The following is a 288,358-nucleotide window of genomic DNA, read 5'->3' on the forward strand; positions in this document are numbered from 1 at the left end:
TTCTCATGTAGTTATATACATACGCAAAATGTTATTTTGCCATCATAAACACATTTTCACTGTTTTAGTTCATGTGTTATCAAATATAAGGATGGTTGAGATGTTTCAGATGCTACTAAAAAATATATATATTTGATTTATATATATAGGATCTTTTTCTCCTTTTGTCCAAATTAGCTTAGTCTCACTCTAATGATCTGTTTTCAAACAACGGTTATGAAAGAATAAAATAAGGTAGAATCTTACTTTATTTTTCCAGGTAAAGAATGGAATGCAATCTTTCATATGGTACCATCCATGTTACATCCTGTAGATACAATACAATATTCTGTCAGCCTTCAAAGATGTGTCAAAAAGCTCAAAATTAGAATATTTTTGATCAAGAATAAGTAATGATCTAATAAACAAAAAATAACATTTGATCAAAAATGCTAATGAGGATGCACTTTATGAACAACATACTTTGCCTAAAGCCATCATAATCACTTTTTTAGTAGTGTAGCAATAGCGATGGAAATGTTTTGAATGTAAAATAATTTACCTGAACTTTTAGGACTGCTCGCCAATGGCAGAACACAGGGTGTGTGTGTGTGTGTGTGTGTTTTCTTTTAGTAAACTTTTAAATTGATCTTCCTTCATGCTTGCAAGGCATAATAGGCCAACAGCAAAGTTAGGAAAAAAGACCTCTAGGCGACCTTCATTGACATTGCTTAACAGTTCATTATACTGCTCATTAGTTTGCTAAAATGTCCACAAACGCAACAATACGCTATGACACATTTGTGTCAAATGGAAATATTCTGATTCGAGGTCCTTTTCCAACACTCAATTTGTTACTCAATTCAAGTCAGTTCTTATTTTTTTCCACGCTCCTGTTATAAGGTTGTTTTGAAGAGTCCAATTTCTTTCTGTCAGCACTCGATCAGCAACTGTTCAATGCGATGAAATTCCAAGGACCTCTACGTGCAGCACTTGCATGTTTTCTCATTTTCTTTCAACTAAAATGCTTCACTCAGGGCTCTTTTGATTAAAAGGTGCATGACATCGATTAGCCATCAAAGCAGTTCAAAAATAATTCTTGACTAAGTGCTGCTCTTATACCTGCAGTTCTGTTCAATTAGGCTGAGAATCGCAGTAGGATTTTTGCATTTTACAAACCTATGCAGATCGATGATTTCAGAAATGTGCCGTTAATGTGGACATGATGTGTATGTGGTGTGGGTAAATCTTAGTAGATTATTAAAATGTTGGTGAATTTTCTTGTCACATAAAAATGCGGGATCATAGGCTTAACAAATGTTTGACTAGCAGTTGGGTGGACTTGATGATGATTGATGAAACCTCATGACTCAAGCGTAAAGCTGACACTGAAAAATGACTTGCTTGAAAGGGTTTCATTTTACTGAACGTTCCTAGATTAGCTTCATCATCTCTATTGTGAAAAGCTGTCAGAAGATAGCAACAACTGTGATACAAGTATAGTTAATACATGTATTTCATTTCATCCTGCTGGGACCCAGCTGCTTCATTTGTGTCTATTGTTGTGTCCATTTTGTCTCGGCAAGAGTGTCAAGTTAAATGAATCCCACTCAAACACATGAGGCTTCACTGGAAAGGCCAGGATGTCCTTAACTGAGCACACTAGGACTTAGTTAGGTAGCTCTAATGCATCAAAAGATAGAGATTTAAAAATAAAATAGCCCGCGACTGTAAACAAATATTTTTGCTTGGGACCTAAGTGCTTCTAAGAGACTGAAACTTAAGCGATATAGCCTGAAAGTCAAATAGTATTAAATAAACCTATTGGTCTCAACAGTAAGAGTGAGAGTACACATCTCAAAATCATAATAGGACTATTTAAGATTGAATTGAAAAGGTAAATATGAATAGGAAAAACAACTGGTTTGAGTGCATGCATGAGTTGCACTTGCGATGCATTCACTGAAATCTGAAACACACTTAACGCGCAACAAAAACATAACTTACAGATATGAACACAAACATATAAAGTTTACAAATAGTGATGTTTATTCTCTTTTGCTATAGTTTTTACATTGTTGCTGCTGGTGCGTCATACACGGTAACAGAGTACCTAAATTTGACCCCAAAATGAAGGGTGCATCTCATGCACAGGCATGTCTTATTATTGAGGAATTACAGAAATTACTGTATACTTCACAGGGCAAAAACAAAGCCTTTTTTTTTTTCCCTCAAGTCGTCCCCTCCCCCAGGGGGTCCCACCCCACTATTTGAGAAAGAGCCTGCTGGATTACACTTGAAAGCTGCTCAGAGTCGCCTACAAAGCTTCAGGCTGTAGGAGGGCAGCCATCCGTGTGGCTACTGAATGCTAACTGTGGCATCCGTCAGAAGTTACTGTACATCCAAGCCAATGTCGTTATTCAAGAACTGGAAATACAACAATATGCAATACATGGAGGACCTGTAAGATTCTTGAGAACCACTTTGCTCTGTCCGAAGGCTGTTTGCTCAGGAACGTGTATTTCCTTCAGCACAGATCTGGGGAAATGTGCGTTCCAACAACTGAACATGAATTATCCAATGATGCCCAGTGGCAGCGCAGAACAGTATTTAACATAAGAGTATGAATTTTAATGACGCCATCAATCACAGACCGCCGTGGAATCATGAAATAAGAACCTTTTTTTCTGAGGGTGTGACTGGGTTTGAAATGAATGTTTAAAGAAAATCTGACTTTTTATTTCTCACAAACCAGCCACAAAAGGGACCACCTCATGGAGCTTACAAAGTAGATTTGTTTACTCAGTATTCAGTCTTTGGACAAAAAATAAACAAACAAAAAAACATACATTTCACTCGGGAAGACTTCAAACAACATAGCTGTTTTGGACTGCAAAGTATGGAAGCATCAATATAGAGCTTGACAAAAAAAAAAAAATCTTTCTCTGCAAACCATTCACTGTACTTTGAATCTACTTGCACTCACCCATTCGAAGAGTGGTCCTGAACTTTTTTTTTTTTTTTCTCAATGGTGTACCCCTTAAAAACATTTCCAGCCAAAGTTAAAGCCTCTTTGGAAGGAAAAAAAAAATGGACTTAAAGTGTATCTATAAAACCTCTATTTTGGGGTTCAAACCATGTAAAAATGCTAATTTCTTAGTGGTCTTTTCCTTCATTCACCAATCTCTAAGCTGCTCTCTTAGCACCAGCTCCTCCCAATCTGAGAAAATGAATGGGTCCTTAATATGTTATGTCATTAATGGAGAACCGCCCTCCTACCACCCAAACAAAATAAACACACACCTACATTTGCTAACCAGTCAACAGTGCATTAAGATGACTTCATGAAAAGGGTGTGGGAGAAAAAGAGGGGTTTTAGCAATCCTCGTGTCCAACCTCCAGGTTAGAAATATAGCCACCAAAACAACGCATATTTAATATGAAATTGAATCAACATTGTGCCAAATCTAATATGTAATGAAAGTAAAATGTATGGCTCCGCCCCTGGCATCAGAACATGAACTTTGTTACATATGAGGCAAAAGTTAGACCCAGAAGCTGACACCAAAGTGACAAATTAACAACACAGCAAGAAATAAACCTAGCATAGAAATAGATGAGCTCTGTATAATGAAGAAGACCAAAAAGGGCATCCTGTCTGAACTGGAGAATTGACCACGTCCACCCCTGAAACAAAATCAAGACAGAAGCAACTGGAAAGAAAACAATTTAAAAATAAGATTCCATTATAACACAATGTGAGTGTAACAAGCCTCAGGTCAATTGTTCTTCCTGTCACCTGGTGATATAAAAGGATATCACGATAATTCTGTAATGATATAACGCCAGGGTACAAACAGCTTCAATATACACCAGCAAGGCAAATAAGCAACCAAATGTGAACAGTCGCTGAGGTGAAAATGGCACTCAGTCTGCAAAGTTAGTGGTGTGAATGGAAGGGAGAGAAGGAGGGGGGCGATTCTGTGCTAGTGCCATTTGTCAATGTCATTTATGGTCTTTGCTTGCCTTTAAGGTAATATTCCCACCGATGAAAGGGGAATACAAAGGGCCAGTTTTCGGTAAATACATCAGCTGTCATCACTTCCATTTAAGTATAAAAAAAAAAAAGAAAATCTGCTAAGGTAAAATTCAAACTATACGCTCCTACTTTCTCATGCTTTGAACCCTGCGACTTTTAGTCCAGTGCGGCATATCTGCAGTTGTTTTACTATTCACCAGAGGGCAATCTCCCATTCGCGACTAGCTGTCAAAGTCGTGGTATCGTATCCTACAATATGTAGAAAAGTTTGCCAGAGGCTAAAATTGACAAGTGCTGGTCCAACATACCATTGCATACTAGCCCACTTAAGTCACTGCAGACAACGGTTGAAGTATACACAACAAAAAATATTAGCAACAGATGGACTAATATGAAAATATTGTTTTTGCATCTGACAACTTGGTGGCTGAAAACACAAGCCGTGCACATCGTGAAAATACTCATCTTTTTGTATTCTCAAAGAAGACAGGTGCCAAAAGATGAATGGAGAGACTCTTCTAAAATACCAGACTCAGTACTTGAAATTGGAGATGTGCCCTCTGAAAATGTTAAGAGTAAAAGCTACTTATGAAGCATATTAACCCAGATGAGTGATCCTTAGGGAAGTGTTAGGAGTGGAGAAGAGGACTTAGGAGGCTTAAAAGTAGTGCTTAAACACAGGACAAAATGGCCAGAGACAAAAAGAGAGCAGGAGCGCTTCCAGGAATTTGGGAAAATATCACTTTGGTCCATATCAAGCGCCTCAAATTGAAGACTGTATTTTTGTAGGGCTCATGTAACAGAGGAGAATGTTTTAAAAATACTTATCTCTATCATATTTGTCAGCAAGCTCTGAAATTACGTTTTTAAGCAACGCAGCCGTCTTGAATGTGCAACAATGCGCCTGAGCCTTCGACTAAAACTGTCTTAAAACTTCTTCGAGATCCTAAAGGACATCTTTAAGTTTCATCTTTCATCTTTTTGCATAATTACAGAGAATTATCACTTTGGACTGTGACTATCACAGCCTGCTGTATCACTCAGAACTGGGGAGTATTCACGCCCCGACAGTCTCGTTGCTGCAGAGGTGCAATTAGTGTGGAAAGAAAGCAAGGTGTCATTTTTGTAACGCGGCTCTTCAAAAATCTTCACGTCTAAAGCTTTTGATGCAGCAAGGCTTTTTGTATGTGTGTGGGTAATTCACCCTAAAACCTCCAAGATTGCTATATTTTGAAATTGCTGAGGCATGTTCCTCTGTCCAGAAGTTGCATTAAGTCTTGTGGTGAGCCGTTGTTACACTTGGGGATGTTGTGTAGTTTGCTCTCTGAATCTCACACGTAAATACTTATGAGTTGGATGGATGCATAGTCGCATTAAGGAAGAGGACTTAACGTGACTATTCATAAACAACATTGTATGTGTGTGTGTGTGTGTGTGTGTGTGTGTGTGTGTGTGTGTGTGTGTGTGTATATATATATATATATATATATATATATATATATATATATATATATATATATATATATATATATATATATGTATATATGTATATGTGTGTGTGTGTGTGTTTGTGTGTGTGCATAGGTATGTATTTATACACTCACGTGTGTGTTTTATTAAAAAAAAAAGTGTGTTAAATCGTAATTTCAAGCAAGTTTCTGTATGCAAACGGAGTAAGGTTTAACATTCCGTTGCGATCTTACCATTAAAGTGCAGCCTGGGGGATGAAAACTCTGCCCATTTCCCATCTGCGATAACAGACAGTAGTGTAATTCATAAAAGGACCTACATGCTTCCTCCTCTCCAAGGACACCAGAGGTTAAAGTAGTCCCGCCCTTCAAAACTTCGATGTCTTTGTTCCTATTAAATGAGTTTTAAATCAAGTCTCCTGAAAATATAGGCTTAGTTTGGCTAATTGACTCCTAATGTACATGCAAAGTATAGAAGGTTGGCATTTGTTAGAATTTGCACATCATCTCTGTTTAAAAAAATCAATCATTTGAAATTTTAAGCTGAATACATGCTCACCCATGTGTTATGAGCAAAATATACAGGAGCATTTTACTACCTGTATATTTTTTCTCCCCTTTATTCGGACATAATATAAGATAATATAAATAATAATTAATACATTGACAAATACCCCCAAACCAAAACAAAATAGAGATTGCTATTGATTGATATTGTATACTTTAAATAATTGTATATATAACTGATCATATGTGTGTGTGTGTATGTTTACAGCTACTATTATTTTTCCTTCAGTGAACAGAACAAACGTGAATTAGGACCAGGTACTCACATTCTTTGGGTTGGAATTCCTCAGAAGTGTCATTATTTTCAATAAAATTAGTTAGCAGACTTAATCAACATCAGAGTCCATCATATTCCACACACAAGAATATCACTAAAATGGAGAGAATCATGTAAAGATTAGGATGTCTCCAGCTGATTCAATTAAGGTGGTAAGGTATGGACCCTGTATTCACAGGTTATAGAACACAGAAAAGTAAACTTTTGACTTGTTTATTAATTGTGGCCTTTTGGCTTTTCTCACAGTCATAAACTTGGGTGAACAGGGACGGTGTGCAACTTCTAGTATTTATGGCAAAATGAACTCAAGCTGCTTGGCGAGGAAAATGAAAAAACAACCGCTTTGAGTGCGTTTAACTGGCGCAGCGTTCACTTACCGCTCACAACATGGGAAATCTGAAATTCACTCATGTTCAACAAATACATAATTTAAAGATATGAACGTAAGAAAACATGAAGCATTGATAAAGTTGAAATAGATTCATTCTGTTTTCCTTGACTATTTTTACATTGTCTCCAAACTGTTGGTGCGTCCTTTACACAGTAACATAAAAAATATCAGGATTCTACCCTAAAGTTAAGCATGCGTCCTAGTCAGGTGCGACCTATATTTGGGGACTGACGGTAGATACTTAGAGGGTATTTAGGAGTATGAAACAATTATTTTCGACTCATACGGTAATTTGGGTTACGCCGCCGGCGTTGAAACGGAACTCGTTTGTAACTTGAGTGCCTGTAGTATTAATGTCTTGGAGTAAAAAAGATTCCTGAGATATATTACTTCACGCTATATTTGTTACCATCAGTTTTATCCAATTGCCAGAGCTTCTAGCCGAGCTCATTGGGGCCATCGGTCGCAGACCACACGCTTATCCGCTCGGCTAAGACATTTCTGGACTTCAATCTCTCTCTTTTCCTTATCTTACTTTTGTGACGCTGAACTTAACTGGCAGGGGCTCCCTTACAGTCAGGCAATCTATTGTTTAAGACATCATGATGGATCCCCCTTGCATTCCCGAAAAGCCATCTATTATTAGCCTTCAGACCCTGGCTCCCGAGAAGAATTTGGACTGAGTCAAGTGACAACTTAATGGCGTCAAGCTTTTTTTTTTTTTTTCCAGGATAAAAAAAACATTTATTTGGGTGCTTGTTGATTATAAACTCAAGAACTATATTGAATTGAAAAACCAAGCCAAGTTTTAGGAATATATTGAAGACAAATTTGATGAATGGACCGCTGCATGGCTGATTATAGGTCGGGGTGTGACATGGACCAAGCTGTGTAGGGTTAAGTTAATTGAATCTTTTTGCAAATAGAAGAAAAGTGTGAAAAACACATTTTTCATCCTTGCTAGATGGTCAGGGCACATGATAAATAGCTCCTCCATCCAAAAGGGAAATTGAACTTGACCGTGAACATGTTACAAAAGGATCCAGTCCAAATAAAAAATACAATATATTCTAACTTGTCTGCGTATATATTTCCAAACATCTCATGGATTTCTCAGGAATTATAATTTTTCAAATTGGCTCATGGTTGAAGGCGATGCAGTATAAAATGAATATTTTTTCAAGAAGAAAATACAATTAGGGCCTGAATGATACATTTTTTTTAGTTTCGGCTAATGGCAATGTATGGCAGAAAAAAAAGACATTAGATCATTAACAAAATAGTGAAAACTCCAAGACGCAGTGTTCCAATGAATATAATCGGGATTTTCGAGTATGAGTATTTAATTCCCGAGTTGTCGTCAATACTGATAAAACGTACCAAGAGCGGTGTTATTTTGACTAGATCTTGACCAATATCTACGAAAAGTTAAAAAAAAAACTAATATATATATATATATATATATATATATATATATATATATATATATATATATATATATATATATATATATATATATATATATATATATATATATATATATATATATATGTGTACTAATATACACATATTAGTATACAAGATTATGTGATGAATGTCCATTTGAAGATTTGAAGGGTTATAATTGTCCAATTTAAACTCCAGATTCATCGGTCCGGCGCTTGCAATAGCACAAAATTTACGAATTTTTGTGACAAATAATTATAACTCGGCATTAGCAGGAATTGCAATTCCGCAATCAGTCTAAAAACAATTAAAAATTGTAGGTCATAACTTTTTTCATTCAAATAATATAAATGTACATGCAATTAATAGTATCATTTAAGTTACACAGCCTATTTTAGACCCTCTTCTGGCTCAACACACACAAATGAAAAAATATCGAGAACTTTTTCTTAGCAACAGGAGTGCAGTATAACTGATAATGTCATGTTTGTATTTGTCATCATCCCAATGAAAATAGAACCGAATTCCGCAAGACATTAATTGGATATTACGAAATACAATAAATTAGAACCAGAGAGAAAAAAAAAACAAAAGAGTATGCGGTGTCAACTTTTGCGACTTCATAATATGAATTACACCTGCCACCCACACCCTCTTAGTGTGACAACAGTGTAGGTGGTGAAAGAACCAAAGAGAACATTGTATCATTGTCAGTCTTTGCTAAATTACTCGAACGCCTTCTGAAAATGGCAGATGGATATATTTTCCCCTAAAATTAGTATAGTGGCATGGATTGTTTGATTCCTTTTCACCATTTTTGCTTCCATTGCCTAGTTTACGGCCTGGCTTTAACTTGGCATTTAATAAATGAGTTTCTTACCTTGCGCAGTTATATTTGTTGGGCAAAACGAGGAGCTCAATATAAATCTCGTTTACTGTGTGGGCTTAAATCCGTCAAGAGGTCTGACAAGATGCAACAAAACGTCATTTCAAGCAGATGCTTGCCTTACTGTTCTGCAGTGATTCAGTTCGAGCCGTTGCTTCGGACAAACTTTTTTGCTTTCGGAATGACAACAATAGATTGGTCAAAAAAAAGGCAATGGCGCTCTAATCTTTCATTTATAATATATATATATATATATATATATATATATATATATATATATATATTCACATTTTGTGCCTATTTTTTTGTTCGTTATGCATTGAAAAACAACGTACCAAAAACCTAAGGTTGAAAACGTTTCTTTTTTTAAGTCCATAGCTTAAAAAGCATAGCATAGCATGGATTTTCTTTCTTTCTTTCTTGATTTTCTCCTTTTCTCGCGCTACTGTAAAATTTGCTTTTTTCACCAAATGGTCCTTACAGACCCATACAAAAGTCATTCAAAAGTTGAATAAATCAGACATAGATGGTTTCAAGTCTTTTTTTTCTTTTTGTTCCAAAAAATACTTTGCTTTGGTGATTTACAAAAAGGATGTGAACTACTTCCACAAAATATGCCTGACTGCAGCACAAATCTGCTTCATAAAAATGTTTCTCCCGCAGTAAATGAGAGCAATGTACTCCCCGATTCCTGTGAGGTTGGCAGCTGATGACCAGTTTTAGTTTTGCTTCATGCACAAAATTGATGTTATGGAATCTGTTTTTAATTAACTGAGTTGAGGAAACCCTAATAACAATAACAATAATAATAACAATAATAATAACAATAATAATAACAATAATAATAATTATAAGTCCACATGCATTCAGCTTGTACATCTTCAAACAATTAAGTTCAACATATGAGGTCGAAAAATCAATACACTTAAAGAGTGGTTGAAGGGCCTTTATTGTTGCTGGTGGCTGATTTGTTTGCGTAAATAATTAATCAGTAGAAAGTTATGGCCTTTGCCGAGGAGCTCTTTGGCAACTTCTTGCTTTCCCTTCTCATGTTTAATCTTGCAGCAGTAATGCAGTTCCCAACTTTTTGCTCTTAATGTGGGTGCCTATTAGGTCACATTATAGCAGACCATTAGATCTGTTTCTAGCGAAACAGCCTTTTTCCTCTCATCGCTGCAACTTAGACGGCTGTACAATCACAAAGCCATAGGAGGTGTCAGAATATTATGAAGTTATCTAAAATACGGCCTGAGGGCCAAATGTGGTCCGTGCTCAAATCTTATCCAGGCTCCATATTTTGTCATAGAATGAATAACTTTTGGCCTGTAGCCCTGTTGACCAGCATTTGAATTACATGCTAAATGCAGCTCAACATTCATGCACAAGAGGGCAGCGGTAATCATCTCATTTCTCAGTTGCAACCTTCTCAGCTCCACAGAACTGTAAATTGAATTCAAAATGTTGTCCAATCCTTTGATCTTTACATCAAAGCCATTTCACATCAAAAGGAAAGCATTGAAGAAAGAAACTAGGGAGCTGAAATTTCACCGAGATGGTGACAACATGTTTAACTTTTAACGTGGCACGAGCAATTCTTTTTGCATGCAGTATAGTATATAAAATGACATGCCGCAAACTTTTATTCGAGCGCGTATTCATTTTAGACATTTTTAAAAAAAAATCTTTTTTAACTCATTCAATGCCAGGGATGTAGCTTCACTTTTTTTTTTTTTTTTATAAAAGCTCCGACATTCAATCCCAGATACCTAAGTAGCTAATGTAGAGATTTAATACTTAAGTATCGAGAAGTTAATGTCCTTAACAATCTGATGCTTAAGTATCTGGGATTTAATGTCCAAACTCAGAAAAAAAAGTGAAAAACTGGCATTAAATGAGTTATTATATCTTTTATAACCTTTTGAAAACAAGCCACTGATTCAAATGTTTTTCAGAGTTGTTCCACAAATTGGCAGCAAGATAAACACATTTGTGTTACTGCGGGACAGCCTCTTGGTGGCTAGCAAAAAAAAATCTGCACATTAGCCGCACTGGATTAAAAAGCGCAGGGCCCAAATCATGAGAAAAAAAGTTGCGGCTTATTGTCCAAAAAATACGGTCGCTATCCCTCTGACAAGAGTGTGCCATCTCTTGGCTAAAATACTCAGTGGAAGAAAATGACTCAAAAATGTTCCAAATACCACACATGGGTATAAATATTTCCTGATTCATATTTACAAGGTTAAAGTGAAAGTCATCTGAGTTCAAGCTTGCCCACAGCCCCATCCAACTTGATCTTGAAGTTTAACCAGCCCCTTGCAAGCATATTACAACATGTCCCCAACGTGCGCGCTAGCTAGCCTCCATGTATCCTTGATAACATGTCCTCTAGCATACACGGGAGAGCTCTTCAAATGCGCACCTGCTATGGAACGATAAGACGAGAGTTGCCGGATCTGTGACTCGAAGATCAGTACAGCGCATGTGAGTGATGGGCTGGCACCACTCAAATCACTACCACTCTCCGTCCCTATGCCTAACTTATTCTTCTCTTAATTATAGGCGAAGCTCAAAGGTTTTTGTGGGTTTATTTATTTATTTATTTTTTTAAGTTGGCCGTCAGAAGAAATTTCCGTTAAAAACATTACCTCAAATGAGGCAGCTGTGGAATAGAAACATCATTGATTCACGAACTTCAGTAAAACTAGCTAGTAACACTAGCTGTTCGTTAACATCACTGTTTAAATGGAAATGTAAAATAGATTAGTGTAAATTAAGGTAAAATAGATACATAAAGACTGTATTTTCCACACACTATATATACTGTATTTTCCGCACTATAAGGCGCACCTGGAAGCCTTAATTTTTTTAAAAAGCTGATGGTGTGCCTAATAACCAGGTGTGCCTTATATATGGTTCAATATTGAGATTGGGATTCGTAAATGGGGAACAAACTGATAAAGTAAGCTTTACCTGTTTCTTTTGTGTGTTTACAGTTGAACAAGGTTGGTTATATTGACATTGAGTTATTATGCTATTGAGAGTTTAGTGTTATTATTTGCGTTATTATTGTTATTACTTTGAGTATTACTATATTGTAATTGAAAAAGTTTTAAAATATGTCATTAGTTGAGGGTGTGCATTATATATGGAAAAAAGTTTTAAAATATGCCATTAATTGAGGGTGCGCCTTATAATCCGGTGTGCCTTATAGTGCGGAAAATACGGTTTATATATATATATATATATATATATATATATATATATATATATATATATATATATATATATATATATATATATATGTATGTATGTGCTGTCAGCTACATGTAATGCGATGCTAGTCGAAATTTTCTAGGAATGACCTTCCCTTATTTTGCCAAATTAATTTAGCATACACAAGCGCGTTTAAATATTTTCCCTCCACAGCCTTTTTGTCTTTGTTTAAGAGTTGGCCAATGGGCAAAGAAAAGAATGCACAGTAATGCTCACAAGAGGCTATGTTAGCCCATAAAACAAGTAAGTTGCTAATGACTTTTTCCAGGAACTAATTTTCTGCTTTGTGGCACATCCCATAAAACTGGCTTCTTCCGCTGCAACAGGGGATGGATAGAGATTTAACTGTCTTTTCACTTTATAGTCTCTCAGTGGCCTTTGCATATGCTCCAGACTAAGGGGGTCTCTTTTGAACTTGTCACCTCTATATTTTTCTTTCCCCGGGATTATTCTGCTTGTGTTTCAATCACAAATATTGCATGCCCTGGAGGTTAAACATGAATGCGTCTCCTAATTCAACAGAGCATTTCACCTCTCTGCTCTCTGCATGTTGCGTGTTGCCGTCTTGTTATTTTGCCCAAACTCAGCACAGCAGCATTGAACATAAAAGTGACAGTAATGCTGAAATGAGCTTTAAAATGCTGAAGCATGCGTCTTCCACTTGCTTGCGCTCCCATAATTTTGATCCAAACCCCGGGAGTTGGCAACATGATGACAGGTGCACTGGATGATTTGAAATCTTGTAAGGTTAAAGGGGTGCGCTCACGAGCCATGCTACATGTCGACAAATATACACAAGGCGATTAGACGGGCATTTAGTGCAGGAAAACCTTTATTTGCTTGTAAGGAGCTTTTCTTTCCGACCGCCCCTGACTGATGAACGGCTGCAGAAGCATGACTTAATTATGACTGTACAGGAAATACAGTCCATCCCTTGTAATGATCCACAGAGCCATCGATAAAAAGGCTTGATAAACGCAGACTTCCTGAGCCAGGATGGATAAATACAGCCTGAGTAATGAGACCCGGCTTGCCTGCGATGAGGTCTCGGCTCTATATCATATGCTACCCTGTGGTTGCAGGCTTGGGATGGATGGAGAGGCGAGGGGCACCCGTTAAATCCCAAAAATGTGACATACATATACACACACACACACACACACATATATATATATATATATATATATATATATATATATATATATATATATATATATATATATATATATATTCACATTTTGTGCCTATTTTTTTGTTCGTTATGCATTGATAAAACAATGTACCAAAAACCTAGGGTTGAAAACGTTTCTTTTATATATATATATATATATATATATATATATATATATATATATATATATATATATATATATATATATATATATATATATATATATATATATATATATATAGTTATATATAGTTATATATAGTTATATATACTTTCTTTCTACCATTAAAAATCAAATACATAATGCACTAGAAAAATAGTGACGCAAACTGGCAACAGAAAAAAATATGGCCATAAATGAAAATCCATCCATCCATTTACTAGAGCTGTCATCACCGATCCATGATGTAGTGAGGGAACACTGTATAAGAATAAAAAAGTGCTTGTAACAAACGCGTCAGATTTGGTATTTTGTTCAACTGTTGTATTTTGTGGGAAAAGAAAGAAATTCCTGAAACTTTTTTTTTTTTTGATGATCTTACATTAATTCCAAGATTTTACTCAAGTGTCTGTTCAAAGTTTCATAGTAAACAGTTGTTGAAAAAAAAGCAGGTCATTGCAATCAATTGGGGAAATTTTGCAATGAGTTTAAAAGTAAAAATAGTGCTTGATAGAACTAATATATAAATACATATATTGATCTTTTTTTTTATTCCAGGGAGGGTGCACAACCTATTCTGTAATATAGAAAATAGACACTGAATCCATAATGAGAACATTTTCGGCAACTCTCGTGCATTCTCTATCTGAAAATGCAATTGCACAAAACATTCAGTCTACTGGGATGCCATTTGTATTGGTCTGAGGCATAAATCAAACAATGTAATAGATTTTTTTTTCAATTTGAATTAACCCTCCACATTGCATGCAGGAATTGATTTATCTTCTACTTGCTGTTCTTTTGTTTCCTCCTCGCTGTAACTAAGCAAGCTCAATAAAGTGGCCACTTAAAACGATTTCCATTCATTAAAAAAAAAAAAAAAAATTGAGGTGTTCCCATGACACTTCAAGCTTCAATCTTTGCTGGTTCAATGGACTGCAAAAACACTCCCACGGTCTGTCCTCATGTGGAGTCTGAAGCAGTCTAACAGCCTGTTAATACTTGTTCTTGTTCAGCCGCAAATGACAGCACCTTTGCGTGAAACTAAACTACTGCAGTCATACAGTATAAAGGCATTTTCGCAACAACTCTTCACGACTTCTCCAAACAATGTGCATGTGACTGTGAGCGATAGAGCTGTGTGGAGACATAAATGTAAGGAGGGAGGGCGGGGTCTGCCAATATACTTTTCTAGTCGTTTTATTTTTCAGAGGCAGGATCATAGACGATGCTGACAACATGACATAGTTTGCAGTTGCTACTGATCACTTTTGAAAATACCGGCATGAGTCAAAAGTGTTCTCTCTCCTTTACTCTCCTTTAAAATACTATGGAGAGCTGTCTAAAATCCATCCATTATCTGTAGCAGTAGGCGGGGGACACCCTGGACCGGTTGCCAGCCAATCGCAGGACAACAGAGACAAACAACCAGTCTTGCATCCAATTACACCTAAGGACAATTCAGAGGATTCAATACACCTGCTATGCCTGTTTTTGGTGAGTGGGAGGAAGCCACTTTGCCAGAGAACCCACACAGACTTGGGGAAAACATGCAAACTCCATACAGGAATGCCAAAATGAGCTGGATTCTAACTCGTGTCCGTGAACTGTGTGGCGGATGTGCTAACCACCCTTCCACCGAGCCCCCCCCTTTCTAAAATCTCCCAGTTTTAATTTGTTAAAAAAATGTTTCGGGGATTTGTGGCAAATGGGATTTGTGTCTGCTCCCTTCCAGAGTAGCAGCACTTCAGGGTAAGAACAATTTAATTCAACATATTTTGATAGCCCAAAAGCATTACCCCGTTTCAGAAAATTGCGCAGTGTATTTTGACCAATTGTTAAAAGGAAGCCAGACAGGAAGACAGAATAATTCATATACCCGCGACCTAAATGGTTCGTGCTTCACCTTTTTTTTTTTTACCCCTCCATTTAAACGCCACAGACAAGACAGCCAGAAAGTGGTCCAAGACCAACTCGCGCTGCATCCCAGCATCAACAGAGGGAGGAGGAGAGAGGGGCGTGCGAGAAGGAGGGGAGGGAGTCTGTTCCGCTCGGATGGTCGGCACATTGAGAGGCTGGTCCGGGGAGACTCAAAAGACAGTGCTCTCTCTCTTTTTTTTCTCGGAGCCCACCGGCCGCCATCGCGCGCCCACCTCGGTCGGAGGGAGGTCGAGCCCTCGGCGCACTGAGCGCAAGCGAGACTTCAACTCCGCCTCGGGGAGATACGGACGGGAGAGAGGGAGCTCTGCGGGATGGAGACACACACGAGCGCTGTCACACACAGCCGCGCAACTCGTCACATGTAGAGGAAGGAGGATCTGCGCACAAGTCACGGATCGTTGTGGCACGCGGCGGCGATGCTCAAGTCAGTCACCCAATACGGATTAAATCCAGGCTGTTGATTCCCGCGCCAAATTTGCACAAAACAGGTCGGTGAGATTTTTTTCATCTCGGCGTCGTCGCCAACTTCATTCGGATGTGCCGACATTTGATTTGAAAAGATGTTAACAGAGAGAGATCCTCGGGGAGATTGCCTTGTCTGAATTGCACTTGCTGCTGATCTGATATATGCCCGTCCACTTTATTCCCAAACTATAATGCTGGAAGTTAAGCGGAGAGGTGGGGAGAAAAAAAGTAATCTGCGTCCAGTGCAGATGTTTAGTAATCCCTGACAGTGGACCCTCCCTATTATAATCCCTGCAGATTTTCAGATTGTATTCCCGCCGCTGTTGACCACCTACCGCAAGCAGTCTAGTTCAGGATAGGGAGGGATTACACACCAGTCAATTCGAGCCCTGATATCAATCCTGTGCCGTGTCAGGTCTGATTCCACCCATCCCTGGAAAGTGGAAGGCTGAGCCCACCCTCATTCGCTTTATTGTTTGGATTCAAAAAAGCACACTTTCTGAGATCTTTTTAGAACCTTGACCCTTAGAAATTGTAAAACAATTGGACACGGGAAAAAAAACCTTGCTGAGGGTTTTAGATTCTCATTGAACTCTCATTCTCACAGAAACAGTTGAATGTCAAAATCTCCTGTGTACAGAATGTTACTTTTAATGGATCAAAGAAAACGCGTGATACTCATCCCGTCAACGGTATTTTGATAATGAGACGATACATTGTTCATTTAAGCGGGAGTGGGGGGTGACTGTGGGAGTCATGGCTGACAGACAAACTGCAGGAAGGGAGCAATCTGTTGCGTCTACTCACCGCGTTAAAAGACAAACATCTTTCGTTTCAAAAGAAGAAAATGACTCCAATTATTTTCCTGAGTAAGGACAATTTTCCGCCCACTGGATTTGTTTCTAAATGCCCCCTTTGTTATCTAATCATTTTAGTAATATATCATTGCTTTATGATGCTCACTAATTTGTAGGCATTTGGACAAAGCGTTTTTGTATTCTAAGCTACACAGATGCCTATAATGTGTGTGTGTTTTTATTTTAGCATTGTTGCACACTGTATGTCCTTGCGAATGGCTTTAATTGGGTGTTTAATAGGAATCCCACAGCAGCTCGCTTCAGAAGAGAGATTTGGGGGTACTACTGCATTATTAATTTGTTTTATAAGATCTAGAATAAAGATAGAAATCTTCTCGTATTGTTCTTCCAACAATGATCACAAGACATGCTTCATGATTGTTTCTGATGTGCTATACGTCACATGATTTTTTTTTTCTTGTACTGATGTTAAATCAGGTTTTGAGGCATATTGATTAGTTTTTCATGTTGTAAAAGCAATAAACACTGCAGTATCCAGTAGAGAGAGCGCAATATGTTTTTTTTTTTTTTTTTTTGGGGGGGGGCATACTTGTACTCATTCTAAATAATCAAGGAGGTCGATAACCAGTATTTGGATTCGATATAGCCAAGTGAAAATACTGGTGTGCGTGTGTGTGTGTGTATATATATATATATATATATATATATATATATATATATATATATATATATATATATATATATATATATATATATATGTATATATATATATATATATATATATATATATATATATATATATATATATATATATATATATATGGGAGCATAAGCATTTCCTAATAAGTCATCAAGTAAATGTTGCCCTATAGTTATCTACAGTAGATCAAGTTCGTTGAAATATCAATGTCAACATTTCACTTATTTTTGATCTAATTTCAAATAAAAGCAAGACGTGTGGCGTATGCACATGGTCAGCGAAAGCTGTTATCAATTTAACAAAAAGAAAGAAAGAAATAGTTCCCTCAAGTTACATAGTGCTAATGTGCTCTATTATTAGCCAGAATTAAGAAAAAAAATGCCAAATATCAGTGAGGATATAATTGGACCAGCTGTTTATCGGTCTGTCCCTAGTCTTTGCATGCTATTTCAGTTCATTTTTTTTCATTTTCGTTATAATCGTGGCTAATAGACAAAAGACTCCCAAGAAGTTAATGAATTATCATACTTGTGAGAACAAATCATCTCCCGCCCCCAAAAAATCTTTCGTCAATCTAAATCATATACATACTATATGAAGGCATTAGTCAAGCTCTTTTTTTAGTGTTGATCGTGCGGCGACATGCAGACTCCAAACCAGTACATAAGATTTTCAGAAACTAGAAACCAAATATAGAAAACCAAAAAAATTGATGTAACAAGTGACTATGGCCTTAGGATTTCAACAAGGATTTCAAATGGAGCGTATGGTTCCAGATGGGAGCAGGACTAGAGACTCCAATATAGATGACTCGCGGTGGATTGCTGTGTGCAAAGACGCAGACTGTTGGGTGGCATCTAAAGAAATGACTTGAATTTGTGATTAATGAGTAGCTTTGGCTGTGGCAGGATTGTAAGGATACTTGAGGCTCAGCAGATGCACCACTGCAGTCAATTTGAGCCTGGGAATATCACTGCATACGAGGAGTAAGTACATAATAAGACTTGGATTGATGAAGCCTCGGCTCTGAAGATGTGAAGAACCGCAGTTCTGACTCTGGGGACTGAGAAATGGAAACGTGGAACAGTAGTAGTTCATACTCACCTTCAGCTATGGAAAAGTAGATGATTTCCTTCGAATATGGAAATATCTGATCTATGACTCTTACTGAATCTGAGTCATAGATTAGTCATCTAAGGACAGGCTGGTCTTATGCTTATGAACTAAAGATTACACCCTAGAGATTCATAGTATTATACCACTATGCAGCCATAAATACTTTTTTATGTATTTTTGTGTGTCTTCATGTATGTGTGTTGGTTAAAAGTACGTGAGATCTCAACGGAGACCAAGGAAAAGCTCTTTTCAAAATTCTGAATGTTATGTTGTATTTTGTCATCTCTCTGAGATGTGATATACCATAATTCCCTAAATATAAGACACACCCGTGAATAGGAAGTAAACTTAACTTTGGGGTCAAATTCTGATATTTTCTATGTTACCGTGTATAAGACGCACCGACGCTTGAAAAAAATGTAAACACTATAGCAAAACAGAATAAATCGCATCTTTCTAAACCCTTCAGTTTTCTTGTGTTCATATCCGTAAGTTTTTCCTTTTCCTCACAATGCGGCTTGAGTTGATTTTACCAAAAATACCCAAAGTTGTGCAGCATTAGGGTTTTACCAAGTGTATGATTGTGCGTGTACGCCAAAAGACCGCAATTAACTCTTTCAGTGCCAAGTATTATTGGAAAAGGAAACCTCTAGGGGCCAGTATATTTAGTTTTTTCACTAACTTTTCAAGGCAAACAGAATATTGTGTGCTATGTCTATAAAAATATGGGTGCTATGACATGAAAGATTGACTTCCATTCTTCATTTAGAATTGATGTAGGTAATAGCTGTGATAAAAGTGTGGAAACACTGCCACCCATATAGTCACAGTTATGACTACAGTGCTAAGCATTAGTCAAGGGTGACAGCTCCTCTCCATAAAAAAAATTAAAAAAAATATTTGACCAGTATTTTATCATTTATTATTGTTATTACTATGTTAAAAGATGAGAATTCTCATCCGTGGCACTGAATGAGTTGATAGGGGAGTTAACATAAGACTTAAAACATAAGGGAAAAAAACAGAGTATCACATAGAGAACGAAAACTCCTCAAAAAAACACAGAGTTAATACATATTTGAACCTTAAACTTAATTTATAAAATAATGTGTGTTTTTTTTTTTGTTTTTTTGTTTTTTTGTTTTTTTAAATATGTACATTAGTGACCACACACATCAGAGGAGCACCCAAAAATGATGCAAGTCCCCCAACCCAACCTCAATTGAAGCTGCTTATTTTATTTTAGACACTGTTTCTTTCTTTGACACTCAGAAAAAACAGTCTTACCACTCACCATATTTTCCCAGTTTCTTTTTTTTTTTTTGACACTGCATGCTGTCACAACAGAACAGTGTTTATTTTCTCTCCCCCACATCACCTACAAGAACCTCATGTTCTGTATTACTTCAAAGTTAATTTATCAAACTTTTGCTTGGTGCCACGATTCACTACGAATTGTGTTTGATCTACACACATATTCAGTGTCACTGCCTGACAAAATATGCTTTTATTTGTGTCAAGTTTTTTTCCTTAAAAAGGAGACAGAAAAAATGACTAGCTATAGCAAACTGGGGCCATATAAGGCCCGTTAAGCTTTTTAATCACCCAACATGAAGCAAAAATCAGTCAAAAAAAGAGGCTGTATTATGTTATTTTGTTTAACAAATGTCTTTGTTTTTGTCACATGAAGTATAATTGCAATAAAATAAGAATTATCTTTTTTTTTTTTTTAATTCTAGGTACTTTGATGCAATTTTATTTTTTCTTTTCAGTTTTAGACTAAGCTGTAACCTGTATGAAACCTGTAAAAAAATGAACGGTTGTTAAAAGTTGATTTATTTTGCTTTTTTTTTTAATGTTAAAAAGGATACAGGTTTATGTATATTATTACATTTTTTCATAGATAATAATCACTGGTATATTGAAAGGCTTTGAAAACAATAACGACCATGTATAGTGAAGTTTTTTTCTCAAAATAGGGAAATGTTTAGTAAAAGGCCACATATAGTAAATATATATTTGATTTTAATATTCACACAACATCCCAAGTAATACGTAACAAGCTTCTGTGGAAATACTCAAAAGATCAAGAATCATAAAATAGCATATTTCTTCCCATGGTGAAATTGGGTCATTGGAAGGTCTGATGTGTATGATGCAGTGCGCCAGCCCTCGTCCCGCCCCACATACTGAAAGGCCGATGACAAGCCCGGCGCTTTCAGCGCCATTCTGCTCTTACCTGGGCCAGCTACTACAATCGTCTTCATTTTGTTCCACCAATTGTCTTTTGTTCATCTGGGTCAGGTGGTGGGTGGGCATCAACTTGAGCAGCCCCTTCATCCAGCTGTTTCGTGGGGATCCCAGTCCAGCTGGCTGAAATAGTCTTTCCAGCATGTCTCGGGTCCTCTCTGGCACCTACGTTGAATACCTTGCCAATGTCCATGTCCAAGAGACGTTTTAAGCAGTTGTCTGAGCTGTTCTCGATACAGAGGAGCACGGGCTCTGCTTTGAGCTCTCGCCTTATCTCAGAGGGAGAGCCCAGACACACTGCAGAGGAAACTAATTTCGGCCACTTATATCTGCAATCGTGTTCTTTCTGTCACGATTCACAGCTCGTGACCATAGGTGAAGGCGAGAACGTAGATCAACCGGTAAATCGAGAGCTTCGCCTTTTGGCTCAGCGCCGTCTTCAGCATGACCGACCAATGAAGAGCCCGCTTCACTGCAGATGTTGCGCCAATTCCCTTCTCGATCTCCCGCTCCATTCGTCCTTTACGTGTGAGCGAGACCCTCATTTTTTATTTTGTTCCAACCTCACAAAATACACCAAAGTTAAATACAGTACAAGAAAAAAAAAATGGGATTCAGGGAAGAACCGTGGGCACAAGTAGAACGCAAAATAACGAGACAGGCACAAAGTTTATTCTATGCAGTTTGATTATCAGGCGCTCCAACCACAAAGTAAAGAGCTCCAAATGTAAACAAACGGACTCGCTAAACCGAGAATCAAGTCCCCACCGAGTGTCGCAAATGGTCCCGAAGGTCCCAAATGGTTTATAAACGAAGGTTTAGTGGAAGTAGCAACTCACTCCTTGGGCAGTCTTCAAAATAAACACACCAAATTATAAGTGTATGTCAATTGCCTTATCATGCTTTTATTTTGAAGTTTTTCTTTTAAGCAATGGTTATGTTCCGATTAGCTTCACTCCTCCAAATTTCCGGTAGCTGCTGACTTGAGGAGGATACGTATGACACATTCAAATGCAGGAGGACATTTCAAACTCATAGAGAATAAAAGGCAATTGAAACATTAATAATGTTGAATTTGTCCAGCATTACCATCTTTTTTTTTTTTCTCATGTTGTTATCCTTTGGGTTCAACAGTTCCTAAATGCTGTGTACAGACCTAATGTATAAAATTAACTTTAGTTCAGAACGTTAAAGGGTTTTGTTCTCTTACTAAGGAGTCAAGATTATTATGCTTGGCCTAAAGCTCGGCGCTTTTATCGGACACACTTTAATATGCATAAAAATGCTCTCTAGGAGTACGTAAGTCACAGCCCGGCACCATTGATGTACCAAAGACCGAGTCTGACAAGCCTCTTAATGATGTATGAAGATAAAAGGCATTTTTTCGAGGGGCGGATGGAGGTCTGATCTGCAAGGTGCAGAATACATAATTAATGATTAATGGAAAATTCAAATAATTGCTTGTGATTTTACGATTTTGATAACAGTGCATGTGTGTTTCTTTTCTATGTAGAATCTGTCAAGAGTGGAATAATAAGTAATTCATAATTTAATGTTTTATATATACATTCACACCTAACATGTTGGCATTTCTCATTAACATATTTGATATCACAGATTCAATTGCCTTATTTCAAATGCAAAATAGAATAGAATGCCTTTATTGCCATTGTATAGCTGGTATACATATGATTGATTATAATTCCTCATAAGACTTGTCTGTTTTGTCTCTAGATTGATATTGCATAAAAGAGCAAATTGGAATCCATACATTTGTGACTGGATGTGAGACTACCTTGACCCTTTAAAATTGAAGATGATGTTACTATGGAAACTCCTGGTGCTGCAGTCACTGGTGGGCTGCCTTGCAGGTAAAGTATCTCATTAACAACTTTTGATGCATGCCAAAGCTGCCTTTGTGAATTGCAACACATGTTTTCGTGCAATTGGGCCTGCTCACAGGATTTAAGATGTCTTCAAGTTAGATTAACAGACAAACATGTTCCCAATGTATCCGAAAGGAGTACTCAGGTGTTTTATTCAAATTGGGCTATTCAAATTCAGTGTGTGTTTGCATGTGTGAAAATGTCACCACTGAATATGCTAGGTAATGTCGAAATTAATACAACCTTATGTATATTTCAACCTATTTCTTGCCTTTCAGCTACGATTCCTATATTACGTGGTTAAAATCTCAGCAAATAAAATCTGCCTGGTTTGGGGGAACTTTTGATAAGTTTGATAGGTTGATTAGTAAAAAGAAATTTCGATTTATTATATTTTTCTGTCAACGTACATTGTTGCTTGAAAAATATATTTGAATTTTCTAACTCATACTGGTGCAACATCATTAAGCCAGGTTCTCAAGCAACATCAAGCAATGCCTTGCTAAATTGTGTTAAAGTGACTCCTTTGCAAAAGTATCGTGTGCCTTTAATTTGATCACTAGAAATGCGCTTCCAAAATTTAGTGAATCAGACACAAACGGCACAGCACTTATTTATTTATTTTTCAAAAATGCTTTGCGCTGGTTCGGGGTTGTTGGCTGACAAAAAAATATTTCTTCATAGTGAGTACAACACTTGAGATTGCTTGTTAAGCATCATGGGAAAGTCAGAGGCCATGTTAGCGGTGGACATTTCTGTGCCCCACAAACAACAAAATTCAATTAATCATCAATATCGGCCAAAATGAAATACAGTCTATCGACGCATAGCTTCCAGCTATGTCGCCCTGAGCCCTTTTACAAAACCTACTGCAACTCAGCTATTAACTAGCCCTGGAAACCTTGCTAGAAATCACACACAGACATGGCAATTTTCATATATTGCACCGTTTTATGAGAATATTCAGTGATGGGAATCTAGCGCTGTGTGTTAGGTGCGGGAGAGAACAAAAGAAATGGAGGTTACTCCTTGACTCAATTTTGGTTTCTTCCCCAGCATTTAATTAGACCAAGATTTCATGGAAATGGCTCCGTGAGCAAGCCGGGAGAGCACTAATGATGAGAAAGACATAGTGCGTAGCTGGGGGAATCGTACAGCCGTTTAGCCATGTGTCACTCTAACACTGGACACGCTGAGTGAGTCACAGTCTGCCCCTTAGCAGGGGAAAGCGTGCGCCGCTGCAAGCCTACTGTCATCGCAAATCGGAAACGAGGACAAAACTGTTGAGGTCTTGGCTGAGTGATAAAGCTTATGGGATGCTTTAATGATGGAAAGACTTTTGAGATCGTTTGCTTTGCTCTCATTTTTGGAGACGTTGCCTTTGAATTAAGGGTGTGTGGACTTTTTATGTCGGCTTATTTTTAACATTGTACAGTTTTTTGACCTTTTTTTGGTCATGATCTTCCATAGCATTCTTGCAGTATGTAGTAGTGTGATAACTAAATGGTTGTGCCATGCTGACCTTTAACTTTAACTGGGTTAAATTTCAGCTCCCTAGTGTCTTCTTTCAATGCTTTCCCTTTGGTGTTAAATGTCTTTGAAGAGTATTTGAAAGTATTGTGCAGTTGTTTTAACACATTTGTGTCATTTCTCCCATAGCATTTTAAAAGTATTTAGTAGTGTGATAACTAAGTGGTCATACTATGCTGATGTTTCACATGTTGTCGCCATCTGGGTAAAGTTTCAGCTCCCTTGTGTCTTCTTTCAATGCTTTCACTTTGCTGTGAAATGCCTTTGAAGATCAAAGCACTGCACACTTATTTTTTTTAACATTGTTGAGTCATTGTCTTGGCCATACCATGCTGAGGTTTCACATGTCACCATCTGGGTGAAATTTCAGCTTCCTAGTGTCTTCTTTCAATGCTGTCCCTTTGATGTGAAATGCCTTTGAAGATTAAAGCACCGTGCATTTTTTTTTTTAACATTTTTGAGTCATTTTCTTCCATAGCATTCTCAACATATTTAGTAGTGATAACTAATTGGTCGCACCATGCTGAAGTTTCTTACGTTTTCACCATTTGTGTGAAATTTCAGCTCCCTGGTGTATCCTGTCAATGCTTTCCCTTTGATGTGAAATGCCTGATGTAAAGCAGTAAAAATGCATGGGGGTTAATAGTTTGTTGAAACTATTGTAGATAGGCTTTTGGGTATAATACTCAGTAATCAGAATGCATTAGCAGCAGTCTGTCATCATAACGTTAGAACATTTGGCAACGTTCCATGTGAGTCCATCATTAGCACATTAGTAGAATCGACCTCCATGGCGTACAATCCTAAACACATCAGTCAGATGTATTCAGTGTTTTGATTTGTACCACATCATGCACCTTGATTTCATGCGTTTAGCTCTTTTACTCAAGCTTCAGACCCAAACAGGAAATGAGGGGTAGCACTGCATCTTTATTTTGTTGTGCAGCTATGAGGTAGTTGTTTCGAACAAATTGGGAAAAAAATGGAACATCGCCATTGAATCGTCTGATGGTTATGTTCTTACATTGAACAGTTGAATACTATTTGTTGATAGTTGTTTAACAATCGTAATTTCAATATTGACCAAAATAATCATGATTATTTCGGTGTGAGCCAATGGAATCAGACTACTTTGTGAAATTTTAAATGTATTTCTTGCATCTTTTTTTGTATGTTATGCAAAGAGAAACAATATACAGAATACCCAAGATCAAAATCTCGTTTTTTGTCTGTGAATTCTTTTAATTCCATAGTTCTGGGAATGCCCATTTTGAGAAAAACGACCAGCAACTATTCTATTTTATTCCATATTTCAAACCATGAATTTCTTATAGTGTGAAAAATGAACTCCTTGGTTTTTTATTTAATTAAAACGTGGACCCAACACAAAGCAATTTGAATTAAAGGTGACAAACCTTTAATATCGATGTCCATCCATGCACAAGGAGCTTTGGATTACAAGGCGCGCTGTCATTTTTGGAGAAAATTAAAAGATTTCAGTTGTGCCTTATGGTTGAAACAATACGGTGTATTGTGAATCCACAGCAAATGTACGAGGCCTCTCACAACAGCAGCGCTCGTGAATTTTACATAAGTGCCATCAAAAATGATGCGCTCGCTCATGATGTGTCTGCATCATCGCGCTCACCGCCCATGAAGGGCATTTCTTAGGTCGATGTGCATATCAGATGGCCTGATATGTCAAGGTCTTCGCTCATGGCGCTGCCCTGATCTCTTCAGGCCGTTTTACAGTGACAGGATGAACACTGACCTCTGTCATTCCGCTGGGTGGGCAGCCCGTGGTGAGTGTGCCAGTGTCAGGGCCACCTGAGCCATTCTGCCAGCCCAATGGCGGACCCCATGGCCCCAAACCCTGGGAGGCTTTGAGCAGTAACGCCACCATACCGGCCCATCTGTCCCATTGCATTAAGAGCTGTGTGTAAATGTGAAATGCAGGCGGTATAGGAGACTAAATCAATTGTTTTAATCCGTTCGTTAACTCATTCAATCTCAAAGACAATTTTTTGCAGAGTCCGGTAATTCAATTTTAGGTACTATGGTTTTTGTTTTGTTTTTTCAACTGTTTGCCTAAAGGAGGGTCTAAAAATGTCTGGTACTAATCAAGGAATCAATCATTTTAGTTCCTAGTCGATTTCTTACTAGAGTAATGACTTTACTACCTTAAATAATAACAATATTGCTTTAGTATGAAAGTTTTTGTTACAACAACGCACTGAAAATTATTGTTACACTCATACTAATGTTCCTCAAATAATCGGTTACTTTCACACTTATCCAAAGTAATCGTTTAATTTTTACCCTCCTTGAGGCATTGTAGCTCAAAACTCAATCTTTCAAAACCTCAGTCCAAAGTGGAGATTTGCCCGATCCTCCCGTTTGACGGTTGCATGTATGAAAGCACACTGTGCTGGATTCGTGTAGATGCAATTTCTTTCAATAAACAAACAACAACAACAACAAGGGGGAGCCTGTGCAAGTTTGAATAAACCGGTTATATGTAGACAAGGCCATAGTCAAACTCTTGACCAAAAATGAAAATAAAACGAATGGCTGTGTTTGAAACTTGGAACTCTTGAAATAAAAAAAGAAGGAAAAATATGTCTTTGTGATTCAATGAGTTAAATTGGGTTAACGGTTGAATTGAGTGTAAATTCGAAGATCATACATTCCATTTTACCTGGTGCACTGCCAATGTTCAGCCTTCTGTCCCAAGACACAAACGGATTTAGCTAGCCCTGTTATTTCATCCCGATTTTACATAGGTCGCGTGCGCTGTACTCGCTCGGGCAATTGACTGGAGATGTGTTCCATGATCATTCACATAGTAGGACACCTCAATGTCAATAAAAATACAAATTCAAGGAAGTTGGAAATGAGCTCCCGGTGAGCTTCCACATCCTTTTCTACTCATTGTTGTTCTAATCGTGTCCTACTAGAGCTGTGTTGGGTATAAATTTCACTATATGACCACTCGGGAATTTCACAGAGCAGTCATAGGTCAGTAGCGTGAATAGGGTGTGCTGAGCAGCCCTGGGGGCAGGCAGTACTGTGGCTGATGGACAATGATACTGCCTTGTAAATCCTGATAGTCTGCAGTCTGTTGATCTGGAAGTCAAGGACCCAATTCCCCAGTGATGAAATCAACCCAAGAATATTCAGCTTTTGCATCAGGTTCTGTGTTATGGTGTTAACGATCCATATAATCCTATGCTAACACTGGCTAAATCACTGTGCAAACCAATTCATTGTTTCGTATGTCTATGTATATGTAAATGAAGTTGAAATGAGTCTCTGAATTCAAGTACCTAGGTTAAAAAAAAAGACATAAAATCCTCGAGGCATGATTTTCTTCTTTGGGTAGTTGTTTATTTTTGTACTCTGTCAGAAAGAAGTCAAGCTAACCGCAGCAACAAGTCTTTATCCTATGCTTGACAGTAACACAGACAAATAAATCTTACCTCCCCAAATAGCATGTTGATATCACTGCTTTGGTTCCGTTTTATTTTTTTAAGTAGATACACACAACTTTTTCATGGCTAAAGGCTAATTTGACACATCACTGACGTCAACAACACTCCATTGTTATGATTTTTTTTATGCTGTTTGTTTGATTATGCTTAAAAAAATGAATTGTGCTGCTCACATTGTAATATGGCGTTTGTAGGCAGTATTTAGTAGCAGCTCCAACATAGCAGCTTTAGCAGCAAGGACCATCTTTGGATGCTAGCCGTGTTAGCGGCTAGCAGCACTCAACCCTGAAATAAAAGCCAACGAGACCCTTCCGATTACCGTATTTTCCGCACAATAAGGCGCAACGGATTGTAAGGCACACCCTCAATTAATGACATATTTTAAAACATTTTCAATCAAAATATAGTAATAAAAATAAAAACTCAAATAATAACTCTAAACTCTCAATAGCATAATAACTCAATGTCAATATGAGCAACCTTGTTCAACTGTAAACACACAAAAGAAACAGGTAAAGCTTACTTTATCAGTTCATTCCCCATCTACAAATCCCAATCTCAATATTGATCCATATATGGCGCTCCTGATTATAAGGCGCACCCTCAGCTTTTTTAAAAAAAAAATAAGGCTTTTAGGTGCGCCTTATAGTGCGTAAAATACGGTACTTTCCAAAGGCAGTTTAATAGACGTTAACATTTTAAATGAAACAGTTACCATTCCTACTGATCACTTTTTAATAACAAACCAGGCTTACTCAGATGTGCTGTTTAGGATCGCAAAAATTACTACTGTTAATTTGATCTCACTAACTAAAATAACAATTTAAGGAAAATTGATGATCTAAAAATAAAAACGTCATAATAGTTGTTTTTCTTCCGATTACACAATTATTTGGTATAATTATGAGTCGGCTGTCTGTATCCCAAAGTATGCATATGTAAATTGAGCACATTTGCTACTTAGTAAATATTCCCATCAATCTACACCAGTTATATCTTTAAAACTTGAACATTTAAACTCATTTCTCCATCTCATTAATATGTTGAATCAGGGTTGAAATCTGCTTGATGGCGACGTTCATAAGAGCTTATTTTTAATTCCTAAAATTAAAGAGCATGTCTCGACATCAAGCCGCATTCACCTGTTCTTCCTCAGGAGAAGCAATTATGTCACAGAGAGTGGGGGGTAAGAGACATCCCCAGATGGCCTTCCAGTCGAGCCCTGGCTAATTGGCGGTGTTAGGGATTCAGAGCAGGTTCAAGAGAAACGCCTCACCTCTTTCCTTTCCACTGGCCCGACATCTTTGTTTGCTTTTGTTTTGCTTTGTCAACACTTCCCTTTCATATGCATATCCCTACATGTTTTATTCATGTCCGCTTAGAATAAAATCAGTCGAAACAACCTTGTTGCTGCGCGTGAGCGTAAGCGGCACACGTCAACTGTGTGTGCGGCGTCTGAAATTTCAAGCTGGTTTTGTGACACTCCCTCGCCCTCTCCCTCGCCCTCGCTCACTCTCTCGGACACGTCAAAGAAATCAATGATTAATGTGAATAACATGCTGTGAGTGCACATCAAGCGGGATTGTACATCTTACACTATTCTTGCAGCTGAAAATTAAAAGCACACTTCAGAGATTGAAAAATAGAATTGGACTTTCAAGGAGAGGTTGAGAAAGATCACATTTGTTTTTTCAAATTCGATATTGAGCACTGCGTTTAAGATTGTGACATTAATTATTGTATAAATATTGTGAATATATAATGAGTTATTCAGTTTTAGCAAAAGTCATTATAAATGATATTTTTTCATCTAGTCTTGGGCTAAATCTCTAAATATCTTGGTGTTGTCTGAGTTTTACCCTCCTAGTGGCTTGTTTTTGTCCCAAAGGTTTCAGTCTTGTTTTGGTCTCAAACAACCATAATGTCTTGGTCTTGTCTTGGTCCCATCGCCAAACGTTTTGGTCTTGTCTCGGTCTCAATCCCTGGATATGTTGGTCTTGTCTCGGTTGCAGTCTCCAAATGTCTTGGTCTTGTCTAGGTTTCGATCTCCAAATGTCTTGGTCTTCTCTTTGTCTCAATCTTTGAATGTCTTGGTCTTGTCTCAGTCGCATTCTCCAAATGTTTTTGTCTTGTTTTGGTCTCAAACTCCTAATGTCTTGGTCTTGTCTTGGTCCCATTGCCAAAGTTTTTGGTCTTGTCTTGGTCTCAATCCCCGAATATCTTGGTCTTGTCTCAGTTGCAGTCTCCAAATGTCTTTGTCTTGTGTCGGTTTTGTCTGCCAAAAGTATCCATCTTGTCTGGGTCTCAAACTTTAAATCTTGGCCTTGACTTGGTCTCGACCTCCATCTGTTTTGACTTGTCTCGGTCTTGATCCCCGAACGTTTTGGTCTCGTCTCTGTTTCGATACACCAGTCTCAATAATGTCTTGGTCTCAGGGGGGTTTGATTTTTGACTACAACATTACTTTAAAGTGTTTTTTTTTTGTGATTTCTCTTTGATACATACAATTTTGGTCCTGTCTCCGTCTCAACCTCCAAAAGTCATGTCTCCGTCTCAATAATGTCTTGGTAATGGCGTGGTCCTATCTACAGCAGTAAATGATAATTAATTAATTGATTAACTGTGTCTTTAGCGGAAGATGAAAGTAACTCAAGCAGAAGTGTTGCTTTTTTAGCTATTAAAAAACGAATGAGACCGGAATCTGAATAAAATCCAAGGGATATTTTTGTGACTTTTACCGGCAGCACACCTGTTCTGAAGTCTCCTCTTGGTTGTTATGCGGCAGGTGTGTTGCATCAGAGGTGTTGCATCATATGGGCTCAGACCTGTATACCTATTTGTCACTTGTCTGGGGAATTTCTGGGAGAGGGAAAACAACAGTCATGATCGAAAGTCTTCTAATTAGAGAGTGATGAAACAAACTGTGATTTACTTGTCCTCATAAGACTCCTTACATATTACTCAGAACGTTTTTTTACTGTATGCTTGTATGTTTAAAATCTGCTTCATGTTGCATCATTGGACGCCCCCCTGCCCCCCATAAAATAATTTGAATGGACCTTGCACTGACAGTGGCGATAGAATCAATTGTCATTTTTATTCTGAGGATGTATTTGATCAGGAACAGCCTCAACTGTTAAATGAAGCACCCGTCAGACTAGATGTACACCGTGTGCATCAGCATGAATAAAGAAGTTGACTGGAATGCATTAAAATGAAATTAAATGCAAGAACGTCCCAAAGCTAGTCAAGTGAACAATGTATAGCTCAAAGCTTTTAAGTTCCTTGCATAGTTTCCACAATGTTTGAAAGAAAAACAAGATAAGTAGCAACATATTCCCGATGGTGTTAACCTGTCGGGTTGAGATGACTTTGTTCCCCCTCTGAAGAATATGCAAATGAGCAATGTTTTTACAGTGAGGAGAAAAAGTATCAGCTTGTCGCAAGTGTGAGTGGTCCACTGGGAAAGCTGGTTGAGGTACCTGTGTGTGGGGGTGGGCCCGGGGGTGGGGTACTATGACCTAGTTTCTACCACAAGAATCAAGTGTGTTGAAAGACCCACATGTGTGCTGAGAAGACATTTTCCTGCAACAGTTGCTCACTGGAACGACGTTTTGGTCATCCGAGCAGACACTTGAGATGTAGAAAAAAAAACAAGCAACGTTAGTCGTGATTTAAAATCTTATAAAGCAGTAGCAATCGTATATCTTCTCCTGTCAAAGCTTGTAGACACCTCTATTTGTTGTTGTAGTCAAGACCTTACCGAATGAGACCAAAACATAATCGACAAATGAAAACCGAGACAAGATGAAGAAGTGGATGTTGAGACCGAGACAAGACCAAGGCTTTTGGAGGTCAAGACCAAGACAAACCGAGACATTGAGAAGTCGAGACTGAGACAAGACTATGGTTTTTGTAGGTCGAGACGGAGACAAGACCAAGACCTTTGGCCCTTGGAATCAAGACAAGACCTTTGGAGGTTGAGACAGTGTTAAATGTTGAGACCACGACAAGAGCAAGACATTTAGAAGTTGGAGCCGAGAGGTTTGGATGTCGAGACCGCGACAAGACAAATACTTTTGGAGGTTACGACCAAAACATTTGGAAATTGAGACTGAGACAAGACCATGGTTTTTGTAGAACGAGACAGAAACAAGATCAACCTTTGGAGATGAAGACTGAGACAATGCCATGACATAAGGACACTGAGCCCAAGAAAAAAAAAAAAACACATTTGGCAGTTGAGATCAAGACAAAACATTTGGAGGTTGAGACAAGACCAAAACATTATGATGGTGAGACCAAGACAAAACAAAAACTTAAAAACTTTGACATTTGGAGTTAGAGAGCAAGCCATTTGGAGCTTCATACAAGACAAGCCCAACAAATTAAGATATTGAGACTCAGACAAGACTAGGTTGAGACCCTTAAAAATTGGTCTTCAGACCAAGACCAATGTCAAGATCTACAACACAACCCACAAGAACGAATCAGATTGTCAATATTTTCCATTTCATCGATGTAACACTCACCACAGTATTAAAAAATATTTCTTTACTTAGCCAAGAGACAAAAAATGTGATGTACTTCTCACAGTTTCTAAAAAGATAATAAAAACATAAGCTTGGGGTATCTCTGTTATTTAATGGCCCGTGGTTGATGTGATCTTTTTTTTTTTGTCTATTTTTGTCTTTTAGTGAGCACCGTCCTGCAGAGTCCGGTCTTCACCAAACAGCCTGGGAGCATTGTGTACCCTGTGGAATCTATGGAAAAGAACAGAGAGGTGGTATTCAGCTGCGAAGCTCAGGCGAGCCCACCCCCGGTGTATCGGTGAGTGACAGGGACGTGAAAAGCGCAACCAACGGCGGGAGTCGATCGCATGATATTAATCCCGCATTAGCGCACTTCAAACTACATTTGCAGGGTGTTGAGAAATAGCTAATGGAAAAGTATAATGTGCTTCTGTGACAGCAAAGTGAATTGCTTACCAGCCAAATGCATGAGACATCATCAGAAAGGCCACCATGTCTTCTACTGAGGACAGTAGGACTTAGTAAAGTAGCTTAATGGAGTCACAAAATCTAGACCAAAAACAAATGTCCACTGCAGTGGACGCAAATGTCCACTGGGGCAAATAGGTTACAGTTGATGTTTCGCATTTATTAGACCTTTATTTAGATTTTCTCTAAAATAGTTGGGTTGAAAATAAGTATTTTGTTACAAAGGGACCTACCCAATATTTATGTCAATTTTACTTAATTTTATGGGTTGTTCTGCATAAAACAACCCCCCAAAAATGGGGTCATTTGCTGGATATTATATTCACATATTAGACCTATTTTACCCAACCTTCTTGCAAGTTTTATATAAAATGGACCCATGCATTGAGGTTGTCTTATACAAACCAAGACTTTCTTTTTTTTTTCGGGGGGAAGGGGGGGGGGGGGTAGTTTTGTGCAAAACGCAGGAAGTTGGGTCAAATTGACGCCACCAACTGTTTATAGGTTTCATTTTATATTTGGTTTCATCCGTTTTATTTCTCTTCGAGAAATTCTGACGATGATACATATTTTTGGTATTACATATTCAAAGAGCACCTTAGAACAAGAATTATAGTTATCTTCTTTGTTGATTGATACAAATAAAGGCATGAGACTCAACAAAGTGAACAGGCCGCCTAGCCTTTAAAGCCTCATACACCAGATGGTGTTGTATTTATGCCACTGTGTACACGGTCTGTTACATGATTGCATAAAGCATGTGCCTTAAAGTGGAGCTGCTGTTGTTGCCTGCTTGCCTGCATAAATCACCGGAAATTGACTTATTAAATAACGGCGTTAGCGCTACTTGACATAGTCATAATATTTTGCGATGCACTTCCAGGACCCGAATAAATGATTTCTTAACTGCTTTAAATTGATCCGGGATCTCATTTACCAGAGTGTGCAAGAAACTTACATATGCATATGTGAACAGAAAAATATTTTGACTTGTACTTGTGCACATTTTTATCTTTTCCACTATGTTAATGAAATATTCATTGTTTGGGGAGTTGTCATTTTTTTCTTTGAAATGTTTTTTTCAGTAAAAACTTTTCAGCAGTAAAAAGTTAGTATTTTATCTCAAAGTAATTTGATAACAAAATGATTTTTCATGTCCGAAAATATGCTTTTAAAAAAGTCAATTGAAAATGATGTGCTCAAAGTAACGACCAATCACGACTCAACTGTTTGCCATGTGACATTCACAAGCTGAGCTGTGATTGGGTGTTACCTGAAACTTCACCATGTGTGAGGTCATTTTCAGTAAATGTATTATTTGTGCATTGAAAAAAGTAGCCATAAAATTGGGTATAAACAAAATAACATTTTACTGCTGAAAATAGTTACATAAATGGACTCTCTCTTTCATGGCTGTTGGGACTAAAACTTCCCTACCCTCATTGTTATGGTTCACACAAACTGTTTTGCTAAGGACACCTGTTCATGCCAATGTGATTTTTGTTTTTTTTTCAGATGGAAACTTAATGGCACAGAAATCAGTCCCAAATCTGGATCTCACTATAGTTTATCCGGAGGCAACCTCAGAATCAGTCATCTGAACAAAGAGCAAGATGCTGGAACATATCAGTGCCTGGCCTCCAACGCTTTTGGGACCATCGTCAGCCGAGAGGCCAGTCTAACGTTTGCATGTGAGTCCCAAATGTTACTTCCCATTTCTGAGCATTTAAAAAAATAATAAAATATTCGCCATATTGGTGCATATCGCCATCGTCTTTTTTAATTCATCTTATGACTTATAAACCGTGCCTCCGCTCATGTACTTCTACGTGTCTATACTTGAGCCTTGCTCGAGCACTGTCCCGCCTATAGCAGCATCTGATTGGTTAGCTTTGCAAGAGCCAGAGCCAATCAGTAGCCTTATATGGCAGTCACAGCAAAGGCCAGTCTTCACATGCAGCATGCAGGCGAATTCCCAGCTAGATGTGAATTTGGGACATCATTGCCCATATTTTCCCTTAAAAAAAAAAAAAAATCAATGAATTTAAGTTAAGATAATTTAAGCTACACCTTTTTGGGGATAGTGAGAGAAAAGTGTTTGTATACAAATGTGCATGCATTCGTGGCAAAAATGTCTATTTCTCCAAATTATTTTTCAAATTTGTGCACTTTAAACAATGGTGCAATGGTGAGCAAAAGATTTATTTTTATATTAGTTTTACATTTTATTATATTTAATTTATAAATCAAGGAACTTTATGGTACAGTACTTTATTCTTTTTTTCAAGTAACTTTTTGAGACATATTGTTGAGCCTGGGCGCTCTGCATTATTTCCTATTTTAAAAATATGTATCTTTAAAAATAAGACATTTTGCAAGTTTAAAAAGTTGTTATTTAAGAAACACGTGCCCTTTTGGCCTTTAAATCAAGTGCCGGGGTTTGTATTCAAAAATCGTTCTTTTTACTGCAGAAAATATTCCTTGAAATGAATATCTGCTTTAAATATTGGTCATCAGCCTCATTGACTACCCATAATACTCGCTATCGCCCCTGAAATAAGTATGTTGGTCAATCTCTAGTAATGATTACTACTCACGAGTTGGATTCTCATACTGGTATCACTCTTATCTCCATCTGCCAATCCAAGAACATACTGTATTTTCCATTATGAATCCGAAAACTTTCCATTTTTCAGAGTTACTCTTGTTCCGCTTTACATATTCAGCCACTACGATCAATTGACATACTAATCAAGGGCGGCAAGTATTGAGTGGGTGCGCCCATCAGTTATCCGAGCCTCGGGAGGTGGACAGCCGCAACCCTTTGCGAGAAGCATCATCCATCAAAAGTTTGTGACACAGAGAAGAAGAGGGCAAAGCATTTGGAAAGTGGCCAGGTTCAAAGAATAACCTTGCAGGCATTGTGCTGCGTGCGGACTCACATTGTTGTTGTTGTTGTTTTTTTTCTGCTGAAAAATAAGTTTTATACAACTTTTACACAATCGCCAGAGCAGTATCACACACAGTGGAGTGAGGATCATTTCTTCCTTATGGTGGGTTAAAGTTGATTCTAACAGCAAGTAGTTATGCAAACATCTGTAAATTCAACATTTTCCTGTATTGTGCTGTGAAAATATCCTGTGACTTAACACCATTACGGCCTTTCAGAGCAATTAGTCACCGGCAACAAGATTAAGAGCGCTCTGAAGTCTAATTAAAGGGGATGCCTCACACCATCAACAAAAAGGACTATTTTAGAAGGCACAGCATGTCCTTCAAAAATTCAAGCTCTAAGTAGCTTGGCTTAACTTCATGATGATTTTAATATACCATCCAAAACCACACCATTTTTTTTAAATACATTCAATTCTTATTATAAATAACATTTTACAATGATTCGGGCATCCTAACGAGAACACATACGATACTGTAACCACCACATTTGTTTCCACAATGATTATTATCAAGAACTGAATGACTTAAAAAAAAAAAAAAAAAAAAAGCATGATATCTGCAGTAGTAGGGAATAATTATTTTTTCCAAAGCTCCCCCAGGCTCAGCTCAGCTCACTGTGGTGACTATAAATAAGATCATTATCTATGAAAAAATGTATAGTTATACCTAAAATTGTATCCTTTTCAACATTAACAAATATAAATATAAATCAATTTTTGACAAATGTTATTTTTTTTTAATTTACATGGTTTCCAGGTTTTCTGAAACGCAAATCAAAGTGCATCAAAGTGTTGGAAAAAAAATCTCAGTCCTTGTTCAAAAAATATAAAATAAATGTAAATTAATCTGGAATATTAACACAGGAGCACGAATATCTTAAACATTTTACTCGAAGAAAAATGGATGAAACGTGATCTATGTGATTTAGAAAAAAAAGTAGACCGTTGTTTTTAGTGGCATCTTGAGAAAACTTCTCATTTAGATGTAAAGCTTTGAATCAGAGGGGAAAAATTAAATACAAATGACAGAAGCCAACCAAATCAGAAAAGACTGTGTCACCTTTTATGAGCTAGGATAACTCAAATAGCACATGGCGATTTATAGCTGGAAATGATTGCCTCCATTTTTTCCCTAACAGCATTAACGACCTCGCGGTTTATTAGAGAAGTAAGTATGTCTTCTGTCAAACCAAAGACAAATTAGAGGGAAAGGTAATTTCGAAGCAAAAAGGTCAAGGTGTCTAGAAGAAAGAAATGGCATACAGTGCTCACTTTATATTCCTTTTTTTTTTTTTTTTTTACAGAGGCAAGCACTCGTGTAATTATTTTCTTTCTAATATAAACAGATGCTTACCACAAGGACCTAAGTACCGTAATTCCCCAAATATAAGATGCACCTGTGTATAAGACGCACCCTTAATTTGGGGGTCAAGTTTTGGTATTTTCTGTTACCATGTAAAAGATGCAGCAACACTGTGGCAGCAAGGTAAAAACTTTAGCAAAACAGAATAAATCTCATCCTCCTAACATCTTCCTATTTTCATTTGTTCATAGCCATAAGTTATATATTTTTGCGGTTTAAGTGTGTTTCACATTTCCCACATTATGGGAATGCAGCGATCGAAGCAGTTTAATATTCTTTGACTCAGCAAATGAGGACAATTAATAAATAAGCAAAATGGATTACCTTTCTGTGTTCTCTAACCGGTGCACACAGGGTCCAAACCATGCCGCTCTTGATTGAATCAGCTGTAGACATCATCATTACATGATCTTTTAGTAATATTACCGCATGTGAACAATATTATACTCGGGCGTTGGTTCAGTCTGCTCGTTTCTTTTATTGACAATCATGCCGTACCAAACTCAGCTAACACCAGCTGCTGTTAGCTGCAATAGGTCAATTCAGCCAAATGACATCCGCCCTGGAGTTCCTGCCATGACGGTAATTTTCGTAAGTAAGAATACGGCCGATATAAAAAATCTGACAAAAAATGTGTGTCTTATATTTGGGGGATTACGGTAAGTGGCCTGTACTTCATTATTCAATACAATTCAATGGGTTAGTCAAAGAATAAATATTCAATAATAGGAGCCCTGATCCAACTCTCGCATTATATTGTCATATTTTTATTCTTTAGAAAAATCCTTGCTTTAGGTCCTTGAGAATACCCAGTAAATACCTGCCCCACAAGATTAGACATTTGCTCGTCAAATGAAAATGTTGATTTACAAAACTGCTCTTCAAAGAAAAAGTTCTTTTTGGAGTCTTGTATAATTTTTGTGAACATATGATTAAATATATATATATATACCGTATATGTCTTAAATCCCTATAAATAATGACATGACCTGGTCGTGCCTCAGCAGTTGCCCTTTATATTACCCGCTTCGTTGTTCTGTTTTCAATCATGCAGTGGAGTTAATTAAACTTAAGCAAGAGTCATAAAAAAGACGGATGACAGTAGCCCTTACATGTACACCACGCCTCTGACTACAGCTGGAGGCTGCTAAGGTCATAGCCAAACAATTGATGGAAGTGTCATGCTCTCATTGTGAAAAGCAACCAACAAAATCAACAGTGTCAGTACCGTCTCCTCGCTGGTGCTGTTGGGTTCCCAACATGGCCGCAGGAATACATATTTGTGGCCATGTCTACAAACGAGCAAACCTCAGAATCTAATCTGAGCAGATCATCATTCACTTGTTGTTAATGTCACCATTTTTGCTTGTCTGATAATTGGAAAATACAGACAGACGCTTATTGACTTTTCCTCGCTTGAGGAATATTAAGTAGAAGGCCTGTCATTCTCGTCAGATGCATGTCATATTATTTGTTATCTGGCATAGACACTTGCTTCAACAGTCTAATATGGATAAATATATATACAGTATATATATATATATATATATATATATATATATATATATATATATATATATATATATATATATATATATATATATATATATATATACACACATATGTAAATATATATCTGGCTTATGTTGTTTTAAGTTTTTTCGTCCCCTCTTTATGGCATTTTTCCCGTTTTACACCGGTCGGTGTGCATGACCGCACCATAGTGAGATGCACCATATGTCAATATAAAACTGTCATAACCTGTGGGGTTGGCTGTGTTCATGTTGTTTTGCCTCCCTTTTCAGACTTTTTTAGGTAATTGCTCTTATTTTGTTTGCTTTATTGATAATTTACTCTGAGACATTGGACTGGCCCTAATCTTAATTTTTGTTTATATAGTCAAATTCCAATTATGATTTCTTTCTTCTCTACACGACACAGTGTGAAATGTTGTGCCTCAAAGTTTCTTGTTGGTCTCGGCTGGTTGTAGGATGACTTGTGTGATACATCTATGTCCAAAATGTGATCATCAACCTAATCTGGAACATCATTTGTGATGTCAGAGCAGGTTTGCGCTAACTGATGCTAATGGCTTCAGATGGGACATCACTTTTGCGTGTTGCACAGCCATTAATCATTGTTAGCCGCGTTCCAATTGGAAAGTAAACTCATTACAGGTACATTCCTTGATGCAATTTTCAAAACTCACTCTCTACCTTTTATACGTCAGTATTGATGAATGTGTTTTAGGATATCACTTACATGCATAATTTGTTCTTGTAGGCTTTAAATTCAAATGGTAAACTGTGCTCTGTTTTTTTTCCTTTGAACTGAAGGCAGCATTCAAGCCGTGTTGGATATTTTGTTTGAACTGCACCCCTCTGCACAACAATGCTTCCTTTGCACTTTTGATCTGTTGGGAAGTAATTGATTGAGTGTAAATGAGCGAGGAAGTTATACTTCTGTGCTCACCACGATGATTATGTCTGAATGAATGAATACACTCTTCACAAATAATAATCCTTTGATGTTAGCCCAAAACAAAAACCCTCCAAAAATATTATTTTGTGAGTGGATGTTGCTTGTTCTTAACCACTTTGTTGGGCAGGCTTTTATCTAACCTTCTATCAGGTTTTCAGATGAAAGACAGAGGTACAGATACAGTATATACCCCTAAAGTGTGAAGTTGTTTGGTCTTGAACTGATTGTGTGGACAAGACAAAACAAAAAAAGTGCAGCGTTTTAAGCTTTTCTTTGATTGAGATTTGCCTTGTCTTTTTGTTGTCAGGGAGGGGAAAATAGTGAGCAAAACATTCAGTGAAGTATCAATGTTGAAGTGGGAGAAAATAAAATATTGGATATTTAAGAGTAATTTGAAAGCAGCACAAAGCGTTCTGACAGCAGGCTCAAGATTGTAATTGCATTATTTTCAACTGAAAGAGCAGAGAAACTATGCACACAAAAAGAGACTAGTCGAGAAAAGGAAATGGATGCTCATGCAGCAAAGCATGTTGGTATATATTAATACAGATCAATTCAGAAGGAAAAAAAAACTTTGCTTCATAGTCAGAAACATTGGACAGAAACACTGCATATTGGTGAATGTTTAAATGTTTTAGGCTACTAGCAGTAGCATGGGCATAAAAAAGTGTTGTCATTGTTGTTGCTGTTGTTGTTAGATACATTTTTTTTAGTCCTTTATTGCCAAGGTTTCAAATCAAGACTGTATCCATAGGTCCTCAAAATAAGTTGACTTGGACTAGGTTGACTCGGACTAGGTTGCAACATTTTTCTATTTTGGAAGTCTGATGAATTGCTAGTGTAGATGAAAAAAAAAACTGCAGATAATCTCTCTCTCTCTCTCTCTCTCTCTCTCTCTCTCTCTCTCTCTCTCTCTATATATATATATATATATATATATATATATATATATATATATATATATATATATATATATATATATATATATATATATTCTTAACCAAATCTGATTTATAGTTCCTGAAAGGAGAAGACAGTGATTCATAAGTTTGCGAGTTAGGGTATGTGTCAGAGCAATTTCTGTAAGCGTATCCATGATCATCTTGGGCCACAGAGCTTGTGCTTTGAAATGACTACTTTATTATGAGTCAGGCTTGTTAAGTCAGGGTTTCACCCTCAGCTCGTGCCAAGACGATTCAGGATATGTATTAATATAGACAGGTTTAACTCCTCAGTGACATTATTATGCAGAGGGAATGTCTGAATTTAATGTGTGAAGAGACTGTTGGCTTTTGTGTGTGTGTGTGTGTGTGTGTGTGTGTGTGTGTGTGTGTATGTCTGCATGTGTGTGAAAACCATACTGGAAATATCTTTTTAATATTGTGTGATAGTGGCTGGGAAGCGGGAACCATCCATCCATCCATTTTCTATTTTTCTTTTCTCGCTCAATTTCTCTTGGTTTTTGCAATTATCTGGTTGATTTTTATGACATGTGTTTGGTCACATTCATGCAAGCAGATTTCTGAAATGCCCAATTTGAATCCACTTTCAAAACCGGCGGTAGTAATTAGATACTAACAAAAATGTTGGTTGTTACCTCCATTACATGTTGGATTGCTTTTTCTGTCTTTTCCAGACCTGGAAAACTTCAAAACCCACAGAAGAAGTTCTGTTTCAGTCCGAGAAGGTCAAGGAGTGGTTCTGTTATGCGGCCCACCGCCACATTCTGGAGGTAAGAAACTAAATTGTTATCTTAGCTTGAAACGACATGGTACCATACTAGTTAAATAGGTGGAGACGTACTGTATTCTAACTTTGACGGTTGTAATGAATGCTTAAAATGACTATTTGTCAAATATTGTTTTATTTTAATGAACTGAAGCAACGCCTGCTCTGTCTTACAATGTTGTGCTAATTCATGTGAAAATGTCTTCCACCAAATCCAAATTTGGGTGATAGTGTTGAAAGGATTCCAAGTGGCATCTCTAGGAGCAATTACATGGACTTGCTCTGACTTTAGACTTGTCATTTTAACTTTCACACTTCTAAACCGCTATCATGGAGTTCTGCAGGCGCGACTGTCACTTGCTCGTGATCACATCTTTTCCATCTCAATTTGCTGCATTCACGCGTTAACATGTGTCTATCTATATATATGTTGCATCAGTTATCGTCAGCCAATTGAAAATGTTAACTATTGGCATAAATTTCCACAAATTAGTTGTTTGTGTCTTCTTAACAACTGTTTTTTTACAAAGTTTGGAGCGAATCCGAGAATAAAATCGTTGTTTCAACGTTGTTTCAAAGAATGTTGTAATAACTTTCTTTGGACATTCATTATTTCTTTCAAAATCCAACGGTTGAACAAAACTACCAAATCTGACTCATTTTTACAGGTATTGTTTTTTCCTTAAACAGTGTTAGATCACAACATCTTGGTTCGGTTGTTGCGCCTTCACTCTATTGTGAATTTTCATTCGTAGCCATAACATTTTCTCTTGTAGGTTTACAGCGCTATTTGTCTTGATATGTTTCCTCCTTGTAAATCGGACCAGACAAAAACAATATTGGCTTTATGTATTTGTTCTTTTATCAAAAGTAACAAACTAAAAAAAAAATGCTCTAACAGCATTTACAAGCCCCTGTGGAGGTCACTTGAACTCCGAGACGGTAAATTGACAAGTAATACGGCAAGATGCGCAAATGTTTTGGTTTTCCGATGAGCCTTGGAGCAAGTAAAGTAAAAATGACTTCAGGGTCTTTCTGTCGGTCGCTCTCCTCTACATTTGGCTAAAAAGTTAGCAGAGCCCAGGAAGTAAATATCCATCCATCCATGCATTTTCTGGAGCCGCTTACCCTCACAAGGGTCAACGGGGTCACAAGGGACACCATCCCAGCTGACTTTGGCCACTAGGAACTGGTTGCCAGCCAGTTCAGAGACAAACAAGCGTTCACACACCCAATCACACTTAAGGACAATTTAGTATATCCAGGAAGTAAAGAGTCTCTCTTAGACGTCAACAAATGACCAAAAAATATTCAAATATTCATTGAATAATATATGCAATAAACCAACACCAAGCAACACTTTTTTCTCTTTATTTTCAAATATCCAACTGCATTTTAATCACATTCTGTGAATGAGTGGCACGTTGAAGGAAAACCTCTGCACAGCACATCCCTATTCAGTACCATATGTTTTCACAACTTCGCATTCGTAGTGGGAAGCCCAAGGCTGGAGTGGGTTTCCACCTGCCAGAGAGTTGGTCTCGGAGGACACATTATGCATGGCAGACAGCTGTCTTGGCCTCTGCTTGGAGCATGTGCCCATCCATGCAGCAAAACATGTTCGGACGGAAGAAAGAGATGAAGAATGAGTGGGGATGGTGACGGAGTGGGAGCCATTTCAAGGGAATTACTAAGTTTTCCCTGCTCATAGGAAGGACAAAGTCACATCTGCTCTACAGCTTTACTTGCTGGATGAATGTGTGCGCATACACTCGCAAATCCTTGTTTGGGCTAATTTATTCCTTCATTTCTGCCTGGGTGCTGTCATATCACGTACTTAAAAACTTGAGTTCAAAAAAACAATGTTGAAAACTACGACATAAACGACAATTCTCATTTTGGAAAAATAGTAATAATGATAATAAACCATAAAATTGTGGTCAAATACACTTTTTTATGGAGAGGAGCTGACAAGCTTGACTTATGCTTATCTAATACAAGCCAATTGAGCAGTGTAGTGTTAACTGACCATTTGATGGCAGTGTTTCCACACTTACAACACAGCTGTTACCTACGTGCAAGTGTAACTGAAGAATGGAAGTCAATCTTTCAATGGCGGCACCCATATTTACTAAGACATAGCACACAATATTCTGTTGGCCTTGAAAGGCGAGTGAAAATTCTAAATACAGTATACCGGCCCTCGAGAGGTTTCCTTTTCCGATAACGCTCGGCGCCGAAAGAGTTAAGTGGAAATGCGTTTTATTGTCTTCTGTACTCGTAGTTGTTTTACAAACAAGCGAAAAAGTTGTCTTTTTACGTAAAGACCTTTATATGCAATACAATTTTCTGAGGGATATTTGAATATCAAAATATCTTACATACATACTGTACTTATACTGTATTTCATTTATATCTGCGCTCCTACATTTTTCCCCCAAGGATTATTTAATCTGATTATCATATGACACATTTTTTTTTGGAATCTGTCACAATCCTTTTTCTGTCATATTCCCATGCCTGTCTGGATGTGAAAATATCGCATCACTGTCACTCCATCCCCTGCACACTTTTGGAGTCTTTTCTCCAAAACATGTTGGGTTTTGACATCATACAGCGCAGTTACCATCGTGACAGGCAGCCGGCAACCTGACAGCGCCATGAAATAGGATATGCTGAAATTCCAGGGAGTGACACTCTGTTGATTAGAGTTCCTAATCGTGTATGAAAAGGTCACAGAGGAGTCGGGAGTGGAGCGCACACACATTTCCCAGAGGAGACGTGTGAGTGACAGCCCTCCTAAATCTTCTTTTAAGCTTATTTTCCGTTTACACTACACAGTGGTGATGTTATTGCGTTTGACTTGTCTTCATGAGCACAAGTGTAGGCTGTGACGGGCAAACTGTGTGTGAAAATGGGGCACATTTCTTTAAATGATTATCTCAACTCATCTCCCTCAATAAATAAAGAAATAAATTGTACAGAACTATCACCGGTTTCAATTTGGCGATGACATTGTATTAACATACTGTATGTATGAATGTATCCCAGAGTTTTTCAACCATTTTGGGCCAAGGCACACTGTTTTTTCTTCATGAGCCATAAATGTTTAAATTAGAAATTCTGTTTTTATACTTTTTTTTTTTTTTTGAGTTCAGAAATTCAATACCAGTAGCTATTTTTACCGTATTTCTCTGTGTACAAGTCAATATGTTTTCAGTTTTCAATCCCCATATTGGGGGGGGTCAACTTATACCCGCATAACTCAAAACCAGACCAATTTTCTTCACATATCTGTCTTTGAATAACATTAATACGAATGCAAAATAAGTAATATCATGTCATTTACTAGGCTTAAAATGATTATACCTCTAATTCGATATAGGATGCATCCATATTAGCGCCTTTGCACTTTCAACTGCACTTTCATCAAGTGCCGCCTCATTTTCTGTTTGTTGTCTACAACAAAGCTGGACTTTAACCCATTATGAAAAGGAAGATACGGCTTGATTTATCCATTCAAAACAAAAATGCGAGAGCAGTGGCAAAGCACACGTGGATGTCAGCAGGTGGCGGAGAAACACAACAAAGGGCAACCGATTCACGCTCTGATCACACCACAGTCGTCACTTGCGTAAACAAGGCTTCAGTAAAGCATTTCTGGAGACCAAACAAATTGGACAGCGAGTGCCTGTGGAAGAGTATTGCAAGCATTTGCGGATACGTGTGCGTACATCAACATTATGATCAAAGTTTTATCAAATAAACGTTGCTTAGCAAACTTTAAGATAGTGTTTCAAAGTACTCTGCTGCCATCTTTTGGCAAAGAGTATTTATTACATGATTATGCTGCAATACAACCCTCCCACAGCCGACAATGGCGCAATCCATTTTCAAAAAATAAAAACAATTAATAAATAAATGTGAAATTGGATCATTTCCCATGGCTCACCCGACAATATCTTGCTGAACACTACCAACTTGCTGGATATCAATCTCATGTGATTTCCTCAGGCTGTGTGGGCTTCAAGAAAAACTGAAATTCTCAATGTTTCATCCCAGAAGAAATGCACCTGTTGTGCAAGTTTGAAAATAGCAAGAGCGCACCATAACAGATCAGAACATATCAAGTAGCTTTTGAAATGCCCTGAGAGGTAATTTGCTGATAAATTCTAATGAATCTTAATTTAAATTATACGGCACGTCCTTGGAGTAATAAGCAAGTTGATGAAAGTAGCACAACAGTAGTCAATTTTACAACCACATTAAAAAGATTAAAAACAGCTGTCAAATTCTGATGTAATAGGTGAATAAATGTCTAATTACCCGGCAAGAGAGTAGCTAAAGCACTGTTATCGTAGAACGTCATAGCATCGAACGGGAAGATGGGTTCATGTTGTCATGCGTGTTCCACTGTGCTCACATTTCCCTGCTGAATTAATAATGCAAGCCAGAATTCAAATTGCAAATGTGTCCTGAGTCTAAACATCAGCCACAAAATTTTAACATGTAAGAGGAATAGGGCCTGTGATGGGATTTCCACTTGAAAGTCAGAATTCTCACTTTAAAATCATAAGAATTGTCAGAAATCTGAGGTGAAATAGAGGATATGCATTTTATTCTCAGAATTCTCACTTTCGCTGCACTAAAGGCAGTTATCACTTAGAAGTCAGAATTCTGACTTTGATTAACCTTTTGTTTTGTTTTCTTTCTTTCACTTTCGTTTTCATTTGTGTAATAAGCTTCTAGGTTGAAAAATGAAATTGAGGTATAACGTCAAAATTCTCACTTTAAAGACATAATACTCACTTCCAACAGAATTCTGACTTTTAAGGTAGGATTTTGACTTTATTCTCAGAATTCTCACTTAAACCTTTGTGCTGTGATTTGTCCAATCATTTGTTCTTTTTCACATCAAAGGGAAGCATTATAAGAATGTACTAGGGAGCTGAATTTTCACCCTGATGGTGATAATATTTCAGTGTTCAAAATGACATGACCACTTCACTGCGAGAATGATGCGGATGTTTAAAGTTAGGAATTTTTCATTTAAAGTGAAAATTCAGACTTTACTCTCAGAACTGTTACTGTAAAGACCAATTTAAAACTTTGACAACCCTTTAAACAGAATTCAAATTTTAACTTTAAATTCTGACAGTCAAATTTCTTAGTCTGACAAAGTCAGATTCAAATCCTGACATCAAGTCAGAATTCCCACACCTGATTTCTAACAAAAGTCGGTTAAAACGTGAAAATGATCACTTAAACGTTATCACTTACTCTTACCATTGTGCAGGATTTTGATCATTTAGGGCTCATTTTCCTCCACATCGTTCCGGAAGTATTTTAGCCGATGGGTGGCACACTTCAGGTAGTCATGCTCTCATGTTGAACTTTGAAAGGTTGTCACCATCTGGGTGAAATTTCAGCTCCCTGGTGTCTTCTTCCAATGCTTTCCATTTGATGTGAAAATATCTTTGATGTAAAAATCAACCCTTACAAGCAAATGTACTTCAGTCATATTGTAAATACTTCATAAAAATTGAATTTGGGTTTCCAGTACATGACGCAATCATATTTTGCGTTCTGGCATCCGTCTCGTACAGTCGAAGTCTGCTTTCCCCTCCGGCTGTCACAGTGGATCAGCGGCAGCAAAATGTGAGTCTGTCTGGCTGTGTCTCTTCTGGATGCCACTAATGGCCTGCAAATGTGACTTTACTTTGACTTACATTCAGGACGTAATGCCTCTGACCTCCATTTTATAATGCTCAGAGACCTTTGAGGAACACTCGAGACTGAAATCACTTTCCTTTCTTTGGAATGTTGTCTCTATTTTTGCTGCGACCTGAGGCTTTAGAAACACAGTGCATGTGTGCATTCTGTCCAGCCTGGCAAAGGAGACAGTAGAGCAAAGGAGTCTGGGAGCCCAGAGCAGATATGACAATGAAGCTTTAAGTCCTTTTCCAGTGTAAGTGGGGTGTCTTGGCTTCTTTATCCTTTATTCATTTGAAATTCCCAGAAATGTGTTAGCTCACTCATTTGATCCATGTCATATGGCTGATGAAAGCATGAGACGGATACATTATGTGCGGCATGATTTTTTTTAACTCTTTCAAATAAAATTGTTAATTATATTTTATATGTTAACTTGCAAAAATACATCCGTTTGGAGATCAGATGGCATCTGGCAAACAACTGCCTGGAAATGTTTACTTTTAAATGTGATTTTGACATTTTCCTTGCCATTATGTTGGTTTTTGGAAGTGGACAATGTAAACCTTACATATGTTTGACACTGGTTTGACTTTAAGGCTTTCATGGTTAAAACATGACGTTTTGTGAGCTTTTGAAAAACTCTTGCTGTGGCATTGCACAGTTTGTCTCTAAAAACACAGATTTTGTGAGTCTACACTTATTTTGTTGCCATATTTTCTGGCTCACCAGATTATAAGGCGCCCCTTCAACGAATGGCCTATTTTAAAACTGTTTTCATATATAGGGCCCACAGCATTGTAAGATGCATAGAATAGAAGCTAGTGTAGTGGCTGGGGTTGCATTTTGCATCCACTAGATGGAGCTGCACTAAAAAGAATGTCAATACAACAATCAGATAAGTCAAACCTTATTAACAGACAATCAAAAATTAAGAATGAAGATGATTTTGTATTGGTGCCGTAATCTAGTACTAGAATACAGCACCAATACAACAGTAAGGTGCACAATTGTGTTTACTATTGCAGAGGGCCCCCCGGTGTTGAGTAAATTGGCAGTTCAAACTCAAAACCAATACTTCGATAGTGTCACCTGTATTCATTTGTTTATCTTAATCTTGCTCCCTGTGGCCAGTAGAAAAACTGCAGATGAGCCACACTGGACTGTAAGTGTGAGTGTTGAAACCGCGAGAAAAAAAAGTGCAGTTTATTATCTAAGTGGTAATTTGATGGTCATCAAATGGCAGATGGCAGGGATAACTGCCTCAAAACATTTTAAATGTTCTTAGCTATGTTCCAGTTTCGCTACAGAAAAATGGACAAATGTTAAAATACGACCTTTATGACGTTTCATGAAACCGTTGCCGCGGTAACGCACAGTTCACCATGAAAATAACACTGGTTTCCAGCGTCTACGCTTAGTTGTGTTCCATCTTGTTGCGGGTCTGATGATTGAAGTGAGATCTCTCTTTTAAAGCTACGTCTTATTTTATGGAACATGTTTTATTCAGAGTTATTTTCTTTTGACCTTCGTAGAGGACATAATGCTCCTGAGTTCTATTTTCTAATACTTAGAAACATCTGAGGAGCACTTAAGACTGAAATCACTCTACCGTTTGACGAGTGCCTTGTGAATATTATCACCATACTTGCTGATACCTGAGTGTCTAAAAACATAAAGCATCACAATCATCTTCAGTGTTCTATTTATTTTTTTCATCTGTGCAGTTTGACAAATCGGTGGGAGATAAATTGGATAAGGAAAATGTTTGATTGGCCATCTGAATATTCAGAAAGACTACTCGTTTTGAAGTTGCTCCTTATGAGACAGGTGTTTTTTTTTTTCATAGGTACTTGTGAAGAGAGCTTAGTTTAAGAGCTCTTTGGCAACCACACAGCAATCATTCTGAGAGAAATCAATGAGTTTCAGTGACATTTATAAGAACATTTTATAATATATGCCATGCGGTGGATTTAATATGACTACGCACCTCTGTTTGAATGCCAAGTTATGTGATTAAAAAAAAAAGAAACTAAATTAAATCATTTTAAACCATTTTTCAGCATTATTATAATGAAAAGCATGCAAAATAAGGACCCAAATGCATGATTCGCAGTTTTTAAAATCACGGTCAATTTATTGAGTGTTCAAGAGGGATCACAAGTACCGTTAAAAGGTCACAGTAGAACTGAAAAAAAATAATGCTACAAAAAAGTAACAACTTAGATTCTTTGCGAAGCTGCGGAAAACTTGGAACAAAAGGTCAAAAAAGTCCTGTTTTTACCACAAAAAAAAGTTGCAGTGAATCAAGTTTACGTTTGAGATATCTTGTTTTTCTCCTTGTGCTACACGTGTTGTATTCATTTGGGAGCAAGGAAAGGTGCTGCCATAGTCCGACACATCGGAGCGAAAAACACACGCACACAACATTATCCCGCCCTCAAGTTTCTTTCATCCCAACGGACATCCGCTTCATCATCACTTTGTGTTCTTCTGCTCACGCACCGCAACCAAACCCTAATCCCTCGGCCCAAATGATGCGGATCACTTGCTTACATTTCCTCCCGTACAATGGGTGTGTACCCTTTTACTGCCTGAGGTATTGCATCATGCTGTGATAAATGGCCAATCATATGGGAGATGACGAAGGAAAAGGGCACCTACCTGACTGCTTGTGTAATTGCTATCCTGCTAAAAGCTGGTAAGGTCTTATTAGGCTCTGCAGGGTAAATAGGACAGAACTGTCAGCTGTGCCAGACTAAGAAACGTGTGGGGGCAGATTGCATTTTAGATTGCACGGAGTAACGATTTGGGACAGCCCAATTTGGGAAAATGGCATTTAGATTATACTACAGATTCTCTGTGTATGCACACAAACAGACGCTTCTCAACATAGGGACATTCAACGTATTCTTCCCTATTTTCCGCAGTGAAATTTGCATCTAAAAGCCTTCAATTTCTCAAAAGATGACAGTCCGCCTTATAATCCGGTGCGCCTTATACAGTGCATAAACCGCGGGTTTTCATTAAAATAAACCAAACTCAATCCTCATGTAAATGCTTCCATTTTTACCTCTGCATTTCTTTTATAAATATGTTTTTTACAACTGAAATTTTGTAACTTTTTTTTTTTTTACATGCTATTATATACATTCCAATTTTGAGGCAATTTATATGAGGATAAGGCACAAAAACCGCAAGTCTTTGTAAAATAAAGCACAATTTTATAAAATAAATCGAGAGACTTTTTAAATCAACCCAACAATGTATTTTAGGGTTTATAGTTGATAAAAAAAATAAAAAAATTATGTAATCCTAATTATATTAATTTAAGTTCTGGATTCATCTTAGCCTTGATTTAAGCAGTCTTTCAATGTAATCAAGAGGCATTTTTTTTCCCGTTTTTCAGGTAGTACTTTCCACAAATCATCTTTATTCTTAATTTCTGATTGTCTATTAATGAATTTTGACTGACTTATCGTATTGTTTTGTTGACCATCCCTTTAGCACAGCTCCATCTGGTGGATGCATAACACGACCCCAGCCACTACTGTAGCTTCTATTCTATACACCTTACAATGCTGTGTGCCCTATAAATGAAAACAGTTTTACAATAGGCCGTTCGTTGAAGGTGCGCCTTATAAAACGGTGGGCCTTGTGGTGCAGGAAAATACAGTACAAACATTCAGAGATATGAGCAGAGTAGCCTGTAAGTCAGATTTTGTATACTTTTGCTTCCATCTGGGCATTTGCTACTGAATTCAAGTGAGTACCAATTTATTTCAAGGATTTTCCGTATAGAAATGTGCAGGTGTTGCATCTAAATATATTATTAAAAGACTGCTTTCCAACAGTATTTTAATTAAGTTAGTTAACTAGTATTCTTTCTATGGACTGCTATGTGAAAATGGAAGTTATTTTTTTCTGATTAGTTTCCCTCTTTAAAATATCATCTGCTGCATGTCTCATAGAGACCTAATGGTGCAGAAATTTGCATGAATGTAATGCATTCTAATCATTCTGTATGCTAAAGTATTCAAACATTACGCTGTATGTGCGGTGCATTCACAAGATGTTGAATAACGAATACCACTGAGTAAACGTGATTTTTCAACAAATCAAAGTCATGTAAATTTAACCAGTTATTGCTGGCAAATTTATGTTGATAGATGATAATCATCTATCACAGTTCATCGCGATTGTTTACAACCATGCTTTTGTTCATTTTCTTCTAACGAATGTTCATTTTTTCTCCCTTGATACATGACGTTTTAATGAGGCCGATACTAAAATGGTGAACTGGTGAATATGATGTATGAATGACTGTAATTTGTCTATATATATATATATATATATATATATATATATATATATATATATATATATATATATATATATATATATATATATATATATATATATATATATATATATATATCTCAAACGCTTTTTAGTAAGGAGTTTTAAATGTTGTACTATAAGTGATGTGAAGCACATTGAATTACCTTGTGTGTGAAATGATGAAATGCACTCTATGAATAGCCTAATAGTCTGCCATGTTTGTGAACATAGCCTCTGTAGTAACTCCCACACATCCACCAGTTTCAGCTGCTTCAGAAAAAGACAACATTCATACACCTTCTCTGGTTGTCAATGTAAAGTCAAAAAAAAAAAAAGAAAAAAATGTCTTGCCTTATAATAAATTTTGATTTATAATTTTTAAAAACCTTAGCATTAACCGTGGCATTATGTTATGGCATTGAAATTTCTTTTATTTATTTATTTATTTTTATGGTATCATAAAAGAATCAATGGGAAAAAACACGAGTGAGCAGAAATTTCCAGCAGATGTTTAAAACATGTAAAATTTCAAAATGCAACGATTCTGACACTTCTATGTAATTGCAACTGGACATGCAAGATTTCGTGTACAAAAATGACAAAAATGTTTCACCTCCAGACAGTAGGTGGCAGTGGAAACCAGTTAATGGCTTTGTCTTGAAGTGTCATCACCTCACAGACTACTTTTTGTTAAAAAAATAAATAAATAAGGAAAAAATGTTCATAAATTACTTTAATTATTACACCTTTAAAAACATTTACGAATAGAATAGAATAGAATAGAATAGAATAGATTTATTGTCATTTGATATGGGTCCAAAATGAAAGATTGGTGCATATTAATAATATGAACAAGAAATTAAATAAACAATATAAAAATAGAATAGTAAGTAGGGCATTTGTTATTCTCACTGTGTTCCTATTTTGTTGTTATTCAGAGCATTAATACATTGCTCAGGGGACAACACTATCTCTGAGTCTGCTTGTCCTGCAAAACAAAACAAACAAACAAAAATGCTCCACAAAATTGTACAATTGCTCCTCAAACTAAATATTTCCTGTGTTGTAAACATCTACTGTATAAAGATGCTGCTTGGGTTACACATACTCTTAAGTGTACCCTAAAATAATATAATTAGCAATGACCAAGGTTTTAATTTGTACAAATAGCATTAAAAAAATCTGGGATGCTTTCTTTAGAAAATTATTACATACCTAGGCTAAGCTTTGCTATCTTAACTCCTTTTTTTCCCATAAAAACGTAAAATTTGAAAAAAAAATAAAAACGTATAGTTTTCTCTGACTGGGATTTATCTTGTCAAGCATAAAAATAGCAAAACTTGTTTTTAATGACTAAAATGATTTTTCCTTGCTGTGCTTGGCTTGTCACCTTACTTGGCCTGGATGCCTGAAAAGACACCCAGACGGTGCTGGGCCTTCATTAATGTCACATACACCAGGGTGCTTTCATATTATATGGCATTTCACTGTGCTAGAGGAGCGACGAGCTGTAGTTGCCAGGGAGACAGCTGTTGGTGATGTCTGCATTTCACAAAGTTTTGGTCGTCAAACATAGTAAGAGGAGCTAATACAGATTCTTGAAACAAATAGCAAGGGTGTTCAAATGTTTTTGTTCACAAAAAAAATGTACTGGATGTACAGAATGTACTAAAGACAAGCACATATAGATTAAAAAGTAGAGGACCTAACATTGACCCTTGAACCACTCCACACTCATTTTCATCTCTTCTTCGTGTTATTTGCAATCTGTGAGCTGTAGACATAAATTCATTCATAAGGCCTGGACTAGCAATCCAATCCACTTTATAATGTACCTGAAATAAAGACTCAAAAATGTAAAATATTAATTTCTAATATCGATACTTTAGCTTGAGGATCGACATTTGAAATTGAGCTGTGGATCGGTATACTCTATCTGTGTTTTATGTTCTGTGTCAGAACAGGTCATCCTGACCTGCATCAGATATTGTCTCAAGCACTTTACCCTGCCGTCATATCCACTTTTTTGAAAATATAGTGTACTAATGATCTTTACACGAAAGGCATGTCACATCAAAGAGAATGCTTTGAAAGAAGACACTAGGGGGCTGAAATTTCACTCAACATGACATAGTATAACATAGCACGACGACTAACTACTACTACTTCAAACTACTAGGTGTGTGCCAACCCTTGGCTAAAATAGGAGAATGATGTGGGACAAAATGACCCAAAATGGTCAAAATAAAAGATTACTCTAGGACCCCTTGCTGACACTGGCCAACAGCAGATCCCAAGGCGTTTTTATCTTTTAAGTAAACCTTTAAATCCATCCAAGCCACGACAATATAGCGTCCAATTTTGCAAAGTCCTGTCATGCTGGCATAATAGCCAATAACAAAGTAACAACAAAGGCATTGATACACTCAATGGCCTTCATTGACATCTTGCTACACAGTGCAGTATTTTGACCAGTGCAGTATTTTGTGGTCATTTTCTTCCACATCATTCGCACAGTATTTTAGCCAATAGGCACACTTCTAGTGCTGTGATCACTAAATGGTGGTGCAATGCTGAACTTGGACATGTTTTCACAACCTGGGTGAAATTTCAGCTCCCTGGTATCTTCTTTCAATGGTATTCCTTTGATGTGAAATGCCTTTGATGTAATGTGATCAAAGGAATGAGCAAAATACCCCATAAGGGTTAATATAATGCTCGATAGCTGGCTAAAGCATGCATACTTCCTTCCTGGCGACAATATGCTGTGACGCATTTGAGTCGAGAACTCTGATTCAGCTCTGATTTGATATTCAATTTCCGTCAGCACCGATTCATATCACACTTATTATTTCAATGCTGTATTATGAGTAATATTACATATTCCATCACCACCACTCAACAGATCTGGAATTCTCCTGGATTTTCAACGAGTACCCAACGTTTGTGAAGCAGGATACCCGTCGCTTCATCTCGCAGGAGACCGGCAATCTCTACATCGCTAAAGTTGAGCCCTCTGATGTGGGTAACTACACTTGTGTCATTACCCACCCGGTCACAAAGACTCGAGTCCAGGGCCCACTCACGCCACTTGTGCTCCGTAATGATGGTAAGAAACGCTTGATTAACCCTACACACTCATGACTCAACCATAAAAACTTGTGTATTGTATTGCTGAATGTTTTCATGCACATTAAGGATACGGAGTGAGCTTCAGTTTCTGGGCAACTACCACATCATGTATCATATGATATAATTTGCTATGTGACTGCAGATATGACCCCTTGGTGCTGAGCGGCGTATAGATGACATCAAAGTGATGCGATTAAAATCTTAGTCATTTTTGAGATCTTTTACCTGATTAAGAGGGTGCGGGGGTCTAATATCTCAGAATCAATCATGGTAGGTTCTGGCGTAATAGCTCAGCAAATAAGTCACACTCATGCTGTTCTTGGATGTTCTATTAATGTGATGGGCAAGGGTGCTGCTATTGGAAGCAATAAAATAGAAAATGAGACTGAGATTAACATGACAAATGGATTATTTTTCTTTCTATGCACTGTAGTTCCTCTGTTTTACCATTTACATATCACAGAGACAGTTCATAGAGATGTGATATGGATATAGAGTACCATATTTTTTGGACTATGAGGCACATTTAAACTCACTTAATTTTGTGTGGCTTATATTCAGATGTGGCATATGTATGGATTTTAAATTTGAAGTTGGGAAAAGTCTGACTTATTTGTTGTACAAGTTCATTCCTACTCGTGTGCCGTTTAATCCGGTGCACATTATAACCCAGTGTGTCCTACATACACGATACAGAGCATAATTGCCATATTTCAACGATTTTTGAGAAACAAGAAGTTTCTATAGAATGCTCAGTTCATCTTTCCGCTACCTTCATGTTGCTCAAGTAGAGAGCCCATCTTAGCAGATGCCTTGAAACTCTAATCTACGTTATTACCACCATTGCATAGTTTCACTGATTAGCTTGTAGATCAGGATCAGGTCCTTTTTCACAAAGCTCAATCTTTTACATCACTTTGGTTCACAAAAATATCTGTCTCGGATAAAATTGTGGAAAGGTGCGTTTACTAAAAACGTTGATATCCACACAATAGTGGTGCTATCAAAAACAAAGGAATCGTATCAATAATCTATATCATTCATCCTTAGATGAGAAAAAAGTGTCCATTGACATGCGTGTTTCTTTACATCTGTCATGAGCATTTAATGTAGCACTATTTTTTTTTCTCTTCTGTCTGTCAACTTGCTCATCACATTGTAACTCGGCCCTCATAAATTTACGGTTTACTTTGACTTTTCCCGTTTGTTTCATACGTTTCACCCATTCATAAGCGTGCGCAACCCTCCATTTTGTGTAAGTCTGCTGAGTAGTCAGTTCAAATAGCAAAGTAGCGCCAATGCTAACCATAATTGGGCCAATAGCTATTGTCCACGGTGCTCCTTTGTTTACGTAATTTTATTACTAGTTTAGGTAGTTTAGGTTACAAATGTTTGCAGAAACTAAAGAGAGTTGCCAACGGATTCCCGTTATAAGTAAAATAATTTAAGCGAGCAAACAATCTACGTAGCTCCAATGTAATGTTTCCATTGAATTGAGAGAGATTGCACGTGAAATCTTGAAAAGCTTTTCTAGAAGCATCAGCGTTAACTTCGATTTAGAAGAGTTTGTAATTGATCACTTGGAAATCGACCCATTCAAAATTATCGTATGGGTAACGGGCACACAAAAAGATCATATCGTTTTGCGCAATCATTTCAAGGAAAGTTTATCTTGTCTTGAAGGTTTTTTTTTGTTTGTTTGTTTTTCGTGACAGGCCTCAGAAAATATTTTAGCACAAACAAATCAATCTAAGGACAATTTTATCTCACAATCCTACAGTCTCTCCCCCTTCCTGTCGCCTCTGTTTTTCATTTCATCTTTGTCTGATGTTTTGCTCCCGGCCACACATCACAAGACATCCTGATGTTATAGGGACCGCGTTAGCGAGTTCATTTAACCGCTAAAGGTTAAAGTGTGAGACAATTACCGGCGCACTTCTACCTGTCTGCTCGAACATGGATGATTGTGCCATGGTTACGTTCCATTCTGCGACATCTGTGATAGAGATCTGAATTAGCTTTCATCGCCACTCAGGGAGCCAGCCTGATAGCACATGCCACACCAAATCAACAACAGAGAATTGCCTTGTTTCTATGGCTCTTTGTGCACCAGGACTTTAAATTACGACACAAAAGGCTACCTGGATGGTAGCAGCCAAAAATACCAAATTCCTCTTCTGAGTATTGAATGTCCAGTCTTAGTTTTCTGGTGTTATCCGATTTGAAAAATACCGGAATGAAAATCCTTCTGACAGCCCCGATACTTATGGGAATGACAAGATTGTTGCTTATTCTTACTCATCTGCGTTCACCTTGTCCCTTCTGGAGGTAGATCTGTTTTTCACAAAGAAGCAGCTGGAATAACCACAGGTTTTGAGGGTCTCGCTACGGCGCTGATGCTCTTTCTTTTTCGGCCTGTCGGCTAGATTGCGCATTATCAGCTCTGTGTCGTAGGTTTCTGATAACACCCAGTTTGTGCTTCAGTGGGTGGTGTGAGTCAAGGAGTAATTGTTGGTCGGTGTAAGCGTGGGCTTTCTGCAAAGGCTCCTGGCGTCTCCAGTATGATGATGATCTGAAACATTAAAGATGAACACGTGAATGTATATAAAAGCATAGATACAGTATATGGTTTTTATATACAGTGGACCCTCGCCATACAACACGAATCTGTTCTGGAGTCGGGATCCTAAGGCGAAATTGTCGTATTGGCATAGAAACCTATGCTAAATAGCTAATGCATGCAAAACACCAGGTAAAAACATATACATATAAAAAAATAGTAACAAAATAATATAGTGAGTACTACTTATATATACATGTGTGTATATATATATGTAACATCAAAAATAAAGAAATAATGAAAGATAAAATTGTATGTACCTTTGGATTGACGTGACTTAAGCTAGCGAGGGTAACAATCTTCTTGGTATTTCTTGATTACCCCGAGCTTTGTTTCCATAGTAATTATCTTCTTACTTCTCCCTTTAGCATCACTAGCAATCTGTGGACCCATGGTTAAGCAATTCAAGTTTGAATTAAGCACTAAAATGCACAATAAATACGCTATCATGAGAACTCACATGAGGTCAAGTCTTTAGCATATCAGCGTCTTACTGACACTGTAACCCCGTAAATAACTGGCCAGTATCTTAGTGACACCAACCAATAGCAGACCAGCATTTTAGTGCAGTGACAAATATATTGATGTATGAGCGTGGTGTGACTCCACGGTCATACGCACGCACTAAACGCCAAGTTTGAATTTGTAATTGTTGTTTATGCCGTTATGCGGTAAAAATGCCCTAACAAGGAAACAAAAAAACTTCATATTCCACTTTGTAACATGAAAAAAAAGGGAAGATAGGGATGCCATAACCCAGGGGTCCACTGTAGTTTATTTAAGAAATGCTCAATCCCACCTTTTCCAGACTGATACCAATAGTACTCAACTAAAGTAGTTACTGATATGATTACCAATTTGTTCCATGGTCTATATATATATATATATATATATATATATATATATATATATATATATATATATATATATATATATATATATATATATATATATACACACAGACACACACACACGGTATATGTTTGTGTGTGTGCGTGTAGTTCTGATTCATGAAAGTCACTTGAAGGCAATCGTCTCAACAGTCTCTTTATCCCCAAAATATTCACATGCACAATAGGAATATTTTTAATCCAGCAGAGTCGCTTGACAGAGCGTAAATGGGATGCTTTGTAGACACGTTGACAGCTCCCATGGGGTTTAATCGGAACATTCTCTGGTTCATAACGGTTGCAACTACAACAGATGAATCTCATCTGAATGCAAAAGCTCAAATTGTCCATGAATTGTCAAAGTTGTATCATATCTCTGCTGGGGAGTTGTATTTTGTTCTCGTTTTTCTCATTACTTTCAATGGAAAAGCTTTTTGTGTCGGTGCTGTGAGCAAAGCGGGTTGGTGCTGCTCAGATCACAGTTGGTGGCAGAAGAACTTTTCATTTTTATAGAAAACTGAGGCTGCATATGAAAGAGTCCTCAGAAGGCAACGAAGAGCCGTCACAACTTGTCGCTCGTTTGTTTTCTTCTGTGTGTTATTTTGATTGACAATCATTTTAAAAACAAGGTTCAACCAACAAAAATCATATTTTCATTGCCCTGTAGGTGTTATGGGTGAATATGAGCCAAAAATTGAAGTCCAGTTTCCTGAGGTGGTCCATGTTGCCAAGGGATCCACGGTGAAGCTGGAATGTTTTGCTCTTGGAAAGTAAGGCATCACTTGCATCTGGCTCATCTCAACATAAAAGGAAGAATGTTTTTTTGTTTTTTTTGTTTCTTTCATTTTGCATACATTTCACATCTTAACTGCTATAACGGTGTCTCGTTTCAGTTACATTCGTTAGTTTTTTCTTCTTTTTTTTTGGGGGGGGGGGGGGGGGCATAGAGTGAAATGTATCCCAGCCTGCAGCATGAGATAATGTGATTAAAGTTAAAACGTTTGACTTCAACTCTCTAGGGTCAGAGGTAATTCCTGCAGTTTTAAATTCAGCAGGGAATGAAAGACCTTATAAGCTGTTAAAGCTTTTATATAAATATAATGTTAGCGTACGAAAGGATGTTTTGATCCTGAGAATGTCAGAAAATCCTAAATTGTTGTGTTCGCTCCTGAATTTAAGTAGCATATTTTTCAGTCTATAAGGCACACTGAAAATGCTTTAACCTTATCAAAATATAGATCAACAGGTAATCATATGCAACTTATGTATGAAGGTCAAATTTAAGTTGAATAATGCTTGAAGCATTAGCTGTATTCTTTATATTTTTAACACACTACAGCTAATAACACGGTGGACCTTATACTCCATATGGAAATTTCCCAAAGTATAACTGTTCATTGAGACTGCAACTTACAATCAGGTGCACCTTATCGTCTGAAAAATACAGTTATTGTCCATATCATAAAAGGCGGCAATGCCAAAGGATTTTAAGGTATTTTTTTGCCAGCAGTAATGGTAGCGCTTAAGTCGTGTTAAACAACCTTTGAAACAAATCACTGAATACTTCATTATAAAATACGTTTTGAATAGTGTCATATTTTGCGACATAAATACAAGATATTTGGGAATGGGCCAAAATAACAGGACCATGTGAATTTTTAGTTTCGGGTGTACATTGAGAAACAATGTGCCAAAATCCCTGAATAAAAATCTATTTTTTTTTTTTATTTTCTACGATTTTTAACTCGATTGCTCGTTTGAGAAAACCGCAAAACAAACTTTTGCAGCGATGATATTCAGTTTTGTCCCGCATTTCACACTTCAAATCATTGAATTTCGCAGAAAGAAAAAGTGTGACGAATCAACCGACCCTGCTTCAACATTGCTTTTTGTTGACTGGTGAACAAATTTATGCAAATGCATTTTGTTACATTGTTTTGTTTGTTAAATTTAAAATTGTTGCACCTCTTTTCACCAAACACGCAGAACTTGTTTCCTTTTTGAACGTATTAACTCAGTGAATGAAATACATGTTAGATTTTTCACTTTGGCAATCCCCTCATTTTATATAATCTGGGTAAAATTTCCTGTGTTTTCCTCTCACCAGCCCAGTTCCTTCAATAAACTGGAGAAAAGTGGACGGCGTTCCTTTCCCCAGGAAAGTGGACATCAGGAAAGCCAGCGCCGTTCTGGAAATCCCATACTTCCAACAGGAGGATGCCGGCACGTACGAATGCGTAGCCGAAAACTCCAGGGGAATGAACACAGTGAAAGGAAAGCTTTCGTTTTACGGTAGGTGATCCCGTGGAGCATAGCAACAATATCAGACCTTCCGTCAGACCCTAAGCGACCTCAACAGTGGTCACAGTGTGGCTTGCATGCGAAGAGAGGTGCGTTTTAACGGCGCATCAAAATGATTAAAGACTGTCTGTCATGATGCCTCTAATATTTTGATCCAGATTAAAAGGAGTTATGTGGATGAAGCTGAGCCCTTGCATTTGACCTTGGTGGTGATCTTTGCGTCGGGCTCCACCAGATGGCATCATGATTGACATTCTTCCAACTTGACTGGAGATAAAAGCTATTAAATGCACTGTACATAGACCAGTGGCACATATGTCAAGCGCATAATCTTCCCCAAAGCATCTGGAATGACAGGAAGGGGGTCAGTGGTTCCACTCATTGCTCTGCTCAGTCCACTCGTTGAACTTTCTCGCTTAATGAGTTTGGATGTTTCTTGCGGACGGAAAATGTGCCGCATTTTACATGGGTGTGCAATCAAGACTGCTCAATGGATGCTTGCGGGGAAACTATTTCACAGGAAAAATAGGAGATGATTTTTCTATAGTATGAAAATGATTGAAAACGATCATTGTTAATTTGGGACCTACCATGAGGTTCTCCACGGGGATAGACCGATAATTGGCCTGGGTGATTGTGCTTTTTCTAAAGATCTCGGCCGGTAAGAAATCAATTTAAATTTGGATTGACTTCAGGGAACGATTTATTTAATTGTTTTCTAAACTTTTTAATAGATTCTGCTGAATCTGGAAGGTCTACGTATGCAGCTTAGGTTTGAAATTAAAACAACGGTCGTTGATGGTTTTCAACGTTTCAGCTGTCTTGAAATTTCGAAAAACATTATTTACCATGTAAAACTATAAGCTCAATGCTATTGAGTAGCCACAGGTTTTGTTTTTAATTTCATGACAGATGTCTTTTGCTGTAAGATGTAATTAAAAAAAAAAAGGGACATTTTTTTTGTATTAAATTTGCAACATTTTTGTTATGATTTCGTTACCGGTTTGGTCTGTAACATGTCGGAAAAACGGCATAAGATATTGACTGTTGTTTTCCGAAATAAAAGCAAATATTTGTAAATGTCTTGTTTGATTGAAAACAGTGATCAGTTTGTTTTCATGGAGAACTAAAGAAATCGGAATATTTCCAGCCGAGAGACGGAAATAATGAACATTTCGACAATTTAGTCCCAAAATAATATGATTATTAAAAAAAATTATTGCTTAGCTTTGAATAGTTGTTTACTAGTTGTCTAGTTATTGATTCAAAGACGACTAATCAAAGTTTCACCTGTAAAACATATGTTTAAAGACCTGCAAATAAAGTTAAGTGTTCATTTCTTGGCGCCCAAATTTTCCCTTTTATTGAAACAATATGCTCCAAATTTTGGTGATCATTTTCCTTGACCAAGAATAATTGTTAGTGGCTTTTCCATATGCCTTTTTTTTATTTATGTAAGGCTCAGGTTCTGAATTGTTCTGATTATTTTTTTATTGCTTCGTGTATATTATACCTAATACTAGCTTACGATTTTCAAGTTTCCAATGTACGGGTCATACACTTTATACAAGCCATGGCTTTTCTTCCTATCTTTCTTTCTTTTTTACCCCGCAAGTCAAACTGTGTCACCTGTCAGAAAGAACTTATTTGGGGTATTAAGCAATTTGCCATTGTTTACAACTTTTACCGGAAGCTCTCGGTCTTTTTGGTCTTTAACAACCCAAGAGCACACGATGATCCACGGCGGCTGGTCATAGTGAGCTGCGGCCCCTTTTTCATTTTGATGTGTTTTGTCTCTCTCTGTTTCGCTCATATCGCTCATACTGTCTGCAGCCAGGTGATAAAAATCACTAATCTTATTTTCATCCTGCTTTGAATTAAGCTTTTGAGACATTTGTCAGCAGGGTAAGCCAATGGGGGAATCGATAATGTATATCTTGTTCATCCCAGCAAGCGACAAAAAGTGGTGGAGTCTCACTCTGGGGGGGGGGGTATAAATGGGCGTCGTCCTATATGGTGCTTCATGATTAAAACATTCACAATCGCTCATGTTGTCACATGAAAACAGAGGGCGTCATTTGCCAACATTTAGAAAAAAAACTTTATAAAATGTTACACTTTCATGATTTCTATCAAGAAATGTTGTGCCATCAGTCTATGGCTGAAAGATTTATTGTTGGGACCAAAATCGTAATCTCAGATTGCTAATGTGAGAAGTCAAGCTAAGCGCTCCCGTCGTTAATTTTTTTTAACATTTCATCTCCATTGCACTGTTACCGAAACTCCTATAAGTAATTTTTAGTGGCATATGAACAATGCTGGGCATTAAGCTTGTACAGCAGCACAGACTTCATGTTTTTCTACCTAATTTTAAGCAAAGACACACTTGTTTTCTTTGGAAAAATCCTGTCACGAACTAATCGGCCTCCGACTGAATGCATAAACAATATTTTGCACTAAAATTTTGCACAACATGATATTCTGGACTACATTATTAGCACCATTGTCTCTGTTTGTTTATTGCTTTGTATTTATTTATTGCAGAATAGAACAGAATAAGAATGGCATTGTGTGGCACAACATATACATATGACAATAAAGCTTGTGAAGAGTTTACTAATTTGTACCACTGAGTAAAATTTTGAGATTTACTCATTATAGCTTTGAAAAATCTGGAGTATTTTATAATGTTTATATATTATATGGGTATGGGCCAATGGAAAGAGACCACAATGAAATTGTTAATTTTCTTGTTTTTGTTGTTTTTTGTTCGTTTTTCTTTTTTTTGTTGGTTTTCTTTTTTGGCACAGCTAGGGGAAAAAAAATAAAACTTAAGAGAAATGCAAAACACCCCAGTGTAACATTCAGTATTTTTCTGTATTTTGGGAGCATGACAAAAACAGGTGTGTAAACCTGGGAGAGAACCACATAATACAGTTATTTTCACCACGTGGCCCCAAATTTTTCATCCTTTTCTTTCTCCCCTGTAAAATATGCATTTTCACCAAATGGTCCCCTCCTTCTGACTTTTGCCCTTGTTATCTTTTGATTACTAGACTGAACTTCAATTTAAATAAAAGCACAAATCAAAGCGAAATTTCAATATCTGTCAGAAAAATCACAATTGATTTTTTTTTAAATAGTTTCAAAACTAATTGAATCAGGCAGTTATAATAAATATAATAATGTAAATAAATCCAGTTTTTACAGTGCTTTGAGGACACACGTGACAATTTACAATGTAATTATCATGAAAAAAATGACTTTAAGAGAGAGTATCTAGGAATCACAAATGTACCGGGTGGCGGCACAACCGAAGCCGATATCCAACAATCGTCCAACTGAATATGGACGTTGGCCATGATGGACAAACACCGGGTCCAACTGAAGATGGACATCAGCCACGACAGACAAACATGAAACACAAACAACCAATGGCAGGTGGCGCTGGACAACTGCAGTATGGCAGATATGGACAGTATGACGATAGCTACTTGGCTAACCGTGGCTCCTAGCTAGCTAGCTGGCGGCAAAACGATGTTCCTGAGATCTAACTGCCCAGAGCAAGTGAAAATCTACCTATGTTCCATCTTGAGCCACATTTTGGCTGTTAATCCTGATGAAAGGAAACCATTAACAAATTAAAAAAAAAAACATATTGGACAGAGAGGCGGCAGCCAAAGTACACTTTAAGCAGTCTTTTGTCCTGGATTAATTTATCCTTGGCTCAGACCAAATTTTCCATTTCTCACTTTCTCTCCACTTGACGGTCAGTTCGATTGAGTGTACGCTTGGTCAGGTGCAAGCAAAATGGGCTGTCGGCTTTCATTTGGGAATCTCTGACTTGGAGTTGAAACCTTCACGGTATCCAAGGGGCAAACAACACCGAACCGGGTTCGGGGGTGAGGCAGCAAGGTCCTGGCACTGGGGTTAGAATTGGTTAGCATTGATGGATGTGCTCATTAGAGTGCTCACGTTATGCTGCAAAAGAAAAATATGCATCTATTACGGCTGTGTTATTGAGCCCCCCCCCCAAAAAAAAAAATAGAGTATCACCAGTCATTCAAGACAAGCTTAATTTTAATGAGTTTTAATTGAAGTAATATACCCAACAAACATTTATTTTATGGTTTAATTTATTCCAAAGAAATAAGTCCATAACTCTCTTAAACATCATTCAATTCAGAGTTTTTACGATGTATTAATTTCAAGTGTTAGGATAAAGAAGGGTCGTAAAATGAATTGCATTGAAAGTTAGTAACTATTATCAACAGCTTTTTAAAACCACTTGTCCAGTGTTATGCCATCTTGTAAAACAAGCCCGAACATCTATGTTTTACTTTGAAAAACTGCATCCAAACACTTTTTTTTTGGCTGTTATATTCAATCTAAGCCTGTTGTGACTCGGGGAAGATATTTGTCGAGACAACACGTGCAGTCATTTTTGCCAGTATAGGGTGAACACGTGATACCAATGATTTGAATGGCCTTTTGGCAGGATTGTCTCTGGAAAATTGTGACTGACAGATTTGTCAAACTCTAACCGAGAACTAAACTCGCTTTTGGTTGCGGTTCTTCGTAATGAACCTTATATATTTTTCCTTCGTATTACATCAGGTACACTTCAAGGATTGTGAATGCTGGAGTCCTGCGGATGGATTTGGTCCAATTTTAAAACTAATTAACAAGACCCTGAATGAAATAAGCTCAGCCGAACTTCAGCTTGGAACCTATAGGAAGACGAAATATATGAATTGAGTATTTATACAGCGCTGTGTATATAACATTCATGTTATTTTTATGTGGACTGAGGCAGTATTCCATGATAAATATTACAAGCACACTTGCTGGGCAGCAGCTCCATTTCTTTTCATCTTTTTCCGTATCATTAAATCCCCCACATACAAGCATGCTTGAGCACAGTATATGTTGAAATTCCGTGCCTATTTGTTTGTGTTTCTGCCTGCGTGTGTGTGCGTATGGGTGTGTGTATGTGTGTATCGAGTGAATACAAGTCATTGACTTTCCCTCTGCCTTACCATGCATCTTTTAGAGACAAATACTCAAAAGTAGAAGCCAATTAGAGCAAGGTTTTGTTTTTTTTTCCTCTACAGAAAAACCAGCAAAAGGTCAGTCCTTGAGTGTGACATTAGGTGAGGTTTGTGAAATGGAAAAGTGCAGTCTGCCATTACTCTTTTCTTCCCACTGGCCCCTTGTGATAGGAGCTTGACCTACACATATAATCCACTACGTACAGAGAGCTTGGTCGCACTTCCTTCATCTTGCCACATGACTGCACTTTCTTGTTTTTTAATTATTAACGATCCTTGCGTAAGCTGCAAGATACAGGAGAATCCAATTATTTACATTACGTTATTTACATTAGGTTTATTATGTTATTGCGTCTGGTCTATCACCTATAACCCTATAACAGGGGTGGCCAAGTTCGGTCCTCAAGAGCCACAATTCCGTCTGTTTTAAATGTATCTTCAACCAACACACCAGACTCAAATCAGCGACATTAAGAGGATTCTGCAAAGCTTGCTGATGAGCTAATCATTTGAATCAGTTGTGTTAGTTGAAGGGACACAATGAAAACAGGCTGGATTGTGGCTCTTGAGGGCCAAACTTGGCCACCTCTGCCCTGTAATATCATATGTTCATACATTTCAATGTCCAATGTATGCTTTCACAAAATTAATTTTAGTATATTTAACTCTTTCAGTGCCATGGACGAGAATTCCCGTCTTTTAAAATACTTACCTTGTTTGCCAGTGATGAGAATTCTCGTCAAATACGTTTTTTTTGTTTTGTTTTGTTTTTTGAGGGTAGCTGGCATCCTTGACTCGTGCTTATTTTAATATTAAGCCAATTGAGCACTGTAGTGATGAGCTGTGACCATTGGCAGTGTCGCTGATCAGCCATAAATACTACACATACTGTATATTACATACTTGTAATTCAAGGTAAAGAATGTAAGTCAATCTTTCGCATGATAGCACCCATGTTTGCATTTTTGTCAGCCTTGAAAAATGAGTGAAAACGCTAAAAATCGCCTTGCGTTCTCGAGGTTGCCTTTTCCGATAACTCTTGGCACTGAAAGAAATAATGACTTGAAAATCTTTAGCCAATTGTGACTTTCATCTGCCCCATTTGTCCTGAAACTTTTGCAGCTCCGCCACATCTCATTGAGAAACCTCAAGATGTCCAGAAGCTCATTGATGACTCCTTGGCATGGGACTGTAAAGCCACTGGGAAGCCAAAGCCTTCCTACAGGTGGATGAAAAATGGAGAGAACATGGAGCCCACAGAGGTGAGCCACGTGGGAATCGGTGTTACTGCAGAAATAAGGACGCCGCATTGGTTGGATTTATAATCCCAGCTTTCACAGAGATGTTCCAAATAGGGCTATTGGATAAAGGCATTTTCACACCATACTCCCTGTGAACGGTAAAGAACATTTTGCCATACAGCCTAGCAATGTAATGTTTTGTGATGCTGCTAAGTCCAGTATGAAAAGGTCTTCAAAAATGTAAACAGAACTTAAGGTTTGACAGTACATAGTATAGTGATGCTTGTTCTCACTGTACTGATTAATTTCTAGCCATTGTGCATTCATATTCATTACTGCACTCCCCTTTCGAGTCAAAGCACTCTGTTATCCTCTTAATCCTAAATAGCGTATCCCTCAAATGAATTGAAGCATTTTTCTCTTATTTAAAGTCTCAACGGTAAACAGAAACAACGTTTAGCATTTGTATTATTTAGATACCATTTCAACTAAAATGATATGATAGCCACTGTGTTAAATGACCTAATCATTTACAATCTACGAAGGTTTCGGCATAAATGCAATTTCATTGTTCATAAATTGGAACAAAAATGCTAGTTCCTGTTGAAAAAAAAAAACACACGCTTTAATGCTTTTTTAAATTACAAAATAAATAAATAAATAAAACTGCCTGAGCATTTGAGTGCAGCTTGCACCTGATGAATAAACAGCTGCTTAATTATGCAAAACTAGCGACACAAACACACCAGAGGATATTGATCAGTGCTGGATTGTAATACATGTGGTTGGAAGAAACCCAGTCTGGCAACACACGCACACTGAAGCCTGTCTAATAAAAGGGCTTGCGATCAGGCTGAATTCTCAACAGCGTGTGTAAACAATGTCTGTGACATTTTTATCAAATCTTGGCGTGTCAGGAAAATGCTCGGACTTCATAATAGTCCCATCTATACGATTGTTTCTTCCACTTATCTGGGGTCGTGTTGTTGAGGCAAAGCTACTTTGAACAGATTTAGGCCTGAAGAATAAAAAGTTGACCAAGTTGGGTATGTCTTTTTTTTTTTTTTTTTTAATTATATAAAAATATCTACCTTGAGTGTCTGGCGGGACCATATTTCAAGACTTTTGCTTTTGAGATCCGCTTTTTTTCCAAATATTATACACAGATAAAGGCGTTATAGGCAAGAGATGTCATTAGTAGGTTGAATGTCAAATTAGTAATGAGTCTTCCTTTTTTGGGCTCTAACAGTCTCAATGAATACATATAACACTGTGAACTGATTTCAATCACAAATAGAGTGAACCTCACCATGTATTTGATGCGCTGTGGAACTCACTTTTCTTGGAGGGGAAAGGACTTAACTTGGCCACGATTGGTTCATTTCTACCAAGAAATGTATAGCCCATTTGGGGATTCTCTTAGCCTGATTGGATTATGCGGTAATGTGTTCATAAATTTGGCAGGCCATATAAAGTGTTCTCTCGTACATCGCAGGCGTTATATTGCCAAAAATTTACATGGTAACCAAAGTCCACAATATAGAGATCGATCTTTTTTTGTTGTTGTTATTTTTGCTCCCCTTTTTCAACTAGTTTGTTTCTTTTATTTAAAAAAATAGTTTTCTGTTTTTTTGGGGTTTTTTTTGGTCTGCATGCTCTGAAAAATATCAAGAAAATAGCAACGTAAACCTGCAATGGATACAGTCATAAATGAAAATCCATGTAGTATTTTACAATGAATAAAATTGCTATTTTTTACTAGTCTGACTTAAAGTAAATAAATTGTTGTCAAACTGCAATAGAAAAAGTTACGATGATAAATGGATGTCCTCGACGAGTAAACACATATTTTCCATTGTTTAAAAAAAAAAAAATCTCCTGCAAAGAAAAAAGTACAGGATGCCATTAAGTACCTCTTGAAAATGGCCAATAAGTGGATCCATTCAGACTGCACGGCTGAATGGCTTTATCAGCAAAGGTGTTACGTTATTTGAAATGCCACCATTAACCACAGCGGTGTCATAAGTGGAACAGGGAAAGGTCAATGATATAAGACGCAGTAGGAGGGGGCTCTGTTGAAGGTTTTTGACAGCATTTGCTGGCAGGGACCGAAACTAATTTTTCCTGAAATGTTTGCGAGTCAGATTAAGAGAAACATTGTGACAATCAGTCACATATTTAAATGAAATTATGCAAGTGCTTATTTTTCTGTCATAAGAACAAGTCGGACAGCAAAGCAAATATTCTACCTTCAATCGCCCAAACTGACTGAAAGCCATGACTTTATGTCCGAACTTGGAATGTAGATGTAAAGTGTAAGGATAATAAAGCAATCTTCTTCGCTCGTTATTGAAGTTATTCAAAATCAAACAAAAGGATGCTGGCGCAAGCATCCAGCAACAACCTTCACGCTGTGATTTGTGTGCGCTGTTATCTGCTTTGCACAGGCACAGCGAGAGGGAAGGGTCAGAGTTTGGCCAAGATCACTCACAGTCAAAGTGTGCTTGCTAAAGCACACCGTACAACAAATGATGGCTGGCAAAATCAATTGATGACATTTGAATCGGTGTAGCTTTATACAGATATGTCAAAGTCAAGATGCCGCATTCACCTTTTTTGGGAGCCAGACTATTTATTTGTGTCCACTGTTGTCTCCATTTCCTCTCACCAAGGCACCAATACTGAGCGCATTTGGACTTAGCAGGTTAGCGCAATTTAGGCAAAAGATTTCGACCGAAAACAAATGTCCGCTACAGCGGACACAAACCAATAGGCTGGGTATCGAAGGATATATTTTAAAAAGTAAAATTAAGAAAAGAAAATGTGTCTTGAATTTAGATGTCCAAGGTGTCCAATCTATTCATTTGTGTCTGCTGTTGTGTCTATTTCGTATCACCAAAACAGCGAAGATAATTGCATCCTACTCCAGCACATGAGACATTGAATAAGACAGAATGTCCTCAACTGAGCACACTTGAACTTAGTTGAGGGGTGCAAATGATCAAATGTCCAGTACGGCACGCATTAACACACCGGCTGACTCTCAGAGGATATATTTAAAAACAAACAAAAAAAAATAAGAAAAGAAAAGAAAAGAAAATGATTTTGGACGTCCAAATCAATTTTCCAAACCATTTAAAATGGTTTGTTATTAGCAGACACTAACATAATTCAGTCTGAAAAATTAGCAAAGCTCTCGTACAACATTGACGTATTTGTCACGTATAAGCCTGCATACATAGCATAATTTTCAGGAAGCCTGTGATTGGCTGTTGCGGACCTAGACTGGTCATCAATCAAACAATAATCACACTGGTGTTTCGTTACATTTTTATTGTGTAGTGATAAGCAACTCCACATTGGGATTTCACAATAGAAAAAACAGTCGATTGTGCGAAAATAAATTGCCGATAATAATAAAAGTAGATTTCTAGCGATTCGTGCCTCAAATCCACATGTTAGTGGGTGGAAATTGGCCCCTCTGGCCCGCCCATGACGACGGGTCTGAGTTTATTTTTTTCCAATACTTTTTTTCTCACCATTAGAGCTGTTATCTTAGTTTTGTATCAGTTCCACGTCAATACTCAAAAACAAACTGCCTTGATCTAAGTAGTGTTATCGCTTAACAATTAAACGTTAATCTTGTTAACAAGATTGAAATAATACACCTCACTATCCCTGTACTTTTGGATGGGAGTATAAATAAACGAAACGATGCAGTGCTGTTTGTAAACAACGTTACCATTTGTTTTCTTTCAAAAAAATGCCTCACTCCTGATTTAAGTCTGCATTATGATTTATAAATTGCATTCACCAAATTGTCTTGCCTCCAGAAGCTGCTTCTAAATAAAAATGCAGCTTTTTCCAATACTCTATTAGACTTTGGACCTTCAATGAGTCAGTTGTCCTTGTTTTGTATTCTTACTGTATCTTGTTTTTCTTGAGCTTACTTTTTTTGTGAGCCCTAATTAAATACCGAAAGTGAAGGGCAACAACAGGCGGACTTGAAAAAATGAGCATGAAAATGGGAAAAATAAATAAATAAAAATCGAACGTGTTGATTCAAAGTCGATAGAAAAGCTGAGGCATTCATAAACACATCCTACAAAGATTTTATTTCATCCTGCCCGGTCATCTTTTTGTATAAACTTGCCGTTTCACTGAGTGGAAAAGTTCAAACTTAGCCTATTATGGATTTCCCTTTTTAGGACGATTTTTGGCAGGAAAACAATACAGACAACTGATAAACTTGCTGATTAATTAAGTAAATAAAGTTTATTTCCTCTTAATGCATTTTAATAGGTTCCATTTACATGCGGATTCCCAGAATGTCTTGTGAGGCACAATTGATAAAGTTATACTGGCAATAGTTATTTAGATAGATAGATAGATAGATAGATAGACACACACTTGAACAAGGACCTAAACATATATATATAAACATATATATATATATATATATATATATATATATATATATATATATATATATATATATATATATATATATATATATATATGTATATATATATATATATATATATATATATATATATATATATATATATATATATATATATATATATATATATATATATATATATATATATATATATTTAGGTCCTTGTTCAAACACCAACAAACGGGGTTGCCAAAACAGTAGTAAGGTAAGGTCTCCCATACTCCAAATTTCCCACTGCAGTACACTCTTAAATATTACGACTACCCCCCCACTCACGCTGAAGGGGAAACAGGCCCTGTGGTGCAGTGATATAAATAGGGCATGGTTTTATTTCACTCTCATAAACATGCAGATTGATTAGGGTCATTTTCTGCTAGCCTGCTTCCATCCACCCAAGCCCTCTCCTCCATTAGTGATGAAATCCTAGATTTATTGCCACGTCTGTTTTTTTCAGAGCATAATTCAACGAGCCCTGCGGCTGTTTTTTATGTAGATGAGCTGTGGGAGCTTGGCGTATTAATGACATGTGTCTGTGTCCACAGGAGCGCATACAGGTGAGCAACGGGGCATTGTTAATAAGCCGCTTGACCCTATCGGACACGGGAATGTACCAGTGTGTTGCCGGGAATAAGTACGGCGAGGTCTACTCCAATGCTGAACTCCGAGTTATAGGTAAGATCGTGGTGTTGCGTCTGTGTGTGTATCCGTAGCCGCATGACCTTTGCCCTCTCAGTTATTGGCCATTAAAAGGAAAAGGACACATTATATACTTTGGTATATAAAGTTCCTTTCAAGTGGGATTTGAACAGTTTGTTTTTTTTAGGTCCCTGCAAAGCTTCTGTCGTATGACAGGAGTAGTATTTCTTTTTCTTTTCAAAATAAGAGTGAATTTGAACTTAGTAACAAAGGATTGTCCTTTGATGTAGTTTTCCGAAAACGTCAGATCTAATTTGATGTTTCCATTTGTCAGCAGTCTGTAGTTACTTGCAAAGCCAAATACAAATTTCAAATTAAAATGATTTTATGAAATGTAAAATGTTTATAAAATGTTGATTGTTTTCAACCTTTTAGGTTTTGAACCTTTTCTTCACTCATGTGACCTCTTATGAAATATTTTTATCAATCGTGTACCCTCTAACAGCACAAAGCATTTATATATATATATATATATATATATATATATATATATATATATATATATATATATATATATATATATATATATATATATATATATATATATATATATAAAAAAAGACTTGAAATAGTGTGCTGTGGCATCCGTGTCTGATGTAAAAAATTGTGCCACTAAACACAACTTATGAAAAAATGAATGCTCTACCATTCTTGTCTTGGCATAAAAAAAAAATAATTCGTTTTTTTTTCCGATACCAGCAGAATGCCATTGACGCAATTTATATTTTCATGTTTTTGAACTCTTCAAAAAAAACATGAAAATACATCCCTGGCATTGAATGACTTAAAATTCCTCATACTGTATGATTGAAGTGCTTTCACAGTACTCACCGTTCTCAATAATAAATATCATTATTATTTTCTTTAAGAAAACAACATTCACAATGAGTTGAATGGTTTAAAGCGGAGTATATTATTCCTTTATTTACTTCTTTTTTGCAGCAAAGTGTTCAGTGTTCCGTGTAGTCTGAACTTAAAGAACGAGGTTAACCTTGGCAGAAATAACTTATATCTTTTACTTCATTGCAATCTCATAGCCAAGACCCGCTAACATGTTTTACTCATATCTGGCCCGAAAATAGATTTGGAAAAAGCAGAACATCTGTCATCTGTCGCAGGTAGAAAGACAAATTCAAATCACGTTAAACTTTTACCGACCAGAAAAATCAAAGAAAAACAAAAGAAAATCTCTCATTGAAAGCTAAACAATTGTGTGATTGTGTGATGAATTGTTAAGAATCCGACGCTTAATTTGCTGTATTTTTAAGCGCAATAACAAATCGACCCCATCCTGTCTCAGCTGTTGCTCCAGATTTCTCCCATAACCAATTGAGGAGCCAGACATTGGTCAAGGTTGGAGGAGATATGCTCATCGAGTGCAAACCCAAGATGTCTCCGTGGGGTGTGATCTCTTGGAGGAAGGGCAGCGAGCCGCTCCAAGAAAGTCCAAGGTAACTGCTCTACTTTTTACTCTGAAAACACGATACTAGACCTTGCCTCCAAGTAACATTACAGATTTCTACTATGTGCTAATATTAAATTGTATTTTTTTTTTATTCAATCCTCGCACATAATATGCCATAACTATTCATTTATTCTATTATGTATAATTAATTCCTTTTATTTTCCATTGTTGAAGTGGATTAAAGAACAAAGCAGGCCATATGTGGCCCACAAGCCGTAATTCGGCCACCCTCACTTTCACAGAACAAATCAAAGATAGTTTCTGTTCTATAGCACTCATCTGTAGCATGATTGTGGGTGTGCTAGAACTTTTCCCCGCAAGCCAAAAAAAATAACACTAAAATGCATGCTATTCAATTGCATAAGAATAAAAAGTATATAAATTCGCATAACGTTCCAAATGTAATTCACACAAATAAGCTTTTATGGTATTTCCCTTATCCATCATTCATCTGGATTTACATGTTTTTTTTTTCCACTCAAGAGAGGTTAGATGGGATTGATGGCTTAAAAGTGCCTCAGCAACTATTTAAAAATGTCGTTAATTTTACAGGAGGGTGTTATTTTTTACACCCTGCAAATAGAATCCAAAACATTGAATTGCACATATTAGCGACATCCAAGATCCTCGTAGATGTGCACAAAGGGGAGTGTGAGCATTCACAGGAAATGGCCTGGCACCTCTCCAGCAACCACTCCTAATTTTCACAGCAAACTTCAATTAGACACCATCTGTTCTATTCTGACAACGACCAACAAAATATATTTTCAACACATAAAAATAGTGAGACAGTGTCTCGCTAATTTTGGCATGTTTTTTTTTTTTTTTCAGGTCTCCTTTTTTAGTTGTGCTCTTCTTTTGTCAAGGGGTGGCAGGCAATTGTCATTAAATAAAAAAAAAAGTACAGTTTCTTTTTAGATAGATAGATAGATAGATAGATAGATAGATAGATAGATAGATAGATAGATAGATAGATAGATAGATAGATAGATAGATAGGTAGGTAGGTAGGTAGGTAGGTAGGTAGGTAGGTAGGTAGGTAGGTAGATAGATAGATAGATAGATAGATAGATAGATAGATAGATAGATAGATAGATAGATAGATAGATAGATAGATAGATAGATAGATAGATAGATAGATAGATAGATAGATAGATGTGAATTAGGTGTTTTTAAACAGAAAAAAATCTGAAAAAAATGTTAATGCCTGTCTCAGAAAATTACATAAAACATATAAAAAAAGAAATACATATAAAGTATGGTCATAAAGATACATAATAAATAAATATAACATTCATACAAAAAGAGACTGTAAAAGAAAAAAGTATAATAAAACATCTAATAAAGACAAACTACTGTAAATAGTCAAAAATCGAAGTATATATCTTAAAATGATGACTTTATCCTTATTATTTACATATTTTCAAACACAAAAATGACACGCTCTGATTGTTGGAATACTGCGCCAACAAAACGGTAAAAAGCCCGATTATGTTCATTATATAATATATAAACATATATATATATTTAATATATATATATATATATATATATATATATATATATATATATATATATATATATATATATATATATATATATATATATATATAAACATACATTATATAATATATAAACATATATATATATACATACATACATACATACATACATACACACACACGCACACACGCACACACACGCACACACACACACACACACACACACACACACACACACACACACACACACACACACATATAGCCTATGGAGCTTATCAGACGTGTGAAAGCATTTGTTGAGCAGCTAAGTGAAAAAGCAACATGAGGCCTCACTTGTTCCTAATGGGCTAATGCAGGCCAAAGCAGCCATCTGCTAACTACAGTCAAAGTGCTAATCTAGTCATTTTCACCTTCACAGGGTGGTCGGAGGCCAGTGAGTTCAAATTATTCATAATTCCGATATAACTCCAAAGTTTTGCAAATAATCAATCATAAGAGACATGTGACTTGCCCTCTTGTTTGGTTTTCTGGCGCAGTGGCTTTGGCGATCACAATTGCAGTCATCACGCGAGCGTGACTTCATTGGGACATGTCTTGCCAGGTTTTGCATGTATCCAAAGTAGTCTTGTTGCTTTTCAAAATAAAATGCCAGGGAATTGCACCGTTTTATTTTATTAATTTATAATATGATACAAGTATACTTAAGAGGGGTAGGAAATGTGTTCTCAGAATAATTCAGTTGTCTGAATTCTGACCCATTCCCAGAGAAGAATACAGACTTTGGATTAGAATACAGACTTTAAAAATAAAATGGTTACATGGTTAAATGGTTTAATGAATTCTAGGAATAATTAGTCAAAATTCTCACTTTAAAGTCATAGGTCTCTCTTTCTGAGTGTAAATGAGAATGATAGCTTAATTCACATAAATAGTATTCACTGTGAAGTCAGGATTCTTACTTCACATTGAGAATTGTGACTTTATTCTCATAAATCTCACTTCATAGTCCAAATTTTGACTTTATTCTCTGATTTCTGACTTTTAGCTATCCTCTGAATTTGCAGGGGATATTTTTGCAATGAGAATTTTCAGTTTAAAGTTATAATTCTGTTTTTTTGTTAACGTCAGAAGTCATTATTCTCATTTGAAAGTATTCTGAGAGAGAAAATTTTAAAGTCTGATTTGTCACTTTAAAGTAAGGATTCAGAAAATATAGTGATAAAACTGAGACTTACCTTTTTTTTTCTTCACTCGCCCTCAAAATTATACCGGGTATATTTTGGTTTATGAGCCATTCAATTATGATGTTTAGTGCTTCTTATGGAAATAGATCCACGCATTAAAACTGGTTTCAGAAATTTGGGAATCCCAATAAAATCGAATTGTCAGAAATGACTGCAAACTGACTGCATTCTCTGCAAACTGCATTCATGTTTCATAAGATGAGTGATCTCTCTTTTTTGAATTGCGCACCGTGTTTATATCTGAGCAGATATTTTGGGTTTGCACCTGCATATGAAGGTGCTAACCCACATGAGATGGCAGTGAACCCCTTTTGTCGAAGATTAATTGCCTTAATTGCATTCACACTCTGCAGCGGTTCTGGCAGAGAGGGAACCAGTGTCACCAGTTGGGTAATCCATCTTCACAGCACCCCCCCACCCCCGTCTCTCTTTTTTTTTTTTTGCTGCATTGGAGCAAGGGGTATGTCTTATCTAGCCCAGACAAACCTACAGGGACACAGTTTAGATGACATCAGCTGGAATAAAGCAGCTGAGAGCGCAAAGCGGGGTACGGTTTGTAATTGGGCCATGTCAGCCACAAAGAGCAGCCTAGCGAAAAAGGGGAAAAAAAGGAACACACTATTTCAATATGTCACAAGCAGGAGGGCTTGCGGTGGGTTGGCGCCTCACACCTAAAGAACTCCGTCAAGTGTCTTTCCAGGTGCTACATGAAGTGCTTGGAAAGATCTTCCCTTGTTAGCTCAATCAGCATTGGCAGCCATGATAATATATGCACAAAATCCGTCAGATCCTCTGTCGAAGATGATCACCTCTGAGGAAGGTGTGAAAAACTTGCGTGTGGCTCAGGAAAATTGTTAGATATTCTACTGGGTTTCCATGCAGCTTAGTTGTAATACCGTGATCCCTCATTTTTTGCGGTTAATGGGCACCGGAACCCCCCCGCGATAAGTGAAAAACCGTGACACACTCAATCTTGCTTTCGGGAGGGAGATGAGCGCTCCTACAAGACACATGATTGGCTCACAGCACAACCAACACCAATGAGGGCAGGAGCTATAATCTACTCCCGCCCCGACGGAGAGGGAAATTCCGCTCTCAATCATGAAACACATGCGCTGTTAAATGGACACAAGGGAGAGGAGGAAATACTTTCAGCGGAGCATTGGAAATCTCTTACCTACATTTGTACATTTTTTGTAATGAATTAGAATTTCAAGTGTAAACTCTCATTGCTATCATGTTTGGTCATCTACAGTTTTCACTTTAACTAGACTTCCAGGCGCCACTAATATAACCGTGGCTCTCCTTGACTACATTCAAAAGGAATGGGAAAGGAAAGGGACAACGGTACAGTTACTGTATAAGGTTTAATAATTTAAGATTTTGACGCCGACGTCTGAGGAGTGTCCGTGGCAATTGCATTTTTGTTTACCTTTCTGTCTGGCATGCAGGAAACCTTCACAGCACGTATTTCCGCAAAATAGCTTAAAAAAATTTAAAAAATCTGTAATGCACTGAGGGCAATAATTACCGTAACGGCATATGAGCTAGAAGGCAGTTGGCTGTTAGCGACCAGTGCCTGTTGCGACTAACAGCAGCTCATGTTAGCGAATGTCGTTTTCAACAAAAGAAGTGAGCAGACTGAACCAACGACCTAATCCATCCTTATTCACATGCATTATTCAAATGAAAACATTAGATTTTATTTCTAAAAATAACGATCAACATTTCTTTATTTTCTGATGTTACGGACCCAACCTAGTAACCGAATTATCATGAATTACTTGGCGCTAAGTTTGTTGATACTGACATTTGAAAACAATAAATTCACTGCACGAAAACAGACAGTAAAGACCGCACGATATGCTTTCAAAAACCTTATTTTTTCTCTTTTTTTTACATTGGCACTTCTCAAAAAACTGTGCATGTGGAGTTCCATTTGTTGTTTGAAGCTTCGCTGTTAGCAGATAAGAGAGGCACAAAAGACAGAGGTCTCTTTTGACCAGTATGGGGGCGCAGGGATCGCAGATGTCGCCATCACAGTGTGCATGAAGTAAGCTACAAGCTGAATTTCAAAGTTAACAAGCAACTGCAGTTTTTCCAACAGCTTGTCTGTCGGCGAACAACACAACAACACAAGAAAAATTGCTACATTTCTCCAGTCCCATTTAGTCATCTCTCTTGCTTCACTTTACTTGCATTCCTCTCTATATTTCTTTCGGGTACACACAGCTACACGTTGTAGGGTGAAGAGCCACTTAAGCTTAATGTTTAGAAATTGTTTAACCATTTTGAGTCGTATACTTGGCATCTTCTAAAAGTTTTTGTGTAACCCCTTGTGTAATACTTTTTCAACCAAGTAAAAAGTGCAGAATATTTTTGAATGGCAAAAAAAAAGGACTTAAAACAGACTACTTTGTCTGAATTATTCAATCGGGAAACTACATTTGTAGTGGAATAGAGGATGGAATCAGATTTTTTCCATTCGACTCAAATGCATCATAGAATCAGGAAAGAAGAGTTTGAGCATGTTTTAGCTAGCTAAAGAGCATGATCATAAACTGTTAAGCAAATCAATCAATGAAGGCCATCCCGGCACTATCGACACATTTGTAGACTAATTTACATGCTGGAATGAGATCTCAGCACTAGTAAGCAAGCATGACATAGGCAACACAGATTAATTTAAAAATGTACTAAAAGCGAAAATCACCCTAGATGCTGCCATTGGTCAGTGTATGGCAAGGGGGTCCAGGGAATTTAAATAAGTGATTATAAAAATGAAAACCTTTCTATATTTTACAAAGTTAGCACGTTAGTTAGTTAGTTAGTTAGTTAGTTAGTTAGCGTGTTTGTACATTATAAGTACTGTATTTGTAAATCGCTTTAGAAAATATACTGTGCCAATAACGTGCATCCCATTTCCCAACCTAACCCTCATGATCAAATTGGATTTTTTATTTGTTCGATGTAGTGCATTTTTCAGCAAAACTACTAAGACTTTGGTTAAATCGATTTGAGGTGTGATTCCTGGCCCTTCCAATGGCAATATGGATCCGTATAAAAGCTAACAAAAGACAGGCATACAACGTTTTTCATAGAAGTCACTACAACACAATTTATCACTATCTTGCTTCAAGTTACATTTAATTTGCTCTCGATTTGATAAGAAAAAATACTGTTTCCTGTCACGGTATTACAAAGCATGTGACTCTCCAAAACATTCAGAAACCCTGTGAAAATCTCACCTACATCCTGAAGTGCCTCTCTTACATTTTCGTACTTTGAGAAGAAGTACTGTGAGTCGAGGTGCTGTGCTTTGCTAAGCTATCACTTTATCCCTCCTTAATATTTCCTAACAGGGTGCTTTTGTCTGTGAATTTAATTAATGTAAATTGCAATGTAATGACATCTGCTGGTTGCCACCTCTTATATTGTAAGTGTAGCAGTTTTAAGTGGCTCACTATAGTGAAGTGAGCGCACACATTTCTTTACTACATAATGTGTTATCAATTAGTTAGTCTGTGGAGGTAGGAGCAATATCTGTTGCTTGATTGGCTAGATTTAATGCGTAATCATGACCCAGTGGTTCCCTATCTCCTCACACAATTCACGTCCCCCAACCCCAGAAGCGCAAATAGTCATGACGGTCACGTAAAAGACAAAATTTCTTGTAGCGTGATCAACATTTATGAGCCCATCTGTTCTGCTCGGCACTCTCCAGAAAGAATCAGCGCCAGGAGAGCAGCAAACTTTGCATTCATTTACTTACGGCATATTGTGCCCTCTTTCCTTGTTAGCTGTGTCTGATTTCAAGAAGATTTAAAGGAGAAATTATGTATTTCTTGTCACGATGTAACCGTTTCCCAGGTGACTTGATTATAGGACAGAGAAAGCATTTGGTCAAAATATACAACGCACATGCAACATACGCTTAAAATACTAATTGAGACCTTTCGGGGTGGGGTGGGGGGGGGGGGGGGGGGGGGGCTGTTCAATATAAATAAGCCACTTGTACTTATAGTAGGCTTGCAGCTCTTGAGTACTTTTGGATATTTGGATATCCTACAGAAAATTTGAATCAAATGTCAAGTATTCAGATGAAAATATATTTTTTCTTCAAGATTTAAGAGTTTTACCGTCATATGCATAGTAACACAACACAGTGAAATTTTTATTCTTTTCTCTTCCCCGAGCAGACTTGCATTCCACACAACAGAGCAAATAATAAAGTAGGCAAGTAAAACAATAATTGGGAAACAAGGGCAGTGATAATGAGGTGCGAATATGAAAATAGACTCATTCTTAACGTATTATGGAGTAGATGGAGTGGAAGAAACTATATGCATACGAGAAAAATATCATGTAATGCAAAATATTTTAAACGTTGAAGACCTCATAAACACATTTCCACTTGACTTTGAATAACGGTTGATGACCTATTTTTTTCACTTCGATCCAAACTGCAGCCACCTACGACTTTTCTCCTGATAAATTTTGGTTTATGAGAGGAATTTGCCAGCTAAAAGAGCACATTTGAGTCAGCATGTTTTGTTTCAATGTGATCAGTATGAACGGCAACTGTGCCAGGCTGTCAGCATCAAAGAGTTATTTACATCTGATACACCAGCCTAAATGGAGCACTCCAGCTTGGTTTCCGCATACTGATAATGCTTTTAGCATCAATCCTAACACCAAGTTTTAGTTTTGGCCTTTCACTTGTAATTTGACTTGGCGACTTCCTTTGAGGCAACAGAAAATGTTCCCTCACTCCTAGCCGGCATGCTGCTAACGTTGCTTATTATGCTTAGGTCTTACTAACCACTTTTTTCTTCTCATCAAGTCTCTAATTGCTCATCTGGAGTCTAATAGAACATCTGCTCATGAAGTGGAGTCCTGCCTGTCTCTCAGTGGAGATTTGGAGTGAGGGAAAGCAATGTTAGGCTGAAAGACTGAAAGCATATGTGTCCAGAAGGACTTATTCATTACTTTGCTTGGAGAAAAGCTTTACAACCGCCAAGGGCTGTCGTGGACCGCTGACTGTTGTTTTTTTATTTTACCTTTGCCAACAATTCTCCACCTTGGCTGTAGCCATATGGCTCTGAAGGTCCCCTGAGTAAAAAAGGGAGCGAAGTGAGGATTAGAGAAGCTGGCAGCTGCAGACGCCGCCATTCATGGGTGCCCACAAGCATACACATCCGTGTAGCAGATTAAAATGTTTTATTTAACAAATCGTGTATCCGTATTGCTCAGTCGGCCCCGAAAGACAAAAGAAACATCGGTCCCATTATATCCAAACTGAGTCCAACATAATGTTTTTGACTTTGCATTATGATGCAATTGTCTGTATTGTCTTTCCTTCATGACTATTTTATTCTACATCATATTTTTGCTGGGTGGGGCAAACTATCTGTATATGTTTATTATACTATTATCTCTTTTGGAACCATATCAGTACACTAGCACATTCACTGCAATTTTTGGCCCCAGGCATCAAAGATCCATTTTTACCAGTCTGGCAGGAACCCCTTATTTAGCCATTTTCAGCAGTAAAAAAAAGATGTTATGTCTATAATTTGTAGACATATTTTTTATGTATAATTACACGTACATTTAGTGTGGTTAAACACTTTTCTAAAGGCAATAATTGAACTTGAAAAATAATATAATCCTCAAATTAATTACTGGCTGAACAGGAAAACTAGTAGACTAGAAGACCTTTAAAAATAAACTCTCAATGGCAGTGAATGAGTCAACTTGTTCCTACCAACCTAGTAAAAATAGATCTTTGACGTCAAAACCCATCAATAACAGGGAATGAGGATGCTGATGCTAGTGTACCGAATAATTATAATCAAATTAATCATTGACAATATCCATCCATCCATGGATATGCCGATGTCAAAACATGAGCATCTTGGTAGAGTTTGAATGATGTCTTTCCCACAATCAATATTTCAAAACAGCCAGGTGACAGACCAAGGATTAGGCAACAACTTGATGAGACCGATATGCCACACAAAAAAGTCAAAAAGTCAAAAAGCATCCATTTTAATAGCATAAAAATACTATAATCACTATTAGCGCTTCTTCTCTTTGAGCGTTCTATGCTCATGAAAATCAGATGATTAGTTTCAGATCCAGTAATCATGAAGTACTTGAGGAATAAAAATAAAAATTAAATTGTCGTCACAAATTAGGATTACAATAGATACAGATACAGAAGTGGGAAAAGATGGAGATCTTGAAGCTCAGATACAAGTATTTCAGTGATCCACAAAAAAAAAAAAAAAAGGAAGGCGAGATTTTGTGACAGTTGGCACCCACTTAGAGTATAATGTCTAATTAAGTATGGTGATGGAGGGGAACCGTTTTAATTATTCATCTCCCAAGAAATTGTGTACAATCTGTTGCTTCCAACTCTGTGGGCAGTACTTCTGGACTCTGCCAGCAAGCTCTTTCAAACTTTCATGAATCATTTCCCCACACGACGGCACATTGTTGATGGGTACCACGATGAAGCCTGTGGTTAGCACATCTGTCTCAAAAGGTTTTACTTTCGAATTGTATAGCTATCATTAAGGTGTGTATCTGCCCAATGCTGATATGGTCATATATAGCTCTAATATATATATATATATATATATATATATATATATATATATATATATATATATATATATATATATATATATATATATATATATATATATATATATATATATATTTTATTTTTAATCTAACCATTGAGTAATGAATTAATCATTCCACCTCGAATATTAAAAATATTTCGCATGACAAAAAAATCGGCTCCGCTGATCCTTGAGGCCGCAATATTGGTATCGGAGAATCAACATTTGAAAAAGTGGTATCGAGCCAAATGGTGCCATATTAATTGATGAGATGCTCTATCATTTTCATTTTGCGAAGTTCTAGAAACATATTTGCCAAACGTGGTGCTGACCAACCGGACTGTAATCTCGCACATGAGATAAAATGAGTTGTGAGATGTTTGCCGAGATAAGGTCAGTCCGCGTCCCTTGTGCCGCTCACCAGGATTGTTTTTATCTGGGAGACTTTGGCCGATATCATTTTTCAAAGTGAGAATCCACCAGCGCAGCAAGGGTAATCCATCTTGGTACCGCTGACAATTTCCTGTGGAACACGTGCATGCTCTTTATTCCTCAAGGAATACCTCAGCACATAAGAGATGAATATCTGTGAAGCCGGAGAGCAATTTGTGATTAAAAGAATCCTCTGGAATAACATCCGCAAACCCTTTGTGGCCCGGGCCGATAAACCCTCCGTCCTTGCGAGGCAATTGCAGGCGCGGACTCATAATGTTGCTTTGAAGGCAACGAGGACATTCTCAATGAACCTTTGTCATTAAGATACTTAGCTAGAAAACGCACGGTTCCACACATGTTGTCCTTGATAGTTTGTTTACAATTAGAGTCCAAGCTATAGATTAATATGATGAATACTGAGGCTTAAAATCGTTTTAAGCACTGTAACCACTTCCCAGAATGAAGCTATTAGTTAAGGTCTAATGAATTGTTTTTAGAATGTTTGGGACCTGCGTTATGAAAAGCGAAAAGATCCGCATTTCATAATGTGAGGGATTATTGTTTCAGTCCAGAATTATCTTCCCCTGGGATTGTTGAAATAAAGCTTTAGTATCGCCGGGAATGCTTGCCATGCTGTCACAACTGTGCTGCGCACTGGTCCAAAACGCAGCTCAAGGCAGAAGCTGTTCTCACAAGACCATGAACACGACAAGGATGTGAGCGGACTACGTCAAAAATTAGTCACAAAATACACTCTGCGATTGATTGACGAGAAGTCTAGGATGTCCGCCGCCCTCTCGTCCATAGCTGAGATATGTTCCAGCACAGTTTTTAATCTAAAACTGGAAAGTAGATAACTACAGTAAATATACTCAGCCTTTATCCCATAGACGAGACGCAGCAGGGTGAGATGAGGGCAGGCTGGGAAGTGACTGGCTGAAACTGAACGGCCAGGGAGCGAAGATTGAAAAGGTTTTTCTGGAGACTTCAAAAACCCTATTACAAAGGATAACTGTCATTAAAAAGTGATTAGAGAGTAGGTGTCAACAGTTGAATCACTAAATGGGTACGACGCAATGAAACTATGTGCCGAAAACCCAAGGTAAAAATGTTGTTTGTTTTTTGTTTTTTTACGAATATTTAAATTCCGTAGCTGTGGGAAACCCTTATTTTGATCAAAATGCAAAACAAACGTTTGCAGCGTGATATTGGGTGTTATTCTCAATGGTGTTATTCAGCATTTTGTAGAAAATTGTGTGAAATTTCACATTGCTTCTTGGTGGGTCATCATGGTTTTTATCATCCCCTATAAAATCCGTGTTGAGATTGGTCCCCTCCTATTGTGCTGTTTTGGACCTCTCGTCTACGGTTTGAATCAGTCGTTCTCAGGTCTTCAGGTATTTTTCGGCACTGTTGCGTTGTGACTAGGGATTCCATGGCTGTTTGACAGTGCATTAGCACCCTCTGTGCATTGGCACATCTGTCAAAATTCTCCTTGGATTCAAAATCGTTGCTCGCTATTGAGTGTTGAAAGGAGAATCGTGCTGCATTTCTATGGTACATCCTGCTTTCTTGCTATTATATGCCACTTTCGGTAACCCTAGTGGCGGACAGAGTAATTACACCTGCCATGCCTCCGGTGACTTTTTTTTAAATCCTTGTGATCATCTATGAATGAAAAATGTACATAATTGATCTCATTTGAATACATATAAAGCATGTATTCAATCATCCATATTTGCTCAGGATGTGGAAAGAAAATATTGGGATGTTGATAATGTGTCCGCTGAAGGTAAGGCAGCCACTAGTTGAACCAGGTTGAACAAATTCGGTAAAGACAAGTGAAAGATTCCATACCGGTGGGGAGAGTGGAAGACCCTGAACCGGTTGGGAGGGTTGATTACACAGGCGCATCCCTTTGTGTAAGTTTCTAACCACAACCAAATCCCAACTCGGACAATCCCAATTATACAATTGATGTTTTTTTTTTTCGTGTGATTCCAGCAAATTGTGATATAAATGGATTGATTAGCATATTTTTATTTTTTGAGTGAGTCTTACTTGCCTGAGGATCTTATGGTTACTGAATATTGGGTTTCACAGTGGCGAGAAGGCAGTGATTTTCCACGTATGCTGCGCTTATGCAAATAGTATTTGTGCATGTTTACTAGTGAATGAGGCTCATTGATACTGCAAACGTGGTCTTGATTTCGCCCTCTCTTTTATGATACCCTGGCTTTAGATTTGTCTATGTCTAGCTTTACATGTCAGTGTTGACCTAATGCCCATCAGAGCGCCTTGTGGTAATGTTGTGATCATTCATTGCAGCTAATGATCCATGTGACAGGATTAGAGTCATTGCTTTAGTTCTGTGTATAGCAAAAATCAATATCAATTACACCTGTATTGAAGAGTTGTCTCAAGCAGAGGTCCATATGTCTTTTTTTATTTTATTTTTTTAACCAGCGTCAGCCAAACTCTTTGTTCACTAAAAGTGCAATAACAGCAAAATCAGGTGCATACTTGCAAGTGGTTATTTAAGTGACCTTTTAACCTTGGTAAATGGTAACCTTGATGTTGACATTTCACAATGCGGTAGAATGAGCATTTATTGGATGCAATCCTTTTTGAATCACGCATGCAGGAGGCTTTGCCATGTCGCGTTGAGCTGAGCAGGCATCGGCGTCTCAGGACTGTGTTGCACAGCTGGACTTGATTTATGGCTCTAGTGGGGCTGCTTCTCAACTGCAGTGCACACAATGGAACTCGGAGCAGGGGACAACCGTTCCATTTATATAAAACTGACCTAGCCCAAACACAATTCCGGGGATTTTCAAACATTCAGAAAGCGTTGCGTCTGCTCAGAGGTGACCTTATCTCTTTCAATCTTCAACATATTTGTAAGTATGTTCGAAGTATTTGTAAGTGTTTTAACGTTTTAATGCATTTGTTCATCTGTTCGCAAAACCAAATCCTCAACTTCATTATTAATAAATATTTAACCACAAAAAATAATCAACATAAGTGTCAGACCTGATTACAAAAAGAAATATGTTTATATAAATATTTGTCCACAGAAAAATATTCAACTTTTAAGGGTCCTCTTTTGGGATCATAGTAGAAATTTGACAGGTAACGAGCAGTGGCACAGGACAGGTTGGGTCGAACCATTCTTGTATAGGGGGACAATCTGGGTTTTTAAAATAGTGAAACAGAATACCCTAGTAAAGATAATCTACATTTATATTTTCCTGAGTCATTCAATTATTTTTTTTAAAGGATGTTTGCCTTTGTGTTTGTTTTATCTAAAATCTGGAGTACCACCGGGGTACCCGTGATGATACCCCCAAATGAGAACCACTGATCTAGTGCGCTGATATTTGGAAAGCAAGAATGCCTGATGTTTTCGGTAGTCAAGCAAGCCGAGCCTGCGCAGCGAAGCGAGGATCCGTTGTCGAAGGTTTTAGCTGAGATTAATTATTCGCCGAACTCACCTATAAGCGTGTGACCATCTTGCTTCCTGCGGTGTCACGCTTGACTCATTCCACTGATAGAATCTTAACCTCTATTTTCACAAGCTCACCTTATTTACCCTGTTAATGAAGTAGGCGCCCACGCGGGTCTGCGCCCTGCGGCCGCACTGCCAGTCAGCCATGGCATATCAAAGTCAATAAGTATTCATGAACGGTTCTCCTCGCGACTCTCCAAACTGTGATTATGCATATTGTTTGCATGTTAAATCTTTCTGAGTCTGTTCTTTGACAGCGATGGTTGGGTTAGTGCGTTTGTGCACAGTGAGCAAACATGATTGTCACTATTTGAACAAGAGGGCTTCAGAAAGCTCCAGCCCACGCTTATGTTCAAAGCTGTCAACACACCGTATTCATGCCTGTGTTTTTTTTTTTTTTTTGTTTTTTTGGGAGGGGATTCTTTATTGGCACTGTGGCACTTTCCTCTTACGGGATAGAATTTTATCAAACGGATCAAAGACGCAATATGTCGAGCGAGGCGTCAAATCAAAGGTTTCAAGTGGCTTTTTGATGGAGAGGAAAGACGCCCGCATCTTTTAACGACATCTCAAATAGGATTTAAGGAAATAACAAAAAAAAGGGGGGGTTTTTGGCTTTGTTTTTTTTTTTTTTACATTTGGAGTTGGCTATTTGGTGTGATTTCCACTTCACAGTGGCCATGTGACTGATGTGTTTCTCTTTCATCTTGTCACATCGTAAGGAGCATCAGCGGCGCCCAGCCACTGTCCTCCGAGGCTTGATCTCCCCCAAAAAACACACCTGTGTTTTTTTACTCCCCGTCTCACCCTGCGCCAAATAATCAATCTGATAGGCCCAATACCGCTGTGTCCATTAAAATGGTGCCAGACAGGGATGAAAGGAATGAAACTTGTGTTCATCTCACCTGTGAATTATTGATACCTGCCCCTTTGCTGGCATCCCCCAGATGGAAATGGGAAACGGCATCTCGTAAAGTGGGCGCACTGGTCGGACATTTTGTCCAAGGCGTAGGACAGAAGTGAGAATAAAATGCGTGTCGGCCTCAATTGTTTATTCACCGCTGGCTATAGGCTCCTCAAAAATTCATACAAGGAGATCAGATTAGGACACCCCTATAAATAACATTTATTACACATGTTTTTTTTTGTTTCGGTGCTGTTATTTAACCAAATCTATTTTTTTTTTACCCATCATTTGTGTATTGTGGCCACAGGGTTTCCATTCTGGATAATGGAAGTCTTCGCATATGGAACATAAGCAAATCAGATGCTGGACCCTACACCTGCATGGCAAGGAATCAGTTTGGTGTGGCTAGCAGCACAGGAATCGTCACCGTCAAAGGTATTTTCCATTTCTACGCACCAAAACAAGCAGCTTTTTACTCTAGCATTCATCTGTCCTGCTTTCCCTCATCCATCACTACATTCATTCAACTGTTCACCCGTTCATCATCAATCCGACCATACATCTATTTATCCATACATTCATTCACCCATCCACCATCCATCCTGGCATTCACTTATCCACATTCGTTCATCTATCATCCGTCCATTAATTTAACCATCCACCCACCGATCATCCTTCCATCCCTTCATTCATCTATCCATCATCAATGCATCCACCCATCCATCATCCATCCTGTCATTCACTTATCCACATTCATCCATCCATCCATCCATCCATCCATCCATCCATCCATCCATCCATCCATCCATCCATCCATCCTATCATTCAGCTACCCAGACATCCATCCATTCATTTACCCATCATTCCCATCTATCTTCTCGTTTCTATGGCAATATTTCAGCGAGAGAGAGAGAGAGAGCGAGAAAGAGAGCAAATGCTGAAAGTGTAAGTAAGCAATGATAGTACCCAGCTCCCAACTCTCTTCTCAACAATTATACACAGTACTAAAAATACATTTTTTGAATAAGAAGGGAGGACAAGTCGTCCTGCTACTGGCACAATATGGAAATTCCGGTATCTTCGGGCTAAAACCTCATCTGTACGCTGAACTTAAAAAAATGAAATAAATAAATAAGCCAAATTCACCTTTGAATAGGTCATTCCTGTGTAAATTTACCACATCCTAAAGAGCAGAGCCGTCGTCGCAAATGAGGCGGTCGCACGGCCGCGTGTGTTTGCAGAGGTGCTGAAATCACTCGGCACGCTCCGGTATCGTCTTGAGAATATTCCGTGTTGGAAAACGGCCTCGTGTCGTTAGATCCTCCGCGAGGGGGATTGCTTTTCCTGCTTTGGTACTGTGACTTATTAGACTTCATTAAAAATGAATGAGAACGGGGTCTAAAGTGCTGCGCATTGAGTTGAGTGCCTCGTCTGTGCACACAGCTTTTTTTTTTTTTTTTCAGTTTCACCTCCTCCACTTGCTGACATATTTAGTGAACTATAGCCTGACTATGACCCGCTTTCACCGAGGTTGCTGGTTCAAATATTATTTTATTATTTGTTCAGCTTTGAGCCTCTATGTTTGTAGGATTTATCGGATTCTTAATCTTGATACGCTGGCCTCAGGGTGTTTCTTTTATGGCTTGTATTCAAATTGTCATGCTCATTTATGTCGATATTTCAACAGATTGTTGAACTATTTGAGCATTTTTTTCTCATAACCATCCATGTTTGGTTTTTTAAAATCTGAAATGACATTTTTAGTGGTGTCCCTCGATGTATTTTATTCAGCAAATTTAGAAAATAGATAATGTAATTTTATCAGTTTGATTTCTGGCAAGTGTGCTGTAAAGTTGAGTCGCTAAACATAATTTTTTAAAACAAGTCGCTTCATGTTCCAATTGACTTGCTCTTAATTTGAAAATAACAGGAAGAGACTGATCCTTTCACGGCAATAAAAAGTGGTGTATTAGATCTGACGATAATGGCAAAATCCTCAAAACTCACATAGCCCCAAATTGACTTCACGTCCACCAAGCTCTACTGTTACTTGAAAACCAACGTTTTAAATAAAAAAAATCCCCTCATATGCATCCGTATGAAAGTCAATAAAATTAAGTCATGCAATATTTCACAAAGGCATGACTATTACACAATTTAGCATTTAGTTGCTTCGTGTTCCACATTATTTGCTCTTAATACGAAAAGAAAACTGTACTGTCATACATTTTAATAAAAAGCGTTCAATTAAATATTCTATTATCTTCAGAAAATCTGTTAAAATCTTACATAACCTTTGATGTAGCCTATAGTCAGAGAATATATGTGGGTCATCCCAGTTAAATTTTCACTAAATTTAGTGAAATTAAAAAAAAAAAAAATCACATGACTTGATTAAAATGAGAACATTATTAATTAAATTTCACTATGCTTGGTATTAAATAAACCTTCATTACACCCTGAATAATTATTCATTCAATATGTGTAGCTTTTAATAGAAAACAAAAGGGAATGTACTCAGTTTCAATACATTTTTGAATGAGAATATTCTTTTTTATTGTAGTATTTCCTTTTTTAGAATGTTTGGTTTTCACACAAAAAATGTTAATTAAGTCCATTTTGTTTTCTGTTCAAAGAATAATAATTAAAGGTCTCATTTAATTCCTATTTAATTAATAATATTGATTGTAATCTGTGCCTCACTTTAATTGCGTAAATGTGATGGAGACTTTTTTTCTTACGGTGCATGTGACAGAAAAAAAAACTCCTTATTCTACAGTATAACTTTAAGCCGTTTCATAGGAGTGTCTGTGAAATATTTTACATTATTATCTAAACAGCATACTTTATGCCTGTTGCATTAATTTTACCCTACCATTTGTTTCATTCCAATTCATAAATGTTAATGAAATTCATCGAGAGACTATCAATAATCACAGTCAAGCTAATCTTGTTGAATATTATTGGTCTAACAATTTACCCTCCCATCATTTAATTTGCCGTACATTCTGGTCCAACCCTGTCATCTGTAGATAACTTAAATCAAGATGTGTTTCCCTTTTCTCTATTGAATTATACAACACAGATTGCATACATTATGAATGCCCCAAAGTCAGCAGCAGTCAAAAAAAAAAAAAAAGTGGAAGTGAGCTTTGAACGCACATTCCTGCTGATTTTTGCCAACTCCTTCCTCCCCCCCATTGTGAGCTCGCCTACAAAAAGGAAACCTGCGTAGGATTTTAAGGGAAAGTCGAACCAAAAGTTCTATGTAACACAATCCGTCTAAAAAGACGGTATTATGCTACTCTTTCCCAAAAACAGACAGGTATTTGTATGTTGTTTATGAGTCCAGCCCTTCAATCACTCGTACCTATTCATTTTTTTTTTTTTCCAGTGTTTGACTAAAGGAGTGTCTCCAATTCACTGGTACAAAGGAATTAAATTTTACAGCCCTGTGTTTAATGAACTACTGAACTACTTTATACATTAAACCAATCAATTACTTTAGGTACTTTAGGTACTCTAGGTACTTTAGTACTTGATCGATTAATTCAATACTGTAGTGTCTTAAGTAATTGATTCATTTAGTGCTTTTAACATAAAGCAATTAACTATTTTAATCTGTAATTACCTAGAGTAGTCATTTCTTTTTATAATAACAGTACAAAGTGTAAATGATTAATTTTGCATTTTTAAACCCTTAATTGACTAGAGTAATCGATTACTTAAGTTCTAAAACCCAAAGTAATCAACCGTTTGAGTAATTCATTACAGAAAGTGATTGATTACTTTAGTGCTTAATGTAATCAGTGAGTATCATTACCTTATGTAATTGATTACTTTAGTATGTAAATACCTGAAGTACCTAAAGTAATCAATTAGTTGTTAATTACCAAGAGTAATTGATTACTTGAATAGTTCATTAAATACTTAATTCTTTTTCATTCAACAGCCATCTTTAGAAAATTCTCTAGCCAAACACTTGCCCAAAAAATGAATAATATTTATTTATGTATTTAAATACTTGCAAGTGAATGTCAGGACTTTAAGAAAAAAACAATTAAATATGTTTTTGGGACTGAATGAGATAAGAAAAGATAGAACGACTTAATTTATCAGCCATTTTTAAACTGTCTATTAGCCAAACACTTGCAAAAAAAAAGGAAAAATATATGTATGTATTTAGGTACCTTATTTTCCACACTATAAGGTGCACCTAAAAGCCTTGATTTTTTTTAAAAAGCTGATGGTGCACCTTGTAATACGGTGCGCCTTATGTACGTAAAAAGGTTGGAAATATTTCATTAATTGAGGGTGCGTCTTATAGTGCGGAAAATACGGTACCTCTGGTTGAATATAAGGACTTTTAAAAAAGTACAAAAGTATACAATTACTTAAATCATCTCTCTTTCTGAAAAAAAATGTAAATACATAAATATGTTTTTGTTGAAAAGTACCTTAGATTAAATGTCAGGACCCTTAAAAATATGAACAATATGTCTATGTGATTGAATGAGTGAAAAAGCCAGATTTGGACCAGAGAAAAGGAAGGATTCACATTTCTTTTCTCTTTGCCTGCTAATCAACCAATCTTTGTCATTTCACACAAGAGCATAATTTGCTGCCGCCTTCACCCTCGAGCTGTCTCCAAAGCAGGTTGAAACCCGCTGCTCACTGCAGGCAGGGCTTGTTGTCTGCATGTGTGATTTTTCCATCGAAGCTGCGAGCTCCGGCGCTGAGTAATGTCCTCTCAGCATAAATAGACGTTGCTGTTATGGACTTTGCTTTATCAGAGAGTCAGCCTTTATTCCACACCCATTTGCTCCGTTTCTATCATCATATGCACCTTTTTCTGCAGCCGACGTACAAATATTCCCCGATACGATTGTGTGCCTTTCTGTCACATTTGATATTGTCTCATAAATGTGACGGGGTAATTTACATGCATTATTTGGAGTGAAAATTGGAAACCTATTTAGCGGGGGACAAATGTGTGTTGGGAGCAGCTCTTATGGGAGATGACAGTATTATATTCCAATTGACTTTGCCTAATATGAATGCTGAAAAATACCTGTCGGGAAGCATGCAGAATATGAGTCACCAGCCAAACAGCTAAGGAGGAGCAGTCACAATAAATGAGCCTTGTTAATGTCCACATTATGCCAACACTTGGGGGATATTAACAGATTAATTGCATTTGATTAGACACACACTGGCTGAATTTAGATTACACCAATGCGTGAGCAATTGTGTTTACTTTTACAAGAAAAAATACTCTTTTTAAATATGCGTGGCAACAGGCAATCAGAGTGGCTGTAGTTTGGCACGGAAAGGTTTTCTTTCCAAGACGCAAAAATATAGCCTTTATTTTTGGGTCGGATAGGTTAAAGGCATTGCCGATTACCTGTGCCGATATTATGCATTTTGATGAATATGGGTATCGGCTATTTTTCAAAATCCGCCGGACTAAATTGTTTATTTTGCGGTTACATATACATTATAACAGATTACGATGCTTCGACTAAGGGGATATTTTAGGTTTTCATTTAACGTTTTAAGACAAGCTGATGTCCCTGTAAGCTCCCTCAATGTGGATTGTGGAATTTTACTATATACTGTAATACATATGAGAAGAAGAGACAATTATGTTGGAACAGCAGTTTGTATGTTTTTTACTGTGGAGATAGATAGATAGATAGACAGACAGACAGACAGACAGACAGACAGACAGACAGACAGACAGACAGCTAGATAGATAGATAGATAGATAGATAGATAGATAGATAGATAGATAGATAGATAGATAGATAGATAGATAGATAGATAGATAGATAGATAGATAGATAGATATTCAGTAAAAACCATACCGATCACTGTTCCAACATATTTGTCTCTTCACTTTTGTCCTCAAGGATTCTTCATGAAAATGAAATATCATTACAATAATAAACCTGCTCTGATTGTAATGTAGAATTATCTGCAAGATTGCAGCAAGTTGATTAAAAGAGACAATAACTTATCATTGAAACCTGAAAATTGGAAATGAAAGCGCGAGAACATAAATTACGCTTGCAACAATCATTTGTGTACTTTCATCTCCTTGTGTGAAAGGCCACAGTCTGGAAATAAAGATAAAGACTTCACCATCCTTTTTAGTCTTGTTGCTTGGATATTAAAGTTGAATCATGAGTCTGAAGAGCTGATATTTCCGATAAGTTAGCATGTTTCATTTATTTATGGTAAGACATTTTACAGGCCATAAAATTAAATAGATAATGGGGTAATGCCTTAACCCTTGTGGAGTATTTTGATCATTTTTTGGGGGGTCATTTTCTTCCACGTCATTCTTGCCTTCCCACTCTCCCACCGATTATAAATAAGATTATCATGCATAAAAATTGTATAAATGTACCTAAAACTATATCCTTTTTGACACTGACAAAAGACAAAAGAAATATCAATCATCTTTCAAAAGCTGTTAACTACTTTTTACAGCGTTTATACAGGTTACAGGTTAGTCCAAAGCTGAAAAAGTGTCACCTTTTGCAATTACAAGAGAGAACTTTTCACAAAACTAGTTCATTAACCTAATTGTTAATAAATATTTGTCCACAATATATAATAAACGTTTAATAAATGTTTGTCCACAGAAAAATATGCAACTTAAAGTGTGATCTGTTCAAAAAAATTAACAATTAACTTGACAGGTAACGAGAGGTGTCACGTGACAAGTTGGGTCAAACCACGGCGTGGGGGACAATCTGGCTTTTAAAAAAAAATAAATTGAATAATCTGTTGTTTTATGAATTTATATTTTCGTGAAACATTTACTTAACTCAAAAATTATTTTGAAAGGATTTTTGCATGATGTTTGTTTTATTTAAAATCTCAAGTACCCCCTGGGTACCCGTAGCCCCATTTCAGAACCACTGGTTTAGACCACAAAGGTAAAAAGCTCAAACAGCAACTGCTATTTGACCAATTCTTTTCGGCTGATGTTTGAAGGGCCATAATTTGTACGTATTCGCTGGCAGCCCAGTAAAAATGGATCTTTGACGTTTATATGCGTCAATGGTAGAGAATGAGTTAATTAGCTTTGCCCATTTTCCACAATGACTGTATATGCAGTGCAATTATCTGTGTATTTTAAAGGCCAACACACTGAAACGCTCCATTTAGTATTAATGAAGGCTATGCATTTTATAATCTATTCTTTTCCAAGGATGGTTGGACAAGCTAAGCTGAGTTTTGAATGCGGAGTGGGTGGCGCTCCAAAATAATCAGAGCAGCCACCAGAAGCTTGAGTCTACCAACAAAGCCGCTCCCTCCCATGTCCTTCACCCTCCTCATGTGCCAGAGTGCAGTTAGGGGACACTTGCCGTACTCCCCCGTGATGGCGCCGCAGCTTTCAGAGGAGAGCGGCGACTGCTCAAAGAGCTCCTCGCTGGTGTTTACTGTTTTTCTAGCCGAGCGCTTTGGGAATTTCTAGAGGAGTTCCAGGCTAAAGGCTGAGTTGACAGTGACTCACCGCGACGACTCCCGACTGCGGGAGAGACACGTCTCAGAGTCCCCGGCAGGCTAAAACAAATAGCGGCCGCTGTAGCTTTGCAAGCTAGTTCCTGCGCTCGGTGCTTAGCCCCTCATAGCGATCTATAAACTGCGTGACACCTTTATGTAGATGATGGAAAGCATGGCTTTTGGCGAAGCCGGCTTCTGTTCCTGTCGTAAATACCGGGCGTGCCCCAGAAAAGCTGCGTCTTCCATTTTGATGTTACTGTACTGGTACTGGCTTGTATTTAAAAACAAGAAAACAAAAAGTAGAAATTAGGAATGCCCATTAGCGAGTACCAATATTTGGTATGGGTATGGACCTCGTACTAGTGACACAAGTGCACTATTTGTAATATATTTTTATTTGAGTCTAACTTACTTCAGGTTAGGGCAGGGCAACAAATCCAAGGAATATGATTAACTCATCGTTTTAATCAAAGATTTGATAATTACCTAAATTGTAAAATTGAGATTGAGAGTGGCAAGTTTATTCATCTTTAATTATAAAATAATTGTGGTATAATGATATTTATAAATATTAGTTATAATATTAAAATTATGAACCTAATATAGATATAACAGTGTAGGATAATTAGAATTAAATAATTAATGTATTATTTTAAAAGTCTATATTTTGTCTCTAATTTTGGTATCAGCCAATTTTAGGTAATTTTTTTAAGCATGCAACACTTGAAAATAATGAAAAAAAAATATTTTAAAAAAAGACATCGGGATTGAATGTCTGTAAAAATTTAAAATTACGTCATTGGGATTGATGTAATTTGACCAATCTTTGACCTATAACAAAGACTTTTAAAAACGCATTTTCTCACTTGCTTTTTACCGAAAATGACATCACTTGCTGAAGGTTAATTCATTCAATGCCAGGGATGTTTTTTCTCATTTTTTTAAGAGTCTGGACATTCAGTCCCAGATACCTCAGTCTTGATTCGATACTTAAATACATTAAGGACATTATTGAATTTCTGGACTCTTAGAAAAACGTGAAAAAACATCCTTAGCATTAAATGAGTTAAGGTCCCGACCATTCAGTTGCGAGTCAGCTTATTAATGTCACATGACCAACAGGTGGGCCATGATTGGTCGTTACCTGAGCCTTGAGCACATGTCAGTGACAATTTCATTTGACAGTAAGTAGAATAATCTGTTTTTAAAGTTATGAATTGCACATGAAGGATATTTCAAATGAATCATAGAAAAATATGTTGCATGTTTGATATTATTTGTTTCAGAACCCACTATCATCACCACCCTGCCTGCAACCTTGGACGTGACGGTGGGGGAGAGCGTGGTCCTACCTTGTCAGGTCAGCCACGACCCCTCGCTGGAACTCAAGTTCACCTGGTTCTTCAATGAGCAGCTCATCCACTTTGGCAGCCATGGGGGATTTTTCGAGGAAGTGGGAGGGGTAAGTTCCCCTGGGACATTTTTCAATGGATGCATGAATTGTCTTCAGCCTACACTGTGAAAAAAAATGCTGTTTTTATGGTAAAATACTGTCAAATTGCCTGCCAGAAAAAGACAGTTAAATCACGCATTTTCTACATTCACGGTGAATAATTGTATTGGTACTGTTGATTTTACGATTATTAAATGTACTGTGTAAATTCAGTATTATCAGTAATATTTACTGATAATTGCCAGCAAAGTACCGTTAATTACGATAACACATTTTCATTTTACCGAAAAGGTAGAAAATGTGTTACCGTAATTTAACGGTACTGTTCTGGCAACCAAGTATTTTACCGTATTAATGTATTTATTGTACAGCGTAGGCTCGTGGTTCTCAAACCTTTTTCTACAATATGCACCTAAAAACAGTTGTCTTGAAAGACAAACCCAATCATAGGTCCATTGACAGCAGAGTGATTATTTTTGTGTTGAACAAAATAAACAAAAAATGCTTTTACTTTGGAAAACAAAGATCAACCAGTAACTGAATCCTAATTAATGAATGACGATCAGAAATAATTACAATTTTCAATTACAAATTTCAATTACAATATTTTTTCTCTCTGGTTCATTGAGTTTTTGACTATAATCGAAGGACTAGTCGATTATCAAAAGTTGTTAGTTGCATCCCTACTCGGGCACTTTGCTTGCTAATTTCTGACCCAAAACGTTCTTTTTAGAAGCTGGTATATAAATTTCAGCACTGGTGTCCAAACTACAGCCGGGGGCCATTTGCGGCCCATCATTCACATTTTTGCGGCCCGAGGTTATTTGCTGCCCTAGTAGAACATATTGCTTGCTGGTTTCTGGCCCCAAACTTTCTTTTTATTTGCTGGTCTAGAGTTTTTAGCAGAGGTGTCCAAACTACAACTTGAGGGCCATTTCCGGCCCGCCATTCCCATTTTAGTGGCCCACCGTTATTTGCTTCCCTGGTAGAACATATATGTTTGCTGGTTTCTGTCCCCAAACTTTCTTTTTAGTAGCCGGTATGGAGTTTTGAGCAGAGGTGTCCAAACTAGAATTCAAGGGCCATTTCCGGCCTGGTATTCACATTTTAGCGGCTCGCGGTTAGTTGCAGCCGTACTAGAACATATTGCCTGCTGGTTTCTGGACCCAAACTTTCTTTTTAGTAATCACTACAGAGTTTTTAACAGAGGTGTCCTAACTACAGCCCTTGGGCCATTTGCGACCCGCTACCCACATTTTTGCTGCATATGTCTTTCAAAATTGCATTCTGACATGACCCGCTATACTATCTAAAAAAAAAAGTAAGGAAAATGTTTCATGGTAGACTGTTTTAGAAGTGTGAAAAAATATTTTATTTGCCTCTATATCTTTATATCTACATCATAAAGACAACATGTAATTACATGCTTGATTGAAAAGTGAGGAAAAAAAATCAAATACAAAATAAAATATGTGGCCCTTTCAGCTTTCTAGTTTTCTGTGTGCGTCCCTCAGAGAAGAAAGTTTGGACACCCCTTGTTTACAGTAATTGCATGTCAAGGAAACGGCGCTGTAGGCGCACTTGCCTAAATTGCAGTGTAGTGGCTTTCTAAAAGACATTCATTTTGTTTGTGACTTCCCCAAAGCATATTGAATAAAGGTGAGGACACCGAATGGAGGATTCATTGATGTTTTCAGGCATAACAAATTCCACCGCAGTGCTGAGGGAATGTTTGTATCAAGTGTATTATTTATGCACAGAAACTTGCTTATTCAAAAAAAAAAAAAATTGAATTTCCATCCCCTTCCTCCATCAAGACTCCAGAACTTGGCTGTGTTTCTGAGGTTGTTTATCCAGCACACATGCTGGTGTGCTGGCGAATTCTTCAAAGTCTAACCTTATTTTCAAATGTGTAGAAATAAAGAAGAAAAGCAACCGAAAAAAAAAACAAGAAGCGGAACCGATCGATTCTCTCGTATTATTCAGCGATTGCGGTTGGAAATAAATACACGGTGCGGGGCCGCGGCGCTGAGAGATTGCGGTACACAGCCAATACACAGATAAAAGCACTTCGCTGAATTGTTACTGTCATTGTGCCACAGCTTTCCACTGTGTCCAATTTATTAGCCGGCCAGCTAGGCTCCACTCGCTGATATTGAAAAGGTGGCAATTGCTCCCTTAAAGACCTAACTGCTTCGTGTAAGCGAGTCGGACCTCGATGGGGATCACGCTTAAGCTGTTTGCGCTTGTGCCGTTCCTGTAATTAAAATACCAAAAAGCTCCAGAGAAGAATTACACATGCATTTTTCAAGGCAAACATGGAGGTGAGGTTTGTTCTCCCATGTGACTGGATTGCAGCCATAAGATGGAGATTTATTGTGCGTGTGTGTGTGTGTGTGTGTTTTTGAATGGCAGCAGCATTCGGCAGGAGACATTATGATTCGAAACATCCAGCTGAGGCATGCTGGGAAATACACATGCGCCGTGCAAACCAAGGTGGACAGCATCTCTGTCGCCGTTGACTTGGTCGTCAGAGGTAAGCAAAACAAAAGGCTTTTTCTTCAAATGTAATTCGCCTTTGTTCACGATTCATGGAAAAACAATGCGCAAAAAAAGCTGATGTGAAAATCTCATTTCGTTTTGATTTTTGTTTTGTACTAATTGTTTTAACTCCACAGTTCCAGAAGCCCCCGTTTTGAGATACGTATATTTAACTTTCACAGTGGAATATTGGGGTGAAGTCTCTATTTCAAAACAGTGACTTTTGTAAAAAAATAGGTAAAAAAAAAAAAACAACCTTGTAATGCTAAAACATAAGCACTCATTTCCCATATTGCCATGTAGTTCTAAACATTCACATAATAACTTACATATAACGTACAAATACATGGAAACTGCGTATAAATATATGGATACTGCATACGACGTATATAAAACGTCATATATTTAGCTTTTTTCCATTTTTTTAGTACAGTGATCCCCCTGCTTCGCGGTTAATAAGGGCTGTACCCCCCACGAAGTCTGAAACCCGCGAAGTAGGGTATCAGTTCCTAGATTTCTATGTACGCCCCAATATAGCCGCAGTAACCATAAACAATCCTTTTTTTTGTATGTTTTGCCTATTTTATTTCCTTTCTCCTATTATTTAACATTACATTATCCTTATTAACATTATTGTATATCCATTAAATAACTAATATTACTTAGTTTGTTGAGAATTTGTTCTCAGGACTGGTTATCTGCACCAAAACTCCGGTGAAAGAGTACGCAAGTCATCACGTTGAACTTCACATTTAATTTGGCTCATGTATGGTATATCATGTAGTATCTGTTGAATAATAAATCAACAACAACCTTTGTCAGTCAACTAACATATAAACACTTATTCTATGAATTTACTGTATTTTTAGCACTACTAGCACTACTAGTACTACTACTAATGTAGCACCACAACATTAGCGGGTTAGCAACAACTAACAACTACTAACTATAAAGTGCAACCTCTACACAAACGAACACATTAACAGAATAAACACTCATCGCTTACTAAACATAGGCAGTAGCGTGCGTTATCAACATAAATGATAATAAACTATAAATATGAGCCTACGTTGTCATTCACTACGTCCCGTAACAAGCCGAATGACGCACGGGGAAAACGTAAAAACAGGAAACGGAAATGCAACCCGACCCGACAAATTAAAAGCATGCATTTCAAAATAAGATAAAAAAAAAACGTCACAAACTAACGCTTGAAGAATTCTTAATATAGTTCTTAACTAATATTACTTCGTTATTTGATTAACACATTACTGTATAATGTACTTTTTGCATTTTTCAATTTTTGTACATTTTTGCACATTTTTTAAATATTTTTTTATTTTAAAATATTTTTTATTTAAAAAAACATGAAGTACTGAGACCGCGATATCTGAGACCGCGAAGTAGAGGGGATCACTGCATTACTATTTAGTATTTTTTAGTATTTAGCCTCAACCTTCAAGCTTCATTAACCCAAATCCTCTTGCGTAGGTAATGACCAATCACGGCTCGGCTTGCCAAATTCGTGATCAAACTGGGAGAACTGATTAGCTGTGATCGGTCGTTACCTGAGCCTTGAGCAACGGGGAAGTTATTTTCATTTGACACCAAGTGGCAAAATAACCGCTGCCTGAGATGATTACAAACAGGTAGATTCTGTTTGCTTATTTCATATCTCACAAATGCAACATGAATCAAAGTGCCGCATTCAGACCATTGGGCAATAAATGATATTGTCAACACAAGTTTTGACTACAGCCTCTCGAGAATACTGAAAATTACACCTTGTCACATGTCTCAGACGCTTTCGTAAAAGAACTAAATAATGGTTTCCAGCCGAAGAAAAACACTTAGCTGGACAATGCTTGCTGAGATGGAAAAATAGCGTGAAAGCAAAGAGCAATTTATCGCTTCTGGGTTTAAACATTTTCAGCGTCCAATTAGACGGAAGGGCTCCCGTTGCCTTCCGAGCCAATTGACCGGCCCGCTTGGCCGTAGGTGTGGAAAAGCGGCGCGACTGCGTCCCCGTCTCCTCATTTCCATCGCCTGTCCCTCGCTCCATCTATCTTCTCCCCTTCCTGGCTCGCGCCATCTCGCAGGTCCCCCGGGCTCGCCTACCAGCGTCCAAGTAGGAGAAATCACAGATACCACAGTGACTCTATCCTGGAGGCCCGGTGCTGATAATCACAGTCCAATTACCGCATACAGCATCCAGGCCAGGACACCATTTTCCCTGGGGTGGCAGGCTGTCTCCACAGGTAAGCTCTCTCCACCCAGCCGTGGCCTCTTCCAATCTCACCGAGGGGGGCGGCTCTTTATTCCGCCGAGAATATAGGAGATGTCGTTTTTACCCCGTGTCCAAATGGGCCTCCGTTGTAGCGTGACCGTTGGCCCGCCGTTTTATCGGGCTCCCGGGAGTCCTGAAACATGAATCCCGTCCCGATGATAACGCCGATGCAGATTTTGTCATGTGTTGTTAAACGATAGCGCGGACGGATAGTGTTTTCCACATCGTATCCTCTTTAATAACGCCCTTAGTAATCCGTGCCCAGCCGCAATAATAATGCAGCAGACAGTGGCAGTATTGTATATCTTGCTCCGCTGATATTCTATCTTTTAAAGGGACATTAAGGAAGTAAGAATACATATTTTCCAGCCCATAAGGGCTCGAGCGCAAAGAGCTCTGGCATAAACTGTTTCCTCTACCATTTTTTTTTTTTTTTGCAAAATAAAAGTCATATCTCTACAATTTCAATCCAATATCACTTCGACGTGTATGTTTCCATTGAAGCGCGTGATATAAATGATATAATTTATTAAATAAATATATATATATATATATATATATATATATATATATATATATATATATATATATATATATATATATATAAAATTCTCACTTGGTGAGAATTCTGAATAATTACTTCTCAGAATAGGGACATTAAGTCAAAATTACGACTTTAACGGAGAAAAATTCTGACTTCTGTATTAAGAGTCAGAATTCTGAATTTAACTTTTTCAGTGCTAAGCTTATCGGAAAAGGAAACCTGTAGAGCTTTGATATAGTTAGCATTTTCACTCATCTTTCAAGGCCAACAGAATATTGTGTACTATATTCATGTAAATATGGGTGGTATCATATGAAAGATGTATTTCCATTCCTCAATTTGACTTGCATTTAGGTAATAGCTATGTTGTATGTGTGGAGACACCGCCATCCAATGGTCACAGTTGTCACTACAGTGCTCGATTGGCTTATATTAGATAGATATTAGTCAAGGATGTCCGCTTCCCTCCATAAAAAAAAAAACGTATTTGATGAGAATTTTGTTATTTATTATCGTTATTACTTTTTAAAGGACGAGAATTCTCAACATGGCATGAAGAGTTAAAGTCACAATTCTGACTTTAAAGTTAGTTCAGAATTCTCACATTATTATTAGAATTCTCAGTTGAGTTCTAAGAATTACTTTAATTCGGACCAGGCTTACAAGTCAGAATTCTAGTCCAATAATGTTGAGTTCTGACTCAACATTAGATGAGAATTCTGACTAGAACTTTAGAGGGATCAATCTAATTCTCACTTTCGAGTCAGTGAAAATAGTCGGAATTCTCACTTGAGTCCAAATTCTCCCTTCAAAGTCTGAATTCCAAGTTTCAGTCAGGATTTTACTCTATAGTGGGAATTTTGAATTTAAAGTCAATTTGAATTTAAAGTCAGTAAAGAATTCTCACTTCTTAATTTTCACTCAGAATTCTGACCTGAATTGTGAGAATTTATTCAGAGTTTTCATCTGATGTTGAAGTGTGAATTCTAATTGACTTTTTCACTTTTTTTTCTCTAAAGTCCAAATTTTCACTTTCATCATAAATCTGACTTTAAAGCTATTCAGAATTCTCACTTATGTCAGACATTTTAGCTCTGAATTCTGATACTCTTTGAAATACTCACTTTAGTCAAATTCTCACTTTAAATTCAGTAAGAATGGTGAATTTGAATTCTTACTTCTCAGAATTGTGACATTAAAAGTCAGAATTCCCACATTAAAGTCGAACAATTCTGACAATTCTGTATTTAAAGTTAGAATTTTGATTTCAAATTCAGAATTCTGACTTTAAGTCAGGTGAGAATTCTCACTTGTTTTCCTCAGAATTCTCATCTGAATTCTGAGAATTAATTCAGATTTTCACATGACTTTAAAGTCAGAAGATGGTCAGAAGTCAGATGTTCGCTTAAAAAAAATACAAACTCTGCCTTTAAAGTCAGTTGACAGTTTTCATTTTATTCTCAGAATTCGCTGATTGGCCCAGTATTTTTTTGGTTTGTTTGTAAAGTTGGGGTCGTACATCGACTTTGCAAAGTTTCGAGATGCTTAAGGGATTTTATTTTATTTTTTTCTTGATTGCAGTTCCTGAAGTAGTAGGGGGCCACCGTCTGACAGCGACCGTAATTGACCTGAGCCCTTGGGTTGATTATGAGTTTCGAGTCCTGGCAAGCAACAGCATCGGGACTGGCGAACCCAGCAAGCCGTCCAAACAAGCCAAGACAAAGGGGACCTGTACGTAACAAAATTCTAGTCCTATCTTCTTTGAAAGGTGAACAGTATAAGGACACTGATAAAATTTCGAATTCTGACATTATTCCCAGAATCCAGGTTAATTCTCACTGGACTTTAAACTCAGAATTCTCAAAAAATGTCTACCTTTAAAATGGGAATTCTCCCTATTAATTACTTTGATGCGGGAAAATCTGACTTTTAAGTGAGGTAATTTGGTGAGAATTTAGACTTTCAAGTCAGGTTAGAATTCTGACATTATTCTCAGAAATCAGGGGAGAAATATTTCAGAATTCTCACTGGACTTTAAACACAGAATTCTCACTTGAAAGTCATTTGGTGAGAGTTCTGACTTTAAAGCCAGGTTAGAATTCTGCCATTCTCAAAGTTCAGGTGAGAATCAATTCTGAATTCTCACTGGACTATAAACTCTGAATTTTCACCAAGTGACTACTTGAATTTTCTCACTTTAAAGTCAGAATTCTCACTTAAAAGTCACAATTCTGGCACTAAAGTGTAAAATAGTGAGAATTCTAAAAGGTCTGCCAGAAGAGTCAGAATCCTCATTTTAGTCCAATTTTTCAGTTTTAAATAAGAACAAATTTTGATTAATAGTCAGAATTCTCAAGTCAGAGTTCTAAATGCTTACTTTACTCTCAGGATTCTCACTTTAAAGTCCGAATTTTGACTCAAAAATAAAAATTTTGACTTTAATTCAGAGGTAAAAGTGAAAATCCTGGCATCTTTTTTAACTAGCCCTAAATGTTATTCAAAACCTTACCTGTTTTAAAGGTCCAAATTCTGACAATGAATGTCCATTATTTATTCTAGGGAAAAATGGATTGAAGGAAAAACTCGAATACTTAACCTCCGTAACAGATTTATCTTTTGGGAGTCAACTGTAAAATGATATTCAAGACAGCCACAGATACAAGAAATATGTCATTTTTTCTCCGTCTAATGTGTTGATGTCACATTGAGCTTTGTTCCATGTGGATTTTCATCAGCTAGCTAAGCCAACAGTTTTTTTTTTTTCTCTCTCTGTCTCTCTCTCCCTCTAGCTCCGAAGGTCACACCATCGAGTGTGAGCGGTGGCGGCGGGAGTCGTTCAGAATTAGTGATCACATGGGACGTAAGTAAGCACGCTGGGGACCTGTCTCCCACACGGGGGGGGACGCCAGATGGAATATTTCCAAGACACTCGCTGTGACTTTTTTTTTTTTTTTAAATGAAGAACAATAACTTGCTGTCAGTGTAGAGTGGAGATTATTTTATGGTTTGGAAAATGTACTATAATTAACTCATTCATCTCATGCTATACGTTTTTCAAGAATCCAATTTTTATCCAAATTAAAGCTTTGATATTAAAACCACATTTACACATTATGAACATAAAACCTAACAAAAAAGGTACCGAGAACAAGTCTCCTGGAAAAAGATGTGACAGTAAGTACAGCTTTAAAAAAATAAAATTAAATTAAGATAATTAAGTACTAAATTAGTTTATTACTAAAGCCCTAATCAATAAAGTACTAGACCCTAAAATACTAAAGTAATCCATTACATTAGGTAAGTAAATTGTAAATAATTAATTACTTTAGATAATTAAATACCAAGGTAATGGAATACTTCAAGTACTAAACCACTAATCTACGTATTATACTCTAAAGTACTAAGGTAACGAATACTTAAGATAATTAAGGACTAAAATAATGGATTACTTTAAGTACTAAGGCACTAATCTAAAGGTCGTAAAATACTAAGTAATTGATAACTTTACCTCATTAAGTACTAAAGTTGGATTAAAGTCCTACTTTATTAAGTACTAGACCCTAAAGTACCAAGGTAATCCATTATTTTGGTAGTTAAATAATAAAGTAGGGGATAGGGAGTCCAAGGCACGATTAAGTACTGGCTCCTAAAATACTTAAGTAATCAATGACTTCAGCTCTTTAAGTACTAGAGTAATTGATTCCTTTAAGTACAAAAGGTTACGATTAAGTACTAGAACCTAATGTACTATAATGATCAATTACTTTTGGCGTTGAGTACCAAAGTGATTAGTCCTTAAGTACTGAAGTACTAATTGATCATGTACCAAAGCACTAAGGTAATCCATTACTCTAGGTAATTGAATACTAAGACACTAAACGATTAAGTACTAGGTCCTAAAATACTAAAGTAATCAATTACTCTTGGTCATTAAGTTCTGAATGGATACTAAGTCAGTTCCAAAGTACTTGTCATTTAAGTGCTAGGCCCTAAAGTACTAATCAATAAGTTTCAGTCATTTAATTAACAAAGTAATTGATTCGTTTTTTTAATGAAGTACTAATCGATTAAGTACTAGGTCCTAAAGTACTAGGGTAATCCATTACTTTGGGTAGTTAAGAAGTAAAGTAATTCACTCTTTTAGGTACTAAATTTCTAAAGTGATTGGTTATTTTATTTCCGTACAGGTCAAGTAACTGGAATTGAATGTATGGACTCGTTAAAAGAAAAACAACGTAAAAATGCTCCGTTGGGATTGAGTGAGTTGAATTTGTTTTGAAAAACGGAAAAAAATGATTCTTTTGAACCTTTTCCCCCTAAATGGTATCTTCTCACTCAGTTACATCAGTGAAACTTTAACTTTTGTATTGTAATAACTAGTTTAGAGTAATCAAGCCATTGCTGACACTTCGTCATGTGAAACTTTAATTTTAGGCGTCTGTTTGAACAAAGCAGCAGCCTTGAAATTAGCTTCTGACATTCAACACCAAAAGGAGCAAATTATGCTTTGCCTTCCACTTGTCGCATCCGAGCTGAATCAAAAGAAAATACATTTGAAAAATTCAAGTCAAGAATGTCGTCTCTTGCCGAACGGTAGCCTGCGGAAACTCACATGCCACTTTTTTTCCGCTTTCTAATGGCTGTTATTATGTTTAACACAAAGACAGTTTGTCATTCCTTAATCAATGGCTTGGAAACACAAAATGTTCAGAAAAGAGAAATGACTTTGGTTAGTGGTTAGCGTTAGAAAAGAAAAGTTCTAAAGCAGGCATGAAATTTAAAGGGGAAGTTAAAAAAATGTTCTTAACATGTTTTATGCGCCATCATTCGCTGTATTAAAATGACACAAAAGAGTGTGAGGATGTATTTTTAGGATTTATAGCAGGTCGCTGAAATATGGATGGAAGGCCGCAAATGGTCCCCCCAGGCCAGCATTTGGACACCACTGACCTAACGAAAACCATCACTTGATACTTATTACCTTGAGTAATCGATTTGTCTAGTACCCAAAACAACCAATTTCTTTAGAATTGTTAGTACCTAATAACGTATTTATGTACCTAAGTGATTGATTGCATTAGTACTTTCATTATTCATTACTTCATTCATCGTAATTAACCATTCGTTTTTAGCAAATACTTGGAATATATATATATATATATATATATATATATATATATATATATATATATATATATATATATATATATATATATATATATAGTATATGAAATTTAGAGTTAATTCTGTAGAATTTTTTGACTATGGATTCAATTGAGGGTGAATTTTCCATTTCCGAGCTTTGGCTCCCCCTAGTGTCCGACACCCTTAGCAGTTTCCTATATTGCCGAATTGGTGAGCTCGCCCTGACTACAAGCTGAGCGGTGATTGGTCGTCACTGAAATTCTGAGCGACTATGATGTCAATTTCACTCAACAGCCTGTACGAAGAGAAGAGAAATTTGCATTGTGTATGTTTTTTCGGTAGCCTGTTCCCGAAGAGCTCCAAAACGGACCCGGCTTCGGCTACGTTGTGGCTTTTCGACCCCACGGCGCCACCGGTTGGATGCAGGCCGCCGTCCCCTCCGCGGAGACGTCCAAATACGTCTTCAAGAACGAAAGCATCCAGCCCTTTTCACCTTTTCACGTCAAGGTGGGCGTCTACAACAATGAGGGAGAAGGTCCGTTTGGACGAGTCACAACCATCTACTCCGCTGAGGAAGGTGAGAATTACGCCTTCCGTGCTTTTCCCGCCGTTCCCCCGTTCATCTCACGGATTACGTTACGTTGTTTTTCTCATGTTTTTTCAATGATTATTTTTTACCATTATTTTGTCAGATTCATGAGATATTTTTTCACGTATTCATATTTTTACATTTTAAAAAAATGTTTTTGTTGTTGTTGATATGCATTTAACATTAGAATTTTTATGACTTTTTCATTCTCTTATGTTCTTATAGTTTTTCTCTTGTTTTTTATTTTGTTTTTGTTGCTTACACAGTTGTTTTGTTTATTAGATGTTTTTTTTCATTATGCATTTTTTTTTGTTAATTATACATTTCACATTGGTTATGCTTTTTTCTTGTTTACCATATGTTTTTTTTCTTATCTTGTGTTGAGTGTTCTTTCTTTTTTATTGTTTTCTTTCTTGTATCTGTTTTTCTTTTGTTTTCTCTTTAGAGGTATAGTTATCTTATTATGCATGTTTTGTTTTTTGTCAATTCAGCATTTTAAATTTATATACATTTTCTCTTTCATGTTTCATTGATTTGATTTTTATTGTTTTATCGTTTTTTTTTGTTTGTTTTAACTGTTTGTTGCCTATACATTTTTTGCATGTACAGTATTCGATATTTTTCATATATGCGTTTTTTGTTTATTATGTATTTATTTATTCTACATTTGACTTTGAATCTACATTTTTCTTATTTTAAGCATTTTTCTGTTTTTTTCCAACTGTTGTTGAATTTTTTTTTTGTTATTTATTTATAGTTTCTTAATTTTTTCGTCCCTTTTACATTTTTTTGTTTATTAGGTGTTTATGGTTGTGTTTTTAATTTATAATGGTTTTTTGGTTTTGTTGGCTTTTTTTCATGTATTATATGTTTCATGATATATTTTTGTTCATGTTTTTCGTTCATTAGTTATTTGTTTTTAGTTTTTTCATTTATGAAATTTTAGGTTGCTTTTCTCATTCATTACATTGTATGTCTGTTTATTATCCATGTGTTTGTGTTTTTTGTTTGTTATACCCTATGTTCTTAAATTAAATGTTTTAGTAATATAAGTTTTTTAAGACTGTAGAATATTAGCACACACTTAGACATTAGCATTTTTCGCTTCATTTAAACATTCCGAATGTTCAAACCTTCAGTAGATAAAAAAATTTCACCAAAAAAAAAAAAAAATCCACGAAAGGTGAACAACTTTCTCACGAGGGAAGGCTTTGCTGGCTCAGCTGTACCGTGGGTAATGTATGCGGTCAGAATAGTGGCTCGGGTTCAGAGGAAATGCATCTTTTTGGTCTTCTGAAAAAATAATTCACAAAAAAATGGCAGGGAAAGACTTTTAACGTTCCCACTTTGAGTGATCATCAAAAGTGAGAACTGCGTCTGAAGTCTTTATTCATCAACTTCAGAACCCGGCCGAGCACCCACCAGGGTCCGCGCCAAGAGCCTGTCGGCGTCCCAGATTGAAGTTTCATGGAAAGCTCTTCCCTGGAATGCCAGTAAGAAGCGAGTGCTGGGCTACGAGGTAAACAACAATCGTGTATTGTCTCAATTACTCCATCGGCTTTTTCAGCGCTTGCGATCGAGTGTGCTTGTGTGTTGGTGTGGGGATTGTTAAATCGTGTTCTGCTGTATTATTGATGAGTGTCTTAGGCTAATGTACGATACCTTGGGCAAAGGAGATAATAGCTTGCTGCATGCATAATGGCCCAACCTAGTCCCAAGGCTGTGGGGTTCACTCGATTTTTTTTTTCTTGTTGCTTTTCCAAGTGCCGTAACCTCTCCTCATTAATGTACTTCCGCAATGTTTTAAAGAGAAGAGCATTTCACTTTGAATTCAAACGCAGTTTCAAAAACAGTGGGCCCCCGTGTTACCAGATTAATCCGTTTCGCGGTTGGGCTCGTAAACCGAATTCGCCGGCAATCCAAACCTATGTTAAATAGCTAATGTTTGGAGTAAAAACATCAAAATTGTACATACATATTAAAAATTGGTACCAAAATTGTTTAGTAAGTGCTACGTATATATAATATACATGCATACAATCAGAAAACATCATAAATAAAAAAGATGGAAAGTATTTATTTACCTTTGAGTGGCGCTTGTTATGCCCGTATACCCTAGTAAGGCTAGCCGAGGCTAGGCTAGCGTCGTATTTCTTGTTTATCTCCAACTTCTTTTCCATATAAATCATCTTCTTACTTCTCTCTTTAACATTACTAGCAATCTTGGGACTCATGGCTAACCCATTCAACTTTGAATCAAGCAGTAAAATGCACTATAAATACAGTTTTGTAACCGCCTGCGATAGAACAAAGCTTACCCTTCCGCCATTTTGAAACGAGTGAGGCCGACCAAAAACAGACAAGCATTTCCGCGAGGAGACTCCGACCAATAGCAGACCAGCATTGCCGTGGCGCAAAACAATCTTGTTAGCGTTGACCTTCCAAATATAGTTCAATGGATTTGCAAATCCATTGAAACATAATTGTAAACACATTTAGGTGTGTGTGGAAAAAAAATATATTTGAAGGTGCCTAAATATATATTTAAATCCGTTCAAACATCTTTGCAAGTATGTTCTAACGTGTTTGCCTGTCCAAAACGTTTACCCCACATTAGCGTCTTTTTCCATACATACTGCAATGGAGGATTTGAAGGAAGGAGCTCCTTTCTTCCACTGTGTGCATGAAGTGTCAGGAATATAAATTGTTGACCACTAAAAGTCAACAGACGAGCGGGGCCTAAGCAAACCATCCTTGCAAGGAAAGTCAAATTATATTTGGGACGTGAAGCATGTCGGCTGTTTCTGCCCTGACAGCCACAGTGACAAAGAAAACCTGTTATCGCGATTTGTTGACATAGAATTGTTGAATATTTCGCTCCTTTTATTTGTTCTGGCCTTTTTTTTCCCCCACATCCCTCAGCTTAAACTATCATACTTGTCCATTTGACACATGAGGCTCGATTTGAGCACAGAAAAACGATGCAGAAGGTAACACATTGCATCTTCCGCCCGGTTGATTTCACATCCAACAAGTTGTCATTTTACTGACGGGATGCGGCGAAATCCTTTGAAAGTGTTTGTGTTTTTGTGTTTTGAGTCGATCGCCCTTTCTGCCTTGTTGATTTTCAGCTGAGGTACTGGAATCGAAGGGAAAAGGAAGAGACGGCCAGTGTGCTAAGAACTGTGGGAAATCAGACATCAACTATTATCCACGGTGTGAAAGGCAGCACAACATATTACATCTCCGTGAGAGCGTATAATACAGCAGGAAGTGGACCGCCCAGCACCACCGTCAACATTACCACCAAAAAACCACGTACGGAACCACGTATACTTGCAGTAAAACTGATCCACAGCTTTTCGCTGAATAAAGTCTGTTTTTGTTTTGGTTTTTTTAGCACCGAGCCAGCCTCCAGGTAAAGTGATGTGGAACACATCCAACTCTAAAATCATATTAAACTGGGAGCAGGTGAAAGCCCTAGAGAACGAGTCCGAGGTCACCGGTTATAAAGTAAGCACTTTTTTCTCGATGGCTGCCCGTCGTTTTTGTCCGTGTTTTTTTTTTTTTTTTTTTTTAAACCCTTGTGTCATTGTGTTACAAATTATGGAATTTTTTTTTATATCATACAAGAATCAAAGGGGGAAATTTCCAGCAGATGATCACAACCTGTAAAATTTCAAGATGCAAATATTCTGACATTTCTATGTGATTGCAGCTGGACGTGCGAGATTTGGTGTACACAAATCATCATTGTCCAAATTTTGGACAGTATAAAGGCATGATAATTAAAATTTTTGAGATGCGTTTTAATAGGATTGATGAAATTGATTTCCTACAATTTTTGCAACGTTCCATTGAGTGGCGGTCAAAATATTTCAGAAACCAAAAAATTCTTTGTTGACTTTCACCTCAAGACAGTAGGTGGCGGTAGAGACCAGTTAATGGCTATGTCTTAAAGTGTCATCATCCCATCACAGACTGCAAAGACGGACCATAGCTTTTTTCAAATTTTTCGGGGTGTTAATAAATTCAACCTACATCTGTATGGATAGAACTGATGCTACAAAATAATTTGAGTGGTTAAAGGAAAAAAAGACATAAATAACTTGCGTGATTACTCCTTTAAAAGCATTTACAAAATTAGGGGGAAAATCGCAGTGTGTATCGTTCGCAAAGTGTGTGCACAAGGGTTGATCTAATGACCCGGTTCAACTGCGTTAGGTGCTGTACAAACGGAACCCGCACAGCCATCCCAAAGTCATGGAGACAAACACCACCTCCGTGGAGCTCTCCCTGCCCACTGATGAGGATTATATCATCCAGATAAAACCGTTCGGCGAGGGAGGGGAAGGCAGCAGCAGTCGGCAGATCACCATCCCCAGGATAGCAGGTCGGTGGAGAGCTAGTTAGGGTCCTCGGCGCTCAGCTGCATTATCTTCTCCCCTGCTGAGTGCCTGAACAGGAGAGATTAGTGATCATCATCTGGAGGAGCGTGGAGAGCGGGGAAATAAAGTGCTACATGAGACCTTAGTGTAAATTAAACGCCGTGAGGAACGGCACATTATTGTTTTACAAAATACAGTGCAACCCCCAAAGACAAATGCGTTCTATTCTAAGCCTGCGTTGACCTTCACTCTGTTCGTATTCCCGTTGGGAAAATGGAATGGAAATAACTCGCATCAAAGAGCGAATGTTGAATACGTTGTTTGAGAAATAACCTGATGTTTTTAAATTGTCTTGGAAACACACCTTTAAATTAAAAATAAAAATCAATTGAGCTGTTCTTGCACGGTCCTTCAACATAATAACATTCCGTATTTTTCTGATCGTAAGTCCGTACTTGGAGTATCATGAAACAGGTCTGTTTTTAGATACGGTGCACTGGTTGTGAGGCGAAGCAGGTTATAAGGTGTTGTCTCAAAGAACAGGTCTTTTTTTGTCAAAAAAATTCAGGTTATAAGGCCCACTGTCAGTTTTTTAAGAAAATTGAAGGATTTTAACCTTTAACCTTTGCATATTTTAGTAAAAAAAAAAAAAAATACAAGTTGATCCAAGTTGATTTTAATCAGATTTTAAAGTTTTGAAATTTCCATATTTAAGATGCACCAAATTATAAAGTACAGAGTCAATGAGCATTTCTGGATTTAAAAAAAAATAAAGACTTAAAACATGCCATCAGTGTCTGATTTATTAAACTTTAGTTCCTTTCAAACTTCATTTGTATTGATCCACAAAAAATAATACACTTATAGTATCCTCTTTTGGATCATAGAAGAGATATGTTATCAAAAAGAAGTACCGAGTAATTTAATTATTAATATTTGTCCTCCCCACAAAAAAAAAAAATCAACATAAAGTGTCAGACCAGTTCTCAAAAAGAAATAATCATGAATAAATATCTTAAAAATCTTAAAGTGTCCCCTTTTGGGATCACAGTACAGTTCCGTTCCCAAAAAATAAATCATTAACGTGACAGGTAACGAGGTGGCACGTGACAATTTGGGTCCAACCATTCTCGTATTGGGGGTGAAAATCAGGCTTTTTAAAATAATTAAATTGAGAAACCTACCTTAAACCTTAATTTAACATCCATACATAAGGCGTCTATCATTTTTGAGGACATGCATTGCTGTCAAGTGTACCTGTTAGCCCAAAAATGTGGTCGACATACGCTGATCAAAAGTTAAGAGCGTCCAGGCAGTTCTTTTATGAGATCAATCAAACTCAAGGTAATTTTGCCGGTGCTTATCTTCTCCTGACTTTTTCAGGTCCCAACGCAGTGGGCTCAGCATCCAAGGTCTCCACTCTATCAGCCCTCAGTACAATAGCGCTGTCTTTCACTGCACGAACGTCTTTATGACGAACAGCTCCCGGCAGGCAGACCTCGCGTCTCCACTGAAGACGGTCAACATCGGAACGCAGGCACGCCTCTCTGGTGTACCCGCACGCGTTCGTTTTTCATTTAGTGGCGAAAGGAATACATCGGTGGGGGGGGGGGGGGGGGAACAAAAAAACAAAAAAATGTGCCGCTGGGATGTTTGAGGGTTTTCTCTGCAGCACCTTGGCTTACAAGAGGAAGATGTACAGATGTCATGACTATGTTGTTACCAAAGCAGCTTTCATAAGAAAACGAGAAACAAAATTTGTTGTGTGTGCGCATCTTTTTTGTATCACAATCCAAGCTTGACATTATTTCTGGCAGTTTCAGCATTTTAGGGTGACAGCACTGTATGCACAGGTTAAATCCACCGTAAGAATGACATTTTTGACTGCTTGATTATCACGTAAATGCAAATCTGTTCTTTTTAAAGAAGCGTGGAAATTCCGATGCGGAAAAAACTGCGTTTTTGATAAGCAAACTAACTTATGTTTCAACGTACTTGCAAATACGGTCAAACTTCAACATACGTTATGTATGCATACTTGTAGACTAAAAATATAGGTTTTTTTCAATGAATATGTAAATTAAAAAAAAAAAAAAAATGTTTCCTGACCTATTTTAGAAATATCTTGCTATAATGTAGGCCCAACATTAAAAAATATCTATATTTGGGTCGCATTATAGGAAGCATTTAGCCTTACAATTACTGTGTGTGTATATATATATATATATATATATATATATATATATATATATATATATATATATATATATATATATATATACCCTCTAGGAAAAATGCTTAAAAAAATACTATTTGGGCATTTTGGAAAAAAAAATGCTACATTTTATCATTTAGCCTCCATTTACATTTGACTGTATTTGCAAATATGTTTGAACATGCTGTACTTGGAATACTTGAATGTATACTTGAATATACATTGGAACTTTCCTATAAAAACGTACATTTGAACAAACTGTATTCGCAAATATGCTCAATTGTACTTGGACATTTGAATGTATTTCTTAGCTAAATGCTATAAAAAAAACATGATTTTACCGCTAACTATATAAAGAATAAACAATGATTAATTCTTTTTAGGGCGTATCGGTATAATGTGCGCCAAATGCCAAAAAAACAAATAGCATTAGCCCATTCCAAATCAGGAAAATGGATGATTTTTGCCATTCAAAAATGTCTACGCCACATCGACATTTCCACACTTTTGTAGTTTTGCCCTTATTTGATAATCCTGTCAATGGATTCGACTTACAGTGCTGTTCATACCGCTTGTTCTCACTTGAAGAAATCATTTACAACATTAGCATTTATTCAGCACATCCGTGGAATGTGTCCGTAACAATCAAACAAAGTTACGCGCAAGACTACTTTTGTTTTAGATACACACGACAAGACTTTCGCTGCAGTTTTGCTCCACGCGAAAAAAATGTCCTAAGCGGCCCTCTGTGGCCAAGTCGAATAGCGTCCTTTAAAAAAAAAAATCGCCGAATGAAAAAAAAGATGGTCTTTGTGACAGTAGCCAGCAGCAGCCGCAGCGGCGCGCTGCCTTTTCCGGGGTCTTGCTGGGGATCCTCGTGGCCGTTCCATGCTCCTCTTTCTTTGGGTTAGCTAGCCCCGTGTGAATAGCTATTGGTTGCCTTCTGTGTGCCTCATCATGACTTCAAAATCCTCAGGTCCTTCAAGAGCCTTAACTTCTCATAATGTATATTGAGGACAAGTAGAATGGTAGAGCTATGACGCAGCCGTAGTCATGTTTACATGCCCGTGTTGTCAGCTGTTGGGGATGTGCTGCTAGAAGGGATTTTGGCAATATGAGGCCCCCCGTGCAGTTTTCTAGTCGTGTGTTGTCAAGGCAACGCTAAGTGACAACGCCGCCCATGTTTCCTTTGGCCCCGCCCCGCTCGTCCTCGTCCCTCCCGACGCCCTGGCGTGGGACGGCCGTGCCCGGGTGCTTTATAAGCCTGTATGTAGCTCTTAGGGAAAGTGGTCGTGGAAGCTAGCGGCTCGTGCGCGGAATCATGCATCGCTCGATATGTAAAATACTGTTTTGTAAACTTCAAATCATTTCTATGACGAACGAAATGTTTCTTAAAAAACAAAAAAAAAGATGCTGTACTTGTTTTTTAGGTCTAATTGGGTTTCATACTGTTGCTAACTGTTGCCTAGCATGACTGCGCCACAAATATATATATATATATATATATATATATATATATATATATATATATATATATATATATATATATAAACACACATTTATTTGTGTGCATTTTCATAAAGGCAGGCTTATACCTGACTTCTGACAAAAACAACGCGCTGGAGGCCTCAACTTTTTTTCCCAGCAGCTAAGAGGTTCAAATTGTGATCCAAGTGTATGAAAACTCGGGTTTAGAAGACGATTGAAATATGAATGGGCCCCTGACCTTTAGTTGTGTTTTCCCCAAAATGTAGGAATTCAAATTGGCAACATTTGAGTTGCTGTAACTGTCAATTTTTGAGCTACCTCCATGTTTTGAATATCATTTTGTTGGGAGTTTGGTTGAGAATTTGAACATTATAACATTTGTCATTTTCAGGTAAATATGTAAGCCTGATTTTGTGAAAATGCTTCACACACACAAACACACACACACACACACGCACACACACATACACACTGACACACACACATATATATATATATATATATATATATATATATATATATATATATATATATATATATATATATATATATATATATATATATATATCCTGGCGCTGAACATGCAGCAGCATTCATCTGGTTCATGCACGTAGAGTTTTGTGAATATTGTACGTGTACCCTGACATCTGAACAACAATTGGCGCCAAGTCCATGCTTTTGTCCAAGCCAGCCTCGCAGACACTGTCTGTTCAACATGAGGGCTTCCTCTCTTGCTTTGTTGTTTATATTGTGTTAATAAAGGAGATTGGTTTCTATAACAATGAGAGACTCTTATGTTCCTTTTTTCAGTGAGTGTGGATAAACTACCAGCCTCTATTTTCATATTTGTTTTTTTTAGTGCCATTTGATTTTTTTTATTTTTGATTTTTTTTTGATTTTGTACATTTTTTTTAAATAAAACTATTATGCATGGTATTTTTTTTCATTAAAAAAAACGCCTTACTATACATAATCTTTTAGGGAGGCAGGGGAATAAAATAAATCCTAATTAAACATGTTTTTTTTCCTAATGCCAAACTATACAGTGAACAAAAAAACAAAAAAAAACTTTTTTATGTTTAAGTCTTACTATACATGATCTATTTTTAGTACTTTACTATACATAGTCATTTTTTTTAATTTAAATAAATGCTTAGGTATACTTTTTTTTTTTTTGGAGGGATGGTTGTTCTACCTAAAAATCATGGTTGTTTTTAATGCCACAATGCATGGTCATTTTATGAAAGAAAAAAATGTTTATTATTCATCCATAGTTTTATTGATTTTTTTTAAGTCTTACTATACATGGTCTTTTTTTATTAAATAAAACGCTTCACTATGCATAATCTTTTTTGGAGAGATGAAGAATAAAACCTAGTAAATATGGTTGTTTTTTTCAAGCCAAAGTATTAAAAAAATCATTTTATTATTAATCAATTTTAAATTAATTTTTAAGTCTTACTATACATGGTCTTTTTTTTTAATAAAACGCTTCATTATACATCATATTTTTTCGCTTATAAAAAGGTCTGACTATACAGTACATGTTTTGTTTTTTAATGCCACAGTATTTATAAGAAAGAGATTATGATTCATCAAATTTTTTGATAAATATATTTTTTTCATTTTTAAGTCTTACTTTACATGGTCTTTTTATCTTTAAAAATTGCCTTGTGATACTTAATCCTTTTGGGGAGGAAACTTAAACACCTTATGGGGCAACATATTTTTTATTTTTTTTATTTTTTAATGCCTTGCCATGATTGTTTATTTATTAACTTACGTCCACTATTAATTTGCATGCTTTTTTTTTAGGAAATTGAAACTGCCTTACAATACATTGTTGTTTTGTTAGAGTGTTTTTTTTTATTTTAATGCCTTACCATACACAGTCTTTTTAATCATAGAAAAAAAAACATTTCTATATATGATCTTTTTTGGAGGGAAGAAGAATAATTGTTTTTGTTTTTAATGCTGCGCTATACATAGTAATTTTAAAGGTGGTTTTTTTTTCGTTAATTGTAAAATCTTTTTAGAAAACCTTGCTATACTTCGTATTTTTGTGTTTGTGTTTCTTTTGTCTTTTTTTTTAAATAAACGACTTGCCATACATGATTGTTTATTTATTTATTTATTGGGGTGAAAAAACTTTTTTATGCATGCTCTACTTAATTTTCTTCGTGGCCAATATTAATAATTTGCACTGGGTGGCGCTTAGAGCACACGGAAAATGTAACCCAGCCGCATGTACTCAAGTCCGCCACAGGGTGGCGTTGTAACATCATAAACAAGAAATAAATTGTTGACAAGTTTAAGGGTCTATTTAGGATTTTCATAACAGTATCAGAGCAGGAAATTTTCACACGGACACACACAATTTTAAACGCTCACAATTTGTGAACACCTTTGAGGTAAGAACCAGCAACACCTTTTGAATCATACTGAGACATTTATTTATGCATGTACGTTTTTCGTTTGAGACCCAAAGCAAATGCAAGCACGTATACACCACCATGCAGGAATGGATTACAAAAGCATCGGCGGAGTGAACAGGATGTTAGCTTGATGCTTCAGAGGAAAAAAAATAAATAAAAAATAAGAGAAAAGAAAAGAAAGATCGCTTTCTACTTCAACTGTACCACAATACATTTTGGAATCTTACTCAGGACTTTACAATTTGCAATTTTGAAAGATATTGTCCCCTCATTCCTAAGGCGGAGTGAACACGTGTACAGTGTTCCCTCGTTTATCGCGGGGTTACGTATCCAAAAACAAACGTAGCAAGTGAAATTGTTTTCCCTTAGTTTCTTTTCTTGGAAAAATACATGAGATCAATATTTTTTTTTGGTGTGGTCTGAGTTAGAAGGAGGATAAATATCAAGAAAAATAGTGGATCATGAATGAAAATCGATGTAGAAGAAGTTGATGTTTTTTTTTTAAATAAATAAAATTTCTGGCTTAAAAGAAAGAAAAATTGCAACAACAAAAAAATGCGATGTAAAGCCTCAATACAATCTCGGTGTGGCGAGGGAACACTGTATTTTCCTTGCTCATCCGCACATAGAAAATGGCACAATTCCAAATATAAGGCACCCATAAATGTGACATTCCAAGTGCGCTGCAGTATCTTCATTCAAACCTAAACCCTCATCACTTCACAACCTGCTTCTAAAGCCTATATCAAGCAGAACACTTAAAATATGAATATTTAGAAATAGATAGCATGAGTCTTAGCCGCTCACCACTTCTTTTGTCCCAACAGTAATACGTCCATTATTGACGCAGAGACATTATTTTGCCACCAGTTTACAGTTCATTCCGCATAAGGTGCAGCTAAATTATAACTATGAACTGTGGTTGACAGGATGCGGACGCTGAAAAACAAGGGGAAAAAAAAGTCAAAAGCTCCTTTTGGACTATCTGACTACAGTTTTTGATACGTTCCAGGATGCATGACAGCTCACAGTTTTCTCCCTTTAGAAGACAGGTGATTTAAAGAAAAAAAAAAGTCTGCTTATTGCAAATTTAGCTTTAACCGGATCACAAGATTAGCATTGACGGCAAAACGGCTAACGTGGCTCAGACTCGATCGAGAAAATTCCGGGATGATAGCAATGCATAGTACGGTGTCAAAATAAGTATATTAAATCCTTGAAACTGTTTTTATTTTTTGTTTGCCCTCAAGTTCCTAACAATCAACCATGGAAGAACATGGCAGTGGATATAAAAAGTCTACACACATAAATATGTTTGCAAAAATGTGCACAGCACAACATTGTGATAGAAAAATGAAGACTCTTGAACTTGAAGGAACTTCAGGCAGTACTTGAGATTTTAAATAAAACAAACAAACATGCAAATAATAATGATTGAATTTTTTGTTTCATTCATAAAACAAATTTTATGTTCAATAGGGTATGCAAGTTCGTTATTGTAAAAAGCCAGATTCTCAACCATTCTAAGATGGTTCAACCCACCCAATTTGTCATGTGCCACCTCTCGTCACCTGTCGAGTTAATGTTGTTTTTGCTAACTACTATGCTACTACTACTTTGCTATCTACTATGATCCCTAAAGTTGAATATTTTTCTGTGGACAAATATTTATTTATAATTATTTATTTTTGAGAACAGGTCTAACACTTTATGTTGATTTTTTTTTCTTGGGGGGGGGTGCTTTATGTTCAATATTCTTCTGTGGATTCTTCTGTGGACAAATAAACAATTGACTAGGCTCGGAGGTTACCGCAAAAAGTATGTAGACTTTTTATACCAGTCTGAATAAGTGCACATTTTCAATGTTATGATTTTCTGCCACACACAGCATCAAACGCCTTTAAGAGGGACACTGAGCAACCAAAAACCGAAATGTCCACCGTGACTAAAATAACATCTATACAATATCGAATCATGTAAACCAAAAAAAACAACAACAACAAAAAATAGTATTTACTTTGCAAAGAAGATTAATAAAAAATAGCATACATTTTTGGAAACAAAAATTTAAATTAAAAAAAAAACAAGAATCAGAATAATCCTGCAGCCAAAACAGAGCATTAGAAAGAAAGCATTAACGTTAACAGAAGGTAATGAAAAATAAACCATGTTTTTTTGCAAAGCAGAGTCCCACATAAACGTCTCTCTTCTGAGTCCATGGACATCCAAACGTCTCTATATTCTCTATATTACTGCAGATTTTCCTGGACCACAGCTGCTTGACGAACAGAATTTCCCAACAAAGTATTCTCGTTTAACACAGGGACATGTGAATATTGTTTTTTTTTTTCAATCTCTCTGTCATTTGTTTTTTGTTGTTGTTGTTTTTTGCATTAGAATCATGCAGATAATAATCATCTGATAATATACATATGTACTTATCTAGCAACACTCGGCATAAATTTGATTTTCTACAGATAAAAATGTAAAAAGATTGCTCTCACGTGGTGCACCACCAGGATTGCACCCCTTTTTCTTCCAAAACATTTGATACGTATACATTTGCGCGATGGGAATATGTTGGTCGTCCCAAAGGAAATTCATTGAAAAAATTGTGAATGTGTGCAGTTAAACATAAATAGAGCAGCCTAAATCTAAACCCAAATCGATTGAGTCCAACAAAGTCATCCACGCGCCGGTGATCCTTCCCGAACTAATTAGAGCTGGGGCGGCTGTGACAGGAACGGGAGGTCAGAGGTCACAGCAGGTTTGTCGCGAAGGAGAGGGAAGGTGGACTACTGCTTTCAGTCAGTTCTCAAGTGTCCGACCCAGAGGACTCGAAAATCCTCTTAGCGGGTTTGTTGCACCAAGGGGCGGGTCCTCTCGTGTCCTCCGCCTCAGAAGCCTCTTTGGCCAATCAGGATTGCAACTAGAAAACATGCAGAGTTTTATTTTTGTCTCGTTAGAGTTATCTTGTGATGAGTGTTTTACCTTCTGATGTAGGTTCTCGGTGGGAGACTCGGTTTCCCTTATCACCACGGCTTTCGTCACAAGCATGTCGGGGTGCTGCTGCTTGGCCTCTTGGATCGCCATGGCCAGGGCCTGCACGGGGCACGAGCCAAAGCGGGGTCGGCTCGGCTGACCGTCATAGGCGAGCGCCGTGCCTTTACGCTTCCTCACCTGATGTTGGTCGACGTCGTCATCGCCTGTGATGATGATCCTTTTCTCAATTCTGGTCTCGGAGTAGCCTCCTTTCACTGTCTGCGGTGCGCATGCGGAAAGAAGCTATCAATTGAAGGCTAAGGTAGCTATTTGGAACTTGACATCCATCCATCCATCCATCCATCCATCCATCCATCCATCCATCCATCCATCCATCCATCCATCCATCCATCCATCTATCTATCACTAATGTATAGATACATATACAGGTATATGTACTGCAAGAGAGAGAGTGATAAAAGAGAGAGATGGGGAGACAATGAGGGGGAGAGGAGGGAGATGGAGAGAGAGTGCAGAGAGAAAAAGCTAGTGAAGGAGAGAAAGGGGAGAGGAGAGTTGGTCATTAGGAGAGAGAGACAGGAGGGGGGAAGAGAGAAAGAGTGAGTGAAAAAGGAGAGAGGATAAGAGTGTGAATTAGAGAGTGGGGGAGGCAAAGGTGGAGAGAGGGGGGGTTGGGAGAGAGAAGAGGGAGGGAGAGGGACAGCGGACAAGAAGCAAGAAGGGAGGGAAAGAGGATGAGAGAGGAGGGAGGGAAAGAGAGAGTGGGGGCAAAGAAGGGATGGGAGAGAGAAGAGGGAGGGAGAGCAAGGGAGAGTGGGGGAGGCAAAGGGGGAGAGAGGTGAGGTCAGGAAAGAAGAGGATGGAAGTGAGGGAGGACAAGAAGAGAGTATTGAGGGAAAGAGGTAGTGGGGAGGCAAAGAGAAAGAGTATGGGAGATGCAAAGGGAGAGAGAGAGGGTTGGGAGACAGAAGAGAGTGGGAGACATAAAGGGAGGGAGAGAGAAAGAGGAAAGGGGAAAGGAGATAGAAAGAGAAAGCGTGTAAGAACAGACCGGGAGAGGAGAGGGATTAAAAAAAGAGTGGAAGAAAGAGAGCAAACGCTCCGAGTGGGGACGAGAACGAGCAGGTTCTCCGTGTGAAATTCAAAGAGAGGCGGAGGAAGGGAGAGAGACAAAAAGTGAAAAGTGATAGCGAGAGAAAAGGACGGAGGGAAAGAGCGAGAGCGAAGCGGGGAAGACAGAGGAGGAGTGAGAGAGAAAGAAAGCACGGATGGAGGAGAGAGAGAGAAAGAGAAATGTCAAGTGAGTCCCCTTAGCGTTTGGGTATTACCTTGGTAACTTGCGTGGTGGTCGCAGTGGTGACGCTTTCTGCAGTGATGTTGAGCGGCGGCACCACCGACTCGTTGCTTTTCATGCAGGCTTTGACCTATACAGCACATTTACAAGCTCATATGCATTTGAAATGGCACGGACACCATTTTACAATCTCACTCATACCATATCAAGTCATGATTTGAAGATTGCGACCCTAAAAACACTCCATCTCACTAATACATAGATTTTTTTTTTTTTAAGCTTACCGGTGAGCCGTTTTCTTTAAGGCTAACAGGAATATCTTGGGTGAGCGAGTGTCTCTGTAGGAAGGGCACAAGTCTTCTTCAGACATGTTCAATATGCACATCTTTGCAAATCTGAGATCATCCCAACTGACATTTAAAGACAAACCGGACCTTAATACAGTACATACAAAAATGCAGACTGTGAACACATATCGTTTTTTGACTGTGAAAAAAGAATTCTTGAAACAAAACGACAGAGGAATGGACTAAATATGCTAGCATGCGGATTAATTTGCATTTAATTAACATATAAAACACAGAGTTAGCATTTGTTCACATTACATTTATATTAAGCTGTTTGGTTTTTAAAAATAACGTTTTTGTCTCCCTCTACTGGTAAAACTACGTAAACACAAGACACGGCTATTTACCTATGACGTCATTCACAACACACGAACACTTGTTAGGACAAAGGGAATATGACAAAGAAATTTCTTTTAAATTACTACATAGTTTATATCCAGCTAAAAATCATATAAGTAAAATATTTTTTAAAAGATATCAATGTGAACTGTAATTGTTGTCATATATCCCCAGAAACTGTAGTGTTTTGGCACGGAAAACCATGTTTTAATGTGTTTTAGAACGAGATTAAACAATGCATTTTTCAATTAGATATTCGGAAAATAAAAAGGCTAAAAAAAAGTGGAGATGTGTGCATATTATATATTGTGTGTATTATATAAATAAGTTTAACTTTTTTATATAATTCTTGCACTTCCAGCACAGGGGTGTCAAACTTATTTTTATCGTAGGCCACATTGTCGTTATGGTTTCTGTCACAGGATCGGAATAATTGTGAATCAAATACATTTTAAGTGTGTTTGTCACACACTTAGCTAGTTTTGAAACCAGAGGCTGGTAAAAACAGTTCAAAAGAGAGATTGGGGAGAAAACAAGGTTGTTTTTCCGGCCCAAAAAAATTACTTGCAACTTGTAAGTTTGGTGTTTTAGCCAGAAACACTTTAAAAAAAAACACTTCAATGTCTGAGGAGACTTTGCAAACAATTCATTTCACTTTTCATCTCAGACGCAATAAAACAAATCAGCATTTTATTTATTTATTTTACCTGTGGTGAGCCAGAGGTTATGGCCGCTTGAAATTCTGAGCCGTTGGTGTGAGACTCCGTCTTGGAAGTGGACCTCTTTAGCCTCTGGGCCACACTAACAGCACTGGGCTCTTTTCTTAAAACAGGAGGCTACGGAAAACAAAGAGAAAAATATTTATATGAATCGATGTTTTCTTATCATTAACTTCAAGTTACTGATTGATACAGAGTAAATACTGATGCCAGTATCACCGATACCAAGTACTCCATGTTTACTAGCGATGATCAAGTGAGCGGTGCAAAAAACTCGACCTGGATGTCACTAGTTTACACACAAACAATAAAATAAAACAAAAAAATAAAATAAATCATAAAACACAGAGTGCGAGATATATTAAGAATAAATGCGTTAAACAAAACAGCCATTCAACTACTAGTAACATGAACACATATGATAAAAATTAATGTTTTGGGTTTTTGTTTAAAACCGATACTTTTTTGACTGGTAAACCTGCGATAAAAAAAGTTATATCGTTAATTGAAATCGGTGACAGAGTGAAGCCGCAGTGTAGTAAGTGAACACTGTACTAGCTGTTTGGTATTGATGCAATATCAACCTTAGTATCGAATCCATCAATACTTGGATCGAGCCGCATAGCCCTAATGCAGAGGGTTGCTCGCAACAAAATGGAATTGTAGGAGGAAGAGAACTTAAATGACATAAACATGCTTAAGTTTGTTTCTTTTGTTTAAAAAATAAATACCTAAAATCGATATTTTTTTTGACTGGTATGACTTACAAGGAAGAAAAATTGAAAGGGTAAACCTGCGATGGAAAAAGTTATGTCAGAAATTAAAATCAGCAACAGTGATGCCTCACTAACCAAACCGCGATTTAGTGAGTGAACATTGTACTAATTGTTTGGTAGCAACACAATATCGACAATAGTATCGATTCCATCCATACTTGGATCGATCTGTGCAACCCTAATGCCGAGGATTGCTTGCAACAAAATGGAATTGTGGGATGAAAACTCAAATGACATGAAGATCATTTAAAAATCATGACAAAATCAATAATTAACAATGGATTAAAAAAAAAAAGAAAAGACAACCAGAAGGATTCATGACCAAAATACAGAGAAAGAAAAGCGGTGATGTGAGATGAATCCATGAGGTGCTGTTGATGAAGATCAAAAAAAAAAAAAAAAACCTGTCTGTCTACCTCGTGATACATTCCCTCCTCAAGAAGTTTCTCCTCCATGGGCGATTTGTCCAATTGACCCATAAGGCGGGCAGAGTAGAACCTTGACGTCTCCTCAAAGTCCTCCCGTCCCACTTCGGGCTGCCGTTCCTTGTCTCCAAAATAGGACGCGCCTTTGGAGATGTCCTCCACGCAGGGGTGGAGCTCCGTTATGACGGTGAAGTCCACCTCAGCTTCCAGGCTGGACGTGGAGCTGACGGTCATACTGGAGCACTTGCGTTCGATGCCCAGGTGGTCCTCCCTCGCTGAGGCACCCGCGTCCTGCTCCTGCTCCTCCTCGGGGACCAAAATGGTATGCGGCCTCCTGTCACTCAGCTCCTTCTGGAGGGATACAAAATCACCACTCCGAGATTATAGACTGAAGCTGTAGACTGAGATGTTGACGGCATGCGATGATGGGCATGCTTGGCTTCACATAGATGAGGCACTGTTGGATGGTGAATGGTTTGGAAAGAGAGCCCCAAAATGTTCAATATGCTATCATTTAAAATCAGACAATGAAAATGGGGCAACAATTGGTTTTTGCTAAATATATAACATTGAGATAAGGCCAAAACTACGTGACTAGTAGTTCTCACTTTAAATGAATGCTAATCCTGATTATAGTAATAGTAAAAAAATAATAAAGTAAAAATAAGGTAATGAAGTAAAAGTAGTAAAAAAAACTACATTTAATTTAGTGTGCAACGAAACAAAAAAAACTTACAGATCAGATTGCTTTTCAGCTCAGAAATGAAAAGATCAGAACTTGTCAACATTTATAATTAAAAAAAAATTGAAAATATGCATTGAATATGTGCACAGTCCATGTATAAAATTTTAAAAAAGTATTCGTATGGAAACGAAGCTGGAGATAATCAATACGAAGAAGGCAAGTAACAAGCTCAAGTTACATCACTCAAAGGTAAATAAATCCTTTATACTGTATATTTTTTATTTACAATGTTATTTAATTGTATACATGTACATTATATATAAGTCACACTTACTATACTATTTTGTCACCATTTTTTAATATATATATATACAATTTGGATGTTTTTACCTGGGGTTTTATACGCATTAGCTAATTAGCATAGGTTTCTATTGACCGCCATACGCCGATTACGCCATACGATCCCAACCCCGAAACGGATTAATTTTCTACAGCGGGGGTCCACATTTATGTTCAAAGCATTAATGATGTCGGCGCGCACGCCAGGTAAACTCTTATCTGAGGCCTCTGAATTAATGTCTGAATTAATCAAAGATGAGCCATTGTGCCAACAACAGCTAACTGAGGCTAAACAGTTGGTGAAAAGGAATACATTGAAGTCATTTTAACCTTAGAAAAATAGTCTACTGCAATTATATGGAAATCATGCAAATGAAGATGGTGGGACAAGTAAGAATGAGTTTGAATACAAATGAACAACCTTGGCATCCATAAAGGACTCATCATAAACAAAGGGAGCTGAGACGGGCTCCTGCAGGTGGAAGAAGAAAAAATAATGCATCAGGACAAGCTGAAGTGGAAGCTTGGAAGAAAAGGGAAAAAAAAAAAACCTTTTCTGGTGAAGCAAACATACAAAATAGGGTAAAAATATACTTGAAAATTACATATAGTTACGACAGGAAAATTAACCCTGAAAGCTGTCCATTAGCTAAAAGAAGCTGTCCATTAGCTAAAAGGCCAATGAAAAACAACAACTCGGAAGCAAGGCCAGTATTAAGCCTCATAGCTAGGCCATAGGAGAAGTGAATAATATATACACTGCATTCAACATCGTAAAGCATGAATAATTTGGCGGTGAGTCAATGATGGTCTGAGGAGAGAAAATCTTGGAGGGCTACCAACACCTCGACATGCAAACATAATAACATCTTCGGACTCATCAGACCCAAACTCGGCATATTGCCATCTGTCCCAGTTGACCACTATGCTGGTCACATGGTCACATTTGCACATTGTTTTTCGCTGTACAATGAAAAGAAACTAAATAAAAGTGAAAATCTAAGGTTTCACCGAGTGGCCCCATTGTATTGGCCCCTACGATATATAGCACAGCAGTGACCCACACAGGCAACTGATTTTCATTGACGTCATGTTTCTTGCTAAAACTCCAAAACGTCTCAGTAAAAAGTAATGAGAGGAAAATGACGCCTCATGAACCACTTGTAATGTATTTTTACTCCTCTAGATGGTGTTTTAGGTTTGAAGATACCATCTAATGAAATTATGCATATTTAAACCCCTTGTGCGGTATTTTGACCATTTTTGGGTCATTTTCTTCCATATCATTTTCACAGTATTTTAGCTAATGGATGGCACACTCCTGGTAGTGTGATAACTACGTGCTGGTGTCATGTTGAACTTGGACATGTTTTCACAATCTAGGTGAAATTTCAGCTTCTTGGTGTCTCATTTCAACGCTTTCCCCTTTGATGTGAAGCACTTTTGATGTAAAAATGAAAGGATTGGATAAAGTACCGCACAAGGGTTAGACTAAAAGTGCCATATCACGGAGCAAAAAAAATGATTATAAAAGTGAATCATGAGGCTTCATTTCTCTGTCACTAGTAAAAAAGGCACATTTTATTTTCTCGATACTGTTTTGCTCCCCGCTTCGCCCGAAAGGTTGTTCGTACACACCAATGCACTACACTCCCATGCCCGCTTAATCTAATATATGATGAACGTTGGGCGCAGATGAAAAAGGTGGAAAATGATGAAAGCTGTCAGATATTCACTTCACCTTTTCATTACAATGCCACATGCGTGCGCTCGCCTAATGATAGCTACAGTGGAATGAAAGCGGCAAATCAAAATGGCACGTTGTTGTGAGACTGACGGCTCACTGCCTGCTGGGCTTCGCTAACAGAGGAACCTCTGTGCTATCATCTTTTTTTTTTTCATCCAGGTAATCTTAGAGAGAATAAAAGATTCATACTTCCAAAAAAATGTTCATGCTTGTGTTCTTTGGTGACAAAAAATGCACTCATTTGTAATTTAGGTTTTTTTGTTTAACTATTTAGGGTTTTTTTATCTTTCTTTTTTTGAATTTGGGGATATTTGTAGCATGCTAAGTAATAATGTTGCATTACATCTTGACAGTGCAGTGGAAATTGGATAAAACGATCACAGCAATTAAATTTGAGCTTGAATTTTCTACTCCAATGGAACGTCTAAAAAAGACAGAGCCCTGAAATTGACATGGTGAATTTGAAAGTCTTCTAGGTAGGACAAGAGTAGTAAGAATGTTTCAGATAAGCTCCGTAAGGACCTCCAAAAGTCCTGGTCTTATATTCGTCTGGACTGCAAAAAGTCTTAATCTTGGCTCTTTTTCAGCCTCCAAAAGTCCTGGTCTTGTCTGCTCTCACCATCCAAAAGTCCTGGTCTTCTCTTTATCTATGTCCAAAAGTCTTGATCTTGTCTCCGTCAACCCTTAAAAGGCTTGGTCTAGTCTGCTCTCTGCGTTCAAAGGTCTTGATCTTGCCTACGTCTCGACTTTCCAAAAGTCTAGGTCTTCTCTTTGTTTCGATTGCCAAAAGTCTTAGTCCTGTCTCTGTCCAGATCTCCAAAATTCTTGGTCTTGTCTCCGTCTTGACCTCCGAAAGTTTCGGACTTGTCTTCAACCAATAAAAGTCTTGTCTCTGTCACAACCTCCAAAAGTCTTGGCATTAGCTATGTCTCAACCCCCAAATGTCTACTTCTTGTCTCTTTCAAACTCCAAAGTCTTGGTCGTGTCTTTCCACACTCAAAACTCTTGCTCTTGCCTAAGTCTCGACTTACAAAAGTCATGGTCTTCTCTCTGTCTTGACTCCAAATGTCTTGGTCTTATCTCCACGTCAACCATTAAAAGTCTTAGTCTTGTCTCTGTCACAATTATGTCTTGTTATTCTCTTTGTCTCAGCCACCAAAAGTCTACTACATGTCTGCTGTCTACATTCAAAAGTCTTGATCTTGCCTAAGTCCCGACCTTCGAAGGTCTTGGTCGACTCTCCGTCCCAATCTCCAAAATGTTGGTCTTTTCTGTGTCTCAATACGTTCTGCTCTCAAGAATGTATTGGTCTTGGGTGACGTGATCTTGACTACCACACGAGCAGCCACAGACCAGCGAAGAAGCAGTAAAGGAACTTAATGTGACAATGGGAATGAGGTTCCACTGTTAGTTTCTTTGGAGTTGAAGACTGATGAAAGCGTGATCAAAAACATCATTCCGATCAATGCATTTTCCACAATTCACAGGTGAGCGCGACAGCTTTGCCAGGCGAGGGTGCAGTAAATGATAACCCGATGGATCGAGGAGAAAAATGCAGCAGTGTCATCCAGATGAAGGGAAAGCATCATCTCTGCTGCTCTTCACATTGCGTGAAGATGGATGACTGTCTACTGTACTGAAAATGAAAATTAAAATGGCGTGCAAGTCTGAAGAAGCTCATGCGATGCCTTACTTGCACTGAGTGAAAAGCGGATGCCAAGCACAAGTTACCGAATGTCTCTTCTTGACGGCTTCCTGGCTGGTCTCCCTGACGGCGTTCCTGCTGTTCCGCAGGATCAGTCCTGATTCCCGAGCCTTCTTGGTTTTTACCGGCGGGGCCGGAGGAAGCATTTTTGGAAGAGGTGTGTTCTTCGACGCAAACACCTGACTTTCAGCGGATCCCCGGCAAGGAAAACTGTCATCCGGATGCTCGTGTTTGGTGATTTTCTCCAAATTTGCTTCAAATGCCGGATGAAGGCTCGAGACGTCGTTCCAATTGAGATCCGAGGAGTCCTCCGGGGAACCCACCGACCAGCGGTATTCTCTTCTCAGGACACGCGTTTGCTCCTCCTGTCCTGCCCTGTCGTCCTTACACGCGACGCTCTTTGATCGCTCTGGCTTCAGAGGAACGATCCTGGTGATTTCGGACTGATGGCTGCCCGAGAGTCGGTGGAGCGACGTCCTCTGACGTCGGTCTCCCGCGAGACTCTCAATATCATCTCCTCCGGAACTACTGATCTTTCGCTCGTGAGTCCTGACCTGTCGCAGTTTTACCTCTGCTAGCTCTTTATTGTCAATAAACCCCTTTACTCTCGTTTTGGTGGCACCCTCCGCTTTCCCGCTTGCTGTTAAACTTTCGTGCTCCATCTTCCCAGGTCCATTAATTTCTGAGGGCCCAACTTGGTCCACGCTTCTTTTGATTGGTTCTGTATCTCGACAGGAAGCATCCTCCACTTGGTCCAGCAGTCTGTTGTCTTCAAAGGTCTGGCAAGGCCGATTCGTTTCTGGTTCCTCATCACCTTTCGCCACTACCGATTGACAAGGAGTTCCCGTTTCTGTATTGTTGTCCAAGTCTGAGCCCTCGTTTTCTTTTTCAGAAGAATCACTAGCTTCTTCCTCGTAGACAAGAACAGGAGGCATCCCCACGTTTAAGCTCTGGGGTCGTCTCTTTTTGGTCTGCGCTGAAGTCGTATATTCCTTCGTCTGATGTGAGCCCAGGGCCAAGCTGTCAGAGCTCCAGGCTTCCGATTGTTCGCTCAGAGATGCATCTTGGTCCGATAATTGAATGTGAAAACGGCCTTTGTTAGCGGAGCGCTGCTCATAGAATCCTGCCGCCTCCCCGGATGAAAATTCATCAATACGGGTTTTCATTTCTTTTCTGTCAAACTCGGTTACGTCGATATTCATCATCTTGGCAACGTTTATCTCTTTTTCAGATGAGGGAGACTTGTTATTTTCTTTCACTTTCCAGTCATGATCTTGATGATAACTTTCTGGATGTTCAATCAATACCCAATCCTCAGAGCCCTACGTTGGTACAGATTAAACAAAGTTAGACAAGCTAAATAGAACTACGAATAATACCGTACAGTCTTCATGATTGATGGACGTTTTGGTAGGCATGCTTCTGGAGTCATGATATTTTACTCATATGATCGGGGTGAGTTCACCAAACTACAAATGGGACAATGGGGGGTGTCACATGATCACATGAAGAAAAATGGAGAAACAGTCAACCTCAGGTGAAGTCGTGAGATTCTTCTGGATGAAACCCTCAACAGACTGACTGTTAACGGGGTCTTTCCCCACCGCTCGGCCCCCCGACTGGCCGGCAAGAGGAAGGTTGAAGGGAAGAAAGAACAGCCGTTAGTGCTCTGACTGAGTAAAAATGTACAAGGAACCGGGCTCGTGAAAGAAAAACATAATGAGAAGATAAAGTGCGTAATTATTATCCTGAAATTGAAAACAACTTTGATGTGAGCTCCTTTCGGTGACAGCTTGCAAAACAATAAAGCAAAACGATTTGCAATGCAAATAGCCAACTACTTAATGCGACAACCTCGGGCGCGCCAATTCCATTCATTTTGGCCTCAAGACTTTTATCTGTTGGACTCGGTCAAAGGGAACATTACCTGTCTCTCAAGCAGAATAACAAGACGCAATATAGATTACATTTTCTGCTCCGAAAACTCTTTGATGTTCCACAAGTATAATCAATTGTCTGCCTGCGAGCTGCAATTTTCTGGAGCGCAATCAGCAAAGACTTTGGATGGAGGATAAAAGCGCTGATAGCCCTGTCATGGTAATTACTATATCAACTTATTCTTCGATGAAAAAAAATGGACACGATAGTTTTTCAAATTTGATCAATGGTCATTTTCACGCAGCTTTATCTCTTGTTTTTGTGAGGTCTTGCAGTATAGGGTAGCAATAATGCTATTGCTGATTTATTAACTTGAGCTTTTAAATGGGAGAGTATTGATTTGATAGACTGGAAATCTACCATTGGGAGATAATATGCCTATTTTACATGGATCAATAGTATTAAAAAAATCTATCTAAATAGTCAATAAACATGTAAGAATAAAATAAAAATGTGCAGGTATCTAGGAAAAAAATGTTATTGTATTCCTATATGGGTCATGATATGCAATTTTGCGATGTTTGTGCCATTTTTCTTATGCGGGTGCCCTTAATGTTGGGAAAAAAAATCATATTTTCATGCCGGCCAGCTAAGTTTTTTTCGTACATGACAAAAGCAGTTTGCAAACTGTGAGGAGATCAGTAAAAATAACACACATACTGGTAATATATTTTTGGGTAAATTTTATGTACATCCAACATCTAAAAAAAAAAAAAACATCTAAAAATAATTCTATTCTGTAAGTAGTAATTGTGGAAATGAACAATTACCATGCAAAAACACAATATATACAACTAGAGAGTAATGAAGTAATCGACAATTAATTGATTATCAATCAACAACAAATGTTGGGAAGGCAGCAGGGAGAGTTAGCGGCCAGTGACTACACTCTGATGCACTGTGTGTTGTGTTTTACTGTCTAAATATTCCTGTCTCAAAATATGGCTATACTGTTTACCATTGCAACTGGATTTCTGTAGATATGAGCAAATCTAATGTTTTTTTTTAATGCTCCGACATTACCGGTACAGTTTTCCAATCAAATTAAGAGCAAATTAATTGGAAGGTGAAGCAAGGTTTTGTTTTTGTTTGTTTTTTTGGTTGCTTTTTTGTTTGTTTTTTTGCTAAATTGTAATTTAGTGACTCCTTTTTAAAATACAATTTTTATTTTGATAAGCTGTGCGTTGTCATTGTTGACAGAATTTTTTGCCGGTCTTTTGGAGTTGGAGCTGAATTAAACACACGAAGAGATACCACCACAAATAGAGTTACAAACCAGGCACAGATGGCAAAACACTGTTCTAAGTTTTTGTTTCTTTGTTTTTTTTTTAAACCCAAAATGCTTTGGACTGTTTAGAAATACTTTGCTGGAAAATAAAAATATATTTTTCTAGGGGTACATTTTTGAAAAAAAGAAGTAGGAAAGCACTGCTGCTTGCAACACAGTCAAACTTGACCTGTTGCTTTTGCATCACCATAAATCATTTCCCGATGACAGAGACATCATGAACATTTAAGAGTACGGCGTCTCACTCAAGGACACTTGTCATTCACATTGAAGGATTTCGACTTGATTGTCAAGATCAATTTAGCTCAGCACAAATGGAGTTATTTATTATGATACTTTATCATAAAGTCACAGTCAAATGAAAGTGCATTTTCGCGTGTTTCCAACGCATTACAGACGTAATTAACTGAGCGAAAATTTGAGCCTTTTAATTCTTCATACTTGGTGCGACGCAAATGACGCTTGTTAGGGCAAATCGTCGAGAACGAGCTTGAATTATTTAACGATGACGTGAAAAAACAACGTTGAAAGACGATTTCTCATGAGAGCAAAATATAGGCTGCCTGACGGTGACTGGAATACAAATGCGGTTTGAAACGGACCAAAGTCCGCTGCGTTTGCGAGATATAGCGCGGTTATCGACTTGATGTTAAAAATATGATTCCCCCCAACACACACACGCACTCACACCCCCGTGGGCTAAGGCTCCAACTCACAGCCTTTTTCTCCGGCGTGCTGGGCGGCGATGATGCCGAGAGACGCTTCTCGCGGCTCGTCAGCTTGCTGTTGGGCTCCCTCAGGGCTCGCTTGAGCTCGTTGATACTGGCCTGGTGCTTCAGCAAGACATCCTGCGACTTATCCAGGAACTGGACGTGAAAGAAGATCGGGCTGTCAACGTGGCTTATCACCGGCTCGTCATATGAGTTGATGAACGGGCGTGAACCAGCGATTTGATTTTCAGAATTATTAACTCGTTCAAGACTTTTTTTTTTTTTGAGAATCCAAACTTCATTGGCTGAAGGAAGGTCTAAAATGACAGGTGCTAAATTAAGTTCGAAAGTAATTGATTACTTTTGGGTGATAAAGTACAGCGGTCCCCAACCCCCGGTACCGGTCCGTGGATCAACTGGTACCGGGCCACGTGGGCTGCACCCGAAATAATGCTTTGGAAATGATTTAGTTTAACAGTTCATATGTTTGTGCTTCATCTTTGTTCTTTTTGGATTGCTTCTGGCCGCTGTTGATATTACATACATAGTGAGAACAGCAGCAGCACCCCCCCCCCCCACCCCCACACCAGCACTTAATAAACCAGAGTAACCGATTACTTAACCGATTATTTAATTACTCAAAAAGACATTTATTTGAATTTACCATGAATTACAGACTATTACTTTTACTCGCACATTGAACCCTGTGACTTATAGTCCAGTGTGGCGTGTTTGCAGTTTTTTTTTTTTTTTTTTTTTAATAGCAACCCAGAGGGGGGCGATGTCCCGGTAACCAAAGTGAACTAGAATAAGACGCTATCGAAGGATTAATTTTGAGTTTGAATTGCTATTTTGCTTGCCACCCGGGGGTACTATCTACTAGTAAACAAAGCAGGCATGCTACTGTTGGGTTTGTGCGGTACTCTAACAATCAGAGTTTGTCAGTTTAATGCTGAAAATACCTTGGTGCTCCTCTTATCCTTGTACTTAATTACAGCACTTCATTTAATACCATAAATGTTTAGAACCTCCTTTAGCCAAGAACTTGGGGCCAAATGAATGAAGATGAGAACCACTGTTCTAGCATTTCCATTCACTGTAAGTTTGGTTGATGCACGCAAACGCAAAATGTGGCTGATGAACACAAGACCCAGAAGTGGAGAAGAGCAAAAGGGAAACGTTGAAGAAATGAACCTGTACATCCTGTTTGTGCTGGGGGGTGGCCTCCTGCTCCAACTCGCACTGCTGATGTGGACGAGTGGAACAGTGATAGCGGAAAGGAGGAAAGAGCGCAGGGACAAGGAATGCGGGACAAACAGGAGACACACAAAAGAAAGCTACATTAAGATACTTGTCATATGTTTTCATGTACAATTAACTAAATATGTGCAAAATTGATGACTAAATTGCTCAACTGAGAGCAATGTATCAGCCAGCGGATTTAGACGTGGGATTCAAATTTTTGCTCTGCCCACCCAAGGTGGATATCCTTAAAAGCATTTGCTTCTTTTCCAGGGTTTCCTCCCCAATAAAAGACGCTCATATTTTTGCGATTGATATCCTGAATCCGTCATGTTTGATACCACATTTATTTCAGAGTTGTCATTGGATCCAAGTCATGAAACTAATGGCAATTTAATGTTCTTCTAACTAATTTTCACTATGTGATCATAAAGCTGCTCCAAGGGAGTGACTAGTATCAGCAGCCATCACAAGTACGATACCTCAAAATAAGGTATCGGTCCGTTATCGATAACCGCTATCGGTAATCAATTAAAATTTTGTAAAAGGCCTTTGAGAAATCACAGGTAGGTAGATAAAATGTACCTCATATTTCCCCACACCTGGTGACCCAGCCTCCTCCTTTAGGTCAGCAAGTAGAAATTAAGAAAAAGTCATTATAGGAACGCAAACTTTGCCTTGTTCACTATAATGACAACAGGGTAAAGCAGAACAATTGAAAGAAAGAAATCAAAGAAAACGATAGCATTAGCAAAGGCAGCAAAATGTTGTGCGTTGTTGACTTAAATGGTTAACTCATTCATTCCCAAAGACATATTTTACATTTTTTTTAATGATTTAGTTATTTTATTACCTAAAGTAATCAATTACTTTAGGACCTAATTCAAGCATTACTTAATTCTTAATTCACCAGCCATGTTGAGACCCTCCTTTAGACAAACACTTGAAAAAAATACATATGTAAGTACCATAATTCAACAAATATAGGACACACCTGTGTATAAGACACACCCATACATTTAGGGTCAAATTATGTACAAAATACAGCACATTTGTGTGACAAAAGTCAGCTTATGTGGATGGCGAATAAATTTTCCTCAAATGGTGTAGAATAAAACATAAATAAATAATGATGGAATGCACCAATACTTGTGGCCTTATGTCTTATATTTGAGAAATTAGGGTACCTGGAATTGAATGTTTTTCCTCTTAAAAAAGAAAAATAAATAAATAATAATAATAAAATTTAAAAATATACGTACAAATATGTTTTGGGGATTGAACGAGTTAATGTTAAGTGAGGAAAATTCACAAAAGGAATCGCGGCCCACCACAATTTCTTTCTTCTTGCTCGGAGTGACATTTCCATCCTGATCATTGTCCTGGTCCAGATCGTCCTCGTCTTGCTCCAAACTGGGCTCCAGCTCTGTTTCCTGCTCTTCCACGGAAGGGCTGCGAAGACGGCGCTGTTCGCTCACGCTGTGACGGAAGAGGGCGTCGTGATTCTCGCACATGGCCGACGCCGGCCGGGAGAACTCTGCAAAGTCGATGACCTCAAAACGTTGGCAAAACCTGCGGGCGGACCACGGGGTGATCCTCTTACCTCCGTCCAAACTTCTGGAGAGCAAGTGCCTCTTGCTGGTGGAGCGCTGAAAATGAGGAGCGGGTCGATCTATGAGAGCGCTGGCCTGTCGGGTTTGAGCCTGCGTTCTTCCGCTGTATCGAAACTTTGAACCCATCACCAAGAAGCCCTTGGGAGGCGGCTCTGGAGAAACCAACCTGTCAAAGCAGAAACTTTGTTCACATAGTTTTCCAGTAGTGCTTTCAAAAAAGCGACTGAACAAAGAATCCTAGGGAGGATTTCAAAAACTTTCTTTCCTCGTCAAAACCATTTTAAAATTTTCTAACAGCAGATTTTTGGAATATCGTCTGTGGCTTGGAGCAGTGGTTCTTAACCTCGAGTGATGTATGCCCTGTGTGTGTGGTTTTTTTTTTTATTTTTTTAGCCCAAGTAGCATCTAACCAGCGCAAAGGATTTTGGGTTGTGAAAAAAAATCGAACAGTATTGTGCCAACATCACAAAAATAAACACAAAAAATATCAACTATATAACATACATATCTTAAGTTGTCCTCCTTTGGGATCATAGTAAAGAGCTATTTGAAAAAACAAATCATTGACGTCCCTTGTTCAGCATTGCGCCCAATTTTTGAACAAATTCTTCCACATTATACTTTATATATATATATATATATATATATATATATATATATATATATATATATATATATATATATATATATATATATATATATATATATATATATATATATATATATATTTATATATTTATATATTTTAGCCAGGGATGGCAAACATCTGATTGTGTGATAACTTTGGTTGTGCCACTATGAACTTTGACATGTCGTCATCATCTGGGTGAAATTTCAACTCCCTAGTGTGTTCTTTCAATGTTTTCCCTTTGAAGTAACACCCCTTTGATATGAAGTTCCAAGAAGTGAGCAAAATACTATGCATATTTTATTTACTTGGTGGCATATGTATGGTTGCCAACTGGCACAAACAGCAGAATGCTACAAACATGGGAATGAGGCAAATAAAACAACAACAAAATAATAGCATTTTTTTTTTTTGAAAAGTGCAAACATAAAAAAAAAATCTGGGAAAACAAACAAAAATACGCAACCACATAGAGAGAAAGAAAAGAAAGAAAAACGTTGCAAAAATGACGCAAATCACAAAAATGACATGAACCTAAAAAAAACAAAACAAAAAAGAAAACTCATGCAAGTTGAAAACACTAAAGAGACGTGGTGCCACTAGAGGGCAGGATATTCACAAGTCAGTCATATTACAGTAGTAACAATAGTAGTAAAGGAAGTAGAAGTACTTTTTTTGTTTGTTTTCGGTTGCATTTTTTCGGTTGTGGTCTCCATTGTTTTAACATGCCATGTCCCTATTGGGGGGGGGACAATTTTGATGTACATTTATTGTGAGGGTAACACCACAAAAAAAACAATAATAATAATAATTCTTAAATAACCTTCTGAACTTAAATGACCCACTTGCAGTGAGCAGTCCAGTTGAATGAATACAATTTAACTTCATATAAAATACAACAGCCAATGAAAATATTGACAGTACCATTCAAAAAAAAAAACTGCTTACACTGTAGTAAAGTTTTGTGTGTTGCTGCATAGTCTGCTTGGTTTGAGTATAGTTCTTACCGGAAGAAGGTGTGATGCTCAATGCAGACTTTCCACAGCCTTTTGGCAGCTCGGTGGTTAGGTAGCTTAAAACCAATCGTGCTTTCAAACTGCTCGTACTAGAGAAGGACACAAAAAGTGCAATTTGAGTGGCGCTTGAGCTTCCTATTTTATTTATTTATTTTGAGCGACAACATTTTGTTAGGGCTCTCGTTCCATTCACGTCTTTGACACTGGATTCAGTCGCAATCCTTGCTTTGGCGTTCATTAACGTGCTGTCAGCGTAATGCAACATTCACAAAAATAAATCATCACGTTTCGCAATTGGGAGTGCGGTATTCATGACTGCAGCTGCAACGGTTCTCCTGAAGAGACTCTTTATTTGGCCCAATCACAGGCTCACTGTGTGGCTGTCACTTGACGGGGCCTGCTGCATGCAATTGAACATCGGGATTTTCAGGATGGAGGATACGCCGGGGCCGGGAATGCAAAGCAAGCAAAGGAACAAATTCATTATTACAGTACAGCGCTCCTTTGCCACTTCGCGTTTCACTTTTTACTGCTTCAGTGCTCTGCCTTTTTTTTCTTCGAAAGATCGTCACTTAACAGCTGCGCTTACGGCAAAAAGAACTCCCACGCTCAATCCTAACGTTGAGTCTGAAGCCGTCTAACAGCCTGTTAATACTCGGTCTTTTTCAGCTCCAAATGAAGACACTTTTGCATAAAACTAAACCGATGCTCGTCATTCTACATCGGCGGAGTCATGGCTAATATTAGGGCATTTTGATAACAACTCTTCACGACTTTTACAGGTGGTGTACTTGTGACTGTGAGTCAGAGAGCTGTGCGGAGATGTATGGGGGAGTGAGAAGATACATGTGAATGATAATACAGACTGAGGCTGGCCCTTTAAAAAAAAGTTGCATTGTGGAGAATGGGTGGGGGGTTCGTGCTTAGGGCTGCGGGGAGAGTTAGCGGCCATTCAACATGCTCTTATGCACTGTGTGTTGCATCATGTAAAAGAAAATGAAGTGTGTGTCCAATAAGAGACACATGCATATTTGACTGCTATTAGGAGATCATGAAAAACGAGGGAACACTTTATTAGAAATTCAACATGCAGTTTCTGGAGAAATTACTTGCAGGTTGAAAATCTAAGTCCAAGAAATATTGAAGCATGTGCAATGATTTGGAATTATATGGAATGAGATGAATATGTTGAATGCTGGAAGGGTCACTATTGTGCCCGGGTGAGAAATCAAATTAATTCAACTACTTTATCATTTTGAAAATGAATTTTCATTAAAGTTGAACTGTGAAATCGAGGTTGTTGTTTTTTTTTAATATAAATTGTTTTCTAAAAAATAACAATGCGCTTGGTACTAGAATTTCACAGTAGCATGCCCATGTTTGTGATAAGAATTTTCCTTTTATTATGATACAAGCATGGTATATTCTTCCCAAGGACACATACCTCTCCAGGTCTTATTTTGATATAAAAGTTGCTCCTCTTATAGGAGATCTTAAGGATCTTTGGCCAAGCAAATCTGTTGATCCTCAGCCTGTCTCGGTATACCAGCAAGCCGTTGGCGCAGACACCCAACATAATGTCGATCCCTTCGGAATCCTGCAGAGGAAAGTGCGTCAGCAAAAATACTGAAATTACTTAAGGGTGTCAGAAAACATTTGTCTTATTATAAATTCATGAAGCCAACCTTAGCGTTATGAAGGTCCACTCCATACATGGACAATTTCTTCGCATTCTCCAAAAAGTTCATTTCAGCCTCCGCTGGAGTCATACCCCTGTAGGGTAGAAAAATCTGTAACCAACATCAATAGGCGTGTTCACAGTCTTAATTTATGAGGCAATTATTTTGCACATTGAGAGCAGAACTGCTTGCTAATTTAGTATTCTAAACAAATCCCCAAGCATTGTGGTGGTCTTTTACTAGCAAACAGTGACCTTGACTAGGGCTGAAAGGAACTAATGAGTACGTTGAGTGCTGAGTGTCCAAGCATAAATTAGCCGCTATCAGCACTCAAATGCTCCATATAGGCTGGCGAGAGGGATCAAATTACTTTTCAAAGGCAGGTTTAATCCGTACACTAATTTACTCTGTATACTTTGATACTGGCAACCTGACAGTTTCCATTGCTACTGATCACATTTGAACTAATTCAGTACCATTGACACTATAGACGTCAATTTGATACTTTTACTGGGATGTCAGTAAATGGGATAATTACTTAACTTCAGTTTTATAAACTTTTGTTGGTCCGTCAGTCATCATTCATCGTTACTCAGCCAATTATTTTCAAGCCAAACCAAAATGAAACTCCCAGCCAGTCAGTTGGTCATTTTATTTGGCTCGCGCTTCTGTTTTATTTTACAAATATGCAAAATGCGCATCCATCAGTGACAGACTGATGCTCAACTTTGATGAATACAATGATGGGCAAAAACCTACTTTTTGTAAATGCTCAGTTTATCTTTTAATGTTGTTTTCAAGTGGACTGCCCAACTCACTGTCATTACACATCGCTAGCATATATATATCGAAAAATAAAATTGCAATTCTTAGAGTAAATTAATTTACGTAATCTGCTAAATCACAGAAGTACATTTAAATCATTGTCTTCTTTTGGGGATTAGACGTCAAAGATCCATTTTTAATTGCAGTAAATGACCTAAGCAAATGCGTGGTCCCAGCTGGTAAAAATACTTGGAAAATTGTGTGCTGTTTTAAAATGTTGATTAACAACAAAGTATAAAAGTTGTCCATTCATAATTTACTGGAAAGCTTCTATGTTTTATAATTGTTTTTCACTTTTTTTTTAATCCAAATGTCCGATTAGTCGATTGGATTCTCAGAGGAATACCGAAACACTCAATAGCTGCAGCCCTAGTATTGACATATCTAAAAGAAAAAAAGAAAAGGCATGACAATGTGAAGACAAATTCATTTCTAGCAAACAGGAAAGTGAAGAGAGATCTCAACAAGAGCGTGTGGGCTTGTACTTGTAGTTCCGATGGAGTTCCATCACTCTGTCCTCCAGCTCGCGAGTCTGATTAGGAGCGAAACGGAAATCGCTGACATAGTCCGCCGCGTGTTCGTCATGATCATAGTCGCCCAGCTCAGCCTGGACCGTATAGGAACCCAGGAGGGCGTGGGTGACAAACGAGCACGGAAGCCGACCTGACAGCATGTCATCCCTCAGCTGCAGACACAGGTAGTATCTGTCAGATGAGAAAAAAGGGGCGGAGAGGACGGCTTTGGCAGTCAAACAAGGCGGAGGAAAGGCAAGCGCCGACGCGTATTCGGCACAGTAAATCCTCGACTGTTAGCAGCGTTCCGCTTTTAATCCCTAAAAAGGAAGCAGGGATTTGCTTTGCTTTGACGTGGAGGGAAATATAGCATGAAAATTGTAGCGGTTAATCTAGAGAACCCAAAACATCCGTACTAAGGAAACAGTAGAAACGGCAAAACATGAACAGCACTGTTACAAAAATTGGCCTTGAATTAACGTACCTGGTAATATCCTCGGTGAGCTGGGAGGGGTCAGGAGGGTAGAATTTGACGGCGAAGGTAAAGTGCCATGGACTGTCTGCAAAGAGAATGAGAGCTGAAAAATCATTACTGTCGCAACTGTCCTTTGGATTGCCGAAATAAAGACGTACACCCCCCTGACACTTCATCCTGCATAATACAATTAGATCCAATTCAAAAACTATTATTCAGCTCCAACCAGACAAGGGAGTATATACGGGCTATACTGTATAGAGTAAAGTCCTTTCCCAAGGTGGGGAGAAAAAAAAAAAAAAACCTACAGTAAAAATGTGTGACGCTTACGGAAATATTATTTCATTGTTTCATTTAATGCCATCCATGTGTTAACTCTTTTTTTGATATTCCTGTTCATATATATATATATATATATATATATATCTCCTCCTGACTTCCTGGATAAGATACTCACTGCGCATCTGTTTCTTGATCTCCTTGGAGGGGTCCAACCAGTTCTGGAAGACAGAAGGCGGAATTCAATTGCAAACAGGGGTGACACATTTCACTTTAATTGCTACTGGTGTACCTAATGAAAGCTTGTGCATACAGTACGCTTAAATTAAGAATGCAGGATTTCCTCAGCTGAGCTGTCCAATGTGCAAGGAGATGAAAGCATCTTTTATATATACATACACATATATATAAAAACTGACAGGCAATCTGTCAGTTAGCTCAATGGGCATTCCTACAAGACGTGGGTAGCAATGAGGTGTGGATTTCAACTTATGAGCGGGAGTGGATCGCAACTCCTGCCCTCATTGGTCAATTTTTGCACCAGGAGCAAATCACATGTTTTGCAGGAGTGACAGGGGGAGGAGCAAAGTAGCGAGGGATTCATGTATATATCAATGTACTCTATGTATATATGTATATTAGAGTTTTCAAAGTTGAAGCGTCCTCAGCTATCCTGTTTGCAACAAGTCACAGCAAGTGAGCTGTCAAGATGTCTTCATTTTGATGATAGCGACGGAAGAAGTACTCCACATATAATAGAGACTTGGTCCTGTCATTTTTTTCTGCCATTAAAAGGAAGGCTTGTCCTCTGTGGCCTGTTGTGCAACCACATATCTGCCTTTGATGAAGCCAATTTCTGTCAAAACCTCCAAGCTTCCAGTGAGTCAACATGAACAGACAGCAAGGCACCCTCAGCTCACTGCACTGACAATTATGTAATTATATGATAATCAGCTAGCTCTGCGCAAGCTTATTTGTCCGCATTGATCTAAAACAACCACAAACCTGTGTTTGAAAGGCCAAAATAGGAGAAGCGGAAATAATAAAACCTTAGTGGACAGACAAAAATATGAAAAAATAAATAAATCAGTCATACTAAACTGATCAGTTTTTAAGGCCACTAAGGCCGATTTTACATCGACACACCAATATATCAAAAACTATCAGCACTCCTTTTGCGCTCCACATTCAATTTATTCAATCCCAAAGGCGTATTTTTATGACTCTTTAACTCTTTCAGTGCCAAGCGTTATCCACAAAGGCAACCAATTTTGAGCTTGTTGACAGATTTTTCAAGGTCGAGAAAATATTGTGCGCAACGTCGATGTACACATAGGCCATATGAAAGATTGGATTCCGTTCTTTACCAAGAAAAAGAAAATAATATTCTTCTTCATTTTGTTCTTGAGTAATCACTGTTTGAAAATAGGTCATTTGAGTGACACGAAGCTATTTTGGACTAAAGGAGAAAATGAGCCTTTTGTGAAAAGATCATTTTTCTGCACAACAGTGACTTTGACACCAATATTTTTTGGATTAGTGGCATCTGAAAGATCTCAACAGTCTTTACCTTTGTTGAAAACATCAACGAAAACAAAATGTGTTTGTGAAAATGTGTTTTCGATGGCAAAACAACAATTTGCACCTATATGGAACTGCATTACTACAGTGCTTGATTGGCTAAATAGTCAAAGCGGGCCACGAGGGTCATCTATCAATTCATTTTAAAAAAATGTAGTTGTAGTTGTAGTCTTGTCACTGGCATACAACCTAAGTATTTTACACGACGAAAATTCTCATCCATGGCACTGAGAGAGTTAAAGAGCTAGACATGCAATCCCATTTATTTATTTATTCATATATTTATTTATCAAGTGTTGTGTGAATGAGTCAAATGGAATACGACGAGCCACTTGGATTGGCGGCAAACCAAGTTAGCTGTGTGCACACCCACAACGGCGCAAAACATCTTTTTTTTTCATTCGCTTGCACAGGAAAATACCAAAACAGTCAAGCCCGCCCATGCACAGATTTTGTCAGGTCCTCCCACTAGACTTGCACTGTGCAAGAAAATTGTGTTGTTTTCTTTTTGGATTTGGTTTTCACATGTTTCATTCAATCTAATCTAAGAGCATCTCCCAAAACTATTTGCTTTTTACCACTTCCTTACAAGTGATGTTGACTGGAAGTTTCTCTTATCCAAAATGTGGACTAACATTGTTATTTTTACATTTTTCCTATATGCTGCAGTGACTATATGCAGCAATAAATCTTGATTTTTGGATTTCATGGCGTATTGTAGGTTTTGGTTTCATCAATCTAACAATAATACATTTGGACTAACTCTGCTTCCAAGAAATATTTTTTATGCTGAAAAAAAATTAATAAACATCTTTCAAATGTTCACTGAAGCATTTTCATCTCAAAGCCAGCTGCGCATATTTGCAGAAAATGCACGGCTTGTGACGAGGCATTTTCATTTTTCAATTCATCTCTAAGTGATGGGTAGCGCACAGCGGAGAGAGTTAAACTCAGCAAGCAAGTGAGCGGAATATCGATTGCGTCGTTGATGTTTATGCATTGGAATAGCCTCCGACAATATCATGGTGAGCAATCCTCTGACCTTTTGGGTGTCTGTGTCTGCAAAGGTTAAGCCAAAATAGTCCTTCTCCAGCAAGTTGAGGTGCTCACACACCATGTCGATCAGCGCCTGTCCCTTCGAGTGTTTCTGCAATGACAAACGCGCAGCGGTGTTGAAAATGTCAGCACGAACGCAACAGATGTCCTCCAACGTGGGCAGCATCCTGGTCCGGCGTGCATGATTTGCAAATGCATTTGTCTGAACGACACAACAATAGTGGCCCACAGAGACGGAGAAAAAAAAGACGACAGTAAAATAAATTGAAGTGCTTGAACAAATCTGGTTAAGCTAATAACTAAATTTGTTATGCAAATGATTTTTCTATGACGCATACCTCAATTTCTCCTTTGTAATCGGACAAATCCAGCAGCGCCACTTGAAACGCTGTTGTTTTATGTCTTTTGGAGCCTTTCTGCGGTGACTTGACGTTTTTGTTTGGGGACGTCTTCTCAGATGCGTCATCATTTTCTTTCTGGTCATCCAGAGGCTTGGAATTGTGCTCCTTTAGCAGCATAAAAGACAACATTACTCTCAAAACACAATTGTAATATTATATTGCAGAATGATTATTTGTGTGCTGTAGAATAAAAATATCAGGCATAAAAATATCATGGGAGTATAATTAGTGGCTTCGTGTTTAAAAAAATGTGAATACGAAACCTCTGCAGTTAACTGATACTTGCTTCAATCCTCCATTACCTAAATATTTGTTTAAAAATGTAAATAAATACCTGTGATTGAATGCCTGGACTCTGCAAAAACTATAACCTATAGCCTTTGGGATTCAATGAGTTAAAAACTAGAGTTAAAGACTAAATATGTACAAATACGTCTTTGGGATTGAATGGGCTCTGTGAAGACGATTCAAAAGGGATTGAATTAGTAAAACAAGAAAATTGAATTGATAAATTAGTAAAAATAGATGAATTAGTAAAAAAAAGAAAAAAAACTCACACATTCGAAGTTTTTAAAGTTTTTAGTCATTTCACCTGTTTTGCCATCTTGCCATCCAAGATTGGCTCCTGCATGTCTGCCACTGCCCCCTACTGTCTGGGAGGACAGTCAGCACAGACCTCCGTACTTCACTTCAGCAAAGAAATAAATCTGAGAAGAAGCAAACAAGTATAAAGACAGTCAAAATCAGCATTTCCTCGCTATGGCAGGTTCACCTTTCGCGGCAACGATATTTCACAGGAATTTTTTGCGCATTAATTTTACTAGCTTCCATATAGGGTTGAACTTAGCGTGTGTTTAAAGGAAGAGAATTGTAAAAAAAAATGCTAACGCCTCCTTGTGAAGTGATTTAAGTGTTACTGAGGGGTTTACGGAGTTACAATATATCTAATAAATGAAAAAACATAATTAATAAATGAAAAATAAAATTTTTTAACGTAAAATACTTGAAAAAAACATGCAAAAATGAAAAAACTAATGAGAATAAACAGTATACAAAACATGAAAAAACAGAATGAAACCATTTCAGAGAATTACAGTACAAAGAATGAAAAAATCGTATATAATAAGGAAAAAAAAACAAAAAGATGCTAGGAAGACAGTATTTAAACGAGAAACTTAAAAAATAATATAAGCAAATAATAAATTAGGAGTTTTATAAATCCCAACGTGTCATTACAGTGTTCGACCAACACCTTGCAACATTCCGGAACCCATACCAGTGACGTCAGTAATGCATTCCTTCGTAACTCCAATCTAATATCTGTGAGATGCCTTTAGAATAAGATCAGGTTTCCAGTCTAATGAAGGGGGTGTGCATTAGTCTATGAAGGCGGATAGTGAGGGCATCAGGGAGGGAGGAGGCATCTATGCATGCCCGTGGAAGAGTACTGGCTCAGCTCAGAGGATTCGTTGCCATGGTAACAACACAGCACAGACTATAGTTTTGTTTTTTGTTTTTGTTTTTTTGCTCTCTCACACCTGATCATCGCTCTCTTCAGTGGAGAGACGGACAAACTGAGGCAGGAAGATGAGGTACTAAATATGAGGCGGTGAGAACATTTCAGTTCAGTGCACATTGTATTTTAATAGAAATATCAAAAATGACCCAGATGATAGAAACAGTAACATCCTTCAGTTGGCAATTGAGGAGAGGAACCGCAGCTGAGAAATAAGATAAACATACAAGCTGCCATCTGTTCATTGCTATTGTTTTGTCTTTAGTTCAGCTTGGATGCACCGTAAGCGCTATTTTGCAAATCAAATTCTTAATGCAAATTAGAGATGGGTGATATGGCCAAAATATAAAAACTGGATTTTTTCCAATCATTCTGGAAGAATATTATTTTATTCGAATTTAATGGAAGAAATAATAAAAATCCCAGTTCAGATATTCAATCTTCGGTATATGTTTTTATATTTCTTCAAAAATCTCGTGTTGGGCTAAATGAGTGTCTATTTTTTTTTTTTCAATTTAATGATCTGGCGCATTTTCAAATCTTTGATTTTTAAAATGACAAATTAATACAATTAATTTGTTTAATTGATCAGCTCTAATGCAAATATGAAATAGGGAAATCCAGTCCTTGATGTTAAAGTTGTTAAATAGTGACCCGCATGTCCTTCTGGAAAGATGTAATCTACTCCAGTGGGAAGCAGATACTTCACTATGCAGTAAACTGCAAAAATCTCAAGCGGTTGTAAATAGCTCCAACACTGAAAAATAGGCAGCAATGCTTGTGCCCGATGTGTGACAGCTCTTCTGATCTATGGCACAATAGATCCTGTAAATCAGTGGGAGTTTGTGAGAGGGACAAGGACGCCCCATACATACCAACTTCAAACAAGTTCATCGCTTGCAGTACTCGTTGACAGTCATGCTGGGAGCCACTCGAAACTTTGGCATCGCTAGACGTGCTCTTTTAAAAATAAAAATATTTGGGGTTTAACATAAGAAGTACCGTAGTTGCAATGCAAATGCTTGTCTGTTTTACTTTTTACCGCCTGTTGCTTTCTAATGTGTGCTTCTTTTGGTTTGTTTTTTTATCTTTAATTCTGATCTCCTATCTCTTGGGTTTACATAGCGAGGAGAAAACTTTCAAAAAGACTTAAGGAAATGCCTACTTACTGTATATTCTTCAGTTTATTGTTTATAATGACTGAATGTGCAGGGATTATAAGAGGACTGTACTGCTAACATTTGGACTTTTGTGATGAATTTATAAGGTGTACTATTCCCTCCTTGCAACACCCTCATAGTCGATAGACAGATAGCTCCTTCAATAACACCTGCTGATGATCACACTTTTACTCACAAAAGATGACTCAAAGGTGTAAAATTGTAACAAAAATACTGTATAAGCAAACTTGAAATTCTATAGTAAAATAAAAATACAACAGCAACACGTATCTTTTATATTATAAAATTAGACTAAGCTAGCATGCCAGCATTCACGAGACGACACGCTAACTTTCTGATACAAACTTAAAATTCATGTTGCAGCCATGAAATTCGAAGTTAATAATTATTTGGCAAAAAACAATTACGTTTATCAGTTTGAAAATGAAATATGTTGTCTTTGTAGCGTATTCAATTGAATATGGGTTGAGAAGGATTTTCAACTATCAACAAGATAGATAGATAGATAGATAGATAGATAGATAGATAGATAGATAGATAGATAGATAGATAGATAGATAGATAGATAGATAGATAGATAGATAGGTAGGTAGGTAGGTAGGTAGGTAGGTAGGTAGGTAGGTAGGTAGGTAGGTAGGTAGATAGATAGATAGATAGATAGATAGATAGATAGATAGATAGATAGATAGATAGATAGATAGATAGATAGATAGATAGATAGATAGATAGATAGATAGATAGATAGATAGATAGATAGATAGATAGATAGATAGATAGATAGATAGATAGATAGATAGATAGATAGAATTTTATAACCACAGAAGAAGAATCCATTACCGACAATTTAGTCAGGTAGTGTGAAACTTTCAGCTGACATATTTCCATGCTTTGTTGGCGATAACATACTTTGGGGGACACCTCCATAAGCCGACATGAGAGGGGTAATTTATGAAGGAACATGTGCACACACGCTTGCAAGGAGACTACAATCCCGACTGCACGGTAAACAAATGTGGAGGTAAATGTGTGAAGCACATGAGTGGTGGAACAGGTTTGCTGCAAGCAAAGGCAAGGCCTTATGTGTACACAACAACTGTCAGCAATCAGCTCATTTCCAAATCCAGTCAATTCATATCTCTTATTCGAACTGGGGAATACTTCAGCGTGATCTTCACTGCGCAATAGACAGCCAATGAATACAAATGTCAACAACCTTCATGAATAAAATTACGGTAGCTGACATGCTTAGCTGCACATTGAAACAGTGCGACCTTATTGGCCTTGAGTTCATTAGAAAGACTGGTAATACATTCAGCGAGAAGAGAATCATCTCACCGCCACTGTGCTTGTCAGCTTTATGCAGGAGCAACTAATACTGCCCTCTCTATTCTCATAGCTGTCACCACAAATGTCACATTTCTATTTCCATTTGCCCTTAGTAGTCTGATATCAAAGATCATAAATCAAAAAGAGAACTGTGAGCATCCTAAGCCATGAAACAACTCATCTCTTCTCGAGTAGCCCGCTGTTACAATCACACCCCTCTACTCATTTTGTTTCTAGGCGGCCATATTGCTTGAAGACAAGCGGTACAAGTCCAAAGTTGTAAACCGACTTGCTAATTTATGAAGAATGCCCTTAACCGAAATATTGCGGGTAAGTCAAAACACTGAAAACGCCGAAGTGCCACGCGATCAGCGACTGTGAACATACGAGGGGAGTTGTCTTCATATTTTTCCCAAAGTCCAGGAAGTACCCTCCGACATGTCTGCGCTGGATTCAAGCGTGTAAACGGCATGGACTTGCACTAAGAAATGTCACCAAAGATAGCCACAAGCTTTCTTTATAGTCGTTACACCTGCACAAATACAAGACTACAAAATGTCATTCAACTGGCTGGCTCAAACCATATGAGAAACATACAAAAACAATGACCAACAAAACGAGACAGGACGGAAAGGCCTGTTGGTATTCGTTAAGAAGTACCCCGAGATCTTAGATGAGAATGTAGGGATCAACATACCAACCTATATGTGCTCTCTACATTTCATTGGAGAAATGGGCCAAAAACTGAAAGTCCAAACCAGTTATGGCGTTGGTGTCAATCTCCAAACCTCGAGGTCCGATATTCTGCCTGATTTCAAACCCTCTCTCTCAAAAGCACCTGATTCAAATTATTAGGGTCATTTTCAAACTCCTGCAGAACTTGCTAATGAATGAAAGTCTATTCATTAATTAGTGTTTCATTATTACTGCCCTTATTGCTCTATTACTGTTTTTTTGTTTGTTTTTGTTTTTCTGTTTTTGTTTTATTGCCTACTTTATTATTTGCTCGATTATGGAATGTAGTCTGCTCGGGGAAGTGAACAGCATAAGAATCTCATTGTGTGGTATTACTATGAATATGACAATAAAACCTCTTGAATCTTGAATTATTAGACATAAAACATTCTCTCTTTGGGAGTACAGTAGAGATTTGTTCACAAAAAGCAATCATTAACTTCATTATTAATACTTACTTGTCCACGAAAATGATCAACATAAAGTGTCAAGACTTGTTCTCGAAAAGAAATCATTCTAAATAAATATTTGTCCACGGAAAATTATTCAAATCGAAGTGTCCTCTTTTGTGACTTTACATGTGATCTGTTCACAAACATTAACTTGACAGATAACGAGAGGTGGCACATGACAAGTTGGGTCAAACCATTCCACAGCGGCATTTTAAAAGATTTAAATTGAATAACCTACTGAATTTAACATTTGTTTTATGAACTTATAATTTCCTGAAACATTTAATTCATTCAATGATGACTTTTTTTGCATTTTTGTTCCTTCAAGTACCCTCAGGGGGACCCGTACCCCCATTTGAGAACCACTGGTCTAATTATTACACGGTCACTTTAAAGGGAGGGACATCTATAATAAATTATTACATTTACAGTAGTAGCGACAGATTCATTGCCAATGGCAGTAGTGGCAACTGGTGTGGCAAGACATTTGTTGAATGTGGCCCTCCTCCCAACACTTTAAAAATCCCTTCCGACATGCTGTTTTAAATGAGGAAAAAAAAGAAGTCTTGCAGCTACGTCCCGACAGAAGCACTCTCTGCCAGAAGAGAACATTCTGCTTACTTCATCGCTAGCGAGAGGACCCTCAGCCAAAGTTGGCTAATTGCGGCATCAAATCAGAGGAGACAAAGTGGGTGTGGAACTGCTCTGCTGCAAACGCGGACAAGAGGGAACCAAAGAGGAATCAACTGGCAGGCAATTCCAAAGCAGCGCGGGGGTGTATGTTGTATTTCTTTGCTAGGTACACACTCTGGGCCTAATCTTGCTCAAGGAGAGCGGTGGACACAAGAGAAATACTGGCGATGATCTGTTGCTTCGTTTACATGCCAGTTTGTGCGGCTATATAAGGCTCCTCCACATGCATGCAAAATACCACAGGGCTGCGATGGAGTCAGCCACAAGCAAAAGATGACTTCCCCAAGATGAAGTATTCCGGCAGAGTCGCTGCCATGGCCCAATTGGAGATGGTTGCCTGGCACTCGTGGGAGAGGGTGGCGCATTGCCACGGCATATGGCACGCCACGGGAACGGGGCGCAGAACCATGCAAGAAAGCAGGGTTGCAGAAGGAAGACTTGGCGTTAAGGGGACACTTCACCTTACATCACCTTCACTTGACCTCTCAAACAGACGAAAACCAAAATGCTTCATAGTATCAAATCCCAATGAAGACAAAAGATCTTGCGTGGTCAAAGTATCAAGCAGTTCAGGACGCAGATAACGCAACATCTCAGCTGGCTCTGCACTCACTGCAGCAGAAGTAATCAGAGTGGAAGCTCTCCTGTAATTACAAAATGTGAGGCTAAGACTAATTAGGATATCAAGATCTTAAATATATTCAGTGTGCTGAGCCTTCTGATTTCGGGGATGTTGAGAAAATGTTGGATGCTTTCTTCTGAAGAATTTTGTCCATTAAAAATGAAAGCAAGATGGAATGCACTACTCGGCTGCAAAACAGCAGCGTTGCTATTGATTTAGCTTCAATTAATTAGCAGTAGAAAGTATGGTTTCTCATTTGGGGGTATGAGTACCCCTGGGATTTTAAAAGGGCTTCTGCAAATGTCATCAAATCTAATTAAATGCTTTAAGAGGAACAGTTTGTTTTTCTTTTCAGGTTAAGAGCAAATTAATTGGAAGATGAAGCAAAGTTTTCAAATACTGGGGCGGGCCCCCCTGGTGATGAGGTGATGCCGGGGGCGGGGGCGGGGGGGGGGGGGGGGGGGGGGGGGGGGGGCGTGGTTGACCCCAGGGAAAATTCATCAATAACTACTTTGGATAATTAATTAACCATCTTGAGACTAAAATTGCAGAAATCATCAGAATTTAAGATTCTTCATTAAATATTCTCAGATTTGTTTTTGTCTTCTATGAAAGCAGACTGAATATAAAATAATGACATAGAAAAATACATACATCCAATTAAGATGTTTTAAAAGTTTTTCTTTGGAAGTTATTGCCAATATGTTATCCTTTTTTCTGACGAACAAGGGACTAAACAAAAAAAAAAAAACAACGAATACTGTATGAATGAAAAACAAAGCCCAATTCTATTTTTTTCTGTCAGTATGAAATAGTCTTGCTGCTGAGGCTTTAAAAATGTGATTTGGCAACAAAATTAATGACAGACGACTCAATTATTCATATAATCATTATTTGCAGCCCTAAGCTATATTCTATTCTATAAATTACCATGTAGAAATATTATGTTCTCTCTGAGCTTGTGTGGGTTTGTTAGATTAACTGAAGACCACAATGTTAATTACTCATACTTTGAAAAAAAATGGCTCATTCAACAGATGTTTTCCTTCTCTAATATTAGACTTTGGGCCATATTGTCCAATGCGAGAAACACTTCACTGCGGAGGAAGCGTTTGCTAATTGGAAGCCGCTCTAAAATTCAAAGCACACAAACAAGAGGCACAGAGGAAAATTTACACACGTGTAAGCTCCCAAACTTATAATTGCACCAGCATGTTGCTGCAAATTACACTTAGACACATGCTAACCACTACCCTGTGTCTCTTCTGTCCTCCCACTTAAGAGCATGTGTGTGTCGCAGAAAGCATGTGTGCGCTCATTCAAATGACTTGACATCTTTCCTTGTGACATATGTAATTTGCAACAAGTCAGGATGTGGAAAAGAAGAGCAACAATTTGGTAACTTAGCAGCAAAAACAATTGGGGCCGGTTAAAATGAGTTGCGACCAGTTTGTAGACCAAAAAGAACAAATTAGTTATGACTTATATTCAATATTCCACGTTGTCCATGTGTATAGTTGATGTATTGCCAAAGCAAAACATTTAACCCTTGTGGGGTATTTTTGTCCAATTCTTTTCTCGTTACATCAAAGGCATTTCACATCAAAGGGAGCTGAAATTTCCCCCAGATGGTGACATCATGTCAAAGTTCAACATGGCATGGCCATTTATTTATAAGACTACCAGGAGTGTGCCATATCTTACCTAAAAAAATTAAAATTCAACTTTTTGGAGATTCAAACCATGTTACAATGAGCCTCAAAGCGATATTTTCTTAAGTTGACCCATTTATGAGAATAGCCCAGCACTCTCAGCACCAACCCCATCCAAGCAGATAGAAAGGGATCGATCGCAAGAGACTCAATGATGTCACAGTGAGGAGGAGCGTCCTTGTATTGCCACTATTACCCAACCCGCCGTGCCTAGTCACTTAGTTTTGCACCAGAGTCGGGGAGAAGAGATTTTGCACCGAGTTGGCCAAGTAAACAACGACGTCTCATTTAGTAGTTAGAAGGTTTTCCTGTATAAAATGTCCAAGTGGCCAAAATGTGTGTTTGGGAGCAGAGCACACAGCCGGACAATTGCCATCATTTTATGGAGCACTGCATGGAGAACCTTCGCTGACGCAGGAGTAGGTTTTCCGTAAAATTACAAATGAAATTTGGTGCAATTCCACAGCTGCACCCTATGGATAGTGTTTCATGAAGCTGAATTTTTCTCAACGCTGTATATTACAATCAAGACAGAAAAAAACTTCCAAAACGCAGACATTTTTACGTTAAGCATAGCAAATTGATCAGGATTGTCCTGTCGTTTCCATACACAGAGATTATGTTGGGATTTTTTTTCTTTGTTATTATTTCGTGGCTGGTTGGCTTTAGAAAGATGTCATGAGCGCGGCAGCAACACAGTTAAAGGATTCATTAAACGTGACGTTTCACTTCCTGGTTAGAAATGTCACAACCGAAAAAACCTGCATATTTCATAAAAATAAAATAGCAACGTGCCAAAGGTACGATTTTATGATTTATAAGCATATATTTAACTGGAAAGTTTAAAATACCATAATAGGGGCCCTTTGATTAAAAATTACAATAATGGCTTGTAGTTTTCCAACTTCAGCATGCAGAGTGTTGCCGCAGGAATTGAAGAGAATTTTGCAATCTTTGCTGACTGAAGCCTCACTATATATAAAAATGGTGAATTTTTATCCAGCCATGCGATGTGAAGCTCAAAGATGTATAAATATGCAGCTACCTGTAGATACCTCGATCCCCTGACCCCATCTGACCCCTACTTCTTTACATCTGTGGGTGGAAGCATTAGGCTTCCAAGTAGACTTCAATAACACTCTCCAACAGCTCTGGAGAAAAACCTCGGCTGAATCCCACTAGACTTGAGCTCATTCCACACAAATCCACAAATCACTTTCACAACTGACCTGGAGGTGAGGGCTAGGCGGAGGCTCTCTCTAAATCAAACTTGGCCTAAATGTGAGCCATCGGTCATTTTCCAGACCTTCAGCAATCGGTAGCGGGAAGCCTTACATCAAATGTCCTGTTTAGTACACATGCGGGCGTGAGTGCCAAGTTCAATTAGCAATCTGTCGTCTTAAAAAAATTGGGTTCTGTTCTTAACAAAGGGTAGTATAAATCCAGAGTAGTTAAATATTCAGAGGGTTATTTGAGTTCCTGAGGGACGACGCAATTTAGCAGCTGTGGAAAAGTGATGTTAGAACCCCGGTAATTGTTTTGTTTACGAGAAATGTACATATTCGGACTCCTATATATTCTTTAGTTTGTGTTTCGATGATTATGGGGCTTGCTTAGTTTTGTATGTGTAAAAGTGTGTTTTATTGTGAAAAGTAAACCAGATGTTTAGCATCTTGCAAGAAACCCATTCGTGAGTGACTGTATTTTTGTGTCCTTAGCCAAACACAGCTGTGCTTATCGTGTATTTTGTAAATAATGTTAAACAGGTAGAGTCAATATCAGTCATTGGCAATTGTTAAATGTACTTTTGAATCAGAAATGCTAAAAATGTTTCTTTAGATTTAAGGCTGGGTGATGTGGCTAAAAATCAGGATCTTTTTTTTTTTTTTCCCAGTCATTCTGGTTAATTACGATTTTAATTCAGAGTATCAAAGATTTAATCAAACAATTCTGAGCAAAATGTTCGGACAACAACAGTTTATAGTGTTTTGATATCAGTTGTAAACATAACATTTATAGCTTGTAAAAAAATATGCATGACTTGCTTAAATTCCACCTTTAAGTAGCTTGTAATTATTGTATTGTCTTGTGCACTACCCAAGCACCATTCTCTCACTTCTTAGACACAATTTAGCCGATATTCAAATGGTCGATTTTTAATCATTGATAATAATTACTTGAATGAATACGAACTATCACCCAGCCACGCTTACAAGTAACATTTAAGATAACTATCAATTATCATCAAGATGACAATTAGCATTCAAGCCAGCAATTACCATATTAGCTGGTTAATATTACCATGCTATATTAGACCACTGTTCATCATCTGAGAGACAAGTGGGGTAGAGCATGCTGTTGTTTTTTATTTTACTTTTTTTTGTTACAGTTTTACAAATTTGAGTCATCTACAGTAAAGTACAAGTGCAAATCATCAACAAGTGTTATTGAAGGAATGACTGCTCTGCATTTTCTGCATTTTTTCACCCTTGTGACACTGTCTCCCATTTACGGTGAGGACTTGAGAAAAGCAGGTCATCTGCTGGCATGATTCCCCTTGATGCCATTTTGAATTATGCACGCCTCTACTTAGGTAACTTCTGTGTCCTCATTATGACATGAACAATCAAATTGTGCTGCTTCAGCTCTTTATTAGTATGTTGCTGGTAAATTAAAACGAAAGACGTTTTCATTCAAGTGATTATTTGGGTCGACTCGTAAGAAACCAATTTATAAGAAATTAACATGTCCTTGAGGCTGGTTTGCTCGCTGACACTGCAGGGACAATAAGCACTTGGATGTCTATTACTCATTTACTTACCCGCGGGTGTCGATGGTTGTACGGGTCTCTCGTAGATAACTCCCATTTGCAAGCAATTAGAACTAACTGTTTTCACAATTTATACTCATTCTTCTCATGTGTCAGGAACAATGGCCCAAATTGGGTCAAATTGACATCATTGACTCAAATGTCGTTATTTTATATTGTTTTGTGATATTAAACAACTAAACACCAGTGTGTGGTGGTACTCTATTTTATTTTTTGGAAGTGATTGAAGTCACCCAGAATGAATACGGAGTTCTGAATTTTGAGTGAGAATTCTGATTAAAGTAAGAATTCTGAGAATAAAGTCAGAATTCTGAGAAAATAAGAATACCGCCAAAATTTTGTTTCTGTCTATTTTTTCATTAATCACGAAGTAATCATCTGGTTCCTGCATTCGTCTTACTGTTTTTGCAAAAATCAAATTAAATGTCCTATTTTAATTAATAATAATCAATTAGTTTCCAATTAATCAATTAATTTTGACATCTCTAGTGACATGGCATGACTCCTTTGTGTGAAAAGCTCCAAAATCGATTAACATTTGTTTTTTAAATGCATACACAAGTAGAAATTAATACAATAATTATCACAAACATTATATGGCACAAAATATCAAGTGCTGCTAGATAGTGCAGATATTCTTCTAAAAAAAAATTAAAATGGGGCTTTGTAACCCATCAAGCGGCAACTTTCTAATATCAAAAAGACAATTACTTTGCAATGTTAAATACCTGTCCTCACTTTTGCTTCCTACCAAATTCAGAAAGCAGCCAGTTCCCTATTTCACACGAGGCCATGAAATGACATCTGTTAAAATTAGGAAAACACCCAACAATTTCGATGAGAGAGAGCCTAGCAGCGCTGCTTCCTTGAACGTCGCCCAACTTTGCTCAAACACAAGACAACCGCTAACTGAGTCAGCTTTTTGAAATTTTGAAAGGCAGACAGCACGAGGAGGTAAGAGGCCAAAAACAGAACATTTTCTTCTACTCATCCATGGCCTACGATCGCTAACTAGCTACCCCCTTTTAATGAGAGAGCCCGAACGTGCTGACTCTGTGCTTTGTACCTAATTGGCAATTCAATTCTCCCGTGACACGTAAACATTTATCTATCGAGACAAAACAATTCAATAGTGGGCTCTTCGATATTCTTACGGTTCAACAGCGAGGCGGTGGATGATGGAACCAAAGGAATCATCGACGAAGAAAAAAAAAATCTTGACGGGATACCCGCTTTTCTTAGAATTTTGACGTTATTCTCAGGATTTACTTTAAAGTAGAAATCCCAACATCCCATTAGAATCCTCAAGTTCGAATTCTTCCCTTCAAAGGGACAGTGTGTAAGGTCTCGACCTTTTTACATTACGGACAGCAGGAGGTGCTGCAGGTGCTGCATTTACCATAGTCCGTAGCTATGACAAACATGGCCGCCTCCAGAGAAGTGTCACCCCCATGTAATATAATTTTTCATTCATCATTCATTTGCAAGTTTTTTTAAATTTACAATCATTTAATTTATTCCTTTTTAATGAAAAACACGCTAAATCGAACACACTGTCCCTTTAAAGTCAGAATTCTCGCTTTATTCTTCGAATTCATACATTAAGATCTTTTCTCTGATTATTGTATTAAAAGAAAAAAAAGTGCAAAAATATTGACCAAGTCGGAACCTTTTTTTGCCTTAGATAAGAGAGTTAAAAAAAAAAAATGGAAAGATTCTGCAAATGAAGTCAGAAGTCTAACATAAATCAGATTTCTGAGAATTGTCTTAAAATGAAAATAAAAGGGATATTTGCGATTCTAAAGTGCCAAAAACGAATAAGTAAAAATATTCAAATGTTAAGATGCCCTAATATAGCATATAGAAATGAAATTTATTTTCTGGTGAAAAGCGAATCTGCTTTCTGAGCGGTGTGGGGATGCTAGTTGCTAGCATCCGCTAATGCTCTGTTCCCTGTTACATACTAGTTACAAAAACACGGATAACATGACTTTTACTCAATTAATGAATAAATGATTGTCTGACATTTGTTTGATGGCCTCTAAAGAAATATTAATAATGCCGAAAAAGACACGGTGAAAAGGCGCTCATTGATCTTGCTTTTTGCCCGTGACGTCCGTCGGCGCCTGTTTTGATGGCTAAACAGAATAGATGGCTATTACGCTGTCACCTTCTTTAATCAATGTTCCCTCGCCGTGGGCTCACGTCAATACAAGAATGGCGCTCGCTGAAGGTTGAAGGAGGCTGAGGTGAAATAATTGCAACAAAAGAGGTGACGTTAAAAGACTGAAAGCAAAGGCAAAAAAGAAGAAAAAGAAAGAAAGAAAAATTCGACGCAGCTTTACAAGGGGCTATGGATTGTGAGATCATATTTTACTTTATTATATATGAAGAAGCACTTGTGGAGGGAATTTCACGTTTTTCTGGCTCGGCTCAATAAAAGAACTTTTTGGGCTCCTATGCAGGTCAAAAATGTTTGTTGCAAAAATCTACTTTTATGTATCTGTTCTGCATAGAACTACAAAAAAAAATCCTCATGGTTATCCATTTTAATTTTGTCGAATTTTACTTTCAATACGCTGATACAACTCTCTCTCTCCGCTCGCCCATTCATCTCCCTGCCTTCCTCTCCCTCTCTCTGTCCATTCTTTCCTCTCTCTCTTGCTCTCTCTCTCTGTCTCTCTTCTCTTATTCTGTCTGTCACTCTCTCTCTCTCCCCCTCCATCCATCCTTTCTCCCTCTGTCCTTTTATCCTCTTCACCCCTCCTCCCTGTCTTTCGCTCTCTCGGTCCCTCATCCGTCCCTCCTCTCTGTCTCTTGTCTCTCTCTTGTCTGTCTATTGTCTCCCTCCCTAGCTCTGTCTCTCTCTCTTTGTCCCTTACTTTCTCGCTCTCTCTCCTTCCTTCCTGTGTCTCTTTTTCTCTCTCTCTCTCATCTGTCCCTCTTCTCTTGGTTGACACTCTCCCTACCTCCCTCTCCTTTCTCTCTCCATCACTTCCTCTGTCTCTTTGTCTCTCTCTCTCCCTCATCTGTCCCTCTTCTCTTGGTCTTGTTATTGTCTCTCTCCCTCCCTCACTCCGTCTCTCTCCCCCATGCATCCCTCTTCTGTCTGCCTCTTTATTGTCTCTCTCCCTACCTCCATCCCTCTCTCTGCTTTCTCTCTCTCTCCATACCTCCCTCCTTCTCTTTGTCTCTCTCTCCCTCATCCATCCCTCTTCTCTCTGTGCCTTAAATGTCTCTCTTCCTGCATCCCTCCTTCTCTCTTGCTCTTTTTCTCTCTGTGTCCCGTACTTTCTGTCTCTCGATGCCTCCCTTTGTCTCTAGTCTCTCTCTCCCTCCTCCCTCCGTCTTTCGCACTCACCCTCCCTCATGTGTGCCTCCTCTTTTTCTCTCTTTATGTCTCTCTCCCTCCCTCCTTCTCACTCGCTCTTTAGCGCGCTCTCGCTCGCGCTTTCTCTCCTTTCCTCTCACGATTGCTCTCTCCTCCTCATTTTTCTCTCTCACTCTTTTCTTTCTACTTCTTTCCCCCTCCCTCTGCCCCACCTTCTTGTTCTCCTTCTCTCTCCCTCTCCCTTACTCCCACCTCTCCTCCTTTTCTCTTCCCCCCTCCCTTTCCCTCTCCTTCCCTTCTTGTTCTCCTTCTCTCTCCCTTTCCCTTACTCCCACCTCTCCTCCTTTTCTCTTCCCCCCTCCCTTTCCCTCTCCTTCCCTTTTCCTTCCTCCATCTCCCTATGTGAAGACAATGAAAATTTAAAACGGTAATGCTAACCATTTGAAATCCTGTCACGGTTTAGCTACTTAGCTGCCTTTATTAGCCAGCGAGGCCTGAAGCCAAAGAAAATGCTGCTAATTTGTTATCTCGGATCATAAAAAATGGATTACAGCTATTTTGTATTTCGGATAAGAGGGGACTTTTGCGTGTGACACAGCCCGATGATTGACCGGGCACACATGGACCACCGTTGCCATGGTTGTGATTATAAAAATGGAGTAGCCCAAGGCAGCAGGCAGCAGGTGGCTGTGAGGATTTACAAAGTCATATCTGCTCAGTACACCATAGCAGATGATGCGCTTGGACAGTTTTCTCAGTTTACACTTGTTTTTCAAATATTTTTGAACATTTATTCAATTTGTGATGATAACAGGATCGTTTGTTTCCTAAAAGCATGACCTGAAATGTGCTGAAGGTCATCATGTAATAACAAGAGTTTGTGTTTCTTGCAAGGATATGCGACTGTGCACTGACTAAACTTGCGCAGCTCATGTCTGTTTGTCTTTCCGGCTCACACTTAAAGAAATTAGCTTCAGGGCACACCCACTCCAGGAAATTTATACGGTGCTTGGACATGCTTGACACCTAAAGTGCAGTTCATTTGACAAGCGCGACTGCTGGCCGCCTCGCTCCAGCGTGACCCCGGATGCAGCAGAAGGAGGCGGGCTTCCGCTCAGCGTGATTGCTCATCACAATCACTACCATTTATCCAGAGCTATTGTGAATGGCCTCCATTTTACATGATTATTCATATTTTTGACAAGTGCCTACAATTTAACCAACACTGGGTCTTATTACCTCTGCGATCTCCAGACAAATTTTCAAGTCTTTGAGCTTACGTTTTGGTATTTTTAGGGCCGATAAGATACATCAGTATTCAATGAGGCAGATAACCAATAACAATAATTTATTCTGTATATTTTTTTAATTTTGCGTGATATATATTATATATTAACTTTCAGAAAGGGGGGAATAGTGGCATCAAAATTAGGGACATGGCTGATTGTCATAATGAGTATCAAAAGTCAAGAAGGCCAATTTCCAATTTTTGGAGCTGATAAAATTTTAATGTAAAAAATTAGAGACAGACCGATGAATTTCGTTCTTTCTCCAGGCCCGGCACAGATACCAATCAGGGCTGATACTGATCAATACTACTGTTAATAATAACTATTACTATTTGTCAATGAGGCTGATAATCAATATTTGGAGCCAATATTCATTTTTAGTCAAAGAGAAAGTATTGGTATCATAATTAGAGGTAAACTGATGTGTTTATTTTTTTCAAGGTTGATACTGATACTAATATCTTCATCGCAAATGAATCATCCTTTAAATTGACCAATTGATAAAAAATAATAATAATAAATTCTCAATCAATTTTCAATTACATTCCGTTATTCTTTCCCATTGCAAATAGTGCCTAGACCGAGAGACTTTTAAACCATGCTGGTGACAAAACAAATAAACAAACATAGCTATAATGCATACATCTAATCACAAAACAATCTCTTACATTATTATATGTAAAGATGCTTAATATCAGTACCAGAACACAATTCTTGAGTAGTAACTGATATCAAGTACCAATACCACAAATAATTTTTATTCATTAGATTTACTGCCAGATACAAAGACAGATATTTATATTTCAATTTGGAAATTTTCCTCAAAACTACCATAAGATATACATTTTTCTATTCCTCAAATATCTAGTTCCTGATGATTATTGATATCGACTGTCGTTGCGAGTATCAATACCTTAAAATAAGGCTGGTATCTGTACTCACCTAGCCTGAACCATTTGTGCTCGGTGCACAAATAAGCTCGATTTACGACGGTGCAAAATGAAAGGAGACAACAGCTAAAGCAGTTCAATATCAGACATGAAAAAAAACATACAAAAAAAAACGTTTGCTTGGATCAGTAGCATAACTGGTCTTACATAACCAATTATTGTTAGCACCAATCCTTAGGAGTGTCTAGACGCACCAACACCCAAGAGGAACTCCAATCCTCTTTTCTATTATTAACTCAGGTGTGAAACTTTAAAGCCAAGCTATAGCTTGATCAAATTCCACGTTCGTTTAAGCTGTTTTCTGTCGGCGCAAACTTTCAAAGGGAAGACGTGAAGTCAGTCTGACTATCATAACATAACAACAACATCATGAAACCGTTATCGAAAGAGTTCCATTCAGTGGAATTAAAAAAAACGAATGCCGAGTAGATGCGTTCATCTATTATGCATAGTGCATTTCCTGTGCAGACATTGAGTGAGAAACAGAATGCGACCCGGGCAGCGGGTCAATCAGTGGAGAGTGACAGCAAGTTAAACTTTCGCTTACACAAAACACTCATTTAGAGTATGAATGAACATTGGAAATGAACAGGAAAGGAAATGACCATTGTAGAGAAAATGAACGGGTTTTGGAGGTGAAACCAGGGTGACCAGGAACAATGTTGGAAAGCATAACATACACAACAGACTGAGCTACAGACGAACGAACAGATGAAGCAACTATCATCCAGCCATCCATTCACTCATCCATTGTTCCAACTTTTCATCAACCATTCTACCATCATTCACTCATTCATTCATCTTTCTATATGAATCATGTATCTGTCTTTCCAAACCCATCCATCCATCCTCTCAATCATCTATCTGACTTTCCATAATATCCTTCCAACCATCATCCATTCATCCATATTCCTACATAGGCCATCTGTCCATCTTTTCACGTCTGTACATAATCCATCCATTCTTCTATCATCCATCCATCCATCCACCCTCCATCCATCCATCCATCCATCCATCCTTCCATCTATCATCTATCCATCCATCCACCCATGGATCCATTCCTTCTACCATCCTACCATCATCCATCCATTCACTCATCCACCAAAATGTCCATAATCATCCATCCATTTTTCTACACCCATCATCAATCCATCTTTTCAAATCCATCAATCATCAATCCATTCACCCATTCATTCACTAATCCATCTATCAAACATTCCAAAATATCCCTCCAACCATTACCAATTCATCCATCTTTCTACATCCATCACCTGCCCATCTTTCCACATCATCCATCATCCATCCATCCATCCATCATCCATCTTTCCATAATGAGCCACGCATCCACGATCTGTTCATCCATCTTTCTACATGCATCATATCTATCTTTTCATAACCATCCATCCATTATTCACACATACATTTTTGAATGGTAAATGGAATTTCACTTTTTTACCTTTTACTTTTTTCAATTTTCTACCTTGAGTACTCAAAGCGCTTCACACCAACTAGTTATTTACCAAGTGATGAAGCAGCATCAGGACCAACTGTTTGTTCAGTGTCTTGTTCAAGGACAATTCGGACATTCATGCATCCATTCTTACATCTATCCATTCTGTATGCCAGTTACATTTTTTTTTAGTCATACAAAAGCTGGAGCCTATGTGCATAGAGACTGATCCAAGGTCCATCAAAAAGTGCAAACACGTGTCCCATTGAGATAGCGCGTTTCAAATTATGTTTAATAATTCCAGGGTATGTCACACAAAAAGAAAAAAAAAGCCCATGTATCTTATGGAAACATAAATTCAGCTATTCTATTGACTATTAAACAGGAGAGTGATGAACCCAAGCACAATAAGGATGCTGTGGACTTGAAACCATGGGGATATGCTCCAAGCAAGTTCACGTTCTCGCTCAAGGCCAGCCCTTGTAAAAAATTCAATGTCCCAATTTGTATTCGCAAAACTGGCCAACCCTCGCGGAATTTTCCCATCTAGTTCGGATTTACCGTCTAGTACAGCAAGCGTTAAAAAACAACAACAACAAACCAGAATGATTCTTTATTACCCTTATGTGAAAGTGTTAAGAATCACTGGTAAGACCTACGACGATACGCACTGTGAATTTATACTAACCAAAAAAGTCAGGTAAAACAAAAGCCACACGCACAAACAAGAGGTGTCATAACGCCAGCAAGTGTTATCCAACCTGTCCGACAAGTTGAGAAGCATGACAGGCCCGTCGGGACTGGGAGTCACCTGTGCATCTCATCATCTGCGGCAAACAATCGGGCCGTGAGCCTTTGCTAACTACTTGTCTGAGTCAGTATTGGGCTAAATCACACAACTTAGGCCTTGTTTACATGTAACCAGGGCTATTTAAACCCACACATATTCAGATTTCCCACATTGTGAGCGGTCAGCGAACGCCTCGCCAGTGTAACATTGAATGCGCTCAAAGCAGTTGCTTTTTTTTTTTTTCCTTTTCCTTGCGACGCAGCTCAAGTTCATTTTGCCATAAATACCCAGTTTCACAGCGCCTGTCTTCCATTAAGGTTATGATTGTGCACATATGCCAAAAGACCACAATTAAGAAACAAGCCAAATGGAATACCTTTCTGTATTCTCAAGCTCTATAGTTGCTTGACACTCTTAATTGAATCAGCTGGAGACTCCATTTTACTAGTATTCCTGTGTGTCAACAAGGATGGACTCGGATGTTGGTTCAATCTGCTTGATTCTTTTTTTGAAAATAATGCCATTACTGTTAGAATAATTGTATATAGTTTATCCCATATTAGTTTTCTGCAACATGTATATTGGTAAATTAGTATGGATGAATGTTTCCTGTTATTGTTGTTTGTGAAGAAGAGGTATTGACGCATGTAAAGCAGCTATAAAAAAGAGACAGGCGCAGTGACCCGACCAACGGGCAAAAGCAGAATGGGGTCGCTCTTGATATTGCTGTGAAAGAAAATAGCATCATGGACTCGTAAACTGCATCTCCAGGTTCCCGTCCGCTTTCCTCGTGAGAAAAACCTAGTTGTCTTCCTTCCTGTTTGTTGTTAATTAAATGCTCTATGTTGCCTGAACTTAACATTTACAACCTAACATGTACTTTTAGCTGCAACAGGCACTGGCTACTAACAGCCAACTGACATCCGCCTCTAGTTTGTCCCATTACGGTAATTATTGTAAGTAAGAACACGGCCTGTATAAAAATGCACATTTGCGTTTCAAAACTCGGCTTATGTGGCTGACAGGTCAACATTCCTCGAAAGGTGTCAAAATAAAAATCCAGCCTAATATACGGTATATGTGTGGACTGTATGTAACATACAAAGGATTGTGCAAACATCTATGCATCTTTTGAGGTTTGGGTTTTTATTGAAAGGCAACAGTCGGGAACTGTTGGTATACGACAAAAAGAATTGGCCAGGAGAACCTGCTGACTCATCGTAATCATCAGAATAGCTGAGCGCTGCTGTTGCTTGGGGTAGAGTTTCATAACGCAACCCCCCACTAAAAAACTGATGCTATCTGGAGATATCAGTCAGAGGTAAGATGTAACACATAAAAGAACATCCAGAGGACAGACCCAATGTTGCAATCAGAACAAAAGCTATAAAGTGAATAAATATCAGTCGCCCAACTCAAGCCATGCTCAGGTAGAGAAGAACAGCATGAGCATGAAGGAGCATCGGGGGGTTAGACATTCATTGTCCGTCCCAGTCAGCACGATTAAATTTCAAATTCACAAGCAATTACATGGCAATATACTCACCAGGCACTTCATTAGGTAATCTTTCATGATCTAATTACAGCCAACGTTACAGCTGTACTAAAAAAAAAAATTAAAATCTGCATTTGAAAAGGGAGTAGAATCAAGTGTGCAATCACAAACCCAGAAATATGCCCAAATAAAATCCAGATTGGGTTCGCGTCTGTTGAATATTTTCAGAATTCTAAAGGCTAAAATCCAATGATTTGAACAATGTCAAGGTTCTAAACGATTACTAGTATTAGTAGTATTAAAATGTGGTAGATTAATTAGTTCGTCGGTTGGTTGTCGATTAATCAATTAATTTTGGCACTTTTAGTTGCTACCTATGGGTACTTCAATAATCGCTTAATCTGTCAATTATTTTAACGATTAGTCGGACTAAAAAAATACATTTCCATCCATTAGCTCGTTCCTTAATAAAACCATATTTTAACATTTTTTTAAGTATTCATTTACTTTAGATAACTCAGTATTAAGGTGATTGAATACTAATTAAGTGCTGACGTAATAAATTTTGGTAATTAAGTACTAATTGATTACTATAGGTAAGTGATTATTTTAGATAATTAAGTACTAAATTAATCAGTTTTAGGTATTTAAGTCAGACGTTATATGATTACTTTAAGTTCTCAAGTACTAAAGCAATCAATTACTTCAGCTACTAAAGAACATAGGTAAAAACTTTGACAAAAAAAGTACTAACGATTACTTTAGGTAACTCAGTACTAAGATAAATAACTACTTTAGATCATTTAGTGCCAAAGTAATCGGCTTTAAGTTGTTAAGTATAAAAGTAATCGATTACTCTAGGTAACTCACATACTTGTGTATTTAAACTACAGTGGTTTTCCACTTTAATCAAAATCTGAATCCCGAATCCGATTGATGTTGACGATCGTTCATTGTGATGCTGAGGAGCATGTGGGAAAGCTGCCGGTGCCATCTTTCTTAGCCGCGTGAGTGAAATGCACAGTGACGAGGCAAAGCTGATGCAGCAGACGGCACGGGTGCGTTGGTGCGTGTCGGCCATGTGTTGCCATCCGACATCGTTGCAATTAATCATTGAACAAAGGCGCTCACCTGCGCCAATCTTCCTGGGTTGCATTTTAATGGTGCTTTTTACATTAGTGCTTTTCAAACTTTATCAAATTGTGTGTGTGTGTGGGTGTGAGAGGGGACATGTTTTTTTTTTTCTTTTTGCCTTACAAAGCGCAATTGCACATCCGCTACAGTAGATGGCAGTGGTTTGTTTAATTTTAGGCACTTCAAATCTTTTCTTAGACAGGCTAACAAAAAAAACATGTAAATGAAGTTATACGCAAACAAGCATTCCTGCTCACTGTGCAATTTAGTGTATTGTATTAATTACCCTAATTTTCAGACCATGAGTTGCTACTTTTTTCTCAGGGTTTTAACACTGCGTCTTATAGTCCAGAGTGGTTTATCTTCAGGGTTTTGTTTTTTTGCTAGCCACCAGGGGGCGAACTTTGGATAGTATCCAAGTATTGATTTTGAGCTTGAACTGCTGATTTACTCAGATTTAAGGGGCATTCTCCATTAGTAAATGCAAATAGGCATTTTACTGTTGTGTTGTTGCAGTATTCTTCCAAACCTGAGTGTTATGTTGAAAATATGTTTGTGCTGCTCTTGTTTCTAAACATGCAGGCATGTTCAGTCTTTGTTGGAGGCATGATGTTGCTGTAACCAGGCAGTTGTGAAAGAAATTCAAAAAAACAAAAATGTAAAAAAAAAAATGGCCAAGGTCATCTTTCTGCGTAAATATCTGATGTCACAACCTGCGGCCTATACAAAAATATACCTGTTCATTTTTTGTCTGAAAAATATCATATATAAAGCGTGCAGGTTTTTGGAATGGAACTAAGTATTTGTCAAAACTTGAACCTTGACCCCCAGACCTGTGAGGCAGCTGGGTCACATTTCCCAATCCATACTTTTGCTTATATATCCTCCTGAGGCCCAGTCCCAATTCATTCATTTATGTCCACTCAGTCCATATTTTCTCAGTTAGACATCAAAGTGAATTGCATCCCACCTAAACACAAGACATCATTGTAAAGGCCAGCATGTCCTCTACTGAACACAAATAGACTTAGCCGGGTGGCTCGAATGAGTCAAAAGATGTCCCCTAAACGAATGTCCACTACAGTGGACACCAATGAATAGGCTAGCTCTCTGAGAAACTTCTATGAATGGAGAGAAGTGTTTAAAAATGCACCCGAACAACGACAAAAAGACAAGCCTGAGCATGCAGGCAAAAAGCAAATGCGATTTCTCCAGAGCACGCCGTTTGCATGTCCCAGCAATGCGCGAGTGGAGTGTGTGTTTTGTGTGTGTGTGCGTAATTGCAAGCAAGAGTGTTTGACAAGCTTGGGCACACACTGAAACAGCTGATCGAATATGCACGCAACTCGCTCATGACAAAGAGCGAGCGTTACCCAGAGAGGGGGAGTAGATTTTGGACCCTGCAAGAATCCGGGAGCCCGCATGATGATGTCAACACAAAATCGGGACTCACAAAGACCTTCCAATTCGCGCCTCCACGCCACCCAATAGAAGCTACATTCCCACGATGTCATCCCTCCTCCGGTAGAGGTCGGTAAACAAGCAAAAGCCAAAGTCCACAAACGCTATTAGCGCATTTACAAAAAATGCCACTTGAGTCTTTTTTTTTTTTTTTTTTTTTGCACTGCGCAGTAGCAGCAAAACTCCAGCGCAACGTTAACGTCGCGATTGTTGATACAATGCGGTAAAATGAAGGCGGCTTGACATTTTAATAGATCGTTTCAGGAAGACAGAAGGAATCTATGACGACATGCTCACATCGGAGAGGGGGGAAAATACATGAATTCAGCATACCTTGTTAAAACGACATCCAGGAGCGGAGCTGCGTGGATCATGCACACGGGCTATGGCAGCCCTCGGGGTTTTATTCATCCGGTGTGACAAAAAGAAAGGAAGAATTGGAGCTTTGTGCGTGCGTGCTTTGCCGGTGAACAGCCTAAATGAGAGAGCGGAGGAGAGAAAAAGAGGGAGGGACGCTGTCAGATGCAGGAAGGCAGCACGGAAAACGACGCATGCATTCATTCTGGGAGTTGAGCGGAATCCAAAAACACATTAATTTATTTCAGCAAACCAACAACAAGTGTGTACTCGCAATTAAATCAATGTGGATATAGTCCAGCAGGGCTGAGAGATAATATCGATTTATTGGTATAGTATTGAAATAAGAAGTGAAACAATATCCAGTTGCATGATGTCAATAGTTGCGATCTTTCATTTTACATAGGTTCGCCCCCGTTTTGCATGAAATATTCATTTTTTTTAAAGGTTCACCTCACATCAAAAGGGCCGCTGTCGTTTCGCGCAATGTCGTCAGAACGTTCCCCGTGATTGCATCACCAAGTCAAACAGCAACATTCAATTCACAAGTGATTGGATTTAGCAGCGCACAAAACGCCACTGCAATCCAAGTCGTCTTTTGGAGCCACTCACTGAAGATCACTCATTTTGTGTCGATGACCACTTAACTGTGTTCCAGAAAATCTTAGGAGAGCTGTGCGATAATTGAGATGTTGGCGTCTATCCATACGAAGTAAACAATCGTGCCTGTATCCGTGATACCGACATCAATACCAAGTACTTTTAGATTTAAAAAAAAATACTATGGAATTTTAAAGCTTACGTCCTATTAATAGCATGTTTTCTTTTAATGGAACCATATTGTTGAGTTCATAAACATGACATAATGTTGCTCAAATTAGACAATTAGCATGAATAAAAATAAAAACTACACAAATAGGCAGACATGGAGATTGGAGTCAATCTATAACAATCTATATAACAATCTCAATATCTATAGCAATACTGTAAATACTCCAAATGGTACAATTGATGGTCATGCTCAATTAATGCCTTCTTTGCTACTTGCTATCCGCCAGAAAAGGCATCACATGTGCTAAGAGCTCAGGTAACAACCAATCACGGCTCAGCTTGTGTGTCACATGACCAACCTCGCAAAACAGGTGAGCCATGATTGCATTTCAAGAGCCCTGAGCACATGTGATGTCACTTTTGCGAATGGCAACATGTTTAAAATTATTAATCGTACATGAAAAATAATAATGACAAAATATGAACTTGATACTGCTGAAAATGATTACATAAAAAACGATCCCTTTAAAGTACAGCTTTAAATAGTTTTCAACTGACTTTAGTCCAATAAGTGATGTTGTATAAGCTGTGAATTTATCTGCATCAACAAATCGCCTGTGCAAATAAACGTGATTTTCTGTATCAACGAATGTAAAAATCATTTTCAGTGCCAGCTACTTTCAGAGCCTTCACAAATAAATACAATTAAATGATGACAAACAAGCATCCTACTGATGTGGCAATTTGGTAGTTACAGTAATGTTTAGGTGTGTCCAGCTACCGATTCCCAGCACTTTTAAAAGGACTCCCTCTGAGGACATCAGCAGCATCCTGTCCTTTCTGTGTCTGCTGATGCTTTTACCCTGTTGTCCTTCCCTGTTATCTGCTGACCCGGACAAGGCTATTTCCTTTTTTCCATTTGTTCCACTATCACATGACCTTTCCTCTGGTGGTGGAATGCACTGTGGCTAAAATGTGAAATGTGTTATCTCCGTTTCATTATTTACCAAAAAAAATGTTGGCGTTTTTTTCAGGGAAAACATTCAATGACATTTGAACAAGTCCACCTTGATTGAGTCTTAGTCAATTTTGAGTAAAAAAAGTTAAAATTTAAGTCAAGTTTGAGTCACAAAGGTCTTTAATTCAAGTTTGAGTCAGTCAAGGAAACAACTCAAATGTCAGGCTCAAAGTCAAATCAGAGTCACAAAGGTCTGAGTCTAAGTCAGGTTAGAGTGACAAAGGTCAGAGTCGAGTCAAGTCAGATTCACAGAGGTTCGAGCGCAAATCAAATGAGATTGGCAAAGGTTTGAATCTAAGTCAAGTCAGAGTCCATAAAGGTTTGAACCTAAGTCAAGTTCAAGGAACAAATATCTGAGTCAACGTCAAGTCAGAATCACAAAGGTCTGAGTCTAAGTCAAGTTAGAGTAACAAAGGTCAGAGTCAAGTCCAAGTCACAAAGGTTCGAATCTAAGTCAAGTTAGTCACAAAAGTCGGAGTCCAAGTCGAGTCAGATTCACAAAGGTTTGAGTCCAAGTCGAGTCAAATTCACAAAGGTTTGAGTCCAAGTCAAGTGAGACTGACAAGGGTTTGAGTCCAAGTCAAATGAGATTGACAAGGGTTTGAGTCCAAGTCACGTGAGATTGACAAGGGTTTGAGACCAAGTCAAGTCAGAGTCCACAAAAGTTTAAATCTGAGTCAAGTTCCAGTCACAAAGATCGGAGTCCAAGTCAAGTCAGATTTGTGAGGGTCCGAGTCCAAGTCAAGTGAGAGTCCACAAAGGTCCAAGTCAAGTACGAGACAGAAACATCTGAGTCCATCTGAGTCTGAATCTGAGAACGTTAAAAATGAAAATTGCTTCACAGCCACAAAAGTTCGATGTGGTGCCAAAAAAGTCCAAAATGGTCTATATACAGGATCTGAATCAGAATTGTCATGCTTTTATATTTTAGATATCACGGCTAATACCAGTTGCCGATGCTTAGTAAAAACACATTTTATAACTTTGTTGTTTGTTGACACGACCGAAAGAAAAATATTTGATGCTTTGTCGATCGCAGTGAGGCTCACAAATCAGATCACTATTTTGGTCATCTCAAAAACTTTACTTTTAGTCCTTTTTGAAGGTGAATGTTCGGTTTCCAGAAATAAAATATCGTCGAAGAGTCGCTAACATAATTTCGCCAGTCCATGGCGGTTAATTTTGTCGAGGAAAGATTTGTCGCCACTGGTATAATCACAAAAACGGAAATTAAATATTTTCTTTCTTTAGTTTCTGTCGTTGAGGTTGGTGAAGACAGCTCGTCATGTTCCATCCACCACGCATGTTGATTCCGTTGACGGCAGAAGGCGAAACATCCTCCTCACAGCTGCACAGGAAACATGGCGTGTCGTAGTGAACCAGGTGACCCTTTTTCTTGGCACTCATCGGTCCAAAACATCCACGGCCCATTGCTCCGGACCTCTGTAGTTATCCCGGCTCTCGAAGACAACAGAGACAGCACCGGCATCGCTGTCAACTTTGTCACAAGCTGGTGACTCTTTCGGGGTGGAAAGTGATGACGTCAAGCACCGAGGTCATTGCCGCTCGGCTAATTTTTGTGGCGAGGGTTGTGATGGATGGAAAAAAACAATGTTGTCCTCAGTCAAAGTTCAGTGATTTACTGAGCCGATTCACCACTATTATTCTGACCTGCGAAATTACAACGAGACTCGGCAGTGCGTGTCCGACTGACTTTTGTGGTCAGTAGATGTAAATGAAGAATGCTACTGCAGGTATGTGTACTATCATCATGTAGAATACGCAAATGCACCTCGAGGTTTGAGTTGGAGATAATGAACACGGGCTGACATGAATTTCTACGCTTAGCCTCTAGAGGTCAGCATTTCACTACATTTGACTATTCCACCGCTCTTTCCAAAACTACTGAAATATAAAGTGCAGCCATTCAAAGACATCACTGGGGGAGTATTAAAACGTTCAAAACAATCGTCCGCATCTTAAATATTTGCTTGGTGCATTCCGAGTTGAACTTGCTCTTATGAGCGCGCAGTGTACGAGTAGCTTTTTCTTTACAAATATTTGAAAATCAGGTCCAGTTTGGCTTTTGCAACTGGTGCTCCTATCCTCTGGCAGATTGATTAACTCATTTGACTGCAGGTTCAATAAAACTAGCTGTGTCTAAAGCCAAAATGAGGATGTTTTTCCCATCCCTGCTTGTTAAAACTTGCAATGACATTTACTGATTCCACCATATTGTCGCAAATAACTCAAGCGACATTACTCAAACTCTGTAAAACAAAATGATATATGATATGATATATGATAAATGATAAAGCATATCATATTATATCATACAGTATCTTATGTCACATATCAGTAATGCACCATGTAAGATATGATATGATACAATGCAGTACATAATAAAAGTAAAGCGTAATACAATATAATAATAATAATGCGAAGCATAGAGTACAATACAATACAGAATTATGTATATAAATGTATAAAAAGATACATTATATAAGGTTATATAATAATATATTTGATACTGTACAATACATAACACTTATCTAATAATATAATATATAACAAAATATACACAACACAATAAGATACCATACAAAATGTGTAATAAAAATATATGACAAAATACATGAAATAGTACAATACATAATAATAATTCTGGACAACATAATACAATATGGTAAAACATAAAATATGATACAATACATAATAATAATAATCGAATAAGTATACTTGTATATTTAGACATAATACAAAACATGATGTACCACACAATACATAATATATAATACTGTAACACATAATACACCGCACAATACATAATATATAATACTGTAACACATAATACACCGCACAATACATAATATATAATACTGTAACACATAATACATGACATGATATGCGATACAATACAATACAATAGTATAATAATAGGGTTGGGTAATTTTCACATTTGAGCCGGTAGAAATACCGGTACTCAATATCATACGATGCATTCAAACCCAGCGTGTAGCAGAAATTTGCAAAATATGAAAGAAACAAAAGACAATCGCAAGGGATTCTGAAGTTTGTAAACAACAATAAAGAGAATAACTGGGATTGAATGCATGCACCTAGCCCAGCACATAGCACTAGCTGCATTTTGGCCACAAGTTTTCACTATCTCACCCACAGGTGCATACAGTATGCAAGTCTAAATATTGGTTACTGTTCAATCCCTATTAAAAAAAAAAAGTGTCACCCATCATCACACATTTTGAGCAATGCTGCCATTGTTGTTTCAATTTGTCCGCTCCTTTGATCTTTACATCAATGGCATGTCATTTCAAAGAGAAAGCATTGAAAGAAACTTAGGGAGCTGAAATTTCACCTACTGTAGATGATGACATGTCAAAGTTCAACATGGTACGACCACTTGGCTATCACACTTTTATGAGTTGGAAGAAAATGACCCAAAAATGGTCAAAAGGCATAAGGGTAAAGCAAGTTATAATCTAAATTTCAAAACTGTCTTGAAAGCTACATTTTCCAAATGAATTGGAACTCGTGAGCAAAATTTACCACTTGCCGCCAAGAATGGATCTTTGTTTATTTGCAAATTTGGGTTTCTTTGTCTTGATCGTTTCACAACCAAGTAAAACACAACGTTTGTCATTGTTTGCCCCATCTGGGAAATTTCCCCCGTCATGTCCAGTTCCTGATTGAATAAGTGAATTAGAGGCTAGAAGCGTCCTTCCACTTTCAGTCGTCTGGTTGAACGTCGACGCCGCAAGAGGAAGTGCGCCTTTTTGGTTCACAGCCGTTTTATGTAAGTGTGACTTTTGACAGTTTGTTATTGATGCCGTGACGCTCTACTTTGTATACTTCTTAAATTCAATGTTAGCATGGTAGCGATAGCACGCACGCATGATGATAGCTTGGTCGGCCATTTTATTGACCTTCTAGGAGTTTCTGAGGTTTATTGTTGGGTAATAAAGTTGAAGACTTTCTGTTTTTGGATCATTTAAAATTTGCTAACAGGGAGAAAAATGTTAACTTGACACTCTGTCAGAACACGATTTGAAACGTTTAAATTTTGTGTGTTTACTGTATATATTTTATGATGTTAGTTTTGGTTCCTTTTTTCACGTTTCATAATGGACAGTGGATGCCGTCTTTTTTATGAATTTAATTGCTCAGCTGCTTACTTAATAGGCTTCATGTGGTTTCAGTCAACCGTAAACAATGTGACTTTTTTCATATAATGACAGTCACTTCATTAGTGCAGACTACACCCAAACGATTGTCAAAGAAGAATTTTGGTTTGGTGTTACGAATGCATTTACTGTCATTGACAGTTATACAGTCAAAATGCTTTTTAAGTTACAGTGAATGAGTTAAAGTTTCAATCCGGGATTGGAGTTTTGTGTCTGGGTTTTCGTTGTAAAAACTGTTTTAGATTTGGACAAATTTCCAAGATTAGGGCTTTAAATTAGGATTGCATTTAAAAAACTATATATATATATATATATATATATATATATATATATATATATATATATATATATATATATATATATATATATATATATATATATATATAGAGAGAGAGAGAGAGAGAGAGAGAGAGAGAGAGAGAGAGAGAGAGAGAGAGAGAGAGAGAGAGAGAGAGAGAGAGAGGGATTGGAGTTTTATGTAAGGGTTTTCGTTTGAAGAGTTGGAGGAATTTCCAAGCTAAGGTCCAGGCTTCAGATATAGCTTTCAATATGTGTTAGGCTTTCAGACTAGGAGTGCTCTATATTTTTGCTTTTGTAATGTGAAGAACCTTTCACTCATTCACTACCAGTCCAGTAAAGATTGATCTTTGACATCTTTAGCCGTCATTGGCAGTGAATGTGTTAAAAGTAGGGGTGTCCATCTCTCCAATAGAAGACAATTTCATACTTAAGCACAATGGTTAACTTTAGAACTGTTACGATTGTTATTATTCCATCAAGTAATGTGATAAAAATTCATTGTGATTTATGTGTATTACAATTACTGTTCTGTGGCTAAAATGTGAAATGTGTTATCTCCGTTTCATTTTATTTACTGATTACCCTTTATATAGTATTTTTTCAGTGGGAAAAACAACAACTAGAAAAAACATATTGGGCAATGTCACAAAGAGAGGGATTGATGCATTCACCCAAGTTACAGGATCAGTAAACGTTTTCCAAAGAAAAAGCAAGTGTTTATAACGGCTTATTTTGATTAAACAAAAAAGAACATCAGTCTGTTTTCATGAAAGACTTTAGAAATTAGAAAATAGTTACTGTCAAATCTGAAATCAGATCATTTGGACGAATTTTAAGTTAAAACAACAGCTCTAAACCATAATTCGTTTATTAAGAGTTTGACGTCCGTAGCCGTCAGTGGCAATTAATGAGTCAAATTGCATCGAAGCTTGTATTTTTCTCCCAGAGGTTACCATGTTCCAGTGGTGTTGCTTGTTCCTGGTTGCCTTCGGTCCTTTGACCTCAAGCACCAACCCGGGAGTCAAAGTCAAAGTGACAAATAACGGCATTGAATACGGTAAGGATCGCCCACGAAAAAAAATCTGGCAAAGCTCCCAGTTTTATGATCCAATCTTCTTCCACTGCAGGCAGGCGACTTGGAATCGCTGCTATTCAGAAGAAACTCCAAAGCATAACCATCCCAGATATATCGGGAACCGAGAGAGTGTCAGTTATTGGCAAGGTCGAGTACAGATTGTCAAAGTAAGACGATCTATTGATCCGATCCGGATTGTATATTTGTTCTCCAAGTAGCCTCACAAGCATGTCATTTTCTAAAGTATGCAAACGGTAGCTGCGGGTTTACCGTCATCTGCTGTGGATCTGGTGCCTGGGACCGCTGTCAGACTGTCAATTGCTAAAGCCTTCATCAGTATGAAGGGAAACTGGAGGGTCAAATACCGCAGAATATTGTAAGTCAGACACCATGTGGTCCACACGTTCGAGATTAATCCAGGCTGGAGCGGTTTTTCATTGGTCTTGACAGGAAGGACAGCGGTTCCTTTGATTTGAGTGTGACTGGACTGTCCGTCAAAGCAGGCATCGCGGTGGCACGCGATGAAACGGGGCGACCTCAGGTCAGGAATGTGGACTGCGCGGCGACTGTTGACAGCGTCACCATCAAATTCCACGGTGGAGCCAGGTGAGAGAAGCAGCGCCATGCGCCGTCGTCCAGAAGAAGAAACCAAGGACTTTTCCTCATTCACCACGGCGTCTCTTTTGTTTCAGCTGGCTGTACAATCTTTTCCGAAAGTTCATTAATAAGGCATTGCGCAATGCGCTACAAAAAAAGGTGAGCGCTTATGAAGCACCTTTGACCATTGTCCTTGCATGCTCTTTCATCATGAATCAGTTTAGTTACCATTCCTACTGATCACTTTTGACCAAACCAGGTCGAGTCAAATGTGTGTTGTGTGGGTCAGACAACACTTCACTTTAGGAACAAATTTATACATTTTTAAACCACTTTCATAAATTTAGTATACATTTAGGTTAAAATGTTGATTATAGAGAAAATAAATCAATCAAATTTGGCCATTCATACATTATAGACGCAGCCCTAAAGGAAAAATATAGGATTGTGCATATTACTAACAAATCGCCTGTGGGAATGTTTTGGTTTGCCTGCCAAAAAAAAAATTGTTATGTTGATAATTGCAATCCATGCTATGCGAGTCTGCTCAAAAAAATGGAAATATTTTGAAAACTGTAAAATGTATACGGAGGAAAATTTTCTCATGCAAATTTAGCAAGAATCTCATCTTGCTGGCATGAACACAATCATGTGAGACATTTCGTTTCGTGGGATTTGTGTCGGCATCACTGGTAAGAACGATGGTATGCGTCACAAATTTAAACGAGCCAAAAAGGTCTATTCAAAATAAAAGCCGCATGCACAAAGCAGAAGTGCCATTACACCTGCACGTGTTATCCAACCTGCCCGACAAGTTTAGAAATATTAGAGGCCCAAAGGCCTGGGAGTCACCGGGTCATCCCATCATCTGCAGCAATCAGTGGAGCCGTTGGCCTTTACTAACCTTTTGACTGAATTAAAAGCACAAAGACATAAACAAAGTCATATCCCTTCTGTCGGCTTTCTCAACTTGGTTTCTTCCTCTTGGGTGCGTGGCAGTTATTTTTTTTTTTTTTTCCCCATCCAAAACGAGTTGACTGGATGCTCTTTCGGTTGGTTCAAGGTTCAGTCTTGGCCAGATATTGTTACTTCTTTCTCAGGCTCAGGGAAGGAAAGCTCATGGGAATTATTTGCATATCTCTCTCGTCTTGAACTGAAACGGACGATTTAGATGTATTACCGCGTACTTAAAAGTATTAGACCGGGCATCTTATTTTATGTTACAGAAACTGAAATTGGGATTCATATTCAAATGGATATCAGATTGATACAAAAACATTTAAACACACTGGGCTTCTATCAAAACGTCAGATAGACAGATATGATTTTAAATGTTAGTGAATAGAAATTCCTGATGTGCGATGCAATGAGTCACATGACTAAAATGTAGCAGCTCAATCATTTATTTTGAATGTGTTGAATGAATCCTAACCATTGTAATGACATTTCCACCTTCCATCCGAAAAGCAGTTTTGAAATTTTTCAAATTTACACAATCTCTTTGGATTTACAAATCTAATTGGAATCATTGTCCGCTTTACTGTTTCAGATCTGCCCCCTGGTGGCTGACGCCGTGTCTGACTTGAACCCTCAGTTGAAAACGCTCAACGGTAAACGGTTAACTTATTCATAAACATACTGTATATATACTGTATATAAGTGTGTATGTATACAGACATGTATGTAATGTGTGTGTGTGTGTGTATATATATATATATATATATATATATATATATATATATATATATATATATATATATATATATATATATATATATATATATATATATATATATATATGTAAGTACACAAACACATAATACATATCAATATATACATATATGCATTCAATCCTAATTACTTGAATGTATAAAGTGATGGATTCATTCAGCACTTAATTACCTAAACAGGTAACTTCTTAATTTAATTAGCGCCACCCATTTTAGACCCTTTAGAAACATTTGGGAAGAATTTTAAACGATATGAAAAAAAATTAAAATGAAAAAGAATCATAATAAAATCAGTTTCATGAAACAAAATCACATGAAAATCTAATAAGTGGTATGGGGTGTTTACGCTTGTTGTTTTTTCAGTTTCTGCCAAACATTTGACTTTGGTACATCTCCAGTTACTTTATTTGTTTATTATTATTTTATCATTATTTATTCTTTTAGATCGATAGATTTTTTAAAAATTGTTGCCAATACTTTCCTGTTTACGGGAAATAAATATCAACTCCAAATATCGTTATCGGCCTCTTTCACCACTAAATAACCACAGTATCGGACCTGAACAAAACAGAACGTTGTATCTGCAGAGATATAATTACACCATGCTTTGACTTAATACGTCTAAAGTCTTTTTTATGTGTCCTGCAGTCTTAGCTCAAGTGGACAAGTACGCAGAGATTGACTATTCAATGGTGGCCACCCCTGGGATCTCAAAGTCCTCCATAGATTTGAGCTTGAGGGTAAACCCGTATATCTAAATGATGATAGTAGTTTTAAAGACTACCTTTTATATTGATGGCCCCTCTTTGGTGTTCAGGGTGAATTCTACAACATTGGGAAGCACCAGGAGACGCCGTTCCCCGCTGCGGTCTTTTCTCTGCCGCCCGAGAACAGTAAAATGTTGTACTTGGGCGTGTCCGCATACTCGGCCAACTCTGCAACTTTTGTCTACAACGGAGCCGGAGCCCTGAGCTTGTACATTACGGATGATATGGTGGGCCCGGCCGCAACATTTTCATCTCAAACATGTCGACTTTCATGCTTCACGTTGATCTGTAACCTCCTCTCGCTCCATCCCCGCAGATCCCTCAAAGCTCCCCAATCAGGCTCAACACCAGAACATTTGGCGTTTTTATCCCCCAGGTGATACAGGAAACAAAAAAAAGCGATTAACTCGAAGGAGGAGAGTCATTTGTCAATAAATATTGGATGGAACTTCCAGATTGCTAAATCTTTCCCGGGTTTGTTGATGAAACTGCTGGTGAAGACGGCGAAGAATCCCATCGTGACTTTGGAGCCCAACAACGCGACCGTTCAAGCCAGCAGCACAGTGACGGCCTACGCAATCCAACCCAACGCAACGCTCTCGCCGCTGTTTGTGCTCAACTTGGTATGCGGCGTACTTGTCATTATTATCTGGGAAAGAATGAACTGAAAATATTTGGCAGAAATCGAAAACTGAAACTTAGGAACGCCTCGCTGAAAACACACCCAAAAAAAAAATCACACTGCTTTGCATAAACTAAATTGTCTTTGTGCACGTGTGTCACATAGGAAGTCACGTTTGTTTTTGTAATGTGAACGAGTATGTAAAAAGATCAGATTCAACAAAAAAAAAATCTGAATTGGTTGTTGATGTTTTTTAATGCTATTGTTTGCAACTTAAGAAAAATTTAAGAAAAAATCATGGGGCACAAAAAGTTAGGGAACACCTCATGAAAAAATTAAATAATTGTTTGCTCCTCTAAATGGCATTCATTACTAGCTTCAAAGATTGATTGGAAATGTCATACATTTCCATGGCCTTTATCTTTAATACAAAATGTCACAAGTTGTCCATGAGGCTTCATGGACAATCAACAATAATCATTATTAAAAGTATGATTTCCATAGTTAACTCACGCTTAATAACTGCAAATTACTTTATATCTGTTCTAAACATATAATAAACACATATTTATTCAGGTTTTTCATACACTTAACCTAAAAATGAAAACATGTTTACTTGTGCAAAAATGGTCGTAGGTTTTAGTTCATCGATACAAGAATTTCATTGTAATTCGTGGAGTTATTTGAAAATGAAAATATTTATCATACAATTAAAACAAGTGTACACTAAGTCAGATTTGTATTTATTTTTTTCTGCCAAAGAATGTTTGAGGGCATTAGTGTTTCATGTTGGACATTGGACTGAAACAATTTATTTGTCTTTTCAAATTAAGAACTTAGAAGAAGTATTTAAAAAAAAAAGAAAAAACCATGGATTCCTGCCCAGCTTGTTTATTGTAAATTACAGTACACCTATTCGTCATTATCATTATTTTTGCTAAACTGTGACTACTTACAGTGTTATGACATCAATAAACATATTAGACCTAGATTAGATTTAATATACAATTGCATGACTCAAATAGCATGCCTTTATTCAGTTACGTTTTATACCGATGTGCCAGTTTGTTACAAATTGCGAACCGTCAGCCTACATTAGAATGAGTGTTTTTTTAATGACCTGCGAAAACCCCGATTGCATTCATTTTTTGCTGCTCATTTTGAGGAAACTTTCTTTATTAGTATTCATTGTGTGTCCCATTCCAGGAGACCAGTGTCAGTGCCCAAGTGTTTGTTAGTGGCATGAGGCTGACAGGAAACGTCACCCTGAACAAGTGAGTTCAAAAATAAACTATTCTTTGTTTGAAGAACAAAGAAGAAGAAGTAGGGCCATAATTTCCTGAACAGGAAAACCATTACAGTTGAATTATGCTTCATCTGCACAGAATGGATCTGACCTTGGCAACAAGTTATGTTGGTGACTTTAGGGTAAGATTTGGATTCACATGCAAATTGCTATTTTTTGGGAGAATTGCTGGCAGTGAAAGGAACTCACCTGAATTTAATATGCAGGTCAAATCGCTTGACAACATCCTGAACGTGGTCCTGAAAGTAGTGGTTATACCTAAAGTAAATGGTAAGATGATACAAAATGAGACACATGCTGTATTTTTTTTACAACATACATAAAATATGCATATGTATATACATATGCATATACAGTATATATATATATATATATATATATATATATATATATATATATATATATATATATATATATATATATATATATATATATACAGTATATATATATATATATATACAGTATACATAAATACAGTATATATGTGATACAGATAAACTGCCATACCGATGGTGTTCTTTATTTAGATAGAAATATTTTGAATGCATACATTGCTCCGCAGTTCAACTCGCAAAGGGCTACCCACTCCCCACCATCGGAAAAATGAAGCTCGTGAACACTGACCTTCAGGTGCTCAAGGTCAGAGAGTGACTTGTCAGTTAAAAATGAATGACTAAACGGTTATCTTTGTTATTGTAAATGTGTCTTTTTCTCTTGTAGGACTATGTGCTGATTGGGACAGATGTTCAGTTTACAGGATGATGGAAGCGATACTAAATGTTTTTTTTTTTTTTTTCTACACCATGGAGAAATAATGACAGTGAATAATACAACTAAATAAATGACTCCTGGATATCGCACATCTCCAGCCTTCATTTCAAACCGAAATTAATCATCAACATTTGTCACAGTTTCTCACTCTGAATGATTAAATGCATGTTTTCTGAGGCTTACGTCTTTTTTTTCCCTTGCTAATTAAATGTAAATGAGGGTCATGATTTATTTTTCTTCAGCGGGCACACCACATTTTCATCCAGGCAACATGCGGGACAGACTGTGCTTAGGACATGGGAATTGTCTTTGTTCCGTTTGAATAGCATGCTAAAATGTGACGCATATGCTGCCAAAGTCTTGAAACTTAAATCCCACAAAGAAAATGCTTCCACTCAAATCAAATGAAACTGACAGTTACACACTTTTAACATGAGTAGCTTACCTACCAACTTGTAGACACTGAAATGTAGCAACCGTGGACTGTTAGTCAAACATTGGAATTCCTGGAACATTTTTTCAACCACTCATCCTCACGAGGTTCATGGGCGTGCTGGAGGCTATCCCAGCCATCATCGGACAGGACTCGAGATACACCCTGAACTGGTCGCCAGCCAAGCGCAGGACGCATAAAAATGAACAACACCCCGTAACACACCTAAGGACAATTTAGAGTGGAAGATGTATTTAATTTGCAAGTTTCAAGGGCGTGCAAGTTTAAAGGGCATGGAATTATTATCTGAGTGAAAACTTCAATTATTGTTGCAATGAGAATGTAGAGTATGTGTTGGCTGCAACGTGTGTCCACTCTGTCGTCTGACTCGAGGGCCACCGGTGCCACGCTATTGGTCAAAGAGTGGATTTGAAGAGCCGGGCATCTTCTACTCACTCTTGTCTCCTCTGCAGGCTTTCCTCGTCACCCTGAGCTGCTTGCCAGCAAAACGCAGGACACACAATGACGAACAGCCATACACACCCACTGACACACCTCTGGATAATTAAGAGTGGCCAATTTACCTTCAAAGCGTGTTTTTGGGGTGTAGGAGAAAACTAGAGCCTGGAGAACAAGCAAGCTCCGCACAAGAAGGCCAAAGCTGGAAGTGAACCCACAACCTCTGTATTATGTGATGAATGTCCCAACCAGTCTGTCACTGTACCATCCAATAATTTTAAAGGTAGTCAAATTATTCGTGATGGGTAGTGTTCCCTCCTGAAAGGTCAACGGTCTCATTTGTGGAAGCAACACAGAACAAGGGTGGAGATGCAAACCACATCAGTGTCCCCTCCCTTGTTGATTATGGCTAATTTGTGGGTGCCTGACTGCTGTCTTGCCATTGGTCAAGGAGTGGATTCCCTGGCCTATATGAACAGCCCGGCATCCCGTACTCCTCACCAGCTGCTGCCATCATCATGATGCGTCAACAACCTCTGGCTACCCTCCTGGTAAACAGTTTTTAACTAGCAAATTTGGGGTTTCCAGTAGCAGGTTGTGTAGCTTTTGTTGGGTTATTTGCTATTTTTTGTGCTGTACAGTATATATCTTTTCTTGACGAATTGCTAATTATTCCAAAATTAATTGCATTTTTCATTTTTTGACGAGCCAATAACGGTGATTTACTTGAGTAAAATCTTGGAAGTACAGTTTAATTTTTTTTCAAAGACTGTCATATAGTTTAATCTTTGTTTCCTTTTGTTGTTTGCATAACTAAAGCGTTATTTGGATGTCGATCAAGTACTGTTTTGACATGCATTCCATGTAGTAGGTTCTTGAGGTTTGATTTGTGTCCAAAACCTTGACAAAAAGACTTAAAACAATGGTGTCTGCATGAAAAGAGCAAGTAGAATTAAAATGCATTGCATTGTTTTTCCTCCAAAAGGGTATGATGTTTGTTTGGAGTTGCATGGTGTTGCTTGCTTCTTGTCAGTCGAATGCAAGCGCCGAAGTTGCAACCCAAGCCTTGACGTCAAGTCAGGACCTCAGATTTGGTAAGGATCGCAAATGAAACAAAGCCCTGGAAAAGCCCAAAGTTTCATGATCCAATGTTCTTCCTCTACAGGGAAGTTCTTGAACAAGAATTTCATTAGGAGAAACCTCCGAGGCCTAAGGATACCAGATATATTCGGACACAAGTTTGGCGTCTGGTACAGATTCTCCCAGTAAGAAAATCCATTGATTTAACTGAGATTGTCTGCATTTGTTTTACTAGTAACATCATTAGTAGGTTTGGGTTGTTTGAAATTTGATGGTTCCGCTTCTTGTCGCGGTAATCATTTTATGCGTATTCAAATGTATGTATGCTACAGACGTGTATGCTAGAGCTAATTATTAGTAAGTCATCTGCATTTGACATTTCAAAAACTAAAATAATTCCAGGAGAACTATTATGATAGTCCCGGTACCACTCGTTGGATGATCTAATCACAAACTTGTAATTCTCTCTAGTATGCAAGTAGTGGCTGTGAGGATACCTTCCTATTCTGCGCATCTGCTGCCCGGTCACAGAGTCCGTCTGTCTATTCATAATGCCTTCCTCAAGATAAGGGGAAACTGGTGGAAGAGGATCCTCCATCGGTGAGTCAAGCACTGTGTTCCATAATTAAAAGACCAGTTGTATCTAAAGCAGATTTTCATTGATCTCAACAGCACGTTCGGAGGTAGGTTTAATTTAAATGTGAGAGGAGTGTCCGTCAGTGTGCTGGCCAGGGTGATAAAAGGCAGACATGGTCGACCTCAGATCAGGATCACCAACTGCCAGGCTCATGTTGGCAGTGTACATATTAGATTCCATGGAAAAGGAAGGTGAGGATAAACACTGCTATGCACTATTGTCGAGGTGACTAAGGACCTTTCCTCATTCATCATGGTGTCTCTCATTTCAGTCAGCTGTACAACATTTTCAGAAATCTCATTAACAACAAATTGCGCATAGCGCTACAAAGAAAGGTAAGCACTTATCACTCTTTTACCAGGAACCCTGGCATGCTAGTTTATCTTGAATTGCATTTTACAAATATTAAGCGTAGTAAATGGTTGATTTTAGTATACATATACATATATATATATATATATATATATATATATATATATATACTGTATATATATATATATATATATACATATATACATATACATATATATATATATATATATATATATATATATATATATATATATATATATATATATATATACTGTATATATATATATATACATATATACATATACATATATATATATATATATATATATATATATATATATATATATATATATATATATATATACATACAGTATACGGGTATATGTATTTCCGTCCTGCTTAATTACCCAAAGTAACTGATTAATTTTTACCTGGTTGCGTGAATTACTTTCATTAATTACTTTAGTATTTGATTCATGATGCTTCATGACAAAAAAGCCTTTAAAAAAAAATAAAAAATCAAGCACCAACCAAAGTGTGTTTATGTCCACTGATCCGGGCCAATAACATGCTCCTTCTTCCTCCATGGAATTTTGCGAGGCTTCGCATCTTTTTGGAAAATTTAATGTTGCTATTGATATAATGTGCACAGACCAATAACAGTGCAGTCAAAATGAACAGTGCAGTTGGCAAATGAAAATAAAAGGCATAAAGTGTACTATTCTTCCGATGCTACATCCCCAGTTGCACTTTTATTAACTTTTGAATTATTCAGAGGTGTAAACTAATACAACAATGTCACTTAATGCTATTGTAAAGTTAAAAAAAAATGCCTTGACTCATTTGTCAGTTATGATAAACCGACCAAGCTAGAAAGCCAATATTTACAGTTTATGTGCTAATCGCTGGTCAACCTTGTTAATCAAACTTGTTTTTGATTCAAAAGTCACTCAAAGGAAATTCCCCAATCCCTGATGCAGTGAACCCCGTTACTTGACTGCGGCAGGATTATAGATTACTGTTCCATTTTACAGCATACATATACAAAATACAGTCTAAAGGTTCCAAAAGCAAATCTTAAATGCGCAACAGGAACAAAAGATTGGAAATGTAAGATTATTTTTTAACTAACAAAAACCCTTTGCATTTACTATAATAACTGATTCACAAAGTTCCACAAACCAATTGAATTTGTTCATCTAATCTGATGTGAACCATGAACTGCTTGTCTGTTTCAGATCTGCCCCCTGGTGGCTCACGCCATCCGTTTCCTGTATTAGACCTGACGTCAAAAGTGCTCAATCCACTCACAACCACATGAATGTCACGAGCGAAAATGTCACAACTCAATTAGTACAAATCTTGATGGGTTAGCGTTAGTGGGCAAGTCTTGGGGATATTCTCCTGTGTGCTTAAGGTAAAATGACTTTCAATGACGTCTTCTATGCAGAGGTGGGAAGTTCAGTACAGATGGACTGACGTTTTGCTGAAGGAACTGATGAAAACAATCAAATCTTCCAAATTTCTAAGAAATCTTTAAACTGCAATGTACTTGGGAGCAAGGAATGGTAAACACAGTCTAAATAGAATAGCTGGCAGACATCTAGAGCATTAGTTTGCAGTAGCTACTGTTAAAGAAGAAAGTGTCCCTAAGGTTTTGCACTGAGCAACACTTTGTCCGCTATGAAGGTGGCCAGCAAGGGATGTCGGATTAAGTATCAAGAGATTTTTGTATTCTTTTGCTTTTTAAATATGATTTAAATGAATAAAACGCTAGCACATAGTTGAGCAAAGCATTGTGGGATGCAGGCAGAGGTGACATTCCAGCAACCAATCCATCGCAAAGTGATCTCGGACTGATGATGACGGACGGGTTCGTGGGGCACCAACGCCTGATGGATCTGCAAAAGAAAGTAAAATTTCCACCTTTGGTTTTAACTTCTGTTTAATTTCGGTTCTATGTGGTGTCCTGATGATTTTTTTGTTTTGTTTTTAATGGATGATTGTTTTATCCGGGGACGTTAATGCATTTAATAAAACACTAAAACACAGTTTTTTGTTGTATTAATTATTATGATGGATGTAATCACCCTGAGACGTCCAATGAAGATATGGGAAAGAGTAGTGGAAGCTAGAGTCATGGAAAAATTGAACATTTGTGCTGCATTGCATCTTTGGAGACCTGGAGAAAACTTATGACAGAGTACTCAGGGACTGCGTTATTGTATGAGGATGTCTGGAGTGACTAACAAGTATTTGAGAGTGGTCCACAACATGTAAAGGACAGTGTGTAGGTGTAGGTGAGACAGAAGAGTCCAAGGTGGATATGAAACTGCATCAGGGATCAGCGTTGAGCACCTTCTTGTCCGCTATGGTGATGGATAGGCTGACCAATGAGATTAGACAGGAAAATCCATGGACTATGATGTTTGCAGATGACAATGTCATCTGTAGTGAGTGTAGGGAACAGGTGGAGGAGAAGCTAGAGGTTGGCCCTGGACTAAAGAGGAATGAAGGTTAGCCGCAGCAAGACAGAGTATATGTGAGTGAGGAGATAAAGAAGGCAGAGGATTTTAAGTATTTAGGGTCAACACTCCAAACTTATGGAGAGTGTGGAAAAGAGGTGAAGAAGCATGTGCAGACTGCCACTCTGCTGTCCACTGACTTTAAAGGTCACTAAAATATTTTCTGTCAACTGCAATGATGTTTAAGAGCTCATGAATAAAAAGTAATGGCTCCCTTTTATGTGTCATTAGACTCATTAGCAGAATGGAACCAGAACAATTAGTTGGGGTGGAGATGGCAACTACTTGGCCCATGGGAGCCTAAGATTACCAGGAAATAAAATGTTTCTGGGCTTACTGGTGGAATGAGGATATACTGTATGTGTTGTACTGCAGTATCACAGTCCCCTCCCTCATTGGTCCCTCATTGAGGGTTGTTGGGGCCACAAAGTGTGGATTCCCTGGCCTATATGAATTGCTCAACGTCTGAACTTTATCTCCTCGCCAGCTTTTCTCACCACGAGGGTCATGGGCATGCTGGAACCAATCCCAGGAAGTAGGCACGGTACACCCTGAGGTAGTTGCTAGGCAAGCAAAGGACAAACAAAGACAAACAACCATTCAGACCCATTAACACACCCAATTAACAGACCCATTAACAGTGCCCAATTTACCTACTAAGCATGATTTTGGGGTGTGGGAAGAAACCAGAAGGCCCTGAGAACCCCCATGCAGGCTCGCAATAAATAGATAGATCGATAGATCGATAGATAGATAGATAGATAGATAGATAGATATAGATAGTCTTTATTGTCATTACACCTGCAGTACAAGGCAACGAAATTTGACTGAACGAGCCAGAACAGTCCAAAAATATACAATACAATTGACTGACAGGGGAAGACAGACGGCAAGGCCCATCAGGATGCGCTACCCTGAGCACTCCGAGATTATAGCAGAGATAAGGGTGGGTGATGGAGGAGAAAAAAAAACGAGTTCGGGTCATAGCTAAACTATGACCCAAACCAAGGGCGTGGTTCAAGTCTGGAAAAAAAAATCCCACACATGCAACAACAAAAAGACACAATAACATATTTCGCACAACATGTAGATGACGGGGAGGGGTGGTGGGGTATGGAGGGGGCCATAACGTGGGCCCACCGACAGCAGCCATGTACAGCGCTTTCTCAAGCGGCAGTCACGTCAAGCAGGTGAATTCAAGAACGACAGAGGTGTTGAGTAGTGATGGTCGACGTGTTTGGGTAAGAGTGTCTTTCAGCTGATACACCAGGCATACTGTTCCAGTTGGAGAAGGTGCAGTCTGTTTATCAGTCCAAAGGTACTTGGTAGGAGGGGGGCAGATAGTCTGTAAAAATATCCTGTCTAGAAGAGAGTCCAGATAACAGTTGTTTTGGGAGCGGGCCAACAAACAATGTGGTCATCCTTGAGTCCATAGACTCCATAAGACTCTCAATCAGCCGAATTAGCAACTAGTTTCTTTGAGGCAAAACACCAACTTCTTCACGATGACAGCAGGTTTTGGAATAAAATATTGCAGGAAACTACAAGGACAGTTGACACAGCAGAGAGCACAGGACCAAGACAGCAAAAGCAGGGGGGGTAAGGGAGGGAGAGGAGCATCTTAGGTAACAGTAATAGTTAGATATCGAAAGGAGTTTCATTTTCAGAATGGACCACAAGCAGTTAGGGTGGAGATGGAAAACACCTGGAGCTTTATATTACAAGGAAGTTATTTTAACCAGGAAATGAATGTTCTTAGGCTTGTATGTGGAATGACGATAAATGTGTTGTACTACACTGTTAAGAAACACCGACCCCTCCTTTCTTTGTTTACAGCCTAATTTGTGGGTGCCTAATTGGTGCTATGCGATTGGTCAAAGAGTGGATGATCAGACCTATATGAATAGCCCTGCATTTGCACTCTGCACCAGCCTTCGCATCTCCAGGAAGCGTCAACAAGCTGTGTCTACTCTTCTGGTAAAGTTTTTAACAAGTGAGTAGACAGTTTGGTGTATATATTATGCTTTTCCCACATTTTATATATATATATATATATATATATATATATATATATATATATATATATATATACACACAGGTTTATTTTTAATAATTACCTTGTAATTGTATTTTTGTTGTTGTATGGCCTTCTTTCTTCATTTTCATTTGTTTGTTGCAAACAAGAAAAGCAATGTTTCTACAGTTTTGATAAAGTGCAATGTCCACATGCACAGGACATGGGGTGGGGTGCTTGCATTTCACATATCCTCTGCATTTTATTTCTCCCAAAGGATACCATGTATGTTGCCTGGTGTTGCCTGCTGTTGCTTGCTTCTTTGCATGTCGCAAGCACAGATCATGAAGTTGAAACGCGAAATCCAAACCTTGGTAAGGATTGCAGTTGAAAAAGGCCCAGCTAAGTCCCGAGTTTCATGATCCAATGTTCTTCCTCTACAGTGAGCCTAATCAGTAAAAGCTACATTGAGAGGAATCTCCTACGCCTCAAAATCCCTGATATATCTGGAAAAAAGTTCATCTTCAAGTACAGATTCACAAAGTGAGAAAATCTATTGATCTGATTTCTCTATTCCTCTATTTGTTTGTTCTCCAAGTTGCCTAATTAGTAGGGTTGTGAATTGTGCGAACTTGAGCATTCCGGTCCTTTGATTTGATTCAAGTACCGAACAATTCATGATTCCAATTCTTCACCAAACAATAATACATTAAAAATGTATATGAAATAACAGACAAGTAAGCTAATCACTGGTATGCATATACAATAATTCTATAATGCATTCGCTAAAACATGCTTCTGAACACCTGTAGATGAGCTAAACTGGTGGTTTTGTTCAGAAAAAAGATGAGAAACACAAATGTGCATTTCAAGAAACAAGCAAGGAACCCAAGCTAATCTCAGCATTTTAGGTAACCTTATTGTTAGGGATGTCCTGATCACATATTCTTGCAGCAGACTCTGAATCTGAGCCAAGTGATTTTAAGGCTTTGCCCACATCGAGACCCGATTCGATCCCTCGACAATCTATCGACGATCTAAACAGTTTAAAAAAAAACGTACAAACCCCTTTAATTGGGTTGTGAACTAGCATGAAAAAAACATTCCCCCACTGCCTTTGATTACTTCTGCTGTTTCTTTATTGCATTGTTGCATATAGCACATCATTTTCTTCTTTGGCAATATGTGTGTACTTTCCCAAACCTTCAAAATTGAAAAATAACGTAAAATGAACTTTTGTCCACCCAACCTTTCAGATATTTCAGATCATGTGATCGGAATCTGGACAGTCGTACATATTATGCATAATGTGTTTTTGGTCCACGAAGAAGGAATCGAAATTTAGAACCAACATTTTAAAATCTAAATGATTTTGGAAGAACCGTAATGATTCCCAGCACCACGTGATTTTCGATGCCCAACCCTGGTCATTTGCATGTAATTCCCTGTAGTATGCGACCGGCGGCTGTGAGGATACCTTTCTTTTCCGTGCGTTTCCTGCCTGGGTCTCGAGTCAGAGTGACGATGAGGAACGCCTTCTTCAACATAAGGGGAAACTGGTGGATCAAGCGCCTATTTTCGTGAGTAGGACAAAATATATACAGTCTAAGACAAGTTGGATCTGAAGCCATTTTTCATTGATCTAAACAGCAGACGCAGGGGTACATTTAATTTGAGTGTGAGTGGAGTCTTCATCGATGTAGTCGTCGCTCTTAATCCTCGGCCCAATGTTGCATCCTGTGGGGCTGCTATTGGCAGGGTTCGGGTCAAATTCCATGGTAGAGGAAGGTGAGATAAGTACTTCTATGCACAACTGAGCTGAAAAAGTGACTGAGGGCCTTTCCGCATTCATCACGGTGTCTCTCATTTCAGCTGGCTGTATAATCTGTTCAGAGGATTAATTCAAAGAGCAGTGCGCAGGCGCCTACAGAGAAGTGTAAGATCTTAGGACTCTTGACTAGTCTCCCCCCTGACCCTTTCGATGCTAATTAGGAATCTATCTATATATACATACGTTCATACATATATACGCATACATCTGCTTTACTTTTTCAGATCTGCCCCCTGCTGCGTGGAGCTCTTCGTGCCTAATTTGAACCCTCACTTGAAAGAGCACAATGCGACGCATTCCCATGAAGGCCATGAGGGAAAATGTCACAACCCAATCAGTACAAGATTTGATTTAGTAAATGAGCAAGACTTTGAACTATTTTCCTGTCTGCTTAAAGTTAAAACAGTGGTGTCTTTCTCTTTACTGAATCATTTTTTTATGAATTGGTGTTTTATGTGGGAATGGTCATGTTTAATAAAAGCATTTTTGAAAGACAGTCCACTGTTTTTTTTTTTATTACTACTATAAAAGCAATTACCCTAACCGTTGAGATGGAATGATGCAGAGCCCTAAAACCATACTACACCCTTGCTAAACAGTCTTCATTTAGCAGACAAAAAATGTTCATCTTCATCGCACATATTTTTACTCAGACTGAAACAAAACAAAAAGTAAAAGAGAAGCCTTTTATTGATATGATCCCTGTCATGAAAAGTCAACTTTTTTAGAGCTTTTAAAGTACCATACTAAAAAGTTTGAATTTTAAAGCTTTTAAGTCTTGACAAAGAGGAAAACAACAGTTAATTTTCCAAGACAGAACCACAACACCCACACCTGTGTTAATGTGTGTGACAACTGTGTGTCATTGAAACGGCATTAGCTGGTGCTTTAGTGGTAGGGCTGGTCCCCGGCCTATATGAAGAGCCCAGCGTCTGTTCCGGACCCAGAAGCGAATCTGAGACCTCTGCAATGTCAGGCGTACGTGCTAACCACGCTTCCACTGTACTGTCAAGAGTTATCGATATGAGACAGAAGAGCGAACACAATCAGAGTCCTAACATTAGGCTTACTTCAGAGAGGGGAGAGGTCATTGCATTCTAACTCGTTCTTAGGAGAGCCTCTCCTCTTCTGCCTTTTATTGGTATCTCAAAAATTGTGCACACTTTCACCCAAACAAGTCCATTTTCATTCTTCTTGCTAAAACAGGTTTCCACAACTTGCCCAACCAGTGAGAATTTTTTCGCTCTATCTACAGAAGAAGTTCAAACTGGTTCTACCAATACTGGCACGTAGCTGTCTTTCATACCGCCAACATTCCTCAAATTTACCTTGCTAACACACTTTGAGCAAATACATGGTTTATACGGTATGTGTTTAAAATGAGATAACTTGGACATGTTTCCATCAGTGCCTTCCACTAACTTCAAAGGTAACAATTATTTTTTGTTAACTGCAATGACATTTAAGACCTCTTGTCCTGTATTTGGCTCGACCCATCTTCCCATCAACTCTGACCAGCTTCTCTCGGCCTGTTGAAGAAAAGCAGCCTCGCAACATGATTCTGCCACCACCATATTTGACAGTGGGGATGGTGTGTTGAGAGTGATGTACAGTGTCAGTTTTCTGCCACACATAGCGTTTTGCAGAGAGGAGAGCGGTCAGATCAGTGCATTTTAACTTGTAACGTTTCATTCTTCTTGATAAAACAGGTTTGCCCAAGGAAATGTTTCACTCTTTCTACAGAAGTAGTTAAAACTGGTTCTACTAATACTGGCATGCAGCTGTCTTTCATACCATCAACATTCCTTAAATAGACCTTCTATACACACTTTAAGCAAATACATGGTTTATGCAGTGTGTGTTTAAAATTAGATAACTTGGACATTTTTCCATCAGTGCCTTCCACTAACTTCAAAGGTAACAAAATTATTTTCTGTCAACAGCAATGACATTTAAGACTTGTTGCTTTGCACATCTAGAGACTGGAATTTTTGCTCATGCTTCTTTGCGGAACAACTCAAGCTCAGCAAGATTAGATGGAGAGCATTTGTGAACAGCAGTTTTTAGATCTGGTCAGAGATTCTCAATTAGATTTAGGTTTGGACTTTGACTGGGCCATTTTAACTCAGGAATACGTTTTGTTTTAAACCATTCCATTGTCGCTCTTGCTTTATGTTTAGGGTCATTGTCCTGCTGGAAGGTGAACCTCCGCCTCATTCTCAAGTCTTTTGCAGATTCCAGCAGGTTTTCTTCCAAAAGTGTACAGTATTTGGCTCCATCCATCATCCCATCAACTCTGACCAGCTTCCCTCGCCCTGCTGAAGAAAAGCAGCCCCACAACATGATGCTGCCACCACCATGTTTGATAGTGGGGATGGTGTGTTGAGAGTGATGTACAGTGTTACGTTTTCCGCCACACATAACGTTTTGCAGAGGAGAGTGGTCAGATCAGTGCATTCTAACTTGTAACGTTTCATTCTTCTTGCTAAAACTGGTTTCCACAATTTGCCCAAGGAAATTTTTCACTCTTTCTACAGAAGTGGTTGAAACTGGTTCTACCAATCCTGCCACGCAGCGGTCTTTCATATCATCAAAAGTCCTTAAATTTACCTTGTTAACATATTTTGAGCAAATACATGGTTTATATAGTATGTTTTTAAAATGAGATAATTTGGACATTTTTCCATCAATGCATTCCACTAACTTCAAAGGTAACAACAATATTTTCTGTTAACTGCAATGACATTTAAGACCTCTTGGGTATCAGTAATGGCTCCCTCCTAGGTATAATGAGTCTCATTCGCAGAATTGACCAAAAATAATGAGTTAGGTTGGAGGTCGACAACACCTGGACGACACCTCCTATCACTCATACTGTTAGGAAGGTATTTTAATCAAGAAATACATTTTCTAAAACTTGACGATGTATAGTTTGTACTACAGTGTCACTACCCCCTCCTTTCTATGTGTACAGCCTAATTTGCATGTGCCTTGTTGGTGCCACGCGATTGGTCAAGAAGTGGATTACCTGACCTATACGAATACCCCTGCATCTACACTCCGCACCAGCCTTTCGCATCACTAGGGAGCGTCAACAACTTGTGTCTACTCTTCTGGTAAAGTTTTTAAGAAGTAAGTAGAGAGTTTGGTGTTTTGTGTCACTGTATAGTTTTATGCATACTGTACATATATATAGGACGATATCTTTGATATATGTGGGAGAGATTGGTTTATTGGTATATCTACAAAAAAAAACAACAACCTCATAAAGGTCTCAACTTTCAGCTCCCATCAGCCAAAAGGTTCAAATAGTAATCGAAGTGTATGAAAATAAGGTTTTAGTAGACAATATTCTAAGTTGAAAGACGAATGTGTCAAAATTTTATAAACGCCTTTTTCTCAAAACTAGAGATTTCAACTTGGCAACACTCAAATGTTTGAATTTGCTCAGCTTTTTATCTACAGCCGTGTATTATATATCATTTTAAAAGGAATTAAGTGTAGAATTAGAATACTGCATAACAATATCTCAGTTTTCATTTTCGAAGACATAGATCCGATTTTGCGAAAATGAGCCCTTGTTTTTCATGGTTAATAGGGAAATCTTGGAAAATATTGGAATTACAGTCAAATTAACTCGCTCACAGAGTTCAAACAACAGTCTTAACAACTGTGTCCGCATGAGAAAAGTAACTAGAATCAAGATGGTGAGTAATTGCTTGGATTTGACCTATGCTCTGCATTTTTTTTTTCTGCTAAAGGATACCATGTATGTTTGGTGTTGCCTGCTGTTGCTTGCTTCTTTTCAAGTCGCAAGCACAAATCATGGCGTCAAAAAGCGAAGTGATGACATTGGTAAGGATCGCAAATGAAAAAGGCCTAGCAAAGCGCTGAGTTTTATGATCCAATGTTCTTCCTCTACAGACGAGCGACTCACTAGCAAGTACGTTGAGAATAAACTCCTAAGCCTCACAATCCCAGATATATCTGGAAAAAAGAAATTCATCCATTACAAATTCACCAAGTAAGAAAATCTACTGATCTGATTTCTTTATTCCTCTATTTGTTTGTTCTCCAAGTAACGTAATTCGTAGGGTTGGGGATTGTTTGAATTTGAGCATTCCCGTTCTTTGATTTGATTCAGGTACCAAACAATTCTTTATTCCACTTCTTCACCAAATAATAATAATACTGCAGTAAAAATGTATATGAAATAAAAGACAAGGTGATGAGCTAAACTGGTGTTTTTTTAATAAAATAAAACAAACTTTTCACAACCTGATTTTTCAGATATTTCTGACCACGTGAGTCGTACAAATTATGCAGTACTGTATATGTATGCATGTAGGTCCCACATATTCAAGCTAGTGCTAAATATTAGCTAGGTATAAGCATTTGCGATGTCTCAATGTTTTAGTTCCAGTTATACTTGCTGCTTCAATGCTGGCATTAGATGTACTTAGGCGATTCCGACAAGTTCGTATTTGCACTAATTCTGAACACCCAGGGCTTCCGGGCGGCAAACTAAGAACTAGTTAATTGCATGTAATTCCCTCCAGTATGCAAGTGATGACTGCGGCGATACCTTCCTATGCTGTCCGTTTGCTGCCTGGGTCTAAAGTCAGAATGGCAATTCATGACGCCTTCTTCAACATAAAGGGAGACTGGTGGACCAAGCAACTGTTTGTGTGAGTAAGACAAGATGGTTCAATGTATACAGGAAAAGACAAGATGGATCTGCAGCCATTTTTCATTGTTTGGAACAGCAAAACCAATGGAAAATTTGATTTGAGTGTGAAAGAAATCACTGCCAATGTAGTCGTCGCTCTTAATCCTCAACCCAATATTGAATCCTGTGTGGTAGATGTTGGCAAGGTGAATGTCAAATTCTACGGTAAAGGAAGGTGAGATAAACACTGCAATGCACAATTGACCTGAAAAAATGATTAAGGGCCTTTCCTCATTCATCATGGTGTCTCTCTTTTCAGCTGGCTCTATAATCTTTTCAGCGGATTAATTGAAAGTAAAATGCGCAAACATATACAAAGTAAGGTAAGCTCTTGGGACTCTTGACAGGTATCACTCTTGATGCTGCTAGTTTATCATATTTTACAAGTAGGAATCTTATCGTATCTTAAGTGTGTGTGTATATATTACTGAATACATAAATACAGACACAAAAATACATATACACACACACACATATATACACATATATATATATATACACACATATATATATATATATATATATATATATATATATATATATATATATATATGTCCTACAATAATTATAATTGATGAATTGATATTTTTTCCATGAAACAATTGAATCGATTCATCTAAAGCAAATTGAATGTGAATCATAATCTGCTTTGCTTTTTCAGGTCTGCCCTATAGTCCGTGTCGCTGTTGCTGGGATTTGAACCCTCGCTGAAAGCGCTCAATGGTACACTTTTCCATGAAGGCCACGAGTTAAAATTTCACAACCCAATCAGTACAACATTTGGTTTGATAAGTGGGCAAGACTTTGAAATATTCTCCTGTGTACTTGAGCAACCTACATTTTGTCTATTGTTGAAAATCGGCGTTAGAAATTTAAAGATTTTGAAGTTTTTATTTTTGAATGTTTAAATTTTTAAGCCATCTACTGTCTGATAAAGAGGAAAGCATCAGTTTATTCTCCTGTGTGCTTAAAATAAAATTTCTTTCCATGGCGTGTTCTATGATCCACAATAGCGTTGTCCTTCTCTTTATTGAATCATTTTTTTATGAATGATTGTTAAATGTGTGAATGGTCATGTTTAAGAAAAACATTATTGAAACACAGTCAACAATATTATTTCTATAATTAATTATTATAAAAAAAAAAAAAAATACCCGAAACATTGAGATGGGGTTTACGCCTGGGATTTCCTGGGAACGATGCAGAGCCATAATACACTCTTGCTAAACAGTCTTCATTGAGCAGACAAAAAAATTGTCATCTTCATCACAAATATTTTTACTCAGATGAAATGTGTTGATATGTTAGTTCTTACTAAATTGACACAAATACAAGACTAGATTAAAATCAGTGAGGAAATTCAATCAGAAGAAGGAATCAAAGGTGGGTTGGAAAAAAGGATCACACAGAAACTGGAAAAGAGACGTGAACAGAGAACCAACCAGAGGTCCATTTATTACGTGTTGCCCTGAAGCGCCACCCTCTTAAAAGTCACTGGAAAAGTAGTTGAAAGATAAGAAATGCAAAGGTGAAAGTGCAAGATAACGTCCACAGGTGGAGGGAAACAAACAAGAGGATTTGTCGAAAAATGTTGAAGAAAAAAAATAGGACACGGGGAGGTCCCTCAACAAAAGAACATAAGCAATTTGAAGACAAGATGGTTCATCACTAGATCTTCACAAGGTATATTTACTAACGATGTAATGGAAATAAACTGTCAAATTGAAAATAATGTATGATTTCATTTAGCCACGCTGTATTGCATACAGCTACTTAACATTTATGCTTAACAGAATTTTACTTTGTACAAAAATATCACAATCTTTTTTAATGGACCTAAATCGTGATATTTTCACACATTGCACAATTAAATCCAAGCATAGAAATTTCATTCGGCACAGTGCCGATTTAATTTGTAACTAAATATGAAATGTATGGTACTGAAATTTCTAACCAGAAATTGAAATATCTTGTTTACTGAACCTGCACCGCTGAGTATAACGTGTCTTCATCAATATGAAATGGGTTTTCAGTTTACAGCGGGATCGGAATGACATATAAATTATTATTTTATTTTCCGCCATGGAGGAAGAATCATCATGAATATTACATGAATAAATGTCTATTAGATATCACACAACTCCAGCCTGCTCAATACTCAACATTTGTTAGTTTCTATCTCTAAATCAATAAAACTGCATGGTTTTTTTTTTTCTCTTGCTAACTAAATGTAAATGAGGGTCGTGATTTAAATTTCTTCAGCTGGCACACAGCATTGTCATCCGAACGGCGTGCAAGACACTCTGTGCTTTTGGCAATTGTCTGTGTTTCTTTATTTTGTTAATAGCATGCTAAAAAAAAAAAATCCTGAACAAAATGTGACAAATATGCTGCTCTAAGACATTCTATGGCCCTCTACCCAAGTCTAAATATTAAAAAGGAAATGTTTACACTCAAACCAATGAGCCTAACTACTTAAACAATAATAAATAATAATAATAATAAAAAAAAACTCGTCGGTACTAACATTTTTGTTGTGATTTTGTAACCACACGATCAACACTGACACAGTAGTCGAAAGTGAAAATGGAAGTTGAAATACCTTTGTGACGAGATGATACTCTTACATATAGCAGTTTGTTTTTTGAGAAGTCTACAATGTCCATCAAAGTCAAATATTCAACACATTAATTGCTGGACCCAAGTGTTGATTGGACCAAGGGATGTCTGTGACACAAGCCTTGACCTCTCAAGCTCTGCGAACTGGCCGACATGATCTACAGAAGACAACACATATACATATACATACATAAATATATATACATATATATACACATAGAGAGGGGGGGGGGGGGGGGGGGGGGTATGAGTGTGCCCTTGGTTTTTGCTGCAAAGCGTGGACCAAATTCCTTTGTGGGTACCTCTTGTGAGGTCTTGTGAGGACCATCTCGGTGGACTCCACCAAATCAGACCTTTTTGAAGGTCAAGACTTGCTTTTAGAGTAAAGGTTTCAATTGAATTCTGGTTGAGTTTAGTGTCACAGTTAGGCAATCTGTAGAAATGGTTAAGATTAGGGGCTAGGAAATGTATAATGTCAATGAGATGTTCCCACTCTGACAGCAAGAATGAGTGTGTGTGTGTGTAAATCCCACCTTGACTAGCACAAAGTCTCCAACGTTGATTGGAGCAGTGTGAGATTCTGCAGGATGCAGCGCAACGTCGTCTTTTGGGAAGATGACTTTCATATTGCCATCCGTTCTGCCACACAGCTCCTTGGAAGATCTCTTACTGTCCTGTTGAAAACAGAAGGGCGCCCTGAGCATTGTTGCTTGACAAGGTTGCGCTAACCCAGAGCAACATGTGCACCTTCCGCTGAGAGCGAGCTTTTTCAGACGTCACAAATCAATTTATGCATTTCTATAAACAGCTGCTGGATTTCGAAATGAAAAAAAAGAGGGCTGTTTTCAGGATGACAATACAATTGTAACGCAACACAGTATCCCTGCATAAGAATGAGTCAGCTACACAAAACAGACAATCTGAATAAGAAAAAAAGTTCTTGTGTAATGAGACCAAGCCTTATATCAAGGCCATGAGTCCCGTACTGACCCCCTCCACAAGGACAAGTTGAGTGGTTCCAATAAGAGCGGCGTTGACCTTTGCAGCTTCCTGTCTGAACACACTGATACACTCCTCCAGTCTACGTTGCTTCACTTCTGCTGGCACATCATCTTGGAGGGCATGGAATGCATGAGTTTTCTAGGTAGAAGTCCAAAAAAGGACAATGTTGGAATTGAGCAAAAGTGACTGCATTTTTTTTGTCAGGTTCTCAATGTGAGGTCATTCACATTCCCAAATAAATGTGACCTGTATGTGACCTGTGTAAACGCTAAGTGGCCCAAAACTGTCCCAAATGCGAATTGAGGACACCGTGTCATCATACACACAGCTGGCGTGCTTACCTTTAGTATCTCATTCAATGCCAGGGAGATATTTTCACGTTTTTTAAGAGTACAGACATTTAATCCCAGATACTCAAGTATTGATTTGTTAATAAATGTAGTTAAGAAAATTTAAGACTATGTATCTGGGATTTAATGACTGGACTCTTTAAAAAAAAAAAAAAAATTAAAATACATACCTGGCACTGAATGAGTTAATCATAAAACATTTCAAATTTTGCCCTGCAATTGGCTGATAACCAGTTCAGGGCATCCCCTGCCTACTGCCTGAAGTGAGCTGGGATAGGCACCAGCAAACCTGTGACCCTTGTGAGAATAAGTGGCTCTAGAAAATGGAAGGATGGGTGGATAGCATTTTAAGTTTTTTGGATTAATTAAAAGCTGTTTTTTGATTTACAAAATCATCTCAGCGGCTGGATTAAACCCATGTGAGGGCCAGAACTAGCCCGTGTGTCCAATGTTTGACACCCCTGCATTAAAAGATCCGATACAGGCCACACAGGGGGAAAAAAAAAAAAAGAAAAAAGTGGAATTGTGTCACTTTTGGCGACGGTGTCAGGCTAGCCTTAGTCACCTTTCTCATGCTATAAGCAAAAAGGAAGCCGATGTTGTAGCCCACTTCTCGAATGAGAGACAAAGTCTGCTGATGATCTTCTTCGCTCTCACCGCAAAAGCCTGAGATGAAGTCACTGCTGAGACTTACATCTGTCACACACACGCACAGAAAGAACAACCTGAAGTAAAAATCAGAGCATACAAAAATATAATCCAATGTAGCCATAGTCAAGAGTCTTCAATCCACTGCGGTTTTACTAAAAACTATTGCGCCAACCTGGGACAAAAAGGGAACACGCTATGGGTTATTGAAGTCAAAATGTTGGGTTTAATGAATGACTCATTCATTAGTTTTGAATCAATTCGTCCCCAACAAAAATGGCAATGTTTTTATCTGGAGCTCAGCGTTAGCTCCAATTTTGCTTGGCGATACAAAAAGCCAGAAATTGACACAAATTTAAACTTACTCAAAATCAATAGTGTAACCTACCTTGAATGATATTCTTGATGTTCTGCACCAATTCAAGGTATGTCTCTCTTGTATACCTGAAATGTGGGTTTTAAACATCAGTAGCGAGAACAAGAATCCCGAATCTGGATCTCTCTATAAAAGGCGACAGAATAACGACGAAAAAAACCACCTTAAATCAATTGTTTACATTTTTCCTATTAATGTGAATGCTCAAATCGCATTTACTGAGAAAGTGATGCCGTAATTAACTCTTTTAATTCCAAAGATTTTATGCTTTTTAATGAGTCCGGACATTCAATACCAGGTATTTATTAATTTAATTTAGGATTTTTTTCAAGCGCTTGGCTAAAGAAAGGTCTAAAAATAGCAAATAGTATTGAATGACTGAAGCACAGAAGTAATGAAATACTTTAGTACTGAAGTAAATAAAGTAATCAATTACTTTAAGTTTCTAATTTAGATAATTAAGTTTAAAAATAAATACTTGAAGCAATCAAGTACTAAAGTAATCGATTACTTCATGTACTTAAAGCTGAAGTGATAGAATACTTTCGTACTTAAGCTTAACTAAGTACGTAGGTATTTTAATACATAAAGCAATCAAATGAATACACGACTACCTAAGGTAATCAATTACATTAGTGCTTAACCAAAGCAATCAATTACTTTGGTTCTGAATTACATAAGTAATTGATTACTGTAGTAGATGATTTTTCTTCGTACCGGTCATTTTTAGAAACTTCTTTCGCCAAAGACTTGAATAAAATGGAAAAAAAATGAATAAATAAGAAACGGATTGAATGTATGGAATCATTACAAAAAAAAAAAAAAAACGTAAAAATACGTCTTTGGGATTGAATGAGTTATAAAGAGTTCCTCACCCACGGCGCATGGCTTTCAAGACTTGATTGCTTCCGCTCTGAGCTGGAAGATGGATCTGCTTACAAATGTTTTCCCTCTCCGCAATCAGATGTAAAACCTACACAAACGCACGGATAGGTTAGTGAAGTGAGGCTACATTTATATCACGCTAGCAGCTTCAAGGCGCCACCTCTCAACAAACGCTCATGTACCTCATCAGGAAAGTCTTTGGGATGAGGTGACGTGAATCTGATCCTCATGTTGGGATCGACTTGTGAAACTCTGTCCATCAAATCAGAGAAACGCATCCCGCCCACTTTTGGCCGGTACACCGTCTTAAAGCCGCGGCTCAGATTGGTGGGTATGGCGCCGCAGAACTGTTCTTCAGATGTGTCTCGGTAGCTGTTCACGTTCTGACCGAGCAATGTCACTTCCTTAACGCCCTGTACGGATACAAACAAAGGTCTCACTTGAGTCAATATTTCCAGTTCCTCTTCAGTTCAGTTTTACAGCGGCCCTGAAGTGCAAAGGACAAACATAAAAGTAAGCAAACAAATAAGAAAAAGGCCTTACAAGAGAGAAGCACCAAGAAAAAAGGAGTTCTGTTTTTCTTGCGCTTGTTTCTTCTAATGTGCTCCTTTTTTCTTGCATGCCCCTTTTTTCTTGAGTTTTTTTTCTCACGTGCTCATTCTTTCTTGCGTGTTTGTTTTTTCTTATAAGCTCCGTTTGTTATGAATTTTTGCTTAAGTGCTCTTTTTTTGCATGCTTTTTTCTTCCTTTTTTCTTAAGTGATGTTTTTCTTGTGTGATCTCTTTTTCTTGCATGGTCGTTTTTTTTTCTTGTGTGCTTCTTTTATCTTGCATATTACTTGAGTGCTCTTTTTTCTTGCATACTTTTTTTCTTTTGTGCTTCTTTTTATCTTGCTTGCTTTCTTTCTTGCTTGCCTTTTTTCTCGTGAGATCATTTTTTTCTTGTGTGCTCCCTTTTCTTGTGTGCTTTTCTCTTGCTTTTCTCTTTTTGTTTTTTGTTTGCGGTTACCTTTTTCGTTTGCTTACTTTTTAGTTTGTGTGATTTGCATTTGCGAGTTACAGTTTTGATCATCTCGAACTTGCCTGATCGGACAGGATATGGACTTCCTCGAGAATAGAGCTGGCAGGACGACTCCTTTCGCGGCCCCGGGTGAAAGGTACAATGCAATAACTGCACATGTTGTCACAACCCCGCATGATGGACCTGCAGGACCTCATTTCAGTATATACCACGAGAGAGTAAAACGATCAGAAATTGTCATCCTGTCAAAAACATACACAAATGCGCTGTGTCCCTGAGGACAGTGGTGGACAGGCATGATGTCGGCGTAAGTCTCCTCTAAAGAAAGCAGCACGTTACTGGCCTGCTGACCTGCCTCGGCCACAGTCAACAGACGGGGAAGATCTCGGTAGGCGTCGGGCCCAGCAAGCACATCAACAAGCTTCTCTCGTTCCAAAATCTCCGTTTTGAGTCTCTCGGCCATGCAACCTTGATGGACACACAACAAACCATGTTGAAAAAGGCCCTGTGGCCAAATGGCATGTCAGTCCACAGCTATGTCAGATCGGACAGTATTTTGCATTTTGTCTTAATTCGCCCATTTGATCTACCTGAGAGTAAATGACACTCATCCAAAAGATTTTCTTATACATAGATTTTGGAATATTAATTTTGATTATGTAGCCATTCATTGTCATTACATCTATTAAGATATTTAGTATTATTTATGTGGCTGGAAACATATAAATTAGGAAAAAGTGAAAAAGGGTGGGAATTAATCATTCTAGGCTTCTTTCCACTTCCTGGGAAAGTTTTGTCAAGAGCACTTTGCTTATATTTATTGAATATTTGGTTGCTCGTGTTATTGTTTGTTCTCATGCTCAATTAACACATTCAATCAATATTGTGTAGCTATAATGACAACAATACCTAAGATGCCGATTTTCATTGGAGTTTGACTCCTACGGCGCTTGTTCTTCATGGCTGTCAATTGCTGTAATCTGTTCCAGATTGTTTGTTCGGCTTTTTCTCTGTTCCACAAAATTGGAAGTAGAAGTTAAACGACAAAGCAATGGATATGCGTTCATTTACTAACATGTTACATAATTATACGTTTTTTATGGATTATACCTGATGGAGCAGGTTACAAGAAGAACCACATCAGCCTGCACAAAGAAAATAGTACATATTATAAAGAAAGCTGAATGTTGCCATTATTAAGTCATTCAGACGTGTTACAATTTAGAATCAATGCAATCAAATCGTACCTCAAGTAATTGTGAAGTGCGTTGATATCCACTCCTTTGTAGAATGGACCAAGCAATGTCCGTATCATTTACATTCATTTGACAGCCATAGGTTTCAAAATAGACTGCAAAGAGACAAAACATCCATTTGACAGCCATAGGTTTCAAAATAGACTGCAAAGAGACAAAACATCGGTCTGCATCTCTCATAAATCACCCAAAGTAATAATCAAGATTTCAATTTACCTTTTCGTGAATTCCCCAGCTCCAAGTCTGAAGAAAGATACTCATGTTTGCATTCATCTTCTTTGTCTCGATTGGTTGTTTTATTATCAGGGAGTCCTCGGATGAAATCGAGAAAACTTGGACCTGAAGTTATTTGAGTCTTGAAATGCTCGGATGTTGCTCGCTTGTCTTTTGAGCTAACTACACTTCTTGCCTGATTGCAAAACAATCTGACTTGTAAACACCTGACCCAAACTTTCTGAGAGGAAAACAGTTGAGTTAAATTCCAAAGCTGCTTCATGCTTGGTTGGGGACTTTACAAACCGTACTCATTTCACACACACACATACACACAAAAATCGGATTAGTCTGGATAACTGCTCTAGAATTAATAAAGAACATAAGAAATACAAATACAGATACAAATATGTCTTGCAGTCGGGCTGTCCGTCACGAAAATAATTCCCCCCGCTGCAGTCCGTTAAGAAATGCCGTCCGTGCAGAAAAGCACGATTTTAATTTCAGTTATACTCGAGGTGATAAATGATCAGAGTACAATACCTTGTTGATTTTTTGTCACACCCATACCTGTTATGATTGACCCTTAGATAATAAAATATTTTTCAAAACTATTGAGTATTCATTGTCTTGACTCAGACCTATTTATAGAGCACTTTAAAACAACCTCTTTTGCATAAAAATTGATGGTTTAAAAAAATGTTCTAAAAGTTAAAACTACTATACTGTATAAACTACTATATATATATATATATATATATATATATATATATATATATATATATATATATATATATATATATATATATATATATATATATATATATATATATATATATATATATATATATATATATATATATATATACACATACACATACATACATATATGAACCAAACAGAACCCAGGAAGACTACTTTTTCCTTTTCGAGTCAAGAGTAAATTAACTGGAAATTTAAGAAGCATATTTTTGAATTGTGTTCTTTGCAGATCATTACAAGCCCATGCGTTCCGCTGATGCACATTTTTATTAATGGTGCAATTTTTTAATAAAACAATGATTTTACATGGTCTTTCATCTGGAGTTTGTGAATAAAATACTGTATGCCAAGAGATAGAGTCCAGATGTGTGTATGTGTGTGCGTGTGTGTGTGTGCGTTTTTTTTTTTTTTGTAATGCTGGTTGAGTGGCAAAGACAATAAAAAAATCATTCTGATCTAATTAAAATCATTTTTAACCATTTCCTCCACTCCTTTGCCTGTGCAGGGCCTTTCAGCATAATAAAAGTCTAAATAATTGCACTCATCATCACAGTATCAATCCAAATGTGAATCATATGTCAATTTCTTTCCGATAGAAATGTGAAAATGAGCGCCTGAGAGCGCGAGCATGCAAAGACAAGAAAGGGGAGTGATGATGTCTGATGTGGGAGTGACTGGGAGCTTGAGTATAAACTGACCATGGATGCAGGGGAACACATTCACTTCAGTGTTGCAGTATTTTGTAGCAGTGAGAGATCATGAGAGTGGATAGCAAAGCATAAATTGGAAAAGCAAGAACTCCCCTAAATCCCACACAATAAAGAGGTAAGTGAAAACCAAACAAGACTATAATATGTGTTTTGATCATGTTTGTTGTTTTTTCATATTAGGGAAAAGTTGTTGAAGTTCCCCATGGAGAAAAATTGGGGTTTCAGCATTTCTTTTCTAATTCAATTTGTTCTTCATTCTTCTACAGGACAACCTTTATGATGGAAAAAACTGCATTGCTGCTGTTCTTCTGCCTGTTCCTAATGACATCAGGATCCCCAGTGTACCCCTCCATCAGGTGAGCTCTAATCATGTGAAGCAACATTCAGTAAAAGTAGCTTAAAATGACTGTATTTTTTTTTAAATGGTTCAGAACATTGTTTTTTTTAGATGTAAATAGTGCAGACACAATGCTTGGCACGCTGTTGTCACTTTTTTTTTTTTTTTTTTACACCATTGCATGTCAGGGCGGCGCCCTCTGAAATTGCTATGCCAAAAGACAAGCTATTACAGATAAAATGTTTGATTTGCAGGGAATATTCTTAGTCTGAGATGTGACTACATCATTTCACTATATTAAACAGAATGTGGGTAATTTTCAACACAACTGAATGAGGCAAATTTATTGTGATTATTAATGTGTTGATATTTCTCAGATTTGGCCAAAGTGACACATCCATTCTGATGACATCTTCTGTAAAGAATCCAGAGAAGCTAGAAGGAACAAGTTCTGCTCAAGAGAGGACAGACTTGCGGTCAGTACCACACGTCCACGACGCTTCACAAGTTTTGGGACAGTGAAACTGATTTTTTTTATTTTTTGACTTCATAAATATGGGACATGAGTATAGGAGTGCAGCTTTTTTCACTCTTTTTATTTTCTGAATTATTCAAAGGTGTCGTGAGATTTTAACACGTTTTTTGCAAGTTGAGAAAATCTAAAGGCTTTTTTTCATGTTGTGACAGGAATGGTACACTTTTCAAATGACAGGCAAATAATTTGGAATATTAATAACTAATTTGCATAACAGAGTATGTCTTTTTTTTGGTTAGGTTTTGTATGGATGTGCATTGACATCTGTCAGGCAATTTTCCACCAGACGAGCCAGAAACCCAACAGTCCATCTTTTGTGGAGTTGCACGACACGCAGCAAATATAGTTCCAAAGTTTTGTAATTCAGAGATATATGACACAGCACGTCAGATAATTTTTTTCCTTCTTCCCTTTCAAAAATGCTTTGCTCTGGTTGGGTGTTACAGGGCTGTAAAACTATTTCACATGGGTTACATTACTGAAAAGAAAAAAACACTGCTCTCGAGCATTTCTAGATGAAAAAAAAAACTTAAAAAACTTTGGAACTACATTTGGTTATTTCCGGCTTGCCTGCCCCCGAAAAAAACACTGTCACTAGAGACAATATGCATCTGTACAAAACAAAATAAAGTCAGAACGTTTCACCGTACCAATTTAGCAAAAAGATATTTCATGTTCCAATTAATTTGGTCTTAAGTTGAAAAGAAACCATGTACTGTTCCTGTCACGGCATTAAAGACCAATACATTAGATTTGAATCCCTATTAAACGCTCACATACCCCAGGCGTATAAGTGAACCGCTGTTTTATAGCCTATGTCAGTCCAAAGTAAACTTTTGATTCATTATTCTTTTTCTGTATTTCGTCTGATTTCAGTTTGGGCCGCCACGCCGATGCCATATTTACAAACAGCTACAGGAAAGTATTGGGTCAAATATCTGCCAGGAAGTTTCTTCAAACCATCATGGGCAAACGTCTCGGGTAAACAGTGTGCAAATCCAGCAGCTGGAAGCACAGCACAGGATATTACTGAGCCCATTGTGTTACTTTAACACAATGAAAGCTGAATCATCAGTGTTCTTTTTCCACAGAGACGAAAGTGAGAGTTATATGAAACGCCAGGCAGATATCTACGAAGGAACCTATAAAGAAGATCTGACGTCCGTCCAGAGTAATCGGAGGTACAGAGGACTTCCTGAAATGCCGTGAGGCTCAGGTAAGGACTTGATACTCGACGGGAAGCAGAGAACGGCGTGTCAGACTTGTTGTAATTCAAATCTTTTGTTCCCTGCAGACTTCGAGCCGGGAGGACACACAGAATGAAAACAGCATGTGCTCATCCTCAAAAACATCACAGCTTTTTTTTTTAATGAAAAGCTATTTTGAATTCTCATTGACGCTGTGGGGAAAATATTGTCACGCGCTCAATGTGATGCTGTAGTCACGCTTGGCACTGATATTTGAACATGGCACAATCATTTTTTGCACAATATATAAACAGGCAATACTGTTCTCTTCCTGACATTAAAACTTGCCTGAAAACACATTTTTATTCTTTGGCTTTTGACTCTGCAAGAGACTGTACTGTTTTAAGATTTTTTTTTATCATCTCATTTAGCGTCAACCATTTTTGAGCATTTTGACATTTTCAAGACGCACAATATGTTTTCAATCATTTGTACAATATCCACCACAACTCTTTCACCAGAAGTAGAATAAACTGAGTATGTATATCCACTTGCTTCAATTCAAGTATCACCGTTGTAAATTATTAAATAATGAAGTTGGCGGGGTCTCAGGTACTCAATTATTTGATAGAATAATCATTGCAATACACAGTTAAAAAATCCTAAGTGACAGCCATAATGTACAGTAATTTGTATGCAGCAGCATTTGTTTTAAATTGCTCTATGGGAATCTGTACATGCATTCAAAAAAAGAACAAGTGAATTCACCTCAGTTTCTTTATTTAATAAAAAAAAAAAAAACCAACAAACATGTTCTCAAATTCCCCGTGTGTTTTGATCAATTTCTCTTGGGGATGTAAATTTGGATCAAATAGGAAACAAGTTCTACAGTTCCAGTGACTTGGGATCAGCTGTCATCATCTGCTGGCATACAGTATGAGCAGCTGTGTCACAATGAGCAAAAATTGTTGTGAGGTGAAATAAGCAGAGTGGGGATGAAGGGTAATGTATAAAAAGAGAACAATAATTCACCAAGAAACCACAAAAAAGAAAAAGAAAAATCAGAGCACTCTGTTACACAGGCGTGTTGTACAGAAAGTAATCTCAGGGGAAGATGAAGTGCAATGATCTCAAAGACGTCTTCTTTTTTTTTTAACAATTTCGGAATTTCCTTCCATTCGGCAACACATCCATTAGAGCTGTTCCAAAGCGTAATGGGATGCATTGGTGATGGACTCCAAGGGGAGGAACGTGTGCTCTTTCAGTGTCTTCTTTTATTGTCTTAAGATTATTTTTTTTCAAGTCTGCAGAGAAAAAAAATGAGCATGTTTATAGTAACGATTTCACCCAATTTTTCCAACGAACACAATGGATTAAAACCAAGAACACAATGATGCTGAACATGCATTTAAACACAACAAAAAGTAAACCACAACCAATTCCAGGATGCAAACAATGCTAATAACTTGGGCTCAGCACACACTTCATCATAATTCTGATGTGTACAAATGGCGTGTAAAGAAAAAAAAAAACAATGGCGGGATTAATGCAGTATGGACAGGGCAATTTTTTACGGAATGATAAGTGCGAGTCATGAGAAAGTCGAGCTCGGATGACTGAGCGCGGCCGTGCATGCGGCCGGCCGGCCATGATGTGTACGCACTGCACATGCGGTCTATGTGGAAGCCCTTACGTGAGCTTGGGAGCACAACCAGCCCTTTTCTTACAAAAGTGGCGCTTTATCGGAGGCTCCTATACTTTGCCAACCTACTACTTTGCTCGGCGGCAATCCTGGAAGAGGAGTAGAAAGACAGCAGCATGTGGATAAAGGAAATGAAGACCTCGTCATTAGCTTTAGTTGCCTACGTCAATGAAAAGGATTAAAAGGCGGAAGAAAAAGAGAAAAAGTGAAGCAGGAGAAACATCTTCAGGCAGTGTCAAAAGAGAGAAATTGCTCTCAGATACTTTATGGGCTCTACAAGAAATTGCCCACTCACATCATATCACTCGCAGTCCCCAAACCACAAGGACAGCACTTTTCCCTCTATTTTGGACCCAAGAACTATCAAGAGGTCTCAGAGCATCCAAGTACTTAACATCTGAAGGACTCTGCTCTCTCCCCACCCTCTCAAGAAGAAGGAACTCTCGACAAAATCTTGTGTGCCAGCACGCCAACCGCACATTTACCTCTTCACTGCTTTCTGTGCCAGCATGCGGTTCCCGGCCAGAAATGTTACAGCACCGATAATTGTCAGGTACTTAAGAGTCTGGAACATGTTCAAGTGGGTCCAGTAGACGTACATCAGGCCCAGCAGCGCTGAAGGGAAAAAAGGGAAGGAAAAAAAAAAAAAAAAACATTCTACGTGACAACGATGCTAAAATTAAAACCTCTTTTTTTCAGCTCGATTGGACAAATATTGATTAAAATGTTTTGAGTTATTTAAATATAATCCTTTACAAAATGGCTAAGACAATGTATATGGATTTTAAATCAAACATCTATCAATATAAATGTATCTTCCCATTTTGGACAAAAATGAATTAAAAAAAAAAAAAAAAGGAGGAAGCAATGACCAGCAACAGGTTGAGTAGTTAGTATCAGACCAATATCTGATAGCAAAATCAGATTGTTACATCGCTGCGAGACAGCAATCTATGGTAAGAGACCAACCTGCATGTCCAACATGGAAGAGAATGGTGCTAGGAGAAAAGCTAAAGTTGGAAATGTTTGCCCCAAGCTTAATCCACTGCAAGAGAGCAGAAATAAGAATGTGTCATAATCACGCTTTTCATATTGAAGAGTAACACACAGATGTGGAAAATATTGACTTCCTGCCCACTTTAGGCAAGTATTCTATCAATTAAGCATTTTGAGAACAAAGCCTTCTGGGAAAAACAAAATTAAGACTGACAAAATATTCTAATGACTTCATAAGAACTGAGCTCCTTTAAAATGCTCCATCAGTTTAAACATAAAAATACGGTATGGTGTGCATTGCTTACCAGGATAAGCAGAAGGAGGAAGGGGGAAAGGACAAGTGCAGTGAACGCATTGGAAACAACCGTTGGCGGCTTCTTCTCTGGTTCTCTGAATAAGTGCTGCACAAGCAAGATAACATTTCAAAATAAATAACACATTTCGTCCGATTTTACCCTGTCATTGAGAAAACGCAATTTATTTATGAAGTAGCTTTACTTGGATCTCAGGTTTGGGGACGTAAAGTGTCTTGGGTTGAATGGTTGCTGGGGCTTCCTCGTCGGCAAACCTCAGCATAACATCCGCCTTTCAACAGACAATTGGCTAACGTTAACGTCGGCCATGTTTTTGGAAGGCAAGATTAAGAGTAGGACACTGACCACATTCCACAAGATGGGGTTCTCCAGTGTGGCATCCCCAACCATCAGATAGAGGGAATATGTACCGGAGATAAGGGCAAATTCTGTTTTCCGCTCTGCAGCATCCAACTCAAACTTGTACAGACCCTTGCTATCGGGCTCGGCGACAAAAACAACCTCCTGGCCAGTTTTTTGATTGTGCAGCCGAACAAAAGTCTGCGAGAGAAGAACACGAACAAAAAAACTTTACGCATTTAACTTTTGGAGGGGAAATGTTCATGCCGAGCGCTGTTTCCATACCTGGTGGGGTGTCAGTTCAATTCCGGTATTGACATCAACCAGCTGGAAAGCCATGGCAAAGTTCTGGTGATTATCGGCGGTGAATGAGCTCTTGGCTTTAGAGGGATACTCGACCCTGGATCATTTTATAACAATATTTAGATGCTCATTTCCAGCGGGGGGTCAAATGTGCACCAGTGGTCAATTCTAACCTTGTTGTCTTTGTTCCAATGCTCTGGTCCTTATCCACCACAGAAAGGTCCATATTGGTAACAGCCACCTCTGTCGACACTTTCACTTTAAGCTGCACATAAAAGATGTCACAACACAAAGGCAATTGTGACCGTCATTGCAACAAATGACAACTTAAAAATCAAAGCGCTCCACACAAATGATCAAAATTTTAAGGGAACATGATATGGAAAATGAACATTAATAGTCATCACAGCTTTTTGCGTCCACAATGAGAAGATAGGATCTGTGGAGCTGCCTAGCTCCACCCCCAGTCATCAAGATCATCAAAACCTTCATTGGATACAAAGTAACCAGTGAGAAGCTGAAACCATCACTGATTTGCATTAAGAGAGGACCACACTCTCAAAACAGGGTGAGCTCTGGGCGCCACCAACACAATCAGACTTAGTACAGAGTAAAACAATTTCTTGAGCTGAAATCATCATACTGCCAAATATATAATGCAAAAATATTTTAAAACCCTAATTTTCAGCTATAATCTGACCTCAACGTGATTGGCGATCAAGCGGCTGTCACCGGTCACAGAAATGGTGAACTGGTAATATCCACTGGCAGGTTGGTGGGACATGAAGTTCAGTTCAAAGACACCACTGAAAGGCAGGAAATACTCAATTTTGTATCATATAGGTTTACTATTAACAGCATATTAACAGCAAAAATACACATTGAAGATTGAAGGATTGTGATATATGCAGTTCTTTTTGAGACATACTCATTGAGAGTGAACGATGCTTGGCCAAGAATGATGCTCTTAGAAGCAACAGCATACGCGGATTCCACTTGCACGGTGGCTGAGGCAAGAGGCTGAGACATGACGTCAGTAACAAGAATCTGCGCATAAACAAGAGAAATACAATGACTGGGGTCATTGTATGTGACACGCATGTAAATACTACGCTGACGTTCTGAGTTTTTACCTGAAGGATTGGCTGGCTGTGTGACACAGTGGGCGGTCCGTGAGTGTTGACCACCACTGGAACATGAAAACGGTTGTTGGAGAGGGTCGCTGCAGCATTTGCCACGCTGAAGGCCTCGGCCAGCGAGTCCCACGATTTCTTGCTGAAAATGGAGTTCACCAGCTGGATGACTTGGTCCTGGAGAGAAAACAGAGTAATTTAGTGACACTTAATTTATTAGTAAAAAAAAAAAAAAAAAAACTATTTTACAACTATTATTAGTAAAAAAAAAAAAATCAAATAAAATACTATTACTATTTTACATCTATTTTTTCAAGGGCAGTGACATGAATTTAAAAAATTACCTGTTTGAGGGGAGGCTCAATATCCACATGATCTGACAGGGCGTACGCAGCAGTTACAAATGTGGCAGTGGCCTCGAGTCCCTCTTCAAATTGGAGGAAGATGCCCCCAAGGTCGTCTAAGCGTGCTGTCAGATCCTGCGAGTAAAAAAACAAATAATTAAAAAAAACAACACGTTGAGTGTTGCCAAAGATAAGCTCCAGAGCACCACCTGGTGGACATTAAAGCCTCACCTCAATTTCCTCAAGTATTCCTCCAAGTTCTGCCTGCTGAGAAAGTCGAGTGGCCGTTTGCAGAGCTGCGGTAATGCTGTGCAAAAAGTCAATCGCAAACCCCCAAATAATCAGATCCTAAAAACACTCTCATGGTTAAATCCAACCTCTCCATAATAACTTACGCTACGACGTTGTCCTCCTTGTTGATACGAGCTGTGAGCGCACTTACGACTTCCTGAGAGGTCAGAGGAAGCCCCAAAGAGCTAAGCGCACTTACGGCCCGGTGAATCTGACTCATAGCAGAGTCTTCACTGACAGCAGCCAGAAGGATGTCTCGGGTTTCATTGGTCACAGAGATCTAAGTGGTCACAAAAAATAGTGAGGTGGTCGTTCACAAGTTTGTTTTACATGATTCGTTTCCTGAAATAGAACAAGACTGGCCATTCAACTGCTTTTGCCAAATAATGTGATTAAATTGAAGGTGTTGCCTGAAATACATTTTGGCGGGTCGAACAAGCTCTTCAAGACACCAGCCACCCCTTAATAGCAAAATAGGCCTCTCCAGAAAGTCAAATTTGCATTTATAGAACCTTTCCTTCTCTTTTGTTGGATGACTTTATTGGTCGGAGACACAAAGGAACTTTTTTGACACTTTCAGATTAACTTGATGGCACTTGTCCTAATTAACATCATAGTGTGACGGTGAGTAGTGTTGACTTAAGTCTGGTGGCCTTTTACCTTCAAAACTTTGATAACAACATAAAAAGGCGTCTTTTTAATTATCTTTGGAAATTGCTTGAAAGCCCAATAAGGGGCCGATTAATTGGCCCGGCCCTGTGACAGGAATACTTTTAACGTTCATGTTTGCTCCTGTTCGCTACGACTGTATTCTTAATGCAAGTTATTTTGTATATGGTGTTCCATACTTTAAAATGGGAAAAAAAAGGTCTTGAGAAACACAAAAATGTTAGCGTAGTCTGTCACCGACATTGGTGCATTAAATATTGCTGTTGTAAAGTTGAGAAACACAAGAAAGTTAGCTTAGTCTGTCACCTACATTGGTGCGTTAAATATTGCTGTTGTAAAGGATTGTGAGTATTATCCCTTGGTGGTTTAAAGGTTGTAGGCACCTCTCAAACATTTGTACAATCTGACGATTCTATCCTCCAAGTATTTCTGCTTTATCTCGCTTGATAGATTGGAGAAGTAAACTTCTTAGGCAAAGACGTAAAACCGGAGAAGCCCAATGTCTTACTTTCATGATATGTGCTAGTGGTCCTCAAAATTCCAATATGTGAGGTGTCCCTTGGAAATTAATGCCTCTCTCTTCTTAGGAAGCTTAGCCAAATCTGGCTCTAAAAGATTCACATATTCAAGGCATAATATGGGAAATACCGAGCCCAAGGTAGGTAGATGTGATCTTACCTCACATCCAGATATGGCTCGGCTAGTTTCCGCAGCAAAGAAGACAGAGTCGACATTTGTAGGATCAAGCTGGGAATTCACGAACTCGCACACGTCCTAAAACAATAACTATTTGTTAATTAATCTGAACCAAAGATAAAGTCAATAATGAATAGGTTACGCAGCTAACGTCAAGTATAACGTACAAGACGTGGCCAGTCTTTCAATATAAACACGATAAAGAAGCCTTTACGTGCCTTATGATCAGGAACATTGGCACCAAGTTTGGTGAGGCCGACAACAGAATAGTACGCCGACTCCAGGTCTGTGAAGGGCTGATTGAGGAAATTTTGAAGTCGAGCAATATCGGAGAGGGAAAGGTAGTGACCTGGCGTGAGCGTCTGAGCTCCAGCGAGAGCCAGACTGAAGAGGAGCAACCCGAGAATCCCTGTGAAAAGACGGAAATAATACTGCCGCATTTGTCACATACGTTATGAATTTATCATTGCAGTTCTAAATTCAAAGACACATTCATTCATTTTTGTTGAGCTTTGATTGCAGACGTTAGCCACACTTAACAAAAGCTAGCTAACGACAGCAGAAAGCTGCCACTTTGGTCGAGAAAATCCGTGAGATATTTTCAAGTTATACAGTGCAATAAAACACCTAATTGTATACCTAACACAGTCTGCATTCAATATATTAAAAATTACTTAAATGTATGATAAAAAAAATAGTATTTCACTCACTACACAGCTCCATGTCTCAGTCTAATGCAGCGTCACCAAAACGGACGATTACTTCCGGTGCATCTACGAGTGACTGTCAAAGATAGACATTGTATCCGGTTTACAATTCGCTCTTCGCTGCCGAAACCAGACGGCAGCCATCTTACGTTGCCAAAGTCATGTTTTGTCACTATAGCTTTGATGACCAAAATGTATTTCAAAAAGTAAATAACCAAAATTATGCAATAGCATACTTCTTCTACGTTATTGTCTTACAGGAATGAGTCATTTGGAATTACAACTCGACACCTTTTACAGTTTTTCAATCAATCAATGATATTGGTACATGTTTGAAATAATGGGACTATGGTCCAAGTGTATCACTTGTTACTAGGTCTTTGAACAAGTTTTTATAACAAAATTACTCTAAAAATTAAATAAATAAATACATAAGTAAATAAAATAACTTCAGCATAAAACAGAACCACTTACAGTAGTTTATTTGCATGTAATATCACAAACTTAGGTTTTGAAATAAAATAATATCTCAAAACACTATTATTTGCATAGTACTGTATATTACCATAAGATCACAAAAACGTTTCGGCAAGATCTAAGATCATAAGTGGAGAATAGATTGCAACTATTTGCAGCGCTAACAAACCCACTTCTCAGTGAGTGGAAAGTGGTAACGGAACAAAATACAAACACAAACAGTGACTATTTTGACAATATCAAATGCATAAAGCAACAGCTACGTCAAATTTGCAATTTGTGAATGAAAAGCTGCAATAGTGATAAAAACAAAACAAAAAAACTTCTTTTTGGGGCAAGCTAATGGGATTGCGATCTTTAATGATCTGAAAATAATATAGTTTAATTCCTGGTTAATTAAACTATCGCTAAATTGTTGAAAACACACACACACAAAATTTAGTGCATAGGACACAACTTAAATTTTTGCAAATTTAAACCTATGCATGATTTTTAAAAGTATTCTATTGCATCACAAATTTAACTAAACTCATTTCAGTTGAAGCCCCATACAAAACCTGTCTTTGGATAACTGCAACCTTTGCATACAAGCCGAGCAAAAAGTAAAATTAGACACACGCACACATAGCAATTTATAACTTTTCATTGTAGGCAAAAGTATCCAAGCATGATATTTTTTGTTGAATGTTGCAACTATTTCTTCAAAGATGTTTGACTGGTATTTTGATAAGTTCCAACTATAATGATTTCAGGCCTTAAAGTGGCTTTTGGAATGAGACACATTAAAAGCGTTTACATTTCAGTTTCCCTGCAGACGTTTTCTATTTAAGCTCTATTGTAAACCATGTCGACTACTAAGTTGTTCCAACATGTTATAACATTTACAATGCACATACAGTACTTTTCTTCACAAGGGTACAAAAGCAAACAACAGAACATTCTGTTGCGTTTGCGTAACAACTTGGTACAAAGGTGCAAGCGGGCTCAGGACAACACCAGAGGTCTTTTTGTAGGTTGCGATTTGAAGGTGCGCAGGAAGCGCCTGGCTTTCGCTGTCATAAGGAGCTGATCTTTCGTTTGTCCGCATGCAACTGCCTCCCATTCCTTGGACATCTGGCCAGAAAGACACGGATGGCAAAAGCATTAGGACACATTTGGTACATCTCCAATTGGGGAAAAAAAAAAAAATATATATATATATATATATATATATATATATATATATATATATATATATATATATATATATTTTGTGTGTGTGTGTGTGTGTGTGTGTGTGTGTGTGTGTGTGTGTGTGAGAGAGAGAGAGAGAGAGAGTGAAGTTGGAACTTGCCATAAGTGGGGGCACCACACTGGGAAAAATAGCGCTATCGCTTGGCCCCAAAAGGAATCCCTGATCCAAAATATTTTCATGGGTTTTACGACAAAATGAGTGTTTCAAATCAACTATCATAGGTTCATCCTGCAAGCAAATGAAGGAAAAAAGGAAGAATTTAGTATATTTATTTGGAAATGATATACAAGATAACAGCATTTTTTTTTTTAGTTGTTACCTTGATGCAATGTTTAGCTTCAGTCTTAGATTTGCGTTTGGACTTGGGCATCACTTGGCAGACGTCTAGCGCCAATGACTTTCTGACTTTCTTCATAGGAGGACGATGCTGTGGAAAAAAATCAAAGCAGCAAGTCCAAATGACCAATTATGTTTATGTCAGGTTTAAAACAAAACACACACAAAAAATTGTGATTATATAAGTGACATGACAGAATAAAACATTCAAAGTTACCACTGCTTTGCGTCTTTGCTCGGGGACAGAGAGCTGTTCGACCGCCACGTCAATACCCACATCTCGGAGGATCACTTCGTTAATGTCATCCTCGAGGTTTGGAGTTTGTGGCTGAGACAACATTGACAGGAAGAAAGAATTCCACTATAAAACAACAGAGTCCACCCACTGTCCAAACGATTCTGAAATCATGACACGCATTGTAAACATAAAACACCAATTTATTTTAAAATTGCGCTCAAATGCCAATTCAGGGCATTAAAACTTGACCTAATTATGCAGATATTTTGTTGTACGCCGCGTGTTGCCAGCGTTTAGAGCAGCCTCCAGCATAAATTAGCTGCTAGCTAGCAGCACCCGAGTGGCTCGAAAGGAAGCAAGATTTCTTTTCAGACACAGAAAAATAGATGTAAATCAAAGCTGCACACTTTGATGCTGACATCCTGACATGGTTGCCGTGGGCAACAAAAACGCAGGCTGCGTCAAATGCATCTTCAAGGGGTCTGATGGGATGTTGTCTCATTGAAAAAAACATGGAAAGAGAGCTGTTTACATTTTTAAAAAAGTTGATTATCAAAAATGATCAAATGTAGTTATGTATTATCAATTGAAGCATTGTATTTCTCCTGTAAGGCTACAGGAGAAATACAAGATGAAATTATTACTTTTAAATCACCTCTGTGGCAATATTGCGGTTTTCCAGTTTAAGAAATGAATGGTAAAATATTGGCATATCAGACAAATTCACTTTGAAAACACTGCAAAAAAAATCAACACCGCATCGAACATGAGCTGTGTGCATTTAGTTAAAATAGCTCATTATCTCCTTGTTTATGTTTACACGCTAAAATGTTAATATTCTACTCAATAAAAATAGAACTTTTAAATACTTTTGCAAAAATCTCATCTTGTGTACTAAATTTCATGACATCTCAACTCGTCCCATTCCTATTAGTTACTGCCCTCTCTCTTGCCACTGTATTTAAGTATTACACAAGATTGGAACTGGGGTGAAAGGCCAGGTGGAGCGGTGGCTAACACGTCGGCCTTCTTGCATGGAGTTTGCATGTTCTCCCCGAGCCCGCGTGGGTTCATTCCGAGCACCCCGGCTTTCTCCCACGTTTCAAAAAATATGCATGGAATGTGTATTAGACAGCCTAGATTGTCCAAGCGTAAATGGTCGTTCATCTCTGTGTGCCCTGCAATTGGCTTGCAACCCCTACAGCCCAAATTCAGCTGGGATAGGCACCAGCAAGCAGAGAAAAGTGGCTATAGAATATGGATGGAACTGGGGTTCTTAAATGTCAAAAGTATGACATTATTTTGCTATTTCAAGCTTACCAGAGGCTGCAGAGGACCGTATTTTTCCAGGGCATTTTTGAATGGCGTCGGAGTGCGTGGCGTGGTGCAGAACTCGGACTTTTGGTTGGGTGTAACAAATCTACACGAGGACAAACTGTGAGACAGCGGTCAACAAGAAAAACATCTCGGCAGAGGTATTCGGATCTGATCACTTACAGCGAGTTTTCCTTCCGGTTGATGGGGGTCTTGTCCCTCTGCAGAGGCGTGGTAACGACGGCTTTCTGGCTGCACACGGGGGTGGAGGTGAGCGACGGGTTCTCCAGGTCATGAGTGTCCTGCTTGGTCCACATGTTGAGGAACTGAGGCGACATTTGGAAGTTAGCAGGTGTTGAAATTCATGGAGGATAACATTTACTTGATTTACTTGAGAGGGCGAAAACGGCAAAATTTTAACAGGGGTGCTCTTTGGCGTCATGGAGCGATTGGCATCGGGAGACAGGTGTTTTCGACTTCGATGACTCAGTATGGATGGAGGTGTGATGCCGCCGGGAGAGATGGGGATGAGCTCCCCTTTGCTGCTTTTGGTTAACTCCTGCAGGGCGCTGCCTTCAAGACGGAACTGGTGGCGTTCTGGGCTCGGGCTCTCTTCGGGCAAATCGAACGCGGCCAGGTTACACCAGCCGTCCAGGTCCTTTTGTACACATGATGTAGAGAAACATTCTTGAGCAAAAGTCTCTAATTGTTGTGATAAGAAAATGAAGCCTCGTGAAGCACTTTTGATCATTCTTTTCACTCCTCCAGAAAATGTATTACATGTTAATTGAGCTAGCCTTCATCTTTAATCGAGCGCACCATCAAAAGGAGTAAATCAAATATCACAAGTGCTTCACGAGGCTTCATTTTCCCCATGACTGTTGCTATGTATGTATAAATACAGTATTTTTCAGACAATAAGCCGCAACTTTTTTCTCATGATTTGAGCCCTGTGGCTTATAGTCCAGTGCAGCTTGTCTGCAGTTTTTTTTTGTGCTGTTTGGTTTTTTGTTGTTGTTGTTTTTGCTAGTTACCAGTAGACTAGCCACCCGTAAAGCAAACGTGTGTATCTGTTTAAGGAGTAAATTTATGGAGCAACTATGAAAAAGAACTGAAAAGATGTGACTCAATAACTGTGCTCGAAAAGACTTTTAAAAATACGGTATCAAAAAATATGTAAAAATTGAATAAGATGTTGAATAAACATTTGTTATGTGGAAAGGTGATATATGATTGTATGAATGTCTTTGCTGGTGTATGCTATGCACTTTCAAACAAGCACCGCTGTATACAAAGTGTACATGGAGTTTCTCATGTAATTCACTTGGCAATTAGGACTGGTGACTATATGTGTATTGCATAGTTTTCCACAGGGATCACTTCTGGGGCAATTGCAGTTTTAATTACGTCTGCTTCCCCTGGGTTCCTTCCAATGTTACTTCCTTTAGGAAAACAAGGCCTAAATGAGCCTGAATTTTCTTGAATTCCAACAGTTTCAGTTAAATATCTTGACTTTTTTGTAGTTCTGGTCTGTTTCCCTTAACATGCAGTAATGCACCTTCTAACCCAGTGCGCACAAAATATGGAAATCCCCCCAAGATAGAACTGTTCAATGAGACTGTGCCTGATAATCATGTGCACCTTAAAACACATAAGACTAAAAAGTTTGTAACAGGATATGAACATTGACATTGCACATTTTACTTTGTATCAAAATGTGTTGCTTTGCTTGCAAATGAAGTATCCGTACCCCATCCACTAAGTCCAGGACCTCCTTTAATACTGGCCCCATTGGGGAGATCAAGCCAGAGCTGTCCACAACCCAGCTTGAACAATTTATCTCTCCGATGCTCTCCACTTCGGAGAGAGGACTTGCCGTGTTCTTTGGAGAGGGTGCAAGCCGGTATGGACCTGCCTCGGCTTCGACAATAACGGCAGTGATGTCTGACATTTCCTGCAAAGTTTGAAGACACTTTCACAGCACTGACAGTATTTACTGACAAATACATACTGATCATTGTTATTATTATTGTTGCTAAAAAATGTTTTCTCAACATGACAGTTGTGCCTTCCTGAAAAAACTGGATAAGTGTGTGCCTTGAAAACAGCCTTGAAACAAACAAACGTAATACCTGTATATGAAAAAATATGTATATGAAAAAAATAGCATGTATGGTAAATCAAAAAATAAAAGAATGAAAGAACAAAACAAAAAAAACATCAACCCGTACTTCATAAATTTTACTTATTGCAGGTATTTTTTGCAGCATTATCCCTGCAATATTCGAGCGGACATTGTGCTGTAGATTGACTGTGAAAATACAGATCTAACAGAGACTGTGACAGCTGTTAAATGTAAACAAAAACTGTCTAAATAGCTACTTACTGGTATTTGTGTCTCCTGCTCTGAATCCAGGTCAGCGTGTTCTTGAGAGCCACTGGGCATCTATGTGATCAAAATATCATCATGAACCTTATAAGACGCACCTAAAAGCCTTCAATTTTCTCAAAAGCTGACAGTGCACCTTATAATTTGGTGCGCCTTGTACAGTGCATAAACCACAAGTTTTCATTTTTGGGGATGAGAAAATAAAATAACTTACGGGAAATATCGTCTAAATTCTTCCATTTTTACCTCTGCATTTCAGTCATAAATGTATTTTTTTTAACTTAGCATTTTTATAACATCCCGTTTGAAATTTTGAAATGCTAAATCTCCAACTTCTAAGCAATTTATATGGGGACGAGAAGCAAACTGCGCGGGATTGTCTCTTTATACAGTTTGACTTAGCGGATTGTTTTGTTGACTTTCCCTTTAGTGCAGCTCCATCCAGTGGATGCATAACGCCACCCCAGCCACTACTGTAGCTTCTATTCTATGTGCCTTATAATGTGGTGCGCTCTATAGTGCGGAAAAAATACAGTATTGTACATTTCGAATATAAATGCATAAAAATATATGAATTACACCGAGCACAGACGGAAATATACCCCACCTGCAAATCTCTGACATGGGCGAGCAGTTCTTTCAAATCACAAGATTTCAAATCCTCTCTTGAATAGAAGCCCATTTCTAATTTACGTTTAATGGTGGCATTCCAATGATTCTTCACTGCGTTATCGGTCCTGTTAGGAGGAAATTCCACAGAGCATGAAAACAGGCGGCAATTTCAAAATTTGCTGACCCGGGTCAAAATTACCTTCCCGGCAGGAGTTTAGCAATCTCAGCCCAGCGATTTCCCAGGATGGAGTGAGCCTTGTAGATGATGAGGTCCTCCTCGGCCGTCCATGAGGATTTCTTGACACAGGGGTTGAGATGGTTGTGCCAACGCTCCCGGCACTGCTTCCCGAGCCGACCCTTCAGATGCTTGGCTACCGTTGCCCATTGCTTGTTACCATAGCGATTGACGAGTTCTATGACCTGACGAGCACAGCGCATGGAATTATAGGTGTGTTCTTTAATTATTTGTCATTGTTTTTTTGTTTTTGTTTAAATCAATGATCAAACTTGTTAATTGTATCAGTACTTGGTATCAGTGACTACTTGAATTGAGTACTCAAATGAATTGGTTTAAACAAGTGATATTGAACATCCCTTGAGCTGTATTTTGTCCATTTTTTGGACGGATTGTTCCACATCATTCTGGCAGTATTTTAGCAAAAGGATGGTAGTGCGAAAACTAAGTTATCGTTCCATGTTACATTTTGATATGTTGTCACTATCTGGGTGAAATCTCAGCTCCCTATTGTCTTATTTCATTGTTTTTCCTTTCATGTGAATTGCTTTTGATGTTAATATCAAAGGATTGGACAAAATACTGCACAAAGGAGACTGGAGAAAACGCAAGACTGAGTCAAAAACGATCTTTTGCAAAAGAGGGAGAGAGCACCAAGATATTCCGGTGATCTTGGGCTGTAGTCTTCATTTTATTACAAAGAAGGTGAAGTTTCACAGTAATACCATATAAGAAAGTGTTTCTGTGTGTGAGTGCGTGTGTATGTTCCAATAGGTGTGCAAGCAATGTGTTTTTATATGATAACATATATACAATTATTCCATCACACATTTAGCTTCAAAACAAGAGCATCATCTAAAAGAGTAAAAAAAAGTGCTCCATTTTCCAATTACTACTTAAAATATAAAATTTTGTGTGTAGTGAACTAATAACTCACAACTCACTTTTTGAACCAAATTATTGAAATAAGTGGACTTTCCCTCCAATATTGTATTTCCCCCCCCCATCCAGGAGTGCACCAAATAACAGCCTACCTTGTCATCTTCTTCTTTTGTCCAAGGGCCTTTAATCAATTCGGGATCCAAAACTTTGAACCAACGGTGCTGGCATTGGTGTTCAGTGCGATTCTAAACATAAAAGAACCAAAGTAATTCAGATACCAACACACCCTTGCAAACGATCGAGAACATTCGTAAGACCTTGGTTTAACTAAAGGCACTTTTTTTAACTCACTGGTATATAGTTGGCTACACTTCTCCAATTATTCTGTCCCAGTTTCTGAACCAGTTCCTTTAGCCTGTCATCCTGTAGGCAGAATGTTTAGTCTCACTACAAATTCTGTAACCAGACGTGAATACATTCAAAGAATGTGAAGTTGCGTCAGATCACCTCTTCATGCGTCCACTTTACTTTGACTTTACCACCATCTCTCTGCTCTGCTACATCAGAATCAGTGTCAGGATGTTGATTGTCCTCCCCCTCCTCACTGGGAAAAAGAATTTTTTTTAAAAAAAAAAATCACTGAGCTTGACTACCAGCTCAGTTATGAGAATCCATAGCGACCAAATGCGAGAAGGGTGGAGACGGCTTTAAGAAGCTAAGCACAATTAAAAAAAAAACATCAAAGGATTCAAACGCCATCTAACAACAAATAGAATTAAAATGTTATCACAGATTGGAGATGGAAACCATTTGTTTTATTCCGATTGTTCCGTTGATACAGAATGTAAACATTTATTATGACCGGCGAGATTATGACTGGTCGTACATAAATTGGTGTTTAAAGGATCTGGATGGATAGGTTCTGTGAACGCCAAGAGTAATCACCGAAAGGAATGAAGTAAATGTACGACGTATAGGTCCTGTTTTACGTGCTGATCCAGCGGGAAAAGGGCGGAGTGCATAATGAGGTCAAATATGCGCCAACTTTAACTATCATATTGCATTGCTCAGCTTGATGTCTCGTTTGTAAAGTCATCGTGTAAAATTAGTCGTAGGTTCAGCCATTAGTTTCGCTTCAAATCAAAGATTGCATCTTACCCGCGCGGCCACCAGGACATTTCCCCCGTTTTTTTCTTCTTCACGGTCCAATAACTTGTCCTGCTTTCCTCGTAACGTCATGTGAATTATTTATATGTACCGGTTGTTTTGGGGGATTCGATGCCGTCATGAAGCGGTCAGATGATGGTTTTATTTGCAGGCTTGGTGCTGTTTTGCTAATTCGTTTAGCATCGAGACAGCTAAAGTTCCGCGCCCGCCCGCTTGTCTTGTGTCCGCGCTCCTGGATTTCTATCTCGCGCCCTTCCCTAGACGGCTCCGTGACGTCATGCGCAGTACATATGCGCGTAGTACAAGTGTGCTCTCGCTACATTGCTGTTTGGTTATTACGGTTTCAATTTATCGCGGGTTTTATTTTTGAGCATAACTTTTACGATTGCAGGTCTCGGTTTGCAGTATTCCGGGATGTTTTTTTTTTCTTTTTAAGTCAGAACAGTATATTTTTTTCTTTTAAGTCAACTTGAACTTTTTGGATTTTGATTTATGACCATCTCTATTGCAGGTTTAACTCGCTATTGTTTCTTGATATTTTGCCTCCGAAAATTGGCCATAAAAAAAGAAAATCGATTTTCTGTATTTATTTCTTCAACACAAGAAACAAAGTTAAGAAAAAAAAGGGGGGGGGGGGCAAACGTAACGTTCGCAATAAGAGGGAGTACTGTAAAGGGGAAATACGGTGGGATTTCAAAAGGTTTCCGTTATTTGTAAGCGCAATAGTTCGCTCTTTGGCTTACTGGCATACTATTAAAACAAAGACATAGTATAGCAATCAATCTCACTCACACACACATATAAATACACACACACACACACACACACACACACACACACACACACACACACACACACATATATATATATATATATATATATATATATATATATATATATATATATATATATATATAGACAGAAAACGATGACTGACGAGAAAAATGTTCTACAGAATGTATGGAATATACCAATGACTTTATTATTTACAATATTGTTTGCATTTTATTGGATATAAAATGTTAACATCATTTAAAAAGAACATAATATGGTGCTTGCAGAGGACAACAAGTAATGTAATGTTTATTGAACAAAAAAAAATCTGGAATATTCAAAGTAATATGAATCCAATCAAGATGGAGTGAACCGTGCCTCAGTGTTGACATCTTGCTCCTGAAAGACAAAAATTTAAATTGAGTTAAATACCTTCATGTACAGCAATATATATTTTGAAGCGCTCTCACTTGATTAAGTTTTTTGAACTCTGCAACTTGGAAGAAAATGTGTTCCAGAATATGCTTCGCATCCCTGTGATCTTTGTCCAACTTGGGAGTAACGCCCAAAATCTCGCCACATTTCCTGATGTAAAATTCAAGGTCGTCATCTGTACCTGGAAATATGACCCCGATAAAAAACAACAACAGAAGTATCACTTGAGACATCAGCTGTCCATCCCTCTTATTTTAGTTTAACGACTGATCTTACATTTGTTGGTGAGCTGTGCTAAACGCACTTTCTCAGAAGAGAAAGCTTCATCTAAATCAAACAAGTCCAGCGTTGGTGGGGACAAATCGCTCAAGATTGGAGGAAAGACCTGCAAGGTAAAAATTGATCAAAATCCTCAATTCAATCAAAGTGATAGAAAGAGAGAAATGCCAGTTGAAATGAGCAGTCAGTCAGGTTTACGCCAGCTCAGAATCATTGTTAACATTTGTCCGAGTTCCTGTCTGAAGCTGTTGTCCTTTAATCACCGAGTGGTGATGATGTTTAACTAGCAAATTTACTTACTTGTGTCACATCTGTGTGTTGGAAAGAAGAAGGCATACAAGGACCACGCACACACCTACACGTTGTCTCTGCCTCGGGTACCCGTTTATTTAGTGTTTCGCTGTCAGGATGAAGTTAAACTAACTGCAGCAACTAGTGTTCATAGTGTTATTTGAGGAGCACCGCTTCGACAAATGTTGCCTTTTTTTGCAAAAAAATCAAACACCAAGTTGGATGTAGACGACAGGCAATATAGAATCAATACTTACAGCCGGTTGCAACTGAGGCAAGGGGGTCTCAAACTGCGGTGTGATGAGCTGAAGTGGCTCATCTTTGACATTCAGATGCTTATACACGCTAAGGAAAAGAGGACATCTTTAAGCATGACAAAGCCAGAAGGAAGTATGGATTCCCACAGCATTCAGAGTTTACCTGTAGACTTGGGGTAAAGTGTCTGTTGACAGACTGAAAAAGGAAACATCCAGAAGAGACGTGAAGTCCCTGGGATTTTCGTCCCCCTCTTGGAAGTACTGCGTGAGTTGTTCCGACAAACATCCGATGTGTGGTAACATGGTGTAATCTGTGATCTGGACGGTATTAAAACAAAAACAAAAAAAAAAACAAAAAAAAAAATCAATCTAAAATTTTAAATGTACTTTTCGTCATGTCAAGAATTCAATCAACCCTAAAGACATGTTTTTATGTTTTTCAAAGTCCAGAATACACGGAAAGAGTTCATTGCATGGCCTCACCTCTGGGTCTTCTGCATCAATCTGATTCAGCTCAATATTTTCAGTCATCAACCACTGGAGCACAACACCCTGCGGTGAAAAATAAAAAGGAAAGTAACCCAGCATAAAAATAAACTATTTATTCCTGCTCAACCAGACAGTCTTTGTCATGATCGCAGCCGTGCTTACCAGAATTTGAGTGTTCTCCTCCTTGTCTATGAACTGATCGCTGAACATGTGGCAGGAACCAACGACTACCAATTTGCCGGTTTCCTAAATACAGTATGTTATGAGACAAAAAAAATTAACAGCACTCTATAAGTAAATCATATTTGCTGTATGGCAAGGATGTCTACTTTTTTTATTACTTGAGGGATGCATCCAAAAGATGCAAGGGCCACTTAAATTATTTTCTTAAACATACAGAAATCAAGCAAGTAGATATTCTTTATATTTTCTAGATAATTTGCCTTATCACATTTAACTTTCTTTTAAAGGTGATGAGGCAAATATTTAAGGATTGTTCTCCATTTTAAATGCAATCATTAATAATTGATATTAATCAATAAATGCAGTTTGGACATCCTTGCAAAATTGGGTACAAAATGACTATTTGGACTGCTGACCTTTCCTTGATAGAAGGCCACGACAGGACGGTGGAGAGGGAAGCAGATGGAGCCGGTGGAAAGAACAGCTACAGCTGGCTTGATCACATTCAGCGTGGCTCCGTATGGGTACACGAATGAGAGAGCCCTGCATGGACACAGAAGGCTCAAGATTAAAAAAAAAAAAAAGAACATTCAGCTTACAAGAAGTCTATATGAAAATAATTCACTTACTGTGTGTTATTTCCAACACTGTCATCTTCAGTTATTCCTTGCATTGATTTGCCAGCAGCCCGGCTGATCTCCCTACACAAGAAAAGAGCATATTCCAAATAAAGAAAATATAGATAGGCTCTAAACTTTTTTTTTTTTCATTAATGAGCCCCCTGTGAATTTTTGTCCCAGCCAAGTACCCTCAAATCAGTGGAAAGCCTTTTGGATGAAAAAAAATAAAAAATAAATACTGTAAGCTGCTTCCTGTTCAAGACAAAGTTGTTCCTGTCACTACATTAAAGTACATTATGTTGAGGACTATTTTAAAGATCATGTAGCATCTGTTTCAAATTGGTGTCACACCACATAGTGCGGCCTTAATTCAAAACAAAGCCATACATAGTTTTGGAAAGGAGTCGTTAAAATAAATTGCTTCACCTTTTAATCAATTAGATCTTAATTTGAAAAGAAAATGTACTGTTCCTGTCACAGCATTATAAAGCAATAAAATATGAATGCTAATACCTGCAGAACCTCTTGTCGACAGTTTTGCTGTGAATCGCCGATATAGACAATAATCATTTGCATTGTCAAACATTGAAACAAACCTGTTTAACACACCATCAGACACAAGCGCTTCCTTAGGATGATAGTACTTATAGTATCTGGTCCGAAAAACAGCATCTGTCATATTGCAAATAAGTAAAAACACATAATTGGTAAAAACATCACATGACATGACAATTGTAAAAGTGACGAGAAATATTAGATCTATATGCACCATTGTTAACCATGATTCCAAACTCTTCCAAAAGAAAGTTGATATTTGTGTCAAATTTCTTTTCTCCTCCTTCTCCAAGCATGACCATTATATTTCCTCCATCATCCAGATAGTGTTTCAGAACTTCCAGCTGTGGAAAAAAAAAAAAAAAGAATCAGAAAACAATGCGACATTGTGGCTATGCATGTTACTATTTTTTTTTCACTAACTCTCCACAATGGAACAATGCTATTGTGTATTGTGTAATGCAGTGGTTCTCAATTTTTCCTCCCAAAATATGTACCCCAGTATTTTTTTCATTCAAGTACCCCCTAACAGGCACAAAGCATTTCTGAATTTGGAATTACATGTGTAGTGGTATTTCTTGAGGCACTTTATTCAGTAACTCTAAAATATAGTTAGTTGTTAAATCTGATTTTTTTTTTCTGTCCGGTAAACTGCATCATTAATGACTATGTACATATTGAAAAGGCTTAACTAATTGAAGGCATACAATGGTTTGCAGAGAAGTCACTTTAACACAAATTAGCAAGAAGGCCATTCATTTTCCATGATTTGCTCTTAGTTTGAAAAGTAACATGTAATAATCCTGACAGCGCATTAACCCATTTCAACTCATCCGTCACAAAAGTGACCATAAAAAAGTTTTATTTATGAGACTCTATAAATGATTTTTCAATCAGTTTTCATGAAATACTGAAACACTACAATGTGTAGATGAAATGTGTGCCATGTCACATGTTTAGAGAATATTGTTACATGACCAGAGCTGTTTACTTTGTGGTTGCACTTTGAGAGAAAGATGACAGCCTCAAAGCTCACAAACAGAAGGTTAGTTAAGTGTGTTAAAATAAACAAAGAACAAAGCTTTTTCTTACACACGATCTTTAAGATGATATATGCATTTGCACTTACTCAAATTGGTTTGGTGTGGTTGCACAGTGAGTAATTACATTATTGTGACCAGTCATAAAACACACCTTTTCATCGACTATTTCCCTTTAAAAAAAAAAAAAAAAGTTTTAGATGATTTCAAAGGGTTACCAGTGGCATTTGATTTGAATGTTTTCATGCCCAGGAAGAATTTGGGCTTAAATTAGTTAATTAGCATCAAATTAGGTTTGTTGATATCTGCAGAAACCCTGTCACAAAGCCCCAGGGGTACACATACATTTGAGAACCACTGTTGTAAACATTTACTAATTATACTTTGATAGCCAACCTCGGACGCTGTAAACTTCTCTCTTGGGCCTGCAGTTATCCACAACTTGACTCCTTTCATTTTGTCCGATGACATCTCTTCCTTCACACTATAGAAGAATGGAACAGTTTACTTCAGGCCTGTAGTTTTACACCAAAGACAAAAAGTGACTCACTGACCTTTGAATTTTCCACTGAGTCCTAATGTGCTTCTGCATGGATTTGTATCCACTGCTGGTGGTAAATAACTCTCTTTTGGAGGCGTTGAAGACAACAGTATTGAGCTGTTCCTTCTCCATGATGCTGATTCCAAGGATCAACCACTACACTAATATGCATTCGCTCTTATAGTATGAATTCATTCATCTACGATTACAAAAGCTAACTCGCACCAACTTAGTACGTTTGTCCAACATATGTTTCCACAGGAAAGTTGTTAAAATGTTAGCGTAGTTAGCTTTGTTTTCGTCGACATTCCGCGAAGAAAATATAGCCAGAAGCTACAAGCTAGCAAAACGGGGTTGTCAAAGATAGCATTGTTAGCTTTGATGCTAATAGGCTACCATAGGTTAGCTCTCGATACTGTTGCATCAACGTCAACACGAGTTTAATCCATGAATGTAAATATCCAAAAGAGCTGGTTGTCTCGAGTTAGCTGTTTGGAGAAACCGGTTACTATGCACTCGGCTATCCTAGCAACCGCTTCTTCTTCTTCGTCTCACCCCGACCGGCCGGGTTGCCAGATCCCATCGACAGTTTCCAGCCAAAACGCAAAAGAAAACCATAACCGCAATTTCACTAGAATCTCATGTTGAAATCGCTGTAGACCCAATTCGTGCGTAGAACACGTCACGGTTCTACAAACAGACCATTGCAAAAATGGTAAGTAATTAACTAAATAGCCAACACAAGCGTATATTATTATTATTTTTTTTTTTATCTTTGTGGGCATCCGGACAACAGTGTTACATTAATAAAAACATCCTACGTTGCACAAACAAATGTTTGGAATTTTTGCAAAAATTTGTTGATTATGTGCACTGTTTTCAATATCATGAAAAATGTACTTTTTTACATATGCCGTGGGCCGCCAAAATGTGGATGGCGGCCGCAAATGCCCCCCCGGCCCTAGCTTGGTCACCACTGCTCTAAGCATTGATTTACCATCCAGTTACTTGCAAGTTGCAAACCTATCACTATGATTAAGGTAATACTATAATTAAATGTGTTAAATGAACTGTATTTATTTTCAATTGGAAATTACAAGTTTTTCTCCGCCCCATCTTGATGACATGATCTGCAAGCAGCTGTGTCAATTAGCAAGTTATCCTTAACAGTTTAAAACCCATTTGGTGTCTCAACTTATATTGCACTCGCTCACTGGCTGCTAAAGGGTGGAAAAATGGAAAACTCAGTTCTTCTTAAAGGTAAGTTTAAATATTTGACACAAAAGAGCCAAATTTGATGAATGACTTGTTCTTCTTTCTGATCGTAGATTCGAGCAGTTTTGACTGCTTTTCACCAGGAGAACTTGATTTGAAGTTCTTTGGGGAACAGAGTTTGCCTTCTAGTTTGTTCCTAAGACAAATCTCAAGATCAAGCATTTCAGCTGATGGTTTAGTTGATGGATCTGATGTCAAACCATTGATCCAGACATCTCCCTGCGTGTCAAATGATCCAGCAGCAACATCTCAGTCCGGTTCATTAAATGACTCCGACAGTTTGTTATTGCCATTGCAGAACAAATCGTCCACTCCTTACGACCTCGTGCAAAAGCCAAGAAAAGAGCAGTCCTATATTGACCTTACCGCCTCCAGAGTATCCTTGGATGTTTCTGCGATCAAGCCAGATGGCAAAAGTCCAAAAGCTTGCACGGAGTCCAGCACTTTGGAGCTGTGGAGTCCAAAAATGTAATCTGGACCTCGTTCAAGATCAGAAGTTCCTCCTTGTGCTCATGAACGCCATTTATACTTGCAACTGAGATGTGTGTCTATTTTTTCCCCCCAATAAATGGTAATAAAAGTAGCAATTTGCTCAAGCTATATTGTATTTAAATTTAAATAAATGTGGCATTTGTAAATGAGCCTCGTTTGTCTGCACTGTATCAGATATTGAACATTGTTTAGCACATTTTTAGCAGAAAAAAATATTGTCCAGAGTTAATTTGATTAGTAATTTGTCTCATGTACAAATAATAGTCTAAACATATTTTCTATTAGCTTTTGGTTGAAAATAACATCTGCACTTTGTTTAAAAAGAAAAACTCAAAGCTTGCTTGTTGGTCATGTGACATTAATGGGCTGAGCTCATTGGTATTTGCTGATGATGTCATTGTCAGGCGACAGCAAGTGACAAAATGAGATAAACCGGGTAGATTTTGCTGTTTTATTCAAATTCTACTAATAGAGCATGAATGAAAATGCAGTGTTTTAGACTATTGGGGCTCCTTGAACACTGTCAAGAAAAACTATTTTCTCTTTTAATGTTATTGTAAACCTGATCAAATATCTGCATAAGAATCAAGGTAAAAGAGTGCAATTTCTTGGATATTGATTCACAAATCAAAAGTCATGTGAGAGCGTTGCCTATAGTTTGCTGGGCTCCGGAACTACTTTGACTCTCAGGACCCCTTCTTGTGAACAAGACGCAGCCAACGCCCCATCTCTTCTCCATAGTCGACCTTGAACCAGTCCTCTACTGCCCCCTGGTGACCAAAGGGTAAAAACATGCAAGTTAGTTATGTAGGGTGCCAAGCAATAAAATCACAAATTCTGGAAAGCCATATGGCATCTGACCTGCCCATGGACTCTCGCACTCGTACAACATCCATTCATCGCTGCGGAAAGTGTTGTGGAACCACATGGCGTGGTCCAAGGAGGCTGAGAACTTGACCCTGAAGTTGGGGTAAGGCAGTATTGCAGTTGCCAAAAAGGCAAAATCAGAGACATAAGCAGCGACGCAGCAATGCAACTTCATGTTGCCTTCCCCTGTGCAAAAAGACAGATCAGTTTAATTACACTGAACATTGAAACTGCTTTACCATCATCGTCAAACTGGCGGCGGACAATATTACCAATGTATCCTTTGGCTCGCACCCAATACAGTTTTTTTGGCTCTTGTTCAGCTAGCCGGTAAAACTGTGGAGGGTTGACTGGCTTGATCTCAATAGGGACTTCAATCGCCAGCAGTTTGTTCAGGCCTTGTTTTAAATTTTCAGCCAGGCCAGGTTTACTGCAAGAATTGATTGGACAAATTATATGATAAATGATCCTAAAAATATATAAACCGTATTTACACACACACACACATATATATATATATATATATATATATATATATATATATATATATATATATATATATATATATATATATATAAAAATATGTGTGTGCGTGTGTATGTATTGGCTGCCACGATGGATTAAGATGATCTTCGGTGATATTAACATTTAAAAAGCCTGATTTAACCCGAACCCTACATGTCAAATCAAGCACTTTGTCATCCTACTACCAGGGGGTAATGTTTCCCAATCGTTTTCAAAAACCTCCCTAATATATTATTTACCAGTGTGAAATGGCAATTAGTTTCTCACCTGATTCCTATTCCTATTTACCTGAGATAAAACTGGATAAGCTCCTCTACAGTAAGGAGGTCTTCAGGCTCCGGGACCACTGGCATAGTGAACTGATGTTGCAACGGGCTGGGTTGTAACGTTTGGAAAGAGGCTTGGCAGATGAGTATGGGTTGCCCATGCTGGATGGCCTTCACGGAACGCACTGTAAAACTGTGACCATCTCTTGTGCGGTCTACCTGGTACAACACTGGAACCTTTGGATCTCCTAACATTAAAAAAAAAAAAAAAATGACGTCAGCTTGGAGCAAACTGAAAGTGACTTAATTGGGTACACTCACAGCAAATGTCATGCTAAATACAAAACGTCTTAAGTTAAAAAAAATTGCCATATCTTACCTGCTCTTACAAAGTAGCAGTGTAGCGAGTGAGCATAAAGATTATCACTGACAGATTTGGCAGCAGAAACAAGGGCTTGACCAATGATTTGTCCCCCAAATAAACGCTGAGTCCGGGGCACCCAGTGATGTGTCCCTCTGATGATAAAAACCGAAAAGGATCACAACTGATATGTTCAAAGACCATTTCCCATTCCGTGTAACAGACAGAGTAATTTAGTCAATATCTTACACATACACGGAATTAATTTTACGTATGCAGATTAGAATGTTAACTTCCGGTTGTCATGGAAACACCATGGTCTCCCGTGTGCATATATCAGAAAAAAGCTTTTAAAAGTCGATTACTCAAACTGGCTTCAGAAACACATGAAAGTGTGCAATTACATATGTTTTAAAAAATACTTTGAAACATCCGAGTTATTCGTCGTCAACTTCCTGGCCCACGTCCAAGCTACCTGTACAGGTCCACGTCGAGCTTCTCTACGTTTAAAACACTTGTAACAAGCACGCTTTTGAGGTCCTGGTCGTATTCAGGCGAAGAACTCCCAGAGTTTGAGTTTTCATTTTCTGATGTTTGTTTAGAAACGGATGTTGTTGTAGAATCGGTAGCAAAAGAACGATCAACTTTGTCTTCCGCCATGGTGCCTGACGTAACTTCCGCTTATTGCGCAGTAACTGGTTACTGAGGGTTGCGCTCAAATAAGATCGTCGTGAATCCTTGGAATGCATCCTTTTTCATTCTTTCAAAAATTTTACATATTGTGTGTAGGTCAATTTGATTATTTCCCAGTCTGTAAACGGCATCTTTTATCGTGCGACGAGAACGGTAAAGTTCCAAGGTTGTTGTGACGTTCGTCTTGGCCTATAGGGGTCACTAAAGAGACTTTTTTTTTTTTGTAAGTCTTGGCACATGTTTTTATTTTTTTGTGTACTGTACATAAGACTACGTTAAACGTCCAGATCCTGGCGTAATATTTCCGAGTTTGGGTCAATCCAACTCGCACCTACCTCAGTGCGCGTATCTTTATGGTGCATGTACTGTACATATGCAATTTATTATATGGTTTTCAGTTTTTGCAGTCTTACAGGTCCTCTGGAGGACATGACTTGACATGAACTGGGGGATATTAACGAAAATGAGTTCAATGTCAACAAAAGTGAAACGACTGAATGTTTTCTTTGCGGGAGGCTTCATGAAGTGTAATGTTTTTCCCCAAAGAAATAAACATTTAAGAAAGCCATTCGTTCCCCTAGAATGGTTAATACTGTCGACAAGAAGTGGTTAAACGAGTGGTACTTGAAGGCGGCATGATCTGCGTGATGACTTTCCTCCGCGCTGCTCCTCAGCCGCAGCATCATCTCACCGGTCCAGCTGCATCATTACATCGTCTGCACCACTTGCCGGCCAGTCACCTTGGCCGGCGGTGGGCACGACTTTGCTTTGCCTTGCCATTTTTCTCTTCATCATGGCATCGTCGGACTGCATGGGAGACGATTGCGTCTTACAGCGAGGGAGATCTCTGAGTGACCCGAGCAGCACCACCGAGGTCCGCCTAGGTGAGGCGCACCAAGCAGGTAAGAAGAGAAGTGTTGCAATTATTGTACGTCCGCTTTATTCGTTAGCTTGTTCATTAGCTGCTTGGTTATAGGAAATGTTATGTCGAGGATCGTTTGCGGCGCAAAACGACCCCCATCACAGCGAGACACTCTGGAGAACGTGCGTCACGTCGCATCACCACGCATTAGTCTTTCTCAGTCTTACGATATCATTTGCAAAATCATTGACATTTTACAGAAAAATAAAAGGCATGAAAGCATTCAGATCTAGATTTGTCCTTGTAGTGACAGGCCTATTTGTGATTGCAGATGAAATTTAGTATAAAAATACAGCAATGCTCTCTTCCATTCATTTAAACATACAACACCAATGTATGATTGCTGTATGAATGCTTTGAAATTACGATAAAGATTTTCACACGAAACTACTGTAAATCAGTACAATTCAAATGAGTCATGGTTTATATATATATATATATATATATATATATATATATATATATATATATATATATATATATATATATATATATATATATATATATATATATTTTTTTTTTTTTTTTTTTTTTTTTTTTTTCCATTAGATGATTTACAGATTGGGAGCAAACTCCACATTCACACATGGCTTGCAGTACAGTATGTTGAGATGAAGCTGATGAGAGCGCTCCGTGTGTATTTGGTTGTTTCCATGGTGATTTAAATGGCAGGAGGCAGTACTTGGCGTTCTTAATGTGAGCTGTCATGTGTTTGGCCCTCAAACTGGACAAGCTGAATCAAAACATACACTGTCAAACTGCTAACTCTTCTCAGTTGAATGCCAATTATATTTTTCGGTTTTTAGCACAATTAATATAATTTGCGCTGTTGTAGATGTTTCCCTGACATTTTCGTGGTTGCATCTCCACAAGCAGTGTAAGGAGGAGATTGAAATCTGTTGTGTGCTGTTTGTAGGTAGATCATATCTTATGCTTTTTAGTGTTGTTTTTAATACAACTTAAATGTAACCCCCATTAGTGATGGGTGTTGGAGACAGAAACACCCCCGTTTTCAAATTAATAGCAAACTGATTGCAACATGAAACAAATTGTGTACTGCGCTAGTTAGGGGGTGATTGGCTAAAAAAAGTGTTTTATTTAAATGTTTGTATACATTTCTGCAGCTTTTTCAAAATGCTCTTCAAATATTTCCTTTGTTTAATGCTGAAATAAAATGGAATATTTGCTTTATTTTACAAAGTTTAGTTTAATTGCTTTTTATTGCAATGAAGAATACCACTTTTTCAAATTGAGAGCACATTTATTGGAACATAAAGCAATCATTGCAAAATGCCTTTATTTTGTTGTTTTATATGGATGCCTGTCATCGGTGACACAATTTCCCGCTAGACAGGGCAGAGATAAAACAGATGACGTTGTGCAATGTGATACAGCCTTTTCAAATTAAGAGCAAATTAATTGGAACATGAATCAACTTAGTCCTATATTGTGTCAAAGTCAGTACTTTGCATAAAGTAACTTTTAAATGGATGCATATTGTCCTTAGTGATGCAATTTTTCAGCAGATGCCCCAGAAATAAATGTTGTTCACGAGCAAGCTTTTGGGGTTGCAGGTTTAAATACCCCTTGAGGTAGCACCACAAATGTAGTTAATTTTTTGAGCAAGTTTTTATTTTTTCACCCAAAAATATATGATGCTGGAAAATATTTCACCGGGGGTACATCATTAAAACAAAGTTGAGGTCTAAACAGTAAAGCAACATAACCAAAATCAACTTAACCAACTAGATTGATAAGTAGGTTGCCAGCTCAAGTTCAAGCATCCTTCCACATTTCGCAAGCATACACATCAGCTTCACTAAAGACTCCAAATTGTATTTTTTTTCTGTGTGTGTCCTTACACTAGAAATTGAGTCAGTGGCCTCCATTTTGAATCTAGTACTTGACACTGTGTGAGGGCTGTCTTGGTTACATAATGTGAAACTGGCAGGATCGCCCTGTGATGCATCATTCTGTTAAGTGTAAATCAACTTCACAGAGCGCCTCCAGAAGAACTGCAGCAAATTTCATCTGGAGCTAATGACTTGTGCAGGAAGGGTGGAGAACATCCAGCAGTAAACCGGCAACGACAATCCTTTTGCTATCTCTGCTTTGAGAGTTTTTGTTATTTCAATTTGACTTCTAATACCCTCCCCCATGTTTTCTCTCGTCACGTCTACAATTCATGTCAGCCATTTATGTGTTGGCATTTGCAATGGTGAAATCGCAATCACGTTTGGTCCATTGGAAGTGGAAGCTCGCACCAGATCTACGCAGTAACTGAGTTAATGTGCACTCTTTTAAACCCTTGATTCGTTTTTGCATTGATCTAAACAGTCTTTTATGTAACCAAGAAGGATTTTTTTTCCCCATTCTCCAAATAGTACTAAAATAAAAGAGCTGTTTATTCATTTTGGGAGTGAACGGAATCGTAAAAAGGCTTATATTAATAAAGTTTGACTGACATTTTTGATTGTTGAGTTGATATTCTCTTTACCACAGCTCTATCTAGTGGATTCATAATGCAACCCCAGCCACTACCGTAGCTTCTATTTTATGCGCCTTCTAATGCGATGCATCTTATATCTGAAAACAGTTTTAAAATAGGCCAGTCATTGAAGGTGCGCCTTATAATCTGGTGCACCTTATAGTGTGGAAAATATGGTACGCAGTGCTGTGCCGCCCCTGTTTTTTGTATGTGGTTTTTTTTTAAACTGTAACATCATCTGTTTTATTCCTGGCTCTGAAAATTGCGTCACCAAATGGCAATGGACAACTGCAAAAAACATCACAAAATAAAGTAGCAATCTGAGAAGCGGTCACAATTGTGGGGCTACGGTGACACTTAAATTATAATTCAATCCCTCGGCAGTGCAAAATGTTTCCTTGGTTATAAATCATCAAAACAAGGCAAACACACCCTTCCTCAGATTTTTGAATTAATGCAAAAATAATGTCCTTTATAAAAAGAAAAAAGAAAAAAAAAAGGTCGCTCAGCTGAAACTGAACGTGTGTGAAAAAATGCCACAAGGACAAAAGCTCTTCTTTGTAGTGCCCTTGGATTTTATCACTCCATTTTTATCAGTATTTTTCTGACAGGAATATTACTCGACTGGACAAAAATCTGCAGCCCGATGTCAGTTCATAAACTGAATTCACTTCTGCCATAAAATGTTTCAAAAGTACTGTATGTATGAAATATCCACCTGAGAGCAAACCTTGTGTCCTCTTTGTGTCAGTAGTGGGCATTTGTTTTTGGTCTACATCTGTCAAATCATAGGAGCTACACAAATAAGTCCTCGTGTCCTCAGAAGAGAACATTCTGGCCTTTCCAATGATGTCTCATGTGTTTCGATGGGATACAATTCATTTTGCTTTCTTACTGAGACAAAATGGATACAAGTGGACATGAAAAAAGGCTTGGTCTCAGGAGGATCTAAATTTGAACCCATGCATTTTATCAGGACTAAATTTAAAAAAAAGTTTGGTGCATGTAAGATGTTCACACTGAATAATCTGAACTACCAAGTTACAAAAGATACATTACTGTGGGTAAAGCAAAGCACATTTAAACATTTTTTGTTGTTGTTTGTGAAGCTTTCAATCAATCAGAGAAGCAACATCACACTTAGGGTGTTGCAGTGAATTTGAAAGTATTTCGCACGGCTGATATAACACCATTTGCTATTCTATCCCTGGTGGCTCAACACACCCACCATCCATCGTGTGAAGTGAAAATGATGAAGGACCACCGGGGACAATTTATTCACTGCAATGTTAGCATGATCAGAAAAGCTCGATTCTCTCATTGCATTGCACTTGCAATTTTTTTTTTTTTTACAAAATTTTGAATAAATCTTTAATTCGACCTATATTAATCTGTCTGTTGTGAATAGAGAATTGCCCTTTGAAAATTATATCGCTGTCACAGATCACTTTTTTTATTTTTTTTTAATTTTACACAGATCTTGGCTGCAGTTCGCGACATGAGTGTCTTTGTTGCTATTCTTAGCTGTGGATCCAGTTGTAGCTTGGTGCTTTGCATTTATGTGGTAGGCTAAATTTGTGCTGCTTCTGTGATAAGCAAACTCCTTTGTACAAAGACGTCATAGGGCATTTTTTTCAAGTTAAATTAACCATTCATCAGAACTACAACTCTCACACACTACAACTGGAACCTATTAGATTATGCTAAACACAATGACAGCCAATCAGTGCCCAGTTCAGAGTGTGATTGACCTTATTTTCTTTTCTTATTTTTTAACCAACTCCCGACAACTCAACCATGAGAAGCCCGATGCATAAAACTGATCTAAATTTGTACCATCAGTCCAGGCTTATTGACTTATGGACTTAATAAGAAGAGAGGAATTTAGGGGCGGAAGATAAACTGCACTCCAACTAATAACATTAATGTCAGTGATTTGAATAGACAGGTCGGGGCCTTGCAAGTAGCTCTTCTGTTATGCAAAGCAAATGAGTAGTAATATTTTAGATTTAGCCTTAGACAGACATTAATGTCATTCAGGGTATGTACAAGTGCAAAAATGCAATTAAATAAAAAAATAAATAAAATAAATGCACATATGTTTTCAAAATGCACAAACAGTGGGAACTGCTATCATAAAGTAAAGCAATAAAAATGACACCAAAAGTGCAAGTTGGTTAGTGTGAGAAGTTGTCTTCATTTACGAGGGCCTTTGTCGTGTTTTTAAGATTCTCTTGTCACTTTGTGTTGACAACATTTGGCACGGAGTTTCAAATCACGCCTTTTGAATATTGAATGAAATCCATGTTCACAGAGTATTCTGTGGCTTTGTTTATGTTCTTTGCTTACTGCTCAGATCCCAGAGGAGAAATCCAGCCATTGACTTTTATCATCTGTGATGTACTCGGCTTTCCCGCTGTTAATGTTTGAGTGGCCCTCGTGAAGGAGATCGATAAGCCACCGCAAAGCTTTTTGTTTACACATCTAGTAATGCTGTTTGAATAATTGATCATTAGGTGCACGCGCGCGAAAGCAGACGGCTCGATTAAAAACGATCACCCGCCGCAATATTAGATACGCCTTCACGATATTTCACTATGCATTATCAAGAAGGATAGACGAACTAAGTATTTAACTGAACAACTGTCTCAACACTTTGAGTACTGTAAATCTGACCGAGGCACCTTTGACATCACCATTTTTTTCCTGTAAATGGGTGGGGAAATGTTTTGGGAAAAAAATTAAGAGATTCTCAGTATGGCCTGTCAGTGCTCTGGTTATTTTCTTTTTATTTGCTGATGCGTTTTGTCTTTTGTTTATTGACGATTTTGTATACCTTACAAGTTTTTTAAAAAATTCATTGCTGTTGTGTTTGGTTCTTTTTTTTGTGTGTGTTTTGCGCTTCATTCATAATATTTTCTCAAAGTATTTACAAAAGCTTACTACTGATCAGTAAATTTAAAAGTTTTCTTTTATAAACATTTATTGCCCACCAAGTTTAAGGTTGTGGCAATTATGTGGTAGTTATTTCTAAATTTGCTGTAGGTTCACTAATAGCTAGCTTCTAGCAGCTGCCTCAAAAACTGGCGTTGGGATGGGATGTTAAAAATGTTGTTTTTTAAAAGCTATCTGCAATAAATGTGATATATTTTTTTTACTCCTAGGTGGTGCTTAGTTTGAAGATGAATCCATGCAATTAAAATGTATTAAAATTCCAATGCATCTTGAAACTAGGAGTAAATTATTGAAACTGCTTCATGAGGCTTCATTTTGTTTAAAGAAATAGATTCCTTGCATACGTAATTCGTTATTCACTTAATTTATTCACCTGTTAGAACGTCAAAAGAATGGAAATGTAACGGAACAGAAATGGAAGTATAGTTGTCTTGAGTTAAAATCAAGAACGATTCTAACTATCTCAGAGGTCTTGTCATTGATGAATTGATTGATAAGTCTCGTATATTTTGCCCACATTGCACAGTACAGTATTTGCAAAACGATTACGTGTGCAAAACAGGAGCTGAATAAATGAACAGTGCGCGTACTGTGCGGCGTGTGTTGGCGTTGGTGTGCTCTGGTTTCGTTGCTCACCTCCTCCCGGCGGGCGGGGCGGGGCGGGGTCCACATGGCGCGCCCACCCTCCGAGCTTCCCCACTCCTGATTCCGACCACCCCCATCGGCGTGAAAGCAGCTTCCCACGCGTTTCAGCGATATTCCTTCATCCTCCATTTACAAGTGAAGAGAGTGGAATTACAAAAAAGAAGATAAAAAGAAGATAGCGGTGCATCGTTTTACACGTGAGTGGCATTTTCTACGCAATTCAGTCAACCGAGATTGATGCTGTTTTGCTGAATTTACTCATCCAAACAGGTTAATTTCGGGTGTAATGCGCAGAAAAAAAAAACATTGAAGTTGCCAATGCCACTGAGCTTGACTTACCAAAGAATGTGGTTATATCTCTATTTGGGCAACAGTCATCCAGAAGCCCCGAATACAGGATGGAGTATGTGTAGTGTGTGATGGATGCACTGTACAGTAGAAGTACTACTTATGTCCTGTTTCTCGAACGATGTTTTATTTCCCCACTGTGTGCTCACAGAAAAATACAAGCAGCAGCTAACAGTTCTAAATAAATATTTCAGGAAAAGTTGCAAATTAAAAATACAGTGTCTTCCATTATGCATGATAATATGGCGCGCTGTGATTGGCTGCGGCTTTCTGTCCCTCTGTGTGGCAACAGCCTTCCCATCCACCCAGCAACTCCCTATTCCTCATGCTGTGGTGATTCTCTGCCTCCCAGGGCCTTTTCTGCAGCATCCAGCGTGGTAACCATGGCAACGGCAGCCTGACCCTGTAATAGCTACTGCACGCTTGACCTGAATTCCTCATCGCATCATATGGAGGCAGACATTACTTGGGCAGTTGACCTGCTTCTGATTGTTGATGGTCAAGAAGCTTTGAATTGCTGCAGTCAAAGCGTTTATTTGATGCTTTGTGATTGCGGCGTGTTGATGTCGTGTTTTTTTGTCATGTTTTTACTAGCGGTGAATTTATAAAGACAGCCAGCGTTGTGCCTCAGTAGGCAGTTGGAACAGTTGGAACAGAGTCAGCTGCTTGTATGTCTCCATAAACGCTTAAAAAAAATCCAATACCCTTATGAGACCCAGCCAATCCATTTGTGTCCATTGTTGCATTCATTTTGTCTCAGCAAGACAGCTATGTTAATTGCATTGCACCCAACCACATGGAGAGGCCCTTAGTAGAGTGCCTCTAATTCAAGGTGCCGGTATGCAGGAGAAAAAAAAAGCAATTCACATAAGAATCCAGATTTTTGATCCTATCCTATAAATTGATTTTAAAAATACATAAGCAAAAAAAAAATCTGCTTCCTGTCAGCTTCCGTGTATCTAAGCTGGAAGCGCACAGTCATCATCATGAAAATAAGCACTCCAAATAACATCAATGCAATGGGCGTAGCATGCTTTTATTATGAAGTTGGCCTTTGCAGCAGTAGTTACAACTTGTTAGCTTTACTTCTCCTCGCCACACCGGTTTTATCGTCATTACGTGTCTAGCAACTAAGCATCTGCCATTAAAAAAAAAAAAAAAAAAAATCTGATTCAATCTTTGATTAAGGACGCTTAAAAAAACGCTAGTCAATGTCAGTGTCATTGTATGATACAACACAAGTTTCCATGTTAGCACTAGTTGCTAATGTGGTGCATTCAAATGCAGTTGGCCATTTTAAACTCAAAAAACAAAAAGGTCTATCCAAGCATTAAAAGTTAATAACAGTGTGGATTTTGTAATAATCCATAAAGGCTAACATATATCAAGACAGGGATTAAATTAAATTGATATTTTACTTAATTAGAATAAATAGTCCATCAAATCACTTAAATTGAAAATATCTTATCCAAAAAAAGGCTCAGTCTTGCGTTCTATTTGTTAGTATGTCAATAAATAAAAATAAAGAATATAGTAAGTTATCTTTGTGGAAAAGGCACTCTACTTACAATTCAAAACTCGATAAATGTAAGAAAATTCAAAAACTCCAAAATTGATTCTGAATCAAATCATAGACCCAAAAGATATAGAACAAATGCAAATGTCCGCCACAATGGACACACATTAATATGCTGGCTCTCAAAGGCTTAATCGCAAGTCCCAGCCATGCTGTTGAATACTCCTTTGGAAATATTCTGGTATGCTCATATTGATTCCTTCAGGGACGAATGAGCAAATTTTGTGGATTTAGAAGTTAGTGACAGAGAATTGAGGAATTGATGGAAGCGCTAGTTGCGCTGCCCACGACTCAGCTGTAAGCTTCCCGAGGTGTCAGCGCGTTGTCAGAGCCAGACTGTGTAGGAGTGCCTATTTCGGTCCGTTCTCGAAGGAACATTGTTCTCACCGGCGTTCCTTGCACCACCGCAGAAGTGGGCTCAATCGACGAGGGCTCGATCCGCTTGCATAGCACAGCTAACAAGACCGTGGATGGCTTGTGGTGATCTGCCTCGAACAGCATATTATAACACATGTGACTTATATATCAATTTGATCAACATTTACATACATGAGATTTTAAGTATTTTCTGGAGGTATCAGCAAAGTAAGTTGAATGCTTTTAAATCCCGTGGAAGGAACAGTACATTTTCTTTTCAATGTAAGAACAAATTAATTTGAACATGAATTTGAACATGAAGCAATTTATTGTTAAACTGTGCTGTAGGGACTTCTTTGCAAACTGTTGTATGCTTTGTGTCACAATTTTTATGGAAACCGATGATGAATGTGACCCAGGGCCATTAATGCTGTTCTTTGCAAATAAACATAATAGGACGTTAAAATTATTGCTGCGCCCCTGCCTGGGACCATTGGAGCCTAACATGAGCAAAGCATTTCTCTGCGTTTCCCCACATCCTTAGCATCACCTCCAAATTTAGAATCTATTTAGCATGTAGCGTCTGTGACCCACATACACAGCTCTCACATGACATGGTCTCAGCCAATTGTGTTCCGGGTGAGGAGAACAAGAAATGACGTGTGTGTTCTTATCTTGAAGATGTGATGGACCAACAGAGGGTGCTGCAGGCCGGCTGCCTGGTGTCGGGGGTTCGGACGCCTCCCGTGAGACGCAACAGTAAGCTGGCCAACCTGGGACGCATCTTCAAGCCATGGAAATGGAGGAAAAAGAAAAATGAGAAGCTCAAGCCATCAGCTGGTGAGTGTAGCTCATCACAGATGGTAAACGCTTTCAATCTGACACTTCAAACAGGATTTTTTTTTTTTTTTAAATGAGTGGTTTATTTTGCAGCGGTGGAGAAAAAGGCAGCTGGACGGCAGAAGCGAGACGACCCCCTCAAACAGAACGCCGGCAAGATGGAGACAGGTGCAAAAAAATGAGACAACACACGGGCATCTATTCAAGGTTATTCCAGTTGGATTGTTTTGACATATGATGTCGCATGCAGATTCCGATCTTGCTTGTGGAGGGAACAGTGAGGATCAGGACACGCCAAACCACTCAGATGGAGATGACAGAGATGAGGAGCCCACAGGGCCGCGGGCCAGTACCACTGAAGACCCGAGCCACAATCGAGAAGCTTCAACAGGTAAAACAAGGACCAATATTTCATAAAAGACACCAGGGTTGTAAAACACTAAATTACAAGTTCAAGGAAGGTCCAGTATTTTTTTTTCAAACAAAATGATGTTCTACGCTCTCTAATAGTCTAAACACGGGTAGTCGGTTATCAAATTAATCATTTTTTTTAGTTAATTGATTAATTATTTTGAGACCTAAAATTGTCCAAATTCCAAGCTTGGTTCATCCATATATCATCAAAACTATCAACAGATTATTTGATTAATAAAATAATTGTTAGTTGTAACTCTAATAATAATAGTACTGTGTATAATAAATCAAGCAAGTGTTTGCTATGAGGTCGCCTCAGTCCACCGTTGTGGAGTTTTCATGTACCTGAAGCACTAGTTAGCAAGTGGATGGATGGGTTACATGTGTAGTTACCAAACTTGTCCTGTAGGTGGAGACAGACACATCTCAAACGGAGCTCCAGAGTTCATCTTGCCACATTTAGTGCAAAACGGGATGGAGGATTGCAAGGCAGTGGGAGAGTCCGGTCCGGATGAAATTGGAGACCCGCTTGATGGGCATTCAAAGGTGGAAGTCTCCGACTGCAAAAAAGAAGTGAGTCATCCCCAGAGACGTGCCAGCACCCCACCAGGACCCAACCTGCAAGTCAAAGTGCTTACAAGACTGGGCAGTCTGGATGGTGGGTCTGTTTGTTCACTATTGGTTCATCTCATTCTCACATCTAACGCTGGCTTATACGTGCCCCGTCGCAGGTGCGCCACCAGTGCGGGTGAAAAAATCCCCAGCTACCTTGCCCAGGAATTTCACGCTTCCCAAAGACCCCCACAGCTCCCTGCTGAGAGGCCGCATGTCCACTCCGACCGGTTCCCCCCACCTTGGCTCACTCCATTCTCAACTACCCCCTAGTTGCATCATCGAGGAACTGCATCGTGCGCTGGCTACCAAACATCGACAGGACAGGTTGGACACGACAATACAATATATTATATTGCACGTATACATTATTTATACAACTACAGATTATAGTTGTATAATAGTGTAGACAACTATACTCCCCCTCCCAAAAAAAAAAAAAGAAAAAGATGGACGCACAGAGATGGATGTTTTTTTTTGGTGATTTTACTTAGAAATTTGCTTGACGACTCATTAGAAAGAAAAAAAAGGCGTTATAGAAAATAGTTGATGAATCACATTTAATCATGGAAGATTGTGTGATTAATCGTAATATTCATTGAGAAGTTGAGGGTTAAATAGTTCAAAATTTCTAACTGCTTGACTGGACTCAAACATAAAAGTTATACATACATAAGTAAATGAATTTCTCTTTGTTTATATTTAAATGGTGCTTGTCAGTAATCCCCCTTGATGCTGTCATTTTAGCTTCCAAATGAAGGAGGTGCGTCCATCTCCCAAACGCAGACTAGACGGTCGCCTGTCCCGCACCTCCAGCACAGAGAAAGATCCCGCTGGAGAGCCTGAGACCAAGAAGCAATCTGACGAGAACAAGGAGAACCGGCGTCTGGATGATTACTTGAGTGACCAGGACAGCTGGAACGAGTCTGTCATCTCTGGTATGTCTCCTCGCTCTAATCTAGTCGTGTACACACAAAGTCAGCCAACACTTGACGTGCTGCCATTGGATGCTGAGGCAGCATAATCTCTGCTGATGTTTACAGTATTTACACTGAGTTCATCCAATGACAGACTTGGTGTGAGTCGGTAGTGCATTGCCCGTGCTTTCATCTGGTTTTAAGTTTGTCTATAAAAGTCTGATAGTCTCTTCCCCTGCTTGAAGACTTAAGGAGGTAATGGTCTTTTAAAAGCAATGAAGACTGCATAAATGACTGAAAAAGTTACTGTTGCAATTTTAAAGATGAGCAGTCAAGTGAGAGACTTTACAAAGCACCTGAGAGGCTCTGGAGAGAAAACGGCTTGCTTCCCTCTTGTAGGTTTTTATGTGGAGTGACTCACTGCTTTGACCCATAACGCTGTGAAAGGATGTAAAATCCACTTAAGGGGCTACACTAAATCAAAAAGCTGCACCACTAATTCATGTAAATGCCTTCAGTCTCTTGTAGCATTCAGAATGAAGGAAAATTGGGACTAAGTTACATAGCTCATGTAGAGTAAATAGTAATTTAGTGATGGGGAAAATGAAGCTTGGTGAAGCACTTTTGATTATTTTTTCTTACTCTAGATGGCACTCCTGGTTTAAAGATGCATCAGGAATTTAATACTTCTCCTAGCCTTTATCGTTAAACCAAGAACACCATCAAGAGGAGTAAAATGTGCTTCACGAGGCTTCATTTTCCTAATACAGCAATTCCCCAAATATGACCCACTTTCTTCCAAAAAATAAGTTGACACCATTCGAGGAAGACTGAGCTGTCAGCCACACGATCCCAGTTTTGATGAACAGCTGTGCATTTTTATATCTGCAGTATTCTTATTTACAATAATTACAGTAACGGTACGAGCTAGAGGGCGGATGCCAGTTGGCTGAGCAGCAAGTGCCTGTTGCAGATAACAGCAGCTCGTGTCAGCTGAGTTTGTTACAGCATTTTTTTCAATAAAAGAAGCGAGCAGACTGAACCAATGTCCGAGTCCATCCTTGTTCGCACATAGGAACGTGACTAAAACGGAGAGGATCATGTAAAAGATATTTCTCCAGCCGATTCAATTAAGAGTGGCAAGGTATGCAGCCGAGAGTTTCGTTTGACTCGTTTATTAATTGGTTTCTTTTGACATATACACACACAATCATAAACTTTTTGAACTTTGGGTATTTATGGTAAAACAAACTCAAGCTACGTCGCGAGGAAAAGGAAAAACAACTGCTGCGAGCGCATTCAAAATTACACTGGCGAGGCATTCGCTGATTGATCACAATGTGGGAAATCTGAAACACTCAACAAATATATAACTTGCGGGTGTGATCACAAGAAAATCAAAAGAGTTTAGGAAGCTGAGATTTATTTTGTTTTGCTACCAGAATTTGACCCCAAAATTAAGGGTGTGTCTTATACTCAGGTGCATCTTATATTCGTGGAATTACGGTTCTAATTTAAAACATCTTTATAATTTGTTCATCACATCTGTGCGTGTTCAGGGACCCTCCCACGAAGGATGAGAAAGGAGCTTTTGGCCGTGAAGCTCCGGAACCGACCCAGCAAACAGGAGCTGGAGGAGCGCAACATCTTCCCGGTGCGCAGTGACCAGGAGCGCCAAGTTATCCGTCAACAGATCGAGATGAAGCTGGCTAAGTGAGTGGCTTTGTGTGACCCACGCATCAGCTTGCCATTCATCAAAACCCGTACATTGCCCCCATGTGTGTCAATGTCTTCCATAAATCTGTCATCCTTTTTTTCTTTATTATTCTCGATCAATGCACCACCACCACAATGGGTTTGAACTAAAATATTCAAAACGCAATATAGACTCATTCAACACCAAAGGATTTGTTGGGCACATAACTATCAACTAAATTTAAACAATTTCTTGTCAAATTTAACCTTTTTTTTAATATTTTATTTTCATTTCATTTAATGTACTTGATCTGTTTTTAGAGTGTGGAACAAAACAAAACAAGTCAGTTTTGATTTCAGATGCATTGTGGTGGTTAATCGTTCTGGCTCTCTTTCTCGAATGAAAGTGATACAATTTGTTTAAATCGGATCAGTCCGTATGAGGTTAATTGCATAACAAGCTATCGGCGATTAGCTTGGTTCTAAGTCCCAACAAAGGTTTATACTGTTGCACTTGTGAAGTGTCTTTTTTTTGGGGTCAAAGGTTGCGGAGAGTACAGAGGATTTTCCGAAATCCAGGAATGCAACCTAATCAAAAATGTTGTATTACATAAATGGCAATACGCTGTCGCTATGGAGACTTTAATAGGATTTGCTTGCAAATCAGGTTAGTTTGTTAGTGAGTAGTACAGTGTGTGCTTGAAGGGTTATGCAATGCCCTGGGAGGGGGTTAGTGCACGCATCACAGCAACTGGCTCAGCAAGAAAGCATCATTCCCCTACTAATATGTGATCGCAATACGGTGTACACAACAATGATTGCTGGTTTTTCTTAAGTTGACTTTAAGTTGTTTTTTGTGTCGGTTTTTTTGCTTCATCAAGAAGCGAAGCCTCAAAGCAAAATGTTCACTCATCTCTCTCAGGAGGGGGTTCATTTACGTTTGACCTGCTTTCTGCAAATGATTTAGGCTGAAACAGCTCCAAGTCGATTGCAGGGCACATCGCGAGACATTCAGTTACAACTCGGGTCGCACAGTGGGGCTCAAGCCCAGAATCTTAACCATGACGCTGTTAAGCAATTTTCAATAGCAAGGCTTGAAATAAGCGTATTGCTGTTTGCTTTGTAAGGTCTGGACTTTGCGGTTCATGTAAACATAAGGATTCTCTAAAATGAGAATGAAACACCCAAATGATTTTTGAACGACAGCTCCATGTGATCCAAACACGACAATTGCAGTGATTCAGGCTGCTGTCAAAGAACAAAGGAAGAGTTGGATGTCTTGTCATGTCAAGCGCCACAACAGCAGCAGCAACAAGCAGAACATTGGACAACTTTGAAATAAAAGCAATAAGTAATACATGGATGTCAATTCAATAGCCGTATCAGGCTTTTATTTTGAGGTTTTTCCTCAGAGCGCTGGTTCCGATTAGCTTGACAGGTCAAGTTGAGGATGGGACTTATGGCGCATTCAAATGCAGTCAGATATTTCAACCTAATAAAGAATAATGCATGAAAAAAAGAAATAATGATAATAATGGTGCTGTCAAACACTTACATTTTTAAACTCATTTATTACAACATTTTCCAGATTGATTGTGATTGATCGTGTGTGAGTCTGTGTGTGTGGATTTTGAGCTTTGTATAACGTACTGGTTGACCTATTTTTGTGAAAATGGAGCTTTTGTGGCATTTTTTTGTATTGGATCTTTTTAGATTGTGCTGATGCACTGAATGTCGGGTCTGGTACTGTAAGAGTGAAGTTGACGCTTACATAATGAAAACATTCAACAGAGCTGTGCTGTGTCCAAATACTGAAGCCACATTCTTCCAATGACAGCTCAGTACAGCTGATTAACACTCATGTAAAACCAGGAAACGTATTAGTCTTTAGAGTTTTTTTGTTCTTATCCGTTCTTTATCTTGTAACCCGAGTACTGTACCTTGAAATGTATCCATGCTTGACCTTAGGAAATATTGTTTTTGCCTGTGCGACATTACTTGTCTAAACACAGCATTCTGATGAATAATGTGGGAGTGGAATATAAACTAAGCAACAAAATCCACCAGTTTCTAGCCATTCAGTTGGCGGCCACTTTGTCCCTTGCAGTCCATTTAAAAGGACTTCATAGTTGCTCGGGACTCAGGTAACAACCGATCACGGAATGGCTCATGAATGTCACATGAAAAAATTAAGAAAAGCCTTGATTGGTCGTTACCTGAGTCAGGAGCAACTGTGACGTCATTTTCAGTCAACAGCAAGTGTGAAAATGTGTCTTTAAAGGTAATTGTATATGAAAATTAATGTAAAGAAAAGCTTTTGTTTGACTTCCACTTTAAAAAAAGGAAACGTGGACTCGTCAGACCACATTCCTGTGGGATAAAAAGCTGGCAGCATTTCTTGGTCTTTATTTATACAGAATCCTCACAGGTCGACAGACACAAGAATAATTTGGGAAATGATTGACGTGCCTGCGAATTTCTCCAGGCCTGGCATCGCACTTCTCCATGCGCGGCGTTCACACACCCTCACCTAAGGTATTTCACAGCTGTCTGTCCATCTGGATGCCACCAATAACTACTCGTGCGTCTGATGCGTGTGACGTTATAATTCCATGTGGTCCCCACCCACACATGCCAACAGCACGCACTCGAGTAATAGGCACCATGAATCATATTGAGTATTTATGTTAGAAATTTGGCACAAAATCGATATGGACAGAGTGAGTGCAAGCAGAGAGAAAAACAGCTACAGTACCATCCCGGTCACTACAAAGTACTTATATAAATGACTCTTGCATAAACACACAGGAAGTGATCAATTAAGGGGGTAGTGTGACAGTGGGGTGCTGGCTTATGTGCGATTTGTATAACGATGCCAAAGGACAGAGGTCAGAGCACCGCTTCCCTGCAGCGTGCTTATGTTACATTAATGTAAGCTTACTGACTGTTGCATCACAGCTCAACTGACATGACATGAAATCAAACAGTGCAAATGTCATGCGTACTCTTTCAAAAATTAATTGCGCAGATGTACTGGACCAAACAAAGTGGCCAGTGGTTGCAAATGGTGATTTTTTACAAGCAGCAGTATGTATTTTTACATCAACTTGATCGAAAAAGAAAACAATCAATTATCAAATTAATACGTAAATATTTTGACAATCTGGTATGTTATAATATATTTTATTATATTATAAATGCAGCATATAATATTTATGTAATTATAAATAAAAATATGAAGCCTCATGAAGCACTTGTGATATTTTTTTACTCCTCTAGATGGTGCTCTTGGTTTATAGATGAATCCCTGCAGCATCCTGCTATTTGTGCGTAACCTCAATTTCATGATTTAGCTCCTTTTCAAATTGTCGTGTTTTACAATGACAGAATACTCATATTCATTCCATGTATGGCCCAAGATTCACTGTAAGCTGTTGCACCGTGCCACCTTGTAAGTAAAATGGACTTTACAAACGTTCTTTGATAACAAAGTTTCGACTGAAGCCATCAAATTGTGCAAGTTTTGTACCACAAAAACAGCAGCTGAGCACTTTGCGTCCACGTGGGCGCAAAATTCGAATTTATAGCCGCAGTGAGGAATGCCTGATGTTACATAACTCTGCTAACATCCTGAATTTAACACCTGAATATTAACTTACAAAGCAGACACCGGATACTGTGAAAATTCGCACTGGTTGGGAATGTTATGAGGCAGACGGTATCCTACCGACTATAATTTTGAAGAAGATGATCGAGCAACTTGCTGCCGACCGTGACCGAGAGCCATGAAAAAATGTGACGCGAGTGAAGGACAGCTGAAGCGTGTTATCGTGTGCGCCATCTGCAGCGTTTTTTGTCCTGCTGGCCATGTACTCAGTGCACGAGAAAGAACAACAAAAAAGCATCTCACGTCGTGGGGACTGCGCGCGCCAAATAAATCAGTGAATCAGAATCTAATGATCAGTTCAAGTGGAGGTCTCCATCAAACTCCACATTAAGGTAGCAGAAAAAATTCAATTTGGGCTGGGCCAAAAAATAAAATCTGTATTTAAGATCACGATTTTAATCGATTTTAATTGAAGTACAAAACCTAACAAACACTTATTTAAAGGCTTGATCGATTTAAAATAAATCCTGTGGTAAGAGACAATGATAATGTATACTGATTTTTAATCAGTTTTAAAATAAACTTAACATTCATAACTTGTACATAACTTAAATGTCACAGTTAACTCATTCCATCTCATAGGTGTATTTTTACATTTCATTCATGGGTTTAGGCATTCAATCCTAGGTTATTTATTGAACCTGTCTTCCTCAGCAAACTGGCAGAAATTTTGTAAAACAATCACAAAAAAGTTTAGACACTATCATGAGGTGATTTTTGAGACCGCTCGAAATATATATATAAAATCATATTTCATCAAAAATATACTTTTTTCAGAAAGAATAAGAACTGCACCAATATTTGTTGAAAATAACTACTAATCTTTCAAACTCTTTTATCACTCTGCTGTGATGCAACTTATGTTACATCTGCAATCTGCAGCAGAAAGCGCAGCAGTGGGCTGTGTAGGGAAACGCAAGGGAACCCTTTGTTTCTAATTTTAGCCAAATGCTGCAGAGGCAGCAGCCATAATCGATGGCCTATGTACGTCACAGCTCGGCTTTCTCTCACCTCTGGGCCTCTTCCCTGCCGATACCGGTCCGTTTCCCCTCTGATTGAACTTGCTGTGATCCCCTTGTCGGCTTCCGGTGGAGATCTGCTCACGATTGACTGTCATGATAAATGGTTGCGTTCTTTTCCTATGTTAGAAATTCATAGAATTCGAATGCCACCAATAACTACTCCTGCGTTTGATGCGTGTACTTAATATGATGCAAATGATTTGGTTGTTGCTACATTTCATTTCTGACAGTTTTGGAAACGAGCTATCATTAATTAAAATGTGTATTTGATTGAACGCAAAGTCCTGTTTGCGACACATACAACACAAACGTCTGCTATGGACTGTGGAGGCATTAGTCCATAAACTAACATTTAAACAACCAAAACGATTTATGTCTGTTCGTGGTTGACATCGAAGCTGATGGGAAAATGAAGAATGTGAAGCATTTTTGATCATTTATCGCTCCTCTACTTCATGAGGCTTCATTTTTCCATTACTTATCGAAGCACACGGGTCACCTAACCGGGTTTTTACATTGCCATACTCTCGAGACTTTAGCACCGCTACGTTTATGACCCGTGAATTCTGAACACTCAAAAAAGTGCGTACTGTAAACATGTTTGGCACAAGCACTCAACACATACTGTAACAATTAACAGTATTTTATTTTAAAAAAATCCCTCCTAATTTTTAGTGATTTTTTTTTTTTTCATTTCACATTTACAAATTTTGGATCGATCGACTCCTTTTAAATTTTGCATTCTAGCGAAGGAAAACAATGTCCTGAAAAATTGTTTAAAAAAAAACAAACAAGAAAAAGCTCAATTAAAACCTATAAAAATGTTGTAGCTATCTTAGCAAAGTGCATTTTCATTTCATTCATTTGATTTCACTACTTAATCAAATTAAAAAAAAGGTTGTACACGAAAAAACTGTGCACTAACCATTTAAATCAAAAATGAAAGGAGACAGTAATGTTATCAATTTAAGTTGCTACATCATTATTGATCAAAGTTGAATGGACTATCTTTATAATCACATTATCACTTGTACATACCTGTAAAAATTCCAGCGAAAAAGAGACACATGCCTTCGTATTACGGTTGGGAAATCAATGGGCATGGGAAAGAAAGGTAGGTAAGGTTTTACTAAACACATCTTAGTCACTTTATTTATGTACATACAATGTCTGTCATCCTATATCGCGGAGTTCATTTATCATGCAGTTTTTCCAGTCCTCTTTATCGTATAAAATTAGGGAACACTGTACTGTGAAACCAAACAAAGATTTTATTAAAAAAAAAATGAAAACTGAAAAGAAGTGCCCCAAAAATTGAAAACAATTGTTGTTGAGGACTAGTAGAACAGTAGGTGTGAAATCCAGCAACTGTTGATGCCTATGCATTCCAGACTTCAGGCAGTAATTAACTGCAAAGGATTTGCAACCTCATACTCCACTGTTAATTCGCCCCATTAATTTTGGACTTGAGGAGCGGCTAATAATGACTACATTTGTGGGTCACGGTAAAATTTTTGCTGATGGTGCAGCTTCCTTTGAGAGAAGGCTGAGCAAGTCATGACAGCTGTTGTCCATGAATAAACCCAAATGTTGGCCGCACAACAGCTGAGTGCACCACGGCTATATTAGTTCGGCCCAGTGAGGGAATTGCTTTGATTCTTGTTAATCAACCGACAGCCCAACCTTAAAACTTCAAGCAAAGTTTGTGGCTTAGGCATTGTCAAGACATGGCCGACAAAATCAAAGTGGCTCCTGTGAAATATTTTTCTAGCTATGTACGCCCTAACTCCGTCAATAATGCCATTGCACAGCTGTATAAACCTTAACAAACTAAAAGCATGCAATTTTTTGCAAAAAAAAAAAAATCACTAAAACACAATATAGCAATAAGTTGTTTCATGTTCCAATTGATTAGCTCTTAATTTGAAAAGAAAATGTACTGTTCCTGATACAACATAAAAAACATTATTAGACTTGCTGATACTTGCAGAAACTTTATTAAAATTTCATGTCCCCCCCCCCCCGAAGTGCCTCCCCATATCCCTTTTTGATGCTAATTTAGCTATGAACATTTTTATATTTTTTTATCTTCTCACTGTAAAAACACCATTAACAGACACAACAATACAAAGTAAAGACTGCATCTGCTGATTCAAATAAACTTATGGCATCATCTCTTTCATTTCTGGCTTGTCTGCAAAAGAAAGAAGCCTCACTAATGTAAAGTAAATCTTAAAAATTAAAGGTATACACAGTTTTGCGACTGTTTTGCTTTTTGCAATAAGTTGCTTCATGTTCTAATTAATTTGCACTTATTTGGAAATTAAAAAATATTATTCCTGTCCCTGCATCAAAAAGCATTAAATTTGACTTGAATGTTTTGATTCATCGCCCACTGCTTCTCGCAAAGTCACCATCAGGCATTTTTACAGTGACAAGTTTGTAGGTGGCAGATACAGTTAGTGAGGCGTCATCGCCGGATGACATATCCCGGGCATCCTGTCTACGACATGTGCAAAATTACATGTTGTCACCGCAATAAACCAATCGTTCCTCACATGCAGCGATTAATGTTATACAAGAGGTTTTTTATAGCATTCAGCTGCAAGCACCATCTAATTGAAATGTCAAAAGTTTGAAAGCTGGTGCACCCACTCAGTGCTATTTTCCTCTTCTTGTGCCATCCCCTTGTCCCAAATTAGTTGGAAACAATTGAAGATTTTAAATGAGAGTTTTGCCAATAGTGCTACCTAAGGACATCATGATTTCAAATGGTAATGACCATGTGACACGGTTGTACCCTAACCTGGGCACGATTTAAAAGCTGCACATGGTGTTGTTTTTTTTGTTGTTTTTTTTTAAGTTACCGCTTTGCTCCCAGCGGGAACCCCAAGAGGCCACTGGGGATTCCCCATTTGGTCTGTGGTCCTTTACTAAAGGGCAAAACATCCAAGCCTGACACAGCAAGTCCGGATTCACAAACGATTTTTCTATTTCATGTGTTGCTCTTTGAAGGTGTCCTATTCACGTGACCTTTGGGGAAGAGAGAACTTGAGGAACAGGGTGTGATGATGAAATGGAAAGTAAGTTAATGCTAGCAGTACCACCTCCACAAATTTTTCTGAGGTGTGTCCAGAGAGGTGGCATTTAAAACCTTGGTCAAAACTAACAGCAAGCAATAACTTCAATACATAATTTATGCTGTTTTAGCAAAAGAAATCACAGTTGATATACTTCGGCTTAACAAAAGCAGCCTGATGTATGTTATGTTTAAAGTTGCCAATGTTAACATTTTGACATTTGTAATGATTCACTTACAGTAAATGACTTAAAAGTGTAAAACTCTAACAAAAAAAACCTAAATACAGTTAAGATGCTATTTTGAGACAAAATACAGCAATATGGCGTGCTTCACTTTTATATGATAAACAGGAGACTAAGATAGCATGATAACGTTTGTGAGCTAACGCGCTAATCTTAAATGCTAATACAATGCTAATTGCTTGATATCTTAAATGCTAATTGAAAATAAACATTTTCTCCCATCTCTGATTAAAAAAAAATACAATTGACAAATACCATTAATGTATATTTACGGTCAATATCACATTGACTGAACACGAAGCATTTGATTCATTGCAAGATGCTAACAGGAAATGCTCAGCGCATATAAATGTAGTTTGCTTTTCACAATAAAGCAAGACTTTAGACTTGCAAAATAAGGCAGTTCTAAACCATAGAATCACAATCAGGAGTCAGAATATGTGCATTTCTTGTAAGTTAACAAATAACTTTCTAATCTGCACAAACTAATAATTAATGATTACATTTATAAGGCATAAGACGTACTATTCTTATTTCCTAGCAGTAGCCAGCTAGCTATCTCCTTCTAAGATAACTATTGATGACTTTTATTCAGTCAATGATCTAAATATGCAAAGCTGTAACAAAAAAAACACAGAAAATCTACAGTCACTTGCATATGTTCCGTTAAGCAGGAAATGCTTAATATAACAACAACTGTTTCACAATAAAGCATAATTTCACATTTACAAAATAACGAAGCTCTGTTGCCATAGAAACACCACAGTAACAGTATGAAGCTATTCAGTAGCCAGAATTAGTACATTTAATTTAAAAACGAAAGATCTACTGGGGACAAATACTATAATCTGTACTTGCTATTGGTTGACCAGCAAATTTGGCCACCCCCTTGTGGCTCCATTGGTCGCACCCTCATAAACTTTAAAAAAGTGTGACCCAATAATGAAAAACTTCCAGGTCAACAGTCTTGGCGTGGAAGTTGCATAAACAGCTCCGTTTTAGTTGGCTATGATGAACGAGGTTTCCTTAATTTTTCCTGGCATCTCAACCCAAACACGCTCCCACGCACCGCATCTCAAAGGCTAGTCTGGGATCACGCAGACTCAGCTGCATCCAAGGGTGCCCCCCTTTGTCCTCGGGCCAGGCCAGCGAGGAAGAAAGAGCGAGGCATTAGGACACACATCGGTGGGCAGCGGCGGCCTGAATCATCGGCCTGACATTCGCATCGGTGCTTTCTCCTAAGGTCGCTCATTCCTTTGGCATGCTGCTGAGTTCATTTCACAAACGGCGGAGGCTTTTACCTCTGACCAAGCAGAGTGGGCGGCTAATTGTCAAGCACACGGCGCTGCAGGAGCTGGTGACTAAAGTCCCGCTCGGGTTCATTTGAATCAACAGAAGCGGTCTGTGACTCAATCTTGTTGTGTTGGGTAATGTTGTTTTCGTTCTAGATTCACAGTGAGAATTCATAAGATGAAGAACATACTACACATTTCCAGAGGGGGAATTGGCTGATCTGAGGCACATGCCAAATCAGTGGTTCAGATTTGGGGATATGTGTAGGCGCTTCAAAGGTGTTTGAACAGGATTTTGGAGGTGTTAGCAAATGAAATATCATGCTTTTTGCAATCTTGTTTTTAATGCAACTTAACAGAAATGTATTTTCCATGTTTGACTGCATGTTGAATGTTGGAAACAGGAACACTTAAGTTTTCTTTTCAAATTAAGAACAAAAATACTGGAACATGAAGCATATTGTGTACTGCACAGCTTATGTGGTGCTTAGCTGAAAAAAAAATCGCAGGGGTACGTTATTAAAAAGGGTCTTAATGTGAAGGATTCGATTCATGTCTGCAGCTTTTTAACAAAAACCTTAAAAATGTTCTTCAATATGCTGTTTTATTCTCTCAAGTCAGATGTAATGTTTTTTTTTACATAATGAAAGGACGAATTATCATTTATTTTCAAATTAAGCGTAAATGAATTGGAAAATGAAATACCTTGATTTTGTTCAATTTTATATGGATGCCCATTTCTATTAGTGATATAGAAACAAATAGATGGTGTAACACAATCCATCTTCTTGAGTACCTGAAGAAAATACACCTAGGGATACCACTGCAGATATAGTTCCAAAATTTAATACATCGTAGACAGTGTTTTTATGTTTTTTGTTTATCCAAATATGCTTCAAGCTGGTTAGGGCGTTCTTGGCAGGAAAAAACAAAATCACACATAATTTAAAAAAAAAAAAAAAAAAAAAAAAGGTTGAGAACTATCATAACTACTAGTGGGACTATGCTAGGTCCAATCAAGGGCGCCGCCGGGGATATGACCTCTCTTCATCAATTCCACTTATTGAAAATACAATTTTCTAACGCCCCATTTTCGTCACGGGCCCTTACAGTCGTCATCATGCGTGCTGCTCAATCTGCCTTACGGCACCCCAGGGTCTAATAATTATGTGGAATCGAGACAAATGCGTACATCTTTGGGTTCTAAAGATTTCCCGTCACTTAGGACGCACGAACATGCAAAGTTATGATCGTCTTCAGTCTTACTCCACTTTAGGACACGAGACTCAGGGGACATCAAGGACCACAAGGATTTTAAAGCTGTAAATCAGAAATACTTTACACCCACTTTAATAAAGACAAGAATGTCCCGATGAGAAAGCACGCTAAGCTAGTGATTAGCTTTGCGAGTGGTTCTGGGTTCTAGTCTTGGCAGTCTTGCATGTCCTCCCACATTGTGAAAATATATGTTCATTGAAGACTCTAAATTGTCCATTAATGTGAGGATGATATTATTTTACTAGATCAGAATGTAGTCCATTTCTCAACCAATGTCAGTTTAGCTCACATGTGACGTGAGAAATATGAAACCACAAAAAAAATGAAATTTTTTCGAGTATATTTGATTTTTATATATCATTATTTTTATTGATAAAATGCAAACAATTTTTTTATGTAGATCACTCATCCCACCGCCATTCAATAACAATTGAACATAGTTACAAAGGCTTAACTTGTAATATGGAAGCATTTGAGTTTTGTTTTGTTTTTGTTTTTTTTAATGTATTTTTGCTTTTTCAAAACATTATTCGTGTTTTTTGGGATTTTTTTTTTCTGTCATCAAAATAAAAAAAAAATAGAAAAAACTTCCAAGATTTGTTTTCAAAATATATTTTTTCTTCAAAATATTTTATTGATGCATAAAATCGTATTTTTTCTGTTTAGACCAGTTTTTTTACAGGTTTTAAATGCAAGAAAATATAAAAAAATGGAGAGAAAATGAACAGAATATTGAAAAATTGCAATAAAATACTAACCTAACTGTAAAAAAATACAAAAAAAATACACAATACTTAACTCATTCATTGCCAGCTATTTTCCCGCAGTCCTTTACACTAATATTTGAAGAAAGAAAATACTGTAAATAAATACTTTACAAAAGATTGAATGTCTGAACTGCAAAGATGTATGGACGCCTTTGGCAATGAAAGAGTTAATGTCACAAACCATTCCCCCTAGGCTTTTTTTAAATATATTTTTTCTTTTCCAAAATATTTTATTATGTCATAAATTGTATTTTTTGTTTCCTGTTTCAGTTTAGAGTATTTCTTCAGTTTTTTAAAATATATTTTTAATGTGAAAAATCAGAAAAATCACATAAAACGCTCCTTAAAAAATACACCACAATACTTAATGTCACAAACCATTTCCCCCTCATTATTTTAAAGTGTATTCTTTTTTATTTTGTTTTTGCAAAGCAGTTAGTGAATCCCAGTTTTAATATGACTTTGCAATTTCTCAAACGTTGATCTATTTCCAATGCAATCTGGCACATGCTAAAGTTCAGGTGATGTGGAATGCTGACTTGTGATCCCTCCAGATTGGGGTTTGTTTGAAGGTCACGTGTAAACAGCATGACCTGGAATCAGCACTATTTTCTTGACTTTACCCCTTATCAATGCGCTAGTAAATCAAGTTCTATTGTACTTTTTGGAATGTGGTTTTTATGAGTTAGTCAGCATGGAAAGAAGACAACTATCCAAAGTGGAAAAGAAGCATCCATGATGCCCCTGGCATGTATTGATTACGAGTTATATGATGTTGTGCGACACATGCCCCAAAAGAGCATGTGCCTGCGTGCGAGCTCGCGTGCGCGCGCGTGTGTCCCACCCCCTTTTGCGAGTGTGCTACAAAGTGTGCCGGGCTCACACAGCCCGATCACAATTCATCAGCATCCTCCACACAGACGCAGGAAAGCAACTCGCTCAACTTTCCTCTTCACGGGATGTTCGCAGCAACTTTGTTCAAAGCGGGACTATTCGAGTGTTTTCCTCGGGAGTGAATCGCGATTTTTGTTCCGATGTGGATTCTCGGAAGACTCCAGAATCGAGTGAAGCGCAGTCGGGAGCACGCGTGCATGTTCGGCTGCAGGAGTTGTGCGCACAGGAGACACTGGTCGAACTGAGAGCCCGAACAGCAAAATGGTCCAGAACGTGATTCTGGTGTTTTTTCGCAGGAGGCTCAGCCAGCGGCCCGCGGTGGAGGAGCTGGAGAGTCGGAACATCTTGAAGCGTAAGTTAAAAAAAAAAAAATGGTCATGTTTGAATGAAATGTACCAATAAATCAAGCGAGGTTGTGCTTTCTCTAAAACAGAAAATAAACTGACATATTGGTAACCATGCCCCTTAATAATTGCAATATACCAATCATGCATCTAAACAACACTTAAACACAAAAATCCTGAGTGTTTTAATTTTATATCTTCAGGGCTCGACACAACAGATAGAATTAAATGTGAATTTATTTTCACAATCCATATTTTTCAAGTAATTGTACTTTAGTATTACTATGCAAACGATGAAATGAATCATTAATTGCGAACTAATTCTGAAATAATTCATTGTTGCACATGTGAGAGTACACACTAATGTCATTAAAAAGAGAAGAAACTAAATGTATACATTTCAACAACTGAAAAGCCAATTGATAATATATATATATATATATATATATATATATATATATATATATATATATATATATATATAATAATTTTAATTTTAAGCCTTGCAAATAACATATTACTTTTTTTGCATTTTAATTAATGCTATTCAAACACAAATATGTGGATATGTTAATATGAATTTTCAGTTCAAACAACCTCCTTAATTTTAATTAAGTGTATGAAAATAAGAGATTAGTAGACAATACGCACCGTTGAAAGATGAATATTCCATAACTTTATAACCGTTTTTTCCTCAAAACTAGAGATTTCAACTTGGCAACATTCAAATGACTGTAACTTGGTCCATTTTTGAGCTACCTCCAGGTATTACATATGATTTTACTGTGGAGACAGTCAGAGACACTCGACTTGTGAGAAGACATTCATGTAAGAGACTGAGCTCGTAAGACAGTTGTCCTTAGCAAGCTAGCAGCTGCTTGTGCAATCCAAAGCATGTGTGTCTTTCTCTCACTAGATTTCTGCCCTGAACCTCATCTGTCTTGTCCTAAAATTAATTTTCCTTTCTTATGAACAGAAAGAAATGACCAGATTGAACAGGAGGAGAGGCGAGAAATAAAGCAACGACTGAACAGAAAGGTAAGCAGATGCAGTTTCGCCAAAAAAGATCATAAAACACCATGAAAATGAGAAATTTCCCTTTTTTTTTTTTTTTTTGTCCAGCTAAATCAGCGTCCCACGGTGGACGAGCTGCGGGACAGAAAGATTCTCATTCGTTTCAGTGACTATGTGGAAGTGGCCAAAGCTCAGGACTACGACAGGCGGGCCGACAAGCCCTGGACCCGACTGTCAGCTGCCGACAAGGTAGCTGCATCAGTATCTCTAAGAGTATTTTATACAGCGACTCCAAAAGATCACATACATAGAAAATTTGACAAAAATAATGGTGTACAATATTTTGCGGAGTCACTCAAAAACAATTTTTGCAATAATTTGCTTCTTGTTTTAATGAATTGGCTCTTAATTTGAAATTTTGCAGTGATTTGTCCCCCAGTGAAATATTTTTCTCATTCAAGTACCCCTTTAAACAGCGGGAAGTATTTTTTAACTTAAAAAAAAACCCTGACTTGTTTAATGGAAAATTTTGTCACTCATTACAATACGCTTCCGTATGAAACTCACAAAGATTAAGGCATACAGTAAAACGTTTTGCTAAGGGGTCACTATAACACAAATTAGCAACAAGCTGCTACATGTTCCTATTAAGTTCCCACTGATGTGCCTCCACGGACCCCGATTTGAGAAACACAGGTATACTTTTTTGAAAAATAAAAATAAAATCCACTCTATGACTTCAGAGATTTCGGCCTTATACAATAGATAGATGTTTATCACATTAACTATATTTGTAAATATTGAAAATATAGACCATGCATAAGAAGGATGAGAACCATGGTATTTGTTTCCTTTACACAGCTAGCTAAGAAAATGAATGATATGGCTGTTAAAATGAATGATACAGATTTTAAAGACAAAAAGACAACGATACAGCATTATAATTAAACATAATTATCACCATGAAGAAAATTAAGATTCTACACTCAATTGAGGAAAAAATAACCCAAGTGAGGTCAATTCCTCCAAATAGGTGGAAGGGAAGTAAAATGGTCTTCATAACCCAATCTTGGGTTACTTTGTAGGTTATTTATTTCAACCCAACTTTTTGGATGAATAACTCATTAAGTTTTATTAGTCTCGTTTTGGCTCAATCTGGGCTACTTTTAACCCAGCTGTTTTTAAGGAATTGAATTCAAGGATTGAATTATGCATATGCTAGAAATGTGACAATCATTTTATTAAGATAAACAATCTACAATTAAGCATGACCTTACTTTTCCCCTATCAAGTAGGTGGTTGCTGATAAATTGTTTGCTACGTGTCACGTGTCCTTCTCGTGTCCCATTTCAAAAAAATAGATAAGAGAATTGATAGAGAGCCAACACCTGTTGTCATCTCAATCTCACCTCTTGCCCAAAGTGACTGAGATCAGCTCCAGCTCATCCGTGACCCAAATGGAGAAAAGTGGGACACTCAGTGGATGAATGGGTTTATAATTGTAAACCGTCATATATCATGTAATGGTTTCATAAACTTATCATTGACCTATACAATGTTTCAAAAAAACATATCCTACATGATGGATCTCCTGCTGAATTTTGCTTTTGTGGTGCAGGCGGCAATCCGTAAAGAACTGAATGAGTTCAAGAGTACGGAGATGGAGGTTCATTCTTCCAGCAAACACCTGACAAGGTTTGTGTGCCACTTTCGCTTTATCTTGTTGACATTTTGTACATCCAAGGTGAATCCTTGCAGTGACTGCAGTACGTCCACATTTAGCTTAGCAGAAAGACTTAAATAAATGCCGATGGATATTCTTTGATTTATTGTGTTGTATTTAAACATACAGACTAAAGAGTACAGTTAACATTTTGAGTTGTGTAATGAATATATAAGATAGCTCCTTCAAAGATAACATTTGGATTATTGCACTTATATTTACAGTAGATGACTCATAGATAAAACTGTTACCAAAAAAAAACAAAAAAAAAACAACAACATGAAAACACTTGAAATGCTATTGTAAAATAAAATACTAGATACTTTGCCCTACTTGTCTGTTTGATGATAAACAGTATATAAAGCTAGCCTGGTAAAATTTGTGAGCTAACATGCTAATCGCAAGCTTAAATGCTCCGCTAAATTAGCATGTGATGTTGAAATGTTGAAGTTGATGCTAGCAGTTGTTTTTTTTTTTTTTTTTCAAACGGGGGCTACACAATTTCAGGATATCACTTAACTGTTGTAGTAAACTGATCCATCATCAATAATGATCAAAAACGCCTGAGTGAATTGAGAGCCCCTCTCGTCTCTATCTAACTAATCGCTAACGCAATGCTACTTACTTGTTATGCTAATCGTACGTAAACCTATTTCTAGTCGTAAATTACAATTAAAAACACAAATAAATGACACTACATATGACATAGAATATTTACAAAATACTCACGTTACGTACAGGCTGTGTAGGACACGGACTTACAGGCACTTGCTAGGTTTCTTGCACAATGCTAAATAGGAAGTGCCTAACCCATTAAACATCCGGTTTGATTTTCACAATAAACCATTTACACTTACAAAAAAGGCGTTTCTGTAACCATAGAAAGACAAAATATACAACGTATGGCTTTTTAGGAACCAGAATATATAGATGAATTGTAAACAAAATGACTATTAATGAAAAGTATTACAAGCTATGCTAGACTACAATGAATAGGTTGCATATTTAGTTCACATTGTGCTTGTTCAAGACAGAATCTCAGGTGCTTAATAGCCCCTGGATTATGTGGGGTGTGCTTACGCAAGACCCCTTTCTTGAGCACAGCCATTGGCTGCTTTATGAGTCCTCTGGGCTAATAATAGCACCCCTGATTGATGAAACCCCAGTGGAAGAATGTATAAACCCACAATTTTTTTGTCCCCTCTGCAGGTTCCACCGGCCTTAGCAAGGTTTCTTCTGTGAAGAGTTGCTGATATTTGGTTCAGTCAGTGAAGACCTTGCACAGAGTCTTCCAGTGTACCGGCCCACAGTCAGTGGGTGTCCTGATATTTGGGTCCAGCAAACCTTAGAGGCTATGTCTCTAGAAACGGAGCCGCGGGTAGACCAGACCACACGCAGCAAGATCTACTCACAGGAGCATCTCACGGACCTTCATGTGAACTTGTCAGGGGAACAGGAAGACTCATTGTCTCAGAGACTTTTTTTTTTGTAAATGACTCTTCTAAAGTACGTATTTGCAATGCCATGGCGGTGGGGGAAAGGTGCATGTGGCCCGATGGCCCATTTCCACGTTTTTTTTGAGACGTCACCTCTGTCCTGTGTCTGACTCTCACTACTGGTTCAGTTGATGACTTTCATATCGACAGCGTCAATGTCCTTAATCAAAAACCTTGTCTGTGTACAAGATGACCTCCCTTTGTAAGCACTATTTATTGTCTGCACAATACAGGTTTTCAATTTGTAAGAAACATTTGTCTGTTCTTTGGAGATTCTTTTAAATCACTAAATATGACTACAAGGATTCACATGAATAGTGCAAATGAAAACAGGCCTTTTCATATGGTACAACTGAAATAGTTTAAACGACAAAATTCTTCCGAGACAAATTATTATATATATATATATATATATATATATATATATATATATATATATATATATATATATATATATATATATATATATATATATATATATATATATATATATATATATATATATATATATATATATATATATATATATATATATATATTATATAAATATATATATATATATATATAAATATATATATATATATATATATATAAATATATATATATATATAAATATATATATATATATATATATATATATATAAATATATATATATATATATATATATATATATATATATATATATATATATATATATATATATATATATATATATATATATATATATATATATATATATATATATATATATATACATATATATATATTAGCATCACAAAAGTTCAAACTGTGGTCGAAGTTTATGCAAATAAGTGAATTGTAGACATTGTTAGTGCGTGTTTGTGTTTTCACCTCACCTTGTCAGGAAACATCTAATTTAGTTCATTTCAATTGGCTGTGCAGTTTTTGCTTCATTTTTGACATCAGCAAGCATCTTGAGTGAATCACAACGTTCTCTTGGCAATGGGGAGGATACCAGATGGCAGCCGGGTCCATTTTTTTACTGTACACTGACTCTAACAGCTCACTTGATGGAGAATTAGATCAAGCGTTGGTTGTGGCAGATCGCAAGGTGTCTTGTACCCACAGTCGCCAGGAACCTGGGGCGGACTACGGCAGATGGGGATGTGCCTGTGAGTGCAAAGGGGATCTCCTCAATCTCTGGCCATTGGTGATTCATAGCATATGCGCAGCAATTTTAGCCAACTCTTCATTTGATGACTTGGATTTTATATCATGCAGCCACACCTTAACATGCACATGAAAGACATCACATACATTGTCTTTGTATTAATGATATTACTCAAATAAGGCTTTTTTCACTGAGTTTTGTCACACATTTAACATCACGCTAATCTAGCATCACATAAACGATGCCAGTCAGGTTTAAATCATGTCATTCAAGCGCAGTTGTGATTTCAGATAGGAAAATACCAGCACAGAGCCAAATGGGATTCCATGCCAGACACGTCTCATGAGGGTGGAAACATTCTGGTGCAAGGCCAGTCCCATTCTGGAGCCAGACATATTATAACAACCCCTCGTGATCACACCTATGACACCAAACAAGGTGGTCAAAGTAAAAACTAACAACAACAAAATTGCTCATTGTGAAAAGACTTTATTTAGGCCTGAATTTTTGCTTCAGCATTTAGCATTGATTTAACATGTGTGTTTATTATATTGAGTATTGGGCATTTTTGTCCTTCACAGTAAGGTATCTATCTATCTATCTATCTATCTATCTATCTATCTATCTATCTATCTATCTATCTATCTATCTATCTATCTATCTATCTATCTATCTATCTAGCTATCTATCTAGCTATCTAGCTATCTAGCTTGCTATCTAGCTATCTAGCTATCTAGCTAGCTATCCATCCATCCATCCATCCATCCATCCATGAAAGTGACAAAAGAATGGCTGCTGTATGACGCACGTGAAACAGCGCCCTCGCGTGGTATTTTACGTAAAATGCAGCATACTGTCCTCACATTCCCTTGGAACCGTCACCTTATAGCTGTGACACGTCAGTTTGTAATTGCCCCCATTGTTGTTGTCCCAATAACTTGTGCCGTTAACATGATAGCAGATGGCAAATTCCAGTAAAGCTCCTGGCAGCAAAATGAAAGGCGGCACCGGCAGACGGAATCGGAAGACGTCTGTCCCCGGAGCGTCGTGTTCCGCTGCTGCCCCATTTGAGAGCCACGATGCCGTCGTGTCCGTGGATGTTCTCCAGTTAGTAAAAGAGTAGTGCACTGTGACCTTTTTCTCATAGGCTAAATTAAGTACATGTATGGTGCCCGCTATGCCCAGCTCTGAGCACGTGACTTGCTCCAGACACACGACTTGTGCGCGCACACGCTGCAGGAAATCGGCTTGAGCTCCCAAGTTTTCAGGGAAACACGGTTTCAAGTGAGGCAGAGAAAGCTCCAGAGATTTCCCAAAGGCCTTCTCAGAGCTCATCAGGAGTCTGAACAGAACATGTTGGGGTATCAGGGGTCGCTCTTTAACTTTAAACACCTTCACTTCCTCTAGATCCAGGCCCAGTGAGTCCACAAAGCGGACCTGTTGGTTCCGAAGCTCTCGCCTCCTTTCCGCAGGTGAACAAAGAGACCGGGCTCGTCTCCTCATGATGGTCTTGGTTGGAGGGTCGGGGGACAAGGTGACCTGTGGGTCCGGTTTCACCACTGGAGGTCTCGGGCCCGGAGGGCGGATCAGAACCGGGGCTTTGGGAGTTTGCGATTTGGGATCGTAAATGCACCGAAGGCGAATGGTGGTGGTGTTGCTTCTGGGGACGGCCGCCCAGCTTGGGCTTGAGGAGTTGTCGCGGCGCCATTGCTCACAAGCTTTGTCCATTTTCAGCACATTAAGGAGCTTGGGAAGATAAAAGAAAATGTGTTGCATTTTAAGAGAAAGGCAACATATGAAGAATATTTAACAAAGGGCTACAGAGGAGTATTAAATCATACAAATTAAAGCTTTGTTTCTATGATATGAACATATTTTTTCAGCCAAGTACCACATAAACAGCGCAGGACAGAAATTCATGTTCCAATGAATTTGCTTTTAATTTGAAAAGAGAAACGACTGTTCCTCTCACTAACGTGCAACATATTGTATGGTTTAGCAGTCGGACATGGGAATTAAATTTGCTTTAAGTACCATTAAAAACAACATTAAACATTACTTTTGCTAATACCTAATAGAAACCCTGTCCAAATGAAAAATGTTGCAGAAACATATTAAATCCTTTAAAGTGAAAGCCTTTTTGAATAATATATACTCTTTGAATAATATATACTCTGTAAGATATTATTTTCAGCTAAGTACCCCCGGACCAGCGGAGTACACAATTGCCACCACATTCCAATTAATTTGCTCTTAATTTGAAAAGAAAACAAAAGCCATTTTTTTTCACCAAAGTACGACAAAAACAGTTAGGCATGGGAATTAAATTTGCTTTCAGCTGCATTAAAAACAGCGCTACGCATTAGATTTGTTGATATCTGCAGAAAGCGTGTTCAAATTTTTAAAAACACAGAAGTGTATTACTTTTAAAATAAAAACTTTTGTCTTTGATTTAGCCCCAGTGAAATATTATTTTCAGTCAAGTACCTCATAATCAAGGCAACCTACATTTTTTCATGTTTCAACTCATTTTTTCTTAATTTGAAAACTTCTGTTTCTTTCACTATTATCCAAAATATGCCTAAGTCATTTGTGGGAAATAAATTTGCAATAAGTTGCATTAAAAACATTAAATATCATTCAACTAAATTTGCTGATACCTGCAGAAACACTGTTCGAACTTCACCTACGCTCCTTCACGTAACTCCAGCGGTACTGCACCACCCATTTGAGAATCACCATATTAAACAATGCACAAACCTTTCTAGGTGGACCTTCTTCTGTTTGTTCAGATGTTTTGCACCTGGAGGTAGCAAGGCCATCAATTTCCAGAAAAAAACTAAACTGTAGCAAAACAAGTCAACAAAAGCTGATGATGTTGTCAAACAAGAGACTCTGCAGAAACAACTGCAATATATTGCTACTTTAAGTGTAGCCCTTCCAATACAACCTGAAACCTGGACTGAGGAGAGAGAATATTTATAGCAGATTGTGGTGGGCTGTCCTATGCTAATAATAATTCCCCACCCATTTGTTTTAACTTTGTCTAACTATGAAATCCCATCACTTCTCTGGAGAGCCCATCAAATGGCAGCTTTGTTGAACCAATGGCGTTACATCGTGAAAGCTAGCATGCCATTTTTAATACTTTTTTAAGTATTACAAATTTTACTTTTTTAATACTAAAAAATTACACCCACACATGATACCCACACATGATAAATAATATAAATGTTTGAAAAAATATTAAATCTACCAAAAGATTCCGGCTCTACGCCAGCAATGTAAGAGGACACCATTATTTGATTTGATTTGTTGAACATACAAACACAATACAAAAGGAAATGAAAATAATAAAATAAATGTAAAATTAAGGAAAACAGTATCATCAATAGTAAGAAGATGCTGAAGAATTTGCAGAGTCTTACCCATTGTTTTTGCTAAGTTATTACATGATATTCAAATACTAAAAAAATTATACCCAGGAAAATAATATAGTATATCATAAATAAAACAGAAATACACACACCTATAATTTACAATTCTTTATAGAATATTAAGTTCATGCATGGATTTATTTTGCACTCTTTTTAAACCGCCCTTTATAAACAGAAAATAGCACCTTTGACAGAGACATACATTTGCTTTTTGTTAACTTTTTTTTTTAGATTTTTCTTTAAGTCATTTGTGCCCTCACAAACAATAACATCTCTCTGATTTTAAAAATATAAATATCAAAATATAACATATGAATCAATTAAATCTGTCTATAATTTTAAGGGGTTTTTGGAGGGAATTTGATGACTTTTTTTCATTTTATATTTAAGATTCTTTCTATTATATGAAAAGCAATTTTGCGTTGCTCAGCAGTTGTATTAATTTCAAAATGCCATGTACTGTAGGTTCATTTACAAAGTCTGAGCTGGCATATCGTAAAGATACAAATCTGACATCCAGAAATCTATCCATTTTTCTGTTTTATTGCACTTATGCTCTTCAGGTTTACGGCGCACTGGAGCCTGTCCAAACGGACTTTGTGCAGAAGTTGGACTACACCCACAACTGACTGCGATAGGAGCAATTTGCTATGCTACATCTGAACTGATCTTTTAGCAGTATTTGGATGTCAGTTGGAAATACATTTTGAAAGTTAGCATAGTGGCTAATATAACACAGATGCTGCTAAAATGGACATGTTCCAAATTTCAGCACATAAAGAATCTTCCGGGTTGATCTGCCTTCAGGTGATGCCTTCATATGTGCTGGCTGGGCTCGGCATGGTGACGGCCGGCATTCTGCTGGACCAAGTGCAGGTCAGTCAACAATTTATTTTGTGGATTAAATTATTGCTGTAAATGCCTTGCATGCACAGACCTGTTCATTTGTGTCCACTGTTGTGTCCATTTTGTTCCAGCGAGATAGAAATGTTGATTGCAATCCATTCAAACACATGAAATTTCACTGGAAAAGCAAGGAGGTCCACGTACGGGCACAAAAGTACTTAGTAGGGCAGCCCGAATGAGTCAAAAGACTGGAATAAAAATTAATGTCCACCACATAGGACACAAATGAATAGTGTGGTTTGCAGGACGATATCCTACATTTATTTAGATGAGTTAATGTGATGAACTTGAATTGTTTAATGTTTAATTAACAACAATAATATTTTTTTAAAAAAAAGTGCTATGTCTTTCTTATGCACAAGGACATCAGCTCTCATATTAGGGTACAGGTCCCCCTGGGGGTACATGAAGAGTCTTCGGGGGCGGTGGGGGTGGGGGTGGGGGGTGGGGGGGGGGGGGGGGCGCTTGAGGTTTTAAGAAGTTCTGCTGGTATACCAAAATCTAAATTAATGCTTTTTAATGCTGTGACACAAACAGTACATTTTCCTTTTCAGATTGAGAGCAAACTAATTGGAACATGAAGCATCTTATATTGTAGCTAAAAGTTGCTAGTTCACAGCAAATACAGTTTTATGATTTTTAATGCTGTAACAGAAAAAATATTTTTTGCCTTTTCAAATTGTAAGTACATCAAATGGAAAACGATGCAACTTATACTGTAGCTAAATTGTGGTAGTTAACAGCAAATCTAGTTTTATGCTTTTTAATCCTGTAACGGGAAAAACATTTTTGTCTTTTCAAATTGAGAGTACATCAATTGGAACATGGGGCAACTTATTGCTAGATTTTCCAAAACTAATGCAATTCACATGTACATCTTTTTTGCCATTTGAACCCAAGCACAATAAAGCACCTTGTCATAAAAATTATGTTCACATCTGTTTGTGCGTTTTCGCATGTGTCTGACTTGTCTCTTTGACCTGCCAAGATTTGATTTGTGAGCTGCAGCTGTTTGACGGTCGCTTTGACCTTGCGGGTGACCGCGTTCCATACAAACAGGACAGCCACGCAATCAAATATACACTTTGACACTTTCCCTAACATAGAGCTACACTAGCTGAACAAAGAGTTATGTGATTGATATTATTAAAATACTACCTAGTGTAATATCCATCCATTTGCTCTGCCACTTATCCTATGGTCCAATACAGGTAAACAAATGATGTAACGCTACTCTTCTGCAGCCTCATTATTCAAATTGCAACCAGAAGTCAGGAGGGAGAGCTACAGGGAACAAAGAACCACTCAGAGCAATGTTCCATGTCCCAAAGTCAAATTTGAGCTGAGTCATTGAGAGTGTGTATGTGAGAGAGATGCGGGAGGAAATCTCTTCAGTGCAGCCTTCCATAGGCACACACACACTATATATATATATATATATATATATATATATATATACACAGACATTTTTTTTCTCCAGTCAAGGATGCGCAGGTCTTTTTTTAGGCAATATCAGCAGCAGCACGTGTCAGTGACAGGTAGAGCACCTGCTGCCGGGGACACGTCACTCACCGAGGATGTAGGAGGGCAGAGGAAGGAGGAGCTATAGCAGGAGTGAGGGGAGAATAGAGCAGCGGCACCCTCTGAAAACAAGACGAAGAGGAGGGCTGAGGAAAGAAAATTGCTGGTCATTGCGGCCCTACGAAAATCGCATTCTGGGTGTTCGTTAGGAGAGAGGGAACTTTTGACCCTGGGATTGACAGCTCATCAGTGCCTGGATGAAACTGAAGAAGGTACTTCAGCTTAGCCAAGAGAGAGAGTTGTGGATGGAGATGGAGGTTAAGGAGGAGATGAGGACCGAGAAGAAGCTCTTGACTTTCTGGATGTCCTTGTCCCATAGGACCTGGACACTTTTTAGGCCCCGTGACAGGCCGGCCTTCCAGCGCTCCGCTTCTGCCGCCCGGCTACTTAAAAGTGAAGCATGAGGAATGTGTGAGTGCGAGAGAATGTGTGAGTGTGTGAGAGTGAGTGAGAGGCTCCGCAGACCTCCTGTGTCCAAATGGGGACTGTGCGCATGTGTTTGTGTGTAACGTGCACTTCCTGCTCTCAACTGGCTCAAAGCTACCACCTTTTTAGTCGCGAGTGGAGTTGATTGAGTGGAACAACAAAGCCATCGCTTGTGGTGAAGGAAAAATGTTCCCGCTAATGAGAATGGATATTTGACCACAGCAACGTAACCCTACCAGTAAACAATGGGTTAACAGCAAAAAGTCATGGTGGTGACCCATCTGGCGCTGGAGCTGCGTTTCCAAGGGAGGAAGCTGAGGGGCTTCAGCTGCAAACTGACCCGCTCGGCTCTCGGTTTCTTCCCGGAGAGCGCTTGGACTATCGCAGCCCAGGTTCTGGTGCCTTATTTCGTGTCTGGATTGGGCATGGTGGCGGCCGGCGTTGTCATGGAAACGGTGCAAGTACGGAACAGATTCTTGAACTCAGTCAAGTAAAAATATATCTTAGACGTTTATAGTTGTCAATGGCAGTTTAAGTGTTACCTCAGTGAAACAAAAGTGGATCTATAGGCACCAGTGGCCGTTAACGTTAGCTCAATAAAGACAAAATGGATCTACAGCCGTCAATGGCATTGAATGAGTTAGCTCATTAAAGTCAGAATGGATCTTTGACATCAGTCAATGTTATCTTAGTAAAGTAAAAATAGCTCTTTGACCAAAAAGCAAATGTCCACTACAATGGGCACGAATGAACACGCTGGCTCTCAGGATGTTAAATTGCAAAAAATGTCACGTGGTGTTTTTCAGCACTGGTCGGTCTTTCAAGAGATTTCCGAGGTTTTTATCTTGGTTCCAGCCCTGGTAGGACTGAAAGGGAATCTGGAGATGACTTTGGCATCCAGGCTGTCAACAGCTGTGAGTGCAAAACACACACACAATACAGAAACTCCCATATCGGTACCTGTGACGCTTGGATCTGCAGGCCAACACGGGACAGCTGGACGAACCTCAGCAGCAGTGGAGGACAGTTTGCTGTAATTTGGCTCTCATCCAGGTAATAGACACATCCCACAGCATTTGGGCCGAATACCATTTCGGTCAAATCACGTAGTGTTGGGAAAATGAAGCCTCGTGGTGCACCTTTGATCTCTTTTTGCTCCTCTAGATGGGGCTCTTTGTTTGAAGATAAAGGCTTGTACAATGGATTAAATTTCCAATGCTTCTTTAAACCAGGAGTGCCACAAGTGTTTCACGAGGCTTCATTTTCCGCTCACTATTGCTTACAATAGGAATCGGGTATAATGTGTCCTGCTGATTTAAATTTAATCCCTTGAAGGTGCAGGCCACGGTGGTGGGTTTCCTGGCCGCCGTGGCAGCAGTTAGCCTCGGGGGTGTGACCAGGGGTCGAGTTGATGTGGTCCACGCCGTCATCCTGTGCGCCAGTAGTATCACCACCGCCTTTATTGCTGCGCTGTCTTTAGGTCAGACAAATAAATACACAACACAGAGCATGTAGACACATGCAAAAATAACATCTTGCAACACGAGCAGGCCTTGTGATGGTGGCCGTGATCATTGGCTCCAGGAGAGTGGGCGTCAACCCAGACAATGTAGCCACGCCCATCGCTGCCAGTTTGGGTGATGTCATTACTCTGTCTTTGCTGGCTGGGGTCAGTAGCTTCTTCCTCTGCTACAGAGGTGAGAGATTGCGGAAATGTGACGTATTGCTCATAACGGTGGCTCTCAACCACAAAAAAAAATGTAGCACCAAAAACGAATACATAAGACAGCGATGAGACAACAATTTTAAAGGTGCATTAAGGAATTTTAAAAATGCGTCGGCCATCAAGGTTGCAGTTACGAGTAAGGCCTTAGGATGTCGCTGTTTTGTTAGAAACCTGGGACATGTTCCAATCGATTTTTTCCACCCAAAATTGCTTAGTGGGTACTTGATTGAGGAAAAAAAAAATCACAGGACGTGTATCACTGAAAAAAAGGTTGAGAATCACAGACTCATATCTCTCATCCAACTATGCTGCCGTCATTTTTGGCAATATTTTGTTTAGCAAGAAGAGGGCAGCAATGTTCACAATTGGGAGAGGGCCACAAGTTTTCATCACAGTACACTTACTAACCAGATAAGAGTACAAAATGGCATTTTAGATAAGGACAATATATGTATATGTACATATATTTGTCTGGTTTATTGTGATAATTATGATGATTATTCTTAGTAAATCAATATACATCTTTATTAATACTCGGTAGGTGGTCATTCTTTTGTGCTATAATCATGTCCAGAAACGTGGTACCTGCCCCTCAGTGTGTGCATCTTTTTCCTGCTTCTTGCGCCTCTGTGGATCCTCATCGCCCGCCAATCTCCAGCAATCAGAGAAGTCCTTCGGTCAGGCTGGCAGCCGGTGATTTTGGCCATGTCGCTCAGCAGGTGAGTTCAGTTTTACGTTCTCTCCTTCCTGGCAAAATCAAGTCATTTGTTCGATTTTTGTTGTTTGCAGTGTGGGTGGTTTGATTCTGGATAAAACAGTGAGTAATCCAGATTTTGAGGGCATGGCAGTGTTCACTCCAGTTATCAATGGTGAGTAGAATTAGAACCGCGAGATAGTTATTTAGATTTTTTTTTAATGATTTGTTAGATTACTGTGTATCAACACTCAATTTCAAAACTGTTTGATGGTTACCACCTTCTCTTAGTGACAGTTTGAGGCTTCTGTCGGCTTCTGTGTGTCAAAATCTCTTCTTGGATTTAGTATTCATACAACGCAAGGAAAAGGTGGAAAATCTCTATGGTGTAGCCTGAAATAAATAAAATGACCTAAACAAAGTTCTCTACATATCAACAACGCGCCATCTCAAGGCAACCAAATGAACTACATTCATGTTATCAACTGCTTCAGTTAATATTATAAATTTAAAGGGTTTAGAAGTGTTTTTTGGGGCTATATATTATGATGCATTTGAACGTGCTTTACTGTCAGTTGCATCAAGTAAAATATGACTAGTTTTTTCTGTGTAATGCCTCATGCTACTGTGTTACAGCAAAACGTAATGCATTATAGTAATTACATTACTTTTGTAATACATTACACAATCCCAACAACTTTATGTTTGAGTTCTTCAGCAAGTCCTGGCTGCAGACCACAGTTTGATGAGTGGATCAATTTGTGGGTGGAGCCAAATGTGCGACCACGCTCAGTAAATATTTGGCTCCACCGACACAGAGACTAAGCGCCTTTTCTTTTTTTGTTTACTCTGTTAAACTATTTCCTTAGCGACCTTAATGATATGCTATCTTTTGAACACTTTATTGAACAGTAAAATGAATTGTTATGAAATGTTTTCTGTTGTACTAAAGTTTCTACTTCCTCATCGGCTACTACTAATGCACTAGATGCTTAATAGTAATACCTTAAATAGTTCTAATCCATGTAGGTGTCGGAGGAAATTTGGTAGCCATCCAGGCTAGCAGGATGTCTACCTACCTTCATTATAGGAGCGTTCCTGGAGTTCTGCCATTCAAAATCAACGTGAACTGTCCTGGACCCTTTGCTACTTTTTTTTCTCCAGGTCAAAAACACATCCAAAAAAAGACATGCATGAAAGCAGAGTTTTACGACTCGTAATGGAAAACAGACTCCTCACATGTATATGGTTCATGTTTTTTTCTGCATCTGTTTAGACGCGAATTCCAAATCAGCCAGAGTCTTGGCCATGCTTGTGGTCCCGGGTCATCTTCTGTTTCTATACATGATCCATCTTGTGCAGGCAGGCCACACAGCCATCACAGCTGCCTTCATCGTTTGCTATCTGTCTGCAGCACTGCTTCAGGTGACATCAAAATCCCTTCTATCTATCTATCTATCTATCTATCTATCTATCTATATATATATATATATATATATATATATATATATATATATATATATATATATATATATATATATCTATATCTATATATATATATATATATATATATATATATATATATATATATCTATATCTATATATATATATATATATATGTATATATATATATATATATATATATATATATATATATATATATATATATATATATATATATATTAGGGCTAGGTGATATGGCCCAATTCAGTCAGCCAGTTGATTTCATCAAAGTTTTAATTGTGTATTAAACCATATTTTTTTTAAGTGGTGTGCAAAATGTTCCGGCACAAATAAGGTATACTTCTTTGAAATCAGTTTTATCGTAAATGTATTTGTAGCTAGTGCAGAAAATAGCTGTTCAAAGCTTGTGCACAGCATTTTCACCAGAGCTTTTTAACGCTCTGATCAACAACAAAACAAAACCACACTGAAAATAGAAATAGCATTTTTCTATAATATTTAATCTATTTATTGTTCATATTTATTGGAAATGCACCAATCGGAGCAGAGCTACCACTTTTATGAACACATATAAATGAAAGACAATTGCATTAAATGAGCCAAAAATGTCAAACCATTTTGATAAGCATTTCAGTCATACACTACAAACCAGTCCAAAGCTAAGAGTAGGAAATCAACCGCTAACTACCACTTCAGACTTCAGATGGATGATGATTTTGAGATTTCTCACCTGCTGTCATGGAGCAGGTGGTGATTCTTCTGCATGCGGCCAACGTGATGGTGAGGTGGCTCTGGCAAAGGGGCTTGGACCCGGATAACTTCTCCATCCCGTACCTGACAGCTCTGGGTGACCTGCTGGGAACTGGTTTTCTGGCCCTGAGCTTCAGACTGATTCAGAAGATCAGCATCTGAGATGTCGGGATTTGACCAACACATCTGATGCACTGGGACCTTTACACTCATGCAGGACTTATTTCTGGTTAGTGAGGTACCAGATGGGTGAATCCATTCTTCACCAAACTTTGCCACTTGGAGTTGTGGAGCAAATCTGCTAATGTGCAAGTAAAATACAAGTTATCAAAGATATAAGTGGCACTGTTATGTTACACAAAATATTAGTTATCACATAGGCCTTGATATCGCCATTGAAATTCCGGGACACGGAGTAGTGACCTTGAATATTAAAGTTACGTACTTGCTGAGCTTAGATGTGTAAGCTAGTCAATTTGTAGAAATAATACTACATAAGGGTACACCATTGGCTGACAGCAGTTACTAATATCAATATAAAAGTACAAAACTAGGAATAAATTAGCAGAGTGTATAGTCTACTTCAGTAATTCTCAAATAGTACATTAAGGCATTTCAGGGGCAACCTGAAATTGTATCAGAAGTTCTTATTTAATTTTCTTTTTTTTAAAGCCGGAAGAGGAATAACATTTTTCTTTTCAAAGTAAGAGCAAATTAATTGGAAGATAAAACAACTCATAGTCTAATTGTGATATAGGTAAGACAGGCAAGGTATGACATTGACAGTACGAATGATACATTTTATCATTTTATTCTTCCATGTTGCTAGGAGGGTCAAACTCTCGAATTTATTTGTTTTTTTCCCATCTCTGAGTTACGACTTCTTACAAATCTCTGGAATGTATTCGTTCACTGAAGTGCATTTTGAGGTGGTGAAAGCTTTCACATTTGAGTGCCCACTATGAGCAGAAGTTTCATCTCCATGGAAATTTTAGATGACAAGGCCAATATTAATTCTGCTCTGTACACTTTTTGTCAGATTTTATACTTCATACTAACAAAATGATTACATAGACTGAATAAATAAATGTTAGCTATTCTAATATTTTAGAGAGTTGTCAGTTGATCTCCTCCTGAGACAGACTATTCATTTGTGTCCACTGTTCTGGAACATTTGTTTTTGGTCTTTATCGTTTGACTCTTTCGGGCTACCCGACTAAGTCCTATTGCCCTCAATAGAGGACATTCTGGACTTTCCATTGAGGTTTCACGTGTTTGGGTGGGATGCAATTCACTTTGCCGTCAGGCTTTGACAAAATGGACACAAATGTGGACACAAAAGAAGATGCTGGAGTGCTTCATTTTCCCATGAGATGTTTCTTTGAACTTTTTGCACAAAACTGATCCACTTCTGTAAAAAGTCCTTTTTTTTCTGGAATGTATTTAGAATGACTAGAATCGTACCGAAATGTTTGCTATGATTGTCATGCATTAGTGCTGCGCTCATAGTCTCAATAAATTTTTGTTGCTGAGTGACATTTATTTGAAAAACATTTTTATGGTTCTAGTCTGATGCATTTCAGTCAAAGATAGCACAATAAATTAAAAAAAAAACAATTCTGTAACAACATTATAAAATGGAACACAGGCACATTTGCAAATCCTTTTCTCTGGGGTGAAGGTAAGGTTGACCATGAAAAGGCACATATGAGACATTCACTGTCCAAATGCAATTGTAAACTTTCATTGTGCTGACGTCAACCCCAAACAGAGAAATCACATTTGTTGTGCAAATTCACTGGGAATACAAATGAATGAAATATAAAATGAAATTGCTCACACAATCACAGACGAGTACTCAATCACTGCTGTTTACAATCAAATATAAATTGGTACCGAGTTTGGGTCTGAGTCACCTGATTTTGAGGATCTGCCAAGTTCCAAAGTCCGATCCTAACATGAGACCTTTGTGGAGAAGCGGTTTGGACCGAATACATCTGAAAATGTGGAAAATATCTCTTCAAATTAGAGTAAAGCGGTCGAATTTGGGGGGGGGGCAACAATTCCTTTAGGAAGAAGAGTAGCCTGGTTTTTTTGTGGTGAATTTGTCACGGGAAACTATCATGTCGAAGCATTTGAAGTGCTGAAATCTGCGCCACTTGTCACGTAGCTATTATGAGCGTTGTCAAAACAGCATCTTCGTCGGAAACCTATGGACGTGCAAGGCAACAGGTCCGCCCGGTCAAAACTTGAGGTATGCCGGCACCGAGTAGTTAAACAAGAGGAAGTCCATGCGAAAGAGGTTATACAGCTTCTTCTGATAAAACGGACTGATGTTGAGGAAGAGCTGCGCGGCCATGTCTCCCGTAGTCCTGGCGCTCTTGGACGAGGCGGGAAACCTGACGCGGTCCTCCACCCCGGCCAGCCGGAGCACGTAGCTGGAGTCCTGCTCCAGGGTTTCGTATTTGCCCACCACGTCGTAGTGGATGAGGCAGGGGTGGCAAAGCGAGTGCACCCGCTCCCAGTGCTCGTTGAAGGGTTCTTCCATCTGGGTGGCCGGGTCCACCAGGTAATACACAAACTCCTCGAAGGAGACGTCGTCGCCTTTCTCCAGCGCTTCCGGCTGAGGGTCGGGCCTGTGCCGGCGTACGATCTTGGTGCCGTATCGTTTATGGAAAGCCGTGTTGTAGCGTCGCGTGAATTTGTTTCGGTAGGCCGACACCAGCCGCTCGAACGGCTCGCGTACGAAGACAAACTTCAAGTAGGAGCGTAAGCGCTGGTTGATCTGCGGGGCGGAGTACTCGGACAAGGTGCGCAGTTTTCCCGGGACGTGGGCCTCGTTTGCCGGGATCCCCAGCGGGTCTCGCTGGGCTCCGGCGGCGCCGGTCAGGACCATGAATACTCGCTTCCAGTTGGTGCAAGCCACTTTGGGGACATAGCAGTACAGCAAGCCGTGCTGGTCGTCCACGATAATGTGCTTAAGGTCTTCTGGGATCAGGACTCTTCGTTTACGGGTGTAGGAGCGGCAGGCGTCTTCTAGAAACTCCCGGCGCCCTTGATGGACTGCCTGCACCGCTGACTCCACCTACAAGGGGCAAAACGAGTTCAAAACAAACTTTCTATTTGGAAGTCCAAGGTTTGCGGATGGAAACAAAAACGGTGGAGACGGCAAGTGGGTGCACACAGAATTAGGGTTTGAGTTTTGGGATCGAATCAAAGTCTCAGACCATGCGATTTTGCGATAACCGGCTGGGTATCTATGGCACAATGAACTTGAGCTGTGTTGCGAGGAAAAGGAAAAACAGCTGCTTCGAGTGCATTCGTTACACTGTCGCTGCGTTCACTGACCGCTCCAAATGTGTGAAATCTGAAACTGGAACTTATGGATATGAACACAAGAAAATATGATGAATATACAAAGATGAGATTTATGCTATTTTGCTATAATTTTTACATTGTCGCCAAACTGTTGGTGCCTCCTTTACACGGTAACGTAGAAACATTATATAACCTGTTACAGTTGCGGGTACTAGCTTCAAAATTGACCCGTCAACTGATATTTGACGCTTTAAGTGGTTTACTAATTTCACTAAAGCCCCATCACAAATAAAAACACGATGAAATAAAATTCATAAAATCAAAAATAAAAAGATTTTTTTTACATATGCTAATACCAATAATCACATATTTATACTGTACTAGTAAGTAGTAAAGTATGTCTTGCTTTACTTGAAACACTTTTTAAAACAATTCAAAAGGACTTCCTTGCTCGCAAAACTTCATCGGTGTCCTTGCATTATTAGAGTAATAGCTCTTAATGTTGTGATGGTATGATGCCATTTTTTTGTCATGTTTTAAAGGTTGTTTTGAACGTACTATTGTGATTATTCTATATCAAGTGCTGCGCACGGAGGAACGATATTGAGAGAAAAAAAACCTTCCAAGTTCATGAAGTTCATGAAGATGGTTTGTTTTCCATCAGTGTATATGTTTTTCCCGCTTAAGCAGAAACAGATTTCATGATCGGACGCAATGTTCTCACGGGTGTCAAGCCGCGGGGAAGTACATTTCTATTCTGTTCACAAACTCTAATCTGTGATGAATTATTTACGACTGTAGGTTGAAAGTGTATGATTGGATTCAGAGGCACAGCAACAAAGACAAACAAAGAGAGAAAAAAAAAAAAGATGAAATATTCACCATGGAATATTCACTATAGAAGTCATGCATGCTACGTCTTTGATGCCAACATCTGCGCTCATCCCAGTCGATTTACAGATCTTTCTCTCAGGCTCAATTAATCCCTTCAATCGTTTCCTGATTCCAGCTGCAGCCATTTGCCTTCAATATTTTCACTGATTTGTTTCGAAGCATCTTTTTCTTTAATAAATCTCTTAGTATTTTATTCAGCAACTCTAGAAAATAGACAGTGAGTGACTCTAACACAATCTAACGACGTCGCTTCAAGACCCAATCAATTGACTCTTAATTTGAAAAGAAAAATGTACTGCATTAAAATGCATTTGGTTAGAATTGTTTGATACCTGCAGGAACGCTGCTAAATATCTCACCTAGACCTCCTGAGGTGCCTTCAAGTACTACTTGACAACCGCTGACCTACACTGGATGACCACAACACGTCCCAGTAGGAATCCTCTAATTACGAACTTGTAATATTTCTGAAACCAAACAATCTGGTTCTAATATTAACGTCATTTCAAATGAAATTGGCAATGGTTTTACATTACACGGAATGTGAAAATAAAACTTAGTGCCTCAGAGATACAAAACTAAATCAGGCCTGACAGCGAGCCTATGCATTCCTTACACAACATCCAAAAATTGTATGTTTCAAGAGTCCGGCTTTTTCTTCCTTTGGCAGTTAAGCCCACAGTAAAGCTGCTGAGTTCTTCATTGTCTGCAGCTTGACCTTGCCAAGGAAAACACATCAATAAATGTCACTGTGCTTAAGTCAGCAAATATGTTGGAGTTTTTTCCCCCTTCGAAATTAAAGCATAAAAGTGTCCGTGATTGGCATGGAATATATGACCTCGGCCAAGACGCCAGAGAGATTAGAGGAATTACTTGAATATCAGTCAGGATCTTCATTCAATGAGGTGAAACTAAACAGAACTTTTAGAAGAGTGTTTACATAAACTTGCAAATAGTGGCTAACCGCAGTAGCACACGTGCAACCGGTTATACAATTTCACCAAAAGAACTGTTTCTTTCTTTATTATTTATACTCGTGAATTTAATGTTACGTTCACGTGCCTCCGCCGTCCTTGCGCCCGATGCGGCAGAGCTAAGATGTTCACCGTATCGTTTCGTTGCATTGTTCGACGTTGATTATTATGAATCTATCTGCCGGAGGACAAAGATAATTTTGCCAACGTCAATTAGCGTTCGGGCTGTACGATTATGGCCAAAATAATAATCACGATTATTTTGGTCAATGTTAAAATCATGGTTATTAATTACGATTATTCATCAAGTTTAGTCAAACGTTTATTTATTGCCCTTTGTAAAACAAGCTATAAACAAGGCTTCAAGGCTTGATCATTACAAATAATAATAATAATAAACTACAATAAATAAAGTAAATAATTAACTTACTTGCTGAGTGCAAACCAATGAAAAAAAATGAAGACTAAGCCTACTTAGAACCAAGCACATTGTTTACATTTAACCAAATTATAATCAATTAGCAGTGGAAGGGTCATTTTCGACAGCGATTAAAATTTTCGATTGCAATTAAAATTCGATTAATTGTGCAGCCCTAATTAGCGTGCATCCCAGTTGTGGTGCTGAACTGTATCGGCGGAGCATAATCTCAGCTCACTAGTAGCACTCGGCACGCCTTAGTATATAATGTGTTAAAAAGGTAATAGACGTTACTGTATACCTTAAGAACAAAAGTATATGCTGACATACTTTGAATCCTGCATGGATCTTAACCTCCATTAATTTCTGCTATCCAGTAATCCTAAAACCTTTCCAGCCGAAGACAATGGAATTTCACTGGTAGCAATTACAACAGCAACATCGTGTTCTCAGTTTGAGGCCTATTTGTAACTTCTTTCCAGCTGATGAAAAAAGTAACTGTACAACATGTTTTCACTGAAGGATGAAGTGATTTTGTTAGGAATGACTTTTGTTGCATCCAGAAGGACACTTGAGCCTTCAGCAAGTGGAACCAATATGTTTCTTGGCACCGTGCTGCAAAAGGTTACATTGTCACGTGTGAGAAGTGCTCGATAAATAACGTTGGATTAGTTTTGTGTTTGTGAGTCAAATTTAAATCTCCTTTCCTGAGATTAGAAACAAGAGCAATAATTGTATTCACTTAAAAGCACATTTCATTACGATATGAAAATAGAAAAAAAACATCATTTTGAAGTGAATAAACACTATGTAAGACTTGGTAATGCTACGGAATAAACAAAGGCTTCTGGACCAACACTAAATATAGATTGCGTGGAGTTTGGGGGACTCTTACCTGGTCCCCATCATAAAGTGTCTGCAGAGGACTCCTCCTGGGCTTCTGCCCATTGCTCCTTTCCCTAAGTTGCTCCGAAGCTGAGGGAACATGAGCAAACAAAGTACCAGTCAGTAAATTATGCTGGAATGAGCTGCAAAAAAAAAAAAAAAAGAAAGTCAAAGCATTAAGCATTTAGGTCCACATAAAGAAAATATGGTTAGGATGAGCATGTGGAACACTAGAAAATTCGAGCTGGAACTGGAGCATTTTATACTTTATTTCTAAACTAGAGGACAAACAAGCAGCAAAACAGTAATTGTGAGCACAAAACAGAAATGACACCTGCTACGGAGAAATGTGACATCTGCAAAGACAGCTGCCGGATAAAAACAAGCCAATGCAATTTCTAGCAGCACAATTTCCAACTATTAACTATTCAATCTCAAAGGCATGTTCACACATCTCTTCAAGGTCCAAACATTTATTCCCAGGTACTCTTTTTTTTTTTTTCTTTTCCAAAAATAATCAAGCGCCTGTGTAAAATAGGGTCTGAAAATGGCTGGTTACAATTAACTCATTTTTTCCAGTTTATATATATATATATATATATATATATATATATATATATATATATATATATATATATATATATATATATATATATATATATATATATATATGCACACACACACACACAATTAAAATTCAATGTCTTTGGCATTGAATGAGTTCATGTTCAACTGAAATGTGAAAATAACAGAAACACGATTAGAGGTAAAATGATGGACACATGAGGATAGCGAATGTCCTCTCCAGGGATGGAAGACAACAACAACAAAAATCTTCAAGCTTCTTGGCGGTATTTTTGATGTTATTTTGAAATGAAAGCGACTCTTTGGGATGACCTACTTTAAAAGAAAAAACACTTTAAATCAAATTCCGACAGCTAAGAAAACAAAGTACAGCCTTGTGAAATTATTGATATTTGAGATGCACTTCTTCTTGTGGGACACAATTCTGTTTAGTCATCACAAACATGATTAGCTATTCAGCTTCCTGGCTGGAGAGAAGGTCAAAATGTTACAGAGTCATGAAAATCGGACTTTCTTTTAAAGTGAACGTTAAGGTTTTGGTGTGGTTGAAGTTGTCTGAGGGTGTTTGTGTATCTTTTTCCACAAAATGGCGTGATTGGGTCAGTTCAAGTTGGCTGTGGAAAGAGCTGCCTAAATAATTTTCTATGACCTAGTTTGTCTTTATTCATTTCTCAGATTTCCTATTTAAATTTCATCGTCTATACAAAAAAATTAAGGATAGAACGATCCCATTTGGAGCTTAGTTGTCCAGTGCACTAGTAGCTTTTCTTCGGATCCATTTATTAGTTTAATTCATTCGGATGATGCCATCGTATTGGTTTGCTAGCTTCTTCATAGTGTGTAGATAAGATGATGATGACGTCACACTTTGCGTCATTAGTGGAGTATTGTGTGTGTGATTTTTTTTTTTTTTTTAACCAAGGTACTTATTGCAACAGTATTATCTATAGCTGTTACACTTTCTTCAAAGCATGTTTAGGGTGACTTTATTTTATGTCGCATATACTTTGAGGGAAAAAGCTTTATTCTCTATAAAGATTATGTAAGGACCCCTACAAATTAATCCTTTTTAAAAATAACAAAAAAAATATTTAAATCGACTTTCAACAACTGTTAACTAAGTAATTCCCCATATATAGTGCGCACCTGTGTATAGGACGCACTCTTAATTTTGGGGTCAAATTCTGGTATTTTGTATGTTACAGTGTTTAACATGCACCGACACTTTGGCAACAAAACTATAGAAAAACAGAATAAATCTCATTTTAGTAAATTCTTCATATTGTCGTGTTCATATCCGTGAGTTATATATTTGTTGCGCGTTAAGTGTGTTTCAGATTTCCTACATTGTGAGTGGTCAGTAAACGCCTTGCCAGTGTAACGTTGAATACACTCGAAGCAGTTGTTTTCTTTTCGTCACGATACAGCTTGAGTTTATTTAGCATAAAAACACGGAGTTGCACAGCATCCGTTATCCACCAACTTTATTACTGTGCGCGTATATGCCAAAAGACCACAATTAACAAACGAATCCAGTAAAATACCTGTTCGTGTTTTATAACTTGAATCACCTGGAGACATCACAACTTTTACATAATCCATTCCATTTCAGTAATATTCCTGTAAGTGAACAAGGATGGGCTCGGATGTTGGTTGAATCTGCTTGCTTCTTTTTATTGAAAATAATGTCGCGAGACCCTCATCTAAAATGAGATGCTGTTTGCTGCAACAGGCACTGGCTTCTAAAAGCCAACTGATTTCAGCCCTCTATCTCGTCCCGTAATCCATACTTCTAGCCTTTATTTTTTGGGGAAAAAAGTGCATCTTATTTTTAAGGACTTGAGGTACTTTTTACGGTGTTCATACAAGTTACAGGTTAGTGTAAATCAGACAAAATTGAACAAGTGCATCAACGTACCTGAAATAATAAACAAAATGATGACAATCCTTATTTTATTGCAATTACCCCCCCACCCCCCCCCACCCCCTCGAATGTTGATTTTTAGGAAAATTGAAGGATTAGTGTGCTTTTATAGTCTGAAAAGTACAGTATATTGACAGGATTGTACTGTCATCTCTTGTTTCATGGAACACCTTTTTTTTTACTTTCAAGAATTTGCATTTTCCCAGCTACAGTATTCCCAATTTCAGGGTGTGGAATGCGTTTTCAAAACAAACTAAATGTAGAATTTCTGAAGCCCCCCAAGGCCATCCCACCCACTGTTCCACAGAGATTCCTCCGAAGAGCATAGCAAGGACGCAGTGGCTGGAATCGGTTTAACCCCGTCTAGACCCAAACGCGCAAATCCCTTTCCTCTGCATTCCTCTGGACCTGTTCAGAAACAGGAGCTTTGGCGATGCAAAACGTATAGAAGACGATGTGTGTTAGTCCCGTCTCAGTCATAAACGGACCTCTGTTTTTTGGTCCCACCGGGAGAGGCAGCCCCCTCCCTTGCCCCCACCTCGGCCATTCCGGCCCGGAGGCTTTTACTGAGAGAGACACTGTACAAGGGAGAGCCTGATCATTTTGCCCACAAATGTGTGTGTTTTAAGGGTGTTAGTGCAAAGGCAGGGCATGTGGGTGGTGCCATGACGGTTTATTGAATCTTCGAAGAATGAAGCGTATGCTGATGTAAGGTTACAGCTCATTTGTATGTGCAATGTCATCTGAAGAAAACTTCTTGGGTATTTATTTAAAACAAACAAACAAACAAACAAACAGAAATTATGAAAAACTTCCATGGCTGTGAGCAAAATGGTCACGAAGTATGACTGCCACTATCAAACATTTTTATGATTGCTTATTCTATCAATTACTCCATTGATTAATTGAAACCCTATACAATTTGATTTTGCATAAAAGTGTAGTGAAAACATTTTTTTCTGGATTACTGTTTGTTTACCCATTACTGCCATTTATTTGGTATGGTTTAGTGGTTAAAAAAATAGCTATATAACTATTAAACAATATCAAAAGAGGAATTGATGTACTCATCAACATTTATGAATCATTGTTTTCAAACTAAAAGCAGATGTTTGCAAATGTCTTAGTTTGTTAAAACAAATGATAATTGCTCTATTTTCTTGATAGACTACAAAAATCAATGAATTACTGTAGAGAGGCTGATTTCAGAAGACCTAAACAATTACTTGTTTAATAAAATAGCTGTCGATTAAATTGACATTCGATTAGTTGTTAATTGATTAACTAGCGCTATTCTGTGCGCCACCCCTTTTCAGCACGTGCGAGTAAACAAGACTTTTTTTTAGCAGCATTTAGGTAAGTTCATATGATTTAAAAGGTTCTATAATATCACATTTTCAGACCACTGGACACACTTAAAATCCTTTAATTTTCTCCAAAATTAACATTGTGATGCATAATCAGGTGCACCTCATGCATATTTAATAAATGAAAAAATATATTTGATAATAGAAAAAAATACCGTTAATGGAAAAACATACAGTATTATAGTGAAAAATTGTATAACGTGATTTTTTTTAAAATAAACAAAACAGCATTTATAAACAAAAACATACTCTTATGAAAAAATATAAAATAAACTAAAACCTAATGCAATGCATGGAAAATAAAGGAAAAAACACTTCTCGTGAACTAAAAAGCATTTATAGCACAAAAAACACACTACTATATAGAGCAAATAAAAACATGAAAAATATAACTTGGAAAACGTCACTTATTGTGGGTATTTTTTGGAACAGAAAAATGAGGGAAACAAGCAAATTTTAAATCTGACTGTTTTTTGCTGAATGCATTTATGAAAACAAGCATCAAATAAAACAGTTGATGTTTGTTTTAGTATGTAACTATCCTCCGACAGTTTAAGCAAACACCAAAGTGCACACTTTATCAACGATGTCGCGACAACAAGAAAAAAAAAGTAAGTTTTTATGAATGAAAATAAATTGCTTTGCAAGATGACCGCTTGTGCATTAAACTGTACTTTATTTCACCGTTTTTCTATCCGTCAAATAAGACAGAAATCCCTCCTCATTGTCCATAGGTTTCCACCCTCCATACCCTTTTGACTCGATACTCGATAGCGGCTTTTACATAAGCCATAAATTGTAAGCACTTGACAAAATTAAATGCAAGAGCTTCCAATAGCCGCAAAAATGTACTTGACAAGCACAGCAGCCTATTTCTGCATGCACCAAACAGCACGGGTCCACACCGCATGAGGCAGGTCTTTTTGGATCCGGAACAACTGTACACATAACTCAGGCTCCATGCTAAACATGGCACATTTTCAGAACTAAGTTGCCTCCCAACCGGCACGGGATATGAAGTACTGCATACGTTTTTTGGCCCATGATATTGCAAGGGATGTGTGAATGAGGCCATTGTGTGTGGCCAAAGGACCCGGGTTCAGGCAAATCCTGCAACCCACCCAGCTGAGGAAACACTCATCATCCGCTGAGCGCTTTGCTAATGAAATTGTTCCTCACCTTATTTTTGCTTGTAGTATGTTCAGATCATTTCTTAGTTCGAAATTGTAGTTGTGTTTGCTATAGAAACAGAACGTAATTAAACCTTGATACAAACTGTGAAATGTCATCTTTTATGATTTCATGCTTTAACATTGATGTGTGTATGCTAAATTGCAGACATGTAATCATTTTTGTATCAATTTTTTTTCATCAAACATTTCTGTTTATCTTTGCAGCCAAAAAAAAGTGTTGAAACTGGGCTTGCTGCATTATATTGACAAATTGCATCAAATTTTCAGGTGTAAGTCGCAGCTCATGTTTTTTCAAGACCCAAAACACTCAACTAGACTCTAGAATAATTTTTTTGTAGTAACTGCTGGATATTTTTTAATTCATAGAAGGGTACCAACAATTTGTTTCCATTTGTGTCTACTTTAGAAAAAGTACACTTTGACATGACACACCTACACACATTTTGTATCCTGTACATACAGTACATACTTACTGTACTTCATATTGCAAGTATGCAGTACAATATATACAGAAATTCCAATATTTCCCATTTTTTTCCATGGTACCTGAACATCTGATTGCAACAAAACAAAAGAACACAAAACAATTACACTCTATGAAACTATTATTTTTGTTCTCTAATAA

General features: G+C 38.0%; 15 protein-coding genes across 28 annotated transcripts in view; 7 read left to right on the plus strand and 8 right to left on the minus strand.

Moving 5' to 3' along the window:
- Positions 1-15,748: 15,748 nt before the first annotated feature.
- LOC148418746 (contactin-4-like) lies at positions 15,749-113,598 on the plus strand. 4 transcript variants are annotated; one of them, XM_088423558.1, is made up of 24 exons: positions 15,749-16,087; positions 21,311-21,476; positions 22,683-22,819; positions 32,553-32,685; positions 34,371-34,546; positions 41,290-41,385; positions 54,340-54,543; positions 58,744-58,846; positions 60,184-60,368; positions 66,551-66,690; positions 71,674-71,803; positions 73,128-73,278; positions 87,827-87,954; positions 96,324-96,499; positions 98,906-99,026; positions 101,131-101,289; positions 103,444-103,593; positions 104,652-104,722; positions 107,350-107,584; positions 109,000-109,115; positions 110,728-110,914; positions 110,997-111,109; positions 111,821-111,989; positions 113,368-113,598. In XM_088423558.1, the coding sequence occupies exons 3-24, from the start codon at positions 22,765-22,767 to the stop codon at positions 113,457-113,459; spliced, it is 3,090 nt and encodes a 1,029-aa protein (XP_088279684.1). In that variant the 5' UTR covers positions 15,749-16,087; positions 21,311-21,476; positions 22,683-22,764; the 3' UTR covers positions 113,460-113,598. The 4 variants fall into 4 exon arrangements, with proteins under 4 accessions (XP_088279684.1, XP_088279683.1, XP_088279686.1 ...); XM_088423557.1 differs by lacking the exon at positions 21,311-21,476; XM_088423560.1 differs by lacking the exon at positions 21,311-21,476 and having other exon boundaries at positions 98,909-99,026.
- Positions 113,599-118,116: 4,518 nt separating this feature from the next.
- On the minus strand, positions 118,117-168,986 carry LOC148418747 (band 4.1-like protein 1). Of its 5 annotated transcripts, none has more exons than XM_088422819.1 (26): positions 168,527-168,981; positions 168,045-168,186; positions 145,337-145,451; positions 144,682-144,849; positions 144,330-144,434; positions 141,885-141,927; positions 141,437-141,512; positions 140,926-141,144; positions 139,622-139,709; positions 139,381-139,533; positions 137,928-138,025; positions 136,283-136,458; positions 136,011-136,216; positions 135,265-135,300; positions 134,632-134,679; positions 133,444-133,593; positions 131,034-131,120; positions 129,528-130,823; positions 126,471-126,521; positions 125,017-125,376; positions 123,813-123,941; positions 122,704-122,757; positions 122,454-122,549; positions 121,303-121,383; positions 121,114-121,224; positions 118,117-121,051 (listed from the first exon to the last, which is right to left on the minus strand). In XM_088422819.1, exons 3-26 carry the CDS (start codon positions 145,373-145,375, stop codon positions 121,040-121,042), a joined length of 3,882 nt encoding a protein of 1,293 aa, XP_088278945.1. In that variant the 5' UTR covers positions 145,376-145,451; positions 168,045-168,186; positions 168,527-168,981; the 3' UTR covers positions 118,117-121,039. The 5 variants fall into 5 exon arrangements, with proteins under 5 accessions (XP_088278945.1, XP_088278944.1, XP_088278946.1 ...); XM_088422818.1 differs by having other exon boundaries at positions 134,632-134,682; positions 168,527-168,980; XM_088422820.1 differs by lacking the exon at positions 122,704-122,757 and having other exon boundaries at positions 134,632-134,682; positions 168,527-168,986.
- A 4,604-nt stretch (positions 168,987-173,590) lies between these two features.
- On the plus strand, positions 173,591-181,404 carry LOC148418748 (bactericidal permeability-increasing protein-like). The gene is made up of 16 exons (XM_088422824.1): positions 173,591-173,671; positions 175,306-175,416; positions 175,487-175,601; positions 175,679-175,810; positions 175,885-176,040; positions 176,127-176,190; positions 177,581-177,641; positions 178,410-178,501; positions 178,579-178,755; positions 178,845-178,904; positions 178,984-179,151; positions 180,357-180,424; positions 180,536-180,578; positions 180,663-180,726; positions 181,019-181,095; positions 181,177-181,404. The coding sequence occupies exons 2-16, from the start codon at positions 175,314-175,316 to the stop codon at positions 181,216-181,218; spliced, it is 1,422 nt and encodes a 473-aa protein (XP_088278950.1). The 5' UTR covers positions 173,591-173,671; positions 175,306-175,313; the 3' UTR covers positions 181,219-181,404.
- Positions 181,405-181,771: 367 nt separating this feature from the next.
- Positions 181,772-185,428, plus strand: LOC148418749 (bactericidal permeability-increasing protein-like). Its single transcript, XM_088422781.1, has 8 exons — positions 181,772-181,833; positions 182,571-182,670; positions 183,105-183,213; positions 183,285-183,384; positions 183,671-183,799; positions 183,872-184,027; positions 184,108-184,171; positions 185,387-185,428. The coding sequence occupies exons 1-8, from the start codon at positions 181,772-181,774 to the stop codon at positions 185,426-185,428; spliced, it is 762 nt and encodes a 253-aa protein (XP_088278907.1).
- A 2,396-nt stretch (positions 185,429-187,824) lies between these two features.
- LOC148418750 (bactericidal permeability-increasing protein-like) lies at positions 187,825-190,961 on the plus strand. Its single transcript, XM_088422782.1, has 8 exons — positions 187,825-187,914; positions 188,510-188,650; positions 188,965-189,061; positions 189,131-189,230; positions 190,139-190,267; positions 190,338-190,475; positions 190,560-190,623; positions 190,743-190,961. The coding sequence occupies exons 1-8, from the start codon at positions 187,825-187,827 to the stop codon at positions 190,776-190,778; spliced, it is 795 nt and encodes a 264-aa protein (XP_088278908.1). The 3' UTR covers positions 190,779-190,961.
- Positions 190,962-196,673: 5,712 nt separating this feature from the next.
- Positions 196,674-204,051, minus strand: cdk5rap1 (CDK5 regulatory subunit associated protein 1). The gene is made up of 13 exons (XM_088423556.1): positions 203,620-204,051; positions 203,395-203,498; positions 203,258-203,292; positions 203,057-203,157; positions 202,405-202,615; positions 202,210-202,330; positions 201,310-201,540; positions 201,118-201,215; positions 200,255-200,310; positions 199,784-199,914; positions 198,857-199,006; positions 198,400-198,540; positions 196,674-198,024 (listed from the first exon to the last, which is right to left on the minus strand). The coding sequence occupies exons 1-13, from the start codon at positions 203,897-203,899 to the stop codon at positions 197,935-197,937; spliced, it is 1,749 nt and encodes a 582-aa protein (XP_088279682.1). The 5' UTR covers positions 203,900-204,051; the 3' UTR covers positions 196,674-197,934.
- Positions 204,052-205,100: 1,049 nt separating this feature from the next.
- On the plus strand, positions 205,101-207,707 carry ghrh (growth hormone releasing hormone). The gene is made up of 6 exons (XM_088424022.1): positions 205,101-205,203; positions 205,355-205,444; positions 205,803-205,901; positions 206,837-206,941; positions 207,052-207,176; positions 207,255-207,707. The coding sequence occupies exons 2-5, from the start codon at positions 205,365-205,367 to the stop codon at positions 207,167-207,169; spliced, it is 402 nt and encodes a 133-aa protein (XP_088280148.1). The 5' UTR covers positions 205,101-205,203; positions 205,355-205,364; the 3' UTR covers positions 207,170-207,176; positions 207,255-207,707.
- Positions 207,708-207,910: 203 nt separating this feature from the next.
- Positions 207,911-214,712, minus strand: rpn2 (ribophorin II). Of its 2 annotated transcripts, XM_088424020.1 has the most exons (18): positions 214,645-214,712; positions 214,153-214,343; positions 213,917-214,012; positions 212,674-212,849; positions 212,510-212,585; positions 212,279-212,413; positions 211,935-212,111; positions 211,730-211,848; positions 211,502-211,607; positions 210,975-211,066; positions 210,784-210,898; positions 210,505-210,699; positions 210,344-210,430; positions 210,151-210,246; positions 209,819-209,894; positions 209,335-209,464; positions 208,841-208,938; positions 207,911-208,451 (listed from the first exon to the last, which is right to left on the minus strand). In XM_088424020.1, exons 1-17 carry the CDS (start codon positions 214,655-214,657, stop codon positions 208,887-208,889), a joined length of 1,932 nt encoding a protein of 643 aa, XP_088280146.1. In that variant the 5' UTR covers positions 214,658-214,712; the 3' UTR covers positions 207,911-208,451; positions 208,841-208,886. The 2 variants fall into 2 exon arrangements, with proteins under 2 accessions (XP_088280146.1, XP_088280147.1); XM_088424021.1 differs by lacking the exon at positions 208,841-208,938.
- Positions 214,713-215,745: 1,033 nt separating this feature from the next.
- mybl2b (MYB proto-oncogene like 2b) lies at positions 215,746-223,765 on the minus strand. Its single transcript, XM_088423635.1, has 15 exons — positions 223,517-223,765; positions 222,866-222,962; positions 222,710-222,781; positions 222,511-222,603; positions 221,441-221,661; positions 221,237-221,366; positions 220,627-220,686; positions 219,991-220,194; positions 218,632-218,898; positions 218,424-218,566; positions 218,247-218,346; positions 216,906-217,016; positions 216,672-216,779; positions 216,452-216,580; positions 215,746-216,231 (listed from the first exon to the last, which is right to left on the minus strand). Exons 1-15 carry the CDS (start codon positions 223,534-223,536, stop codon positions 216,103-216,105), a joined length of 1,884 nt encoding a protein of 627 aa, XP_088279761.1. The 5' UTR covers positions 223,537-223,765; the 3' UTR covers positions 215,746-216,102.
- A 721-nt stretch (positions 223,766-224,486) lies between these two features.
- Positions 224,487-229,584, minus strand: ift52 (intraflagellar transport 52 homolog (Chlamydomonas)). Its single transcript, XM_088424620.1, has 13 exons — positions 229,003-229,584; positions 228,845-228,932; positions 227,623-227,752; positions 227,450-227,525; positions 226,863-226,934; positions 226,650-226,776; positions 226,213-226,296; positions 226,045-226,113; positions 225,725-225,879; positions 225,562-225,649; positions 225,011-225,119; positions 224,770-224,915; positions 224,487-224,698 (listed from the first exon to the last, which is right to left on the minus strand). The coding sequence occupies exons 1-13, from the start codon at positions 229,119-229,121 to the stop codon at positions 224,657-224,659; spliced, it is 1,305 nt and encodes a 434-aa protein (XP_088280746.1). The 5' UTR covers positions 229,122-229,584; the 3' UTR covers positions 224,487-224,656.
- Positions 229,585-231,193: 1,609 nt separating this feature from the next.
- On the minus strand, positions 231,194-234,195 carry acot8 (acyl-CoA thioesterase 8). The gene is made up of 6 exons (XM_088423385.1): positions 233,251-234,195; positions 232,794-232,930; positions 232,437-232,662; positions 231,896-232,053; positions 231,618-231,809; positions 231,194-231,526 (listed from the first exon to the last, which is right to left on the minus strand). Exons 1-6 carry the CDS (start codon positions 233,433-233,435, stop codon positions 231,408-231,410), a joined length of 1,017 nt encoding a protein of 338 aa, XP_088279511.1. The 5' UTR covers positions 233,436-234,195; the 3' UTR covers positions 231,194-231,407.
- phactr3b (phosphatase and actin regulator 3b) lies at positions 233,954-264,304 on the plus strand. Of its 2 annotated transcripts, none has more exons than XM_088423383.1 (13): positions 233,954-234,370; positions 243,441-243,599; positions 243,693-243,767; positions 243,850-243,990; positions 244,423-244,671; positions 244,745-244,952; positions 245,373-245,563; positions 247,102-247,255; positions 259,778-259,833; positions 260,802-260,863; positions 260,948-261,088; positions 262,458-262,534; positions 263,772-264,304. In XM_088423383.1, exons 1-13 carry the CDS (start codon positions 234,262-234,264, stop codon positions 263,785-263,787), a joined length of 1,638 nt encoding a protein of 545 aa, XP_088279509.1. In that variant the 5' UTR covers positions 233,954-234,261; the 3' UTR covers positions 263,788-264,304. The 2 variants fall into 2 exon arrangements, with proteins under 2 accessions (XP_088279509.1, XP_088279510.1); XM_088423384.1 differs by lacking the exon at positions 233,954-234,370 and adding an exon at positions 240,522-240,675.
- Positions 264,305-265,912: 1,608 nt separating this feature from the next.
- ppp1r3db (protein phosphatase 1, regulatory subunit 3Db) lies at positions 265,913-267,042 on the minus strand. The gene has a single exon (XM_088423909.1). It carries the CDS (start codon positions 266,965-266,967, stop codon positions 266,026-266,028), a length of 942 nt encoding a protein of 313 aa, XP_088280035.1. The 5' UTR covers positions 266,968-267,042; the 3' UTR covers positions 265,913-266,025.
- Positions 267,043-268,986: 1,944 nt separating this feature from the next.
- LOC148418759 (solute carrier family 41 member 1-like) lies at positions 268,987-277,711 on the plus strand. 5 transcript variants are annotated; one of them, XM_088422694.1, is made up of 11 exons: positions 271,111-271,327; positions 271,435-272,002; positions 272,348-272,455; positions 272,523-272,594; positions 272,877-273,021; positions 273,092-273,238; positions 273,842-273,986; positions 274,057-274,136; positions 274,991-275,125; positions 275,238-275,386; positions 276,173-277,711. In XM_088422694.1, the coding sequence occupies exons 2-11, from the start codon at positions 271,808-271,810 to the stop codon at positions 276,335-276,337; spliced, it is 1,341 nt and encodes a 446-aa protein (XP_088278820.1). In that variant the 5' UTR covers positions 271,111-271,327; positions 271,435-271,807; the 3' UTR covers positions 276,338-277,711. The 5 variants fall into 5 exon arrangements, with proteins under 5 accessions (XP_088278821.1, XP_088278822.1, XP_088278820.1 ...); XM_088422695.1 differs by lacking the exons at positions 271,111-271,327; positions 271,435-272,002 and adding an exon at positions 268,987-269,504; XM_088422696.1 differs by having other exon boundaries at positions 271,110-272,002; positions 273,926-273,986.
- Positions 277,533-288,358, minus strand: part of LOC148418760 (carbohydrate sulfotransferase 11-like) — a 12,200-nt gene continuing 1,374 nt past the window's right edge. Inside the window, exons 3-4 of the mRNA XM_088422699.1 lie at positions 282,675-282,754; positions 277,533-279,260 (exon numbers count right to left, since the gene is read on the minus strand). Of these exons, the coding sequence (XP_088278825.1) occupies positions 278,418-279,260; positions 282,675-282,754 (923 nt within the window). The 3' untranslated portion in view covers positions 277,533-278,417. The remainder of the gene's footprint in view (positions 279,261-282,674; positions 282,755-288,358) is intronic.

Source organism: Hippichthys cyanospilos, chromosome 9 (assembly GCF_059441005.1).
Source record: "Hippichthys cyanospilos isolate Australia breed blue-spotted pipefish chromosome 9, RoL_Hcya_1.0, whole genome shotgun sequence".
NCBI classification, from domain to species: Eukaryota; Metazoa; Chordata; class Actinopteri; order Syngnathiformes; family Syngnathidae; genus Hippichthys; species Hippichthys cyanospilos.

Excerpts from the sequence above, each read along its gene's own strand:
- LOC148418746 (XM_088423558.1), top strand. The coding sequence starts at position 22,765 with ATGATGTTACTATGGAAACTCCTGGTGCTGCAGTCACTGGTGGGCTGC. Across the intron at positions 87,955-96,323 it reads AGGAATCGTCACCGTCAAAG|AACCCACTATCATCACCACC; the intron begins GTATTTTCCATT and ends TATTTGTTTCAG. Across the intron at positions 96,500-98,905 it reads TTTTCGAGGAAGTGGGAGGG|CAGCATTCGGCAGGAGACAT; the intron begins GTAAGTTCCCCT and ends TTTGAATGGCAG.
- LOC148418747 (XM_088422818.1), bottom strand. The coding sequence starts at position 145,375 with ATGCAGGAGCCAATCTTGGATGGCAAGATGGCAAAACAG. Across the intron at positions 136,217-136,282 it reads CTCCAGAAGTTTGGACGGAG|AGTTCTCCCGGCCGGCGTCG; the intron begins GTAAGAGGATCA and ends TCGACTTTGCAG. Across the intron at positions 131,121-133,443 it reads GCACGCCGGAGAAAAAGGCT|TCGGGGGGCCGAGCGGTGGG; the intron begins GTGAGTTGGAGC and ends CTTGCCGGCCAG.
- LOC148418748 (XM_088422824.1), top strand. The coding sequence starts at position 175,314 with ATGTTCCAGTGGTGTTGCTTGTTCCTGGTTGCCTTCGGTCCTTTGACC. Across the intron at positions 178,756-178,844 it reads TGTACATTACGGATGATATG|ATCCCTCAAAGCTCCCCAAT; the intron begins GTGGGCCCGGCC and ends CCATCCCCGCAG. Across the intron at positions 180,579-180,662 it reads GTTATGTTGGTGACTTTAGG|GTCAAATCGCTTGACAACAT; the intron begins GTAAGATTTGGA and ends TTTAATATGCAG.
- LOC148418749 (XM_088422781.1), top strand. The coding sequence starts at position 181,772 with ATGGGCGTGCTGGAGGCTATCCCAGCCATCATCGGACAGGACTCGAGA. Across the intron at positions 181,834-182,570 it reads TCGAGATACACCCTGAACTG|GAGTGGATTCCCTGGCCTAT; the intron begins GTCGCCAGCCAA and ends CCATTGGTCAAG. Across the intron at positions 184,172-185,386 it reads GCATAGCGCTACAAAGAAAG|ATCTGCCCCCTGGTGGCTCA; the intron begins GTAAGCACTTAT and ends TGTCTGTTTCAG.
- LOC148418750 (XM_088422782.1), top strand. The coding sequence starts at position 187,825 with ATGTACAGCGCTTTCTCAAGCGGCAGTCACGTCAAGCAGGTGAATTCA. Across the intron at positions 188,651-188,964 it reads AAGCTGTGTCTACTCTTCTG|GATACCATGTATGTTGCCTG; the intron begins GTAAAGTTTTTA and ends TTTCTCCCAAAG. Across the intron at positions 190,624-190,742 it reads GCAGGCGCCTACAGAGAAGT|ATCTGCCCCCTGCTGCGTGG; the intron begins GTAAGATCTTAG and ends TTACTTTTTCAG.
- cdk5rap1 (XM_088423556.1), bottom strand. The coding sequence starts at position 203,899 with ATGAAGCAGCTTTGGAATTTAACTCAACTGTTTTCCTCTCAGAAAGTT. Across the intron at positions 203,158-203,257 it reads CTTGTAACCTGCTCCATCAG|AGAAAAAGCCGAACAAACAA; the intron begins GTATAATCCATA and ends TTTGTGGAACAG. Across the intron at positions 198,025-198,399 it reads GAGACTTTGTGCTAGTCAAG|ATCATGTCGGCCAGTTCGCA; the intron begins GTGGGATTTACA and ends TGTCTTCTGTAG.
- ghrh (XM_088424022.1), top strand. The coding sequence starts at position 205,365 with ATGATGGAAAAAACTGCATTGCTGCTGTTCTTCTGCCTGTTCCTAATG. Across the intron at positions 205,445-205,802 it reads CCAGTGTACCCCTCCATCAG|ATTTGGCCAAAGTGACACAT; the intron begins GTGAGCTCTAAT and ends GATATTTCTCAG. Across the intron at positions 206,942-207,051 it reads ATCATGGGCAAACGTCTCGG|AGACGAAAGTGAGAGTTATA; the intron begins GTAAACAGTGTG and ends CTTTTTCCACAG.
- rpn2 (XM_088424020.1), bottom strand. Across the intron at positions 210,899-210,974 it reads ATTGGAACAAAGACAACAAG|GGTCGAGTATCCCTCTAAAG; the intron begins GTTAGAATTGAC and ends AAAATGATCCAG. Across the intron at positions 209,465-209,818 it reads CTTCCATGTTGGACATGCAG|CGCTGCTGGGCCTGATGTAC; the intron begins GTTGGTCTCTTA and ends TTTTCCCTTCAG.
- mybl2b (XM_088423635.1), bottom strand. The coding sequence starts at position 223,536 with ATGTCCTGGTGGCCGCGCGG. Across the intron at positions 220,195-220,626 it reads AGCAGGAGACACAAATACCA|GAAATGTCAGACATCACTGC; the intron begins GTAAGTAGCTAT and ends CAAACTTTGCAG. Across the intron at positions 216,232-216,451 it reads GTGTGGTGCCCCCACTTATG|ATGTCCAAGGAATGGGAGGC; the intron begins GCAAGTTCCAAC and ends CTTTCTGGCCAG.
- ift52 (XM_088424620.1), bottom strand. The coding sequence starts at position 229,121 with ATGGAGAAGGAACAGCTCAATACTGTTGTCTTCAACGCCTCCAAAAGA. Across the intron at positions 225,650-225,724 it reads ACTTTACCCCAAGTCTACAG|CGTGTATAAGCATCTGAATG; the intron begins GTAAACTCTGAA and ends TCTTTTCCTTAG. Across the intron at positions 225,120-225,561 it reads TGCCTCAGTTGCAACCGGCT|GTCTTTCCTCCAATCTTGAG; the intron begins GTAAGTATTGAT and ends TTTACCTTGCAG.
- acot8 (XM_088423385.1), bottom strand. The coding sequence starts at position 233,435 with ATGGCGGAAGACAAAGTTGATCGTTCTTTTGCTACCGATTCTACAACA. Across the intron at positions 232,663-232,793 it reads CTGCTACTTTGTAAGAGCAG|GAGATCCAAAGGTTCCAGTG; the intron begins GTAAGATATGGC and ends TTTTAATGTTAG. Across the intron at positions 231,527-231,617 it reads GTGCGAGAGTCCATGGGCAG|GGGGCAGTAGAGGACTGGTT; the intron begins GTCAGATGCCAT and ends TTTGGTCACCAG.
- phactr3b (XM_088423383.1), top strand. The coding sequence starts at position 234,262 with ATGGCATCGTCGGACTGCATGGGAGACGATTGCGTCTTACAGCGAGGG. Across the intron at positions 243,991-244,422 it reads CAATCGAGAAGCTTCAACAG|GTGGAGACAGACACATCTCA; the intron begins GTAAAACAAGGA and ends CTTGTCCTGTAG. Across the intron at positions 244,672-244,744 it reads AAGACTGGGCAGTCTGGATG|GTGCGCCACCAGTGCGGGTG; the intron begins GTGGGTCTGTTT and ends GCCCCGTCGCAG.
- ppp1r3db (XM_088423909.1), bottom strand. The coding sequence starts at position 266,967 with ATGCAACACATTTTCTTTTATCTTCCCAAGCTCCTTAATGTGCTGAAA.
- LOC148418759 (XM_088422693.1), top strand. The coding sequence starts at position 271,808 with ATGGTGGTGACCCATCTGGCGCTGGAGCTGCGTTTCCAAGGGAGGAAG. Across the intron at positions 272,595-272,876 it reads GTAATTTGGCTCTCATCCAG|GTGCAGGCCACGGTGGTGGG; the intron begins GTAATAGACACA and ends AATCCCTTGAAG. Across the intron at positions 273,987-274,056 it reads TTGGCCATGTCGCTCAGCAG|TGTGGGTGGTTTGATTCTGG; the intron begins GTGAGTTCAGTT and ends TGTTGTTTGCAG.